The sequence below is a fragment of the Diceros bicornis genome, chromosome 22, assembly GCF_020826845.1.
Source record: "Diceros bicornis minor isolate mBicDic1 chromosome 22, mDicBic1.mat.cur, whole genome shotgun sequence".
Classification (NCBI taxonomy): domain Eukaryota; kingdom Metazoa; phylum Chordata; class Mammalia; order Perissodactyla; family Rhinocerotidae; genus Diceros; species Diceros bicornis.
Window position 1 is genome coordinate 37,969,206 of NC_080761.1, and position 241,439 is coordinate 38,210,644.

A 241,439-nucleotide genomic window follows, 5' to 3' on the forward strand; every position below is an offset into this window, starting at 1 on the left:
GTCTGGTCATTCATACTTAGCATTATTTGAAGGATTTGATACAACAAAACAAAACACATGCTAGAAAAGAAAAGTATACATTTGCTTAACAATAAAAGCAAAAACAGCAGCCACTGCAATCATCAGCCACCATCAGACATGAGTTGAAGTCTAAAGCCAGGGACTTGAGGATGGGATGAGAGGCCCTAGAAAATTCCCAGCTTTCCTTCTATTCATCATTCACAGCATGTAGAGACAGGAAACATGACTTACTTTTGTAAATGTGAGTGCCAGGGCAAGGTCTAACAGAATCTCCTTTAGTTTTGAGAAATCCTGTTTTCCCAGCTCTTATTAAATAAATGTCTGAACTACAACCCAGAACAAGGAAGCACCACCTCAATGACTGTTCCAGGAGACAGCTTGGAAGCCCAGTCTGAGTGCAATAGCCGGCTCTAACTGTGAACTATCCATGTCATTCTGTAGCTACATGTCCAACAAATTTAGGAAGGGAAGCAACCTTAGCTTCATCTCCATGTTCTCCCCAAGGAGGGGCTACTGCCAGAAGAGCTAAAAGTGGCTGAAGAGTCAGAGATTGCTCGCAATATTCAAGGGAGAGCCAACAAAAGGCAGTAATGAGAGGACAGTCGGTAGCTGGCTGGCTGATAGAGGCCATCTGGAGAAAGAAATTTGCTTGTCGTGAAACAGGAGAATTTTTCCTTTGGACTCAGCCTTATAGCCCCTTCCTTTGGAGGGCAGAAGATTGCTCAAATAAATCAAGAAACCAACTTTATGATCAAACAGGTGAGAAAAGAAAAGATGAAATCAATTCTATTGTGCTTCCTAAGATTTTGGAAGACTTCTAGGGATCACTTTTAGGGGAAATAAAAATTGAGCATCAAACGTTAATGGAAAAATCACTATGCGGGGCACGGAAATAGAGAGTTCATCTGGAAGGAAAGGTGAAACAGTTGTTGAGTTTGTGCTTCCCTGTGGCTTGGACATGTAATAAGTAAGAGCCACGAAAATGGATTCTAAGTCTAGGAGAGTACTGACCTGGCATTGACTCGTTGCATGATAACCAATGGCAGACACAGAGTTTTAACATCAATTATTGGGAATTTGTGCTTCCTTGGTCCCCACATTCTACACAATGATATCACCCAACGATGACTATCCAGCCATGGATTTTGTTAATCAAAATCTTGGACACTTACTGTTTTTTGATGTGTTTGAGTAAACTAAGTCTAGGGACACAGAACTCATCTAGAAAGATGAAGAGGGCATCTTGGAGGCACATTGAGGTACACCATCTGAGATATCGCCCTTCCTCATGGCCCTCACCATCTCACTTTCTGCTTAGACAGCAATAATATTTAAAGATACCCTTGGTGCCTCCTCCCCACTGCCTCTCCCCCCACCAAAAAAAGATTTGTAGAATTTAAGATGTAGAAAGCTGAGAACCACTACACTAAACCACACTGTGGCCAGTACTCCATACACAGATTGCTAAATGTCTGAGGGACAGCTTCTAGTCCTAAAAATGAATGAAACTGGATGGCTGAAAGAGCATCACACCAGGAACCATCTTTGTTCTACAGATGAGCCAGATCTTCCCAGAAGTTTCCAAACATAAGGCTCCTTTCCAAGAGCCACAGTTTCATTGACAGGGACTATCATGCAGCTATTTTTAAAAGAAGCATCTATCTTTCTGACAGCTAGTCAGCAAATCACCTTTTGGGGTCAAACTTTACCCGATTTGGCCTTAGGAAGATCACCTGGTTGAGAAAGGGTGGAGGAGGAATGTGTCCTGTTCTTACTGGATAAAATTTATGCAGAACTCTCTGACAACTAGAAAAAAAGAACCCCCTAAGGCACTGAAATGTCAGAATATACATATTTTCCACTAGATTAATGAGCACCACAAATATTTACATGGTCTGCTGATGGATCTAACTTGTAGGGGGAATACGGGAACAGTGGGAGACGAAGCTGGACAAATACTAAGTAAAGGGAGATTCCTAAATAATTATGCTGTCATCATTTAAAAAAAATCTACTCTCCTTGAATAAAGGATTCCACCTCTTTTGGAGAACCCATTTTACGGACAAAAGAAAGTGTGTTTAGCTCCGTCCCTACATTGGTTCCATTATCACTATTCTTATCTCCATGTTCACCCAGAGTTTGCCAAATAGATATTTTGCCAAATTAAGATTTATCTGATAATGGAGGGGAAATCAGGAAATAGTTGGTATCTCAGGACTTTAAAAGATCACATCCTTTTAATCTGAGTTTTAAGAAGCTATAGTAAAAAAATAAAACGTCTCCTCTTTAAATAAAGAAAATACAAAGTCTCCAAAATATTATTAAAATGACTTTGCCTTTAATCTCAACATAGAAGTGCTCTGTTTAAAACTATTACTAGTTTACTAACATAAACGGTTAAGTGAAGAAAAGGAGAAAAATAAAATGGAAACTTTCAGGGCTAGAATGAGCACTTCTTATTTTCCCTTTAATATTTGGGTAGGAACAATTCTTGGAAATGATCACAAACGCAATAATTACTGGCTTAATTCTAAATAGATTTGCAGTCATTTCTTTTCCTGTTATTTTTGGCACACTGGCTGTCGCGGTGGCACGCCGTAATGTTGATATAGCCAGTTTCTCAGAAAACAAGATTTGTGACAACTTGCTGCCTTCTGCTCCAGAGACAATCTGATGCTTTCAGAGTGGGGCTAAAAATGCACACAAATCTTCCCCCTCACAGCTGCTTCTTGTTCAACATTGTCAAATTTTCTTAATTAAAATTTCAGATTTTATGCTTGGCTTTTTTTCCCCCTTAAAGCTCAAACGACACTCTGCCTCTTTTAGATATACGGGAGTCTGCAAAAGCCAGATAAAGACCCTAATTGTTTTATCGGAAGAGTTCATTTTTAAGTTTGTGCTTAATATTCATCTATATTATATTTTATTCAATCTGGACTCCAACAGGCTTGATCCAGCTTTGGGGTGAACGGGGCGTATAATTTACCCCAAATCATAATTACTGATAAAATATCATGGGCTCTCCCTGAGCTCTCCTTATAAAAGTCTCAATCTCATGGCTTTCAATGCCATCTGTATGCCAAGGACTCCCAATTTTTTCTCAATCCAAACTTCTCTCCCAAATGCCAGTCATTTATCCACCTGCCCTCTTGGTATCAAGACATCTAATAGACCTCTCAAACTCATTATGTCCAAAACTGATTTCTGAGCATCCCCCCAAAACCCGCCCCATCTGTCGCTCTCCCCATCTCAGTTAATGGAACTCCATCCTTCCAGTTGTCAGGCCCAAATCCCAAACACCACACACTGGTCTGAGCCACCATTTGTCTGTGTTACTGCAACAGCCTCCTGTCTCTCTGCTTCTGCCCTTGTCCACCTGACTCTATCCTCAACATGGCAGCGAGGGTAATCTTTTCAAAACCTAAGTCAGCTCATGTCACTCCTTTGCTGAAAACTCTGCAATGGTTCCTCATTTCAGTCACGGTGAAAGTCAAAATTCTTAAAAGGGCCCCATTACCTAATGAAGGTACCTTATAAACCTATTATTAGGAGACAATTCTCCATGCATCTCTTGCTTTTCTGCACATCTTGCAAGAAGAGGCACTAACTTTGTTCCAGATAGTCTTTTCAAAAATGTTTGGATAGCAAGCAGCTTTGGAAAATACAGTGTCTCCTTCCAGAGCAGAGGACAGGTTTGTTTACTACCCAGTGTGACAAAGATGTCTCCCTCCAGAGGAAAGGGCAGGCAGGTTTGCTTGCAATCCATTATAAGAGATTCAGGTTCCCTGAGCTTGGGGTTCCTGAGCCGTGACACAAACCCACTGGGGGTGCAGCATCCACCTGGGCACCTCACATGGGACTTGGAGGACAGAGGGAACAGAAGCAGACACGTTGATGTTCATGCTGCTCGTTGTGCTATGAGTAATAAGGATTTTTTGTCTCTGACTCAGGAGTCTCATGTCTTCTGCCAGAATCCACAAAACTGTGCAGGCTAAACTTGTTAGCTTGCAAATAGAGTAAAATCTCAGACCCTACACAGTTCTTGACACCCATCTGACTCTCCCCTACTACAGTCCCCCTCGAGTGACTTCAGGTCAGCCACACGGTCTTCTCGCTGTTCTTTGAACTCATTTGGTACACTCTTTGCATAATGCCTTTGCACTGGCTTTTGTTTTCTGCCTGAGATATCTAGTAGCTCCTCTCTGTCAAGTCTTTGCTCTAATTTCACTGTCTCAATGAGGCAACTCTAACCATCTTTCTTAAAATGGCAACTGATGCTCTTCCCTACCTCAACATTCCCAGTTCCCTTCACCTAGCTCTATTTTTTCTCTTTTTCCATTGCACATATCACCTTCTACATATTATCTAGGGTATCAGCAAATGTTTTCTTAAAGGCCAGATAGTGAATATTTTAAGTCTGTGGGCCTTAAGGTCTCTGTTGCAACTTCTCAAATCTGCCACCATGGTGGGAAAGCAGCCATAGATAATATGTAAATGAACGGGCATGACTATGTTCTAGTAACACTTTATTTACAAAAATAGGCAGCTGGCCTGTAGGCCTTAAATTGCCAACCCCTGTATTATATAATTTACTTATCACATTTATTATTTGTTTATCTCATCTCACTATGATATAAGCTCCACGAAGGCAGAAATCTTTGTTTTATTCATTAATATTTCCCAAGTGCCTGGAACAGTGCCGGAAGGAAACAGTAGGAACTCAACAAATTATTTGCTAAACAAAAGTACAACTGGGGAACTTGTAGAACAATTTTCAAGTAACCTAAACCAGAATTAGATTCAAACTCATTGATGATATTTGAGTTAGATAAAATTAGATAAATCTAACTTTATAATGATCCTTTCCCCTTAACTGTCTCACTCACCAGTCAGTAGGGGTAAACTTCCAGCAGCCATGTTTGTTCCAAATGACCCTGTTCCCTTGGTCACAATTGTTTTAAGGGAGGGTCAGCACCTCTCCCAAGCTAGGCCAATAAAAACCCCCCCTGAAAGGACTTGGAACCTGGACTGAGAAAGCCAGTCATCTCTGTATGGCTGGAACCCTAACAAGGGACTATGGACAGACGTAGTAGAACTGTACTTACCCGTCCCCTTGAAGAGCAATGCATAACCACATGACTTGCTTAGACCAATGAAACATGAATGGAAATGATGCATATGAAAGTTCTGGGTGGAACCTTTAAAAGTCAGTGCCTTGGGCCGGCCCCGTGGCTTAGCGGTTAAGTGCACGCGCTCCGCTGCTGGAGGCCCGGGTTCGGATCCCGGGCGTGCACCGATGCACCGCTTCTCCGGCCATGCTGAGGCCGCGTCCCACATACAGCAACTAGAAGGATGTGCAGCTATGACATACAACTATCTACTGGAGCTTTGGGGGGAAAAAATAAATAAATAAAATTATTAAAAGTCAGTGCCTTTTTCAACAAATGGTGATGGGACAACTGGATACCCACAAGCAAAAGAATGAAGCTGGACCTCTACCTCATACAATATACAAAAATTAACTCAAAATGGATCAAAGATCTAAATAATAACTAAAACTATAAAACTCTTAGAAGAAAACATAGGAGGAAATCTGTGTGGCCTTGGATTAGTTAATGGTTTCTTAGATATGACATCAAAATCACAAGGAACCAAAAAAATAAAAGATAAATTGGACCTCAAAAAAAATTAAAAACTTTCATGTGTCTAAGGACACTATCAAGAAAATGAAGAGACAACTCACAGAATGTAAGAAAATATTTGCAAATCATATATCTGATAAAGGTTTAGTATCCAGAATATACACAGAACTCTTACAACTAAACAACAAAAAGAAATAACCAAATGCATAAAGAATTTGAATAGATGTTTCTTTTCAAAGATGATACATAAATAGCCAATGAGCATAAGAAAAGATGCCAACATCATTAGTCATTAGAGAAATGCAAATCAAAGAAGCCACAATGAGATACCACTTGATCCCCACCAGGATGGCTACAATCAAAAATTGGAAAGTAACAGGTGTTGGTGAAGATGTGGAGAAATTGGGACCCTCACACGTTGATGGTGGGAATGTAATGTGGTACAGCTACTTTGGAAAATAGTTTGGCAGTTCCCCAAAAAGTTAGATGTAGAATTACCATATGACCCAGCAATTCCACTTCTAGGTATATTCCTAAGAAAATTTAAACCATATGTTCACACAAAACTTGTATATGAATGTTCACAGCACCATTATTCATAACAGCCAAAAAGTGGAAACATCCCAAATGTCCCTCAACTAGCAAACAGAGAAAGAAACTGTGGTATATCCATATAATGGAATACTATTCAGCCACAAAAAAGAATGAAGTACTGTTACATGCCACAACATGGATGAACCTTGAAAACATTATGCTAAGTAAAAGAAGCCAGACACAGAAGGCCACATATTATATGATTCTACTTATACAAAATATCCAGAATTTGCAAATTCTTACATGAAATTAAGGTGATGAAAATATTCTGGAATTGATAATGGTGATGGTTGTATAACAGTGAATATACTAAAATATACATTGAACTGCATACACAGAATTGTGTGCTTTAAAATAATGAATTTTATATATGAATTATATCTCAATTAAAAAAATAATATGCATCAAACACCCAATGAGTTGTCATTTCACACATACCAGAAATAAAGACTAACAACATCAAGTATTGGTGAAGATGTAGAAAAATGGGAAGCCTCATACATTGCTGGTGGGAATGTAAAATGGTACAGGCTATTTTGAAGATAGTCAGTTTCCTAAAAAGTTAAACATACACTTACATATGACCCAGGAATTCTACTCCTGGGTACCTTCCCAAGAGAAATAAAAACTTATATCTACTCAAAGACTTGCATGTGAATTTTCATAGTGGTGTTATTCATGAAAGCCAAAACCTAGAAACAATCCAATGTCCATCAACTGGGGAATGCATAATTGACATGTGGTATATTAATACAATGGAATATAGTTCAACAATAAAAAGGAATGAACTACAAATATATCCAACATGGATGAATCTCATAAACATTATGCTAAGTGACAGAAGCCAGAAACAAAAGACTATATCTTGTCTGATTCCATTTATATAAATTTTGTATTAAATGCAAAATGATAAACACAAACAGGTCAGTGTTTTTTTCTGGGCCTGGAGGGTTAGGAGTGGTGATTGACAGCAAACAGGCAAGAGGGAAATTTTGAAGTGATGGAACTGTTCTAAAATTGGATTGTGGTGATGGTTGAACAAAAGTATACATTTACTAACTGTAGACTTGAATATTTCAAAGGAGTAGACTTTATGGTATTTAAATTATACCTCAATAAAAGAGTTTTAAAAAAAGCCAATGTGCAATTTGCCAAAATATCTTTCCTTTGCCATAGTAATGAATATCATTCCAGATGGTGGAGGTTCCAATGGCTTCCACAATGTGGAACAGGGTTCTCTATTGATCAATGCACATATAGCATGAACAAGAAATAAACTATTGTTATTTTAAGCCACTAAGACTTGGGGGTTGTTTGTTATAACAGCATATCCTAGCCCATTCTGATTAATACAGAAAATGATTCCAGAGATGGTACCGACTCAAGTGAATATTACGTTTAGTCAATTAGGTCAAGGGAGGTTGGACATGGGAAAAAGAGTAATGTCTCGGTGTGGTTATCTGGTACATGATGCTGTATCAAATAGACAAAAAGCAGACTAAATTTTTGAGAGAATTGTACTGCCAAGGAACCACCTGCATTGGAAGAGAGGTGACTTTTTGAGGCTTAAAATGATCCTTTTGCCCCAAATGAGGCAGAAAAGGGCCAAGAAAGTTGCTCAGTTCCAAAGGAGGGCAATTTCTTCGATAGCCACTTCAAATGTGGCCAAAGAAATTATGGAAAATAAAGAATCTGTCAGAAGGTGAAGCCAGATGCCACAGAGAAAAATGGACAAGGGCACTACTGCCAGGAAGTGGGATCAAGGCCTAATCAAGAAGCATTCTCCTTTCCCAAGGGAGGGAGGCTCAAAATACGGGATTTGAGAGTTGTAACAGACCGATGTTGGCTGTGTGCTTCCTGTGCTTCATTTGTCACTTTTAGAGTGGAAGTGTTTATTGTGGATATCCTGCCTCTGTTCAACTAGTATATAAATTGTGTGTAGAGGGCAAATAACTTTCTAGTTCCTGGTGTCCAGATCAATCAGAGTCACATTTGGATTTGAAACAGACTACAGGGCATGTCACGAAGATGCCACAACTGGATGGGATTTGGGGGTTATCTCCCTTGGGGCAGAAGTGAGTGTATTTTGTGTGCAGGAAGGGGAGTGAACCAAATATCCGGACTATGGTAGTCATTGGTGCTGTTCACCAACTATTTCTGGTACTTCTCCTTTCAGGCACATGATAGGGCTGCACTTTCTTGCCCAGTTGAAGTTAGGAAAAGCTCTGTGATTTACTTTGAACATGAAATATGTGCCACTTCCAGGTAGAAGCTTTGAGTCAATTCTTATATACCATGCTCCCTTCCTCTCTCATACCAGATGACGGAGACTCCAGAAGCCCAGGGCCCTGTATGAGGACAATATGGAGTGGATCCCTCACTGGCCTGAAATAGAGAAGGAGCATGAGAGAAATTATCCTTTGTTGTTGTGGACATCTTCCTCCCATCATGTAGCCTGTGAACCACTAGCAGAGGTTTATCTGCTGAGAAGGAAGTAGACATGCAGGAGAGAGAGAGAAAAAATGGTCTCTAAAGCCCTTCTATTCTGAATTCAAATATTTCCTGAGGATCTCCCACATTCCTGCTCCTGGGTTCCACAAGACAACTTTTATCTGTTTAATATATGCCTCCTAAAGTTTTTGTTTTTCCACTAGCTCAAGTTGATTTCTTCACTTTCAACCCAAAGAGTTGTAACTAATGTGTTCCCAAATCCATCAAGCTGCTCATGCCCCAAAACAAAAGACAACACGAAAGCATGGGACACACTGGGGGATCCAGCCCAAATCCAGCCCAAATGGGGATGGGCAGAGACAAGCTGTTGACCACACCCATGTCCTCTTCTCCCTGAGCCCACAGCTAGACTACATATCTTTGTCTCTTTTGTCATTAGGTGAAGCAAGGTGACTGACCCCTAGCCAATGAAATGTGAACAGAGGATATGCATCACCTCCCTCACACAACCCTCCATGCTTTTTCCTCTTTGGCAGCTTGAGGCAAAAGAGCAGAGTGACCTTAGCAGCCATGCATTGAAGACGGCAGAGCCACAAGACGGAAAGAACCTGGGTTACTGAATCACAACATGAAAAGCCACCCAGGGTCAGGAACACCCGGTTTGTGACAGATGTTAGTTTACCCTAACTCATACAACAGAGGTGTGGGAGAATGTATTTCACACTGGATTAGCCCTCCATGGTTCTTGCAGACCTCTTCCTTTGATCCTCCCTAGAGCTGAATGAGGTGGTGGAATTGGCCCCATTTTACAGAGGGGTCAATAAAGTTCAGAGACGTTAAGTTGCTGGGGAGGAGGATCACATGCCACTACCTATCCAAGTTCAGCCTCAATATAGACCTCCTGATTTCCAGAGACCATTTTTTTTCCCACTGTGTTACACTGAATGCTAAAGATTCCACCTTAAACTGAACATATTAGCAGCTAATCTAAATCTCTGAACTATTAAAAAGATTATAAAAAGATGAACAAGAAGGCAATCCTCCCTCAAGACAACCATACCATCTGATTTATCTCTTCATGCCCCAATGCTCAGCCTAGAACACAGCAAGGCCTTCACATGTGCCTGTAAAAGTTTTTAAAAAAAGTCTTACCAAGAGACAAAAATTTAAGTGTACGTCACATTACAATTAAAGACCAGCAAAATAGATGTTGTGTATAACTTCCACATGTAGACCAACCAGAATAAGACCGTAATTCCATCAAGTGTAATTTATTTAAATAACAATTGCACATTGTAGGTAAACCAGTTGTAGCAATATGAAAATATAGAATTCTGAAAACATCTGGCAACTTAAACATGCATCTAATAATGCAGAGTATTCCGTAATACTAAGGAACGGAAAATAAAACATTGACTTTCAAGTTGGGATGATTTATTTGCACTTAAAAATACAATTTCTAAGATGACATCTGTTTTCAAAAATGTCTTAACGTTAAAAATAGGTTACAGGAACTGTTGTCTTCATGTTGAAAATTTAGATCTCATATCAGCATTAGCTTACAAATCATAGATGATAACATTAACCCAAAATCAGCAAGCGAATACTCATTGGGAACACAGTTTTTATATTAAAAATATCAGAAGTTCACAGTTTTCTTCTTTCTTCTCGACTTATATTGATAAAACGCTTTTACAGCTACAATCTATTTCACTTTCGGGTAGCAGATCCAATGCTTACTTGATCAGCAGATGGATGCTACTAACACATTCATCTTACATAGAACTGACATATCTTCAATTTCTAAAAATGTTTTGCTCTGTAAAACTGTGACTGGGAAAGATAGGACACTGAGCTCGAATGTAATGAGAAGAGAAAGAGTGAGATAAAATGCTGACAATTTTTACTAATAAAACATTGAATTGGAAAGTACATACAGGTAACTTTGATGATTCAACAGGAAACCATACATTGATTTACAAAACACTATAGCCTCTAACCATTTTTGTTTAACCCAAATAAAAGTGAAAAATACACATTATCAAAGAATGTCAAAATCCCCCTACGTGTCAAGGTAACATTAAGGGCTTTTAGGTCACCAGATCACAAGACAGGTTTATTGTTTGTGCGTTTTAAGGCAAAGCAAAATTTCCCAAGTGAAGTATCTACAAAATAAATTTACTTTGGAAATAAATTTCAGTAATAAAATAATACTTCTCGCTTATTAAATATATATTTTGCCTTTACATATGATTTAGCAACTTGCATCAAAAAATTCAAGAGTTCTATGAACATTTGCAAATAAATATTTTAAAACACTAGTATATAAATGTCTGCTGGTATTCATTCAGGTGTTTGAATGTCAACAGTTAGCAAAGGGAAAATAATAGTAAATAAACTACTTACTTAAAAATTTTCCCCTACCACAACACAAGAATGCAACACACTGTTGAGAACTAAGTAATTTTTCTGGACAGCACATATCAGTTAAACATATATGTGCTCCTTCTGGAAATCTTAGTTAAACAGAACCCAATGGTACTCTTTTCTAGTAAATTGGTTTTAATAATCAATAAATCAATAGCCTAAGATTTATAATATTTACCATAACCTCTTCTTTTCACGTAAATTATTTCCTTAAAAAAACAAATCATTGTATAGAAAGCACTTGCCTACTATGAGGAATAAAATCACTTGAGAAAAAAAGTTAAGTAATTTAATGAAAATTGTTTAAACTCATTTACTCTACCCAAAATTGCCACCTGGACACTTGGCTCCAATAAAGGTAAGAATGAATTAAAATGTCTGCATGATTTCCAAAGCAGGGAGTGTCATCCTTGCAAACTGAGAAAGACCTTCCAGCATTTCAAAAATAATGTATTATTTAAGTAATTATTATTTAAAGTAATTCCTTTAAAACTGAAATGATAAGCAATATTCTTTAATGTGTTCATTTTATCCAATTTCTCTATCAGTTCTGTTATACTAAGACCAACCTTTTTTTCCCTAAATGGTGCCAAACAGACTACCAATTATTAAAACCAATTTACTAGAAGATATTAAGCAGCAATAAAACAAAAGCTCCCACTGGGATATGCCAGCATCCCTTATATTCATCATTTAAATTATGTGTTTCTAAGAACTACTGGATTAACATACAAGGAATATTGTTTATTAATATGCAACACGTTTTACCTAATGAAGCTTGGTATTAAAGTATCTTGAGCTTTCCTATTACATATCCAATCTACAGGCATCTGTATGAATTCTTTATTAATTAAATACAGCAAGGTGGCTGCTTTGACTTCTCCATGCAAAGTCGTGTTACAGTATTACTGTGCTGACTCATTTGTAAACTAGACAGAATGGGGAACGGACTTCCTCCAAGGCCACATCCACATATCCCTTTGGGATGGATCAGGCCAAGAACCTGCTCAGCCTTCTCAATCCTCTTAACAGTCCTTGCGTCATTTCCTTCTGTAGTTATGAAGTTAAAAACAGACTGGAATGGATTCAACAGAGTCAAGGTCAGATAGTGACTGCTCAACACAGAAGATCTTCTCCCTCATGATAAATTCTGATGTGCCCTTTTCATTACATTTCAAGTTCAACATTCTGAACTAAATCTAACAGCAGATGTACAAAAGACAAAACTACCAACAATGAGAGGCAGGAATAGGGTTTCAATCCAATCTAATCCAATCTAATACATAAAGAAAAAATATGTAAATAATTGGTCTGTGGGAGGGGAAACAATCTGGAGAAAATCCTGCACTCCTGAAAGAATAGTATAAAACATTGTCTATTTAATATTTGTAAGCTGTTTTCTATCTATCCATCTATCTAGCTAGCTAGCTGATCAAGAAATATCTAAAGAGATGAAAAATATGTCAGTTATACCTATGCATATCACTTAGGTATCGTACACATTAAAAATAATAATAGGCGGCAAAAGGCATAAAATACTTAACTTTAAATAAACTATCTGCCAGATTATTCTCTTAAGTGGGTAACTTGTGCCTAAAAATCTTTCAATAGTAACATTGGCCTTGCCGAGTTAATGCTGAAACACTGATAATATAAAGGGATGGAAAAGGTCATCAAATTTTTCAGAATAATGTTAATCTTAGAAAATATTTTAATCATAAAATGTAACATCTCAAAGGCAAGAGTCACTTCCTCTACAACTCCTAAGTTTGTGCTGTTGCATCTGAAAAAAACAAGGAATGTCTGTAAAGTCAGATGAAAATAGCTTAAAAGGTCTTAAAAGGTCTTTTATTTTAGCATATAAGGAGATCTGGGGGCTGGGGGAGGAATAATGTTCAAATGTACCAATGACCTTGATCATCTGCAGAATAAACATGAGGAATAAAAGTTTATGGTACTTAAACAAAAAAAGCAAACTTCACAGACACATATTTGAACCACAACTGACAATGCAACTATGGTGATTGGGTGATCATAGTCGACAGCAAGCAGAAGCCAGAGCTCCAGGAAGCATGACATCGGGAGGCCTTTACTTTAAACAGAACTGCAGCGTGTATAAACAAATGCTCCCTGACACTCAGCATCACGCCAGCACAGGCCACTGGCCATGTTCAAGTGCTCAACAGCCACATGTGGCCAGTGGCTACCATACTGGACAGAGCAGGACTGAAGGAGAAACAACACTGCTTAGAAGCTGGGGAGGATGAGATACCTTCCCAAGATCCACTACAGGCCCTAGGAACCACAGAATCTTATGGCATCAAAACCATCACTGGAGCCTTCTTTAACTCATTTTAACTACATCTATTTGAGTTTATGATTTACAAGTATGGGGAGAATAACTAGGAAAAAAACAGAAATATGAAAAAAAAAAATCAATGATTAATCAGAGTAATTCCAGAAATTTTTCCAGTTGGTCACAAAGATCTTTTTTAAATTATTACTTTTAATGTCCAAAGGAAGAAAAATCGGTATTCGAAAACATCAACAGACTCACTTTCAAGGAATGGATGAGAAGTGGAAATCACATGAGTATTAATAGCAGGAGCTATTAGCACCTATCACAGTGTAACTACTCTACTAGTAGCTTCAAAAGAGGAAACACCCACTTTTCTTCGAAAGGGGGAATCTTTCGTCTTTACACACATCCCACTGATTTGAAGCCGTGATCAAAGACTCATAGGGTGACCTCAAAGTTCAACTCTAAGCTCCCAGGCAGGTAGGAATGATGGTCACATGGCTCTGCTAAACTCACTCCTCCACAAAAGAGAGGGTTATACTGTTAGATTGTTTCAATGATTAAAAATCTTCTTTGATGCTGATTAATCTGGACTTCACCTCCCTATAGCTTCTACCCACTTGCAGAAAAAACAGAATCAACGAATCTCCTTTTCCTATGTAACTTGGGACCTTCTTGTATCCAGGAGAAGCAAAGAAACATTAAAATATGTTCCTGTAAGAGGTGATATAGTTAATCTTCCACTAATTGTCAAGTGGAATTCATGCCTTCCTTGTCACCAATCCTACAAAGCATAACCTCTACTTGAGTCTTAAATTTACACAGCACCAATCAGAACTCTGGCTCTCCATTAAAAAAAAAAAAAAAAAAAGCAATTATACCAAGAACTACACAAATTGCACAAACTGTCAGACACATTGGCAGCCCAATCCCATCACATATGTCCCTCAAAACATTAGATGAAACACCGTCATTTCAGTACTCATTCTTCACAAAACAAACTGAATCACAAAAAAACTCCAAAAACGCAATATTAGCTGATGTCACAAGAAACTGGTACCATCATGATATCTTGAACGTGGCAGGAAACAGATAAATATTTGTACCATTAATGATACTATAGCATTTAAAAATCCATTGGATAGATTATCCATATTACCACATAACTACAAAAAGAATACAAAGTAAAAACAAAATAAGAAAAAATAACAAAGAAAAAATTTAAATGGGAGATATGAATTTCTTTTATATTTGTTTTGGTAATAAAGAGTTAAAATAAAATAAAAATAACCACTATTAGCTTAAATCTTTTTCATGTTACCAGAAAGAGAATTTTTTAATGACTTTCACTTTGACTTGGAGCTTCTCAAAAAAATAATATGAATGTTTGTAATTTAAAAAGATAATGCTACCAAAGATTTTTTAAGAAATTTGGAAACTTTTTTTCCAAGTAATATACAAAGTAATTATTGAACATGGTTTCCACTACTAATTGTAAGGACAGTTCATTTTATTTCCTCTTTTGTCTGGACCTCAAGTAAAGTTATGTGTTCATATTAATAGTCCATATTGAGATCTACCACCACCATACTATCTCAAGGGGTGGTACTCTGACTTGAGCTGTATTAATCGTCTTCCATTGGAAATACATCCTCAGTATTGGTCAAGAATTAGTACCTTAAAGAAAACAAGACAAATACCAGCCGGATACAGGCTCATGTAGCAGGGGATAAACAGCAAGAAGCAAATTCATAAACTGGGCTATTGTCAGTGCCAAACACATGAATAAATTTAAAGGTGTTTGAATTTCCACGCTTCTTTCATTTTACATCAGAGACCACAGACTCAGCCAATACTTTTGTGTTGATACTGTAATCAGTACATAAAAACCACAGTTATTACAACAACTCATATTCATACAGCCTTTCACAGTTTACAAAAAGCTATCATATACATTATTTAATTTTATTTATTTAAACTATATTTAAATTTAAATTTAATTTAATTATTTAATTGAGCCCTCACAAGCACCAAGCACTACGCTGCTATCCCCATTGGGAAAACTGAGTCCCAGAAAGAGTGAGTGACTTGCTCCATGTCAAGAAACTATTAACTAACAGAGATGGGCTCCTGATTACCAATTTGGAGCTGTTTCTGTTAAACTGCAGAGGTTTCCATGACAAGTTATTCTTCAAAATAGAAACAGAAATAGGACAAAACCCTGATTCATCCATTCATGAATTGTTTTCCCTCGCCCTGGATGCAATCTCTCTTTAGCCACAACACATACATATTTGGAGGGTGGGGAGGAGACAGTGATGATTGCAGAATAAAACACACACTAAGTAGGAATGGTTTGGATTAAACATTTTTTAACATTGTTTCCTGAAAATAAATACCTAATACACAGACTCACAGCTATAAAACTGAAAAAGACCTTGAAGACATCTGCTCTTTTTCCATTTCACAGATGAGGAAAACGTGGTGACGCAGAGAGCAGGGACTCTCTAAAGGTCTCCCTGGTAACCGCTAACCAGTAGCAGAGTCAGGACCACACAGAGTCGGGCTGGTTCTCCTCTGCTCCATGCCCTGATTGTGTTTCCTGATTAAAGGACTAATCACAGTCCATGTATTTACAAGGAACCATCACAGTGCTACAGAGATTAGAAAATTGAATCTTACTCACCAACATCATGAGTGTAAAAGTTATCGATATTTTACATATCATTTAAAGCAGCAGGAACTTTGATTCCTATAAGAAAAATAATCAACGTATATATTTTAGACTCTCATTGCTAAGGTTGAGGATAATTTCTAAAATATGACTTTTTCTTCCCTTTAGATACACAGAGTTTTTTGAATTTTGTTATTCTAATAGATTTAAATACATTCAAAAACAGGAAAGTCTTTCAAAAATGTCACCACCTTTAACTTACATAAAGAATAAAAAAACAATAACAATGTTTCATCATCTTTTCTAGATACAGGTCTCCTCAACCTATTGAGTCCATTATCCCATCCACTGCCTCTCTTTTTCAGGAGTCTTCAGGTGATTGTTAGGCTATTTTGAATGTAGGTGATTTTCATTTCCCCTCTTGAATTTAAATACTAGGCAACAAAATATCTCTGAAGTTTAACTGATCAACAAATCTAAAAATGGCTCAACTTGTAAGCCACTTGCTACTTAAACAATATTGATTTCTACATTAAAAAAATAATCTCATTAGACTTTATTGTACCTGTGAGTCCTTTAAAAGACTTCACTCTCCAATTCAAATGCAATATGAAAATCTTTTTGGAGAGGCAAAATATAAGAATTTCTAGATAGTATCGAACATCATTCCATAAAAAAAAAAAACCCAAAACCATTTATGTAGACCAACAGTAAACCACACAGATGACAGAAAATATTGACAATAAAATTAGTTTTTTTGTCTCTCATTCAGAAGATCACTTTTCCACTTTAATACAAGGTCTAATCTTTAGCAGATGTGGTAATTGAGAGAAAATTCCACCCTTCTTGTTCTGATCAATCTGAGGAAGGTTTTTTCCAGAGGTGAAGAGCTGCTTGAATTCTGAAGTGTAGCCTGGACTCCATGGAGTAATCTTTGTAGTTGTTTCTAAAGACAATAACAATAAAATTGTAATGTTAAAATTCCTTTGTATACCAGGGCACCACCACCATTCTCCCCTTCCTCATTCCTTATTTGCTTTCAAACTTGAATATGTATAACAGCGCATCTTGTTAAAATGTAGATTCTGGTCCTGGGAGGGGAGGAGGATGGCAATATTCTATATTTCTAGAAGCTTCCCGGTGGTGATCTAAAAGTCACACTTCGAGTAGCAAGGTCTACTTAATTCCAAACCATTCACAAACACAGCAAGGTTACATGGAGGGCTTAACAGTTTAAGCCTAAATAGTTGTGAACTATTCCTAAATAGGTGATCTCCTTTTCTAACTGGAAATTTTAAGGCAGCCTCCTATAAACAAAGTGAACATGATCAATCACCTGCCAAAAAGATTATCTTGAAACTCTCATGAAACAACAACTGTGACAAAGACAGCAAGATTACTCGGTGACACCAAAATTACTTCCTCCAGTTCTTATAGGCAAACGTCAATGGTATGGCCAATAATTATTGTGTGACAATGTCAGAGGGGCCAAAGAAATCCACAGATTATTTAAAAACTTAGATCATTCATGTTGACTTCTCTTTGCTAGAATTGTTAAGAATCAGCAAAATGGAATGGCTTCAACTTTGGGCTCCTGCTTTCACACACTGCCTTGGCCCATGGGTGAGCTCTAACTTCTTTCTTTGCAGTGGCATTCACATCTTTCTATAGCAATTCATTTTATACAGGTCTAAGGGCTATTTATGGGTAAACTTGATAAGGGTTATTACCCAGAATAAGGGTTATTATTCATAAGTCAAATCAACATCTTACTAGAGCTTACCACAAGATATAATTGAGTATTTTTCTAAATGTCTGGCTACTAATTTTGGTAACTTCGCAAAGCTCCTATCGCATAAGGGAAACTGCAGACAATTGACAGTCTTGAAATTATTGGGAAGGCTGTTTACGTTGGCATCATCGGTACTGGCTTGAGTTAGTGCTGACTTTTGATCGCTGATGGTCCTGCTTTTTAGTAGTGAATGGCTAGTCTTTTATTTTCATCATTATAAATTTGCCTTATTGAGCATTATTTAGACAACACTAAATATGTCCAAACAACGAATACTTGGAACAACAGTATTTATAGTCCCTAATTTTCCAATAGCTAGATTTGAAGACATATACATGTCAGTTGACATATAAGTCATTCTCATTCTCAACAAATTAACTTTAAATTTTAAAAGTGACTTACTCTCATATCTCCCTTTAAAAAAAAAACAAAGAAGCCTCTCTTGGCTCCACCATGTCCCTGAAGCTTCTGCCTGATTACTATGCTTTATTCACAGCAAAACATCCTGAAAGAGTTGCCTGAAGCAGCTGACTCCACTTTCTCACCTCACTTGTCAAAGTCACCGATGATCTTCATGCTGCCAAATTCAGCAGCCACTTCTCTGCTCTCACCTTGCCTGACCTCTCAGCATCTTCACAACTGACCACACTCTTCTTTTTGGAACACTGTGCTCACCTGGCTTTCCTGGATGTCTTCCTCACTCACTGGCCACTTCTTAATCTTATTGTTTAATCTCTAAAATGATGGCATATCCCAAGGCTCTGTGATGGACTTCTTTCTCCAGCTATATAATTTTCCCAAAATTACCTCATCAAGTATCATGGCTTTAAATATCACTGTCTCTGTGCTGGTGACTTTGAAATCTCTACATTCAGCCTTGACCTTTCCACTGACATCCATGATTGTATATTTGACTGCCAACTCGCCATCTTCCACATGGATACCTAATAGTTAGCTCAAAATATCATGGTCCAAACAAACATACTTTTTTCTCTCCCCAAACCTGCTCCTCTAAGTATTCCTCATTTCAGCAAAAAGCATCATTATCGACCTAGTGGCTCAAATCCCTAGTCTAGAGGTTACCTTGCAGTGGCTTCAGCCAGGAATGCTTCTCAGCCTTCTGGTGACTGAGCTTCTCAGGATTGGCTTTAATTACACAAATCTCAACTACAACATCACCTCCTCAAGGAAGCCTTCCAGAATCAACCCAATCTAAAATAACACTGAGGTACTCTGTACCATATTGTAAATCTCAGCACAGCACATACCATTGCTATTTTTCTTTTTTAAATTAAAAAAAAATTTTTTTTTTGTTCCCCCAAAGCCCCAGTAGATAGTTGTGTGTCATAGCTGCACATCCTTCTAGTTGCTGTATGTGGGACGCGGCCTCAGCATGGCAAGAGAAGCAGTGCGTCGGTGCGCGCCCGGGATCCAAACCTGGGCCGCCAGCAGCGGAGCATGCGCACTCAACCACTAAGCCACGAGGCTGGCCCCATTGCTATTTTTCTTATTTGTTTGTTTATTTAACATCTCCCTCCAACTAAGAAAGCAGAAACACTGCCTGTTTATGTACAGTTGTCTGTCTAGAGCCTTTCCCAGGGTCTGGTACATAACAGGTGCTCAACGAATACTTGCTAAATTTGAGTAAATGAACAAACCAATGAATCACTAAGCTATGTGTGGCCTAGAGCTATTTGGCATTCTCTCTCCGCTGCAAAAAGTGTTCAAGGCACACAGACCAGAGGGGTTTTTTTGTCCCCACTAAGTGAGTCATGATCACAAGTCTGAGAGCCACTGTCTAGCAGAAATGATAAAACGCTTTGAAATTGCCACAGTAGACAGAAAGAAGAGCGAGTCAGGAGAAGATTCAAAGGGCTTCTTCAAATCAGTGGTTCTTTAAGAAAATGAGAGATACGGTTGAATACACCAAGGGTCAGCAAATTATGACCAAAATTATGGCCCAATCTGGACACATCCATTTATTTACATATTGTCTTCTGTAGCTGCTTTCGATACAACCGAGCAGTTGCAATGGAGATCTTATACTGTAAAACCAAAAATACTTATTATCTTGCCCTTTACAGAAAAAATTTGCCAACCCCTGATATAGAAGAGAATTGGTTAGAAATCTGTCATACAGATGCTCACAATTACAGCAGCTGTAAATAGTCACAGGCTCAGGCATTAAGAAGGTTGGAAACAGCACAATTACAGCAAAAGCCATGAGCATAAAATAAGCATAAGTTAGCAAAGGTAACATTATTACTAATTTTTCATTGCTGTATTAACTTTTTAGTGTATAACATTACTGCTGTTGTTATGATGGTGTTGACATTCCTGACTCCACAGCAATCAAGGAAAAGCTGTCATCATCACTTACCTTGCAGTTTCTAGGACCTTTATGGCCTTGTCAATTTCCCCTTGGCTTTTGTACAAAAATGCCAACTCAAACAGAGTAAATGGCACTAGGTAGTGGTCATACTTCAGTAGCTTTTCACTAAAAGAGTGAATGAAAAGCAATTAAGTCTTAACAGAACAAGAAACATATCATTCTTTTTCAACATACATATTTTCCCCATTTCTCAGAAAACAGGTGCAGCACTAAGCCTATTCTCAGAGAAAAGCTGTCGTTATACAGTCAAAGCCTCTTATAAACTATGGCAATAAATAGTACGCTTTTAATACATTAATCTTTTATTTTATTCCTTAGTCTAAATCCAGCACTGAGGATTGTTTACTGCCCCTTAGGTAGACAAATGCATGCAGATCTTCAAAGATTAACCAAAAGACAAGATCATCCTCCTGAACATGAATATGTTCAGGAAATGACTCCATTTAGAAATAAGAATGCTGTATTATTTTTCACTAAGGTTCAACTCCCTTTGTATTGTTAACTCTAATAATGTTAAAAACCATCAATGAAGAAGTGGTCAACACTTCTGGCTTCAATATTATTATGGAAACTCTCTGACTATGAAACATCTAGAAGCACTGAAAAAAACATGGATAACACCCTTTCAAATGCATAGTGTAGCTCACAAGAACATAAGAAAAACTCTCGAACTGAAAACAAAACAAAATCAGTCTCTAAGTGTGTGGATAATGCCACAACATCCTGGGGTCTGCTTCAGTCTGAATCAACCAGGGCTGTGTGTCTCACTGTCCACACAGGAGATGAGGCCCTGAGCCCACATCAAGCAGAGAGCCAGGAGTGAGACTCTAGATAAAGCTGGGGCCCTACCCCATCAGAGAAAGAGTGGATTAGAAAAAACCACTCACTGGCATAGGAGGAAGACAAGAGTAGTTGGCTCCTTGGCCTGTGCTCCAGGTGGGAAGAAAACACATTTCTTGGGAAATTAACAACCAACAGGCCTGTCTACACATGAATATGAAATTCAAATTTACATTGCCCAAATGATCCAAGAACCTGTAAGCAATTAAATTAACACGAAAGTGGGCCTGGGCTGGAAAAGCCTTTGGGGCACCTGGCAGAAATAAAAGCAAAATCACTTTTCCTCAATCCTAGCCTCATAGGAGTCTCAAGATAAAACCCCACTGAAAGTGAGCTCACAATCCAAAATTACAAAACACAAGAGCAAACAATTCACTACAGATTCAATAAACACAACAAACAGCACAAATGAATCATCCTTTTGATTCTTATAAAAACACCAATAAAATAGAACTCAATGGATATTTCTTTAACATGTTTACTAAAATCAGTACATTACCTATTTGGGAAATAGACATAGTCTGTTTCCTTGTATATAATTACACCAGTCCTCTTACATTCTCATAAAATATTGTCAGAAGGAAGAGGATCAGTGGCCATGAGTGGAAAGGCACGTGGTACGGAACAGAGGACGTCTGTGGCTGTGATCTATTCGGCTTACAGTGTTTTCGAAAACTTTGAGCCAATATTTAAAAATCAGGAGATTTTACATAAAATCCAGATTCCAGGCTTTTCTTGAAAAATTGTAGGGTTTATTGTTACATCATACAGAGCAATAATCAATTAGAGCTAAGGAGTGGCTGCACTCTTTAGAGAGAACATACGATCTCCTCAATCTACAGTGCCCACCAATCCCTATTCCTGCCGTCATTCAGCAAGGTTACTGGTCTGGCCCTTGTAGACATTTGCATTTATGACTCCAGACATAGAGGAGAGGGCCAGATATCAGAACCTTGACTCAACTCTCTGTTTAGTAAAGGAGCAGGATATCATCAATAATGCAATGAAAAAAAAAAACCTCTCATTTATATACAGAAGAAATGCCCTTTGCCAAAAGAGAAGCAGTCACAGTGTTCACGGCATGTCTTTCCTCCCTGCCAAATTATTATCACAATGATGGCAAGTCTATTGACCCAACTCTGAATCCTTAGGAACCAGCACAGTCTCTGGCACAGAGTGGGTGCTCAGATATCTGTGGAATAAATGAACAGAAAAACAAATGTATGAATCGAAAAAGTATCAGAGGTTCAGTACATCACGGCCAGAGTTTAGATAGACACCTGGTAGCCTGGCCATAAACTGAGTTTTCGTGTGCTACCTTTAAACACCCAGTGGAAATGCATAAAGCCCCGTCCCACTTAGATTATAAGAAAACACTACTGGATCCTCTCTCTAGTACACCAAGTGAAAGGTTAGCAGCAGGAGATAAAAGCATCACTTTCTCACAGTAATTCCCCAGAAGCCACAATTTGCACTCAGGTTGGTGTCCCTGTTTGCTTTTACCTTTGGACAACATGATTGAAACACAATTCCGCTTGCAAGGGCCGCTGTAAGTTCTTCAGACAGCATCCTTTCAGCAACTTCACCAAACACTCGTCGTCTACAGAGTAGTCGGTCAAGTCTTCAAGCAAAACAAACAAAAAACCACACACAGAAAGAAAACTACTTTTAAAAATTCTAATTAAGAGGACGAACTAATAGCTATTAGGTTTCAGAGGGATTATTTAAAAATAAGGAAAACATTTTTAGCATTTGTTATGCCTCGCTAAATAAAATACAATGAAAATATTTTAACTTAAAAGACTGAGTTTACCACATTAACACACCATTTTATTAAGGGGTTCACTCTAGCCACTTAAAAAAAATTTTTGGGTGCTCATATTCTGAGTTATGTGACCTTAGATATAACAATAGGAAATCTGAACTCTAAATAAAGTAAGAGCTTTATTAATTCTCTAAAAGGTAAAGCTACCAGGAGCACGAAGGCTGCCTCCTCCTGTGGTTCGGGCATCTGACTGTGTTGGCTCCGTGTGGGAGAGGATAACTCTCCCATATGGGGAGGCAGATGGCTTCCTATCCATTAAAAATTCAGGAAGTAGAATACCCTCTCCAGATCATTATGTTTACAACTTATCAATTCTCCCCAGTTATGTTCTTTTGGGGAGAAATTATGTCACAAAATTAGACAAAATGGTTCTGAAGTACAATGCAATGTACTTAAAATCCTTACAGACTTCTACCTGCTTGAGGCTAATGTGAAGGGTTTTCTTTCACCACTTTTACCCTTTCAATCCAAGGCTGTAGAGTATTAAACAGAAGGAACCATATGACGTGTGACATCCATCTGACACAGGTAGCCACCTCACACCTACCACTTTTGAATTTGAGGATTTTTGCAAGTTAACGTGCAACTAAGAAGGCATTGCAAGACAGACTGATAATTGACACATTTCAGGCTGTGACAAAGGAGGGGGGAATAAACCAAACTAATGAGGCCCTGGGAGTCCCACATATTGAAACCCTCCTGCTTTCAGTACAAACCTCAGAACTCACCATTAACACATGCTGGTATTTTAGTTGGTAAACTGCTTGTCTATGGGAGGTTAATGATGCTACTTAACCAACGAGAAAGGGATCACTTTACATCTGGGTGCTGAAAATAGTTGATATTCACATCTCATTTCCAAGCTCTGATAGGTCATTCATGAAGAAAATCACAGATAATACCACATTAACTTTCCTATGTATGGTCCTTAAGGACCATTTTTCTACCAAAAAAAAAATCTAATCATGCTCATTGAAATATACATTCAAGAACAATATCTTTCCAGGCCTAGAACCAAACCCTGAGGGTCCATACTGGATGCTAGTTTTCAGCATCATTTTTGTGCATTCTATTGAGTTCTGTGTAGCATTTTATGACAGTTTGTGTTATCACAACATTCCGGTATGCAGTGAATGATGATTTTGTTGAGGAACAGACAAAACACCATGGAAACTTAAAGTACCAGTAAAACCACACTTAACTTTTAGTTAGATCATGAGTTAGGGATATGGAACATGGGTTCAAAAACACCACACTCCTCCAAAAACCTGAAAAGCAAAATCCTCCTTTCCTCAGATCACAGAGCACTTTCTGTCAGATGATTATTTTCCCTTAAAAAAATGAATGCTTTATCATGATTCTTAACCTCATGAGTGAGTTCATGGGTGAACATGTCAACACAGAGTTTCCATTTTACATTCCAAGAAAATTACATGATAATGCTGCCAAAGCACATTTTCATCACAAAAGATCCACTGAACTTAATAAGTAGGCTGAAGAAAAAGGAAGTTTAAGGCCCCAACTATAAAAATATCTACATTGAACTTTTTAGAAGCTAGTTGAAACATATCAAAAGAAAAATTTGCAAATAGATCCAGAAAGTGAAAAGCCACAATGGAAGTAACATTTCCCATTTATGTAACTCTGATTATTTTGCTATATAATTTCATCAAGCAAATTAACTGCAACAAATATAGAAGAACTATGGTACCAACTTCTGGCTACGTGTTGAATTTAGTTAGATTTCAAACGAAATACTAATGGAACTAATAGCAAACACTGACTCCAGGCATATTACTAACTGCTTCTCTCTCTATAAGCAGTATTTTCCCTTTGTACCCATGACCAGCCTGTCATAACTATGGCATTGTCAGAGCAGAACAACTGTACCTACTACTATCTTCTACTTTAGAGACATTTGCCAAAAGCAGGAGAAACAAAAACACATTCAATTCCTCATAATGGGGGTTGGGGGAGGGGGAGGCTGAAAACATTTCAGGTCTACAACTTCACTCCATTTTCCAATTTTAGATTTTTTTTCCCCCTGACTCGGATGGATAGGAGCTTATTTACTAAAAAGCCATAAGGGAGTGGGCACGGAGTGGGGTGCAGGGAATCGGGTAATCTTTCTGCATAAAACGATGGACCTGGAAGAGATCATCATAAATTTCATGTACAACATCTGGCAAGGTGATCTTCAGAAAAGAAACCAATCTTTTCTTACCCAAGGGGAAGAAATACAAAGACAGAATTGTAAGAAGTACAGTGTGTCTGTCTGAGCTTCCCCCCAGCCCTGCTGAAATATCTCTAAAGCCTATCATCTCAATATGTCATTAAAAGAAGAAAGATGGATGGAGAGAGAGGCCTAGTTTTCTAAACCTCTATTGCATTTTACATGCATGTTCTATGCATGTAAAACATATTACTGCTTTAATTTTTTCCCCCAACCGATGGAGGGGCAAAATCAACTTAGGGGTAGGGAGTGAAGAGCCTGTGCAAACAGAAAAAAACCTGATGGTCCTTCAGGACTTCTTAATATACAAAAAATCCCACTCTCTGGTGGTACATAATAGTCTATACTACAAAGGATGGACATTCAAACATCAGACTTTATTCTACTGAACCAAAACCCTTATCTTTGTAGGAAAACAGAAGAAACAAGCTGGCCTACTTTTCTGGGGAAAAAATACCCTACAAATGTTTTCACTTAATAAAAAGAGGTTTTCCTTTACCTCTCAGTTTTCACATTCCACTTATTTTAAAACATTCATTTTTCCATTTAATTTGTGGATATGTGGGTTTTAATCATAGATAATTCCCTTAATGGCAAGAACAATGCTTTCGCTATCTATCATAATTCTATATCTAGTATGGAAAATCTAAGAGCATTCAAATAAGCAAATTAATGAAAAGTGGCCAAATTAGCTGAACAACAATGAATACTTATAAATTTGTTCAAAAGTCCAAATGGATTTACAGAAGTGCATTCTGTGAAATCTCATTTCTTAAGGTGAACTTCCTGGAGTTTCATTTCATTTAAATTTCAGAATGATGTGACTTTATGTTGACTTTCCACTCAAAATGAAATATTTTTCCTTTTTGAAATTATTTCACATTAAAAATAGTAAAGATAACCTCACACCCATTAGGATAACTATTATCGGAAAAAAAAAAACAGAAAATTACAAGTGTTGACAAGGATATGGAGAAATTGGAACCCTTGTGGGCTATTGGTGGTACTGTAAAATAGTGCCACCACTATGGAAAACAGTATGGCAGTTCCTCAAAAAATTAAAAATAGAAATGCCATATGATCCATTTCTGGGCATATATCTAAAAGAATTGAAAGCAGCGTCTCAAAAAAATATTTACATACCCATGTTCATAGAAGTATTATTCACAATAGCCAAAACATGGAAACAACCCAAATGTCCATGGGTGGATGAATAGATAAACAAGATGTGGTACTACATACATCCAAAGGAATATCAGAGAAGTTGTGGGAGGGGGAAATGGGAAATTATTTTTAATGGGTATGAAAAAGTTCTGGAGACTGGTTGCACAACCATGTGAATATACTTAACACTACTGAACTGTACAGTTAAAAATGGTTAATATGGTAAATTTTATAAGTGCACTTTACAATTAAAAATTAAAAAACAGGGGCCAGCCCAGTGCCGTAGCAGTTAAGTGTGCGCGCTCCGCTGCCGCGGCCCGGGGTTCGGATCCTGGGCGCGCACGGATGCACCACTTGTCAAGCCATGCTGGGGCGGCGTCCCATATAAAGTGGAGGAAGATGGATGGGCACAGATGTTAGCCCAGGGCCAGTCTTCCTCAGCAAAAAAAGAGGAGGATTAGCAGATGGTAGCTCAGGGCTGATCTTCTTCACAAAAAAAAATAATAAATAAATAAATACAAATAAATAAATAAAAAGATATAATTATTTTAAAAAACAGTAAGGAAGCTTATCAAAACTCTATACTAATAAAAACTATGTGGAAAATATGTTAGTGATGGAACATCTAGAATAACACACAAAGTCTAAAATGTCCACAGAGTCTGTAGTCTGTACCCATACATACGCTCCTCTGGTGCTTTGTTACATAGTACAAACATTAGATTCCTCTTTTTGATCCCAATTTCTTGAGCCTTCTCATCCGCTTGTTCCCCTGGTGCCCAGAAATCAAAGGGAATTATCAGTCTGTGAAGATGAATACCTCAATATTTTGGCTTCTATACCTAACCTCCAGCTCATAAGGCACTGAAGTGTTACAACTTTTCTGTAAAACGGGGAAGAAACAGAAGAGAAAGAGAAGCATGTTTTTTTTTCTATAAAAATGCTGCCTTATAAATGGGAAGGTGACGTTACTCACCCTCCATGAACAGATGAGCGTTGCGTGTGACTGTACATGCAGAGTACTTTGTATCTGCAAGATGGCTGATGGGAAGGCAGGGATCTCAAAACAGCACTGCTCTTTGTCTACTGGATTCTTTAGCTAGCCAGCCTGAAACCTTGATGTTGTTAGCAGAAAGCCCACTGATTCAGCTTTCGTTCTTTTATATTTCTTCTCCTTATTGATGGGAATTTAAAGCTAGAATTATTTTAAATATGGAAAGCAGCCTAAACGCCCAACAATACTGAAAGAGTTGATTAAATTATGTTCTATTAGCTCTGTGGTGTGCTATGAAGCTTTTGAAATTATTATAAGGACTATTTAGCAAAAATTTAAAAGTTTATGATAAAAATAAAACTACCCTATGATCCAGAAATTCCACTTTTGGGTATTTATGAGAAGAAAACAAAAACACTAACTCAAAAAGATATCTGTACTCCCACGTTCACTGCAGCATTATTTACAATAGCCAAGATACAGAAACAACCAAAGTGTCCATCGATGGATGAATGGATAAAAACAATGTGGTATATATATACAATGGAATATTATTCAGCCATAAAAAAGAATGAAATCTTGCCATTTGGAACAACATGGATGAACTTTGAGGGTATGATGCTAAGTGAAATAAGTCAGACAGAGAAAGACAAATACTGTATGATCTCACATACACGTGGAATCTAAAAAAAAAAAACCAAGCTCATAGACACAGAACAGATTGGTGGTTGCCAAGGGCATGGGGTTGGGGGATGGATGAAATGGGTGAAGGAGGTCAAAAGGTACAAACTTCTGGTTATAAAAGAAATAAGTCATGGGGATGTAATAACGTACAGCGTAGTGACTACAGTTAATAATACTATATTGCATATTTAAAAGTTGCTAAGAGAGTAGATCTTAAAAGTTCTCATCACAAGAAAACAATTTTTGCAACTATGTATAGTGACGGATATTAACTAGACTTACTGTGGTAATCATTTTGCAATGCATACAAATATTGAGTCATTATGTTATACACCTGAAACTAATATAATGTTATATGTCAATTACGTCGCAATAATAAGAAGTTTATGACATATTAAATGAAACAAACCAGGCTAGTGTATGTCCAGGTACACTATGATTGCAACTATAAAAATAAGGCTAGGATGGAATACACAGAAATTGTAAATTAATTGTGTTATTGAGCGGTAATGATAAAGATTTCCAGGCTTCTACTTTCCATACTTACTTTCATTTTGTAAAGCTGCCTCAGCCTTTTCGATAGTTATCAACAGATTTTCAGAAAGGTCTTTTCTTTTGCTCACTATTGGAAAACCATTCCAGACGTACATCATTTCCTAATGAGGAAGAATGAAAAAACATTTGCAATTATGTGAGGTTATTCAATGTCCTTCATGACAGTGAAACTATGTATGCATGTTTTGCCTTGGTCACTAGGAAACTCAAGAGAACATTTAGAGATCACTTTCCCTGGCTTTCCTCATTTGGCATTTAGTGATATAATTTCCCCTTTTCTCATTTTATTATATGCCCTTTGCCTTTTATACTGTGAAGTAATTCAATATATATAGTATGTTATGTTTTTACTGCAAAATTAATTTACTCATACATTTAACAAATATTTATTAAGCAACTACTGGTATTCAACCCTTTGGAGGTAACAGATTACAGATACAGAAATAAATATATTTTAAACTGATACTACGAACAGTTCTATTTAATATAGATTTTTGTTGTTATTTTTAAGTAAAGGAAAACCTTTAAAAATATCTGCCAATTGTTTACACAAAATGTTTCCAGGACATCACTGGAAATGAACATAGGAAATATTTTACTGGGCTCAGGTTCTTTTATACCATTAAAAACATGTGACAGTCCAGTAATGCAATCCAATATGCAGGAAATGCATTCATTTAAAGGCCATATGGCTGAATGACAATCCCTGAAAATGTAAACTAATGATTTCTCATTGCAAATTACATTTAATAGGCTAGCAGATGAGAATTTTTTTTGGACCAAAAGCAAATGTGCTTTTGCCTGAAACTATTTTTCTAACCTTCCTGGTAGTGCAGTTCATATTTTGAAAGGTATGAAATAAGCGAGGTAATTAGTATCTTCTTGGAAATAAATGAATTTTAAAATATGATAAAGGTATTGTTTGAACAGCCTCTGATAGGGAAGCAGTAGAAATGAGGAAAATACATTTGAGCAAAATGCCAGCAAAGTCATCTTTACTTTATGGCACTGAAAACTAAGATCACAACACTCTACCTTTTATTTTACATCTAACGGTTTCTTTTTTTTTTTTTTTTTTTTTGGTGAGGAAGATGAGCACTGAGCTAACATCTGTTGCCAATCCTCCTCTTTCTGCTGAGGAAGATTGGCCCTAGGCTAACATCTGAGCCCATCTTCCTCCACTTTATATGTGGGACGCCTGCCACAGCATGATAAGCAGTGCCCAGGATCAGAACCTGCAAAACCCGGGCCGCTTGGGCCGGCTCCGTGGCTTGGCGGTTAAGTGCGCGCGCTCTGATGCTGGCGGCCCGGGTTCGGATCCCGGGCGCGCCCCAGGGCACCGCTTCTCCGACCAACCCGAGGCCGAGTCCCACGTACAGCAACTGGAAGGATGTGAACCTATGACATACAACTATCTACTGGGGTAGCTTTGGGGGGAAAAAATGAATAAATAAAAAAAAAAAAAAAAAAAAAAAAACCCGGGCCGCTGAAGCAGAGCGCGAACTTAGCCATTATGCCACTGGGCCAGCCCCCATCTAACAGTTTCTTAATGCTAATAGTGTAAGAACTCAATTCAATAATTAATGGAATATTTATCTTAATTGATGATTTTTAAAATTTTATTTTTATTGACGGAATATTTTATCAGAAGATGGCAACCTCATATCTAAGATTTTATTAAAAACAGGATTTTGGGGAAATTTCTAGTTACCACAAATTCAAGCCAATTCTACACCCTTAGACGTGGAGAAAGAAGTGCAGTGAGTTAATCTTCCTTAAGACTCTTAATAATCAAAGCAAGACATAGTTATGTACACACGAGCACTAAGTTCTAGGGCAGAGAAAGGACTCCAGTGCTCTAGAAAATTTTCAGGGAAGTTCTGTGACACAGAAAGAGAAAATTTCCCAGCGCAAATCACTTGATGGAAATGAATCAGGAACGGAGCTAGAAGCTGTAATTGGTAAAAGAGCAGCCAGCTCCCACATTAGCTGGGAAAGGGGGATGTTTGGTCATTTTTGTGATTTGCATGGTGTTCTCATTTTATTTGTGCTCAGATATGATTATGGAGTGGTCATGTTTTTGTCTTGTTCATCACAGGCACAGAATAACCTGGTCTGATGGTGGTGTTCTCCAAGACTGTTTATCTTAAGTAGAGAACATCTGCACCTAGGTAGGTGCAGACACATGCTAGGGGCTGCAGTTTTCTTTCTCACGGAATATATAAAGAGCTCGTACAAGTCAATAATAAAACAATAAACAGGGCCGGCCCCGTGGCTTAGCGGTTAAGTGTGCGCGCTCCGCTACTGGCGGCCCGGGTTCAGATCCCGGGCGCGCGCCAATGCACCGCTTCTCTGGCCATGCTGAGGCCACGTCCCACATACAGCAACTAGAAGGATGTGCAACTATGACATGCAAGTATCTACTGGGGCTTTGGGCAAAAAAAGGAGGAGGATTGGCAATACATGTTAGCTCAGAGCCGGTCTTCCTCAGCAAAAAGAGGAGGATTGGCAATAGATGTTAGCTCAGAGCCGGTCTTCCTCAGCAAAAAGAGGAGGATTAGCATGGATGTTAGCTCAGGACGGATCTTCCTCACAAAAAAAATAAATAAATAAACAAACAACCCAATGAACAATTAGGGAGGTATATGAACAACAATTCACAAAGGAAGAAATAAAAATGAATAAGCACATGAAAAGATGTTCAACTGCATCAATAGGGAAATGTAAATTAAAACAGTAAAACACTGTTGGTAGAAATTTAAGTTAGAACAGGCTTTATGGAGGGCGATTTGGTACTGTCAAAGTATTAAATGCATATACCCTTCCTTTAACCAGGAATTCCATTTCTAGAAATCTTTCCCAGAGAATTATATGCCCATGTACAAAAAGAGGAATTTAAAAGAATACTCACTTTAGCATGTTTGTAAGAGTAAAAACTGGAAACAACTAAATAACTGTCAAAGAGGAATAACTGAATAACCTCTGGAATACAAAAAAAAAAAATCAGGAAACCCCAAAGGAGGAGTGCAGAGGTCAGCCTGCACTAAACAGCTCTCCTGTGCTATCCGACAATCTACACAAAACTAAATCTAGCCCCAAAGAGCCATAGTAATTTGATATATTCAGTACTTTTAAAGAAGACTTCATGAAGAAAATTTAAGTCGAAATTATGCTTTTCACGAAGTCTAGCCTAAATGGACTAAGAGAGTGAGCGCCAGCCCTGCACTGTCAAACACAGCAGCCACCAGCCACTTACGGCTCTTGAGCACCAGATACGGCCAGTCCAAACCAAGATGCGCTCCAGGAGTCAAGTACACAGCAGATTTCAAGGAATTAGTACAATAGAACCAAATGTGAAATATCTCATTTTTTATTGATTACATGTTCAAATGACAAATTCTGTATATACTGGGTTAAACAAAATATATTCTTAAAATGATTTTCATGTTTCCTTTTACTTTTTAAATTTTCTACTTTTTAGTTTTTAATGTGGCTACTAGAAAAGGTAAAATTACATATGTGGCTTATATTATAATTAATTCAACTTCACTTCAGTCAACTCATCTCTCTCTGCCTGAATGTCCTTATCTGTCAAATGGGACTACAAAAACAAACTACCCTCAGAGAGTTACTGTAAGAATTAAGTGATACTTTTTTTTTTTTTTTTTACAATTTCTATTTTCAATTTTAGTCCATATAACTTTTTTTTTTTTTGCAGGGGAAGATTCGCCCTAAGCTAACATCTGTTGCCAATCTTCCTCCTTTTTCCACCCCAAAGCCCCAGTACATAGTTGTGTATAGTTGTAAATTATTCTAGTTCTTCTACGTGATCTGCCACCACAGCATGACTACTGACAGACAAGTGGTGTGGTTCTGCACCTGGAAACCAAACCTGGGCCGCGGAAGCGGAACATGTCAAACTTTAACTGCTAGACCATCAGCGCTGGCTCTAAATTTTCTTTTTTTTTTGCTGAGGAAGACTCACTCTGAGCTAACATCTGTGCCAATCTTGCTCTTTTTTTTTTTTGCTTGAGGAAGATTAGCCCTGAGCTAACACCTGTGCCAATCTTCCTCTACTTCGTATGTGGGTTGCCGCCACAGCATGGCTGACGAGCGGTGTAGGTCCGCGCCTGGGATCTGAACCTGCAAACCCAGGCCGCTGAAGCAGAGTGTGCCAAACTTAACCACTATGCCACGAGGCTGCCCCCTAAATGATATATTTTTTTAAACAGCCTTTATCATCATGTTGAAACATACCAACTAGTCAAAAAACATGGACTATAATTTTATTATTCAATTATTTATTTATTTATTTTTTGTAAGGAAGATCAGCCCTGAGCCAACATCTGCCAGTCCTCCTCGTTTTTTGTTTTTTGCTGAGGAAGACTGGCCCTGGGCCAACATCCATGTCCATCTTCCTCCACTCCATATGGGATGCCGCCACAGCATGGCTTGACAAGTGGCGCATTGATGCACGCCCAGGATCCGAACTGGCGAACCCCGGGCCGCTGCAGCGAAGTGTGCACACTTAACCGCTTGCACCACAGGGCCAGCCCCATTAATAATTTATTTATAAATGTTCACCTAACAAAAGCATTTATAATGGTTGTTGATTGCGCTAAACTTCACAACAAAAGTTAGATATTTTCCCTGCTGCTGTGAATTTTTTTCTAGAACGCCAACAGTAAACAAAATAAAGGCAGATACCAGGGCAGGCAAGATGAGCTTCACGGGTGCAGGCAAGGAGGCGGAGTAACGGCGAGACTTCCTCACAGCAAACTTCTCAGTAGGGATCGACTTCCCCGCAATCCTCTGCTTCAGGCTCTCCACCTGTCTGTGAAGAGCCCAGCCCCAGTGAAAGCTCATTAGAACACAGATACTATTCACACCTGTGGTTTTCTCGCTGCACTCCCCAGACCAGGAGCAGTAGCAGCACCCAGAACCCTGTTCCAAACGCAGATATTCAGGCTCCACTCCAGACCCACTGAAGCAGCAACTCCAGGGCTGGGGCCAGCAATCTAGAGTTTAATGAGTCCTCCAGGTGATTCTGATGCATGTTCAAGTTTGAGAACCAATGACTGACACATATTTCTTTCCAGTCAAGTAGGCTAATGTCTTAATCTATACAGTCCAGGAAATCTAGATATAAAATTGGCAATTTTTTCCATAAGTAAGCAGGCAAGAGTCCAAAGTATTTACTTACATTGAGGATACTCAGAGAGGTGGAAGAGGGTATACTGGTACATTTCCTATTCCTAGCTCTAAGTAAGACACAGATCTATAAAATAATATGGCTTAAAAGACAGCCATCAATTAATGTATAATTTGAGAGGATGTTTCCCAAGCATAGGTGATTTTGAAAATAATCAGCTAAGGACATGCTGTGGCCTTATGTAAATGTGCATGTAAACATGCATGTTTGGAAACTTCCTCTCAAAATTCTAAGGAAGTCTATGGAATTATATATATATATATATGGAATTATTATAATTCTAAGGAAGTTATAAAATTCACAAGCACATAAAAATGAGACTAGGACAGGGAGACTACACGTTCCTGGAGCACTTTCTGATACATAATTTTAACATATATAAAATTTCTTATATCAACTTTGTAAATGCAAACAGGGTGCCAGAAAGAACTCATGGAAATATCCAATTACATCACTGAAACAGAGAATGAGAGGAAATAAGAGAAAAAGTAATCCAATATGAGGACAAATTTGTGTTAGGTTATTTCTGGGCACAATTTGGGGATATGGATTTTAAACCGGAACACTCATCATTTGGTGTTCATTAACATCAGTGGAAGACGCAGGGGGAATGTGAGGTTGGGAGAAGCAGTCAGAAGCATGCACTGGACCCGAAACCTCATGGTTTAAAGATCACAGAGTCTGTGTGAAGAAAACCTTCATTTTGGGGGCTCTCCTCTCATTATCCCAACAAATTAGATGCTACTATATAGCAGACCTCAAGCTTTCTCCTGAAAATAAGATTAGTTAGATGTTTCACAGAAATTCTTTTCATATCAGAAAATTTATTCTGAAGTGGAAGAAATACAAGGAGACTTAAAAGATTTTAGTGTATCTTAATATTCCATTCCATTCCATTCATTGTTTGTGTGAAATGGGAAATGCATTTTACCAGTAAGAGGTGGCAGTATCACACCATGGCTTCTACTGATGTTGATTCTACAGTTAGTGACATGGTCCAATTTTTAAAAAGAGCTTTTAAAAAGGAGATGAAAAAATGGTCCTGGTCATACCTTCAAATTTGTTCTGACAAGTCTGAGGGTTGAGCTATTAGTTCTCATAATGTAGTGACAGAATATAGTATTCCACGTAAAAGGTTTTGTCATCAATTGTGTTTGAAGAATGCAATGGGGCCTCTCTGTTCCTTAACTTTCTCATCTCCAGCGGTCGTCTCCTCCTTTCTCCCACAGCCACTGCCCCCACAGTCATAACTTAGCCCACTTCATCACTGTAACTTTTCCACCTCAAAGCACAAATTCAAGCACACCACCCTTTGACACCATTCTCCTCATTCTAACTTGGCTGTTCTAGTAAGACTTTCAGTCCACTTGTTCTTTAACTTTCTCCCAATCTAGCAGTCTCCTTTCTTTCTCCTCGTCCCTCCATATTCCTACTTATATTGCCCTGCCCTTTACTTCTGCACACTCTGGCCCACGTCCTAAACGTCCTCGTCCACCGCCTCGTCATGGTGCTCATCGGGATGAGGCTCAGTATCCATCTTCCCTGCACCTGCACTGAGAGCAGATTGATATCACTATAAATTCATTAGCACCAACCTCCAATGGGCCCTCACGCTGCCTGCCATTCCTCCGACTATGTTTCTCTCACCACCTCACTGTCCCACTCTGCAACAGTGAGTTCAAACATTCTGCATCCTCCTCAGACCTCCAGCCCACTCCCTTCTCTTTCACTCTCTACAGATGACCCTGCCTCCTACTTCATAAAGCAGAAGCTCTAAGGCAGGAAGTCCTTCATCTCATACTACCACACACAAGCTGCCTACCTCTGCACCTATTCTGTACATCTTCCCTTTCAATACCACAGAGGACCTGGTCTGCCTTCTAGATAAAGCCAATCCTGCCATCACTGCTTTGGATTCTATCTTCTCTTGCCTTCTCAGGAACCTTACAAATATCCATTATCCCATTTCTTGCTTGTATGTGCAACTTCTCTTCCTCAACTGGATCCTTCCCAGTGATTTCTGAGAATGCTCAGCTCTCTCTCATTAAAATATTCTTTGACAATATATCTCCCTCCAACTGTCTCTCTCTCTCTCCCTCTTTCCCTTTCCTTCCATAGTCAAAGTTCCAGGGAGGTATTTATGCTCAACTCTCTTCATTTCTTTGTATCTCATTCACCCTTCAGGTAACTCCAGTCTGGTTTCCACCTCCATTCTGTTACCTTATCAGCTCCTACTAGGGTGATCAATGATCTCTGTGGCACTAAATACACACTTTGTCTCATTTATAAATGGAATACTGTGTTCTGCGGGACACATTTTGAGTCATCCTTGACCTTTCTTTTCCTTTGACCTATACATAAAGTGTAGCATCACGTCCTGTCAAATACCGGCTTTCTCTTAGTTCTTTAAATGTACAGAGCTCCTTCGCACAACAGGGTCCTCTCATCACATGCTGTTCCCTTGGTCTGAGACTGCATCACCATGCTCTCCACGGCTTCAGCAGCTCCTACTCCACCTTCAGACCTCAGCTCATCTGTCATTCCCTCTATGCACTTATACACACCTCTCCTCCCACTGGGGAATGGGGGGGACATTGAGTAGTGTTGGTGATGCAAATATTATTGGTTTTTGGCTTGCTAACTGGTGGTCCCAATCACTGAGAAAAGGAAGAACACCAGGTTTGCTAGGGAAGACTGGACTTGGTGAGTTTTAAATGCTTTGACATATTCAAGTGAAAGTGGCAAGTGGGAGCTGGATTTATGGGTCTGGAGCTCAGTCATGAGGTCTGAACTAGGGATTAAAATTTAGCTTGGTTGAGATTTCCTAAGGCTGAGGCTCTAAGACTGACCTTTGAAATAAAAACCATCAACATTTAACACCTGGATAAACTACGATGAGCTTATAAAGATGCTAAGAAGGAATGGTGAGAGAAGTAGGAGGAGAAAAATCAGTCATGTATTGTAATTTTGCATTTATTTGTGTGATTACTTCATTGATGTCTGGTTCCACTACAAGATTATAAATTCCACAGGGACAGGAGCCACGTCTGTTTATTCAGCATCTAACACAGCACTCTTCATACATTAGATGCTCAACAAAAAGGTTACGGATGGATGGATGGACGGCTGGATACTGGTCTAAACAAAGTTAAACAGATTACTTCACAGCAGAGCTTCTCAGAATCTCTGACACACTAATGAAAACTAAGGGTATGTCATACAGTGTTTCTTAAATTTATCTGACCAGAGAATACCTTTGATTCACAACAATAGTTAATGTCTTTTGCTAACAACACCATTTTAGAAAACTGTGTCCAAAATGCAGTAGCAGAGCCCCAATAACAAAACAAAAAATAATGGGACTCAAGATTCCCAATTACACTGGCATATCTGCAAAATCCTGTTAAAAGGATGGTATTTTGACTCTTAGCAAAATATATTTTTTAAGGGCACCTGTATCAAATGAGTAGAAATTAAAGAAATATGAAGGTAAAGCATGGGAGAGCACTAAGGGAAAAAGAAAGAAGATGTATTTGTGTGCTCCTCTATACATTCAGGATCTCTGTTATAGAAATAGTGTCTTGCTCACCTGAATAAAGTGACTACATTCTCTTTAGTTGCTACCACATCCTCCTCCGGAAGCATACTCAAAATTGCAGCTTTCAAGAACACATAAGTTGCCTTGAGGAAAAGAAGAAAAGCAGCTGGTTATAGAACATCCCTAGGTACATGACATTTCTACCTTACAAATCAGGAATGACCTACAGATCTTCCAGATATAATACTTAAGAGGCATCAAAGAAATAAAAGGAAATAAAGTCTCATATTGCTTACTCCAAAGGAGAATAACACTTTTCATTTAATTTTGATAACTTTCCTATTATACAACTACAGCATTCATGGGTAAGAAAGTGGACAGAATGAATAAGAGATCATTATCTCATTTCTCCCAACTTCCCACAAATGGATCAGAATTAATTTTGATTATTGTGAAAAGCCTTGTCATCAGGGCACCAGAAAGCCTACAAAAAAATTATCAAGACTATTGATATTTAATAACTTTTAAATATAAACGCAGTTCATCCTCAGAGGCAAACCCTCTTTGTTGAAAAGGACTCTTTGGATGCCTCTTAAAGCATGTAGTGCTGAGGACAATGCTTATACACAGTAGGTACTTAGTGCACAGTTCCTCCTTTGACAGATCCCTAAGTTGAGAAAACAGTGTCAATGTGATACTACTGAACAAACAGTCCTAAATGAAAACCATCCTGGACACTTATTAGCAAACAGTTGACATCAATGAAAGCACTCCACTTTACCTTGGACCATTTACTCTCTTTGCAAAGCAGATCTGAATAGTAATATGCTTCCATCCAGTTTTGTTGGAATACATGAATCCACATCAGCTCCCAGTAACAGAGATGGTGAAACTGTTTCCATTCTTCTTGAACTGAAATGCATTTTCGAAATAGCTCTTGTGCCTATAAGTCAATTGCATAAAGCTGATCATCCAGATATTAGACAAGGAGATAATAACCTAATGGAAAAATACATAAAATACTTTGTACAAAAAGAATACAATCAGCACTCATTAAACCACTCAATGCAACAATATGTTCCTTTCCTTACATGCAATGATACAGTTAAGTTCTGTCTCTTTATTTAACTTTGTGACAGGGCTGCGGAACTTTATAATGTGAGAATAGGGAAGTTACTTCCCAATTAAGATAAAAAACACAGAAGTCCTTTAAGAAAAGACTGACAATAAAAGTGAGAACTTCCAGACGGTAAAATATACCTTAAACAAAGTTAAAGGCAATGGACAGACTGGGAGAAGATAACACTACATACACAACTGGCAAAGAATTAACACTTATCATACAACAATTCATAAAATCCTTAAGAAAAAGACAAACAACTCAGTGGGAAAACTGTCAAAGATATAAATAGGCAAATCAGAGAAAAAGATGTACAAGTGACAAATATACATATGAAGAAATTTGTAAACTAGATAATATAAATTTAAAAATTAGATTATCATTTTTTGGTCTTCACACTGGCAAAAACAAAACAGACAGATAATGTCCAGAGTTGACAAATAGCATTGGAAACAAGTATCTTCATATCTTTACAGGAGTTTAAAGGGAATAACCTTAAGTTAGGAGGACAATTTGGCTGAATTTATCAAAACGCAAACATCTTTGACCTAGAAATCCTAATTATCAGAATCTGTGATATAAATACACCTGTGCAAAGAAATATATACATGATGTTTACAACAGCATTGTTTATAGTAGCCAAATGTCCATCAACCATGGACCACTTTAATAAGTATAGTATAATCCATCCCATGGAATGAAACCCATCTATCAAAAAGAATGCGGGAGATTTAGATATACTGACCTGGAAAGAAATCCAAGATGTATTGTAAGTAGAAAAAAAAAACAAATCAAATAAAAATACACATGCTTGACCCCACTTGTGTAAAACAAAATTGTTTGTAAGTATATTTATATGAAAGGCTCTTCACTCTTCTTCAAGGAATTTAGTGAATAATTTCCTTTGATGAAGAGTGCACATGTAATACAGTGGAGTTGTATCTTATGCAGGGGCTAGATTATAAAGTCAATATGTAATACTGAAATTGATAACGGTCAAAGTTTTTTGAAAAATCTCTTAAATTGCCCACCTGCATTTTGTATATTCTACCCAAATGGCCTCATGCACATTATGTGTAAATAAATGTAGACTACATTCAGTTATCTACTACATATAATAGAACGCATACACAAAATTAAACTCTGGCTTTTTAGTTACATATTTTTTTCTTTATTTCTGTCTAGTGCATACAGCTGAATTTACTTATGTTGAATGAGTGTGTGATACAACTCCACCGTACGGACAACTCCCCAAATGACACCCCCCAAATGACACCCCCCAAACGAATTACCTCTTCCACATGCCCTTTCAGCAGCTCTATCCGGGCATGATAAAACAGCATGAGTGAGCCCTGTGGAGAAAGGAAGAAAGCAGGCTGTTCAATGGTCAACGCTGGTTGATCAGTTATGGTTGAAACAGACACGTGAAATTCTAAGCATACATTTGGAAACTGCTGGAGGAAGGGTGCAAGAAGACTCTCTGCTTCCACAATATTCACTTCTCCTGTACCTAGAAATTTAACGGGAAAAGCCTCAGTCTTCATGAAACATGGTAGATATCTATAACTAATTCTCCAAACTTCATTAAAATATAGCAAAGACCTATTCACAGAAAGATGAAAACTGTTCATTTGCCATTTTTAAATTTGAGAAATAAAATAAGACAAGACTCATCTATGACTTTAACTTAAGAAAGCTCTTGAAGAGACTAATTCTTATGAACAGAAGTGGTTGTCTTATTTCTGGTTTTCACAGCAATATTAATTTATCTTAACAAAAAATTTAATTTTCTACGAAAAAAGGAAATCTAATATGAATATGCTAAAAGAGATCACCTTAAAACAAGGTTTATAGAATTTTTTTTTTACCTGAGAACAGATAAAAAATATTCAACGAGGGGCCGGCCCAGTGGCACAAGCGGTTAAGTGCCTGCGCTCCGCTGAGGCAGTCCAGGGTTCGCCGGTTCAGATCCCGGGCGCGCACCAACGCACTGCTTGGCAAGCCATGCTGTGGCGGCGTCCCATATAAAGTGGAGGAAGATGGGCATGGATGTTAGCCCAGGGCCAGTCTTCCTCAGCAAAAAAAAGAGGAGGATTGGCAGATGTTAGCACAGGGCTGATCTTCCTCACAACAAAACAAAACAAAACAAAACGAAAAAATATTCAATGAAAGAAACTCTCCACCCCCCCGGCCAAATAATGCTCTGACAAATGTCACTATTTTCCATCTTTACTCAAAAAAAAAAAGTAAACAGATATAGACTACTAGGTCTTACTGATTTTTCTAGATTTTTACTTACTCAGATGAAAAGTAATCAACTTTCAATGATGTAAAATATAATCAGTCCTTACCAAGTATCAGGGAGATATAAGTATGAAAAGCTAGTATAGTTAAGCAGCATAGTGAAGACCTCATGCTTCTTCCGGATGCACCTTCGCGTAACTGCAGGAGGCCCAGTTCCTGTGGGGATTAAATGCATTTTAGAATGAGAAGGGCATGATTGAAATTCAGATACTTCAAAATGCTGGTTCATGTATCTGCACGCTCCATGACGGTGGGGTTTATTTGTCAAGAGCTTAGAATAGTGGTAATGCCTAACTAGAAACAAACTTTACATTTTAAACTGGCATAAGACAATCTCACAAATTCTTTTATATCATGTGATTCTAGGGAGAGAGAAAGGCAGTGCTCATTTCACTGAAACGCTGTATTTCTCTGAAAAAATACTAATTTATTAAAACATATTGAGGATCTAAGTGCAAGGCACTATGGTGGGTGTGACCAGATATGGTTCTATGTCTTCAAAGATCTTTCTATCAAACAGGGAAGACAGACACAGGATTTTATTAGAATATAGTGAGTGCTGCACAAAAGATAAATAAATGATTCTGAGAGTTAGGAATACTTGAGCCTCACTGGGAGAGGACAAGGGAAAGCTTTGTGGAATTGATGACATTTACCTCAAACCTAATGGATGGAGAGGTTGTCAAGAGAACACTATTTGCGAGGATGCTAGTTGAGGAGGCCATCCAAAGGAAAGATTAGCAGAAGCAGGGAAACAGAGAACAGAGCCTGTTTCGGGAACAACAAATTGCCCAGTTTAGCAGGAGTACTGGGGAAGCAAGGAGTAAGGCTGGAAACTGGCTAGAATAGGGTCAGGGGGCCCTTGAACCATGTTATGGTTTGGACTTTATTCGGGAGGCAATTTGGAGCCACTGAAGGAATAAGGTGGAAGATGAATGGTCAAGGGGAAGGGTAAGCAGGAAATACAGAGTCTGAATAGATATCATGAAGGGACCACTATAAATACACAAAAGCTTATGAAGAACTTGGATAGTGAAATAAATGGGAAGAAAATTACAGCTTCTTGTACGTGTTCTCATACATTTCCCAAAACCTGCTCTCTTGACTAACAGACATAACTTCTGCAATAAGGCAACCCTAGTAATAGCACATTGAGTGTTATGATTAACAAAAATTATACCCTACAAAAACAACCGCACGGAAATATAATGAATAAAACTTACAGAAAACAAATTTCCTCACTTAGTTTTACAATGAAACTTGTAAAAACACAAGGAAACCCAAATTACTGCAACTATGTTTGATGCATGTGAATCATAAAATGTAAGACATGGAAATTTGTTCTAATTTCCCAGTTTCACAGAAGACAACTCTGGGGTCACTAAAATGTTAAGGCAGCATATTTTTTTTTTTTTTTTTTTTGTGAGGAGATCAGCCCTGAGCTAACATCCGCCAATCCTCCTCTTTTTTTGCTGAGGAAGACGGCCCTGGGCTAACATCTGTGCCCATCTTCCTCCACTTTATATGGGACGCCGCCACAGCATGGCTTGCCAAGCAGTGCGTCGGTGCGCGCCCGGGATCCGAACCAGCGAAAGTGCGCGCACTTAACCGCTTGCGCCACCGGGCCGGCCCCTAAGGCAGCATATTTTAACCATGCAAGAGTACTAAAGTTCCAGCAAGCAGCAATATTAGTAAAACATAATTTTTAATTCCAGAACTTAGGTAACAAAGATGAAAAATTTTAACTTTCAATAGAAAAACCATCTCTAACTCCTAAAAAATATGACCAAGGACCAATGGCTCTGTATTGTCCTACAAATAAATTGCCAATAATTGTCATGCTGGTTATGAGGACATGTCGTACTGCCATCATATTCAACAAATAATGTTTTATCTTCCCTGCCAAAATTAAAATAAAATTAAATTTGTACCCTGTTTCCAGAAAATCCTATGAATTCTAATAATCTGATAATCCTTGCTGGTAAAAGGGACAGCATCTGTAAAAAAAAAAAAATGCAAGTATACTTATGTGTTACTATATCCAACTGTAGATAAATGTTAAACTCCAAACTACTTCAAGTTTCAATGATTCAGTAATATAAAAAATTAGAACCAAGTTTAAACCACTAGACATGTCTCAGCCATCACACACTTGCACATACTGTAATCATTACTTGTCAATTAACTTCATTTAGCTAAGACATTGAATCTAAAAAAAATTTTTTAAAAACCCAGCCTTTTCAGAATGCTCTAAAGAACACCTGCTCCTTTTATGTGGACTGATGAAGTGATAAGAAGCCAATCTCTCAGTGTTCACCCTCTTTTAGCATCCTCTTCTGCAATGCGCAAGTCTGCCGTGTTCTACATGATAGGCAGGCACCACGTAGAAGTGAACAGCTGCACTACAGCCCCTTTCTGGGACATCCCTGAAGAACAGTGGTGAAGGGAAATCCTCCCAGTGCAGAACTTCACGCAGCGCACCTGGTTGTTCACTTTGCTTGGAAGGAGAGATGGCCACGTGTGCGATTACATGCTCATTCATGGGCTGTAGGCAACGGTTTGGCTGCATGTTCAGGGATTTGGAAAGAACATGATTGGAAAATTCAGGACAAGTAGTTCTCGGGAAGAAGTATGTGAATAGACCTGTCTGAACGAGTGAAAAACGTGAAGATATTTGTGTCCCATGTGAATGTTCATTGCTGACCTCAGCACAGGAGGATTTTCATAATTAAATGGATAGGATGACCTGGTCTGCGGATACTGGTTAGCCCCTTTCCCCCGCCACCCCACCATCATGAACAAAGTGGCCATGGTGGTGTATACACTCGTGCGTAGGATTCCCTTTACTACTTTATTTTCTCACCGATTCCAGTCAAACTTTAATAAAATTTCAAAATCTCTAAATAACATATTGCAACTTGACAGGTATCTACTCAAACTCTTCATCTCCTCCAGAGCATCAAAATCATTCCTCAAGTTATATCTCCCCTCACCTATTTTCAATTCCGGAGCCACTATGCTATAGCAACAATATTTCTGGTGTGGAAATGGAACTGTATTCCAAGCTCTTTATTACCAAAAATGTTACTAGTCCATTCAGAGTGCTACATGATTCCCTTATTGTACGATCCAAAACCACTCTGAGCATGTGCAGAACTTTACAACACATCCTGCAAAGTCCCCATTGGGTCACAACACAGGAAAACTGATCCCACTCTCGCCACTTGTCAACCAAACCCAGGGAGAGGTTCAAATGCAGTAGAGAAGGCACTGAAAACCTTAGGTACTTTTATAAAAGGTTCTGGTTGCTTTATAATGATCTACGTACCAAATTAAAGGCCCCTATTCCAAGCTTGACACCTCCTTCAAACTCATAGAAGAACTGCTGTTCAACCTTGTTCTTCTGAATTACATGCAGGATAGAAAGACATTCTCTAGATCGAAGAAAACAGTTATAGCATAAGTTTACTGTGACTCTGGAAATTAATGTTAAATCAAGCTTCACACTTATACACTATAAAATAAATGTCATTAGCCAAAATACTAAAGAATTTTTGAAGGATGATGCTGTTCTGAGTTTACTTTTAAGGCTACTGGGTAATAATGATTAAAGAAAAATGACACCCATTTTGACACTGTTTATCAGGACCAATGCTGCTGGGCTTAAAGCAAGAGAGGGTTCAAACATCAGCAAGCATTACTTCTGGTAAAACAGTAGGTACAGTTGGCAAGCAGAGGTTGGCAAACTATTGAAACATAGTCACACCCATTCATTTCCTTATTGCCTATGGCTGCTTATGCACTACGTCAGAGTTGAGTAGTTCCAACAGAGATCTTATAGCCCACAACCCAAAAATACTTACTATCTAGCCCTTTAAGAAAAATTTGCCAACCCAATTATTCTTCAGAATAATTTTGCAATATATATCAAAAATCGTAAACACATGCATACCTTTAACCCAACAAACCCAATTTTATTGTAAGGAAATAGCATGGATACACACAAAACTTTACCTATAAGGAGAGATACTATAATACTATTTATAATGAAAATTTGTAAACAAACTAAACAGGCAACATCAGGAAATTAGTTAAGAAAATAGTCGCATGAGTACATACATTTATACATACACGTGTGGTACGTCCACATAATGGAATACCACGCAGCCATTAAAAGCCATAATGAATTAAAAATATTTAATGATCTAAAATTTCCTGACATTAGTGAAAAAGGAAATTTCAAAATGACATGAAGCATGCAATTCCACTGTATAAAAAGGTAATTATATATGCTTATACACACATACAAAAAAACTCAAATGTCAAAATATCAACAGGATGGCAGTAGGTGGATATGATGTTCAGAGTTCTTTTCTTTTTTAATTAAAATGTAAATGTTCTTTTCTCTGATAATAGATGATTGTTACAAAATTTTCAAATAATAGAGAGAAAGCGTAAGTACCCCTACACAAAACCACCCCACAAAGAGATGGTCATTGTTAACAGCCTGGTACATAATCTTCTAGGTGTTTTTATGTTTCACTAAGAGTGCAATCTTTAAAAAACCCAAATGGGCTCATATAGTATACTGTTCTGTAGGTTATATTGATGATTTTCAATGAAAATGCATGAAAGCTACCTTATTCTTTAACAAGTACGTATTATTCCATTCCATGGACTATTTTATTTAACCAAATTCCTATTGTTAAATATTTAAGTTGTTCCCAAATTTTCCATATTATAAACAATGCTGTTAAGAGTGTTCTTGTACATTTATTAAATACTTTTCCTACATTAAGTACTATAACTATTTTTAATCTATCCTAACTATCCTTAGGATAAATTCCTGGAAAAAAGACTTCCGAGATCAAAGGTGATGCACATTCTTAATTCTGAGCCAGACATCCTTCAGAAAAACTCTTATCAGTTTAGACTCCCATCAACCTATGAGCTTCCCATACTGTCCCTGAGTAATTTATATGACATTTACACTTGCATTTTTTATTATGGTGTATTTTGCCATGATGAAAATTTAAATCTTTATTTGGTCAAGTCAATCTTTTATGGTTCCTGATTTTATGTCACGCTTAAAAAGGCTTCTGAAACGGACATCATGTATCTACTGATATGATGCACTGAGAAAGACACAACATCACTTCTATGGTATTCTTGCCAAAGATGCAAAATCTGAATTTAATCATGAAGAAACATTACGTAAGTCCACACTGAAAGATGTTCTACAAAATAACTGGCCAGTATTCTTCAAAAATGTCAAGGTCATAAAAGACAAAGAAAGACTGAGGGATTCTTTCAGATTAAAAGAGACTAAGGAAGGACCAGCCCAGTGGCGTAGTGGTTGGGTTTGCGTGCTCCGCTTCAGTGGCCTGGGGTTCACGGGTTTGGATCCTGGGCACGGACCTACGCACCACTTATCAAGCCATGCTGTGGTGGCATCCCATATAAAGTAGAGGAAAATGGGCACGGATCTTAGCCCAGAGCCAGTCTTCCGCAGCAAAAAGAGGAGGATTGGCAACAGATGTTAGCTCAGGGCTAATCTTCCTCACCAACACACACAAAAAAGACTAAGGAGACATGGCAACTAAGCGCAACACCCAGGATCCTGGATTGGATCCTGGACCAGTAAAAGGACATCGGTGAGAAAATTGGAGAAATTTGAGTAAAATCAATAGAGTAGTTAATAATATTGGATGGATGTTGTTTCTTGATGTTAAAATTGTACTGTGATTCTATACGATGTTAACATTTGTGAATCTGAGTGGAGAATATATGAAAATTCTTTGTAAAAATTCTGAAATTATTTCAAAGTGAAAAATTTAAAAATAAAAGTTTAAAAGCCTTTGTACTTTAGGACTATAAAAGATACTTTCTTATGTTTTTGCTAGTACTCTTTTAAAAATATTTTATTAAATCTATATGGAATTTACTTGCCTATAGTCTTCTTCTCTGAAATGAAGAGCCAATTTTCCCAAAACTATTTATTGAAGTCTTCATCTTTCCTCACTATTTTGAAAGACACCTATGTATATATAGGAATTTAGTACATTTTGAATTCCCAGGTAAATGCCTGTGTGTGTATGTGTACACACAAGTGAGCACATGTATGCATATGCATACACGCACTCACACACACACAGTCCGTTTCAAAACCCTATGCTCCATTCCACTGATATATAAGTCTGTGCCATTATGAGACTATTTTAATTCCTTCAGTTTTTTAAGTTTTTATGACTGGAGAAGCAATTAACTCTTTAACATTCTTTTATATCTTATAAAAAATATTTCAAGAGGAAAACCAAAAACAATATGTCAGGTTCCTAAAATTCCCCACCCCCTCCAGGACTTTGAATGGAATATAATTTTATGAAATCATTTTGGGTAAAAGTATCTCTTAAAATACCAAATCTTGGTTCTGCTTCCACTAATGGGGATCTGCTTCTAGTAATGGCAGGGTAGCTTATATTATATTAACTCTCCCATAGACAACAAATATAAACTCTGGAAAAAACACAAAATATACATTTAAAATATATTTGCAGGCACTGGAAAGTGAAAAAAAACAAGTAGGCAGAAACTGGAGAAGAGGTGAACTTTGAAAGAAGGGAATAACTCTTGAAGGGACTTTATACTTATATTGCTAGTCACTTGAAATTACTCCCCAGTCCACTCAATGTGATATGCCTAGAACTTGACACAGAAAACCCATAGTCTTATCGGCTTGCAGAGTACAGAGTTCAAGACTGCCAGAGTGGCTGTAAGGTAATGGGGAAAATTTCAGATAGGGGAGAACCACATAGGAGGGAAACTGTGTTAAAATTCCACTCCAATTCTTGGCTGACCCATGAACCATGTGAACACTGGGAAGATTCCAAAGAAAAGCAGGAGTAAGACAGAAGAAATAATGGAGACAAGATTTCAGATGCTACCTATTACTAGAGAGTAAGAGTTTGAAGTCTAAGTCTAGTCAAGTTAAATGCTTCCTAGAACAAAAATCAGCACTCTTCTAAGAAAAATAACAGAATCCAGAGTCTCTACAATGAATCAATATCTAGTATACGATTAAAAAATTATTGACATCAAAAGAAACAGAAAAATATGATATACAGTCAAGAGAAAGAGCAGGTAATAAAAACCAACCCCAAGACAGCCCAGATGTTGAGATAATATCCAATCCAAAAAAAAAAAAATCTTTTTTTTTTAATGAACAGCACCTCAGTGACCTGCTGAACAAAATCAGGCTGATTAACATGTAATTTGAATCTCAGAAAGAGAGTAGTGAGAATGGAGCAGAAAATAATATTTCAAGAAGTAATGGACACAAATTTCTCAAAGCCACACTTAACCACATCATAGTCAAACAACTGCTAAGAACCAAAGATACAAAACAGTCTTCAAAACAGCCAGAAGAAATGACACAATACAGACAGAGGAACAATAAAACAAATAACAGCTGACTTCTGATCAGAAACAATGGAGGCCATAATACAATGGACTGATAGTTTTAAAAGGTTAAAAGTAGAAAAGAAAACAGAAAAAAGAAAACCTTGTAACTCAGAATACTATTCTGAGCAAAAATATCCTTCAAAAATGAAGGCAAAAATAAAGACATTTTCAGATAAATGATAAAAGAGAATTGTTGAAACAGTGCAGACACATACTATGAGAAATGCTAAAAGAAATTGTTCAGTCTGAAAGTATACACACAAGAATAAATGAAGAACACCAAAAACGGTAAATATATGGGTAAACAGAAAAGACTATAACATAAAACTGTTTAAAGCAAAAGTCTGATACTGTATTGTGGGGTTTATAATATGCATAAGTGTATTATCATAAGAATAGTATAAAAGACAACAGGTAGTAAATGAAACTGTACTTTTAAAAACCTCTTATATTTTATGTGCAATAGTACAATACTAACTCTAAGTTGACTGTGATAAGTTAATAAGGATATTGTAATCACTAGAGCAACTACTAAGGAAAATTAAAGAGGGTTATAGCTAAGAAAACAATAGAAGGATTACACTGGAATATATATCTTTTAAATTTCATTAAAGCAAAAGAGGGCAGAAAAAAAGAGTGGATAATAAATAAGGCAAAGAGAAAAAGCAAAATGGTAATCCCAAGTGCCAACATATCAACTGTCATACTGAATAAAAAGCAAGACTCAACTATGCGCATCTACAAGAAATGCAATTTAAACATAAAAACAAAGATAGCTTTAACGTAAAAGAATATATGCCATGCAAACACTAATTATAAAAAAGCATGAATAGTTATAGTAATACCAGGAAAAACAGATTTCAAGACAAGGAATATTATAAGGAGTTAAGTAGGGACATTTCATAACAATAAAATGGTTAATTCATTAGAAAGACAAAACAATTAAAACATATATGAGACTAATAACAGAAGTTCTAAATATACAAAGCAAGCACTGACAGAACTAAAGGGAGAAATGGATGACTCCAGAATCAAAGTTGGAGATTTTTAACATTATGAGTAAATGAGAGAACAACTAGATAAAAATCAGGAAGGATATAGAAGAAGATATGAACAGCAGCCTGGTCCACCTTAATTGAGCATTTAAATCACTGCAGAGAAGTCTATCAGGCAGTGCTGCTTTAGAGTCCGGATCAAAGACATAGTTGTCATTTTAAATTTATAAATTGTTTTTAGGAGAGAGAAACTAAGATTACCTAACCAGAAATTACATCAGTAGCTTTCTTTTCAGCTATTTTTCTCTTCAAATTGTATTTAAACTTAAATTCCGTTGTCCTATAGCATTGAACACATATTCAGTAAGCCAAACACCCAGTGTATTTTTACCAACACCAAATACAAAAAACCTAGTCATATGTAATGAGAATTGCGAAGTACAAAGTTGTAATAGTACAAGAATCATTTAAAAACCACAGGAAGGTGGTCAAAAAGGCACAAACTTCCAGTTATAAGATAAAAAAAAAAAAAAACATATCTTAGTTCTTAACTTACTTATATATTTGGTAACTTGTTCTAATTTTCAGTCCACCTTTGATGAAGTTGATCATATTTTCATCCTGAAAATAATTCAATTGAATAATTAGATCACTTAGCAAAAGATTCTTCAACTGTCCTCACAGTTGTGTATTTGTGTGATTAGAACAAAACAGTATCTTTTTGAGGACATAATTTTTAAATTAGAACATTCTTCTTGCTTTATGTTTGAAATGCTTTTTTGAAATTTTCATTCCAAGTTCGATGACAACAACAAAAAAAACATTTTTAAAAAATCCTTGCCTTACTTAGCGGCCATAGAGGTTAGTCCAAATCTACTTTAATAAACATCATCATCTACTGACAATTTTCTTCTGGGTTCAATGGAATTCAAAATGGCTGACTTTAAGGACACAGTCTAAGGCCAAACTTTCCCAACCATCATACTCCAGTAAACGGGATTACGGTTCTTCTTTGGCAGGGTACTTTAGCATGCAGAGTCTATTTAACATTGTGAATTTCATTCATAATTATTTCCAGACCAAAAGTAACTGATCAGGATTCTAAACTCATTGTCAGTAATATGAAATTTTGTTTTGGGGAAAAAAATCACTTTACTTCTCTTTGGCTGATGGTCATCAACCATAAAATTAAGGCATTTGGCCTAGATGAATGCCATTTTCAGGGTCAGCATTCTAGGATTCCAAGAGAATTTCTTAATAAATTATATCAAATAACTGCTCCAAAGAAGTTAATCTAACAGATGGTGCTAATGGAGATGGTCCCATGTTTCGCATTTCCAAGGAGAATGTTTTTCTAGTCTATTGATATCGGAAAGATGCTCTGGTATTTATTTCCTATGCACTCAAGCATCCTTCTGAAGCAAAAGTAAAACTGATTTTAGTTTGCTGATTTCATTAATTACTTAAATATTTAGCATTTAAATTATTATAAGAATCAACAGATACAAAATTCACCATACAACTTAAATGTTTATCTTCTTATTTTAAGGAATCTTATGATTACACAAGTTCCAATACTGGCCAGGAAAGAAGCGCTTAAATTAAATTAAAATCTGCCTCAAATAAGAATATTTCATTTCTTGATTGACCAGACATTTACTAAATGCCTATTTTACACCAGGCACCTGAATGCTAAATCAGACAAAAGCAATACAATGTGCTAAGGGACAGACGCATGCACACAAGCGGGGACATGCGCAGGATGTCACGACAGCACAAAGAGGGGTGGCATGGGGAGACCCACAAGAGCCTCCCACAAGCATCAGCGCTTAAAACACAAAAAATGATTAGGAAGTGGCCAGGTGAAGGAAGGCAAAGCAGATGTGAACTTTGCAAGCAAAGAAACACTCGGGGGGAAAGACAAGGAAGCATTAAAGATCACGGTATGCTTGGCCATCTGTGCGTAAGTAACTCAGCACTGCTGCAGAATCTACTGCAAAGAAGGAAATGACCAAGGAGTAAGAAAGTACCTCTACCCGTGCCACTCAAGGATGCAACATACCTGCTTCTGAGGACATCAGTAAGAGGTGAGTAGGGAATTTGGGGGGAGATAGCAGTTTAGTTTGAAAAAGTCTCCCCCATTTCTGATATTCTGATACAGCACCACTGCCATAGTCAATGAGAGCTACTAAATGCTGAAGCAGAGACATGGCAAGGTGAGATTCTCATCCTACAGACGGTGCTCAGTTGCACAGTGGGGAATGAGCTGGAGGTAAGAGAAATCAGAGACAGAGGGAGACTAGGTTGCTGTGCAGTCTAGGGAAGAGCTGATGAGCACCTGCACTAGAACAATCATAGTCAGAATAAAGAGGGAGCGATGGAGCTGCTAATCTCCAAAAGGTAAAAGAAGCATGACCACGAAAGTGATTGGATGTGGGGGCATGAGCAAGAGGGAAGAGGCACGGATATCTCCCAGAGGTTTAATCACAAGTCCCCAAACGTAAAATAAGTCTTCAAATCCCAGATTTAATAGTCAAATCCCCATTTGGAAAACGTGTCAGAAAAAACAGGGGGCCCCCGTGACTAGCATTATGTTTACGGAGGCAGCAAGACTGTTGTTTTCAACCAGCCTTCATAATATGTAGGGTTTTAGGAAACAGGGTTATAGACCAGATTGATTCCATTTTACTAAACCAGCATCCAACCTAAGAGGTCAACCTCCAGAAAAAGAGAAAAACAACTCTCAATACAATGTAAAACATTGAGGCTGAGGAAGATGTTCCATTTTACAGTTGTGTTTCTGTCCCCTTACAATCGCCACCCCAGCTCTCCCCCACTGTAACCATCACCGCCGCCCATGCGGCCATGATGTTTTTTAGAAGCATTGGAAGATACCATGATAGGCAAGGTACTGGTTGTAACAATTCCTGGAGGTGAAATTAAAATGCCCCATAAGAAAAGGATTCATTGTTTTGTTTAGTGACTTCTTAAAACTGCTCTTCCAAAGGAAGAAATAAAAAGAAGAAAGGAGGATGAGACTAAAAAAAGGGGAAAAATAAAATCTGAAGTATTTATGAAAAGTTTGGCTCTCTGTGCATGCATAACTGAGCTTTGCTGAAGCATCTGGTGCAAGAAGGGATGGCCAAGGGTTAAGGAAGCCTCTTCTGCCCGAGCCACTGCTGTGTGCAGCCCTCTACCATTAGCAAGCGCAAAGAGGGTTAATCTCACAGTTTTCATACAGAGAAGCCTCCTGAAATTAGGAGCCGCAGTTGTAAGACAGTTTCTTTCAAAGGCAGTGGTTCCCAGGGGACTCAACTTTGAAACAGACTCTTAAGTGCATTTGAGTAGGACTAAAGCTCCCTGGGGTCTTTTTTCAGCCAAAGTTTATCAGAATATCAACCATCTTTCATTACAACTCTAAGTCAAAAGAGCTGAAGCACTGACACAGAATGAGCTACATTTTTCTATATAGTTCTGGCAGGCTTCCCCGGCAATACCGACTCTAAGCCAAACTTTCATTACCTGCACAAACGTGAGTGCGGCTTTCTGTAGGAGACACTCGGCATAACAGATTTCAGCATGCATCTCCTCTATTAAAAACAAATAAAATTATATTAAGGAAAATCCCATATCCACAGTCATTGCTCTGAGGTGTTCAGAAAAGACTGATAGATAAATGAGCCTAAGAGAGACACAAAAACCTAGATTGCTTTGGTGCTTCCATAAAAGTGGAATGATGACCTCAGTTCTCAGGCCCACAGCAAGATTTTCCCAGAATGCACAAAATCATTCAGGGAAGTCATCTTTGGCCCCATTCAAATATAACTGCTTTAAAGAGTCAGGCACTTGGTGTCAGAGACCCAAACTCAGCTCACAAGAGAAATCAAACTTTAAAAGCAGTTTAGGGTCGGCCCCGTGGCTTAGCGGTTAAGTGCGCGTGCTCCGCTGCTGGCGGCCCTGGTTCGGATGCCGGGCGCGCATCAACGCACCGTTTCTCCGGCCATGCTGAGGCCACATCCCACATACAGCAACTAGCAGGATGTGCAACTGTGACATACAACTATCTACTGGGGCTTTGGGGGAAAATAAATAAACAAATAAAATTAAAAAAAGAAAATAATTGTTTAAAAAAAAATAAAAGCAGTTTAAAAAAAAAAGGAAACCACTTATCTTTTTTTTTTTTTGTGAGGAAGATCAGCCCTGAGCTAACATCCGTGCTAATCCTCCTCTTTTTGCTGAGGAAGACAGGCCCTGAGCTAACATCTATTGCCAATCCTCCTCCTTTTTTTTTCCCCAAAGCCCCAGTAGATAGTTGTATGTCATAGTTGCACATCCTTCTAGTTGCTGTATGTGGGACGCGGCCTCAGCATGGTCGGAGAAGCAGTGTGTCGGTGTACGCCCGGGATCCAAACCCGGGCCGCCAGTAGCGGGTCGTGCACACTTAACCGCTAAGCCACGGGGCGGGCCCAGGAAACCACTTATCTTTTAACTTAACAGTAACATGTAAGTTTAATACAGTTATAAAAGATTAAAAAAACTAATTTAAATTTATGAATTCTAGCTTCTCAAATATGAAGGTACGATCATCATGACAATGATTATTAATAATTACACAATCATTAATAATTACATTATTAACTTAAAAAAAAAGCGGCAATTCTCTAAAGTTCTATGAACAAGAACTGCTCTGCACGCCCAAGGCATGCAAAGAAGATGATGTCAAAAGAGTGGGCACCACCAGTTTTTGGCTATTTGGATCACTGAGATAGCTAGCACAGGAACAAGGCACTCACAAAGGGGCTACGTAAAGCTCTGTATATCCCAGGGACATGTGGCATGCCCCGAAACACATGGCCTGGCCTCCTAAACAATCGATTACACTTTTGCAGATTTAGGGGTAGGGAGATGGCTTTGCATCTTTGCATAAACAAAATCAGCAGCTTACTGTTTCATCCATGGGATGCAAATCGACATTTCATTTAAGTGAATGAGCTTGCGGTATTTAACAGCCTAGAGTGGAGGAAAGGCTCTGCCGTGTACTAGCTGTAGGACCTTGAGCAAGCTCTCTCTGCTGGTTTCCTCATTTATAAAGTCTGGTTAATGACATCTCTACTTCACAGCTGAAGGATCAGATGAGGTGCTCCATGCAGAGCTCACTATGCAGAGTAAGCACTCGATATATGTCAGCTACTTTAACACGTCCTTGGCCCATGTCACGCTTTTTGGTAAAAGCTCAGACAGCAGAACACTTTTATGTGAAATAAATAACTGAAAAATCGGGCATTTCTGGGAATGAAAAAGTAACTGAAAAATAGGATACTCTGGGAATGCTATTGAAACAAACTGGATAAGAACTAGTGCTTTCTATCTTTTACTTACACACACAGACCATCCCAGCCGACACACACACACACACACACACACACACACACACACACACACACACGCTACTGGTTCTCACAAATTGGTTCAACTTCCTGCCGTGCTTATATTCCAAAGGTTGAACTTAACAAAGAAGCAACTATGCAGCTACGATTTCCCAACAGCATCCATAAGATGGGGCCAAACCCACAAGAGGCCAAACTTGAGGAGTTACGGCCTATGCACATTCTGGCAGCCTCAACAGCCAGGGTCTCAGGCCTTCAAAACACCTCACCTCAAAGCGTGCCTCTGGATTTTCTCAGTGTGTGCAGTAGGACAAAAGGTAAGTAACTTGAAGGTAACTTATTTTTACAGAGTCACCTGAATATCCTCTTCCTAGGTAAATTTGAAACAAAGTGGGAACTGTTAGGAATTGTTCACTTTGAAAGCCTGCTCAGTAGTAACACAGATTGCTGGCTTGGGGCATTGCCGTGCTGCGGGGGTGAAGGGATGCTGGGAAAGGACCAGCCCGAGCAGAGGCACAGAGCAAGGGGAGTACAGAGTACCTGCGGGGCGAAGCCAGTGTGCGCCTTTGGCTGAAGCACAGAGTGTGTAAGGGAGGGGTGGGAGGAGTCTGGAAAGGTAAGCTGGGGCTAAATTGTGGACAGCCTTGAATGTCAGAGTCTGGGCTTGATTTGGTAGGGAACAGTGAGTCCTTGCTGAGATCTGAGCAGAAGGGTAGACAGATCAGGGTTAAGTTAAAGATGGGCAAATCTAAAAGGAGCTAAAGGACATAACAAGAAGGCAGAGACCAAAGGCAAGAAAATGTGAACTCTATATGCCTTATGCAAGTAGTCCTCTCGCATCTTAAGCACTGCATATAAATATCAGTTTTTAAAGGCAATCGGAAAGCCATTCAGGGCAATATGCCAGCCACAAGAGAAGACCGGGCGTGTTCCGTGTTAAACCCATGAAAAGTTTAATTAAATACACTCACTCCGGCAGACAACCAGCCACTCAAGGATGGAAACGAAAATTACAAAGAGGAAAACAAATCACATACTAAAGCTACAATGTTTTGACTGCTCCCTTGAACACAAAGTCTGTTTGGGTTGCAGTGACAGCCAAACTCATTAGGAATAAAACGCAACTTAATTTATAAAAGTCTTATTTCTTCCGTCTGGTTGATTTATACTGGGCAGTTCCTTAGTTCTCAAAATTAGTCATTTGGCATTTATGAGTAGGTACCTATCAGAACACCTCCTAATTGTAAATTCTTTAGTCTACTGAAGGAAATATCTTCATGATGCACTGAAATGTTAGCTAAGCATGCCTTTAAATATAAAAGTTTAAATAAACCTGTATTTCAGAACAGGCTATAGTCACAAGCAAATTTATTTTTATTATTTTTTAATTAAGACTTTATTTTTTTTAGAGCAGTTTTAGGTTCACAGCAAAATTGAGGGGAAGGTACAGAGATTTCCCATATATCCCCTGTCCCCACACATGCATAACCTCTCCCATTATCAACACCCTCCTCCAGAGTGGTACATTTGTTACAACTGATGAATCTCCATTGACACATCATAATCACCCAAAGTCCATAGTTTACATCAGGGTTCACTCTTGGTGTTGTACATTCTATGGGTTTGGACAAATGTATAATGACATGTATCCCTCATTATGATATCATACAGAGTATTTTCACTGCCCTAAAAATCCTCTGTGATCTGCCTATTCACTTTTCCACCCTATCCCCTGGCAACCACTGATCTTTTTACTGTCTCCATAGTTCTGCCTTTTCCACAATATCATATACTTGGAATCATACAGTAGGTGGCCTTTTCAGATTGGTATCTTTCACTTGGTAATACGCATTTAAGGTTCCTCCACGTCTTTTCATGGCTTGACAGCTCATTTCTTTTTAGTGCTGAATAACATTCCATTGTTTGGATGTACCACAGTTTATTTATCCATTCACCTATTGAAGGACATCTTGGTTGCTTACAAGTTTTGGCAATTATGAATAAAGCTGCTATAAACATTCATATGCAGGTTTTCATGTAAACATAAGTTTTTAGCTCCTTTGGGTAAATATTAAGGAGAGAGATTGCTGGATTCTATGGCAAGAGTATGTTTAGATTTGTAAGAAACTGCCAAACTATCTCCCAAAGTGGCTGTACCATTTTGTATCCCCACCAGCCATCAATGCGAGTTCCTGCTGCTCCAAATCCTCACCAGGATTTAGTGTTGTCAGTGTTCTGGATTTTGGACATTCTAATAGGTGTGTAGTGGTATCTCATTGTTGTTTACATTGTGAACAAACTTTTGGGACCTTTCTCCCTGGTCTAACAGGCGAATCTAGCGAGCGAGCTGCATGGGCTTAAAGTCAGTACAAAATGCCTGCTGTACTGTGAAGCAGCCATGCCAGCCTCAGAAGCCTGTGTTAGAATGACTTCACAACCCCACACCTCATGCCGAAGACACCAGCTGGACAGACCCACAACAGGAAAAGATAAAGGGTACCTCACTCTCACATTTCAAGATTGAGAGAAAAAGTAACCACACCGGTCCTTGTCTCCCTCCCACACATAAATAACACCAACATTCCAAGTCTTATTTGACGCAAAAACAAAAAGCCCTTGTTTATGTTATCTTTAAAGTATATGACTATTAAATGTGTAAGCCCTTTCCTGCATGTCCACTGCTTTGTTAAAAAAAAAGTATATAAGCTGCGCTCAGATCTGTAGACTTTGGAGCAGTGCCTCAGAATACTCTGTGGGACTGTTTCCCGGGACTCGAGTTCCTCACTTTGATTATTGAACAAACGCCTTCATTTAACCTTTACCTAGACTCTTTATTTCAGTCGACAAAATTATTGTTTAATACTTAGTCAAAAGTAATTTTCTACCTATTCCAGATTTCCTAAGTGCCATGTCCAAAGACATAATAAAAAGATAAGAACACAGTACCATCTGTCTTCGAGATGTCTAACATGTGAACAATTCAACATTTCCCTCATCCACAGATGACACATGTTGTGCCCTTTTCCACATGTCTACAGGAGAAAGTTTGGGGTACAGTGGAAAAAACTATGGCATAGGGAAAGGCAGATCAGGTGTGACTCCTGCTCTGCTAGGCAGGTAATCTTGGGCCATTTGTTTAATCTCTCTGAACATCAGTTCCTACTCTATAAAAAGGAAGTTGCACAAATTAGACTGGATAATGTTGAAGAAAGCACCAAGGACAGGGTCTGACACATAAGAGAGTGCTTTTTAAAAAATGGAGCATTATCATTATTATTTTTTTAATTATTATTATTATTCATACTTACACCAAAAATACCACGTAATTCCTCTTAAAACTAAGGTAAAAAAAATCTCAAATGTCAGTCTTCATATTGCAAAGAAAAAGGGAGGCAGGGGGCAATGGGCCACTGGAGAGAAGCCATATAGAGGAAACAGGAGAATAGAAGTGAAGGAGGCAAATTTCTTTGGGGCCCATTTTATTTCCCATTGACCTACTTTGGTGGACTTTAGTCCTACAGGGGCCAATTTACAAGATGGAAAATATGACAACATATTCTATCTAAAATCAAGGGGATAAATAAATTCTGAAGGGTTCTTGGAGGTCAGTTTCTGGAGAAAAAGTAATGGGCTTCAGCTGCCTGGAGAGACCAATGAAACACCATTCTGTTCTACAATGGTTGCAGGGCCAACATCATAACCTTTTGGAATAAGTCCCTTAATCCTCTCTTGTTATTAACACTCTAGTCTCACATCATGCAAATGTTCCCAAGTTCTCCAATGTCCATAACAATTAGTAATAATACTCTTCTAACAAAATAAATAAAACTTCATAATGAAACACTTTCAAAAACGTGTCTGACATACACTTGACCACTAGGAATGACCCTGACAGCAGTATCCAGAATTGCTCACGCCTTAATCAACCATAGCTACTTCTAGTATTTGGCTTTTCCTCTTCCAGAGAACAAGTCTGTCCATGACAGCACAGGCACAAATCCTCCTTGGATGGCAGAAGCTTTTTTCTACAAAGGCCACATTTGAAAACATTATTTTCTCTTCTGCGGAGTATCTGGATGTTCCTTTCTTATAAACCATTCTGACTAGAGTGTACTATTATAAAACAGAACCGATAATGGAACTTCTGCCCTAATTTCAGTGGGAACATCAAGCAATTGACAACAAAAGGAGGCATTTCCTCCCATGCATCTGATCAAGGTGCTGTAGCCATTCTCGGATTCTTGAATATTCTTAAATGTCCACAAACCAAAACATCTTCCATACTGTGAAACATTATCATTTTTGTAAGGTATCAAAATTACTTTTACCTTGGAAAGAAAGTCAAGCTTGTGGAAAAATCGAAACTCTCAAACATGGATGGTAAGAATATAAACTGACCCAACTCCTGGAGAAAAAACTGGCAGTACCTACAAATATTTTCAATTTTCAAACCCTCAGTCCCAGTAATTCCACCTTTAGGAATCTATCCTCTGAAATACTTGCAAAAATGCCTGAAGACAAATGTACAGGATTTTAGGATAGCATTATTTGCAATAGTGAAAAAAAAGACAATGTAATTGCCCTTCAATAAAGAAAAAGTAAGTAATTTATGGTACCCCATTCTATGGAATACTACACAGCAATTAAACAGAAAGAAGCACAATTTATAGGTATTGACATGGAAAAATGTCAGTGTCAAAAAATCAGAGTAGAACAATATATATCATGTAATTCTACGCTTGCAAAAAATGAACAGTACATGAAAAACTACAAAAACCTTATGTGTACCTCGTGTATATATTTGTATATGTGCACAGAAAAGTATGGAAGAACTTGAAACAAACTATTAACAGTGATTACTTCTGAATGGTGAATATGATGGGGAAGAAAACAAGACATTGATTTACTCTATATTAAATACACTTGAGTATTGAATTTTACGAGCATTATCACATTTTAATTTTTAAAAAAAAGGAAAAAATTAATCTTTTAAATGACTCTTACCTTCAGTCAGCTGTTCGAATGATCCTCTAGAAAGAAGACTTGAGAACGATTCTATAACCGTGCTTTTTTTCCTGTATCTACAGGAGTAAGAGAATAAGTAGCAGGGGAAATGGGAAATAGAAAGAAAAAAGTAACAATAAATCAGGCTGTGCTCATTTTCATTTGACATTCATTTCAGTCACAATCACACCAAAGAGTCACTGAAGAGGAACTCGAAACCCTAAAGTCTCTAGGGCAGAGACCACCCTTTTCAATACTGCACATCCAGCACTGGGCTGACATTCTGTGGGCACCATGCTTACTGAACACATGAGTGGACAACCCCACACAAAACAGTGATTACTAACCCTGCCGAGCACCTTCCCTGATCTCTGTGGCTAAAATCAATATTCTGTGGTAAGAGTCACCACAGGTTAAGAAAAGAGTTAGAGGGGCCAGCCCGGTGGCATAGCAGTTAAGTTCACACACTTCTCTACGGCAGCCCCGGGTTCGCAAGTTCAGATCCCAGGTGCAGACTGACGCACCGCTTTGTCAAGCCATGCTGTAGCAGCATCCCACATACAAAATAGAGGAAGATGGGCATGGATATTATCCTGGGGTTAATCTTCCTCAGCAAAAAGAGGAGGATTGGCAACGGATGTTAGCTCAGGGCTGATCTTCCTCACAACAAAAAAAAGAATACAATATTTGGAAATTCTCTTCATTTGCAGGGCTTGCGACAAAATCGCATGAGAATGTAATTTTATCAATGTTAAAATTCACCAATGCTAATTAATAGCTTTTGCTAGGGTCTTCCTATAGAGAGAGGAAAGATTAAAATAAAACTAAAAATCCATCTCATTTTCACCACCAAAAGTATTCAAATATGTCCCTTTTTAGACAAATAAAATATTCCCTTGTGTATTTGCAGTATCTCCCACATAAAAGAACGTGTCTTGCTTGGCCTGGACTGGCCTACAGTTCCTAAACTCATCCACCACAGGAAGACCCTTGAGAGGTGCTTGCTGCTAACCCCACTGAAATTGCCCTCAGCCCTTCTCTGTAGCTCAAGTTACCAAACAGAAGGAATCGATGCCAAGTGTTTGGTCAAACGAGAATCACACTATACGTCCTAAGAGGAATTTTTTTATCTCTATTACATAAAACTATATGAGGCCAGGAAGCTTTGACGCTCAAGTTAAAAGTTCTTTCTAGAGACAAAAGTCACAGTTCTTTCTAGAAGCGCTGCCAACTTCAAACACAGAGCTCTCAGGGAGGCGAACCACATTCATTCAGTCAAACAGACATAAAGGTTTGTAGTCCTATCTCCCATATTTAATTACTCAGTTCATACTTTTGGCAGGTTTGTAAGGCGTCCTTCATGGCAGAAATGCCATTTTGGATGTCCTGTTGCTCGAAGGTCATGACGGCCTGCAACACCACAATGGTACTGTAGCCCAAGGCATGGTACATACTCTCCTTAGCCCTGGGGACAACACAGGGAATTAGTACGTTTCAATTCAACTGAAAAGCATTCAGGTTTTGTAATCACAAGAAATCCCAGTAAATGCGTGTCATGACTTTCACAATAATAACCTTTACTCCTTCACCATAATCACTGAAATAATACAGACTGTGAAAGACATGACCTAAAAACCTCAGCATCAAGGACTTTCTAATTTAAGTTCACACGGGCAGCACAAATGTTTCGAGTTCAAGCATAAAGCAACACTATGCTTTTCCCTCTTTCAGCACAAGGGGGCAGCCTGCGGATTGATTTCCAAAAACCCATTTCAAAGCAAACCAATTTTTCCCATTTGAACAAGGGGCAGTGTACTGTCTTTAGCTCTGAAATAAGTGCTCAAATAAAGGCCATTGGAAATGCATTTTGTGATGGAGAGATTCTGATACGTTTTTTGGAACGATAAAGACTCACTTAAATCATCCCACTCCTCTCCCAGCCAGAGGCCAAGAGGAAGCAAGATTTTTGCAATAAGTTAAGTCGGTCCCAAAGGGCCCTGACAAAAGTACATTTTAGTATTTAATCCCATTATCTGAGATTCCTGATTAAAGTTCTTGATAACTCAAATTATCAAGTTATCAGTGAGAACGGCTTTGATTTTTAAGGACATTAATTAGTCCTAATGTATGGGACATCCCAGATTCTCAGGCTGTGAAAACCTCATCATTTCTTTTCTCAAAACTTCTCAAGCTATGTTAATCAGTTATTCATAAGATTTAAAATATTAACGCACGTTTTTGTTTTTAATTCAAATATAATGCACAATAGCCTCCTGCTATGCAAAACAAATGCAAGCTACATTATGCTTTTCCCCCATGGAACTAGCCTAAACCTCCTTTGGTAATTTGCAGTTTGTTCTGAACAGTGAGAGCACTGGCTGCTCAAAAAAACCACAAGGAGTAAGAGCAGCCCAAAGTTAATCATTAATTGTGGTTTTAAACCTCACATTTTTTCAAATGAAAGCTCCTTTAAGAGGGAAAAAAGTACTCAAGTGGGAAAAACCATGTTTAACAGTGAAACATGCATAAAGATCAGAGAATATAAAATGACTAAATACAATACTAAATTATTTATTTTCATTCCCTATTATGTCTAGCTGGGTGTCAGTGGCAAACAAGGAGATCTGTTTGAATAAAAAACCAAGAAACAGACAGGCAGGCTGAGAGAGGACAGACAAAGAAAGAAAGGCAGATAGAGAGGAAGACAGAGGGAGTAGTGACAGAAGATGGAGAGACAAGGAAGTAGATTGTGAAGGACAGAGGAAAAAAGGCAGGAGACAGGCAAGGTAGAGATTGTGAGAACTGCTGGAAACAACACTGGACAATTTCTTCCGCCTGTGGGCTTCACCATCTACTTTATTATCTGTTCTTAACTCTGAAATGCTAATTGATCACCACTCTTCAAAATCTTAACAGAATTACCACAGCAGCTCCTCAGTAATTTAATTTCTAAAATTCAAAGTCAATGACCTGAGTCATGTCATCCTACTGACCACTCAAAGGAATGAGATTCCCACTTTTGTGCCTAAGGAACCTTCTAGAAAATTATTATAAGAGGTCTAAGCTTCATCAAAATAAGTGACTATGTTTGAAGGCACAATGTAAGATTATCCTTGTCAAGCAACAGTCACACTGCAGAGTCGAGGACTGAGGTCAAAGTGAGGCCCAGGGAGAAGGCTGGGCACAGGTTTTTCTGCCACATTTTAAAATTTAACAGGTACTATTAATTGAAATTAAATTGCTTAACTTGTTTATCACATAAATAGGGAGTCCCAATAATATTTTTATTATCTTACATTTCTCTTTCACCCTCCAAGATTAGCATATTCTAGTTGTTCTCATCCCCATTTCAAAGGAAATTTTTCTCAATGATATTTAAGCTTTAAGAAGAATATCCGTAAATATATTTCACTGAAGAAAGCACACTGAAGCTCTACAAAACTACACAAGATGACACTATTTGAACAAGTATAGAAATTAAAATAGGAGAATCAGAAATTTTCTGATTAAAGTTGAAAAGATAGATTTCTTAACTGGATATTAAAACTAACCAACAGTAAGAGGTCTCAACCAAATTAGCTTATAAACATTCAGGTGGAAATGCAGCTAAATTAACCAACAAGCATGACATCAAAGACAGAATCATCAAAAACATCTGAAAAAAAGATACTTTAAAAGAAATAAAGTTAATTACCATGGTCGAAGCAATTCTAAGGCATCTGTAAATTTGTTATTTAGAAACAAGTCCAATGCCACTGCACATTCTTCTAGGCCACTCTTGAGATCCACCTTGGCTGATGGTGACCTGAAAGTCAAGAAAAAAATACATAGAATTTCTAAAGCTTTACCATTTAGCAAGTTGTCACAGGGAGAGCATGTGTGTATATGTGTGTGTGTGTTCGTACTTGGAGACAGAAAGATAGGCTGGAATTCTAACTCTGCCATTTACTACCTGTGTCTTGAAGCTCCAGGAGCCTGACTTACTTATCTGTAAAATGGGACCACCACCACCTACTTTATGGAGCTATTGTGACGATGGAATCAATTGACAAGTAATGCTCATAGTGTTACCGCCCAAAAAGGGGGTTCGTCTGTCGCCACAAGACATGCCAATAGCCAAGAGGCAAGGTGGTAGGAGAAAAAGGACTTGTTTATTACAGCTTGCTAGCAAGAGGGAAGATGGCCAACTAATGTCCGGAAAAAAAAAACATCTGAAGGAGCACAAAGCCTTACAGCAATTATATAGGCTGGTGGGTTATAGGGGAGGAGGTTAGGAATGTTGACCTTCTGGTGTTACAGACTGGGAGTGCCACACCAGATCTTTCAGTTTTCATTGATGATGGCTATCAGCATAGATTCTCTGTTCTGGGGTCATCACATTCCTAAGGAACTCAAAAGATCAACGTTATCATCTTATCACAGCTGGGAGGTCACGCACAAGCAGGGGTCTTAAAATCAACATAGCAGTTAGATCTCCTGGAGGGTGCATATCCAGCTGGGTTAGTTTGTCAGAGGTCATTCAAAGTTATGATATCGTTTCTTTTCTACAATGGCTTCCCTGGTGTCAACCTTGTCTTGAGCCAGTATCAATAGCACTAAATAAATGATAGTTCCCCCCACCTCACTCCAAAGACCATAGGTGTGGCAACTACCCATATTCATGGGGGAGGTGGAAGTTATTTTGTTTTAGTTTGATTATGTAGGGGAAAAAAATGTGCTTCAGTGGAAAATCGCATTGTCTGGAATCTAGAGGAGACTCCTTCAGGTTATTTGCTTTTGATTCTATGGGAACTGTCTTACAACCCTGTAAATTGTCAGTAACTGATAGCAATGCAAAGTAATTGTCATCTGTAGACATGTAAATTCTGTCCTGGCCAGTAGAGGTTCCCTCCACTGTGGAAGAAGCTAGTTTTGCCTGAATTTGCATATTCATTTAAACATTCCTTTACTCCACATAAATTTGTGCTGTTTTGATTTCTCCTTTGAATCTGTTATAACATCTGCCTAGTTCCCTCACTGATTAATGAGTTAAGTAAAATCTTTAACATGTGTTCATCTTTATGAGTCGTGATTTCACCCTTTTTTCGAAAATTATCTGTTAACTATTTATGATAGAAATTTTGCTCTTTAAACCTAGAGCCATCTCTAAAATGTTTTGTGTAACAACTTTTAACAGGAAAATATTTCACTAAGTAAATGAGCAGTACAATGATTTATTTAAAGTACTTCAAGTTGAATTTTCATGCCACCAACCTCTCCAAATTCATTCTTTCAAGCATGAAAACAAAACCCACTTCAGTTACTTGTCCACCAGAAATGGGTTCTGAAGGTACTGCAGGGAACCACTCTGCCCCAGGTCTCATCATGGCTGGTTTTTTCCTGTTCTTCAGATCTCAGTCCAAAAATCACCAACTCAGAGCTGCCTCACTGACCCCCCCTCTACTCTGTCTGAGTGTTTTGTCTGCTCTAATAACACTTATCACCATCCAAAGTATCTCATGCACATATTTGTGGTCATGCCTGTCTTTTCTTCCTTCTCTAGGATAGAAATGCAAGGAGGTTGTTTTTGTCACTATTGCGGCACCAGTATCTTTGGTCTAGAACAGAGTACATACTCAACAAGCATGTTGAGTGAGTGGATGGGTGGGGGGGTAGGTAGAGCTGCTCCAGGTAGAAACAGAGAATTCCTCATGCCTAGAGTTTGAAGGCATCTCTCCCCCAGGTTGGTGCAGAATTAAGACAAGCTCCTGGTGGAGGCGTAGCTGGAGAGCTAAGAATTTGTGATGGTTGATTTTAATTTCAACTTGACTGGTCTAAGGGATGTCCAGATAGCTGGTACAACATTATTTCTGGGTGTACCTACGAGGGTGTTTCTGGAAGAGATTAGCCTTTGAATTGGTGAACTGAGTAAAGCAGATGACCCTCCCCAATGTGAATGGGTACCATCCAATCCATTGTGGGCCATAACAGAACAAAAAGGTAGAGGAAGGGTGAATTTGCATGCTCTCTCTGTTTGAGCTGGGACATCTATATTCCGCTCTCTTGTGCTCCTGGTTCTTGGGCCTTCAGACGCAGACTGAATTGCACCACTGGCTTTCCTGGTTCTTCAGCTTGCAGACAGCAGACGGTGGGACTTCTCAGCCTCCATAATCCCATGAGCCAATTCCCATGATGAACCTCCTTACATATACACAAACATACATACATATATCCTATCGGTTCTATTTTTCTGGAGAACCCTGACTAATACACAATTGCTTTGCCCTTAAGTTTCCAGTGAATGAAGAGGTCAAATAAGAATGCAAGGGGCCGGCCCATGGCTTAGCGGTTAAGTGCACGCGCCCCGCTACTGGCGGCCAGGGTTCGGATCCCGGGCGCGCACCGACGCACCGCTTCTCCGGCCATGCTGAGGCCACGTCCCACATACAACAACTAGAAGGATGTGCAACTATGACATACAACTATCTACTGGGGCTTTGGGGACAAAAAAAAAAGGAGAAGGATTGGCAATAGATGTTAGCTCAGAGCCGGTCTTCCTCAGCAAAAAGAGGAGGATTAGCACGGATGTTGGCTCAGGGCTGATCTTCCTCACAAAGAAAAAGCAAAAAAAAAAAAAGAATGCAAGGAGTTCACAAACCTCTCACAGGAAGATTTTTCACAATAAAGTTCCTTGGTACCTCCCATATCAGTCCCTCACCAAATGTTGTCAGTGTTACTTCCTGAACATCTCTTGCATTTATCCTGTTTCATCTCCTCTACTCAGTCCAAGTGAGCCATCATTTGCTGCCTGTGTCTGCAGACTCATTTCTCCCTCTATTTCCTATCCCTCCCTCCCCCCAATCAAGTCTCTACGTAGAATTGATTCATGGGATGAATACTTATGGAGCTCTGAGTACGTGCCAGGCAGCCTCCTAGGTGCTGGGAATACAGCAATGAGCAAGACACACAGGATTCTGGGCTCTCAAAGAGCTTTCATTGTCCTCCGGGAGAGGAGCAGACTTACAGAAGGAGACCAATAGCTGACTAAGATCATCTCAGATGGGGATAAGTAATCTGGGAGAGAAGCTGGTTTGGAGGGATGGAGGTGAGGCCTGACATTAATGAGGATGGTCATGGAATGCTCTCCAAAAGGGTGACATCCAAGAGCTGCAAAATGGAGCCAGCCATGGGAATATCTAGGTTAGGAGGAGAGGGGGAGATTCTAAGCTGGGAATGTGGTGAGCAAGGCAGAGAGTGGGAGAAAATGAGGAGAGAAAGCAGGCAGAATAGTGGCAGAGAGGATGGATTTTTATTCTGAGAACAAAAGGAAATACTTTGGCTCAGAAATCCCCACTCTCTTGCTTTTTTTTCTTTTTTTTTTTTTTTATGAGGAAGATCAGCCCTGAGCTAAAACCCAAGCTAATCCTCCTCTTTTTGCTGAGGAAGACCTGCCCTGAGCTAACATCTATTGCCAATCCTCCTCCTTTTTTTCCCCAAAGCCCCAGTAAATAGTTGTATGTCATAGTTGCACATCCTTCTAGTTGCTGTATGTGGGATGCGACCTCAGCATGGCCAGACAAGCGGTGCGTGGGTGTGTGCCCGGATCCGAACCCGGGCCGCCAGTGGCGGGGCGCCCGCACTTAACCACTAAGCCACGGGGCAGCCTCCCCCCCCCCATTCTCTTTCTAATCACTCCTTCCTTCAACTATTAGGTTTTCCAGTTGTACCTCCCACCTGTTCTCTTAATCGTCACTCCCACCCATTCTCTCAGGTTACAGCTCATCCTTTATTAGCAGGAAACAGGCTGTGAACAGATACTGGTCCCCTTGCCAAACAACCACCCACCTCTGCATCTCAGCTGGCCACACTGTCACCTGGGAGGATGCACTTAAATGCCCCAGCTTACAGGGATAAACGAACTGGCAGCTCAGCACCTCCAAACACAGTAAACTCAACCCTTCTAAGTGGTTTACTAAGATGTTCACATGAAATTAAGACCCCCCTCCACAATACCGGTGCTACCATGTGTTCTGCAAGGAATGACCAAAAGAGAAAGTTTAATCTCAATCAGAACTTCTCAAACATCTCTTGGAGTCAGCTGTTCTCTCCATCTCCACTGCAATTACTTTTTGTTTGTTTGGTTTTGTTTTGTTTTGTGGGGAAGAGCAGCCCCGAGCTAACGTCTGTGCCTATCTTCCTCTATTTGGTATGTGGGATGCCTGCCACAGCATGGCTTGATGAGTGGTGCATAAGTCCGCCCCTGGGATCCGAACCAGCAAACCCCGGCCTGCGGAAGCAGAGTGCATGAACTTAAACCCCACGCCACCGGGCCGGCCCCACCCACTGCCATTACTTTAATTGAGACTCTTATCACCTGAAATCCAAATTCTGAAACAGTTTCCAAGAATGCCTTTCTACTACTGCTTTGATTCAGTGGTTCTTGAACTTCAACATCCATTACACTCACCTGGAGGGCTTGTTAAAACACGCTGCTGGGCCTCACCCCAAGTTTCTGACTCAGCAGGCCTGGGGTGGTCCCAACAAATTCCCAGATAATATTCATTCTCTTTAATTCATTCTGGATACCACTCTCAGAGCACTCTTCCTAAAACAGATGTTCATCATACTGCCTCCTCCGATTAAGAACCTAAAATGGCTGCCCACACCTACCACATGAAGTTCAAACTCCTCTGCCCAGCCCCACCATACTTGTCCAAGTAAACTGGAAGGATGAGCATGGCTATTTAATAACAGCCAAGTATCTGGCACCAGGATCATCAACATGTGTGCTGAGAAACAAAGGCAGTGGGTGCTACGAGCGCGGTTGTGAACTTCCAAGCCCCACGCAAATTACCAACCCTGTGTAATTCTCCAGGAGCTGTGGGTGCTCAGCCCATCCCAGAGGGACCGCACACTCATTCTTGATCTGTTGGAGCCCCGCCCAGGGGCCTTTCTTAATATACATCTTCAGTAAAGTGAAGACCCTTTCTTCTTGTTTCTAATTTAGAGGATATGTCCATTTAAAGGCAGAACAAAGTTTTTAGTCTTATATTTTAAAAAGTAAAAATATACAAAACCATAAAGAATTTGGGATTATACTGGTATTATCACTTATATTCCAATTCCATTTCTTCCTTTATTAACTACTTAATAAGCTTGGTTGCAAGCAAGCTACATTTAATGTAGTGCATGAGAATCTGGGCTCTGCCCACCAGGCTCCTTTTACTTATTTCCTGCCTCCACCTTTAGCTATCTATGACCATGGCAAGTCACTTTTCTTCCCTGGCACTTGGTTTCCTTATCTGTAAAAGAGACCTAGTAAAAGTACCCACGTCATAGGTTGTGCTGTTAATACACATAACGTACTTAATGTACTGCCACACAGAAGTCCTCAAGTAATGTCAGCTATTATTATCATTATTTTGTAAGTAACTGAATAGCCTTCAATAATTCAGAGCCATCAAGTACATAACTAAAGAGATTTATTTTAATAATAATCTGTTTATTTATCTAATCAATTATACAAGACAAGTTTTGCAATGATCATAGTGGGGAAAGAATAATATATCAATATGGAAGATAGAGGAGGAATAAAAATAAGTTCAGGGCCGGCCCCGTGGCTTAGCGGTTAAGTGCAAGCGCTCCGCTACTGGCGGCCTGGGTTCAGATCCTGGGTGCGCACCGATGCACCGCTTCTCCGGCCATGCTGAGGCCGCGTCCCACATACAGCAACTGGAAGGATGTGCAACTATGACATACAACTATCTACTGGGGCTTTGGGGGAAAAAGGGGGAGGAGGATTGGCAATAGATGTTAGCTCAGAGCCAGTCTTCCTCAGCAAAAAGAGGAAGATTAGCATGGATGTTAGCTCAGGGCTGATCTTCCTCACAAAAAATAAATAAATAAGTTCAGCACATTTGAAGCATTATTTTCTATAAGGAGTTTTTCTTTTTTAAAACCTTACTGACTATAAGAGCAAACAGAAGTGAAAACTTAGCCATTTGGAATACAAAGGTTATATTCTTTATAAGACAGTCAACATGTCATAATTTTATTATTTATGAAGATTTGAGCATGTGTGTGTGGTAAGGGGAGAGAAGGGCTATTATGGATCAACGGAGCAGAAGGCAGACAGAAATTCTGAATTCTTTGCTAAGTGCAACCAGAGGAAGTTTCTACTTTATTCCAGGGCCCAGGATCTTCTTTGACTCGAGCCACAACCAAAGATCTCCCATATGTACTGATTCCACTGAAACTGTGGTCCTAGATTAACCACATCTCAGACTCCTAACGCCATTTTCAATTATTTACCTGGAGATTTTGTTTCTACCCTCTGAGAACTCACAATTTATACTCACTTATGCTGGGTAGAGAGATAACTGGTGACTCTTTTCTCCTCTTTCCAAATTATCTGAACTCTGTTCTGTTTACTTTTATGATTAAAAACTGATTTATAAAAATCTTAAAACATAAAAAGTAATATTTTAAAGAAAAACAAAAAAGTCTTATCTCCACCACTTTCCAGCTCCGTAACCTTGAACGACACACTTAACTTCTTTAAGTTTGTTTCCTCATCTGTAAGATGGGGATAGTCAAGGCTGCTGGTACTATTTTACAAGGTAGTTATAAAAATCAGGTATACTCATGGAAATAAAAGTATAAGCATTTATATATCTTGAGGCATTAGTATAATTCTCCAGGGAGTATCAAACTGCCCAGCCTCATCTGATAAGAACCACATATACACTTATACTTTCTGATCTGGCAAAGTTTCTCTGCACTTTGCTCATAATCTGATGACCTACTATTACCATATCTGATTCATGAGACCTGTTGATTACAAGACACAGAGGGTATTTTTAGGACATGTTAAAATGAATAAAAGTCTACAAAACCAACATATGATAATGCTGTACTTCTGAATTCTTCTCAAGTTTTCTTTACATTTTCACTGGCTTCCTCTACTTAATAAAATCAATTATTTAAAATAATTATGCACCCAATTGAATAGTTATTAACATTTTAGAACTGTCCAAAAGCATCTCTAATACGAACTTATTTTAAATCCACCTTTATGTAATAAAGGCTCAATAGTAATCAGTTTTTCAACTAAGGATAATGGGCATTGTCAATGTCGATGTAAGTCGAAAATGTTACAGTAGCTACCTAGGAAACTAGTAGATGACTTAGAAGGTAGCAACGGTGAGGGAGGGACATTTCCTCCCACTCCTCAGACTTCCTTGAGGGCGACTCGTCTGAATTAACACTCCTGGACTCTCTCCTCTCTTTTCACTCCTCCTCTGGGAGAAGAGTTATCTGATTGACGAATTGGAAAAAAAAAAACTGGGCATGAGTGGCCCAGCCCTCTCTTGTAGCGAGAGGAGGTGCATAATTGTTCTCCGCAATGCAGTGAGCTCAGTAGGGCAGGCTCTACTCCACCACCAACACCATCCTCACAAGGGAAGCTTACAATTCAGGGCCTAAATTTCATTCAGGGTATGTCAAAATCCCATTTCTCCATGCATCTAAACTGCATCCTCTAATATAGTCTTGAAGAATAATAAAGCTGAGAGTTTGATCTGTATAGATCAAACCAATAACTCAACTGGCTCTAGATTTAGGCCACAAAGAGACAGTTCTTTCAAAGCAAGAACTAAACACTTAAGATTTGTAGGCACAGAATAGTAGAGGGACAAGACTTTACTCTTCAGAGACATTTACCTTTACTACTGTGTGTGGGAGTATCCAAGGTTCTTTTCCAAGCAAATCCAAGATCTATCTGTACTGAGAACTCCAGATCTCCCTGCCCTCAAGAGCTCAAGGCCAACGTGCCTCAGGTCTGTTCTGCGTGGAGTCCATGGGCTCAGAAGGACCTATGGCTGGTCAACCAGACTGCAGAGACTCCTGGTACAACTTCTCCTTAACTACCCAAGGGAGAGGAGACACCCAATAAGTTCACAATCTATGGTGGGCTGTGTTGGACAGTAAGATTTTTAGGCAAGTCACTTAACCTCTCCAAGTCTCTGTCCCTCATCTATAAAAAGTATATGAGGAGATGACAATACCTACTCAAGAGGTATTAACACTGCTGTTATCAGGAGCACAAAAGACAATACAAGGTAAAAATACTACTAAATAATGCACTAAAAGGAATGAGGTAAATACTATTATTTTTGAAAAGCATAAAAGTGGTTAGTCTCTCTTCACGTGAATTATGTGCTCATTCTTCAGACCCAAATAGGAAAGCAGAGTTCTGGACCAGAGCCACCTCTATGGTGCCACAATGCTTCACGTCATGTCTATTTTAGTAGATCTCTTAATTAACAGGAAGAGCGGGATCACTCTTAATCACTTAGTCTACAAAGCCAGAACATGATACATCAAATTCTTTTAAATTACTTGTGCTTTAATGCCTTTGCCTCCTATCCTGATTTGTTAATAAGTACAATTATAACAAGCTGCTGTTACTATCTCATTGGTATGGTAGTAATTTAGCATTGCCCAATAGTCTCTAATAAGGTTAAATTATTTTGAAATGGCTTCTGTTTGGTAAAGACTGGTAACTACCCCTAGTTTATCCTACTAGTGAAGATGCTGGACAACCATAAGCAACAAAACAGAAGTTCCTTGGGCTAATACCTAATGAGTTAAGAAGAAGCAAGAAGAAAGAATAAGATGTGACTACAGCGAGAAGGTGAGATGCAGACAGAAACCTTGCCTCAGCTTTCCTGAGCTCAGTCCAGAGTCTTCCTTCTTAAACTAGGAGGGATCTTCCCAAGAGGGGATGGTATAGATGTCTTAAACCACAGGAACAATGTACCTAGCACACTTCTAAGACAAAGAAGGAAGTCAAAGAAAGCTGGGTTGAAGTCTATATAATGATGTCTGGGCCTTCTTTTTTTCTATTTTTCTTTAATTGTAGGAGAATACACATAACATAAAAAATTACCTTCTAACCATTTTTAAGTGTACAGTTCAGTAAGTTAAGTAAATTTATATAGTTGTGCAACCAATCTCCAGGGCTTTTTCATCTTGCAAAACTGAAACCCTATACCCATTAAACAATAACTCCCTCTATCCTGCATTCTTTACTAACCAATCCAAGAGAGGGTCTCCTCTTCTCTCACAAGCCCCTAGTCAAAATCTGGCCATAAGCTTAATGATTTAGCCATTTGAAAACCTCATCCACTAAGCAGTCTCTGGAACTCAGCCTCTTAGGTGACCAGAACTCCCTGTGTAACTCTGGGATACTCCAATGCCAACTTTCATTAAATAAGTTACCAATGGTCTGTGCCCACACTGAGCTGACAATCTAGGCTTGGTAAGTGAAGTATAAAAAAGTCTATAAAAGGTTTGCTCTCCATTCCTTTAATCCTGAGACTCTAAACCCCTGTTCTGATTACTGCTTTTGACAAATTTCTCAAGTAGATCAAGATGACGAAATATACTTAGAGACTTTAAAGTGGGTAACCTTGTCATCATTCCATTTCCCATGGAAAAATACATGTCTGAAGACCAAATAGGTCTCTCAACTCTAATAAAGAGATATGGGAAGAGGAGGAAATGATGGGAAAGTTCTGGGCCAGAGTGGAAAGTCTTTCCTCATTTTTCCAAAAATGATCTTCACATAGCTTCTTCTACAACTGGTGTGTCAACAGATTCGAAGTGATGAACACGAAACTTACAAATGTCTGAAACTTTGTGACTAGTGACCGGTAAGGACACCAGGTATAAATTCAAACTCAGAATTTCAGATTTGCAAGGCATCTTAGCCATGTACTTCTCCAGACATCAGGATCCTTATATGGGAAGACTCTCTCCCGGCCCTTTCAAGTTGAAGTACAATCAAAAGAAATCATAAATTGTCAAAACATTTTCTAAGACTAAACAAATGAGAGAGATTATAACCAGGGAGGCAAACGGGTTTTAAATGTGCACCGGCCTGGAAATGAGACGATGGAGCATCAAGCTGCAATCTGACCACTGCCTGGCTGTGCACCTTAGGTATGTCACTTGACATCCAGGATCGCTCGTTTGTTAAATACCGGCCAGAACTCCCTCCTTGACTGCCTCACAACTTTGTGTTGAGGAGCAAATAAATTAGGTATCTGTGGAGGGAGGGGGAACACAAGGAGTAACACATTCTGTGCAATCTAACTACCTACATACTTGTTCAAGTCTGAAGCTTCGCTCCACTTTGCTGGTGTCCTTTGAGGCTGCTCCACAATACATTTATAAGTGCTTGTTTTTACAAATGCCTTAGAAGACCTGTTGATTAAAAGGCAGCGTAGGAATTTTTATTGTTTAAATTTTTAAAAGAAAACGACTATGAAACTTGCAAATCCTAATACTATACTTAAATATACCTCTAAATTTCTTACGTTCCCCCTCCATTTCTTTCTTTATATATCTTTAACGTCTCCCCTTCTGACCCTTTCCCAACTCAGAAACTCGCACAAATCTCACTCACTTCTATTTAAAGCAAAAACAACAAAAAAGATAACTTCCCCTCAATCTTGTTTTTCTCTCCTAACACAACTTCTCCCACTCACTCCTTCCCATCATAGGCAAGAGCTTCAAAAACGAGTTGACACCTTCCCTACATCCCCATCTCCCATTCATCTTCAGCCACCCCAGCCCGGCTCCTGCCCCAACTCCCTTGAAACCCTCTAAGCTAAAGGTCCCTGATGACCTAATGACAAAATGCAAAGGATACTTTTTAGCCTATATCCATGCAGACCTCTTTGCCAGACTCAGCTCTGTGGACCAGATTCCAGAACTTGCCCCCTCCCCTAAACCCCTTGCCATCTTGCAGGCACCATCTCATGGAGTCTTCCTCTCTCACACATCTCCACAGCTCTTGCTTGAACTCTCAATCCCTCAGCCGTCCCGTCAACATCTGTGTTCCAGAAGGTTTCTTCCTCCGTTCTCTTCTCATTTGTTGCACTCTCTCTTGGAAATAGCATTTTCGATTCACAACTTCAACAACTACATATATGCTGAAGAGTCCCAGTCTACAGATCCAGCCCAGAGCTCTCTAAAGATCACACTCTTTATTTATTGCTACTTTCAGTAGTATTTTTTTTTACTTATTTTATTACAGCTTTCAAACTGAGCATTATTAATGTGGATGCAGTAGTTACCTAGGAAACTATCAGATGAGTTAGAGAATAACTCTGAGGGGGGAACACATATTTCTGAAGAAAGCTCAGATTTCCATGAGCAGGGACATATGGAATAAAATAGTAATGTAGCAAATCAATGCCTTCAGATCCTTAAAGTTATTTGCAACGTGATCTCCATTCCTTAATCCTCATATTATTGCACCCCTTCCAAATATTGTGAGGATGAGCCCTAAGACAAACTGCCAAGTCCATGAGTGTTATGAACACACTCATAGATAGCTCAAATTTCAAATGCAAAATCCAAAATGTTAAAGATCTGCTGTATAATTTAAAGTTTAGGGGCCAGCCCCGTGGCGTAGCAGTTAAGAGCGCGCTCCGCGGCTGGCAGCCCAGGTTCGATCCCGGCGCGCACCAATGCACCGCTGGTCAGGCCATGCTGTAGCGGTGTCCCACATAAAGTGGAGGAAGATGGGCACGGATGTTAGCTCAGGTCCAGTCTTCCTCAGCAAAAAAAGAGGAGGATTGGCATGGATGTTAGCTCAGGGCTGATCTTCCTCCAAAAAAAAAAAGAAATATAAAGTTTAATAAACCTGTAAGGATAGATGGAAAGCACTTTCTCATAGTATTAAAAAATAGCTTTAACAGAATTACTTTAGTAACTGACAAAGGAACTACCTACATGTTCAAAAGAAACAACTGGTTAAATTAATTTTAGAAGCGGTGGGGAAGGAACAGTACTTACCAATTAAATGTGATATTATAAAAAGTATTTAACGGAAAGGAAAAATGTCACGATATATTAAGTTTTAGATAGGTTACTAAGGGGCCGGCCCCATGGCTTAGCAGTTAAGTGGGTGCGCTCCACTACTGGCAGCCTCGGTTCGGATCCTGGGCGTGCACCAATGCACTGCTTGTCCGGCCATGCTGAGGCCGCGTCCCACATACAGCAACTAGAAGGATGTGCAACTGTGACATACAACTATCTACTGGGGCTTTGGGGGGAAAAAAAAGGAGGAGGATTGGCAATAGATGTTAGCTCAGGGCCGGTCTTCCTCAGCAAAAAGAGGAGGATTGGCACGGATGTTAGCTCAGGGCTGATCTTCCTCACAAAAAAAATAAAATAAAAAATAAAATAAAAAATAAAAAAAAGTCACTAAGTAGTATATTTAATATGATCCCAATTAAGCAAAAAAAATTAACATCTCTATATATGAAGAGAAAAAGAAAGGATACACACCAAAAAAATAGTTATGGTGATGGTAATACATATTTTATTCTCTCTTTTGTGCTTTTCCATATTTCCTGAATTTTCTACAATGAATGTTTCTTAAAATGCACTTTCAAGCCAAGGTTATGAGAAGAATATAAGTAGAAAAATAATCATAATACAATATTCAATGAAAACTCTATGGTTACATCCTTTTCGAGAAGGAAGGCTGGGAAAAAGACCGGAATGAAAGACACCAAAATTCTAACAGTCTGGATTAAAGTGGTCATAATTAGGGTTGATGTTTCTCCTTTGCTCCATTTTCCCTGATGCTTGGCAATGTGGTTATATTATTTTATAATAAAATTAATAGTTAAAAAATTTTTTAATGAAAAAGACTCAAAAGGGAGCTGTGCCCCAAAAGTTGAATTAAGTTTTGTCTCTGCTTTTATGTAACAGTGCTACCTATTCACTGGTTGCCTTAGCAGCTCTCAGTCTCCTCCCTTAATCAGTAAATTGGGCACCACACCTACTCAGGCCTCTCCCCATTCGATTGGGTTAGTAAAACACAAAGCCCTGTCCTAACATTAACATTACAATTCACCGAAGTGTTGGACTGGTCCCCCAGAAGGCCCACACCCTCTTCCTGACCTGCTCACATTAGATGAACTGTGCTGTCCAGATGCCTGTTTTACATCAAATGATGAAAAGTAGTGGCTGCTTGTAGCCATATCTGCACGAGAAGACCTGTTAATAAAAAAGACAGAGTGAGGTTTCTATTTCTTTGTCTTACAGGAAAAGTCTACATAAATCCAAGTACATAACACAAGCCCTTCAATTATTTAGTATATCTCACCTCCATTTCTTAGCAATTTTAAAAATCAAGTAACAAAAATCTACTCAGTTACGTGGTGACCACTCCTAAAATACAGCCCCAATAAAAAACTTATTTTTCTTTTTATTGTAAGACACAAAAAAAATTAATTGAAATCACCTCCCAAGGCTCTCCACTCAAAGATTGCATTGTATCTTGCCTATATCCTTCCAGATCTTTTCCCAAGTAAATCTATACATCTATTTTTCTATTTTATTAAAGTGGAATATTATTGTAAGGGAGGAAAAAGTTTTCCTCAACCCTCTTTGGATCCCTGGCTGGGTCTGAAAATTAAACTGACACAGACAGATCAACAGGAGAGAAGCATATAAATTTTACGGAAGTTTTACACGAGCCTTCACACGCGAATGGAGGCTTGAAGAAGTGACCAGAGCAGGAAGCTTTTACACGTTTAGACACAGAAACAATAAATTAGTGAAGAACTGACAAGACAAAGGGGTTGGGCCATGGGTAGTAAATGGCGAAGTGGTAACTAGGAAGGTAAGAGTTAATTTAACAAGGTTTCTTTGCAGATTCTCTATGCTGATAAGAATCTGTCTCCAGTCAAAGGAGAATTTATTTTCTGCCTTTAGATAGCAAAGGGGGAATTTTTTTCAGCATTTACCGCGTTACTGGCTTCAGCTTGTTAAAAACAAAGAAATAGCAGGTCCAAAATGGAGTCACTTGCCTCAGGACAACAAAACAAGACCTAATAGCTAACCTAATTGCAGTTTCTGCCTCTCCCAGGAATGTGACCTTTAACCAGTCAATCTGGAATTATCTGATCAGCACCCGTGAGGTGGTAATCTGCACGATGGACCCCCGCCCTTCCCCCAAAGGAAGTGACTTTGCCTGAAAAGACCCACTTTGTTAGAAACTTTCTTTTTCTGCCCCCTCTGCCTACAAAAGCCTTCCATTTTGTACAGCGCCTTGGCGCTCCTTTCTTTCTTCTTGCTGGATGGGATGCTACGCAATTCATGAATAGTGGAATAAAGCCAATTAGATCTTCAAATTTACTCAGCTGAACTTTGTCTTTTAACACGCTCCAAATAATTTTTATGTCAGAGGCATATTTTGGGGTGATATAGCCTGGTTTCCTTCACTATACACTTAATTTACCCAGAATCTTCTCTTCTCAATAAATACAGAGTTGCTTTACCATAGTTACTGTCTGCACAGCATTCTGTTCAATGGAAGTGGCATAATTTGTTACCTGTCCCTCATTTTGGGCCATGTAGGTTGCTCCCAATATTTCACAATTAAAAACAATACTTAATAAGCCCCTTTACTCACCTGCCTGATTATTTCCTAAGGATAAATTCTTGAGTTAAAGGGCACATATTTTGTAAAGTACTTTATTTTTAACAAACCGCTGCTTCATTTCCCATTATATATACACCACAGAATGCTGAAGTAACGTAGAGGGGGTGGACACTGATTTGGTTTGCAGAATGTTAGGCCACTTTATTGACCCAAAGCTACCTCCACAAATACACATCGAGGCAGGTCCACTCAAGAGAAGGAAACTTCCAGAGAGTTTAAGTCCTGCCATGTATTGTACTAGAATCGCCAATCTCTTGCTTCCATTCACCTTAACTGTGCACAGGCCATAAAGAAGAGAGGAAAGGAGTATTGACTATCCCTTTAGGGAAGCTTTTTTTTTTTTTTAATTCTATGATGTACAATGTCCTCAATTAAGCAGAATTTGATTATATCCCAACTTTCAGATTTCCTAATACTCTGTACTATTTTATATTCAACATTCACCTTATCTTGAACATATCGAGTTTCCTAAATTATATACATCAGGTTAAGAGAAAATCAATGTTCTTCTTACGGGGTGGTTGGGTGTGGGGTGGTAGAAGGGAAGAAAACTCCACAAATAAAGGAAAATGTAGCTTGAAGGCAGGTTATTTCCCATCACAAGAACTTTTTACCAGAACAGAGGAAGCACTAAGCACTTATATAAACCAGACTCTAGAGCAGTGGCTGTCATCTCTGTTTACAAGTAAAGAAAGAGGAAAAGACAGATTCAAAAGGCTGTCTGCTGTTTTAGATCATTCTTGCCCATCTGTCCTCTTACAGATTCATTTATAAAGGCTAAAAAATCATGGTCTCTGAAATGTACTGTGAAAATGTCCCCCCATTTCTCATTTGCCTTTAGCTTTAATTATAAAATTCTCCCCAATACTGAAATCTCTATTTAATCAAAACTAATCACTTTCCTTTAACATTTCTGATTTTGAGGGCATACTTAGAAAAACCTTCCCTTCACAAAGATTATATAACATAATTTTACCAGTGCTGTTACATTTTAATCTTTAATTTCTTGATCCATTTATAATTTGCGTATATGGTATGAGATAGTGCTGTGCAGTTTTTTCTTAATCTTTTGCCATTTTTCCCAAGATAATTTTTAAAAGACCACATCTTTCCCCCAATGATTTGACATACTATATACATAAAACACTAAAATTTATTAAGTTCTGCTAAAATCAAGTATGTTGTACCAGATAAATGCCGCATGTTTCAAAGCTACAATTATAGTATCTTTACCAGGCACAATAGCCTTGGATTTAGCAGAACTTAATAAGTATTAATAAAATAATACTAGATTTTCTTCATTTTTTTCTGAACTATAAAAGCTTAGGTTAGATCCTTCTAGTCCTTTATACTTTTATACACATGTACATGAAGTCCCAGAAATTCTATAGTATTTTAAAATTTATATTAATATCACAATAAGTATATCATGCTGTGAACCCATTTTTTATTCAACCGTATTTTTTGATACACATCTAATTTACTCATTTAAACTACCTAGTATTTCATCAAGAACCTATTTTCTCATTTTTTTACGAGAAATGTTTCAAATACATAGAGAAAATAATATAAATAAATAAATAATATAAAATAATATAACACACAACTATATCTGGAATCCATTTTGTGTACAGCGTGAGCTAAATTTAATTGTTTCCCCTATGGATAGGCAATTATCCCAACACCAGTGAATAACTCATCCTTCAGCTACTCATTAGCTTGGAACTAAGACAAACGGAAGACTACATGACCTCTCAATGTCATCCTGGAGCACTGTAACAGGCCCACCCAAGGAATATTTCATTCTCTAGGGGATATCCCTTTGTTTGATTTGCTATTTACTACTGATTAAGGTCTATATTCTGTAAAATATTATGTTAACTTGTAGATTTTTTGTCTAGTAAATGTGCAAATAATTTGTCTGGTAAGGTTATAGTTTAATTGCCACGTAGGAGATAAACCAGTTTTGCATATAACAAATCTCATTCCAACATTCTTTCTTCAGTTCCCCAATTGCTCTTGGAACCAGCTGTACCATCTTGCTGATTTCGTCACTGATAAATAAATCTTTGACTTGTGTTCATTCTATAATTTTTATACTTTGACACACCGAATAACACTGCAATCTCTAACACAGGGCAAGTTTCCACATGTGCACAGGTCTGTTTCCAGGCACTCTTTTGTTCCATTCATATATTTGCCTCTCTCTGCACCAGTCACATAATTTTCATATCATGGCTTTCTTATACACTACATGCCAATGGGGTAAGTCCTCTATTAAATGCTCGTTTTTTTTGGTGGTGGTGGAGAATGCTATTATTACAACTTCATTCTTATTTATGAATTTTAGAATTAGTTATTGTAAAGTTACAAGAAAAGTCCTACCGTGGTTTTAACTGAGACTTCATTACATTTTTAGAGAATTTTGCAAAATGTCTTTACGATATTACATTTTCACATCCATACACATTTATTCAGGTCTTCTCTTATTTCCTTCAATAAAGTTTTTTAATATATGGAACACTGCACTGAGATACATGTAAGCTTGCAAAAAAGCCATGCTAAATATTCCTTATATTGCTTTGATTTTAGAATTTGTATCACCAAGCAAGCACAGTTACTAAAAATTTAACTGAATAGAATGACTTGCCTATTCCACTCCTGAGCATAACCTAGATGTTATAACCAGATGTTAGAAGAAATGTATTTTTAGCTAGTGAAACATATTGTTATTGGGTTGATAGAAGCTAAAAAAAGCAACACGTCATATTCCAATTACAGGTTTAGTATGTTGGAAAAATATGTCCTTACTTTGTTTTTACCACTCTAATTTTTTTTAAGTTTTTAAAAAGCCTTATTGAGATACAATTCACAGTCTATACAATTCACCCATTTAAAGTATATAATCAATGCTTTTTAGTATATTCATAGAGGTGTGCAACTGTCACCACAATCTGATATTGCAATATTTTGTCACCCACAAGAAACCCTGTATCCGTCCATTAGCAGTCACTCCCCATTTCCCCCTCCACCTCTAGTCCTAGGCAACCACTAATCTACTTTCTGTATGTACAGATTTGCCTATTCTGGACATTTCATATTAATGGAATTATATAATATGGGGTCTTTTATGTTTGGCTTTTTTCACTCAGCGTAATGTTTTCAAATTTCATTCGTGTTGTTGCATGTTTCAGTACTTTATTCCTTTTTATTGACAAATAATATTCCATTGTATGCATATAACACATTTTGTTTATCATTTCATTAGTTGATGGATATATGGGTTATTTCCACTTTGGGGCTATTACGAATAATGCTACCGTTAACATTCACGTACAAGTTCTTGTGTGGACATATATTTCATTTCTCTTGGGTATATACCTAGAAGTGGAATTGCTGAGTCATATGGCAACTCTATGTTTGACATTTTGAAGAACAGCCAGACCATTTTCCAAAATGGCTGATGATTTCACATTCTTACCAGCAATGTATGAGAGTTCCAATTTCTCCATATCTTGGCCAGCACTTGTTATTATCCATCTTAGTGGGTGTGATGGTATCTCACTGTGGTTTTGACTTGCATTTGCCTAATAACTAACGATGTGGAGGACCTGTTTAGGTACTTCTTGGTCATTCGTGTATCTTCTCTGGAGAAATGTCTATTCAAGTTGTTTGGCCATTTTTTTAATTGCGTTGTCTTTTCATTACTGAGTTTTATACTGCTCTAATTTTTAATCACTAGGTAGAACTATTTTCAGATGAAAAGCTTACAGCTGTCTTTGTTTATATTTTTTCTCTCATTGAAATCATAATTAGCAGAATCAATTCAAATTTCATTTCCCCAGTAAATGCAACACAATGTGCAATGCTCCTGCACAATGAAATAAAACCTAGCCCATTCAAAAAAGAAAAAAGAAAGAAAGAAAATGTCAAAAATTAATAAAAAGATACTTAATATCCTTCAAGCTTTTTCATCAAAGTTAAAATCTCTCTTTAGGGGAGAAAAGAAATGAAGGTAGACAGGCCAACTGTTATGCTCCAGGAGGCACCATTTCTATCATCTCCAGGTGTCCCCTGGAGTCCTACATTCATGATTCCAGTGGACGTACCACCAGATTTCCAGGAAATCTACCGCTTAATATTATTGACCATATGATCAGCTTGTTTTTCTTACTAAAGAAAACTGCTCACCAGGTCAAATTCTGCCCAATGGAAGATTCCTTCAAATAGCCATTCTCATGGCCAGTGATGAGAGGAAGAGGTTTTTCTTGGTTTTCTTGTTTCTGCTGCAGCTGGGAGGGCAGGAACAGCCTAGAAATGGTGAGCATTTCCTCACCACTCTGGTCCTGTTCCTTTAGAGGGAAGATCTAAAAAGCTGGAAAAAGGCAAAGGGCAAGCACTATAAAAGGATAAAATTATTCTATTAAATGATACCCTAGTGAATTTACAAACCAGATATCCTGCCCCTAAATAATCCATGCTTAGACTTATTACAAAGGCTTCCTCAATCAAAACTCTAAACCTTCCTGTTGTCTGTATGGCTTGAGTGATTTTTATATTCTTTCTGCTTTTCTATGTCTTTTTAAATTTTCAAAAATGATCATACACTATTTTTAATAATCAAGAAAAAAGTACATATTTTGAGCAATTTAAATGTAAATTTGTGAAGGAAATATTCAAATATTAATTTAAGGAAACACTTTCTGATCATACCTTTTATGTGGCACATAGCTTAAAATAGTTCTTCTGAAAAATATGCAAGAACAATATAGTATTATTTTTAGCCCTTTCCATGTGAAGAAGTTAGACTACATCACTACTCAATGTGTTTCCAATGTAATTTTAGACCTTTTAGATCTCTTCCAAATTTTCACTACTTTGAAAAAGTCAGTTTTTAAATGCTGTGGGTTTTCTAATTTTGTCTTTTCTATTTCCTACATTGATAACATGCTTCAATGCTATTTTAAGTTTTGAACCTAAAACAGCTCTAATTCTAAATTCCTGAATTGCTTTCAAATTTATTACTTTATATATACATTTATGATCTGAATCTGATTTTCAATGTTTCTACCTGTGCTGAAAATGAACTATGATTTATTTCTTTTTTTTTGTGAGGAAGATCAGCCCTGAGCTAACATCCATGCTAATCCTCCTCTTTTTGCTGAGGAATATCGGCTCTGAGCTAACATCTATTGCCAATCTTTCTCCTTTTTTTCCCCGAAAGCCCCAGTAGATAGCTGTATGTCGGAGTTGCACATCCTTCTAGTTGCTGTATGTGGGATGCGGCCTCAGCATGGCCGGAGAAGCAGTCCGTCGGTGTGTGCCCGGGATCCGAACCTGGGCCACCAGTAGCGGAGCGTGCGCACTTAACCGCTAAGCCATGGCAGCGGCCCTATGATTTATTTTTTATTGGAAGGAACTGGCCCTCACAGGAACCCTAGTGGTGGTAATCAGCAGGCATTAGCATGCGCTCTCTACACCTCCCCATTTCCATCTTTGGCAGATCAGAAAAATGCAGTGCACAGAGCCTGTGTGCATGTCAGCAAGCTATCTTCCAAGTGTCTCCCTAGCCCTGTATGAAGGATGGGGAGTGACAGGTCCAGGAAAATAGATGGATTCGTGACTGTTTGAACAGCTTCACTCGAAAGGTACTGCCCTTTACCCTGTCTGATTTTACATTTTTATCAGAAACTGGGATTAAGACAGAAAAAACAAGCTAACTAACTCAGCAGAAAAAATAAAGCTGGGAAAGATAGCAGGGAATGGACCATAATCTAAAAAAGATAATGCACTAAATGGATGGGTTAAATTTTGTAAGCTAAATTTAATTTCCACTCATAAAACATCTAGGAGCACCATATTGCAGGCACTGTTATCAGGTATTACATACATAAAATCATACAGCTCTCAAAGATGATATCTGAGAATAAATGATAAGTTCCTGAATTTGGATCAAAAATCCAACTGAATAAAAGGAGGATAAAAAAGATGTTACTTAACAACATGGTAGTAAAAGTTAAGAATTATTTAAAAGGGAACTTACAAACACAATAGGATGCTAACCCTGATCCAACTTAAGCTGTATTAATAAAAGCGATGTATCTAGAATGAGGAAAGTGATAGTCTGTCCTAAATTTCTTTTAATTAGCTCTTTTTTAAATATATATGTCTCTCCATCAGTGTGTAAACTCCTCGATTGTATCACAGGCTCCTAGCAGAGTGCCTTGCAAGTGGAAACTTTCAATAAGATGGTGCTGATAGACTGACCAGATAAAAGGACAAAGGAATGAATGGAGGATAGCACCACTCTCGCCTCATCAGACCAACAATACCTGGCCCGTCTGATGTTCTAGATGCACCCTTACAAGAAGGCCAACAATTGGGAATGCAACAAGAAGCCAACAGCCAGGGAGAGAAAGGACTCAAAGCTAGTTTAACAGAAGGAAGAGTTCAAGGAAGTGGAGAAGCTTCACATGGAAGGAAGAAGAGTTGGAGGAAAGCAGAGAAAAGGAAAGAACATGAAGGCCTTTTCCAGACATTCCCCTCCCCTGTTCACTTGGAAGCTTCCAATACACCCTTCCAGCCCACGTTCTCTGGAGCTACATCCTACTCCCAAATGACTCAGAAGAATACATAATAATGTGTATACAGAAAGAGAAGAATAAAACAAATGTGGCAAAATGTTAAAAATGGATTATGGGTACACAGAAGTTCTCTGTATTATTCTTTTATTTTTTTTCTCTAAATTTGGAATTATTGCAAAATGAGAAGTTTTATTTTTAAAGACAGCTTAGATGATCCTATAGTAAGGGGCAGAGACAGAGATCAAACGGGAGCAGCCAGTGGACCTTGGGCACCTGTGGACCAGCCAATGCCAGTGGAGAATGCCAAGCCCTCAGGATCATGAGCACACCAACAGGTCCAGCCATCACAGGTGCTTCAGTGGCAGAGGCAGTAAGGACAGAGGTCAATGCAAAAACAACTGGATGAGGCTGTCAACCAGAGAGCAACACCCACAGCAGGGCTCCATCCCTACAGCACTTCATCCTGCACCCAGATGCCATCTGGGAAGGAGGAGAGGGAGGGGGAACCTTCGAGAAGGGAGATGTAAGCCTGACGCCGAGTTTAAATTTTTATTTGACCAGGCATATCTCTCTTCCACTCTCCCAAGAAAACCTGAGTCACTCCAAGAGACTGTTTGAAATGTGAACAGATGATGTAATCTTTAATTGACAACTTAATGTTTTTTCCCATTCTCAATGGGGATGAGAGTTCTAGGGCAAAGTGAGAACAGTTGAAAAGAAGACAAGTTCATCTTCGTATAAAATATAAAGTGTGCTTCAGACCCTACTCACTAAGAAAACGGAGGGGCAGAAAAAAGAAACTACCCCAAGAGAAGCTGCTTTCCTTGCCCACAGTCACAGCAAATCAGACAGAGTGGGAACTAAAACCAGAGCCTGTATCTTTTCAAATTCTTTCCTTGGGCAAAGCAAATTGTACTCCTTCACATTATTTAAAACAAACAACAATGGAATGGTAGACCGGCAAGAGATACGTACAGCTCCTGTGTCATTTTGCTGGCTTTCTTTGCTGAATTTTTTTTAATTCAAAAAGAAATCCCTTTCCTATTAGAGGGTTCTCTTATTTCTAACAGAAAACTCCTACCTAATCTATTAATTATCCTTTCTTACCACCCTACCATAGTGTGATTTAGGAGAAAGCTGGGACACGAGGCAAAACGCTGGGTTTCTAGCCTAGGTGTGCTGGTCACTGGCAAGCAGTGTGACTATGGATCATTTGCTCCCTTCTATAGGCCTCAGAGTCCTCATCTGCAAAAACAGAGAAGGGATGCACATCATAGAAACAGAAAGTAGAATGGCGGCTACCAGGGGCTGGGGGGCGGGGGGAGTTATCATTTAACGGGTACAGAGTTTCAGTTTTACAAGATGAGTTCTGGAGACAGATGGTGGTGATGGTTGCACAACATTATGAATATATTTAATACCACCGAACTGTACACTTAAAAATGGTTAAGATGGTTAAGTTTATGTTACATGTATCTTACCACAATAAAAAAAATTGGGGGGGAAAAAAGCATATACACACAAAAAAAAAGCCAGAGAAGGGATAACAATAGCAGCCCTGTCTACCTCACAGGGATGTCATGAGAAGGAAATGCGTTCCCTTCTGTAAAACCACTTTTTCAGCTGAAACATCGCATAAATGTGGTACTGATGTTGTTAAAGGAGTTAAGCGACTGGGGCCAAGAACTTTCCATTAGACCAACCATTACATTCTCGCTACTCAGCAGTTCGGCATTTCCTCCATCACCAGGGAGAGGCCACTTAAGCAGCCCTTTGCCATTTTCATTCTGTAGGGATGCAGATATTTTCAGGATGCAGAGCAAATGCAGGTTTTCAGCGTGACACTGAAGCAGGGAGGGGGGTTGTCTGTCATTTCCTTTAAGGCATCACAACCATAAACAAAAAGGAAAACAAAGAAATTTTTAAAAAGCAATGCGGAAAATGTTTTCCTTTCATTTGGCTCAAGATCCATGAGGGAAAGAAAAAATAAAGGCTGCCCAAAAGTCATTTTTTCAGGCTAGATAATGTATCTCTCCTCTGGGTTCCTTGGTCAGAATTTAAAACTCATCATAGTGTGATTATTGGTTTACTTTTCAGTTGTGGTGAGTAGATTATGAGCTTTTTCAGGAAGCGAACTCTTTGTCTTAGCCCATAGATGTTCAACGAGTTTTTGATGAATGAACAACGTGCGTGCGTGTGTGTGTGTGTGTGTGTGTGTGTGTGTGTGTGTGAGGAAGACTAGCCCTGAGCTAACATCTGTTGCCAATCCTCCTCTTTTTGCTGAGGAAGATTGGCCCTGAGCTAACATCCATGCCCATCTTCCTCTACTTTACATGGGACGCCGCCACAGCATGGCTTGACAAGCAGTGCATCGGTGCGTGCCTGGGATCCGAACCTGCGAAGCCCGGGCCGCCGAAGCAGAGCGCGTGCACTTAACCACTACGCCATTGGGGCAGCCCCTGAATGACATTTTTATTGATTCTATATTGGCACCCTTGTGCCAATACAAGTCTCGCTATTTGGCATTTTATGTCACATATGTAGATCATGGAAAGTACCCAAGAATATATTTTCACAGAGACCTTCATTCAAAAACAAGCGGCTTTCAGTAAATAGGAGGGCTTTCCCCACAAACATCTATTAGGTAATACAAGCAAAACAGAAGGGGAAGCATATAAATACTCAAGGAATTAACCCTAAAGCTTCATTTTCCTTAGCTCTTCAACGTGTGGCTGTTTTCACAGTTTTTGTACTGCATTTATTCAGCCTGTGATATCAAGCAGGTACACAAAATGGTTTTGCAATACAGGGATTCTATTGCTTTAAAAAAAACAAAAACAAAAAAATCTAAACTAACATTAAGGAGGGGTGATGGCATATAAATGCCATATATTAAGGCCTGGTTTGCTAGATCAGGGAAAGGCTCAAATTCTGCCCCACCCACCAACCAAGAAGACAATGACTATAGCCCAAATCACAAGAGAAATTCAAGTCTTGGTCCCACACTTCCCTGCTTTCTAAAATGCAGTCACCTGCAATGACTTGAAATAAGATATCCCATAACCCTAAAATCCTAAAACAATCACCAAAGAAATCCACTCATACCACTTGAATGGTCACTAAAGACTTTCCACACCTGCGGACTGATGAGATATCAAAAGAAAAGCAAATCATGCGTGAAATTCATATCCAACTCATGTTCATGGACTCTGCCCATATATGCAGTCCTGCCCTTTCTGAAATGAGCCAAAGACACGAGAGTAAATGTGGTGTTAAAAAGTGGAAAGCAGGGGCCGGCACCGTGGCATAGCCATTAAGTGCATGCGCTCTGCTGCTGGCGGCCCAGGTTCGGATCCTGGGCGCACACCGATGCACTGCTTGTCAGGCCATGCCGTGGCGGCGTCCCACATAAAGTGGAGGAAGATGGGCACAGATGTTAGCTCAGTGCCAGTCTTCCTTAGCAAAAAAAAAAAAAGAGGAGGATTGGCATGGATGTTAGCTCAGGGCTGATCTTACTCACAAAAAAATTAAAAAATAAAAAAAGTGGAAAGTAAGTGCAAAATGCAAGGGAAATCTCTGAGCATGAGGCTTAAAAAAAACTAACCACTGGGGCCAGCCTGGTGGCAAAGTGGTTCAAGTTCGCGCACTCCACTTTGGCAGGCCGGGGTTCACAGGTTCAGATCTTGGGCACGGACCTGCACACTGCTTATCAAGCCATGCTGTGGCAGGTGTCCCACATATAAAAAAATAGAGGAAGATGGGCACAGATGTTAGCTCAGGGCCAATCTTCCTCAGCAAAAAGAGGAAGATAGGCAATGGATATTAGCTCAGGGCTAATCTTGCTCACACACACACACAAAAAAAAAACAAACAAGCATTTTTCATGGCACATGTATCCAGGAGTGCACTGTGGTTTAGCTTAAAAAAAAAAAAGGAGGGGGAGGGGGCTGCCTACATTCCCCCAGTCAACCTATGGCTAAGGGACACCACACAACAGCTTCAGGGAGCTCAGATCTGCCAACTTTCAGCACGATGGAATCACGGTCAGCACTCTGAATGACCTTGGGCAACTCATTTAACCTTTGTGCACCTTGTCTTCCTCATCAGTTAAATGGGAGTGACAAGACCAACTAATACGGCTGTCGTTGAAGATACGAAGACAGACTTACCATAGGTACTGGGCCTGGCAGAGAAGACTCTTAAAAAAGATCCTAGCTTATTTCTTCTCCACGAAGACATGAAAATGATGACACAGCAAACAGGTGCTAAACCTCCCTCATTGCTATGTTCAAGCAACCACACAGAGCCTCAAAATGCCCTATCTTGTGACAGTCCTCAGAGCCTTCTGCTAATCAAATGAGAGATCTGATGCAAAAAATGGGAGATTAAAAATTATACAAGTCGTAAGTGGGTTATTTCCTATAAGTTTGTTTATAAGTCACTGGGTTAGAAATCAAAATTTATTTTCTATAAAAACAATGATTGATATTTCTATCAATATATAGCTATACGCATAAGCGTTGTGTGTATATATATATACATGCATATATATACACACACACACACATACACATATACACACATATGAATATGCACACATATGTTAAATTCTCAACCTAAGCCATAAAAGCCTATTTAGGTCCTAAATTATTAATAACTCTGGCCAGAGCCTTAGAGCCAGGGGCAGCAAGGTGTCATATTATAGGACTAAGGAACACTTCCCCTCTCCCAACCCCCACACTGTGGCCAGGGAGTCCTGTCTAAATACAAATCCACATAATCCTCATGAGGAAAACACTTCAGTGGTTTGTCACTGCCCTTGCCACAGTCCCTTGGCAAGGCACCACTGGCATCTGTCTTCCTCTGACCAGCCTATCCTCACTAGAACTACAGGCCTCCCAAGCTTCTTGGCAAACCCTGAAGAGATCACGGTGAAGGGGATCAGAGTACGTCATCCCAAAATATGCCACTTTGGCATAAAGATTGTTTTGAGCTGAGGGTAATTAGCTCTCTGCCCTCCCCCTTTCTATCTAACAGCAGGGCATAAATTTCCCTTTGTAAAGGTGTCCCCCTCTCCCATATCAGGAAGAGAACTATCCCAGAGATAACTCTCATCACCTGAAAGGACTCTTATTTGCCTAACAAACATTACTAAACTATCCTTATTTACCACACATTTCCTAGTCATCTTCCCATAACTTACCCCCATCCAGAAGCCCAAAACCCCTTTCCTTTTGTCTAGCCTCTTCTCCACACTTTATCATCCTTTGTTAAGATGGTATATAAGCCCCAAATTCTAACCACCTCGAGGCACATTTGTGAACTCCCATGTGTATGTATGTAATTAAACTTGTTTTTCATTTCTCTCGCTAACTTGTCTTTTGTCCATTTAATTAGCAGGGCCCCAGGGAATGAACCTAAGAGGGTAGAGGAGAAAGTTGTTCCTCGCCTACAATGGTCTCTCATATCTCAGGGCCTTTGCACTTACTAATAAACCCTCCTGCTACACCCAATTGCCCCCAGTATCTAGCAATGTCTGTGTCAATTAAGACATCTCTTCCTCCATGAAGCCCTACCAGGTCAGCATCTCCCCAGACTCCTGTCCCTCACCCAAGGGTAGGTTTGTCACCCCTCATCTTTGCTCCCACAGAACCCTGCCTTCTCCATCCCACAGCATTTACCCCCCTACGCCCCAAAGACAGAGTTTCTTGTCTGTTTCCCCCAATAAACTTTAAGTGCCTGAATGAATATTAATAAGCCAAGATATATGCTTTGTTAAAAAAAAAAAAAAATCTGACCTAATTCACTCTCAAGTAATAACCATCAGGCAGCACAGGGAGACCTCCGACTCGGGGCTGTCAGGGCAGGCAGCTTAGGTCTGCCAGGGGTTCTTCTTCAGAACCAAGACCAGCCCAACACCTCTTCAGATCCAGGCTCCTGTTGCTAGTATTTTGGTTTTGTTTTGTTTTGTCTATTTGGTTGGTTGGTTTTGGTCTGTTGCTCACTTTCAATTCTGGTTTCGGTTTCTTAGTGTCTTCTAAGATGCTGTAATGGAATGAATGGTGACTAGGAAATCAGGAAACCTAGTTACTGGCCCCATTTTAACTATGTATGATCTCTATCCTCACTCTCTTCCCATCTGTAAATTGAGGGAAGAGTATAAGGATGGTTCCTAAATCCAGCTGCCCACTGTCACCAGGGAAGCCTGTGATAAACAATTCCCCCTCTGGAGCTCAGGCAACTCTCATGAGCAGCCTGGTTTGGGGACCCCCAGAAGGGACAGAGATTTGAAATCAAGTCACAACTGGGATTGAGTTCTAATTCCTTCCCTCACTTCCTGTGTGGCCTTAGGCAAATTACATAACCTCTCTGTACTTGGTTTACTCGCTCATTACAGCAGTAAAAGTAGCTAGTTTACAGGGTTGAAGGGAAGATTAATGTACACAGAATACCAACTATTGGCTGGCCCACGGCAGATGCTCAGGAAATGATAGTCAAGGCCCCTTCCCCTTTCTGTATTTTCACAGCACCCTGTCACATCTCTGCCACGGCCCTTAAAAGCTTCCAGAAGGTGGGGCATCTCTGCCTTATTCTCCACCCCAACCCTGGTACCCAGCAGAGTGCCCATGATAATACCCAGCATTACAGCAGATGCTCAATACATAATTATTGAATTAATGAATCAATAACTTACTAGAATAGACTAACATAACCAATTTCCCTTCCTCTCCCACTAGACTACAGTGTGAGCTCCTCCAAAGCAGAGACCATTTCTTATTTACTGATCTAAAACCAGCACTTAATACAGTGCCTATCACATGCTTGTTGAACTAATTAAATTATTTCCAAAATATCTTTCCAACTCAAGCATTCTAAGGATCTGTGGCTTCAGAAGATCTGGGGCAGAATTAGTTGCAACTATTTGTATGTCTTGTATATGTCTGGCCACAAAGTACCTATATTTCTACAGTCGAAAAACTACCACAATTGTAAGGAAATAATTAGGTAGTTTTTGAATGCCCACCTCAACTGCTAAAAATATCTGCCTCAGGAGGAAAGATATAACATCTTGTTCAGCAGCATATCCTAGAGCCTGGCAAATGCTTTGTAACAAATGTAAACATTTATTGAATGAATGATGAATGAATGAATGAATGGAATGAATGAACAAATATAATTTTTTTGCAAGTCTGGGGAAAGCAGAATTTCCTATTTTTAGGAATCCTTCCTAATTAAATTCAAAGTTGCTGCATTTAGGTATGACAAAATGTTTAAAAATAAAAACCACAGATGTTTCAGCTCTGGGAGGTGGGGTGTTCCTTTCTTAAAATCCTTGATTTATTTCACGCTACAGGAAATCAACCCAAGTCCTGGCAGCCACAAAGCTCATATAATAGGTCACCCTAAATCAACCATATTCTGCATCTACAAAGATGACTGTTACCAGTTGGTGTTTAAAAGTATTTTGCCTAGTGATCTCTGAACATATCAACTTTTAGAAACCACTTTAGCTAATGTGATTTTAAGATAAAGGAATGAGATCAGTAACCAAATAACAGGAATCAGTTCACTAAAATAATAAGACTTTTATTTAACAAAGACAAATCAAGAACATATAGGGGTTATGGTGGGAACCAACATTTAACCTCTATCTTTACAAAATGTTCAAAACTGATTCAATAATAATTCAGCAAGGACAGAGTTCTAGCCTCCAGTGAATTCCAAATGGGGAAACTGGGACACAATGACTAGGGGCAGATGTTTAGACTAAAGGGTCTGCGTCACCAGAAAAAAATGGCACCGATTCAAAGGTACAATTAGTAAAGCGTGGTCATGCAAAGGTCACTTTTTGGTAACTCCCATTTTCTGTAATCTGCTACAAAGAGACAGGCTGAAGCCGACAGGGCACAGCAAGAGGTGAAATCTATGACTATCAACCCAACCACGCGATTCTGAGCGCATGCCTCTGTACTTCATCTTTCTTTAAGGTTTTAATCACCCTATCAAAACAAAACCCTATAATGAAGCCAGCAAAGGACATAAAACAAACACAGTGAATACAAAGTGAGCTGTTCTCATCTTTCCATTGTTCTGCAGCCCCATGCACACCTTGCAGCACCAATAAACCAGCCACGGCATCCAGGGAAGAAGGCATCCTCTGCACAGCAAGATTTGCTGTTTTCTCCGATATCACCCCCTTAGGGAGCTAACCAAAGGGGGGTGGCGGAAGGAGGACAGCCCTGGCAAGCTTGACACGAAGGCTTTAATGAAGACAATGTCAACTAACAAAAACTGCAGGTCTCCAACGAAATTTAACTCCGATTTTTTTAATTGGCATAGCTTTCCTTAAATTAAATCCTCACAGATCTAAAGAGAACGTTGCAATCACACCCCCAGGAACAGCTAAATAAATGCAACATACTCACAGATTTAGAGCAGCTGTAACTTTGGAGGAATGAATCTAGCCCCACTGTGAAGATGCCTTTCCCCTCTCTTCTACCAGATTTTTTAAAAGCCAATGAAACGAAGAGACAATCCTCAATTTAAAAGCCAATAAAAATCCTCAATTTCTGTTTTATTTCTTGGTCTCCAGTGAGACTCTCAATTATCAGGCATGAGAAAAGTAGTTGCCGAGGCAGCTGACAGCATCCCAGAGCAGAATTTAAGACATGTCAGTTAAAGTGGCAGCTACACGCACTGCCGTAGCTGATGCTTCTGCAGGAAGGGATGCCGGGAGATTTTTTTTTTCCCCCAATCTCTGCTGCAGCCTAATTCTAATCCATCACTGTTTAATTATCCTAGGGAAACAGGCCAGAAAAATACAAATGGTCCGAATTTGTTAAATCTGCAGGGTCTTTTAATGATTTTTCACCTAATCCAGGGATTCACCTTCATCTCAAGAGGGCCAATTGAGAAATAAAATTAATTTCCTCTTTTGTTTTAAGGAAATTGTAAGAGCAGGTGGATATTCCTTGGTTAGAGTTGGATTTTATATCCCACAGACTTATTTAAAACACTAAATAAGGGAAAATCAAGTTCTCTAAAGTTTTTCAGCTAACAGGTTAAATGCAAAAAGTTAAATTAGTGAAGTGAATTAAATACACATATGACCTAACAGTCACACCATTGTAGCTGGAAACAGCACTTGAAAGCCTTAAGTGCTACGCCGCAGATGAGAACTGAACCACTGCTATGATGGAGCTCACCATTTTATCTGATTATAAAAGTATCAGGTACTGTATTCTGATATTTCCTGATTATAAAGTAATAAACTCATCGGAGAGAACTGGAAAACAAAGAATAGAATTCAAACCAGCCATAATCTCATAACCCAGAGATAACCACTGTTAATATTTTACAATATTTACTTCTAGTCTTCTTCCTCCATATATATACATATACATTTTTCTTTAACAGTATTGTTTAACATGTTGTAGATTACGTTTTTCACACAGCATTACGTTATGATTATTCACCCATAAATGTGACCCATTTCTAAAAGGGCTCCAAAGAGTCAGCATATGCAGTGAGAGTCAGTCAACACATTTTTGTGTGCCTACTACGTGCTGGGCATGGGGGATACAGAAGTGAGCAGAGCACATGTGGTCCCTGCTCCCTTGGAGCTCTCAGTCCAGCAGGGAAGCCAGATATTCACCAAATGATAGCAAATGTGACAGGTACTGTGCTCCAAAGGAGAACTATAGGACACTTTAGAAATACGTGCGAGAGCTGGTCTTGTGAAGGTCAGGGTTTCTCAAGGGAGGTCAAGCCCAAGTACAAAATTATTAGTACAGTGTATTTCACACCTCCATTTTCCCATCAACATAAATATCTTTTATCTAATATTCTTTTCTCCTATGTCAAAAGAAACTAAGTCCAGCTATATTTTTTGTAAATAATGTGTAATATGTAAGAAAATAACTGATCTAATTTGTATTTGAACATAACCTTTGACAAATTACGAAAGGTAGGCCACCCAGGTAATTTCAACATCCCTAAAACAGTGAGTTACCACATGTTTCTAAGAAATCTTCCACCTAAAATTAACTTAGCCATGCTCGGAATCTCATAAAGGGTAAAAGACTCTTTGAGCATGTTAGAAGAAATACGACAATTTGACACGGATCTGTCATAACCGTCTTGATGCAATCTAAGGAAAAAAAAACACCAAAGAGCAAAAGAAGTTATGTAGATTCTGGAGGTGACCAAGGTCAACATCAAGAGTGATAAATCATGCTGATAGCATGTACCCTTGATATGATATGATGAAAATGTCACTTTATCTCTGTGGTCTTTCTCCCAAAAACCCATAAGCCCAGTCTTACCATGAGAAAAACACCAGACAAATTCCAACAGAGGGGCATTCTACAAAATATCTGACTAGTACTCCTCAAAACTTTCAAGGTCATCAAAAAGAAGGAAAAGCCTGAGAAACTGTCACAGCTAATTAGGTAGAAACTAAGTGAATCTGAATAAAGTATAGACTTCAGTTGCTGATAATATATTGATATTGGTTCATTAATTGCAATAAACTATGTAACTAATATAAGATGTTAATACAGGGGACACTAGGTATAGGTAGGTATGGCTCTGTACTATCCTCTCAACTTTTCTGTAAATCTAAAACTGCTCTAAAAAATAAAGTCTATTTTTTAAAAAATTCTCTTTCTCAAATTGAAAGTAACTGATGTAGAGATTATGCTTGACAAACATTTCTTAAACCATGCAAAGCAAGATGTTCATCTTATCCCTAGTCTGATGAGGTGGGTCTCAGAAATGGAGGAATGGTCAAGGATAATGGTCAAGGTCATTTCTCAAATATTTGTTAAATTTTACAAAATGTTTTCTTTTCTTTTACGCTTTTACTTCTTTTTTTTTACTGGTTTGTATCCAGAGGTAGCCATTGTAAGACTGCATGGAAATAGCTATATCAAATTTTCTTGCACCTTGGGAGGAATAGCGGCTTTACAAAAATAGCAGTGCTCCCATTATGACATGACACATTAAGTAATTGGTATGTATATTGCACTACATCTGCTTTACACTGCAGTTTTACAAAATGCTTTCAAATAAATTCTTTCATAGGTTAAAGACACAAATTACAAAATACTTTTTTTACTTACACTGAATTGTCTGAAAAGACATCATTAGACTATTTTAGTGACTAAGTTCCATTGAAAATATAGGATCCATCTATGTATATAAACAATAAAGCTGTACTGAGACAATGAGAATGATCTTTCAAAATATATATGCTTTAAATTGTTGATCATGGAATTAATTTTCTTGTAGTAACTACACAGAATTATTTTAATCAAAGCAAACAATACATTGTTGGTATAATTTCTTTTAAATGTGGGCCAAATTTTTTTAACGGCAAAGAATCTTTTAAATCAATGGGGGATTTGACACAGATCTTTATATACATACACACTTTTTTTTTAAACTGCATAAAAGTCAAGTCAAGCTACCCTTGCAGAAAACTTTCTTAACTGCCAAAATAAATAGAAACCACAAGTTTATAACTGTTTTGCCCACAGGGGAGACCAAAACTATGCTTATACCTCTAAAAATGCTAATTCATCACAGCTACATGGAGCGTCAACATTTTTTCTAGTTATAACATTCTGCTTACAGGTAATAAAAAATTACTCCTTGCTGGCTTGAATACTTTCACTCTGGACAATAAAAATAAAATAAACGACACAAATTACTTTACACAATAATAAAAGTCATACATAAATCCCCAAATACCTCTTCAGTTTTAAGCAATTCCAGATTAGATTTATTAGTGGCTATTAAGTCTTCAGACTATTTATTAAATGTGTATGATACATGATATCGAACTACACATAATTCATAAATGTACCTAACTCAAATATCACTCCACCTTCAAGGAATCCTACTCATGATGCTCTACAAACATGATGACACAAAATGAGGAGAGTAGGAAGAAGGGGAGTGAGGGAGAACCACAGAGATTAATTCTTAAAACACAAGCAATGGAGAAGTTTGACACATTTCAAAAGGCAAAGCTCCCAAGTATCTGCTTTTGGAGAGTTTTATTAGTCATTTTAGGTTGCTATTTTAATCAACAGATGAATGAAGGTATCAAAAAACAAGGCAGATAAAAGACATAGAAAGTTAACAAAAGGCAGTGAAGTTCACTATATCCCTTAAGAATCTGACAGCTCATTCACATAAACGGAAGAAAAGTGAGTCAGCCCCATAGTTGAGAAATGGCAGAGGAGACACCAACAATCCTGGATAGTGTTTACTATGCCCAAACAAGGACATTACCTACTTATGTATGTATTTGGGTTGATTAACACAACCAGCTGTAATCGTCATTAAAAAAAATAATATGTATTACAAAAGATCCCTTAATTTACTCTCCCTTTGAACAATCACGGCAATTATCATTGCATCCTATACTCGGTAAGTTCTCAATAAACGATGGCTGGATTTTTTAACGCCCTGAAAATCCTTACAGTCTACTTTGAGTACCCATCTCTATTTTCTGATTAGCACATTAATTCAATAAATTCATTAATTCGACAAATATGTATTGACACCCACTATGTGCCAAGGATGGTGCTTGGGTGTAAGGTACACCCTGATGAGCAGAATAGACCAGTCCCATCCTCACGGAACTTAGAGCCCGAAGGAACAGATGGTCAAAAAACAAATTAACAATGAACTACAAAGTAAGAAATGGAATGAGACAAACAAACAGGATGCCAAGATAGAGAAATGGGGCAGAGCAACCTATGTAGGTGGAGTCATTAAGAAAGGTGGGAGGACATACCTGCTGAGAGCTGAGATGACCAGGAAGAAGCCCTGCGAGTGGAGAAGTCACTCTAGTCAGAGACACCAGCATGCTCAAAGATAGGACAGCAAAACGTTTGCTCCATCACAAAACTGAAAGAGGCTTGTGGCTAGAGGGCAGGGAATGAGGCTGAGAGCGGCCCTAACCAGGTGGAAGCAGTAAGTGGGGGCCTGACCACCTCAAGCCTTGTGGAGTGAGGTGCACTGGGGTCTTCATCCTCAGAGACATGCAAACTCATGGACAGATTTTAAGCAAGGGAGTGATGTCATCCAATTTAATTTCAAGAAGGATCACTGTGTTCTGATGCAACCAAACATGCTGTTAAAAAAATAAGTTATGAGACAACGGGGAAAATTTGAACACTGACAGGATATTTGATGAATATTGTTCATTTTTTTACGTGTGATAACAGTCTTGCGACGTTTCTAAAAAAAGAACTATCAGGCCGGCCCAGTGGCGCAAGTGGTTAAGTGCGCGCGCTCCACTCCGGTGGCCCGACGTCCACCGGTTCGGATCCCAGGCATTCATTGATGCACCCCTTGGCAAGTCATGCTGTGGCGGCATCCCATATAGAGTAGAGGAAGATGGGCATGGATGTTAGCCCAGGGCCAGTCTTCCTCAGCAAAAAAAAGAGGAAGATTGGCAGACGATAGCTCAGGGCCGATCTTCCTCACAAAAAAAAAAAAGAACTATCTTTTATCTTTGTGTACTAAAATACAGATAAAATGATGTCACATAAGGCATATAGGTTAGATAATAGTTTTCTATCATGTTAATTTCCTGACTTTGACATCTGAATGGCAATTAGGTAAGAGCATGTCTTTGATTTTAGGAAGCACGTACTGAAATATTCACAGATAGAAATAAATTATAATGTCTAGGATATGATTCCAAATACCCCAGGGGTGGATTATAGAATAAGATTCGCCTTGAGTTGACAACTGTTCAAGGTGGGTGATGAGTATATAAGAGTTTAGTTTACTATCTTCCCTACTTTTTGTATGTGTTTGAAATTTTTCATATTAAAATTTTAAGATATGATAATTTTGGCTGCTGTGTGGAGAATGAGTAGGGTGCCATTGAAAAGGTGGAAACAGACAGAATAAAGCAAGCAAGAAAACACATTAGGAGGCTCTTCAAGTAATCCAGGCAAAATCCGAGAGTAACCTGAGCTAATGTAATAGACAGAGAGAAAAGTGAAAAGAAGGGGAATAAATTTTGGAGGTAGAAATCATCAGACTTGGTAATATGGAAGTTAAAGGAAAGGGAAAAAATCAAAGATGTCTCCCAAGCAGGTCTTGAGCAAGTGGGTGGAGACACTTACAGAGACAGAGAAGACAGGGAGAGGAAAAGCTTTCAGATGGACAAGGGAGGTGGCTGTCAAGAGTTCAATTTGGGACATAAATGAAGGTGTTTGTGAAACATCCCAAGTGGGTTGTCAAACAAGCAATGATTGGACCTGTTTCATCACAACTATCGAAACAGTCCCAGACAGAGCAGCGCAGAGCAGCAGCCATGTCCAGAAGGTCACCAATGCAGGAGGTGAGGAAGGCAGTACTGGGAACAGGGTCCTACTGACTTTCAGACACAACCTGGGCGTTGCTACTGGAGTTGAGTAACAGTCAGAGAGGCTCCTGAGCCTGAAGAAAGGGCAACACAATGGCAAATGCTTAGCCCATCGAGGTTCACGGGTCATTCATTTTGCCACCAACACCACCAAGTCTTTCATCTCCGCTGGGCCTCCTTGGTAAGAGACCACTGGACCAAAGGATCACTAAGGGCCTTTCCTTTGAGTTAGGAAATCCTTGTGGTGAAAGGGAGCATTTATAGAACATATATACCTTAAGTTAAAATGTGCATACGTACTTCCTCCCCCAATAGCCTTATATAAAGAATTTCTTGTTTTGGAAGGTCCCAATACCATAGCAGACCATTAAAGGAGAACTAATAGTCAAAAAGAAAATACACAGAAAAGCAATTCCATACAGGGAAAACACACTTAGGGATGCTGCTCACTCTGGGCTTTTTAGAGAACATTTATTCCCATTGACTCTATTTCATTGACTCTATGACACATGATTTTTCATCACGTAATAACGCTGAAACCAGGATGTAACCTAAAATTGACAGCAACTTTGGCCTAGATCAAAGTTAAGCTCTTAGGGAGAGGATCTGCATTTGCTTCTTCCAATTATCTGAGGGCACCACCAACCTAATCCACTTACAATTAAATTACCTGCTTGCAGTTGTTTGGGCCACACTGGTAACTAATATTCAGACAACAAAAACTGTGAATCAAATTCTTAGAGTGTTGAAAAGTTAAAACACAAGGTTCCGGTAAGACCCATCAATTCCACTCCTAGGTATGTATGCCAGAGAACTGCCAACATACATCCACACACAGACTCGTACACAATAGTTCATAGCAGCATTATTCACAATAACCAAAGACTGGAAACAACGTGAACATCCATCAACTTATGAATGGATAAATAAAATGTGGTCTATTCATATACCTGAATATTACTCAGCCATAAAAAAGAATGAAGTGCTGATACATGCTACAACATGGATGAACTTCAAAAACCAGAGGCAAAAGAACACATATGGTATGATTCCATTTTTATGAAATGTCTATAGAGACAAATCTAGAGAAAGAAATTAGATTAGTCATTGCCTAGGGGTGGGGGTGGGAATGGGGAGTGACTATCAAGGGCACAAGCTGTCTATTTCAGGTGATAAAAATGTTTTAACATTAGATGGTAGTGATGGTCGTATAATTCTGTAAATATACTAAACTTCAAAAAATTGTAAACTTAAAACAGAGATTTTATGGGATACAAATTAGTAATGGAATAGAGCTATTCGAAAAATTCTCAGGGCAGAGAATCTCATGAGAGGTTTTTTTTTCCCCTCCCTACCTAGTACCAAGATTGAAATACACAGGTTTCTTTACTGTGTCTTCCGGCATGACAGTTTTATTTTTCCCTTCCCTTACGCAAGGTCTCATAAATTTTTCCATTGTGTTTTTTCTTTCCTGAGTGATATTTAAGATAATGATGTCAATGGCATTTTACAGCCAACAAAATAATTAAGCGCCAAGCTGGTTAAGAAAAAGGGGAAGGGGGTCGTCCCTCTCCAGACCTGGGCAACATTTGTATTACCTAGATAAGAAAGTTGGGCTAAAAAAAAGACCAGAGAAAAATGAAAATAAAACCAACTCTGCCTGTAGTCACTATTTATAATTTAACCACTATGAAGAAAAATATTAACTAGATGTTTTTCAACTATCATTCACCCTAAATAACCTTAAAACAGACCAAACTATTGCATCATAATTAATTGATCTAACCTGATGAGGGGGGAAAATGGCCTTAAAAGCTTTATCTCATCCTAATCTACAATTTATGGTTCAAAAGAGAAGGTGTGAAGAAGGAAAAAGCCCACGAGAAAGGCTGCGCTACAAAATATTTTTATTTCTATGATAAGCTTATCACCTGGCTAAAAATATCTGCCTCTTTCAACTTCTAGAGGTAAGGACAAATTGACCGCAGTTCTTGCACATAAACACATCCACCCCCACTGCGTTCACACTGCCTCAGGACTCAGTTAAACACAGATGAATTTCTATGTAAGGATAAATTCAAAATTTTAATAAGGGTATGGAGTATAAGAGATCACTAACGAGAACATATAAACCTGCATCTTTTCTAACAGTCTTTGAACATAAATTTGATCTGTCTCCTCTGATTTCTCTAAAGTGACCACCAGTAAAAGAAAATCTTGATTAACTGGTACCTGACCAGGCTCCCCAGTTAACCAGATTTTTGTCCCATTGCCCTCTGTGGTTTTTATGAGAAAGAGATTAATCAAAAACACTACCAAGTCACAATGATTCCAAGTGGTTAGCCCACTCTCTCCACTCAACAGAGGCCAGGAATCCTGGGTGACCCAACTTCACTTGTGTCCACAAGTGTCCCAGGTAACCCTGGTTTCCCTCAAAACGCAAAACCAATGGCAGCCACTCCCATCTTCCAACCAGAAGATAGCTCTCTTTGGAACCTTCGAAACATTGTGTTTATTCTTCACATGTCTTATCACAGTTCATTTATGAACAGACTTTATTTACACCCACCACTATATTGTCAGAGATGGTGGTTGTGTACAAACACTGGCAAAGAGGATACTCAGTCATCAGGGCACCAAGAAGCACATGCCAGCACGGAATCATTAAATCAGGAAGCAAGAGACTACGGCGGAGCTAATCTTCCAGCAAATTTCTATAGATCATAAGATGGGTCTAAGTTACAGTCCTTCCCTAAGAGGTTGCCTCCCATGCCAAGCAGGTCAGAATGATCATAAACAATTTTAATTTTTAAAAAGGACATGTTAAATGTGCCACTAACTGTTAAAAAAAAAATCTAGTTTTCCCTCCAGTTCTAAGTGTTGGAGATGTTTCATGATCTACCAGTTTGCAAACTTAGCAACTTCCCAAAATAGTTAAAATAATGCAGTTGTTACCACAAGAAGCAGGAAAACCTATCTGCAGTGGTAAATCCATTAAGCAGAAAAGGAGAGTAGGAAATAGTTTTCTTTTGTGGAAATAATTTAAGGAGAAAATATTCACAGGAAAAAATTAATCAGCAGGTTGGCAAGGGGACCATATCCTGCTACAGAGAGGTGGAAGCATTGCTATCTGCACTGGAACATGACACCAAAATATGTGGTTCAATCGGCCTAAGGAAAAAGAGCTCCCCTGAGTTTAGCAGCTAAGGGATCACAAAGGGAATGTTGTGGCATCACAGACTTAAGAGGAAACAAGAGAAAAACATTGACAAACCCCGAAATTAGGACAAACTAAAAGCTCACATAAAAAGCAACTGAAGAATTTTTCACAATTAACATGTATTTGTAATCAGAGGGAAAACGTATACAATTTTTTAAAAGAAAAATATTGAATAACAGATTACTTCTGCAATAGTTTTCATTTCAGAAAGGGTCAGTAACGCAGAAGACATAAGTACAGGAACATCACACTCTACGTTGAGTTGTGGGAAATAAAGGGAACCATCCAAGTGAGCTTCCCCTGTGATTGAAGGGCATCCTACTAACTGTCACAATGCTACTTTAAAATATTTTTAGTCATTTTGAAATTTTCTTAACATTTGTGACATAAGCCTCCACCTTCTTAAGTGGAATATACTAGATATAATGTAACCTTTTTCCAGTGTCTCAGAGCAGCATTATGAACATTTTCTCAGGGGAGACTGACAGCAGATGGGGGGAGCAGTATTGAGGACCTACTATGTGCTTTACTCCCATCAGCACATTTTTTTGTGTGTGAGGAAGATCAGCCCTGAACTAACATCCATGCCAATCCTCCTCTTTTTGCTGAGGAAGACCGGCCCTGAGCTAACATCTATTGCCAATCCTCCTCCTTTTTTTCCCTTTTTCTCCCCAAAGCCCCAGTAGATAGTTGTACGTCATAGTTGCACATCCTTCTAGTTGCTGTATGTGGGACGCCGCCCCAGCATGGCCGGACGAGCAGTGCATCAGTGCGTGCCCGGATCCGAACCTGGGCCACCAGCAGCGGAGCACGCACACTCAACCGCCAAGCCACGGGGCCGGCCCCAGCCATCATCACATTTAAATTAAATTTCATTTTATCTTCCCAATAAATCTGTGAGAGGATGAAGAAACAGACTCAGAGAAAGTGGTCCCAGCCGGTAAATGGCAGCTAGGACTGGAGCTCAAGTCCAGCTGTCAAGCCCAAGGGCTTGTCTCTCCAGGATGGTGCATCTCCTTGTGTGCACCTAAGCAGAGGAAAACCAGGCTGCGGTGCTTGGGGGTCCACGGCTGTAGCCATATTTCCTTTCCTCTTTCGCTGCCATCCTTTGCCGCTATCAACAAACTGGCTTCTAAAACCACCCCCTCACCACACCTCCCAGAACTCTGGCAAAATTATGCCAAAAAGCAAAGTTTACTAGAATCAGGTCAGAATTAATTGTAAACAGACTCCGTATGGAGGCCTCTACTGCAAGTAAAGGGCAAGACTTTTAGACTCTAATATCGACTTTGGCTACTTTTTCGGGCTTTGGGCTCTATTTCAAATAGGTGAGGTTTTCTATGAGGTGAAGTGTTATTATTTTGTGCTGCTACAACCAAGGTGAGGGGAGCGTGTACCAGGGACATTTTGGCAACATTAAAAAGGAGACGCGATGAGCCAGCCCCGTGGCCTAGCAGTTAAGTTCAGTGCACTCCGCGTCGGCGGCCCAGGTTCAGTTCCCGGCCATGGACCTACACCACTTGTCAGTGGCCATGCTGTGGTGGCAACCCACATACAAAATAGAGGAAGACTGGCACAGATGTTAGCTCGGGGCGAATCTTCCTCAGGAAAAAAAAAAAAAAGTTAACAGAAAATTGTGTATGAGGCAGTCTTAGGTGTCATAGGAAATAATGCACACCAGAAACCTAAAAGAGCAAGATAAAGTCTAGAATGGGTAAACCTTTGGATTTGCTAAACTGAGCAGGAAAGGAAGTTAAAATTAGAAGATGAAAGCAATGCTGGCAAGAGCAGATAAATACAGCTGAAGAGAGGCTGAAAGAGGCAATGAATGAAAAAGAAAATGCTAGGTAATTAGAAAGGGAGGTAGCACTAAAGAATGATTGTTTTCAGGATGAGAAAAACTGTAACACGGTTGACAGCAGAATAAAAGAAACCAAGACACAAAGGCCTGCAGAATTTCACATTTTAAAGGTTCACCAAGGGTTTCTGATAGTCACAAATCAAAACATCTCCATCACAGGGGTCATTTTTCAATACTGTTCTTTGCTGTTCTTCTGAGAACCAGTCATACTAATATGGAAACATCAACAGCAGTTGAGCAAAGAGTAGTTTTGTGCAAACACACACATACAGATCGAAGGAACAAAGTCCAGAAACAGAACTTTATTATTTTAATGAATTTATTATTTGATAAAGGAGGCATCATATATAAATTTTCTTTCCTTCACAGACTTAGCAAATGGTGTTGGAACAGTGGGCTAGCAAACTTAGGGTTGGCATGAGATAGGGATCTAAATTAACTTCAGTTGGGTTAAGTTTGGGGTTTTTTTGTTTCTTTGTTTGTTTTTTAGTTCAGCTGTGTCCTTACTGATTTTCTGCCTGCTGGATCTGTCCATTTCTGAGAGGTGTGTTGAAGTCACCAACCATGACAGTGGATTCATCTATTTCTCCTTGCAGTTCTATCACTTTTTGCCTCACATGGTTTGATGCTCCATTGTTAGACGCATACACATTAAGAATTGCTATGTCTTCTTGAGGAACTGATCCTTCCGTCCTTATGTAATGCCCTTCTTTATCCCTGATAACTTTCCTTATTTTGAAGTCTGCTCTGTCTGAAATTAATATAGCTACTCTTGCTTTCTTCTGATTCGTGTCAGCATGGTATATTTTTCTCCATCTCTTTACTTTCAATCTATAGGTGTCTTTATATTTTAAGTGGGTTCTTGTAGACAAATTATAGTTGGGTCATGTGTTTTGATCCATTCTGACAATCTCTGCCTTTTAATTGGTACATTTAGATCACTGACATTCAAAGTGATTACTGATATAGCTGGATTAATATCTACCATATCCATTACTGTTTCATTACTGTTTTCTATTTGTTGCCCTTGATTTTGTTCCAATTTTTGTCTTCCACTCTTTTTCTGCCTTTAGTGGTTTTAATGAGCATTTTACGATTCCATTTTCCATTCTTTCTTAGCATATCCGGTATATTTCTTTTTTTTATTTTTTTAGTGGTTGCCCTAGAGTTTGCAATATACATTCACAACTAATCCAAGTTCATTTTCAAGTATACTACACCATTTGACAGGTAGTGTGAGTACCTGATAATAACAAAATAATCCTAATTCCTCCCTCCCATACCTTGTACCATTGCTGTCACTCATTTCACTTATATATAAGCATGCGTAAGCATATATACACATAAAACGGGTAATTAAATACATTGTTGGTATTATTATTTTGAACATTATTTGTTAGATCAATTAAGAAAAATAAAGGTTTTTATTTTACTTTCACTTATTTCTTCTTTGATGCTCTTCCTTTCTTTAAGTGGATCTGAGTTTCTGACCTATATTATTTGCCTTCTCTAAAGAACTTTTTTTTTTTAATAAAACCGTTTTTTGATTTGTGATAAAGATTGGCCATGAGCTAACATCTGTTGCCAATCCTCCTCTATTTGCTGAGGAAGATTGGCCCTGAACTAACATCTGCGCCCATCTTCCTCTATTTTCTATGTGGGATGCCGCCAGAGCATGGCTTGTTGAGTGGTGTGTAGGTCCACGCCCAGGATCCAAACCTGCAAACCCCGGGCTGCCAAAGTACAGCACGCAAATTTAACCACTACACCACCAGGCCAGCCCTAAAGAACTTTTAATATTTCTCTCAAGGCAGGTCTACTGGCAACAAATTCCCTCAGTTTTTGTTTTCTGAGAAAATTTTTATTTCTCCTTCACTTTTGAAGGATAATTTCACAGATTACAGAATTCTAGGCTGGTGGGTTTTTTCCTCTCAACATTTAAATATTTCACTCTACTCTTTTGGTTGCATGGTTTCTGAAGAGAAGTTGATAGAATTCCTATCTTTGCTCCTCTATAGGTAAGGTATTTTTTTCCTCTGGATTCTTTTAGTACTTTATCTTTGATTTTCTATAGTCTGAAGATGACATGCCTAGGTGCCATTTTGGGGGGCATTTCCCCTGTGTGGTGTTCTCTGAGCTTCCTGAATCTGTGGTTTGGTGGCTGACATGAATTGGGGAAATTCTCAGTCATTACTGTTTCAAATATTTCTTCTGTTCCTTTCTCTCTTCTCCTTCTGGTGTTCCCCCTTACGGAGTTGTCCCACAGTCCTCGGATATTGTGTTCTGGTTTGTTTCAGTCTTTGTTCTCTTTGCTTTTCAGTTTTTCAGTATATCTATTGATATACCCTCTAGCTCAGAGATTCTTTCCTCAGCCGTGTTCAGTCTACTAATAAGCCCATCAAAGACAGTGTTTTTCATCTCTAGCATTTCTTTTTGGTTCTTTCTTATAATTTCCATCTTTCTGCTTACATTGCCCATCTGTTCTTGCATGCTGTCAATTTTATGCATTAGAGCCCTTGGCATATTAATCATAGTTATTTTAAATTCCCACTCTGATTATTCCAACATCCCTGCCATGTCTGGCTTTGATGCTTGCTCTGTCTCTCTAAATTGTGTTTTTTGCCTTTTGAGATGCTTTGTAACTTTTGTAGCCATACATGACATACAGGATAAAGGAACTGCTGTAAATAGGCCCTAAGTGATGTGGTGGTGAGGTGTGGGTGGTGAGATGGAAGTGTTCTATAGTCCTATGATTAGGTCTCAGTCTTTTAGAGAGCCTGTGCCTCTGGACTGAGAACTTCACAAATGCTTCTCAGTTGTTTTCTCCCCTCTCAGGTGGGACAGGGTGGCTAGAGTGGGCTGGAGTCGGGTATTTCCCTTCCCCAGGTCACTTAGGCTCTGATAATACCCCAGCAAGTTAGGCAGTGGTTAACTAGTTTCCCCTGAGGGCAGACCTGGTTAAGAAGAACAGAGTGCTCTGGTATATTTCAAAATGGTTCCTTTTCCAGAAGCTCAAGGGAATTTTTCTGATATTTACTGTGGGAATCTGGTAGAGGTCCTGGAGATAAATTTCACAATATTGGGGGAGAGGGCCCTCCCTATGACTGAGTTTTTAACTCTCAGAGTTGTTCACACTGAGCTGCCAGCAATTCATCACTTACAGTTAAGGTTTTCCAACCCTGGCACTGGTTCCCACGGTGGCTTCCACTGCTGAGTCTCTCTGCTCTGGTAAGCCATGACTCCCTGTATACGCCTGTCTGTCTCCAATATTGGGGGCAGCGGTTTGCCTTGTGTCCTCCCCTTTCTTATGGATCCAAAATGAGTTACGGATTTTTTTCAGTTTGTTCAGCTCTTGTTGTTAGGACAGAGTGGCGACTTCCAAGCTCCTTACATGAGAAACTGGAAACCAGAAGTCAAGTTCGGGGTTTGCTTGTTTGTTTACCTACGATTTGATTTTTAAAAACTAACAGACGTTAGAAATTGCTGATAGTGCCTTTCAGACCCAAAGGTGAAGCCACCGCCAGTCTAATGCAGCCAGTGAAATCTCAGAGAAACACCAGGGATAATGTGTGCCGCCCAGTGGTCGTGTCAATGACGTCAGTCTGACCTGTTTTCATCTGTGAGACCTGAACCCCTTTCTGGTGTGTCTGGCACTCTAGCTTCCCGCTGGGAACAGCAGTGCCTCCACTAGCAAACCCCCATTCCCAGCCCCCACAGCTTGATCCTCTTCCACCTCCGGGACTGCAGTCTCCCATTACAGCCCGAGCTCAGCTCCTACCACCAAGAGTGGAACAGCAGGAGAAGCGGAAAATCCTAAGATTTCTGGATAGTGGATAATATGTTCACCTTGAAAGTGATTTTTTTTTTTTTAATCACACAAACCAATTATCTTCCAAAGTGTACAGTATGAAAAGAGAACGGGAAAAAAGAGTAGCTTTACAGCAGAGAAACCTGACCTCAAGCCGGGCGGTCACGTTTAACATCGACAGTAGTAACCCACGCTGATAACATGTACCTTTGAGATAATGCGATGAGAACGATACTTTATATCTCTGGTCTTCCTCTCCAAAACACATGACCTCAGTCTAACCACGAGCAAAAAAAAAAAAAAAACAGACAAATCCCAATTGAGGAACATTCCACAAAATAACTGACCAGTACTGCTCAAAACTGTCAAAATCATAAAAAACAAGGCAAGTCTGAGCAACGGTCACAACCAAGAGGCGCCTTAGGAGACATGACAACTAAATGTAATGTGGTGTCCTGAATGAGATCCTGGGACAGAAAAAGGACATTAGGTAACAACCAAAGAAATCTGAATAAAAACTAAAGAAATGTGAATAAAATATGGACTTCAGCTAATAATCATGCTTCCATATTAGATTATTCATTATGACAAATGTACCGTGCGAATATGAGAAATTAATAATAGGGACAACTATTGTGGGGTATATAGGAAGTTTCTGTACTATCTTCACAATAATTCTGCAAAGCTGAAACTGTTCCAAAATAAACAGGTTATTTTTTAAAAATCCTAATCACAATTAAGTTTTTTTAAAAAAGATAACAAACATTTAACAACATAAATATTAAAACTTTTGGACAATACAAAATTTGTAACTCTAACATAAAGAAAAATAGCAATGGGGGGCAAATATCTATAGCAAATATGACAAAAGACTAAAGTGTATATATATTTTAATGTTCATAAGTATGTAAGAGAAACATTAAGAAAAAAGTTAAACAGGCAAAAGAAGACTAGAATTCATACAAAAGGAAATGCAATGTACTAAACAATAATAAAATTTTTAAAAACTAAAACAATTAGGTATTATTTAAGTACAAAACTGTTTCAAATATGGTGATGGTGCTGCTACATTTTAAATCACTTCACTTATACGGTATTGGATAACCGAGTAAAACTGATCAAACTCTTTTGAGTGCTACGGACTGAACTGCGTCCCCCCAAAATTCACACGTTGAAGCCGCAACCTCCAATTTGATGGTATCTGGAGGTTAGGCCTTTGGGAGAAGATTATTAGGTTTGGATGAAATCCTGAGAGTGGAACCCTCATGATGGGATCAGTGCCTTTACAAGAAGAGACACCAGAGAGCTTGCTCTCTCTCTCTGTCATGTGAAGACACAGGAGAAGGCAGCCAGCTGCAAGCCAGGAAGAGCGCTCTCACCAGAACCTGACCGCGCAGGCACCCTGATCTCAGACTTCCAGCCTCCAGATCTGTGAGAAAATAAATTTCTGTTGTTTAAGCCGTCCAGTGTGTGGTATTTTGTTATGGTAGCCAGAACTGACTAATACACAAAGGTGATTTGAGATGTATCATATAAGGAGCAATAAAAATATTGATCCCTCTTAATCGAGTAATTCTATATCTGTGAAGTTAACATTTGGAGATAATTCAAAAATATGACAAAGCTATATGCAAGAAAACATTCATTACTTAGTTTTAAGTTTTTAAATCGGTAACGACCTAAACATCTAACAATGGAGAAATGATAAATAAATTGTGGTGTTCCACTTGATCTAACACGATGTCACTTAAAATCATTACGAAAACTATGTAGGCTTACAAAAAATGCTTAAAACAATATGAGGCTACCTATGTAAATAAATATGGACAAGATGTAAAAGGGTTAGCAATGAACAAATAAAATTTAACTTGGAAAACATTTTTTCTTTTATTTTAGTTAAATGAATGTTATAAGAAATAATACTCAAAAATATATTTGATAGTAACGAGATACATCCTTTCTTAAGCATAATCACATCCTAATTCTTAAATTACAGAGAAGTGACTTTTTCTGACAGTAGTCACTACTCTCAAAAAAATGAAAATGAAATATTTACATTTTATATAAGAGAACCATCAATTTTTCTTTACTACATACTTTTTTTTTTATTATGTTACTACTTACACAGAGATGGTTTCCAAGGCATCTTCAAAGATGTCCTGGAGGGGAACAAAAAATACAATGAGTTTCTCAAGAATCAAGAACTCTAAAGGCAAAAAAGAAAGTGAGTCTGTCTGTGTGTGCAGGGCAGAGCAGGGAGAGTTCTGGTGGAATGCAGTAGAATCATTCCACTTAACTCTCACTAATGGAATACCTTTCAGAGAAACCAAGCATATGAATTTAAGTGAGGTTTCATTTATTTATTTATTTATTTTTATAATTTTATTTATTTATTTATTTTTTCCCCCAAAGCCCCAGTAGATAGTTGTATGTCATAGCTGCACATCCTTCTAGTTGCTGTATGTGGGACGCGGCCTCAGCATGGCCGGAGAAGCGGTGCATCGGTGTGCGCCGCGGATCCGAACCCGGGCCACCAGCAGCAGAGCGTGCGCACCTAACCGCTAAGCCACCGGGCCAGCCCTCATTTATTTTTTTTTATAATTAAGACTAGTAAAATATTCAGTTAGTAATCAAACTGGGCTAATTTGAAGAGAGTGTGACTTCTTTAATAGAGTTATCTTTCACTCTTCAGTCTCACTCATCCCAGATACAGGATAAAACAAACAACAGGACTTGCCCAATTTAGTCTTCTCTTTTCCCATGGCTAGCCAAGCTAGCAACCTCTGGGCCTTCGCTTCACATCTAACTTCACTACCCTCTTAGCTAGTCTTCCTGCCACCATCCTTTTAATCTGTACCACACAGATAGCCTTTTCTTTCACGCCACTGGTCTGTTCAAAAGCTACAACAGGAGAAAACGCCCCCTGCACACACACACTCTCACTCATATGCACTCACAAATCCACACATGCACCCCACACTCATACACACTGACTCACACACTCACAGTCTCACATATAAACTCCCAGTCATACACACACTCACAAACACACACTCACAAACTCACACATACATAAAGCTCCCTATGGCTATAAAAATCAAATATAAGCTCCTCATCCAGGTAGTTGGGACCCACCATAACCTAGCTGAACCTTCAAAGCATCTTCTCTACATCCCTACCACCATCACCGCAGCCCAAGCACAAGGACCTCACTGGTCACCCTTCTCCCAAGCCTAACACCCTCTATTCAATTTTTTCTACAACAGCTGTGGTTATTCTTTTCTTTTCTTTCTCTTCTTTTAATAAGCTCACACCATTCCACTGCTCTAGACTTCTTCAAGAGCTTTCCATTGCATTTAGAATAAACCCAAACTCCTTCCCATGATCTACAGAGCTCTAAATGGCCCTGCCGGCCTCTGATCACCTCTCTACCCACCGACCCCCTTGCTCACTCCACTTCAGCCCCAGATCTCTCTTTCTGTTCCCTGAACAAGCCAAACTCATCCCACACCTCTCTGCATTGTTGCCTCTTTCCTAGAATGATCTTTGCTCCACTCTTTCATGGCTGACTCATTCTCATCCTTCCATTTTCACATCAGAAAGCCACCTCCTCAGAGACTATGCTGATAACCCTAATTAAACTACTAGGAATAGCAGCTTACATATAGTTTCTCATCATCTGATTTATTTCATTCATAATATTTATCATAACCTCTAATCATCTTGTTTGTAAAGTTGGTTACAATCTGCCTCCATCAAGGCAGGTTCTTATTTACCATGTTTACAGAAAAATCACCAGGGCTAGGCACGGAGTTGTTGCTCAATAAATACACGTTGCCTAGTGAATGAATGAACTGAGCTTGGACTTCAAGGCTCTGATCACATCACCTCATTTAGAGCTATGATACAGAAATGAGGAAAGAGTAGGTTACAGAACTTTTCCCTTGCGTGACCATTAATATTGCACAATGTTTATACGGGACTCTGCATTTAGGAAAGAAAAGGAAAAAAACTGTGTAAATACTAGAAAGAAGAAACAAAGTTATAAGTAGTGGCAGAACGGAGTGTAGAATTTGGGGTCCCTGACGTATTGATCTACGTTACTTCCATACTCTGTAAGGGAGGTTGAGGCAAGGGCAATGCCCTCTTATCCTCACTCTCCAGAGATTAGTGACTGGAACAAAATCAGAAGCTCGTAAACCAGCCACTGGAAGAGAAATCAGCTAGTTCTGAAGCAAAAGAACCACAGCCAAAAGTAAAAAGATGCTTCTCTGGCCCTTGTGAAAATTCTTAACTAGAAAAAGACTCTTTTCTCTAAATCAAAAGTCTGAAGAGGCTCTTGGTATCACAGATTTTGTCATTTTGAATCATAGCTCAGTGTCCCACACGCCAGCACACAGGTTATCACGCGAGGGGCTGTGGAGAAGGGAAGAGACTCTCCTCTCCAGGAGCCCAAATCTGGCTGTGATGATCAGCTGCCTGTGCCAGACACCAGGTCTCAGTCCCTCTGGCATCACTGGTAACCCCACCTGGGCTGACCCTTCCCAAGAAAGGGGGAAGGTAGAGAGCAAGCACCTGGAAGGCTTCTGTGCACCCATCTGCCTCCTCACAAACCTCAACACAGAGCAGGGCACACAGCAGACAGTGAAGTACTGAGCGGGTTCTCCATTTAAAAGGAGACAAGGCTTTTACAAGCAAGAAACACTCCTATCCCCACCCTCAGAAAAAGAGAAACTAAAGAATACCAAGTTAGAAATCATCTTCACTTAAGTAACATCTCTCCATTTTGTCAAATGCAGAGGGTTCTCTAAAAAAAAAAAGCATACTGTACAACACTGTGACCATAGTTAACAAGACTGCGTTGTATATCTGAAAGTTGCTCAGAGTAGATCTTAAAAGTTCTCACCACACGCACACAACAAAACTGGAACTATGTGAGGTGATGGATGTGTTAACTGACCTTATTATGGTAATCATTTCACAATATATACATATATCAAATTGTATACCTTAAATTTACACAATGCTAAATGTTTGTTATATCTCAATAAATCAGGGCAAATTTTTTTTAATTAAAAACATGTTGAAATCTATTCTTTAAATTTAGCTAAATAATAAAAATTGAATAGAAATACCTCCATTAGTAATGGAGAAAATCCACCAGAATGCTAGGATATTATTCTAATAAACTAGAGATGAGAAAGAAAGAAAAAAAAGGAGAGAGAGAAAAAAGAAAGAAAACTTGTCAATGAAGCCCAGACAAAAGGTGAAAATTTTTTCATCTTAAAAAGAGGAAAGATAAAAAGAAGAGCTAAGATTTACTGCGTGCCTGTCATGTGCCAGGCACTTTACAAAAGCTGTCTCGTTTGCTCTTTCCGATCTGCAACAAGTGAATCCAGCGGCAGGTAAATTACCCGCCCAATATTACACAGCTGGTAAGTGAAGGAACTAGGATTTAATCTCAAATTTCTTTAACTCCAAAGTATTTTCTAATGTTAATAAAACTATCCCCCAAACTTGGAACTAAGGCAGTTGGGCAGGAGTGGGGGGGCGGGGGAGTTGGCATAAACTCTCAAGGTCATTCTGCAGCATCATTGAACAAGCCCTCCCAAGGATTCTTTAATTCTCTAAAATGTACTTATGTTTGACTTTGCTATTTATTATCTGATTAGAACCCAGACACTGTGAGGTTACATGTTAACTTTACATGTAGATTTCTAAATGGTAGAAAAACCTCAAAGATTATAGTTTTATTGCCGCATAGAACATTACCCAGTTTTACATATAGCCCAGCAATCTTAATCTAACATTGCCTTTTTTTTAGCCTATAAATACCTAGTTCCTCAAATGCCCTTTGAATCAGTTTATCATCTCACTAGTTTCCTCACTGATGGGTTAAATAAAATTTTGCTGTGTTCATTTTCTATCTTTTTTTGTGTGTGTGAGATCAGCCCTGTGCTAACATCCGTCCATCGTCCTCTTTTTTTTTTGCTGAAGAAGACTGGCCCTGGGCTAACATCCATGCCCATCTTCCTCTACTTTATATGGGACACCGCCCAGCATGGCTTGCCAAGCGGTGCGTCGGTGGCGCCCAGGATCCGAACCTGCCAACCCCGGGCCGCCGCAGCGGAGCACGCACACTTAACCACTTGTGCCACTGGGCCCGGCCCCTCATTTTCTCTCCTTATGAGAGTCACATTTCTAATTTTTAGAAATGATACTTTGACATTAATAGTGACAACACACTCTCTCCCTGGGTACCAGCTCCTTGGGAAAACTGCTATGGGTTCTGCCTGGCAGATGGAATGCCAGAAGTCAAAGAGATTGTCTGCTCATACCTCCCGTACCATATATCCAGGGACCAACGGCCTCCTTTCTTTCTGTCTCTCTAGGTCCCGACGCCCAGTCAATTTCTACCCCTTCCTGCTACTGCCTCAGGGAGCTCCTGTCCTGTGTGGGGTCTCATCAGGACCCCTAGGTTTGGCATTTGATCTGCAGCAGACTGCTAGTCAACAACCTCCCACCCAGCACTAAGTAGACCCACATATATTCTTTGTGTGGTATAACTAGATTTTTCTACCTATGGTCTCTGTGATTCTCCATATTCACCATCAACTTCCCAGCGTTTCTCCAGTATTGGTTGTCATTTCCCCAGGGATTATCATAAGCTGGTTTCCCTTAAACCTCCCAGTACTGGGTAGGCTCACCCTGTGGACTCCAGTTGAAACACATACAGTCAGAGAAGCATCCAGAGTCCTTCCAGTTTAAGGAAATTAAGACAGCTCACGCCGCTGACAAATACGACATACTCAGAGAAAAGCCTCAGTGTTTAGTTCCTTCTTGACGGCTGCTGGATTTGCCTCCCCCACTCCCATGCCGGGCCAGCCTCGAGGGGCTACTACCCTGGGGCCTAGTTAACAAATGTTTAACTGAGCCCCACCCGGCCCCTAATCATACGTTGCATCAAAATGGTACCTGACTTTTTCAAGAGCCTATCTTGACTCCCTGGCTGGAATCAAGGGCCATCATATTCCTTTTGAATCCACTTTATAACCCAGTACAGTGCTTCGCACTTCACAGACTCTTAGCAAATAAGTGTTGGCTGACTGAGTACTCCTATCTTGAGACGGAAGGTCCTTACCCAGAGCAGTTTCATTTTGCAATTTAGCAAATAGGCTAGCCCTGTTAGGTGAAAGATTCCCTGGAGGACCTTCCAGATGCAAGGCTAGCATCCAGGGCCTGCTCCCTGCTGGGGGCTGGGGGCCGGGGGCGGGGAGGCCTAAACCATCCCTGACCCCAGATGGATGGAGGACCCTGGTCACGGAAACGGACACAGAAGCAAGGAAAGGAGATGGGGGTGCTGCATCAACAACCAAGGCTTTTCTAAACAATTTTCCTCTTAATTTGTTAACTTGGTTGTCTTCTGAGTAGCAAAAATGCACGCAAGTGCATTTAAGTGACAGCAGGTTCTTAACAAATATTTATTTAAGAATCTTAAATAATGAGGATAATAATGAAGAAAATGTTTACATTCTTTTTATCCCTAATGGGGAGAGGCAAAGAATAAAGATAACAAATATGCTATTAACAGCAGTAATTTCAATACTTTGTATTAATTTCCAAAGAGACCAAATAAATTTACAAACTTTTCAGGCCTCCACATCTGAATTTTAATTTACTTTGAGGCATGAAAAGGAATATGTGGCAAATATTACTCCAAGAAGGAAGAGGAAGTAGGAAGGAACATGATAAAAATTAAAACTAGGTACCACAACCATTACTGGCTATTTATCCAAAGAACTTGAGATCAACAATCCAAAGAGGCTTATGCACCCCTATGTTCATTGCAGCATTATTCACTACAGCCAAGAAGAGGAGGCAACTCAAGTGTCCATCGACAGATGACTGGATAAAGAAGATGTGGTATATATATAATGGAATACTACTCAGCCATAAAAAAGACAAAATCGTCCTATTTGCAACAACATGGATGGACCTGGAGGGTATTATGTTAAGCGAAATAAGCCAGACAGAGAAAGACAAACACCATATGATTTCACTCATATGTGAAAGATTAACACATGGACAGAGAGAACAGTTTGGTGGTTACTAGGGGGAAGGAGGTTGGGGAGTGGGCACAAGCGGTGAAGGGGCACATTTATATGGTGACTGACAATGATGTACAACTGAAATCTCACAATGGTATAAACTATTATGACATCAATTAAAAAAAAAAAAAACTAGGTACCACAAATCCAAAAAGTTGAATCACTCCTCTAAGGGCCTCTTCCTCTCCTCTTACCTCCTCCTCCTCCTCCTCATCCTCCTCCTCTGCCTCTTCCTCCATTTTTCCCTCTCTCATATGGATGACTTCATGGGTCTGTGAGCTGATGCCACCATGTTCTCATTTAACTGTTGTTATTTAGGAAGGGATGACAAGGTTTGCTGGGGCTCTGTAGACACCTTCCTCCTCAGTGAGAACCAACTCCACCCCATAGCAGCAGACCCTCCTCCCCAGAGCTTTCGCCCAACATTCCATTCTACTGATCAAGGAAGCTGTGTGTTAGGTACCATGGACTCAAAGAACCCTAGAGCTGCTTAGAACTCTGACAAGCCGCAGATTCTATGCCTGGCTCTGGGGCACATCTGGACCATTCCCAGGGAGATAACACACGAAGAAGATGCCCCAACTCCCCTGGGACTAGGGCAGGGAGTAAGAGCCATGGGTATCGGGTCCTAAGGATTGCACACACCCCTCTGCATGACATTCACCCCTGGTGAATCCACATGATCAAAATGGGAAACCAGATTGACATCAGTTGTCACACTTTATCATTATCATAGAGACACACCACAATTCCTCAAATACTGGATGTAAATTTTTTCACATGTAAAAGGAGAAAGCACATTGCTAGTCAAAGGAATCATATTAGAAATATGTAAACTTAAGTAACATCGTTCCCCACTATAATTTCAATGAAGGGTTGATCTTTCTAAATGAGGATTAACTAATTTAAAATATGCCTTTATTACGTGTCTATTAAGTGACTTTTAGAAGAAAGTTTGGGCAAAGAACTTTTTTTTTAAATATATGTGCCCTAAGCTCATCTGTCAGGAATAATTTTCATTCTGCTCACATCTGCCCTCCATTTCTCTGGAATCTATTTGTCAAGCTCAAAACAGAAGGCCCATGGCCTTCTGGAGCATTTAAACTCCACAACTGGATCCCAAGGGCTACCGCCAATTGCTCTTAAATGAAATGCTACATTTTTTAAAATTTCATATAGTATGAGGGAGCATCAATGCCTTGAAAGCCTCTGAAGTCAAAAGCAAAACTCAGCTTCAGCAACCACATTACTGGGTCCGAAGGGGCCAAACATCACTCATACCTCCCCTTAAAGGATTAATATCAAAGCAAGTTCTCTGCGAAAACTTAAGTGACCCACAGAGCTCCTAATCAAAGGGAAGGAAAGCCATTGGGGCCCATCCACTAGAGACCAGTCAGGCTCCCTCCTGCACCTGGCTCTTGCAGTGAACAGACTGTGACCTTCCCAAGATTTAAAAAGATCAGACTATGAACATAATTCTCAAATATAGCAGACAGAAAAGAAAAAAAGAACATGACACAGAGTTCATCTTCCGAACCTGCCCAGGTTTGTAAAATCTGGGTTTTTTGGATACACTTACTAAAAAACCGGAGGTCTGCAAACTTTACTTAAAATAGAGTTTTTGGGGGCTGGCCTCGTGGCGTAGCGGTTAAGTGCACGCCGTAGCGGTTAAGTGCACACCCTCCGCTACTGGTGGCCCAGGTTCGGATCCCAGGCGCGCACCTACGCACCGCTTGTCAGGCCATGCTGAGGCCGTGTCCCATATAAAGTGGAGGAAGATGGGCACGGATGTTAGCTCAGGGCCAGTCTTCCTCAGCAAAAAGAGGAGGATTGGCGTGGATGTTAGCCCAGGGCTGATTTTCCTCACAAAAAATAAATAAAATAGAGTTTTTACATTTTTAATAAATACAAACAGTAAAAATCAACTGCCAGAAGAAATTTGCGCCTTAGAAATTTTTATTTTAGGGGCGTAAAGGTTAAACGTTCATCACTTGAGATTGAAAATAATTTCACACATTCTCCAAGCGTAGCAGGAAAATAGTTCTATAGCTGTTCTTGTGACAGAGAAATGCTCTAATATTACCCTGTATAAGTTGTCTTCTTTTTTTTTTGTGAGGAAGCCCAACTCTGAGCTAACATCTATTGCCAATCCTCCTCCTTCTTCCTCCCCAAAGCCCCAGTAGATAGTTGTGTGTCAGAGTTGCACATCCTTCTAGTAGCTGTACGTGGGACTCGGCCTCAGCATGGCCGGAGAAGCGGTGGGTCGATGCGCGCGTGGGGTTCCCGGCCGCCAGTAGCGGAGCGCGCACACCCAACTGCTAAGCCACGGGACCGGCCCTAAGTTGTCTTCTTTTTAAAGAAGACATATTTACCAAAAATCACAGATCTGATAGTGAAAATTGGAGATATAGAGTAACAGCCACTTCACTAGGAACAATTACTTTGAGCACATAAGTAAATTGAACACATTTTTATTAAGCAACTATTACATTTCAGTGAGTTAGATTTTATTGAAGGATTCACTCCAACCTGAGAGTGGTAAGGTAGTACATTTCCAATGTAGGACAGTGGGAAACATAAATTTAGGCCCGGAAGTTAGACCTGTCTGGGTCTCAATCTCGGCTCCACTCAGACGTTGTGGGGGTTCCAGCTCTCTGAATCCTCTCCTTCCTGATGTGTAGATGGGGATTCCAACCACCTCCCCGGATGGTTTTACGAATGCTAGTGAGATAAGGGATATCTGAGGTCTGACATGAAACAGGCTCAATAAATACAATTTGACAGGATACTAAATTCTCAGATAGGGGACGAATCAGTGGACTCATGGAGACAGAGCTGGGATCCTTCACTGTGTTTCCTCGACAGCTCTTTTTCACACCAAAGATTCTGCGCCCTCTTTTGGAAGAGAGAAAAGGAGATGAATGTGGGAATATTTACAGCAAATAGTGTACTCAAAAGTGTTAACTGCCTTTACTCCTCCCGCCTTAAAATGTCTTCACCTCCTATCCTCTAACGCCCAGACCTTTCTTACTCAGGAGGTTTCACCCAGCATGACAAACATAATTTACGGGCACAGAGCCCAGGACCTCAGCTCACTGGGAAGCAGAGTGACCTTGGCCAACACCGTGTGACCTCGGCCAATACATTCGACCTCCCAGGACTCCAGCCTCCTCATGAGGAAAGCAGAGAAGGCGGCAGAGATACCATCCCTTACTCAAACTCCTCAATTCTCCGAATTAAACAGAACTCCTCCCCAGTAAGCCAGCTGTTTGTCCACCACACATCCCGCAGGGAGCGCTGGTATTCAGAAGGACCGTATCCAAATGGAGTGCTGAGCTCTTCAAAGCCATACCAGAGGTCCTAACTTGATCCTGGATGGCGAGATGGTGTACGTACCAAGCAAAGCAGTTCACACAATGATTCCTCAGAATTTCTAACAACTTCTAGCCAAGCACAGAGAAACCATGAGAATTAAAAAGGAACCACCAGGGCCGCCCCCGTGGCTTAGCGGTTAAGTGCGTGCGCTCCGCTGCTGGCGGCCTGGGTTCAGATCCCGGGCGCGCACCAACGCACCGCTTCTCCGGCCATGCTGAGGCCGCGTCCCACATACAGCAACTAGAAGGATGTGCAACTATGACATACAACTATCTACTGGGGCTTTGGGGGGAAAAAAAAAGGAGGAGGATTGCCAATAGATGTTAGCTCAGGGCCGGTCTTCCTCAGCAAAAAGAGGAGGATTAGCACGGATGTTAGCTGATCTTCCTCAAAAAAAAAAAAAAACGGAACCACCAGATGTCACTCTCACAAAAAAAGAACTGAATTGAACAGCATTGCTTCAGTTTCTACTAACACATAGATGTGTGTGTGAAAAAGATGAAAGTTATGAAGGAAAAGAAAATATCCCTTTCTGCCTTTCATTATAAATACAGAGTTGAGTTGCAACTGACGTCAGGGGTTAAGTTCTAAGGTCAGTACTCAAAAGGAAAAGCATGAATAATAAAAATTACCATTGAACAAATACTTTAAATCGCCATCATAATAGAGTACACATGGTTTTGGATATAACCTCTTAGAGGAATGGGTATGTACAAACATAAAATGTGTACAGTGATGGATGGTGTGTAATAAAGAGGGGATGTGCAAAATATAAGTTTTTTACAATGGTGTATTATTGAATTTGTTTAACATAAAAGAGCAAACTATTTTATTCCCCTGTACCTATTCCTCAGCTACTATTTTTATGTTGTAATATGAACCTTGGCAATCACTTATATGTCAAGTACCTCTAGCGCTAACCCTACCTAATCTACAGTAAACAGGAATATCTAGGGCATTCCATTCTTGCAGGGGAATCATTTTACACAAAACAAACAAATAGAACCAAGAGACTGAGTTTTAACATTTTAAAATGTTTAATTTGGAAACCATCACTAGTGGAGGTATTTTAAAATTAAAATGAACAGAGTTTATAGCATCTTCCCATGAATAAATAATCATAAATTCCACTTATTAACACTATGCTGGACATTTAGATGCTTATTTCTAATTCATAAACAATCATAAAAAGCAAGCTTTTCTCCTCTACTATTACTACCACCACTATGTGCTGATGATAATAATAACAATAACACGTAACACCATTGAGTGCCAAGCACTGCTCTAAATCCTTACCACACATTAACTCATTTAATCTTCATAAAGACCCAATGAGACACGACTATTATTATGTCCAAATGAGAAAACTAAGACTCATAGAAATTTAATTAACTTATCCAACACGCCATAGCTGAGCCTCAGTTTCTCCATCTGTGCAGGAAGAATTGGCAGTAAGAATTATCGCAGTTAGACCTCACAACACTGCTGTAAATATATTTAACGCATCTAGCACAGTGCTGACACTAATAAATAATCTCTTGTTACCCGTAAAGTGCCTCTTGGCAGTAAGAATTCCGGTTCAGCCTCCTCCTTGGCTGACATGTTCTGGTGTCCCCAGATAGATCAGACCACTACCACAGAGGTCGGCAAACTACAACCAACGGGCCAAATCCAGCCTGCTGCCTGTTTTTGTAAATAAAGTTTGATTGGAACACTACCATGTTCAATTATTTACATATTGTCTACGGCCGTTTTCCTGTTACAACCACAGAGCTGAGGAGCTGCAAGTGAGATCATATGATCTACAAAGCTGAAAACATTTACTCTCTGTCCTTTTACAGAAAAGGTTTGCCTACCTTTGCCCAAATGGCTAAAACATCGAATCTCCTTCTCTAACCCCACTGGCTGTTTTGAGGATAGAACGAGAAAGAGATGTGAAAAATCTAAAAAATAGTAGGAATCATTTACCAAAAAAAAAAAAAAAAACCCACAGGCTTCAAGCCTTCAATTCCAGGGGGAAACAACGCTAAGAACATAGGCTGTAGAGTCCCACCAACAGCTCTATCATTCATTAACTATGTGTGGCCTTGGGCAAGTTACTTAGCTTCTCTAAGACTCATATTCATCATTGTAAAACGGGAATAACAATAATACCAAACTTACAGGTTGAAAGAATTAAATGAGATGTATGTAGGGTTTAGCGTGGTGTCTGGTCCATAGTAAGTACTGATAATGTCAGCTCCCATTAAATTATTGCTTTCATTATTATTACTGCAGGGAAAAGTTATAAGTCCAAATATTGGACCACTCAGACAGTACTTTCCCTTCCAGGGTACTTTCTCTAGCCTCATGAGAATAACAGGTGCTGGCAAAGCAGAGATGCTGCGAATTGTGATCTGTTCTTCTGTGGCAGTCTGAGAGAAAAGACTTGGATATATTCATTTCTGTTAAGATTAAATTCTCTTCCACTCCCACCAACATTCCCCTCTCAACAGCAAGAAATTTTCAGCAAGAAGCTAAATGCCTACCTACACATTGTAATAGGTAGACAAATAAACTTTACACTGTAAAACAAATTAACTGAATCAATTCCATCATAAGTGAAATGCTATTTTAGTTTCTAACAAGAATCATTAAATATGGAAACTTATTCAAAACCAGCAGAAAGGAGAAGCTTCCAGAAGGGATTAGTATAATAGATCATGTCATTAGTATCTTGAACTCAATATACATTATATGTGAAAAAAAAAATTTTTTAAGAATTTAAAATTCTAAACATGTAAAACACAAATACAAAAATTCTGGTAAAACTAATGCATTAAAAAGAATTTGAAATAACCGCAGAGGGGCACCAGGGAACTGATGTGTTTGGGGCTGATGCAAATGTTCAATATCTTGATTACAGCGGTGGTTAAATGGGTGGATACATTTTTGAAGCTTAATCTGTACAGTTAACATGGATACATTTTCTTCCATATAAATTATACCTTGATAAAGTTGCTTTTTAAAAGAATTTGGGAAAAAGTAAGTATAAAAAATTTCCATATCAAGTGTTAAAAATTTGGAAGCTGATGATATCATAATGGTAACACTCCTAAGACACTCTTTATGTGCCAGGCACTGTTCTATACACCTTTACACATATTAACTCATTTGCTCTTCATAACAACCCTCTGAAGTGGCTTACTATTATCCCCAGGTTACCAATGACAAAACTGGGACACAGAGAGATTAAGTAACTTGCCCAAGGTCACAAAGCATCTAAGTGACAGAACCTGGATTTGAACCCCAAAGTCTAACTTCAGAATCTGTGATCTATATTCATTCTCATTCAAACCCTTCAGACTGTTTTTTCAGAAACAGTTGAATTTTGTAAATTCAACCCTGATCTATTTCAAAAAAATAAACTTCATCAAACCAAACCAGAGGCACAGAGAGAATCTAACTTCTCTTCATGCCATATAGGTCGATTGCAAAACTAGGTGTGTGGTTATTTGTTTCAGGTCTGTCTTCCTCCAGGCAGCAGGTTCCATGAGGCATATCCATGGGAACCAAGCACAGTGCCTACACACAGCAGCTGCACCAGAAATCCTACTTGAAGCAATGAATAAAGAAACAAACGAGTGGACCCAGGAATGCACAAATGCATTTAGTCACACCTCAAGTGTCGCTGTAGATAGAAATTTTGTTCGTGTGTGTGTGTGTGTGCGCATGCGTGTACACACCAGTTTCTAAAGTCGATGTAAAGGTTATTCTGATTAACAAGCTATAAAACTGTTATTGAACACATCAGCTCTCTGTCACTATGTGGATATATAAAATATTTTTTAGCACATTTATGCACCAAGCATTACACTTTGCCTTTTAATGTATGGTCTCATATAAACCAGACAGCGTTTCTCTAAAATAAGTGGAATTATCATCCCAAAGCTAATAAATGGTTCACACACAGGCCTATCTGACTTTACAGCCTGAGCTTCTATCCACCATGCCATGAAACCTGACGAGGAGTTCCAAAGTTACCTGAAAGGAAAACATTTTATAGGATTTTCCTTGCCAAATTAAAACTGTGGAATTGACACAAGAACATATATATATATATATATTTATATATATATATTTATATATATAAATAGACCATAATAAAGAATACAAACACAGATTCTTGTACACATAGGAATTTATTTTATGATTCAGTTAAAATTTTCAATTGGAGAAAGAATAATGAATTATTTAATAAATGATGCTGAGGAAATTAGTTGTCTACTGGGACAACAATGAAATTAAACCCATAGACAAATTTCCAGATAGATTAAAGAGAGATATATAAAAACAAGAGATGAATGTATGGAGAATTTTTTTTATAACCTTGAAACAGGGACAATCTTTCTAAGTAAGACCCCAAACCCAGAAGCCATAAAGAAAGAGTAAAAGATTTGGCTACATAAAATTTTCACACTTCCAAAATAAGCAAATGGCTAGGAGAAAACATTTAAGCCACCTTTACCAGACAAAAAAAAAAAAGTCATCCATAATATATAAAGAACTGTTACAGGCCAATAAGAAAGAGACAGCCAAAAAGAACAACATAAAGAGTGTGAAGAGACAGTTCACTAAAGAAGAAATCCAATAGCCAATAAACTTGGAAATGTGCACTTAAAAAGTAGTATTATTTTGTCCATATAATTGGCAAAAATTTACAAGATTGATACTATTTACAGGTGACAATATTACAGCTGGAAAATGAACATATACTGTTGCTACAGTCTATTTAGAAGTCAGTCTTGCAGTATCTATAAAAAAATTTAAATGCATATACATTAACACAACAATACTACTTCTAGGATTCCATACTATTAAAATATTCATACACATGCACAAAGGTACACCTATTACGGTACACGTTGTATTGGAAAAAATTAGCAATTACCCAAATGATCTTCTATAGGGAAGTAGTTAAATAAATCATGGTACAATTATATTACCCAATTTTCTTCAGTCATTATATAAAGAACAAAGCAAATAGTGGAAATATCTCTAAGGTATATTAAATGAAAAGCCTCGTCCTGGGAAAGGTGTATGGTATAAGATCCCATCTATATTCATAAAAACTCTTAATGCTGATTTCTTCTGAGGAGGGGAAGGCAGGAAACAGTAAAGGAAAAGATCATACTTTGGCTTCCGAATGATTTAAATCTTTTACAAGAATGCTTTTATGTATTATTTATGCAATGTAAAAAAGAATGAACAACTTGAACAATATAAAAAAGGTTAAAATACTACTTGGAGATAAGTAGCTAGAGAAAAACTCCAGTACAGTAAGGTAACACATTTCAACTAAATTTGTTTTATAACCCTGATCCTTTCATGCCCAGTACTGTAAGTGAACAGCACTTTCAATCCCTAGGTAACTTTTTTTTTTAACTTTTAATTTAGAAATAATTTCAAACTTACAGAGAAGTTGCCAGAATAAGAATAGTAAAAAGAACACCTGGGGGCTGGCCCAACGGCATAGTGGTTAAGTTCCACGCACTCCGCTTCAGGGGCCCAGGTTCACGGGTTCGGATCCCAGGCACGGACCTACACCACTCATCAAGCCATGCTGTGGGGGTGACCCACATACAAAATAGAGGAAGACTGGCACAGATGTTAGCTCAGGGCCATTCTTCCTCAAGCAAAAAGAGAAAGATTGGCAACAGATGTTAGCTCAGGGCCAATCTTCCTCATCAAAAAAAAAAGAACACCTGTGTGCCATTTATCCAGATTCATCTATCGTTAATATTTTGCCCCATTTGCTTTATTTTTTTTTAACTTTATTTATTTATTTTTCCCCCCAAAGCCCCAGTATATAGTTGTATGTCATAGTTGCACATCCTTCTAGTTGCTGTATGTGGGACGCGGCCTCAGCATGGCCGGAGAAGCAGTGTATCGATGTAAGCCCGGATCCGAACCCGGGCCACCAGCAGGGGAGCGCACGCACTTAACCGCTAAGCCACGGTGGCAGCCCCCCATTTGCTTTATAATCCACTCCTTCCTCTCCCTCCCCACCTCTCATTCCCATCTTCTCTATCTAGCTACCTAGCTAATATTTTTTTCTGAACCATTTGAGAGTAACTTACATATATTGTGGCCCTTCACCTCTAAATACTTCAGTGTGTATTTCCTAAAAATAAGGATATTCTCTTACATATCCACTTCAGTAAATATAACTACTTTAAACCACTGTTCATATTCCGATTTTGTCAATTGACCCAACAATTTTCCTTTATAGCATTTCCCCTCTATAGTACAGGAGCTAGTCTCAGGTCCACTACAGCATATAGCGATCAGGTCTCCTTCATCTCCTTTAATCTGGAACATGTTCACAGCCTTTGTCTGGTATGACATTGACATTTTTGGAGAATACAGCTTTCCTCTCCTTTTAAATAAAATCTTCTTCATTTAAAGTTTCTCTGACATGTCCTCATGATTGATTCAGGTCAGACTACTACAGAAGGGACACGGTGTCCTTGTCAGGTCATTTATATCTGAAGACACAGATATGCATCTGCCCCCACTGGTGATATTAATTTTGATCACCTGGCCAAGGTGCTGTCTGATTTCTCCACTGCACAGTCTTGCAAGTAATAAGGAGTCTGCGGTGAAACGGTATAAGCCCAGGCAAACGTGCTCCTCGCCCAGATTTGCCCCTGGATTCAGCACTATGATGACAGCTGCCTAACTCGATCTTTACTGTGAGAGCTGAAAACTGATTTTCCAGCTCCAGCACGCCTCCACTTTTACCAGCCCACCTTCGGCATCCTACTGGAAGTGAAAGCCCTCCTCTCTGCCCCATTTATCTATCGAGTTAGTTATCATCCATGTGGACTCAAGGACTCCCATTATTCAAAATGGTCTAGAATACATTACTGTCCTTAATTATTTTCACTTTGTCAATTTGTCCCATATTTGGCCCAAATTTTCTCAAATTGTCCCATATTTGGCCAAGGTAACTTTTAAATTTCTCCTTATTTACCCCCTCTGAGCATATTCTAATACCTAGAACTTGCTTATTGTGAGAATTGTTTTGCCAAGGAATCTTACAAGGTTAAGGCATATTTAAACTTTTGCAATAAGACTCAATTCTTTTTCTGATTCCCTTAGTGAAAACTGACGTAGGTAGCTACTGACTTACATACTTAACACACCAATGTTTATTACAGAATGGACTTTATTAAAATGAGAATATTAAGGGTCTGCCAGATTGGTTGCCACCTGAGGCTAAGTTTCATAGTTAAAGTTTACTCATTGATCTAAATACTTGGAAGGGAACCTAAAGGACGGTCGGCATTTATATCAGAATAATGGACCTCTAAACTTCAAAACTCAGTGTCTTTAAACAGTTTCTTTTTAATTAAGAAAGAGCTATGTATAGTAAAAACTGGCAAAAATGTGCAGCCAATCTGAAAATAAAGCACTGCCAAAATTAAGAAGCTGAGAAACAGCTAGAGACAACAGAACAAATCAATTGTAATAGAGTTTTGGTCCATGGTAACAGAAACTTGGGGAACTTAGTACAATTCACAGAGACAGGAGCTCCTGAGAGCCTCACAGATTTGTGGCTGTAGAGGAAGTGAACTGACCATGGGTGAAAATTAGGTTACACCCGTTAAGCTATACCTATGCGAGATCCAGAAGGCAGAGGTCATTTTCCTGCCCCTTTCTGACCTTTTCTGCTGTCAAACAAGGGTGAGGAAGCTGTTTCAACAGTAGTGCTCCAGTGCGCATTTTCCAGCTGCCTGCGTATAACAAGCAGTAGCAGCAGGAGCTTCTTGATTCCGGCTTCCCGATCCCTGAATCACAGCTTCTGCAAAGTGCTGTGCACTCTTAGCTCTAGAATCATCAGCCACAGAATAGGAGCACCTCCCCTAGTAGGTCAGCTCTGGATGGGACTGAGGGTGCTTCCTAGAGGCCCCACCTGGAACCACTCCTTCAGCCCCTTGGTGCATTTTGTAAACACCTCATTCCCTTCTTCATCTCTTCTGACTTAAACCACCTACAGCAGTTTCAGCTTCCTGCACTGGAACCTGATGGAGTGAGACAGATGACAGAGAAGAAAATAAACCAACAGGATAATACAGATCGTGATCATATCTAAGAGGAAGTAAACAGGATGCGTAATAGAAAAAAGAGAAAGGCTGCTTTGAAGATGGAACCAGAGGGAAGCTCCACTTGGAAGCTGATCTTTAAAGTGAGCCCGGAAAGATGAGAAGGAGCTGGTCATGTGACGGCCTGGTGAAGTCGGCCAGGCTGGAGAAACACCCATGTATGAACACTCCAGTGGAAAAGAACTGGGCATGTTCAAGAAACCTAACAGAAGCCAGGGCGGCTACAGCAGAGGAGTGAAGACGAGAGGACAGGAGATGAGCTGGAGGAAGAAAGCAAAAGCCAGACTATGGAGACCACAGGAAGGAGTGTGGATTTTCTTCTAAATGTTATGGAAAGACACTAAAAAGGTATAAGCAGGGGAGTAACATGTCTTAATGTTTGTAAAGGAGCTCTTGGGCTGCAGAGTGGAGGGTGGATTGCTGAGGCAGAGGAAGCAGGGAGACTAGTTAGGATGCTCTCCCAGAGGTGCAGGCATGAGAAGACGGTGGAATGGACTAGGGAGACAGTGGAGATGGAGAGAAGGGGCGGTATGCAGTAAGAGCCATGTTTTGGAGATAGACTCGACAGGACTAGCTGATGACAGGGATGTGGGAGCCAAAGAAGGGCAAATTGAGGGGAACAGAAAGGGAAAATCAAGGGTAAGGCATGGTGGTTGAGCAATGTTGTTTTATTTTTTTTAATTATTTTATGAGGTCATATTGGTTTAAAATATTGTGTAATTTCAGGAGTACATCATTATATATCAGTTTCTGTATAGACTGCATCTTGCTCACCCCCAATAGTCTAGTTTTTATCCATCACCATACATATGTGCCCCTTTACCCCTTTCGCCCTCTCCCCACCCCCTGCCCCTCTGGTAACCACTAATCTGTTCTCCTTATTCATGTGTTTGTTTGTCTTCCACATATGACTGAAATCATATGGTGTCTGTCTTTCTTTGTCTGGCTTATTTCACTTAACATAATACCCTCAAGGTCCATCCATGTTGCAAATGGGACGATTTTGTCGTTTTTTACGGCTGAAATACATATATATATGTACTCCATTGTATATACATACACATTAGAATTTCATTATCCATTCATCAGTTGATGGGCACTTGGGTTTCTTCCACATCTTGGCTTTTGTGAATAACACTGCAATGAACATAGGGGTGTATAAATCTCTTTGGATCGTTAATTTCATGTTCTTTGGATAAATATCCAGGAGTAGGATAGCTGGATCCTATGATATTTCTTTTTTTTTTTTTTAATTTTTATTTATTTATTTTTTTTCCCCCCAAAGCCCCAGTAGATAGTTGTATGTCATAGTTGCACAGCCTTCTAGTTGCTGTATGTGTGACGCGGCCTCAGCATGGCCGGAGAAGCGGTGCGTCGGTGCACGCTTGGGATCCGAACCCGGGCGCCAGCAGCGGAGCGCGTGCACTTAACCGCTAAGCCACGGGGCGGCCCCTGATATTTCTATTTTTAATTTTTTGAGAAATCTCCATACTGTTTTCCACAGTGGCCACACCAGTTTGCATTCCCACCAGCAGTGCACAAGGGTTCCCTTTTCTCCACATCCTCTCCAACATTTGTTATTTTTTGTCTTGTTAATTATAGCCGTTCTGATGGGTGTAAGGTGATATCCCATTATAGTTTTGATTTGCATTTCCCTAATAATTAGTGATGTTGAACATCTTTTCATGTGCCTGTTGGTCACCTGTATATCTCCTTTGGAGAGACATCTGTTCATATCCTCTGCCCATTTTTTGATAGGGTTGTTTGTTTTTTTGTTGTTGAGTTTTATGAGTTCTTTATATATTTTGGAAATTAACCCTTTGTCGGATATATGATTTGCAAATATTTTCTCCCAGTTTGTGGGTTGTCTTTTCATTTTGTTCATGGTTTTCTTTGCCTGAGCAATGTTGTTTTAAATTGTTCCCCCAAAGCCTTGTGTTTGCTCCTGAAATAATTACAGAAAGGACGATTGTCTCCAAATTGCCATAATTGAAATGGAATGCTTTGCGATCTTTAACAAAGAGACAGGAGTTCATTTAAGCATGTCACATGTCCCTTGGTCTTAAAACGTCCTAGCCTAACCTACTGCCATGTGAAACCTGCTTCCCCAGGCATGCAGACCTACAGTCCTGACGTGGATGGGGCTTGTGTACATCAAACAGGGGGACTCTTATCTAAGTTGACATGTAAGCCCCTCCTCCATAAACTACAAACAGGTAAGTCTTTAGAGAAAAAAAAAAGATTCTTTCTAAGCTCGTAGTTTTACATTTCCAATACAATTAGAGATATGATTAGACTTGTGGAGCCTCACACTTTAGTAAAGTCATCTCCACTATTTACGAAATCAGACCAGGTTTGCTTTATGTCCATTGAAAAAGAATTTCAAGAATCTCAATGTTTTCTATTTTGAAAAGTTGTGAGAAATGCCACATATGCACATATTATTACTAAATAGGCAAATTGTAAGAAATGTGAACAGCTCAGGCTTCGGAAAGCATTAAGTGTATGAATAAATGGTAATCACCCTCATTTTGTGAATGCTCCCTATCTACCCCGCTACACTGCATACATTGTTTCATTTAGCCCCACTGTCAGGAGTGAGGAAATCAGGCTCCCAGGGCCTTCCCCTTTGACTTGAGCCAGTTCTCCAAAAGGACATTTACCACTGTTTGTATTTAAAAATAAAAACAAAAACAAAGCCTTCCCTCCCAAAACTGAATCTTAAAATTAATATCAGCAGGGGCCGGCCGGGTGGCGCAAGCGGTTGGGTGCGCGCGCTCCGCTGCGGCGGCCCGGGGTTCGCTGGTTCGGATCCCGGGCGCGCACCGACGCACTGCTTGGCAAGCCATGCTGTGGCGGCGTCCCATATAAAGCGGAGGAAGATGGGCACAGATGTTGGCCCAGGGCCGTCTTCCTCAGCAAAAAAAGAGGAGGATTGGCGGATGTTAGCACAGGGCTGATCTCCTCACAAAAAAAAAAAAAAAAAAAAAAATTAATATCAGCAAATGAATATTTAATATCAAGATGTTCGATATGGCTAGCTGCAGTATTTGATACAATCTTACTGTGATTTCCTTCTTGCTCTGTAAAACTCTACCCATCTGAATGTGTAATGATCAAAAGCAAAGTCTAGGGCCGGCCGTGGCTTAGCGGTTAAGTGCGCGCGCTCCGCTGCTGGCGGCTCGGGTTCGGATCCCAGGCGCGCACTGACACACCGCTTCTCCAGCCATGCTGAGGCCGCGTCCCAAATACAGCAACTAGAAGGATGTGCAACTATGACATACAACTATCTACTGGGGCTTTGGGGAAAAAAAATAAATAAATAAATAAAATTAAAAAAAAAAAAAGCAAAGTCTACAGAGAGTTGCTTTTCAAATCAATGGCTGCAACTGAACATTTACAGTATGGTAGGCACCGGTTAAGGCGTCAGGGCTGCACACAGTGACTCTGTGAGGTGGGCGTTAGAATCTCCATTTGATAAGGAAACTGACAGTCACAGACAGATTAAGTGACTTGCAAGAGGCAGAACCTAACCCATGTCTGCTAACCTGCAAGCTCATCCATGTTCTTTCCTCTCTCCCACGTGCCTTCCTAGGAACAGACACAACAAATCTGAAATTCAGGGGTGCCTGAAAACAGACTGATTTCATTTGACTCTGTGTCCTACTTGAGTCTGTAGCTATGGTGACAGTCCCTTTTATTCAACTGATAATGGCTCAGAAATGCAATTGCTTGCTCATCTTTTTATCAGGAAGCTAACTAAACATGTTAGATAAATAGCATCTGCCTTGGGGAAAAACTAGAATATCAAGAAAAACCATTATCTATATACACTATACATCTTCTGCTTTCTTGCAAATGGGACAAATTATTCATTTGGACAGGGGTTTGCACGCAGCTCTCGAGCCTCTCCTCTGATGACGTCGTGGTGTAGGAGCCCAGTCAACCACTGACCAGATGCACCCTGCTCTGCAATCTTGCTTTTTGATGCCTAACATTTTTGCTTTATCCTCATCATATATAACAGCTGCTCATTTTTATTTCTGCCTGGGAAATTTTAGTTTATCCTGGTGATTTTTAAGTTTTCAATTTTAAGTGTTAAAAATGTATTGAAGTGAGAGCAAATGAATACAAGGAATCTTTATAGGGTGACAGACGTTCTTAAATTGGATTGTGGTGGGGGATGAGGGTGGGCAAAATGGGGGTCAAAACATACAAGCTTCCAGTTAAAAAATAAGTCCTGGGGATGTAATGTACAGCATGGTGACTATAATTAACAATACTGTATTGCATATTTGAAAGTTGCTAAGAGAGTAGATCTTAAAAGTTCTCATCATAGGAAAAAAAATTTGTAACTATGTATGGTGACAGATGTTAACTAGACTTACTGTGGTGATCATTTTGCAATATATACAAATATCAAATCATTACATTGTACATCTAAAACTAATATAATGTTATGTCAATTATACCTCAATTTAAAAAATTAAATTGTGCGGGCCAGCCTGGTGGCAGAGTGGTTAAGTTCAGCGCCCTCCGCTTTGGTGGCCCAGGGTTTGCAGGTTGGGATTCTGGCAGTGGACCTACACCACTAATCAAGCCATGTGGTGGTGGTGACCCACATGCAAAATAGAGAAAGACTGGCACAGATGTTAGCTCACAGCCAATCTTCCTCACCAAAAAAAATATATATATATTAAATTGCGGTGATTGCTGCACAACTCTGTAAATTTACTAACAATCACTGAATTGTACACTTAAAAGGAGTGAATTTTATGGTATGTAAATTACACCTCAATAAAGCTGGGTTTTTTTCCACGTGTACTAAGGTAATGTTAATAGGTTATGGAGGTAAATTCTTCTTTCTGGGTGACAAGATAAAAATATCACATTGTTAGAAACCACTATGAGGAGTTCCTTTGCTGTTTTCTAAGGGGGAGAAGGATCACCTTTTCCTTCTGGAACAACAGGGTACCTACCTCCCATCCCTGCTGGGTGTCGTAGCATGTATGCCAAAAGAGGAATATTTCTCCTTTGAGATGAAGAATTGGTCAGGTGAGGGAACAGCATATAAAAAGCTGGGAAGTGAGAAAGGATTGACCTTTCAGGAGATGGGGCATGGAAGGGGAACTACAAGCACGTCAGCATGGCTGATGTTAAAGGTCATGTTAGATTCCAAACTTCTGGGAACCACCCCAGACCTACTAAGAATGCTTCGTGATGGGACCTACGAATGTGCATCTTAACCAGTCACCCACTATCTATGTACATTAAAGTGTGAGAACCACTGAGCTAAATCCTAAGTAAGGCCTTAAATGCCACGCTAAGGTGTCTACATAATATCTCAAAGGCAATGAGAAGCTGTGACAGATTTTAAGCAGCAAAGTGAGAGTGGACTTGAACTTTAGAAAGAGCGGTCTGGCGTGACACATTGCTTTGGGGGCAGAGCAAGAACCCTAGAGCCCCCTCCAGGGCCCAGGCGTGCACACACTCTGTCACCTCCTTTACCTTTTAACCTCTGATACTAGGGAACCAAACACAAATGTACCTTTTACAGGTCATAGTCTCCTATTAACATCTAGGTGCTACATGAAAACCCTGTAGCAACCTTATGACATTCACACCACTGTTAAAGAGGGGACCACTGCGCACAGCAAAACATCTGGAGAAACCAGAGGTGACCATACATACCATCTATGTGTTGGTAGGCAAAGGCCATTTTCAAAATATTATTGACATTGCCACTTCCCTTGCTGACCGATACTAACACCGCTCTGCTTAAACAGATGGCCCTTTGGACCCATGTTCCCCACTCCCTTCTGTGGTAAGTGGTTTTCCTTCTCCTTAGGGAGAGAAAGGTGTGAGGACTGTAAACTTGCAGAACTGACCCAGCTGGAGTCCTGGGAGTAGCCTGAGAGGTATCTGCATCTATCGTAAAGAAATCCAACGGTGGAAGAGAGCTGTGCAACACCCCGGCTGGGCCGACCTTCGTACAATGCCAGTTCCTTACAGGGTTGGGAAAACAATATCAAGCATCTATATGGTGCAGCCTTAATAAATGATAGGGCTAAGAGCTAATGTTTGTACCCCATATGCTAAGCACTTTATAGGGCTTTAATCCTCACAATAACCCTCTGAAGGAGGTTCTATTATCTCCATTTTACAGATGAAGAAACTGAAGCTTAGAGAGATTAACTTATCCAAGTTTGTACATCGAGAAGCAAGGATTCAAACTCATGTCCGTCTGACTCCAGAACTTATACCATACCACTTCATGGGATGTGCCACATAGATTTCTATTTTTTCCTAGTTTTTGACACCTATATGAGTATTAAGGAAATAAGCTAATTTAAGTCATAAGGCTTACAACACATTACAACCAAACTTACATATGGCCCTGAAGTCACCTAGTACAGGGGTCAGCAAATTTTTTCTCTAAAAGACCAATAAATATTTAGGCCATGTGGGCCATACAATCTGTGTCCCAACTACTCAACTCTGCCATTGTAGTGTGAGAGCAGCCATAGGCAACGCCTTAACAAATGGGCATGGGTGGGTTCCAACAAAACTTTATTTACAAAAACAGGTGGGAAGGAGGCAGGCTACGTGTGCAGGCAAGCCTGCCGCCCTCTGACCTAGTAGAAAGGACATTGAGTGTAGAGTTAGAACCCTTGGCTTCTAATCCTGATTCTGTGCCTAAACCAGCTGAGCCAGCGTGGGCTGGTCACTTCCTGTCTGTTTGTAGGATGTGTGCTTGTGCAGAATTTTCTTCTCCATTGACTGCAAAAATAAGCTAAAACTATACTTGAACACACTAAAACACTTGCTGCAGATTCTTCATCAAACCCATAAATAATGGACAGTGGCAGAAATATCTTATGGTAGAAACATAAGGGAAAAGAGAACTAGCATTTTCAGAGTATTTCCACATGCCAGGTGCTTCTAAAGTGGACTCTTATTCCATCCTCATCGCCAGCCTTATGGGATAGGTATCATTATCCCCATTTTATAAATGAAGAGCGTCAGATAAGGTAAATAACGTGCCCAAGGTCACTCAGCAAATGGGAAGCCAGGTCGCTCCTCAGAACTCGACACTGCTCTGCGCCAGGGGTAGCCGTGCTTGCCCAATGAACATTCGGTCAATGATTGTGCACAGATGATGACTTACGAGTATTTCTGGGAGAGGGTCCTGGAGTCAGGCCTCATCCCCTCTCTCCGCGACTCTCCCACCCTGTCATGTGTCTTGCTCACCTCCTCTCAAAAAGATCATACCCTGTTTGGCCAGAAAAATGATGTGAGAATCAGAGATCTGTTTCCTTTAGTTCTGAGTAGAATGACTGTGACTCATATGTTGAAAAAAGACCAACAACCCTAGAACTCTGGGAAAAAGTGGTCTAAGGAGGCAAAGAGGGAGAAAGGAGGACTGAGGAGACCCCCAGAGAAACCCTGACTGGTCCTGCCGACCACACTAGAGTGGAGGCTCAAGGTGGTTCTGTATCTGAGAACGTAGCTAAGGGTAGGAGTCTATGTGATGAAACGTAAGCCGAGGGAATTACTCAAATGCGTCTGACTTGTCTGTCTCCTCCACCACAGCATTGGAGTTCACAGTCATCTGCGTAAAACTGTACTTTGGAAATGGGGCTGGGAAACGAGAAAGCGAAACCAAGAAATGGGATCATCATTACTTCCTTTATCAAAAAAAAAAGAAAAACATTCCCCAGATAAGGGAGGATACATGGGTCTCCGCTACTGCCAAAAAAGAAAGAAAAAAAACACACCCCAACTCCTTAGTGTTTGAGTCCTATCAAAATCGGCTGGAACACACACAGTACTGCTGTCCTTCCCCAGCCACGTAACTCGCACACACTCTCTGCTCCAGCACAGCAGCCTCCATCGTGCTTCATCCACGCCTGAGATTGTCCCCTGTGCTGCTCTCTCTGCCTGCAAGTATGAAGCAGGGATCTGCTCCTTTGCTGCCCGCTGAAATTTCACCCCTCAATGTCCAGATCAAATGTCGCCATCTAGATCACAGACGTCAAAGCTGAGAAGAACTTCAGAAACAGATCACCAATGTCAATTCCTTCATGTTACCTATGAGGAAACCAAGGCCCAAAAGGGGTAAGGGACTTGCTCTAAGTCACACAGCTGGGAAGTCAAGACTTGGCCTGGAAACCAAGCCAGCTGACCTGGGGGCGGGAGCACGCCCTCACCGTGATGCCCGGGGTGACTGTCCTGTGAGAGCCCTCTCCTCCTACTAGGAGCTCCCGGCCTGCCTACACTCTCTGAACTGTCCCTTACACTCCAGGTCAGAGCTGTCTGTGTACCCACATGCCTGATCATCTGCTCCAGAGGGGTCAAAACCTACCTTACCCAGCTTGTTATCCCAGTACTTAGCAACCTCTGCATATAGGGGGCCTTCAGTGGGCTGTAACAGTCATTCAGTAAACAGAACAAAACAAAACACCAGAAAACCACCCACCTTGGCTTGTCGCCCTCCAATCAGACTCCACGGATTGCCAGAGAGCCACCTACAGTGCTGATCTCTGCACACCTCTCCTCAGCTTAGACCCTTAAACGCACACCATGATATCTACACTTTGGCAGAAAAGACTCAAAACAGCCTTTCCTACCCTTCCAGCCTCGTTTCCTGCCACCCAGAGTACCAGAAGCTCTCCCTCACCTCCGTATCTTATGCCTGCTATTCCTCTCCCTGGAACACACTTCAAGACTTCCCCTCATGCCCAACTCTCTTCTACGTGGCTAACCCTTACTCATCCTGCAAGATCCAGAATTTCTAAGATATGAACTCCTTCAGGAAGCCACCCCTGACTACCCATCCCCCCAGATGAGGTGACCTCCTCTATGCTCCCAAAGCACCCCGACATCCTCCTCTATGGTTCTCAGCACAGACACTGCACCTATTTGTCTACACACCTGCCCCCCTCCCCCACCAGCCCATACCTTAGGGCAAGAGCTGTGTTTGCCTCTCCAGCACCTGGCACAATACCCAGTGACATTAAATTAGACTGAATCATTCTTCTCACTTACTAGTTAAAATCAGACCCAACAACTATATATAATGCACTATTTCACTACAATATTGTAAACGACGTAGGCCCTATGTACACGTCAGCATAATATCAGCCATACCAAGGGGACATGTCCACAGATCTCAGCAAAAAAGCATTTACTACACACCCAGTCTTTAAATGAAAAGCATAGGATGCATCATGAACTTAGGAACCGCCAGGCATTCAACACTTGAGGAGTCCCTTTGGAGAGGTGTGGTGACCTAACCAACATGGCCAACTGGCCAGAGTGGCTCCGGGTGCACGACCGATTTCCATTAAGCACAGTAAGCACAGCGGCGGGAGAAGAGAGTTCCGACCCAGCCAGGAACCAAAGGGAGGCCTGACAAAGGGAAGCTCCCCAAGGAAGCTCACAAGCACCCAGTGAGTCCCCAGGTACTCATTTCCTGAGAAGTGAGCACACAGTGACTTCAGGAGACGCCCCTGACATGGCCACTGGGGCACCCGAGGCTGGAGGCAGCAGGCTGTCAGCACATGGCTGGATGGAAACCATGAGCCTCACAGAATTCACAGTGTCAGCTTCACCCTGTGGATAATTAGTCTAATCGACCCTGGGCAGGGAACGAAGATAAGAAGGCAAACAGCTAATACAAGGAAGAACTGATAGTCGCCTAGAGAAGCATACCTGCACTACTGGACGTGAAGGAAGGAAGGGGGTCTCCGAGTGCAGGGAGAGGAGAAAATGAGGGCACATTTCACTGAGAAAGCAGCATTCCCAGAATAGATGGGATTCAAGAGATTCAGGATTGAACATTTCAGGAAAAGTGCCTGTTTGTTAACCTGAGCAGGAGTCAGGCTGATGGTAAGCTGATGCTATTTCTTCCTCCCACTCACCTGCATAATCAATTTACACACACTGTCTTAACCCTGCCCAGATTCACCCACTCTTAAACAAATGGCCAAGCTCCCTCAGTAAGAAAAGTCACGGTGAGCCACAGGGGTACACGTCTTCTGCGTGAGTCCCTCCCCTCCTCTACACCCACATGAAGTGGCTGGGGTTGAACCCTACGGGAACTCAGAATCATCACTGAACAGCTCCTCCCTCCCTCCCCCCCATTCCCCTGACGCTCAAACTGGGGAACCGGCCACCAAGCCAATTCCTCCTCCACACCCTCACGGAGAAGTCCCTCAAATCTGGCCTCTTCTCTCCCAGCCCACGGCCTCTGCTCCACTTCAGTCCTCACCACCTCCCACAGTAACGGCTCCAACAGCCTCTTGCCCTTCCTGCTGCCACCTCCACAATCTGGCTGCATCAACTTCACCAGATTGATCTTTCCAAAATAAATAATCTTATCACACCTGCCTAGTTAAAAAAACCTTCCAGATCCCCATTCTCTAGGAGATATAACCCTAAGTGCTTAGTATGACATTCCAGACACTGCACCCAGTGATCCAAGCTGGCCTCTGCCGTCTCAGCCCTCACGCCTCTCCTTCCACGTGCTGGGTGCCCTGCTGAACCCAGGGTGTGCTCTCATTCCCAACCATCTCAGCGTCCACCCAGGCCTGCACCTTATTCCACTTGCCCCACCCAGTACAATCTTTCTCACCCAAGACCCAGTTCAAACGACCATTTCTTCTTCACCACTTTCACTTTGACTTGGACATCCCTTTCACTTCCCTAGAATATCAAATAGTGGCCACAAAGACCATCAAACTTATATTTAAGTGTTTGAAAAGCTTCCCAGCCAAAATAAACTATTTTAGTTTCACAAGCCCAGTGAAGATGAAAAGCAGGGTCTTGTTCACTTGTGGGTAGAGCGCTTCGGCCCTTTGAAAGTTAGGGACTTGCTACCAGTAAGTCAAGGGCACCCAGTCTACAATGCACTACTTCTAACTTGCTTACTCTGCCTTGAGCTCTTTTCTAGAGTTCTTGTCCACATGTCATATCTCCCTACCCAGACTGAGAGCCTAGAGAGCCAAAGTTGTGTCTTCTCTTTCTAAGGCACCTACCAAGTCTGAGCACAGTGCAAATGTGCAAAATCAATAAATGTCTGCGAAATCAATAAACGTTTGCGAAATGTTTGCAAAAGTTACACCAACGTAAATGGTGCACCATTTACGGGACAAAAGTGGATTTGGCGCGAACAAAAAATTGTTCGTACTTTGCTCATCTCCGAGGACCAGTATACTACTTAACATATAATAGGAGCCTAGTGGTCACTGAATTTAATAAATAAATGAATGATACGGCAAAAACTGAGAAATCATTAAGCAACATCGTTTCTGCAGTCATCCATTCATTCAACAAATATTTATTTACCAAGCACCCATGTGCCAGGATCTCTGTGGCTCTGAAACCTAACTTCCTCCCAGAGCCAGAGCCCTGCTCCCTAGCTAATGCATCTCAGTGCTTGGGGTCATCTTGTAGGCAGTGGGCATAGCCAAGGTGGCCATGTCTCAATAATGCCCAGGACAGTCCCAGTTTACGCCTACTCTCCAAGCATTAATTATTAACAGCATCCCCTTTCTCTCTCAACAATGCCCGGGTCTAGACAATTATATAACCCTGAGAGTAGTCAATCTTTCTCGACAAGCAGGCTAGGGATTCAAAACTTTCACTCCACATTTACTAGCTACTTCCACTCTTGTTTCCTCACTTATAATACCGGCAGGACACTGATTAAACTAAATGGTTATACACAGAAAAGCAGCTCGGGACAAGGCTGGGACATCAGATTGAGACCACACTGTAGAGAGCTTTGCATGCCAGGTACATGGATATTTAATTTAATCTACTACAAGGGGCCATAAAAACTTCTGAGGAAGGGCATGAATGTACCGTCAGAGCATCATGAAAGTGTTACGATCTCGATGACAGAAAAGAACTAAGACAGGAGGAATGAAAAAGAGCTGGCTCCAGGTCACACCAAAAAGACAGCCTAAAGCTATAAATAAAAGTTGTCACAGATGAAAATAGCAACAAATATGTTATTTCATCATTTGCCTTTACCTATAGCTTAAAAGTTTCAACAACGAACAGATGTAGCTGAGCAAGCTCTAGTCCATCGGCCTGTGTCCTTAGGGCCATTACTGCAAGGGACAGGCTGTAAGGAAGGTTTTGGACTGCCCGGCTTGCCCTCTTGTCTGCCAGTCGAGTAAAGGAGCCGGAGTTCGGTTGTGTTTGTTTTTATTTTAAGGGCTACACTTTAAACATAGTATTCGTTGTCAGGAGTTTCCGGACATCGAAGAGATGGGCAGGAATCTTCACCCGCCTCCTCCAGATCTTCCACTATTGCATCATTTGCAACTAAGCCTCCTCAGGCAGCGACTAGTCAAATTTAAGGCAGGTAAAATGGCAGCAGCAGCAGCTGTGTGTGGGAGCTGCCGCCGCCGGCCTCGACTTCAAGAGCAAGAGCGCGTCTCTCCGGCGCGGCCAAGCGCTGAAAGGAACAGTCAATAAATCAACAGGTCCGGCGCGCCCGCCCGAGGGTGCCCAGACCCCGGCGCGCGGCCGCAGGAGGAAGCGGCCAATTACCTAAAAACAGCCGAGGCGACGGGAGGCCGGAGTCGTTCTCAAAGCGCCTCCCCTCCGTCTACCGCCGACACTGGGGACCTGCCTGGGAAAAGCCCGGGCCCCGCGGACGGAGGGGAAAGCACCAGGTCCTGGGCTGCTGTTCCGCTCCCCTAGCCCTCCAGCCCCTCGGCAGCCCCTGCCCTGCCCGCTCGGTCAGACACCCCTGGGGCTCCTTCTTCCTCCGGCTGTGCCCGCTCCTCTCATATCATCGATTGTAAGCCTTTCGGTTCTGCCACCGGGAAACTTCCATAGAAGGTGAGATTCCCAGGTCAAGAGACGATTCCACAAACCCCAGAGGACCAGTGTCGGGACTTCAGGGTCAGACCTCATCAAGCCCAGGCGTCCCTGGCGAAGCTCAGAACAGCTCGGTGCTGCGGGTCCTGCGCTCCCGCGCGCTCGCACCCATCCACCCGCCGAGCGGACGTGGTGGCCTCCATCCCCACGACCCCACGGTGCCGGCGCCCCGAACCTCGGCAGCGGCCCCGCTCCGAACCCCGCAGAAGCCTCCTCGCTCCTGCGGGGACAGACGTCCCAAGGCTGGATGCCGCCCCCTCCCCCCGCAGCCCTTGCCCTTGCCTCTTCCTCCAGGCGGGAGGCTGCCTGTCCCAGACCCGGGACCAAGGGGGCGGGACCTTGCCGTCCCGGCCAGGCTCGCTCATCCCTCCCGTGCTCCAAGGGCAGTGCCCGCACTTCCCACCGGCCAGTACCTCGTCCGCTTCCAGCTCTTCTCCGTTGCCTACGAGCGCCATGTTCCACCTCCGGCTGCCGCCGCCCAAAAACCAAGCAGGGAGCTCAGAGCCGACTCGGTTTCTCGGCTCCGGGCTCAGCCCAGCGCCGGCGAGGGAGGAAGGGGGCGGCCCCGCGCTCCCGCCGGGTCCCGGGCGGGGCCCGCGCGCAGCTAGGCGAGGGCTTTCCCCGCCCCCGGCGCCCGCAGAGCCGCAGCGCACCCATTTCCCGAGCGGGGCCGGCGGCCCGCCCGCCACAAGCTCCGCCCCGCACAGGCCTCGCCCCGCCCCCCCACGGGGCTCAGACCCGAGCGGCCAACCAGGTTCCCGCAACGCGTCTCCGCTCCCAGCCGGGCGCGGCCTCGGACCGATGTGGGCGGGGTCATCCCGTGGGCGGAGTCACCCGGTGGGCGGAGTCACTTCGCGGACTGAGATTTCGCCGGGCCCGCCCACCCTCTGGGAAAGTACCCGGGAGTGTCCGCTTCCTGCGCTCTGCCGAGGACTAGCACTCGTCTGCAGCCAGGAGAGCGCCGGGTTGGCGAGGCCAAGGTTGAAGCCGCGCTACCTCTGAGGCCCGCGGAAGCGTCCACCTGGTCATTAGCCCAATGCCGGTCCGCTTCCCTCACCAAGTGACACTGCGTCTCGCAGATGGTGTGGCTAGAGGGCAGCTTTGGGTCACGGTCACTGGTCACCCGAAGGACCCTGTCACACCACCTGCCCGGACACTAGGTCAGGAGCATCGTCTTCAGATGCAGGGGCGCTATATTTGCTTCTGTATATGCTTGAAAAAGAAAAGAAAAACCACGGGACAGACATTTATGCAACTTAGAGCTTCTCTACCCCTCTTTCCACTTCCCTGTCACGTTTACATCCCCACAGCATCCGCACTGACCCGATCTGTAACCCAAAACACATGTGTATAATCCGTGCTTGAACTATAAGCTCCATGAGGGAGGCTGCCTGTCTTCTTCAAGGCTGTATCCTCAGCATCTAGAACAGTGCCTTGTGCATAGTAGATGCTCAACAAATATTTGTTGGCTAAGTTTAGAAATTGATTCTTGCTTCCAACATGTAAAATAATTGAACTATCCAACTGGAAAATTAAAAGCTATATTTTTTAGGGTTGTTTTTGTTATTGTTGTTTTGGTCAGCTTTATTTTACATACGATAAAATTCACCAAGTTTAAGTGTGTAATTCGATGACAAATGTTTACAAAACACCATTGTAGTCATAGCATAGAACAGCCCAAAAAGTTCCCTATGCCCCTTTGCTGTCAATTTCCTACCCCCACTCCCTGGCCTCTGGCAACCACTGATCTGCTTTCTATCACCATTGTTTTGCCTTTCTAGAATTTCATATAAATTGAATCATAGAGCATGTGGTCTTTTGTGTCTGGCTGGCGAAAGGCTATTTAATGGTCATCCAGTGATAATTATAAAAATAGTTAACATTTATTGAGCACTTACTATGTGCCAGGACCATGCTGAGCCCCTTGCATATATTATCTCATTTATCTTTCACAACCCCATGAAGTAGCTAGTTATCTTACAGATGAGTAAACTGAGGCTTAGACAGTTTAAGTAGCTTACTTGAGGTCAGATAGCTATTAAGCAAATAGGGATGTCAGAATCTGAACTTCAGCAGTCTGACTCTAGGGCGCGGCTGGTAACCATTGCTGTGCACTGCCCCCAGCTACCCACCCCGCTTTCTTTCTCCCTATTTGTTTCAGGAGAGCAGCTGCCTGCACATGTCTGTTACACACATTTTCAGTGAGTCATCTTTGCATCCTTGAAATTTGCTCTACGACTTTAATGAGTCACTATATACTCTTATACTAGAAAAATAAAATGGCTCTCCCTCATAAACAATGGGAAAAAATGGGTTAGATTGTGGTGATGGTTGCACAACTCCAAGAATTTACTACAAATCATTGAATTGTATGCTTATAATGGATGAATTTTATGGTTATGTACATTATATCTCAATGAAGCCAATTTTTAAAACTGGTTAACACATTCTTTGGGTGCTCTTAGAATCATATATGGTGCTAGAAGGGACCAAGAAGTCATTAATTCCAACACCCCTGAAAGTTTCCATTCCTCCCCCCACCTCCTTCTGTTTGTGCTTCACTTTCTTAGGCTAGATTCTACTCTGTATTACTCACGCGGGATTCCGTTTTTTAAAGTTCATTTGTTCCTAAATTAATATCACATCTTTTTGACATTGGTGGCTTATTCTCTCCCATATGCTTTGTTTTTGTCTTATGAATTTCAACTCCTCAGATTTTGAAGAGATACAGAACTTGGCTCTAATTTGTAGCATGATTATGTTATAATGAGAATCAAGTCTAGTTTTTCAGAAATCTATTCTTATAGATGAATTTTGGTGGGTTTTTTTTTTAATATCAAGGATCAAATCTGAAGCCCTGTATGTTTTGAATTCATGTCACTAGATAAACAACACTCACCTTTCTGAGAAAGCCGATTATAAACACTGAATGAATAAATGTGTTCTAGCCACTGCAACATCTAATCTAATTTGCTTTGCTCCTGGCAGATGCCAACTTCTTTTGCTGCACCTGTGTAATTTTACAAGATCATGAATCACAAATATAAAACAGCTTTTTTCAAAGAACAGTTAGAATAGATTCATTTTTGTAACAGAACTTTCCTTGCCAGTTTGCTAATAACACTGTACTCTAACAGTCAAGTGAGATTACTCAGATATTCCATTTCCCAAAAGTAACCAGCATAGGGATTAAGCAAGAGCAGTGTCTGATTTTTTTTTTGTTTGGAAGACACACCTATTGGGAGCTGTTTGGATTTCTGAATAAATCCAACATTGCAGACAATCTAACCTTTAGTATTCCTGAAACTGTTACCCTCGGCAGACATAAGATTTTTTTGTTGATACTTGATTTAGATTAAAATTGCATCTTTATCATTTGTGTAATAGGAGAGAGAATGGTTTTGCATTTAAAAATAAAAATTTTTAGGGCCAGCCCCAGTGGCCTAGTGGTTAAGTTCGGTATACTCCACTTTGGCAGCCCAAGGTCAGTTCCCAGGCACGGACCTACACCACTCATCTGTCAGCAGCCATGCTGTGGTGGCGACTCACATACAAAAAGAGGAAGATTGACAACAGATGTTAGCTCAGGGCAAATCTTCCTCAGCAAAAAAATAAAATAAAAATAATTTTTAGATGCACATATCTGTGAAATAAGTGTTCATTGTAAATCCTGCATTTATCAATGGCTCTGTCTCACATTCATGTTTTAGCTCCTCAAAGAGAACTTCCCCTTCTGAAGTAGCCACCCCTAATCACAGGCTACTTATCTTCCTGCTGCCTCCATACCACTTATCACTATCTGAAACAATCTTCTTCTTTTATTTGTTAACTTGTTTATGGTGTGTCTCCCTCAACAACAACACCCCTTCACACACTATAATATAAGCTCCCTGAGGAGCTTGTGTTTTGTGTCTACAACCAAAACCCCAGTGCCCAACACTTAATGGATATCATGGTTATTAAGCAAATGAGAGAAAATATAAAAAGTTCATAATACACAGAACATTATTGTCTAGACCTTGTAATGCCAATGCTTTAACATAATGATTTTTTAAAGATGGAGAAAAACAGTGATAATGAAGGAGATTAAAGAATGCAAATTATATGAAGTCTAAAAAGTAAATACTGTTGCTAGGGTAATGTGGCAGGCAAGATGACTATCTTTAATGCTTTCTCATTTTTTCAAAATTATGCAAAAGCTAAGCACTTAGCGTTTCCTCAGTGACCCAAAGGGGATCAACTCATATCCTTGGGAGAGGCTTAGACACTGGGGGGGGGGGGGGAACTCATCTGGACTCATCTAGTGGAGGCTGAAATCCTCCCTGAAGAATATCCCTGTTTTTTTTTTTTTTGTGTGTGTGTGTGTGTGAGGAAGATCAGCCCTGAGCTAACATCCACACTAATCCTCCTCTTTTTGCTGACGAAGACTGGCTCTGAGCTAACATCTATTGCCAATCCTCCTCCTTTTTTTTTCCCCAAAGCCCCAGTAGATAGTTGTATGTTATAGTTGCACATCCTTCTAGTCGCTGTATGTGGGACGCAGCCTCAGCATGGTCGGAGAAGCAGTGCATCAGTGCGCGCCCGGGATCCAAACCTGGGCCACCAGTAGCAGAGCACGTGCACTTAAACTCTAAGCCACGGGGCCAGCCCAGAATATCCCTGTTCTGTAGACATTTTTCCAAAGATATACAGATGGCCAAAAGGCATATGAAAAGATGTTCAACATCACTAATCATTAGGGAAATGCAAATCAAAACTACAATGAGATATCACCTCACATCTGTCAGAATGGCTATTATTAAAAAGACAAGAAATAACAAGTGTTGGAGAGGATCTGGAGAAAACAGAACCCTCGTACACTGCTGATGGGAATGTAAATTGATGCAGCCACTGTGGAAAGCAGTATGGCGAGTCCTCAAAAAATTAACAATAGGACTATCATTTGACCCACTTATTCCACTTCTGGGTATTTATCCAAAGAACATGAAAACACTGATTCGAAAAGATATGTGCACCCCTATGTTCATTGCAGCATTATTCACAATAGCCAAGACTTGGAAGCAACCTAAGTGTCCATCAATAGATGAGTAGATAAAGAAGATGTGGTATATATAAACAATGGAATACTACTCAGCCATTAAAAAGATGAAATCTTGCCATTTTTGACAACATGGATGAACCTTGAGAGTATTATGCTAAGTGAAGTAAGCCAGATGGAGAAAGACAATTACTGTATGATTTCACTCATATGTGGAAGATACACAAACAAACACATAGATACAGAGAATAGATTGGTGATTACCAGAGGGGAAGAGGGTCAGGGGTGGGAGAAAGGGTCAAAGGGGCACATATGTATGGTGACAGATGGGAACTAGACTCTTGGTAGTGAACACAATGCAGTCCATACAGAAGTAGAAATACAATGATGTACACCTGAAATTTATATAACGTTTGTTATAAACCAATGTGACCTCAATTTGAAAAAAAAAGCCTATCCCTGTTCTAGGCCTTTGGAGCTGGGTAAACATTTATTTTGCCCTGTTTATCAGTTGTTTGTTCACTTTTTTCTCAAACATATATAGGTATGAAATCTTTCCACTTGCCTTCCTATTTATTTGCACTATAACTCTTTAAATTAGATTAATCTCACTTTTTTCAGATGAGGAGTGAGACCCAGAGAAGAGAAAAGCAAAAGAAAGACTAACTTTGACAATATGAGACCTCAGGGTAGAGTGCTGAGGATTTAAAAACAAGAGAAATAAAACTAAATAAGGATTCTTTGGCAGATGTTGCTTGCTGCCATCTGCTATTCATTCTCCCTTTACTCCAGGAGTAAGAGATCCTGATTCTATACAGGGCAGCATGGTGCCCAGCTGAAAGACTACATTTTCAAGGACTCCTTTACTGCCAGGAATGGCCAATGTAAGCAAATTCTAGCCAATGAAGGCTAAGTGAAGGCTATTCCCAGGAAGGCTATACAAAGGGAAATGACTCAACAGAGACATGTGCCCTTTTGCCCTCTGCCTCTTTTCCTTCCCACAGCCTGGAACAGACGTGATGGTTGGAGCTCCTGCAGCCTTCTGGGCTATGAAGAAATATCTTGAGAATAGAAGCCGTAAACCAGAAAAGCGGAACAAAAAGAAGTCTGGATTGCTGATAACTGTGGAGCTGCCACACAAGTACTTGACTACCAACCTCCAGATTTCTACTACATGAACGACAAATCAATTACTATCTGGTTAAATGCAAACAATCCTAAATCTAAATGTATAAGTATCTAATTCAAAGCTTTATTAGATGTTCTGGGTTCCCATACACCTTCTCACCCACACCAGGTAAACCATTTAGAACTTCCAGTTAGTGGTGGATGGGAGTAGCTGACTCGGAGCAGTTTTGCAGCCCATGTACAACTTCTCTCCTGAAGACACCGCCCCCAAGTCCTCTTTCTGTGGTTTTGTTGTGCCTTCTTTTCTGGCATGTTTTCCCTCACATTGCTAGAGTCTTTTATTGTCCTAGAAGTCCAAATATTCACTGGATTCTGAAGGATACTAGCACCTTTTTTTGAATGATATTCTCATTGTATTTCATACATAGTTTTAGTAAACCGGTAATTATCTTTGGCTGTCTTCAGCAATTCTGTTCTCACAACTTCTTTTTTTAAGCCTAGTATTTACAACACTTCTGATTGGGCACTTTGGCTGTGTGTCACTCAATTCCTACGTTCACCTAGAGAAGGAGTCACAGATACAAGTCTTCTCTATAAGACTTACACATAAGTAACATTTATATTCGAACATGAGTTTTGACTCAGCACTACAATAATTAGCTCTAAGTGTTCCTAAAGCAACGGTTCTCAAACTTGATCATGCATCAGAATCAGCTAGAGGGCTTGTTAAAGCACAGATTGATGGTCTCAACCTCCAGGGTTTCTGATTAGGTAGGTCTGGGGTGGGGCGCACTTGCTGCTGCTGCTGTGGCTGCTAATTCAAGAACCACGCCTAAGAACCACTTCTCTAAAACCTCGCGAGCAGGAGCTTCAGAGAGCAAGGCTTCCTTTACTCGAAGTTGCTTCCCCTAACCAGCCTCCCTTTCTCCTCCCACTTTCTGCAGAAGCCAGAGCTATTTGTTCTCTTCTCTCCTGAGTCTCCTGCCATACCTGACCCAGACCTATTTCCTTGGGAAAACCAAGAATTTGGATGTCTGCCCCTCATATGGAGAAGGAAGGAGCAGCAGCCTTCACCCAGCATCTGCTTCTCCCCTGCTGAGTATGGCATTGGCCAGCAGGGTGGGGCTCACTGACCCACAGTCGTGACTGATTATCAAACAAGCAGGAAATGGTAAGATACAAGCTGGAAGCCATTTAATTCTGTTTCCCACTGCCCCTTCTGTTCCTGTTATTTTCTGCTCCCGGGTGGAATCTCGGGCAGCTGCCATAGCTTTTCATGTCACTCAGAGATATTCTAGTCTAGTCCAGACTAATAATCATAAAACTCCAACTGTCATTCAATTTAAAACTTCCTCCCACCCTGTTTCAAGCTTCTGCAGAGGAGAAAGAGAAGACAGCCTGTTTGATTCCTCTTTCTCCCTCTTCCTCCCTCTTCCTCCCCACCCGGGTCAATAGCTACAATTTTGGGACCCTCATAGGACAGATGTAGGTTAAGGGTACAAACTCGCAATAAGTAGTAAATAAGTCCTAGAGATCTAATGCACAACATAGTGAATATAGACAGTATTGTATAATAATCGTCTAACTTGCTAAGAGACTAGAACTAAATTATTCCAACCACTAAAGAGAAATAATTAGGGGCTGGCCCGGTGGCGCAGCAGTTAAGTGCACGCACTCTGCTTTGGCAGCCCAAGTGTTCACAGGTTCAGATCCCAGGCGCGCTCCGACGCACCGCTTGTCAAGGCATGTTGTGGCAGCGTCCCATATAAAGTAGAGGAAGATGGGCACGGATGTTAGCCCAGGGTCAATCTTCTTCAGCAAAAAAAGAGGAGGATTGACATCAGATGTTAGCTCAGGGCTGATCTTCCCCACAAAATAAAGAAGAAAAAAAAAAGAAATAATTATGTAACATGATAGAGGTGCTAATTATCAATTGCTACAATGGCAGTCATATTACAGTATATAAAGGTATCACATTAACATGTTGTACACCTTAAATTTACACAATGTTGAATGTCCAATACTATTTGATAAAAAATAAAAATAAATTTTAAAAATTGGGGGACCCTCCAGGGTTGGAATGACAGAGATAAAAGGGCACAAAAGCTCTTAGTGACTAGTACAAGTACCCTCTTTGTGTGGCAGATCACACATGTTGGTCCTTCCTCTCACACGGGCCTTTGCATTTCTTTGGAGACTTCTGCAGGTATGGGTTTTAACCTCTCTCATCTCCAGTGCGTCCCACAGAAGATGCTTCTTTTAGGGGGACCCTTCACATATTCAGATGTTTCTGAAGAATGTGGGAGGATCCTGTTAAAGAAAACCTACAGTCAGCTCTCTCTGTGAGGGCCTCATCTAATGGTGTCTGAGAAATACATACATCTCTGAGGTCAGAGGATGCACAGTTTGCCCCCAATGAATGGGCCTTGCTCCGTTCCTGCCAGGTCCCCAGCCAGCCTTCACCTAGACCTTTTCCAGCAGAGGCAGACCCCAATCCCTATGCCCTCCAGCTCCGGCAGACACGTATCAGCTTTCTGAGTGGTTTTACTGAAAACTCTTTGGCTTGAGAGGAAGAGGAGTAACAGCCCCCGTTTCCCTCTTCTCTTCCCCCAGAGTGGGGTAGAGGGAGAACTGCAGCAGACACAACTTTCTCTCCTTGAATCAGCTTTACTCTTATTATTCCAATGACCTCTAATGAATTCTTGCATCACCTTGAAGTGGATAATAATCCAAGGTCACAAAGCAGATTTGGGAACTCACTCCCTTTGGATGTGCTACAGAGATGGTCTAGTCCCTGTCTTGCCTGTAAGTGGGCAGGTGAGGGTCCTTGGCACACACTGTTTTATTTTTAGGCCTTTGGGGTTTCCAAAACCAAAAGGCAACAAAAAGTATCATATTCAGCATCCTTTAGATACATGCGACTTGTATGTGCAGAGAATAATATGGAAAAATACAGAAGAAACAGATAACGCTGTTTGCCTCTAGAGAGAGAAATTGTCTATGGGAAAACACAGGAGTGGACAGAAGAATTTTCAGAATACCCTACAGAGATCCCCTGCAAAAATGCCTCCACTGTGTTCCTGGTAGACTGCCTCTTAGTTTTAAATACTTAAAGATCTTAGAACACACATATTTCTCAATACATTTTCCAGCCAACATTTACATAGGAAAAAAATTATATTAACATTCCCCAAATACTTTTCAGGAAAAGTCATGAGTTATATTCCAAATACAATGGGTAGGATATCAGCATCTCACTTAGATGTTTTGAAAAATACAGTAAGTGTTAACAACAGGGTCCTACCTCAAAGATGTTGCTGATGCAGAGACATGATCTCCCGCACAACAACTATTGTTTACAACCATATCAATTGTTAGGTGACACAGAGCATTTTCCATCCTAACACAACGGTTTGTCTAATTGTGTTTTGATTATATTTTAGGAAATTTAGGTAGCTTAGGGTTGATATTTAATGCATTATAATTTTTCTTACTTTACTAGAGCATTGTTTCATAATCTTGCCTAAGGGGCATTAGGCTCTCTGTAGTTTTTATTTGACTTACAGTTTACTAATGATTTGTCCCCAGACTCTATAAAGTTAGATGTTAGCCAGTAAAAGATTGATAAATTGCAAACAATTTCTGTCCAATAGAAATGATTTCCCCAAAGGTTAAAATTTTATTGCCCTGCAGTACATTAACCAGTTTTGCATCCCTCTTATTAACCTCATTTTATATTCTCTCTTTCAACGGCTATAGACACATATGTTTCTCCTATGCTGCTTTGAACCAGTGTTACTATCCTACTGGTTCCCTTACTAATGAATTAAATACATTTTTAGCATGTGCCCATGGTATGTTTGTATTAGAGTCATGTTTTAACTTTCGGAAAATCCTGAAATTATAATTTACATGTTGAATGAAGGAATTATAGAATCACAATCATATCTTTCCATTGATATAAAATGATATGTGTATATGGATGTGTAAAAAAGAAATATTTAAAATAATTTTTACCAAAATAGTAACATTAGTGGTTTTCTCTGAGTGATGGGATTTAGAATGTTTTTTACCTTCTTCTTCATGCATTTCTCTACTGTTTACATTGTTTTGCAATGAACTTGATTCACTTTTAAAATTACAAAAAAATAACAATACAGTTCATTCTCATTATTCATGGTAGTTATGGTCTATAAAGTTGCCACAAACACTGAATTAGCAAATACTGAACCATTGCTCCGAGAAATATAGGATTATTTTCCTGCAGGCTTTTGATCACATTTTTGTCAACTGATCAGTACATAACCTTGTTTTATGTGTGTTTCTGTTTAAGATATGTATTTGTTTAATATATATTGTCGATTTGTGAACATTGACTTCACAACCAACAGCACTATAACTCACTCCTGAACAAAGCTTATCTACACGCATATTTTCTCTGTAGGGCACATCACAGCCTTCTTGCACTGAGGGAATAAACAGCACTTCAGCACTATGCTTGGGGGCCATTTTAAGCAATAAATTTGCCGACAAAAAGCACAAAAATGCAAAAAACATGCCACTAAATAGGCTACAAAAAGGAGACTGGTTTCCAGCACCAGCGTGTGACGAGAAGGCAGAGCATCGCCTTGTTCGACCTCAGCTGGCAACGTGGGCGTTGGACGACTGACATTTTCCACTGCTTTGCACATTATGATTTAGAACATATAACATTAAGATTCTAAAATTATAATTCTAAAATTATAATTTTAGAATGTCAGAACATTAAAAACATGACTCTAAGACAAACATATCGTGAGCACACGCTAAAAATCTGCTTAATTCATTAATAAGGGAACCAGAAGAATAGTAATGCTGGTTCAAAGGAGCATAGATGAGACCTCAAAAGCATCACAGGCATTGATTTGGGGGTTACAAATCAATTTTAGCAAGTAGGTGAATTCAAAATACCAAATCCACAAATAACGAGGATTGACTGTAGAGCTTTTTTCATCGTTTGAAACCATAATACAAAAAATTTTTTAAATCACCTACATAAGTTTGTCTCAGGTATTGGACTCTGAGCTTGAGAACACAAGGATGATTTCTCATTCACCACTAAAGACCCAACAGCTAGATAGTTGCTATAGCATGTGCTTTATAAACGTCCTTTTTCTCCCATCATCCACTTCTCTGAATGACAAACTCAAGGGGATACCAAGATTTATCCTCAATCCTGTAATGAAGTCCTGCTGTTTGGAGATCTTCGGGTGGAAGCATGAAGCACTAGAGGGAATATCTGTCATTGTTTTTAGCTCCCCAGCATCTAAAACTCTGACTGTGTTCAGAGGAAACCCACCCATAAGGCAAAGTTTACCTCCCACTTGAAAAGCTGAAAATGCCAGAGACTTGCTTCCCCAGCCTCCTTTCTAGCTACGATGCAAGCTATGACCTAGGTTCCACCAGTCACAAGTGCCCAAGCCATGTGTTGAATTTAAAGCTCGTACATGAACCAGCAGGCACCTGCAGGACATCCTAGAGATGGGCAGTGACAGTGGAAGCTGCTACAAGCAATTTCCAGCTGCAGCAACAGTCCTACTGAAGGTGGGCAGTGTCCATCCAGCATGACTAGCATTGGCAACACCAGCCACAGTGTCTGTATAGCGGGACCCACACTGTGGCATGATAATGGGCATTGTTTCTGGTTGTGAAGTCTCTGAGTTGGTTCTCCGAACCCTCTGGGAAACAAGCAAGATATGCTTTTAATGAATTCCTTTTCTGCCTCAGTTAGCGAGAAGCGGTTTCTGTTGCTTGCAGCTAAGAATCCTGAGTAATACATACATATATATAAGGAATTATCCTCCTAGGTAATGGTTTGGATTGCAGTTCAACGGCTTTAACAGAGAGCAAAATTACAGCAGATTAAATAATATAGAAGGCTTACTATTTTCTGAATAAAAGTCAAGGTTGAAAGGTGGTCCAGCAAGTTTGAGTGGCACAGATCCTCAAGGTCGCTTAGAGGCCCAGGTTCCTTCTATTTCGTTTCTTCCCCATCTCCAACGGGTTGCCCTAGTCCACATGGTCGAAGCTGTTTGTCATTATCCAATCCACATTTCAGCCTGCAGGATGGGAGCAGAGGAAGTAGAGAGCAAACAGGACCCTTCTACGTACCCGACCTAGAAGTTGTACACCTCCGGTCTCACATCTCATTAGCCATAATTTAATCACATACAAGGGAAAATGAGAAATGTGGTCTGTAGCTGGGCAGCTGTATACACAGCAAAACTCAGAGGGTTTTATAAATAAAAGGAGGAAGTTGGGAATGGATATTGGGGGGTAATTTGTAGTTTTGATGACATATTTATATTCCACAAATAATTGCTAATATTCATTGAGCATGGACAACGTGCCAGGTACATCATTTACATTATCTGACTTACTGTATGTGGTAGATACTGTTTTGATTCCCACTTTACAGATAAGGAAACTGAGGCTTGAAGACATGTGGCAGAAAATGCAGTTACCACCCCTATCACCATTCTCCTCTTCTTCCTTAGCAACAGAAAATCCAGTTTTTAGCTGGGCACAAGTACCCAAAGTAGAGACTAACATTTCTCAGACTCATTTTCTCCAACTGTGACAATCTTAAAAATAAGATATAGACAATACTATGTAAACATAAGCATTGTATGGCTACTTCTGGAAACTTCCTTAAAAGGCACTTGGCCTTTACCCTTTGCCCCATCTCTGTGCCCCTTTCTTCTTTCAATTTGCTGGAATGTAGGTGTAATAGCTGGAACTCAAGGAACTCTCTTTTACTGTGAGGTTATACACTAAGGATGTTGGACTAGCAAAATAGAACCTAGATCCCTGCCATATCAGCTCTCTACTGCCTGTGTCTGGATTTCCTTTACGTTAAAGAGAAATAAATCTCGTTATTTAGCCACCATATCAGCTCTCTACTGCTTGTGTCTGGATTTCCTCTATGTTAAAGAGAAATAAATCTCTATCTTGTTGAAACCACAGTTAGTCTGGTTTTTTTCTGTTCTTGGAGATGAATGCTAACAAATTTAAGAGGAAACTTGCCCCAAATCACTCAGCTAGTGATAAGACTGGAAATGAAACATAGTATCAGAGTCCTTGACCATTGCACTCTCTACTGGGCTATGCTGCATCAGTGCTGTCCTATATTAAATCCAGAAAGATCTGGGAGAAGACCACCCCCAACCCAGAACTTGGTAGGAGCAGTGTTTTCTCTATTTTAGGCTCTAGGGGTCTTCTTATTTTTCTCAGGGCAGAGAAGAGGAGAGGATTAATCTTTCCTCCTCTCCACTTTGCCAAACTTCCACTCTTTGTGACTTTTTGTTCACCTTAAATAAAATAAAGTAATATCTTTATACATTTTTTGAGTAACCAGACTCCAAATTAACAGGCTATGTTTCACTCCAAAGCCAATAAGGATTCACTTAGAGACATTTATTTATTAATTAATTGACTATGAACAGTGAAAAGTTGATGAAACAATGAATATAAATTTAGGTTAATTTTTTACTCTACTCTTATTTTTATTCTGTTTTCTTTGATAAGGTTTTGTCTCTACCCCAAGTATACCTAGACCTGAAATGGGTTTCATCTACAATCAACTCAAACTTATGTTTCTCAGTGGTTCTCACTTTATCTTCCTAGTCATTTCTAAAATCTACATAAAAACAAAGCTAAATTAGAAGACAAGAAATATGATGCCCAATTACAGAAACTAAAACTGGAGGATTTCTTTTAAAGCAGAAAACAGGTTTTAGTGAAATTTTATCTGTGCTTTGTGCCACATAAAATGGATACACATCATCTTTTAGATTCCTGTAGTATACAATAAAACTAGAAACACCTGATCTTTGTCCTGTTTCCTTAAATAGAAAATTTGAGCTAGGCTCTTATCACATCGGATTCTTAAAGTAAAGATCTCTGACCTGACCTTGAATGGAAGAGTGTAAAATTTTATACTGGAGAGCCTAGCTCTACTGCAATCTCCTTTCTATGAATTTTTAGTGCAGCATTTTGTAGCCAGCAGAGGGAAGGTACATATGAATTATTTTTGAGGCTTCTGCTGTATCAGACTATTGAAAATAAATGAAAACTGCCATATCTACTAGGCCTGACTTCCCCAGATGAAACTGAAAACTCTGGGAATTTTTCTTCTCCCCATGCAGAGCTGTCCACATGCTTCCACACATTGTCATGCTTCTTAGGATCCGCGATGACACTGCCTCTCCCAAACTCTGGATTTTTCTTAACTCATGATTTACTCCTCCACATTTATTCATTCAACAAACATCTATTATAGCCTACTATGAGTAAGGCGCCATGCTGGACCTGTAGGTGTAAAGATGACTAAGATAAGGGGCTCGGATTTGGACAATTTGCTCACTAGCGACCAGCAATAAAAAATGGTACATACAGGGCAGATCCATGTTTTGTCGGCCTGAAATTTTAAAGATTTGGGAGCTCTCTTTAAACAAAAGAGAAAGTGGGGGTACAAAATTAGGAATATAAAATTAGGTATGAAAATAAATATTTATTTAGAATGAGACAATAAGTCATGTTAAACACCGGAGGCTTGGAGATTCAGATCTCTTTCTTCTAACATCTCTTTAGGCAATTTATCAGAACTGCTTTCATAGAAAAGCTTCCTGGTTGCAACCTGGCTTCCCATGCCCACTTAGAAACACCCTACAACTCCCAGCACCACAGCAGCCTGAGCCGGTGAGGGACCCGGAAGTTCAAATCTCATTAGCTTGGTGGTATTAACGTTAATTTGCCTCTGGGCGCACACACTTTGTAAATTCTCTAGAAGTAGGTCCAAAGTACCACAGGAGCTTGAGGAGGACAAGGCTTTGCTCTGGTGGGGGAAGACTTCCCAGATCAGTTGATGCTTGAGAAAAGCCGACAAGGAGAAGGGCAAAAAGTGGAAGAGGAATTTCTGCTCAGTTGAGAATCTCAGAGTTTACAAAGTGCAACCCCATTCCCTTCTGAAACACTACATTAATTGCTGTCTTCCTCCCGGTTTTGTCTTCCCTATGATGTTAAAGATGGCACATTCTCTTTCTTTTATGTTTTAGAGTCACTGTTTCCAACTGGTTTTGAATCTTTTCAGTTGAATGCCTGTTCTTCAAGGCCAAGAGATTAAAACTGAATGCCAGAGCTCATTAATATCTAGGTTGAAAAAAAATGTATGTCTAATGGTAAAATTCTAGTTAGGACACGGTCTAACCTAGAGATGAACACTCTCCCATAAAAGGGAATTTGTTATTGGTGAAGTCCATGTTGTCATGAAGACAGAGGTCTGAGACCCTCTGATAGATGCACTCTGCTCCTTATGATTTCTTACTCACTCTTTATTCTCTTTCCTACCTGGGAACTATCGGATCTCATACCTCCCCCGACCCCACCCCAAAAGTTGTCTTGACCCGTTTCTCATTCTGTGCTGTTTTCTCCTTGGATGGTCTTATCCACTATCCATGAAAACTGTCATTTAAGTGTGGGATTCCCAAGTCAGCGTCTCCAGCTGGACCTCCACCCAGCTCCAAGTCCGTGTTTCCTCTGCCAGCCTGACATCTCCTCCCACATTTCTCATAGCATGTCAAACCCCTCCCAGTCCAACTGCCAGAAAATTCAGAGTCATTGTTGACTCATTGCTGCCCCACAATTCTGCATTTAATCAATCACCGAGTCCCATCATTTCACCTTTGTAATGCCTCTTCTCTCCATCCACCCAGGATCTCAGTAGTAGCAGCTTGTCATTTCTCACTTGAATTTTCAGCTGATCTCACTGAGTCCAGTTCCTTGGCTCATCAATGGATCCTTCACATCAGGGAGGTGCTATGGCCTGCTTCCAACGTGGATTTAAACAGAACCTCAGCTCCCTGCTTTGTGACTCCTAGCAAGTCACTTAATCCAACTAAACCTCAATTTCTTCATATAGAAAACAGAGGCTATTATAAGTCATAAAGATGTAAAGAATATATAAAATAATTTATATAAAATGTCTAGTACATAGAAATGCTAATATGGGGGATCAGAATTTGCCACCCTAAAATGTGTGTCTTTAGCTTGGTTACTTTTAAGGACAAAAGACTCAGAAAGAAACTTTGACCTTCCTGCCTAACTGCCTAAAGAATTAAGCTAGAAGGCCTGTCCCAGGAAGGAGCTATCACCATAGATAACTCTAGGTGTGGTAGATGGGAAGGCATAGCAAAGCCCATTTTTATCAAAGTTCTCTCAGGTCACATTGTCTATAGGAGGCCCAGCAAACATTTGTTTATCAAACATTTGCTTTGCCATCTGCATGTAAATTGCCTTCCTCCCCTTTGAGGTCCCAAACCATTACCCCCAACATCCTCCCTTATCTTTAGCTGAAGATGGTATTTAAGGTGGTGGCTTCAGTCATTTTGGCAAGTTACTCAGTTTTCCTAGGTTTCTCCCATGTATACATGTTATTAAATTTGTTTGATTTTCTCCTGTTATTCTGTCTCATGTCAATTTAATTCTTAGACTAGCCAGAAGAACCTAGAGGGTAGAGGAACATTCTTCCTCCCCTACACTTAATACATTTTACCTGTTATCATCATAATTCTTTTCAGAGTTATGACCTAAAAATACAAATTGGTCATGTGCTAAACATTACTAGTGTACACTATATACAGGTCTTTTCTTCTTTGGGGTACACAACAGATTGCTTCCTAGGCACCTTTCAGTTAATGGGGCCATGTAACTAGTTCTAGCAAATGGGCCAAAATATAGAAGATTAGGTATGAGAATTTGATGTGCTTTCTTCTCCCATTTGATGACCAAGGAAGCCGTATGTTCCAGATGGTGCTTCTACAAGATGGTGGAGGCTCCATCAGCCTGTGTCCATCTGAGTGACCACAAAGCAGAGCCCCACGCCACTTCCCAATGGACACGTAATGTGAGTAACTCAGATTTTGAGGATTTGGGGGTTGTTATTGTCACAGCAGAGCTTAGCCTGCTGTATCCTGACTAGTATAGGACACTTCATTTCCCACTGCTCAAACCTGGTGATTTGCCCTAACACATGTAAGATTTCCTAAAATAGATGGATCAGCAGACACCAAAATTCCTAATTATTTGGAGACAAAGGAATGTCTGTAGTTTTAATTTATTTTTCAAAGTTATTATCTCTGTATATATTTACCTGAAAATAATAAAAAACCCAAATGAGGCTGGCTTAAACAAAACAGGAAATATATTAACCTACATAAATTAAAAGTCCAAGAGTGGAACGAACGCTGGGCATGCTGGACACAAAGGCTCAAGCTAGGTATCAAGGATTCAGTCTTGCTCTTTCCATAGTTTAGTTCTGTTTTTTGTTTTCTTTGGGTTTTGTGTGTGTGATAACATTTTCCAGCAAAGTCTCCTCTTTTATTGGAAAAAAGGCTGCCAGCAGCTCCAGGGTTACATTGTTTTGTCTTAACAATTTCAGCATAAAGAGTAATTCTCTCTCCCAATGGTTCTGGTTCTAGCATAAGTCCTGGCATTCACTCTTGGACCATATTGTGTCACATACCCATCTCAGAACCAGTCCCGGTGACCAGAGGAATACAATGTTCTGATTGGCTGCCCTAAGGCATGTGCTGCTGGGCCCTGAGTCTGGGGGGCTCATGGACTAAGACAGGAGAGTGGAGGTTCCCTGGGAAAATCAAGGTCCTGCTACCAAAAGAAGGGTGAATGGACACAGGATAGGCAAAAATAACACATTCACTATAGACATTAATATAATCCATATGGCATTTTTGGTGAAATGTGTAACCAGTTAAAGAACTTTATGAAGAAGTCCCAATGATAAGATAAAACCTGCCATGCTTGCCTTACCATAAAAGGATTGTCTTCCTCCTGAGTGCATTGTAAGGTTCAAAATAGCAGGCTTTCAGCTATCTACCACTTCCATTACCCACCATGCCCATGTGGAGTAGGCTTCTAAAATTAGTCAAAGCTTTGTGACCGTAGATTACTTTTACATTTTTCATGTTATCAAATGTGAAATCTAAAAGGAAAAAAGTGCAACAATATATATGGTTTTCTTCTCTTTCCTGTCATTGGGGTGTGTGCGTCTGTGTGTGTGTAAACGCACATAAATGTGCATGTTTATAGTTTCTTTTGTTTTGTTTTTTGCCTCATGTATCAAAACCTTGGAGACCTGCTATCTTCCAAAATGGGGTGAAACTCCCACGTCAGCCACTTTACCCTCCACATCTCTTTCCAAGTGGTCCATTTCTCTGGACAGTTTCTGGCTTCAGCAACTTGGGAGAAGCAGTAACAGGCACAAAGTAATGTGTGGAGAGAATCAATCCTTGCAGATTTAATCTGCCTCTTACTGTGACTGAGGCCCCGGGACAAATTGAAATGAGACACTGGTCTTTGGCGCCTCCATAGCTTGTAAAAGGTACAGGGATTTATTGACAAAACCATCTCCCCCACCACGCTGTGAGCACTTCAAGGACTTAGAATGCATTGTATTGACCTCTGTCTCCATGTCGCCCAGTAGAGTGAGGGACTAAACGATGATGGACTCTGCCCCCATGTTCACTGGCTAGTGGAAACATAAAACTGGTATATGAATAACTGAAATACACCACAGAGAGGATAAACTACTGACAAAAGGGCTTTGGGATTTCAAAAAAGGGAGTAATTCTGTCCAGCTAATGGACAAGAAATCTTGACTAAGGAAGTAGCTTTAAGAGAGATGGAAGGGGCAGGGGGCAGAGCTGGGGGCAGGAAATGCCAGAGGAACCACTAGTGAAAAAAGACAAAAAGGTGATTTTTTTATCTGAATCGCTAGCACCAGAATAGGAGAGAACATTCTTTATTTGGAAAAATACTCTGGTAAGCTACTAGAACTAAGGGTGAGACTTTCAAGTTCATGGGTGACTGCATGGCCCAAGCAATTATCATGATCCCTACACTGTACTTGGGTGAGACAAGGGAGGGACTCTGACACAGAGCCATGTTGGGAGACCAACTCCCTGAGCCATAACTCTCCCATAATATGTTGGAAGGCACTAAGTATTTTGGGGGAATGGCAAGGGGTTCAGAGGGGTTGCAGTGCTGGGGTGTGTAAGTATGTCATGGAAGACAGCCTAAAAATATAAGTTTGGGCCCTACCATAAAGTGCAAAATGCTGTAATATGGAATTTGGAGTTTGTTCTGATACCAATAGCCTCAGATCATGGCTCTTTTCAATAATGTTCCTGCCATCTGCTCTTTTTCTTTTTTTTAAGAGAGATCCTATGTATACTTGCCCCAGCTTCCCTCAGTAATAACATTTCAAAGCTACAGTATAAAATCACATCCAGGATATTGGCATTGGTACAATTCACCAATCCTATTCAAATTTTCCTAGTTTTGTTTGTACTTGTGTGTATACGTGTATTTCATTCTATACAATGTTATCACACGTGTAGGCTTGTGGATCCATCACCACAGTCAAGATATTGAACAGTTCCAACACCACAAGGATGTCTCGTGTTGTCCCACCTCCCTGCCATGTCACATTGCCCCCAACTTTCATCCCTAATCCCTGACAACCAATAATTTGTCCTCCATTTCTAAAATTTTCTTATTTCAAAAATGTTATATAAGTGGGCTTATCCAGTATGTAATTTTGGAGGATTGACTTTTTTCACTTGGCATGATTCTCTCATGATTCATCCAAGTTCTTGCATGTATCAATCAATTATTCTTTTGTTGCTAGAATTCCAGGGAATACGTGCACCACAGTTTGTTTAACCATTTGCCTGTTGAAGGACATCTGGGCTGTTTCCAGTTTTGGCTATTACAAATAAAGCTGTCAAGACCATTTGTGTACAGGATTTTGGGTGAGTATAAATTATCATTTCTCTGGCTCAAATGCCCAAGAGTACAATTGCTGTGTCATATGGTAATTGGATGCTTAGTTTTATAAGAAACAGTAGCTGTGCCTTTTTACATTTCCACCAGCAATGTATGAGTGATCCAGTTTCTCCACACCGTCACCAGCAATTAAGTTGTCACCATTTTTTATTTTAGCCATTCTGACAGATACGGAGTCATAACTCATTGTGGTTTTTATTTGCATTCCCCTTATGGCTAATGATGTTGAGCATCTTTTCATGGGCCTATTTGCGCTCTGTAAATCCTGTTTGGTGAAATGTCTGTTCATGCCTTTGCCCCTTCTGTAATTGGGTTGTTTGTATCTTTACTCTAGGGTTCTAAGAATATTCCAGATACTTGTCTCTTGTTGGATACGTGGTTTGCAAAAATTTTTCCTGTTCTGTGGCTTATCTTTTCACTCTCTTCACATGGGCTTTCACAGAACAAAATTTTTAATTTTGATGAGTTCAAATTGATCACATTTTCCTTTTATGGATCATCTAAGAATACTTTGCCTAGCCCTTAGATCCTGAAGACTTTTTTCCCTACTTTTTTTCCAAAGCGTTTAATAAGTTTTACATTTTACATTTAAGTTCATGACCCATTTTGAGTTAATTTCTGTGATTCACCCTGAGCTAATGTCTGTGCCAATCTTCCTCTACTTTGTATGTGGGTCGCTGCCACAGCATAGCTGCTGATGAGTGGTGTAGGTCCACACCTGGGAACTGAACGGGGGCTGCCAAAGCGGAGCACGCTGAACTTAACCACTAGGCCATGGGGCCGGCCCCTCAAGTTTCATTTTTGACTATGGATGTCCCTGAGCTCCAGCCGCATTTGTTGAAAAGGCTGTCCTTCATCCATTAAATTGCTTTTGCACCCTTGTCAAAAATCAGTTGAACATATTTGTGTTGGTCTATTTCTGGGTTCTCTGTTTTGTTCCATTGATCTGTGTGTCTGTCCTTCCACCAATACCACATTGTCTTGAATACTGCAGCTACATAGTAAGCCTTAGTATCAGGTAGATGGGCCGGGCTGGTGGCGTAGCGGTTAAGTTCCCGCATTCCGCTTTGGTGGCCCAGCGTTTGCTGGTTCAGATCCTGGGCGCAGACCTACACACTGCTCACCAAAGCCATGCTGAGGTGGCATCCCACATAGAAGAACTAGAAGGACCTACAATCAGGATATACAACTATGTACAGGGGCTTTGGGGAGAGAAAAGAAAAAAGAAAAAGAGGAAGTTTGGCAACAGATGTTAGCTCAGGGCCAATCTTCCTCAATAAATAAATAAATAAATAAATAAATAAATAAAAATAAAACAAAACTCCAAAAAAAAAAAAAAATCAGGTAGAGTGATTCCTCCTACTTTATTCTTCTTAAGAATGTTTTAGCTATTTTGGGGCCTATGCCTTCGATATAAATTTTGGAATAGCCTCATTTCTATCTCCAAAAAATTCCTTTTGATAGGAATTGCACTAAACCTATAGATCCATTTGGGGAGAGTTGACATCTTTACTATGTTGGCTCTTCCAATTCATAACATGGTATCTCTTGTCATTTATTTAGGTCTTCTTTGATTTTTTTAATCAGTATTTTGTAGTTTTCAGCATACCAAACTTGTACATGTTTCGTTAAGTGTATACCTGAGTGTTTCATTTTCTTTAGAGAATTGTAAATAGTGTTGCATTTTTAATTTTGGTTTCTGCATGTTTATTGTTAGTATATAGATATGCTACTGATTTTTGTGTGTTGGTCTTGTATCCTGTGACTTTGCTGAACTCACTTACTAGTTCTAGGAGTTTTTTTGTAGAATCTTTGGAATTTTCTACATAGACAATCATGTCGTCCGCAGATAGAGACAGGTTTATTTCTTCTCTACTAATCTGTATGCCTTTTATTTATTTTTCTTGCTTATTGCAGTGGCTAGAACTTCCAGTACTATGTTGAATGAGAGTGATGAGAGCTGACATCTTGCCTTGTTGCCGATCTTAGAGGGAAGCATTCAGTCTTTCACCATGAAATGTGATCTTAGCTGTGGGCTTTTTATAGATGCTTTTTATCAAATTGAGGTAATTCCCCTTCATTCCTAACTGGCTAAGACTTTTCATCATGAATATATTTTCAATTTTATCAAATGATTTTCCTGTATCAATTGGTATGATCATATAATTTTTCCTCTGTAGCATGTTGATATGGTAGATTACACTGATTGATTTCAGATGTCGAACCAGCTTTGCATGCCTGAATAAATCCCACTTGCTCATGATGTATAATTCTTTTTATACATTGCTGGTCCACACACTTTTGAAATCTAGAAACCTAGTTGTCATCTTTAACTCTTCCCTCTCCCTCTCCCGCTCATTGTCCCATTACCATGATTTTTACTTCCATTTTGACCACTACCCTTCTAGTCAAAGTCCCTGTTCTCTACCTTTTCTATTTCAACAGCCTCCTAACTGGTCCCCCTGCATTAATTTTTGCTTCCTTCCAATCATTTTCTACACAGCAGTCAAGGATATTTTTACAATATAAATGATGCTTCTCTTCTTAAAATCCTTCAGTGGCTTCACACCATTCCTAGGTTAAAGCCCCACATCCTTTTGTTTTTTTTGCCCTGGGCTAACATCCATGCCCATCTTCCTCCATTTTATATGGGATGCCGCCACAGCATGGCTTGCCAAGCAGTGCGTCGGTGCACACCCGGGATCCAAACCGGCGAACCCCGGGCCACCACAGCAGAACACGCACACTTAACCGCTTGCACCACCCCGCCGGCCCCAGCCCCACACCTTTAATGTGGCCTATGAGGCCCGGTGTGATGTGGTCCCTCTCTAACTCTAAACCCACTGCAGCCCACTCTGTGCTTCAGCACATGAGCCTTCTCTACTCCCCCAGATTCATCTGCCACCACCTTGGAGCCTCGTCTTACGTTACCCCCACGCACTCCTTCCCCATCCTATGTCGGGATGATTCTTTCAACTGAGAAATCACTTTTCCAGAAAAACTTTCCCGGTCCCTGTTGTACTCTTTCACAGCCTCCTTTTCCTTCATAGCATTTACCAGTTTGTGGGTATATATTTATTTGTATAATTATTTGATTAATATTAGTCTCTCCAGAGACTGTAAGGGCTTCTCCAGGGCAGGGACTATAACTGTTTTGCTCAACAAATGTATTTTAAATTAATAGATGAAATCAACCAGTGGCCAGCCCACTGGCGTAGTGGTTAAGTTTACGCACTCTGCTTCGGTGGCCCAGGGTTCATGGTTTCGGATCCCGGGCACGGACCTACACACCACTCATCAAGCCATGCTGTGGCAGCCTCCCACATACAAAATAGAGGAAGATTGGCACAGATCTTCGCTCAAGGCCAATCTTCCTCACCAAAAAAAAAAAAAAATTAAAGTAAAAAAATAAATGAAAGCAGCTGTCCTACTTAACTAGTTTATCAACATGTTTATTAAACATCACATGTACCTTATCAAGAGAACAGTAACTAATTTAAGAGCATGAGGGGGAAAGAGAGAGAGAAGGAGAGAGAGGCAAGAGCAAAAGCTTATTAGGTACATATTACATACAACCAAAATAATCCTTATGTGCTGTGTCATGTAATTTCAACAGGGGTAAGGATGTCTTCTGCTACTTTAATTGATCAAAGATTTATTAAATAGCTATAGTGGTCAAGTCATCTCTGGGGTCTAGGATTCAAAATAATTTTTATTTTCTTCTTTATATTTCTCTGTTCCTTTTCAAAAATTTCTAAAATGAGCACATGCTACTATTTTAGTATATTAATGAAAAGACTTTAATTCAGTAATATATTAATGAATAGAGCACTCCTGGAAAATGCTCTAGCTTTATTCACCTTTCTTCAAAATATATAATCAAATTTTAAAAGACATAAGTAAAAATTATATTTTAAATATGTTAGTTCTTGAAGAAATGATAGAATATTGAGAGTTTAAATTATATCTCTAATGATCATTTGTGTCAAAAATACTATACTATGCTTGAATTATATTTCATGAAACATAACACCAACTTCCCATTCAGAAACACCTTTGTAAAAATACACCAAAAATCCTTCATTCTGAGGATTTTAAGATGGGATTGGATGATAGAGTTGTGAGTCAGTCGAGAGACTTAACTTTCACTTTATATTTTCTGTGCTATAAATTTCTATTATTTACTTAAGCGTGAATTATTTTCATATCTTTAAAAAAACAACTTTTCAAAAATGCGTTTGAGCGGCCAGCCCGGTGGCGCAAGCAGTTAAGTGCGCACACTCCGCTGCGGTGGCCTGGGGTTCGCCGGTTCGGATCCTGGACGCACACTGACGCACCACTTGTTAAGCCATTTCGGCGTCCCACATAAAGTAGAGGAAGATGAGCACGGATGTTAGCCCAGGGCCAGTCTTCCTCAGCAAAAAAGAGGAGGATTGGCATCGGATGTTAGCTCAGGGCTGGTCTTCCTCACCAAAAAAAAAAAAAAATGCGTTTGAAGATCAATTTTTAAAAGAAACAAATGACCTTAATTCCTTTGACCTTCCCTATCCTCCCCCCTTGTCACACATATTCATCAACGAACACAAACACACACACACATTGCAGCTCAAATGGGGCAGTTCCATTAATATGCCAACCTCAAAAATAAGAAGAAAGTGACTTCTATTTCTCAATAAGATAGAGTAACAAGGCTCAGATTTATCCAACTGCCTGAAATGACTAAAAAATAGTGTGTGTAACAATTGTGTGTGAAACAATTGTGTGTGAAGTACAATGTTTTCAGACATTGTACTTCAGGCAGTGAAAGATAGTGGCCCCTGAGAGATAGCAAATAAATCAAGTAAGCCCTTTAACTGCCCAATTAAACCCAATTAATTAAATTCTTACTACCTGGAAAGAGTATCCAGGCTTCAGCATGGGGTGAGGGAGACTAGATGACACCCAACAGTCTTCCTGAATTGAGGAGACAGGTGAAAGCACAGGGAGGCCAAGGTAGCTTGAGTTCACAGGGCAGAGTCCTGGAGAGGGGAGAGTTGCAGAAAGAAAGAGAAATCTGGAAATCTGCAGATCTCCTTTGAGTCTTCAGCTAATAAATCATCAGCACATTAATGATTAGAAGGAACAATCCTGGGAGATAACACAGTGCTAGTAATGGCTCATGTTCCACCAGACAGAGTAGAAAATCTCATAATTCTCAGGACATCAAGTAGAGTACTCAGCAGGGAATTGTCTCAGTAGTGGGGCAAAATTAGCCCTTGGCAGAATGCTGCTCTGCTCCTGCTTAACAATGCGTAAAAGCAAGATCCAAAGGTATATCAATGTTTCCAAGTAACTTAACTGTGTCCCAGAACAAAGTTCAACAATATTTATAGGAATACTAAGATATACAGCACTCAACAATATCTGGCATTCAATTGGAAATTACCAGGCATGCAAAGAAGTAGGAAAAAATGACTCATCAGAAAAAAAAACCAATCAATAGAAACAAATCCAGAAACAACATATATGATAGAATTAATAGACAAAGACATTAAAACCGTTGTTATGATAATCCATATATCCAAAAATGTAGAAGAAAGATCGAGTATTTAAATAGACTCATGGAAAATATAACAAAAGACCCAACTTGAATGTCCAAAGATGAAAAATGCAATGTTTGAGATGAAAACTACTCTAGATAGTAGTAACAGCAGATTAGATAATGCAGAAGAATATATTAGTGAACTTGAAGATACAGCAATAGAAATGGTCCAAAATAAACAAAAAAAGAAAAGGACAAAAAAATAATAATAAATAGAGCATCACTGAGCTGTGGGAGAACTTCACATACTCTAATACATGTATAATTCGAGTCACTGATGGAGAGAAAAGGGAAGAATACTTAAGAAAATACTTAAAGAAATGGCCAAAATGTTTCCAAATTTGGTGAAAACTATAAACCCACAGATCCAAGAAGTTTAACCAGCACCAATCACAAAAATAATAAGAAACTTCTCAGAGTTTGACTAAATAATACAGATATCCCCTACTTTCAGAAACTCAACGTATTAATTATGTATTGCTAGTTAATAAATCATCCCAAAACTTGGTGGATTAAAACAAAAGTAATTGGGGCTGGCCCGGTAGCATAGTGGTTGAGTTCATGTGCTCCACTTTGGTGGCCTGGGGTTCACAGGATCGGATCCCGGGCACAGACCTACGCATCACTTGTCAAGCCATGCTGTGGCAGGCATCCCACATATAAAGTAGAGGAAGATGGGCACAGATGTTAGCCCAGGGCCAATCTTCCTCAGCAAAAAGAGGGGGATTGGCAATAGACGTCAGCTCAGAGCTACTCTTCCTCACCAAAAAAAAAAAAAAGACCACCAAGAATAATTATTTATTTTCTCTCAGAGTTTCTGTAAGTCAGAAACTCAGAAGTAGCTCCCTAGGCAGTTCTGGTCCAGCCTCCCATGAGGTTATAGTCCAGTGAGAGATGGAGCAGAGTTATCTGAAGTCTTGAAGAGGACTCACTCACATGACTGGCAAGTTGGTGCTGACTAATTTTCAGGAGCCTCAGTTCCTCTCCACATTGCCCTCTCCCCAGTGTTGTCTGAGTGTCCTTGTCACATGGTGGCTGGCTTTCTGCTGAGCAAGTGGTCCAAGAGATTAAGGCAGAAGCTACAAGGCCTTTTATTACCCAGGCTCAGAAGCATATACCATCACTTCTGCCTTATTCTGTTAGTCACATAGGGTCAGCCCTGATTCAGTGTGAGAGGGGAAAGTATAAGATGTGAATACCAGAAGGCAAAGATCATTGGGAGCCATCTCAGTGTTGGTTACTGGACTAAACATTATCAAAAAATAAAAATTACCAGAAAGATAAATGAGGAATAAAGATTCATATAATGCAAGAATTTACTAAAAGTTTCCTTTAAAAGCAAACCTGCTTGATATTTTTAACATATGATTCAATTTGTAAAAATTCAATATATGAATAACTTGGAAAACATCCAATGTGTAAAGCAAAGCACACCTATGGTTACTGCCCAAGGGGCGGTCATCTGCCTGCGGCAAGACATGCCAACAGTCAAGGGGCAAGGTGGTAGAAGAGAAAGAGTTTTTTAATACAGCTTGCTGGCAAGGGGGAAGATGGTCGACTAATGTCTGAAAGAGCCGAGATGGTCGACTGTCTGAAAGAGCCGTCTTACAGAACAAAGACTACAGGCCAGTTATATAGGCGGCTGGTCTCCAGGTCGGGGAGGCATCTGGTCTCTCAGTGGGGGCATCCATCTGATCTCCAGGTGGGGGCAGACATCTGGTCTTAGTTCCTGAGTCTTTTGTTTTACTGGATATGCATCAGGGATCGGAGCAACACTCTATACGCTGATCTTTCAGTTGTCACTGATGATGGCTATCAACAGACTTTCTGCCCGGGGGTCATCACATTCACAAGGAACTCAAAAGAACAAAGTTATCAACTTATCACAGCTGGGAAAGGCCCTAAAATTTACAGAGCGTGTCTGGGTTAGTTAATCAGAGGTCATTCAAAGTTACAATATGGTTTCTTTTCTACAATATGGCTTCCCTCTGTCAACCTTGTGTTGAGCCGGTATCACTATGACTGACCATGAAGACAACATATACTCTCTCTGAATGACTTCAAGTTCTAGGATTTGTTTACCCTTGGGTTGCAATCTTCTGAAATAGTTTCCATGTGCAACCTCACCCAGGAATCTATAGAAACAAAATGTCACGGATCATGGATTATATTTCTGTTTATTTGTTTGTTTCTCTACCTGTAGTAAGACTGAGGTTCAGTTACGTGAAGGAACTCTACTATACACAGCTGCTGTGGTCTGAATGCTTACGTCTCCTCAAAATTCATATGATGAAATCCTAATGTCCAACATGCTAGAAAGTGGGGCCTTTAGGGGGTGATTAGGTCATGAGGTGGAATCCTCATGAATGAGATTTGCGTTTTTATAAAAGATACCCCACAGAGCTCTCTTGCCCCTTACGCCATGTGAGGACACAAGGAGAAGTCCATGACCCAGAAGACAGCCCTCACTTGACCATGCTGGCACCCTGATCTCAGACTTCCAGCCTCCAAAACTGTGAGAAATAAATTTCTGTTTAAGAGCCACCAGTCTGTGGTGTTTTGTTAAAGCAGCCCAAATGGACTAAGACGGCAGCCTTCAGCTGTCTTCAACTTGAATACACTCGTACTGCTAAAGCGTCTGCCTGGATATAGCCTTCCTACTTCAGCTGGCCACTGATGACTTCAAGCTATCACATGATGATATCACCTTAAGCTACTGTCACTATGGAGCGGCGGTCTTTGACAAGGTGTCAGGGAAAGTTGCTTGCCTTCACTTATGTTGTCACCATTCAGGTCAATATAGACACCTCTCCTCGAGGTCTTATCGTGATAACATTCCTGTCCCTTCCTTATCCAAAGGGACCCACAGACCCCCCAGTGCCTGACATCTGTCGCCCTGGAGCTTACTGCCCCCTTCCTCACCCTCCCCCCACCCCGCTGTGCTCTGGGGAGTCTATCTAGCATTACTTGGCTGAGTCCAACATCTCCCTTTCACCTTCCTGCCTTCCCTACCCTCACCCCAGCGCAAGGTGCCCCTGAAGCCTTTGACTGTCTCAAGCGTAGCTGCCTATTTCCGAGGACAGAAGCCCCTGCATTAATTGGATAAATTTTATGTTTCTGGGAATGGAATGTTCTTTATAACATATGAGTCTGTCACTCAACTTTCAGGTATTCAACTTGAAAACACATTTCCAAGAACATGTTATGTACGAAAGCAGAGACTGCCTGTGCTGGAAATGACAACAACTAGCCAAGGGTAACATAATAAGGGACATATTGTGTTTGTTCGTCAAGAGGAACCATCTCCGAAGATATTAGAAACAGGGCCGGCCCCACGGCCTAGTAGTTCAGTTCAGCGTGCTCTGCTTTGGCAACCCGCGTTGGGTTCCTGGGCATGGATCTACACCACTCATCCGCGGCCAGGGACCCACATATGAAATACAGGAAGATTGGCAACAGATGTCAGCTCAGGGCAAATCTTCTTCAGCAGGAAAAAAAAAGCAAGATATTAGAAACAAATCAACCTGGCTTTAGAAGGAAAAAAGTTCCCTAATATTATTTACAGCGTTTAGTGCCACTCCAATTTACATCTCTAAATCAGATTTGGAACGAACATGGTATGACTAGAAGAGTAGTTGCAACTAAGTGTTTTGATCATTGCTCTGACCAGCACACTCACAAAATACCAGCATATTCGCAAAATCTTAGCCAGGAAACAGAGAATGCCATACACGTGCATTTACGCACACACATTTACACACTCATTCATTTTGCTGTTCTAAGATTTCCAGGCAGCTTTGTGAGTGAAACCTGGAATGGTGGTGGAAAAAGCACTGCTCTTAGCAATCCCTTTAAAAAAAGAAAGAATGTAACCATCACTGTGCAGAAGTAGGAGTTTGGCTGCTGAACCAGATTCAGTCACCCTCCCTGAACAGAGAGATCGGTGCTCATTATAAACGGCAGGCAGTACGTCTTGTCTGCGCTGAGTCAGCTCAAGCCCCTGTTAGAATCCCAGTGGGAGCAGCTATCAGGCTTACACACAGGTCTGGGCCCGGTGTGGTGGCAGGTGTGGTGGCACGTGCGGTGGCAGGTGAGAGGAGAGTGAAGCTCAGTCTCTGACCTCAAGGTTCTTGAACACTAATAAAAATCTAAGAAGCTAAGGGGAAGGAGGAGAGCCCATTGCCCTTCCCCTAAATGTGAGCTGGGGGTGTGGATACAGATTCTAAATCATTTGAAAATAGCTGGAGTTGGAGTGGTACAAATGGTAACATAAAGGATTTCATTTTAATGATAAAGACAACCAGGCCGGTGTGGAAGTTTGTCACAAGTCGCAATGGGTTCCCAGGTGGAGCAGCGACATTCTTCCCAATAGCACCTTAAAATGAGCGACAATTGCTCAGGTGTTGTTTGCCTGATGGCAGCACCTGGATCAGGCATCCATTAGAGAGCCACGGGCTTGTAAACAACATGCATTCACAGGAGGACAGTATGACTGGCAATGTGTATCACATCCTTTAGAGGTACACGCTGAGTCAGAGGGGAACACTCTCCTGAACACTTTCTTCTTACTTCTTCCCCCCAGAAGAAAACAAAGGTGGGCTCACCTCATGTCTTCTCGTCTCTTTCCCAGCTCCTGCCCATAAGTCTTTAAAATTGCCTTGGAGGTACAAGATGTTCTCACAGGGAGCTCTATGAATACAGGAAAGAGGGCCATAGCCATACAATTAACAATTGAAGCTTCAACACTTCCCTTTTTTTTTCTTTCCAAAACCCCAACCATGGTTGTATATCCTAGTCATAAGTCCTTCTAGTTCTTCTATGTGAGCTGCCACCACAGCATGCCAACTGACAGACAGGTGGTGTGGTTCCATGACCGGGAACCAAACCCAAGCGGCCAAAGCGGAAAGCACAGAACGTTGACCATTAAGCCATCAAGGTTGGCTCAACGCTTCCCTTTCTAACACCAAATATACATTTCTCTACTAAGCCTCCAAGGGCCTCTGTAATCTGATCTTTCTTCCCAGCAGCCCCCACCACTCAGGTAAATCTCCTCAGTCACCTAGGTGCACCAAGTCGGTACTGGGAACTTCTGCCCAAATTGCCCCCTTCTGGAAAGTTCTTTCCCTCCAGTACTCTACACTTCCCTCAGCCACCCTTAATCAATACTACAGAATACCTGTATTCTAGAGAACACAACGTCAGCCGCCTAGTGTTTCTCTAAACCCACTTTAAAAAAGTAATGTATAGGGAGAGCTGTAGTTGATCCATTCATTCATTCAACAATCTAACAGCTGAGCCCCACCTTGACCAGACACTGTGCTAAGTGCCTACCTGCATTATCACATTTCACCCTCAGAATAACCCTTCAAGTTTCCCTCATCCTCATACGATTTCCCTTTCATTGTTACATAATGTGATGAATTGACTCAAATAATTTGTAGAAAAAGGAGAATGAAGAAATAATTTAAAATTGAACCTAAGTCATATTTTCTTCATGAGCTGAAAAATAACTGATGATTAGAACATGAGGGAATCTCACAGATCATCTCATCCATGGTTCTCAACCCACATGTTCTGATTTATCAGTTTCTTTCATCTTTTAAGCTCTGTGGATGATTCTGATACCCAGCCAAGGTTGTGAACCAGTAACCCATTCCAACTATCTCATTTTACAGGCGATTGGAAGGAGAAAGATGGTGCCAACATTTACTGAATTCCTGCTGCACTGCTTTCTGCTTGCCTGCTTGACTTAACAAGGGTGAACTGAAAGCAAGGATGTCAGGGGATTTGCCCAAGGTGACATAGCTAGGTAGTGGCAGACCCAACATTAGAACGTGTGTTTCTTAAGTCCTAGCCTCAAATTCTTTCCTCTGAGTAACTAAAACGAATTACTTAATTAGCATAAGTCTCTCACATAAATGATCACATTTAATTTTGCAAAAAAGGAAACCATGAAATAGGTACTATTATTATTACAATTTTATGTAAAATAAAGAAATTTAGACCACTACAGATGGAATTAGCCTAAAATCAGTTTGCTAGTACATGAGGGCAGGACTTGAATCTCGATTTTTTTTTTCATTTTAGGGCTAAATTTTAACAGAATGTGCAAGTTTGAACTCTTACACTTTAAACAAACAAAACCTTAAAATTACTGATTGGTCCAAAATGGTTCAATGGAAAAACTAACCTGTGACAAAATCTTGGCATTGAGTTCAAAGGCACCACTGTTTTTGAGCAAAGTGTGCAAAGGTTCCAGAGAGGTCAGGGCGAGGAATGAGGGGCTCGGACATTTACAGCAGCAGCAAGTATTTTCTGTTCCTTTTCTTTTTTGGGGGCTGGGGGGGGCGGGGAAGATTGGCCCTGCACTAGCATCTGTTGTCAGTCTTCCTCTTTTTCTTTTTTCTCCCCAAAGCCCCAGTACACAGTTGTGTATCATAGTTGTAGCGTTGTAGCTCTTCTATGTGGGACAGTGCCTCAGCTTGATGAGCAGTGAGCAGGTCTGCACCCAAGATCTGAACTGGCGAACTCCAGGCCACCGAAGTGGAACCCGCAAACTTAACCGCTATGCCACTGGGCCAGCCCCCTCTGCTCCTCTTCTTGACAGGAGGTGAGCAGAGATCCGCTGGAGTAATTTCATCAAACACCATCCAGAGGCCCCGCTGTGTGAGAGCCGAGCACTCCAGGCATTCTACAGCACAGACCTCCTTAGCCAGGGACAAACCCTGTGGATGGGCAATGGGAGTCAGCGTCTTCTTCAGTTTCTCAGTCGTGTCTTTATCATCCCTAAGATAAAGTTTAGGTCCCACTAGGACAGTGGGAGTGTTCGGACGACGGTGTCACACTTCTGGATACCATGTTTCATAGACATTTTCAAATGAGGCAGGACTCACAAGAAAAAAGCAAATTAAGAATATACCTGTTTACGGGGCTGGCCTGGTGGCGTAGTGGTTAAGTTCACACACTCTGCTTTGGCAGTATGGGGATCGCAGGTTTGGATCGTGGGCACAGACCTATACACCGCTTACAAAGCCATGCTGTGGCAGCATCCCACATATAAAGTAGAGGAAGATGGGCATAGAAGTTAGCCCAGGGCCAATCTTCCTCACCAAAAAGAGGAGGATTGGCAACAGATGTTAGCTCAGGATTAATCTTCCTCACCGAAAAAAAAAAAAATATATCTGTTTTTGGATAGGATAGAGGGTGTGATCTGTCATCATCTTCTTGTCCAGCTGTATCCATAAGCCCAGATTCCCCGGTTTTCCATCTACCATAATATTGGCAGAATAGCTATCAAAGACAGTGGGGATATAGTCTCCTGGAGATGCATTGGTTGTGTAACTGATCAGTACGCAAGTTTTACCAACTGCTCCGTCTCCCACCACCACACCCTTGATGGCCTGCATCTGGGCCATCACTCAGATTTTCCATTTCTACATCCTGTGCCCCACACTCGACATCTTCCGTCACTGAGTATGCGTGTGTGGTTCTTGCTCTTGTCTCTACCTTCCTTTGACACTTCTCTATGTGTTGCACCTATTGTAAGTTTATATTGCAGTTTCATGATGTTATTCTTAAATCCCGACCTGGGCTGCAAGGCAGAGAAAAAGCACATGGGTTCTGGAATCAGATGGCCTTGGGTTTTAATCCTCTCTCTCTTGCCATGTGCTAGTTTTGAGACCTCAGGCAGTAACAGTAGTTGCTAACATTTACTGAGTGCTTAGTATGTTCCAGTAATGCTAAGGGCTTAATATGTATTAACTTAATCTCCAAGAAGTAAAAATAATATTCCCATTTTGCAGAAGAGGGAATTAAGCGAACAGGTTTTCCTTTGTGTAAAGTGATGATAGTCACATCTAATTTGCCAGATTGTCATGAGGATTACATGACATGACATATAGAAAGCGCCTAGCATCGTGCCTAGAACATAGCAATAGTTTTGTAACTATTCATCTTCTCCCCTTCACTGTCCTCCCTTGAGCACAAGGACCATCTCCACTGCTTCTGTTATTTCTCAAAGTCGCAGGTAGGAGAGACACCTAAGTATTACCAACAGTCAATTTGATTGATCTCCTTGCATTTGACCTTAACTCCTCTTTCAGCAAAGACCCCAAACATACAGATGCCGACCTCTGTCGTTTCTCTGACGGCCACTAGCCGTGCAACAAACACAGCTGGGGAAGCAGCTGAACTTCGCTGGTAATAACAGCCACTTAATATGTTCCGCCATCATGTTCTGGATGCAGTTGACTAAGAAAAACTCACATCTGAGCTGCATAATGGCAAAATGCAGACAGGATATAACTCAGCACTTTGCCACCCTGAAAAGAATCACCTGGGAAGCTCTTTAAACTTATCGATGCCTGGTTCCACTCCAGAGATTCAGATTTATTTGGTATGAAGCGGGGCCCAGGCATTAAAAATGCTTCACTTCTACAGATGACGCTAATGTGTGTAGCCAGGGTTTCAAATAACTGATTTACCTATATACATGAATGGGAAATCCATTTCGGCCAGTCAAATTGTCATTTAGGGTGGGAAATGTGTCTCCCTGCATGTAAGATCATTCAGACTAGAGCCAAATGTTATAGCATTGTGCAGTAACCATAGAGGAAACTGAAAAAAACATGATATAGACTAGGATCAGCTGCCCCTGGCTGCCCAGCCCTGGGCCCACAATCACAGCTCTCCTGCCTACTCAGTCACGGACTTCCCAAGAGAGCATCTTGGTTGTCACAGTAGATGGGGCTCAGTTTTGCACAAGATATACAAACACTCAACAAGCTATTATAAGACACTCTTTAGTCAATGAACCTTGATCAAGAACTTACTATGTGCCAGGAGCTGGGTTCACTGCTAGCAATATGAGGGTGGTAATATGTGGTTCCTGCCCTCATGAGCTCAGTCCATAGAGAAGAATGTGGTACGAGCTTTTGTAGATTATGGACACTGTGCTACTGGAACAAAGAGAACAAAGCAACTCTCTATGCCTGAGAGAACCAGGGAAGACAGGAGAGTTGTCAACTGTGTGGGATCATAAAGGATCGAGAAGGAATTCACCAGGCCCCCTTCAACTGAAAGGGCATTCCACTGAGGGAATAGCATGTAGGAAGGCAGTGACATATGAAGCAGCTGTTGTGTTTCAATCTATAAGCGGTGCCATTAGTATGATGTCAGCCTAGAGTGAGCCTGAGGGACTGACAGAAGGTCAGGCTGGAAAGAGAAGCATTAGGGCCTTTGCATGGCGTTTTGGTGTTTGGATGAAAGGCAACACTTTCAGAACTTTCTGTGATGGTGGAAATTAAGGGTGTGGTTCAAGCAAGCAAGAAGATGGGAATTCCAAGAGCAGACCCAACTCAAAGGGAAGGTCTTGGATCTATATCCAAAGTTTGAGAAAACAATGTATGCTTATCTGTTTTAATCTAAATAAAATATTTAAATTCTGCTCATGGCTTTTTTTTTTTGTAGTGATTCTCAACTCGAACAAACTTTTTGTGTTCATAGACCAATCACCAACCCAGAGAACTTTTAAATGCCACAACCAAGGATGTGGAGATGCCATTTATGCCGCTGTACCTCCCAAGTCATACAGTCTACCACTACTACTTAAGAGGAAAGCCGAGATTCCCCACTCACCATTAATAATCTCACCTCGGATTCACTCTTCTTAACCTGGTGTTCACTCCTTAGACTGTGTTGGTTTCAAACCTCCCAGCTACCAACCTCGATCCTTGTTTCCAGTTTTTGTCATTGCCTAGGGCTTCAGCCTCAGTGCTCCATCCTGTTTTTCTAACTGCAAACTCGACTTCTCTCAGCAGAGCCTACTTCCCCACCTAGATATGTTGTCACAGGAAAACATCCCTCCTGCCTTGAATGGGCTCGAGACCCACCTATCCCAGGGCCACCCTCATGTGTGGTGATCCCAACAGGCTGGATCCAGCTTCTTAAGAAGGTCAGGGAGGGGCCGGCCCGGTGCCCTAGCGGTTAAATGCGAGCACTCCGCTGCAGCGGCCTGGGGTTCGCAGGTTTGGATCCCGGGTGCGCACTGATGCACAGCTTGTCAAGCCATGCTGTGGTAGCGTCCCATATAAAGTAGAGGAAGATGGGCGCAGATGTTAGCCCAGGGCCAGTCTTCCTCGGCAAAAAGAGGAGAATTGGCATCGGATGTTAGCTCAGGGCTGATCTTACCAAAAAAAAAAGAAGCAGCATCTCAGGGAGAAGAAAGGGAATCGAGGCTGGTGCCCAGGTTTCTGTCTCCGATGATTAGGTGGATGGAGGTGACAATAGATGAGGGCTCCCCAGAGAGGAAACAGGAGGTCAGATTTGGGGAGGGAGATATGAGTTCAGATTTAGGTGTGTTAGTTTTGAAGTGCTCTGTACCATTCAGGTACAAAACCTAACGTACAGCAGCCCATTTTTTCTCTAGGAAGCCTTCCCTGACATCTCTTCGTCCACAGCAAGTCTCCGGCCTGTTTACCTTTGTCATCACACTTATCAAACTATTTTGAGAGCCCCACTCAGGGGCTTCGTCTTTATCTTTGAACCCACTGCCAGCCACAGCATGTAACACATAACATGTAGTCAGTAAAGTGTGATGGATATAAACGAAAATTGATTGAACTGGTTACCATTGAGACCAGAAGCACAGGAATTATACTTGGATAGGGAAAAATAAGGACACTTTTTCCATAAAAGGAAGAGAGGAAAGGTAAATTATAGAGAAGTTGTCCCAAAAAAGTTGACATTTTTTCACACCCTTTACCAAATGAAGTTAAGTGTTCATAATTCACTTTTACTAGAAAAAGTCCTAAATTGGGTAAGCAAAAATTTAGGAAGCTTAGTCACAGTCAAATTCCCTCCGACTTGCTTTGAATTTATAAGCACATTGAGCACAATGCTTACTCCGTTATTAGCACTCAACAGTATTTAATCTTGTGTTTAGGAAGCTCCTAGTTAATAATTGTTGAATGAACGAAGGAAAAAACTGTTAGTTGCCCTGCGGATATGGCACTAACGGCAGGAAGTCAAAAGATAAACATTTTCAAGTTAAATAGATTTACTTTACCCAATTCCACATGTTTACTTCTCTCATTGTCGCTCGTAAAAGCTGAGTGTGAACCAGTGTTTTATTAACTGACTCAAAGCATTGAGGAGTCATTTAAATTTTAACAGGATAAGACTCATTAGATGTGAGTGGATCATTTCTTATTTACACAAATGAATAAAGAACAAGATGCTGTAGGATCATTTATTCCGGGAACTTCAGAAATATCCGTGATAACATTTTGTGACTCTTTTCACCTGGACAAATTCAAGCATATAATATAGAATTATTTGCAGAGGGATTTGTAAACAAAGTTTTTCGTATTTTTGCTTTGATTATGTTGTTCTTTATGTACTCTCTGGTTTGGTTCAAATTCTCCCTGTCATTGGTCCCATGCAGCCAAATAGGGCAACAACTTAATTACAAGATAATAAGAGCGCATATTCAACAGAAAAGTCAACCCACCTGTTCTCAGATGGCCTCTGTTGCTACTATGGAAACAAGTAAACCCACAGATACAAACAAACCAAGTGCTCTGCTCAGCAATCAGAACTCCCCTCAGACTCTTTTCACTTGGCACTTGGCTGGTTTAACGTCTTTAAATGTCACTGTCGAGTGGATTAAACATTGCCCTACTCTCATCAGCTTTTTAAAAATTTAAAATAACTTTTTTCTTATTACACAAACTATACATTATGGAAAAATATGAAAATGCAGATAAGTAAAAAGAAAAGAAAATTACCCCTGAGGTAACTGGACTTCCTGCTAATGGGTCAGTTGGGACTTGAGTGATTAAATAAAAAACAAAGAGAGAAAAGCATCTAGCAATGTTTTTTTTTTTGTGAGGAGATCAGCCCTGAGCTAACATCCGCCAATCCTCCTCTTTTTTTGCTGAGGAAGACGGCCCTGGGCTAACATCCGTGCCCATCTTCCTCCACTTTACATGGGACGCCGCCACAGCATGGCTTACCAAGCAGTGCGTCGGTGCGCGCCCGGGATCCGAACCAGCGAACCCTGGGCCGCCGCAGCGGAGCGCACGCACTTAACCGCTTGCACCACCAGGCCGGCCCCTCTAGCAATGTTTTATAACTGCTACTTAATCTCACAGTATGTATCAGTGATTAGCAAATTTTTCAAATGCACAAAACCTTTTCTTCAAATGAATCTTATGTAGGATATCAACATGTAAAACCGATAAAAAACAGGGGGTGGTGGCCTGAAAGCCCAAGGGTTTGACCCTCAAACAACCCCCAAGTTGAGTCCTGAAGCACCTCTTGACAGCTTAGAGTTCTTCAGAGCAAAGTTTAAAATTCATCATTCCAGACACTTTTCCTATGAATAATATTCATATGTGCCAGTTTTTAAAATGAGGAGCGTATAAAGTATACATTTTTATAATCTGTTTTCATTTCACAATATTATAGGTCATGAACAGCTTTCCTACATCAAGATATAACCCTTCTATAACATCATTTTAAACAGCTGCATGGTATTCCTTTGTTTTGATTTACTGCATTTATTTAACCATTCCCCAGATATTACACATGCCGTTTGTTCCCACTTTTTCCCTATTTTTAACAACACTGTGACTGTTGTCCTTGTACGTAGTTAAATATGTGTGTAGATTCTTAGTTATTTCCTAAAGATTCACATTTTAATGTGTTTTTTCAAGTACGTAAGCCTTTTAAAACACGCACATTGACAAACATTGCTCTGGAGAACCTGCCAATGTGATCTGAAAAAATGTTTCTGCCAATGGAGAGCACAAACTGAAGAGACAGAAATAGAGAATCGTTACTGACTGGCATAGACGAGAAATGCTGGGCAAGAAACACTGGGATAAATGTCCCGCAGTGAGTGTGTGCCTGAAACACATGCTAGGAATAGAGTCCTGGCTCACACGTCAGGGTGCCTATGAGTCCCACCACCAGTTTTGCCACACACTAGTGGTTAAGCGACATGCAAATGAATGTTCGTGTCTTCCAGATCTTTGCAATTTGTGCCATACAGTGGATATTCAATAAATGTTCAATGACTATTAGTCAAAGTGTTTGTTTTAGGAGGTAATACACAATTTCTCATAATATTATCACTGCCCCACATATACTTTTAATAATTTCTCTTCCAGATAACACCCTTCAGATTTTGTCTTTTATTTTATTTAATCGCCTTAAAGATTATTCATTCTGGAAAAAAGCCAAAAGTCATTCAGAGCTGATTTTAGAAAATCCCGGGAAACCCTAAAACAATTTCAAAGACACGCTGTGAGCCAGGATGTCTCTGTGTAATTTTTCTTTTTTGGGGGGGGCTGGTTACTGGCTTCTACTCACAAAACCATTGGTTTGATCAGTCAGGATAGCCTGATTGATTACTTATGCTTACTGGATGAATTCTTGATTGTCAAAGAAGCTCTTCAACATGGATTCTGCCTATGATTTTAACAACTTAGGGGTTTGGTGCAGTGTTCTGCCACAGACTACAATATATTTTTTCTAGGTCATGGCAGAAAACCAAGCCTACCGCCTACTCTTAAAAAAAATTATAAAAACAACTATTTTTTTTCCAGTTTCCTTTAAAAGAAGAGAAAGCTATTCTTGGCTGCTCCGTTCATCTCTCAGCTGAGTGGTCAAATCTTCATAAAAATATTTTCCCACTCAAGTTTTTCTTTTTCAGCCAAAAAGTTTCTTTAGCTAAATTTAGCTCTTATGGTTCATTTTAAAATATAATTCTTTAGTCTTTGCTCTTTTAGGGGAGGAAAAACTTTTTCCTCTACCCTTTTAGGTTGACTGAATGGGACTCTGCAAATTAGACTGACAAAAGATGGATTAACAGGAGAAAAGGAGTTATCATGTATGCATATGCGGGGCCTTACAGAAATGAAATGAAAGCCCCAAAGAGGGCTATTAGACCCAGAGGCTTATATACCATTTTAACAAAGGGCAATACATTTGTGGAGAAGTGAGAAGACAAAGGAACAGGGTTTTTAGCTTCTAGGAGTGGTAAATTGTGAGAAGGTAAATATATGGGGCAACTAATCGAAGATAAGGGTTATTTTAGTAATGTTTGCTTGTGAGGTCCATCTTGGCGCCCACTTCCATCTTCTTCACGGCCAGAAAACTCCCCTGGGAGAGGGGATTTATGGCAGTCCTTATTTCTCAGAAGTTTCTGCTTTTAGTCAGATAAGGGAAAATCCAACAAGGATTCTTTCTGCATCTGTTGATTCTCGACTGTCTTCAGCTCAAAATAAATAAGCCAAAGTGGAATATTTTGGGGTGTCATACTCTGATCCCCTTCACTCTCGTCATTAATCATCCATCTGAACACACTAAACAACTAGGGAAGAGCTTGCTACAATGTCATAGACATCTTTCCCATCATCCTTATAAAAAGAAGTTTCTTATTTTCTTTCAGTCATTTATGTTGGTTACAAACCTTTTCCTTTTTTTTCTTTTTTTTTTCCTGAGGAAGATCAGCCCTGAGCTAACATCTGTGCCAATCCTCCTCTTTTTGCTGAGGAAGACCGGCTCTGAGCTAACATCTATTGCCAATTCTCCTCCTTTTTTTCCCTTTTTCTCCCCAAAGCCCCAGTAGATAGTTCTACGGCGTAGTTGCACATCCTGCTAGTTGCTGTATGTGGGACACTGCCTCAGCATGGCCGGACAAGCGGTGTGTCAGTGGGTGCCCGGGGTCCGAACCGGGGCTGCCAGCAGTGGAGCGCTCGCACTTAACCGCTAAACCAGGGAGCCGGCCCCAAACTTTTGCTTTTCATCTTAATCATCTTCTTTTAAAGTGTCAAGTGTCTCACTTGCAGTTAATTTCACACAATTGTAGATTCCTTAATTCAAACATCAATTACTCATGGAACCCAATTACTCATATCAATTATGCACGTTCATTCACCAAAGGAGCTAGAACAACCCTAAGCAACCAGGACGTGTGACACTCCCACAGGGACCACACCTCCTTGGTTTCCATAAACCACAGAGGAAGCTTATTTCTTTAGAGATACACCTTGAGTTGAGTAACTCCAAACTATGTTTACAATTCTCAGTAGCCTTTATCTATATTTAGATATTTAGATATATTTAGATATATATTTAAAAATATATTCATTCAATTTCTTTCCTACTACGTAACATTATAGGACAAAAATAGCTATGAAGGATAAGATACTAAGTCTAGCCTGGGGTGAATTCGCATATAGCAAATCAGTTTGTAAGCCAATTTTGGTAGAAGCAATAGCTCCTGATTACAATTATCGTTTGTCCGTGGACATTGCTCAGAAGAGGAAGTTACCATGCAGCTGCTCTTCTGCTGGGAGCATTAATAGGTGTACTTGGGGGTGGCAAAGGGACAATAAGACTTGCAAGTCATACTTAAAGTAAAAACGCCTATAAACATCTCCTAAGGTAAAAAAGCAAATCAGGATAGTGATTACCTCTGAAGGGGTAGGAGAGCTACATGACGAGCTTCCAATGCACTATCAACTTTTATGTCTTAAGCTTGGAGAGGGGAAGGGGAGGAATATGAAGAGGGAGGAGTTGGTTATGGAGATTTAAAAAAAAAAAAGCCTAAATTGATTCCATCCCAGATATTCTGATTCAACTGGTCTGGGTTGCCGCTGGAGTTGGCTTTTTTTTTTTTTAAGGGTAGCCGGAGTTGAAACAGGTCACCTACAGAATCGATTAGCTGTTAACTTAGGAAGGAAAAAAATTGGTCAGTGGTGCCACCATTTAAAAGTCATTTTAGCCATCTGTTATTTTTGCAAAACCAAAGGCGATCAACGTAATGTTTGTTGTTCCCAGTGTTATTTTAAATAAAGTGGCCAGGGACCTGCATCAGGGAAAACTTTTGAAAAAGGTCTAAATTTGATGCTTGATAGATTCACTGATGTGGTTTAATACAACCAAAGCTAACAATATACGGAGTCCATTTCACAAAAAGACTTCAACTGATGGTCCAGTGGGAATAGCTGTTGTTCAAGCAGCATCGAATGCCTGAGAGTCTGCCGGACTGGGAAAGGAGGAGGAATGATCATTTCTGGGGACAGTGGATTAAACGGAAGACGTTTTACAAAGTTTTTTAAAAATGTACTTACCTATCATGAAATTTCCAAAAGTACAGAAAAAATATAGGGAATAACGTAACAGATATCTGCAGATCCGACTCCCAGATTTATCAGATCTTTACTTATGCCATATTTGCTTTATGTTAAGAAATGGAATATTACAGATACCATTAAGGCCCCTGTTTACTCCCACTAAAAATGTAACTGCTATCATGAATTTGATGTTTATACGTCTCAGGCAGGTTCTTATTCTTTTACTACATTTATGTATCCATGAACAATATTTAGCATTATTTTGTCAGTTTTAAACTTTATATGAATGGTATCATGTGCCACAAGTAGATGATTTTTCATAACATTGTTTTGAGATTTATCTACGTTGATACATGTAGCTATAGGGCCATTCATTTCACAGCTGTTCAGTATTCTTTTATATGAATGTGTTGTGATTCATCCATTCTTCTGTTGATGAGTATATACATTGTTTCCAGATTTTTGTTATTACAAGCACCACTTTAATGCACTTTGTTGCACATGTCTCCGTGAGCACAGAAAAGAGTTTTTCCGCAATACACACAGAGAAATGGAATTTTTTGTTTTGAAGGGTATGAACATCCTCAACTTTGCTAGACATTGCCAAATCACTCTCAAAAATGGCCAGACAACTTTACATTTGCACAAACACTATATGAGAGTACTTAGTGTTCCAACGCGTTACCATCCTTTTAAAATTTCATCTAATTTTGCCTTTTTAAAAATGTTGCCTATGAAATGGCATCACTTTATCTTTTTCACTAACACTTCCCCGTCTACAAGTGAGGCTGGTCCTCTTTTCACGTGTTTATTTACCTCTCTTGCTTCCTCTTTCGGGAATTGTCCTTCACATGCTTTGCCCATTTTTATATGGGGTTTCTTTTTTTTTTTTCTTTTGTGAGGAGGACTAGCCCTGAGCTAACATCCGAGCCCATCCTCCTCTACTTTATATGGGACGCCGCCACAGCATGGCTTAGCAAGTGGTGTGTCGGTGCGCGCCCGGGATCCGAACCTGCGAACCCAGGGCCACCACAGGGGAGCGTGAGAACTTAACCGCTGTGCCACCGGGCCGGCCCCTGGGGTTTCTTTTCCTTTTTGAATTGATTTGTAGAAGGCCAATATATATTCTGGCTACTCTCACTTTCTCAGTTGTGTGTGAATTGTAAATATCTTTGTCCTGTTTGTGACTTATCTTTTCATTTATATTTGAATCTTTTTTGTCCAAAGTTTTAATTTTAATATTCAAAATGTTCAGTCTTTTCCAATTTTTTATGCTTATTGTGTCTCATCTAAGAAATCCTTTCCTACCCTGAGGACATAAATATATTCTTCTATATTAACTTCTAAATTTTCTAAAGTTTTGCATTTAAAAATTGTCTTTAATCTTTCTATAATATATCTGCTTGTGGTGTGAAATGAAGATCTAATTTTTTCCCATATATGTAACAAATTGTTTCAACACCATTTATGGAACAGTTCAATGATCTATAACACTAACTCTGTCGCATGTCCAATTTTCACGCCAATGCATCTATGTCTAGACTCGCTTACCATTCTACTGGTCAAATTGTCTATCCTTGGGCCAATATCATACTTTCTTAATTTTATAGCTTCAAAATAAAACTTGATGCCTAGTAGGACAAGTTCTCCCATCTTCTTCACACAACATTTAAATTTTTTTTGATAAGGAAATCAATTGCTGTACTCAGATTACTGCCCGGAGTTTTATATCACATCAAGTGTTATAAATTGCTTCTCCAGAATGCCAAACGGTTGGATCATTATCATCACTGAATGTAATCTTTACAGATGGCCTGCCAATTTATCCTTTCATTCTTCAAAACCAGTAACAAGAGCTTTACTTGCTCTATTTCTCTGAACAAAAGACATTTCTAAATTTCTTTTTTTCTATGTAAGTGATACATTCACATGGTTCAAAAACCAGGAAGTAAAAGAAGACATACAGTCTCCCTTCTATATCCCCATCTGCCCAGCCTCCTCCCTTGCCTATGTCATCTCTTTTCTTCATTTCTTCTGTATCTTTCCAGAATTTCTTTATGCATATAACAAGCAAATATAAATATAGATTCTTATTTTTCGCTTTTTTTCCCAAAAAGCTTCCACCTTGCTTTTTTTCATGTACAATATATTTTAAGGATCTTTGCACATCAGTGCATAGACAACTTCCTAATTACTCTCCCACTTCATTTTATTTTATGTATGTATTTGTGTATGTATTTAGCCAATCTGCCAGTGATAGACCTTTGGTTGTTCACTACCCTTTATTTTTGCAAATAATGCTGCAATAATGAGCCTTGCCAGGCATCTTTTGTGTGTGTGTGTGTAAGAATATCTGTAGGATACATGTCTAGAAATAGAAATACTGGGTCAAAGGTTGTATGTGGCTATATGTGTTAGTCATTTTGGTAGATGTCACCAAACACCACCCACAGGCTTTGTACTAGTTTACATTCCTAACGGCAGTGTCTGAGAATGTCATTTCCACACAGCTGCACCGGCAGCACATTATCAAACATTGGGGGTTTTACCAATCTTGCAGGTGTTCACATTTTTTGTTTATTCTTCTGTTGGATGCTAGTCTTTGTCTTCTTGATTTCTAGAAACTCTTTATATATTAGGAAGGCTAGCCTATTGTCTAGAGTATGAAATGCAAATGTTATTCCCCAATTGGCTGTCTTTTTATGTACTTTATTTTTTGCTTTTGGGTTTATTTTCATGCAAACTTTGTTTTTATGTAATCAATTTATCAAATTTTTCTTGTATGGCTTCTGGATTTCAAATCATAGTTTGAAAGGCCTTTCTCACTCCAAGGTTTTAAAGAAATCTCTTCTGTTTCCTTTTAGATTTTTTTTTTTTGAGGAAGATTGACGCTGAACTAACATCTGTTGCCAATCTTCCTCTTTTTCTCTTTTCTCTGCAAAGCCCCAGTATATAGTAGTATATCATAGTTGTAGAGTTGTAGCTCTTCTACGTGGAATGCCACCTCAGCATGGCTTGATGAGAGTGAGTAGGTCCATGCCCAGGATCTGAACTGGTGAACTCCGGGCCGCTGAAGTGGAATGCATGAACTTAACTGCTATGCCACGGGACTGGCCTCCCTTTCAGAATTTTTATGGTTTTATTTTTCATGTTTAAATCTTTGATCCGTTTGGAATTTATCCTGGGATAAGATGTGGAGTATGGCGCTAACTTTATGATTTACGCATGCCGGTATCATGAGGCTTTAGGTCTAATATCCAATATCGCTATCCTCTATCATTGCTTTTATTTTCAGGTGTTCTTAGCTATTTTTACATACAATTTAGGATCAAGTTTTCAAAACTAAAACATTTTCAACAAAATCAACATCAAATTTTTTTGTTAGGACTGAATTAAATTTATAAACTACTTTAGGGAGAATTAGGATATTTATGATGCTGAGTCTTCCCATCCAAGAATATCATGTGTCCTGCTATTTGTTCAAGTCTTCTTTTATATCTTTAAGAATTTTTAAAAAGTTTCTTCATATGGGTCTTGCATGTTTTTTGTTTAGTTTATTCCTAGATATTTTAATTTTGTTGTTGTTGCTATTGTAAAGGGGGTTTTTCTTCCTTTTGTCTGATTGTGATTTGTATATATACTTAAAGCCATTAAGCTTATACCTAACAATTACTTTATTGGGAATTTTCGTCTTCAATTTTCTTGGATTTGGCAGTTTGCAATCATAACATCTGCAAGTAGTAATTGTTTTACTTTCTCCTTTCGGATTTTTACACCTCTAATTTCTTTCTCTTGTTTAATTGTATTAGCTAAAGTCTCCTGCACCCTGTTAAATAATAGTGACAATGGACATCTTTATCTTGCTCCTGACTTTATTGGAAATGTTTCTAAGTTCTGCCATTAAGCATGATGTTGGGTTTGGAGCTGAGATTTTACCATGTTACAGAAATAACTATCTATATCTATTTTCTTCAGTATTTTTATCAGGCATTGTTGTTGAATTTGGTCAAATGTATTTTCAGCATCTATGGAGATAATTATATGATTTTTCTCCTCAAATCTATTATTATGATGAAATATATTAATATATTTCCAACATTAAAATTTGAAGAATAAACCCTAGCCCGTATATCATTTTCTCCTGCTTTTTGGCCATGCCCTGCTTTTTCTCACTGTCTCCTCCGTGAGTTCTTATATTTCTACTTTTGGATCTTCCTTTAGAGAGGGCAATTTCGGGCCGACCCCGTGGCTTAGTGGTTAAGTGCGCATGCTCCGCTGCTGGTGGCCCGGGTTCGGATCCTGGGCGTGCACTGACGCACCGCTTCTCCGGCCCCAGGGCTGCGTCCCACGTACAGCAACTAGAAGGATGTGCAGCTATGACGTACAACTATCTACTGGAGCTTTGGGAAAAATAAATAAATAAATAAACAAAATTATAGAGAGGGCAATTTCTTACGATTTTTTAAAATCCGTAGCAAAATGTTTGGTGACTGCTTTCATCACTATTTTCTGTCTCATCTTCTCTGGTTAGTTTTTCTGCTCTTTCTCACCTTTAATATTTCAGTATCTTGGTACTGGTGTCATGCCAGCTCTCTTTTTGTTACTCGTTATGGAATGAGTTGAGTTTTCCTGGCCTGGCTATTTGCAATAGTTACTTTCAGAAAGTCTATTTTTGCTCGCATTTTCTGAGATCCCCTGTCACTGAGCTATTGTGCTATATTCCACATATCCTTGTTACCTGCCTTGAAAACTTGCACCGCTCTCCAATTTGTTCTTTTATTGTTATACATTTAATATTTATAAAGGCTAAACTTCCTGGATTAGCTATGTTTACATGAATGAAGCTATTTTTTTTCATTAGCTGAACACCCATATAATTATTTTCATGTTCTTAGTGATTTGATGATACGTGGGGGGATGGTAGACAAGTCTTGTTTTTTTTTTTACAAGATTTTATTTCTAATTATAAAGTAAAATATGTGAATTTTTAAAATGGAGATGATATGGAAAATGTTGCCTCTGTAATCCTACCATGAGTAGATAACTTATTACTGTTTACATTTTGTCTTTCTAGGCTTCCAAGCTTTTTTCTAAATATACTCACAAAATACACACATATTCACATGCATTTTTTTAAAAATGAAATCATAGCATATATTCTGTTTCGTAGTCTGTTTTTTTTGCATTTAACATATCATGTCTCTCTTTCTATGTTAGTAAATACAGATCTATAGCTTTTTAATGGATACAACATCACTTATATCACCAATCTTCGATTGATGGTCATTTAGGTTATTTCTCATCTTTTCCTGCTATAAACAATACTTCCATGAATGTCCTTTGCTTTTGTCTAGTGTTTTTCTTAGAATACACTACTAAGTAGAAAATCACTAGGTCAAAGGGTATAGCTATTTTAAAAGCAAATTGGTTTATAAAACATAACTACAATTAAGATTCAATATAACCCAGCATTCATACGTTAATTTTTTCCACTACATTAGTTACCAAATGTTCCTATTCTAAGATAATCTGTAAATAAATCTCAAATAAATGAGAGTTTCTAGTTCACAGAAAAATTTTTGTTTTATGTGATAGTCCATCAAGTACTTCCGTCTTCCTGGAAAAAGCGATGATTTATTAGAATTAATTTCCTTGGGCCGGCCCCGTGGCTTAGCGGTTAAGTGCACGTGCTCCGCTGCTGACAGCCCGGGTTCGGATCCCGGGCGCGCACCGACGCACCTCTTCTCCAGCCATGCTGACGCCGCATCCCACGTACAGCAACTAGAAGGATGTGAAACTATGATGTACAACTATCTACTGGGGCTTTGGGGGAAAATAAATAAATAAAATCATTGAAAAAATAAATAAAATAAAAAAAATAATAAAAAATAAAAAAATAAAAAAAATAAAAAGAATTAATTTCCTTACTGTGTCTTCCAACAGGAAAGAGATTACAAGAATGACCATAAAATGACTTGTTTTTCAAGTCAGGTTCGTTGAGGTATAATTTGTGTACAGTAAAATTACCGTATTTAGTGTACAGATTTATGAGTTTTGACAAATGCGTATAGTTACTTAACCATAATCAAGACAAGGAACAGTTTCTTTACTCCAACAAATTCCCTCATGCTTCTTTCTTGGCCATCCTACCCCAACGCCAGGCCCTGGTAACCACTGATCTGTTTTCTATCCACACAGTTTTGCCTTTTCTAGAATTTTATTTAAATAGACTAATACAGACTTTTGAAACCAGCTTCTTTCACTCAATGTGATGCCTTTGAGATTTATCCAGGTTGTTGTGCATACTGATTGTCCTTTTTTATTGCTGAGTAATATTCCATCATAAGGATAAACCAGTTTGTTTCTCCATTCGCCAAGTGAAGGATATTTGGGTTATGTTTCCATTCTTGTTAATTATGAATGAAGCTGATATAACCATTCACATACAGGTCTTTATGTGATCATAAATTTTCATTTCTCATAGGTAAATAGCTAAGACTAGGACTTATGAATTATGTAGTGTATTAGTCAGGGTTCTCCAGAGAAACAGAAACAACAGGAAATTATATCTATATCTACATATCCTTCTCTACCTATATAGCTATAGAGAAAAAATAAGAGTTGATGTTGCAGTCCAAAATCTGCAGGGCAGACTGGCAGGCAGGGAGGGTTTCTATGTTGCAGTCTTGAAGCAGAATTACTTCTTCGGGAAACCTTAGCCTTTGCTCTCAAGGCCTTCAACTGATCCGCTGAGGCCCACCACATCTGGAGGGTAATATGCTTTATTCAAAGTTTAATGAGTGTAAGTATTAATCACATCTAAAAAAATATATTCACAGCAATATCTAGACTGGTGTTTGATCAAACAACTGGGCATCACAACCCAGCCAAGTTGTCATAAAATTAACCATCACATATGGTAAGTGTATGTTTAACTGTCAGACTGTTTTCCAGAGCTTTTGTATTCCCACATTTTGTATGCCCACCAGCAGTGTATGAGTTTTCACGTGAGTGATTTTTTTAAAGCATTCATTTATTTAATACTTATTACATACATACTATTTGCCACAAGCACTGGAGATGTGAAGAAAATGTCAATTCCACCCTCAAGAATTTGTAAACAAATATCCAAAGGAGTGTTTTCTACTTCCAAGTATCAGCCTTAGGAGGAAGCACATGTATTCTAACACAAGTTTAAAAGGTTGAGTATGTTGTTCAATATTACATAGCTGAAAAACCTAGTTTACTAGCTAGTATATCATATCCTTCAAAATTTGGCTGGCATTTTAAAAGTTAGCCAGTTTATACATGCCCTCAGCACAGACAAACAGCTTAATTAGAAGCCTAAAACCAGGAAACCTAAATGGTGTTGGTGGAAGACTATCCTTTCCCGCCTTGACCATTGTCCTTACTTTCCTCCCCAGTAGGAGATGTCAGCTTTTAATGAAGAATGAGGGCGTTTTGTAAATCAGCTATGACTCATTAGGGACCAGAGTAAGGAACAACTTCTACTTGTCCTTCTACAGGAGGATGCTTAGCTCCGTGCTCAGCCAGTCATCTCATTACCATGGTAACACCACCCTTCCTTCCCAGTCTAGGGAGCTCTGCCTGCCTCAGCCGGTGGAAGCGCACTGTAGCATTTGCACCAGAAATCAAAGAATACCTTCCTATAAAAATCTCAGCGACTAACACATGCACGGGATGGGAGGCACAGGGATCACGGGCAGTGGCCTTGATGGAAAGAGCAGAATTAGCCCAATGTTTATAATATGCATTCTTAGCATCATTTCTCCCGTTAGTGGCATGGGGAATCCGTGACTCAGAGCTCAGGAAGCTTGCAGATGAGCAGAGGTCAGAACCAAGTGGAGAATTCCCTCCTCTCCACAGATGTCACTGATGGTGCTCAGGGCAAGCTACCCCAGGAGGCACCCCTCTGGTATGCGGATTATTTCGAGCTGAAGACAGTAAGGACTCAGAGAACTCAGGAAGAATATTTGAGTTTCCCCTCCCAAACTGCCTAAAGAATTTAAAACAAAAGATCTGTTTCAGGAAGGAGTTATTATCATGACGGCTATAAAGATAATGTAGGATAGAGGTTACAATAGAAAAGCCACCAACAAGCCCATCTTATTGGAAGTTCTGTCTTTCTGGCCACATTCTCTGGATGGCCCTGTGAGGAGTTGCCAGACAATCATTTACAAGGGAAGTCTCCATTTGTAAAGGTATCTCCCTCTCTGTATTGGGAAGAGGGGGGATGACCTCATTTCTAGAAACTTATCAATGTGAAAGGTGAGGCCTTAAAACTGCATAATAAACCTTACTCTTGTTTACAGTGCTTTAGTGATAATCTCCTGTAACTGACACCCCCACCCCCAACATCCTCCTTGTCTTTGGTTGAACATGGTATTCAAGACGAGAATTTCTGCTATTGTGTTGAGAAACGCAGTGTCCCTGCTTTCTCCCATGTATACATGTTATTAAACTTGGTATTATTTTCTCCTGTTAACCTGTCTTGTTAATTATTTGGCCAGCCATAAGAACTTTAAGGAAGAGGCCAGAGGGAGATTCCCCCTCTTCCCCCGACATCACCAAGAGCTGACCTTTCCGCAGCAAGCCCGCCAGGTTTTCAGGACTGCTCCCAGCTGGCGGCCTCGGGCCTGGCCCCAACTGCCTCAGTGCTTGTTCAGGAAATTTCCCCCCGCCACCCCCTCTGGATTCTACCTCTCTCTCTTCTCTCACCTTCACGCTCTTCTGTTTTCCTCAGTTTCCTTTCAGGCTTGATTTGGGATGACTGCTTGTGTGGATGATCCATCCATCCTGCTGGGGAACTTTATCCAGGACGTCCACCCTCACTGCCCTGCTCCCCCACCCTCTCACCGGAGGTGGGCGCTACAGCGTCTGGAACGTGGACCTGCTTACTTCTCATCCCAGCACTTGTTTTCACCATGGCTCTTTTCCTCTTGTCCTCATCCTATTCCCTCCTCCCACACTTCCTCTCTCTTTTCTCTCTCTTGCTTTTTCTTTGCTGCTCTTCTCTGCAGTCTAAGCCTAGAGCCCTCCCATAGGCAGCCACCATGTTTCATCCCAAGGGAGGTGCTCACTGCTGTGGTGGTTGGCTAGCCACCAAACTCCATGCCATACAACACAGGACCCAATATAAAATCCAGGTGAATAGATATCCATAGTCAAAGATGTACATTCTTTACAGACATAAGCCATATGTTAGAGAGCCATACCAGTCAAATTAACTTCAATACTCTCGTCAGGCTAGATCATTCACATGCCCGTTTCCCCCTTCTTCTTTACCAGCCAAAACCCAAGTTTAGTAAGTGCAGCAATGTGTCAAGCTATAAAAAAATACATTTCCCACCTCTTCTCAAAGGGCCACCAGTGAGATGTGAGTGGTTGTGGGTTGGGCTTCAGGGAAACCCATTACAGAGGGCTGATCTGCTGAGACATACCTTTTGTTTTTTCCCCTTTGCTATGGACTGAATTGTGTCCCCCTCCAAAATTCACATATTAAAGTCCTAATTTCTAGAATGTGACTATACTTGGACATAGGGCCAACATGTAATTAATTTAAACAGGTAATTAAGTTAAAATGAGTGTTATTAGGGCAGGTCCTAATCCAACAAGACTAATGTCTTTATAGGAAGAGGAGATTAGGACACAAACAAAGAGAGACAAAGAGGGATGACCATGTGAGGACACAGGGGGAAGGTGGCCATCTACAAGCCAAAGAGAGAGGCCTCAGAAGAAACTAACCCTGCCAACACCCTGATCTCCAACTTCCAGCCTCTAGAACTGTGATAAAATTAACTTCTGTTGTTTAAGCCACCCAGTCTATGGTACGCTGTTATGGCAGCCCAGCAAACTAATACATACGTCCTCCATCTTCCTGCCTCAAAATGGATATGACAGTAGGAGCTGCAATAGCCATCTTAAAACCGTGAAAAACCTGTGTGCCTTGTTAAGGATATGGAGCAGAACGTTAGAATAGACTCAGGACATGGATGATGCTATGAACCACTCCAGCCTACCTTGTTGGAGCCTCTGTTGTTTTAGGTCTCTGTATTAGCAACAAAATCCAATTCCTAAGGAGTAGAATAAACGTGGTTACTGATTTTGCACTTTGTACTCAGACAGGATCTCTGACCTTAATTGCAAAATCCTTCCTCCACCTCCTGTCTGATTTTCTGGGACTTCTCCAAGAAAGACTCATGTGCAGCAATCTGCTGGCTCCAGGTCCTTCCTCTCCCCTGTCTTTCACTTGTGGACAGCCCCTGCCTGTTATGTCACTGGGAGGATCTTCCCCATTGCCACTGCTATTGGCATTTTTGGGAGATCTCCAAAGTCAACCCTAATGTGCCGTCTCTCCAATCTAACCCCAGTGCCAGAGCAGGTTGACCTTAACCCCAACTCTGAGCCATCATCTGCCACCAGGGCCTCACGACCCTGAAGCCTCTCAACCAATCAGCTCCTTCAGCTTCTGGCTTAACCCACTGCAAAGAGCAGGACAGGGGCACATGACACACCATCCTCCTGTCTTACCTCCCTCTCTTCAATCACTTCAAAACTCTTCGACTACAAAGTAAAGTCATGTTTTGCCCACTTTTCCGTTTCCCAAAATGTTTGCACCAGTAGAAGCACTCACGAAAATCAGTTGCACTTAAATCAAAATTACCGGGGCCGGCCTGGTGGCACAGCGGTTAAGTGCGCACTCTCTGCTGCGGCGGCCTGGGGTTCGTAGGTTCAGATCTGGGGCACGCAGTGACGCACCACTTGTGAAGCCATGCTGTGGCAGCGTCCCATATAAAGTGGAGGAACGTGGGCACAGATGTTAGCCCAGGGCCAATCTTCCTCAGCAAAAAGAGGAGGATCAAAACTGAATGTTAGGGCCAGCCCCGTGGCTTAGCGGTTAAGCGCGCACGCTCTGCTACTGGAGGCCCGGCTCTATCCATGGCGCGCACTGACGCACCGCTTCTCCCGCCGTGCTGAGGCTGCATCCCACATACAGCAACTAGAAGGAGGTGCAACTATGACGTACAACTATCTACTGGGGCTTTGGGGAAAAAAAAGGAGGAGGATTGGCAATAGATGTTAGCTCAGAGCCAGTCTTCCTCAGCAAAAAGAGGAGGATTAGCACGGATGTTAGCTCATGGCTGATCTTCCTCACAAAAAGAAAAAGAAAACTGAATGTTAGCTCAGGGCTGATCTTCCTCACAAAAAAAAAGAAAAATCAAAATTACCCAATAAAACTCCTTAAATTCCAAATTCCAGGACCTTTACTGTAACATTCAGGAGAAGGCCTCATTTGTGAAAAGACCAGATGAATTTGACATTGGGCTGGTATTGCTAATTAACATCATAACTCTGGTGGAGAGGTTATGTCTATGAGAGCCTGAAAGTGTTTGGAGCCATCTCAAAGTTCACCCTGTCCTCTGTTACTAAGAAATGATTACATCAGAGCAAGGGTAGAGAGCACTAAAAGATTTCCAGCCAGTTCACCTTTCTCCCTTGAATTTTGGACAATCACCTCACTGATCTAATTATGTTGCAGCAGGATTCTTTTCATCTGAGAAAACCTTTTCCAGGCTAGAGGGAAACATATACTATAAGCTTCACGGTGGCTCTTTCATGGGGGAAGGATTTTGAACTGTTTTTTCCTCTTCATACCTTCCTATAATTTCCAAAGTCTTCATAATGAGATGGCATGGGCGCTATAAACAGAAATAGATGCTGTTTTTAACTAGAAGAGGAAAATCTGTTTTCCTTTAAAATTTATCTTTATAAAAACCCAATTCAAACTATTAGGCGTTTCTATTATTTCCTTCCTGGATGGAGAAATAGATGTGCCAACAGTTTGCATTTATTAACAATTCTAACATGATTATGAAATTCTAACTATATAGAAGAGTTTTTTCCCCCAATTTTGCTCCTTTATTAAATTGGATTTTTTAGAGAATGTGATCATAACCTAAATAATCTAAATCATACAACTGAAAATTAAAAATCTAAGACCAGAAGAAACAGTTGGAAACTACAGTAAGAAAGTCAATCAGAAAAGTAGCTCTTACACTATACCCTAGAGAAGCTGAGCATATGACAACATGAAATAGAATGTGCTTTTGTAAGATTGCCCAGGCAGTCACTTTTTTTTTGTTTGTTTGTTTATTGCAGTAACATTGGTTTATAACTGTATAAATTTCAGGTGAACATCATTATACTTCTGTTTCTGCATAGATTACATCATGTTCACCACCCAAATACTAATTACAACCCATCACCACACACATGTGCCGAATTATCCCTTTGGCCCTCCTCCCTCCCCCCTTCCGCTCTCGTAACCACCAATCCAATCTCTGTCTCTATGTTTGTTTATTGTTGTTGTTATCTACTACTTAATGAAGGAAATCATATGGTATTTGGCCTTCTCCCTCTGACTTATTTCACTTTGCATTATACCCTCAATGTCCATCCATATTGCCACAAATGGCTGGATTTCATCATTTCTTATGGCTGAGTAGTATTCCATTGTGTATATATACCACATCTTCTTTATCCATTTGTCCCTTGATGGGCACTTAGGTTGCTTCCAAGTCTTGGCTATTGTGAATAACGCTGCAATGAACACAGGGGTGCATGTATCTTTACGCATTGGTGTTTTCAAGTTCTTTGGATAAATACCCAGCAGTGGAATAGCTGGATCATATGGTAGTTCTATCCTTGATTTTTTGAGGAATCTCCATACTGTTTTCCATAGTGGCCGCACCAGTTTGCCCTCCTGCCAGCAGTGTATGAGAGTTCCCTTCTCTCCACTTCCTCTCCAACACAAGTTGTTTCCTGTCTTGTTAATTATAGCCTTTCTGACGGGCGTGAGGTGATATCTCATTGTAGTTTTGATTGGCATTTCCCTGATAGTTAATGATTTTGAACATCTTTTCATGTGCCTGTTGGCCATCTGTATATCTCCTTTGGAGAAATGTCTGTTCAGGTCTTTTGCCCATTTTTTAATTGGGTTGTTAGTTTTTTTGTTGTTGACATGCATAAGTTCTTTGTATATTTTGGAGATTAACCCCTTATCAGATGTATGGTTTGCAAATATCTTCTCCCAATTGTTAGGTTGTCTTTTCGTTTTGTTGATGGTTTCCTTTGCTGTGCAGAAGCTTTTTAGTTTGATGTAGTCCCATTTGTTTATTTTTTCTATTGTTTCTCTTGCCCGGTCAGACATGGTGCTTGAAAATATGTTGCTAAGACTGATGTCGAAGAGCGTAGGCAGTCACTTTTTTTATTACAAGAGAATTTTTGAAATCAAAGGAAGAAACGTGCTGATAGCCAGCTGTCTACACACTGCGCAGCATCCTTAACAACTGGTGGGAAATAGCGTTTGACTTTCTTTGAGATCATTTTAGAAAAATCACCTAATCTCTCCTCCTTTCAGTCTGTTCCTCTGTAAAGCAGGGATGGTAACACCAACAGAGATGTTATGAGAACTAAACGAGATGTGCATCCATTTATTCAATTAATGATATTTTAATTTCGATGTGACTAGTTGAGGAGCTGATTAAATAGTTCCAATATTTCCCCACCCTTTTGCTTCTCATTTATCCTTCTGCTGTCTGACTTTTGATGACTTCAATATCTTTAGTTCCTCCATCTATGTGTGCAGATAGGGGTATAAGAGCAGGAAAATCCATCAATTGTGCTTCTACTTCAGCATCTTCATATTAGGGAAGGCTACCCAACAAATGAGGGCTGTTATGGACCAGCTCCTGGTTTCATTCATCCGTGTTCTCCTAGGCTTTTCAGTCCTGGGATTCTTCTTACTCAGTGTCCTGAACCAGGATATTTGTCCGGGAAAAACCCTCAGGTCTTACTCAAGAGACAGCTCCACCAGCTGGCGCCCAGAGTGGAGCTGACCTCACTGTCACCTGCCGGCCCGGGCCTGAGCGCAAAGCCTCAGGGCTACCTTTGGCTCCTCTAGGCCAGGGTCCACTCTGCCTCCAGCCCAAGCGCCAGCCTAAGCCCGATGATAAAGATGACAGCCAGCAGTTGCTGATCACCTACCGTGTACCTCCCTCCCCTTTACTCGTCACTTAATATCTAACCTACTTGGCCGAGTCATATGACATTGCCATTTCGGTAAACCAAAAATGCTTGAATATTAGTAATTTCATTTGGCTCAACCTAATGTTTGTCATTATTACTATGCCCCTTTTATAGACAAGGAAACTTTTTTTCTGAAAAAGCCCAGAATCTTTCCACTCTTGCCTCCTGAGCCGCTTGAAGGAAAGAGTCCAGCCTGGGAAACACCATTTTATAAAGGGAGGCTCCATACAGACAACGCCTGTTCCCACCACTTGAACCCCTAACACTGGCCCTCAGTCTCCTGCCTTCCTGCATCCTGCTGGCTTCACAACTTACTCAAAACCTGGAGATGACACTCTTGAATTAATCATTTTCAGCCTGTACAAAGAACCACTTCAGAGCATTCTTGTTTGCCTCTTAAAGTGTTTTTGTTGGTGCCACAGCAACTAATGGTAAAACAAAGAAATTATTTTGATCAAAGTTTGCTAATGCCATATTGCCCCAACCTAGAATAAAAGTAATCGGATGGATATACTGCATGCATCCACATATTTAGGTTTGTCTGATTCACAAATGAGTGTATCCTCTCTCTCAATCTCTCTCTTTCTCTCTGTCTTTTTTGGGTCTGCTCAATGAACAAGAAATTATTATTCTACTACTTGTAAAGAACATTGTAAGATTGGAAATCTATGCCAAACCCCATTGCTCTCTTCTCTGAATTTCTGGAATACTTATTAGATATCGGTTCGTTTATTTATGTAACAAACATTTATTAAGCACTGTGATGGTTAACTTTATGTGTCAGCTTGGTGAGGTGATGGTGCCAAATTGTCTGGTCAAAGGCTAGTCTAGATGTTGCTGTGGAGGTATTTGTGGATGTGATTAACATTTATAATCAGTTGACTTTAAGTAAAGCAGATTGCCTTGATAAAGCTTCATCTAATCAGTTGATGAGTAGAAGCAATTCTGCCTCAAGATTGCAACAGAGAAACTCTACTTGAGTTTCCAGCCTGCTGGCCTGCCCTACAGATTTCAGACTGAAGACAGTCGCAATACCACTACCAACTGTTACCTGAATTTCTATCCTACACATTTCAGGTTTGCCAGCTCCCATAATCATGTGAGCCAATCCTTTAAAATAAATCGATCTATCTATCTATCTTGTTGGTTCTGTTTCTCTGGAAAACCTTGACTAATACAAGCACTTACTGTGTGCTAGGCACTGTGTTAATCACTGAGGACCCAGATAAACCCATTGATGAGATGGCCTGTCTTCAATGCAGAAGAAACATGTTAAGAGAGAAATTACAACATCTCAAGGTAAGGGCTGTTAGAGAGACAGTAAAGTGCTGTGTAAATCAAAAAGGAGGTGACTAGTTCTGTCTAGGGAGATTGAAGAAGTTGTCCTTGTAGAGGTGACATTTGATCTGGGTCTCAAAGGGTAAGTAGGCGTTCCCAGGGCTGACCAGGGGTAGAGGACATGTTATCCAGGGAAAGGCACTAAAAGAACCACTCACCAAGCCCAGGGGCCTTGTGACTCAAGGACGTGTCCTAAAGCCCAAATATTGCAGATGCGCATTACGAAGTGCTGTGAGACCAGGATGTAGAAGATCAAGACCAAGTTGTGGAGGTTGTTTTGAAACTGAGATGTTGAATGTGTCGCTTTTTGGCCAAGGTTGGTAGTAAAGTAAAGTTCAGAATTCAGTGCTAGCTGGGACTTTGAGGTAAAAGGAAAAATAAATGTCATTTCAATATAGGATAAAACTCTCCATTTTTGTAATTAGAAGAGAACAAGTCTAGAGAATGTAGCTCTTCATTTAACAAACTTAATGAGTACTTACCCTAGGCCAGGAAATGTTCTAGGAGCTAGAAATATAGCCATGCATAATTTTAGTCCTTAGGTTATATAGTCTAGGGAGGAGGTGGGAGCAGAAGGTAATTACATGTTCCCCAGCCCACCCAACCCAGCATTAAGTCAAATGGAGGTCACACTCACAACATCAACCATCTCCTCGCAAAGTCTCCTAGTTATTTTCAGGAACCCAGGTGTATCTGTCATCACCTTCGTGTTCTGCTCTGGCCGCCTTCAAAGACGTCTGCTGTTGGGGCCTCTGCTGTCAGGAAATCTGCCTCAGGCCACTTCCACTGCTCCCACTCCGCCTCTCAGAGGCACACACCTCCAACCTCTATATTCCAGAGGGTGGTTTCATAGATGTATATTTATGTGAAAAAAAAAAAAATCAAGCTGTTTGTATTAGTTTTCTATGGCAGTGGATAAAAAAGTTACCACATACAACAGGTCATTAAGAATTAGAATGATGGGTAATAAGTATTGGCAAGGACGTGGGGAATGAGACCACTGTTGGTGATGATGGGGTTCGGGACATGCTACGCCCAAATATGGCACCTTGGCATATTGAACACCTTAAGCTGAAGGAATTTGAGAAAACAGCCAAAGCAGAAAGGTCACTCTTATCACTGTCCCCCCCAGCTCTTTTTCCCTGAAACGGGTCATAAAACTCCCATGTGAAAGCTACCTTCACTGTACTGTTACCGCACCAGGTCCATTTTTGCCCGCTGCCCAGAAAGCCAATCACTGAGACGACGAGATTGCAGAGAGAGAGGGTTTAATCACAAGGCAGCCAAGTGAGGAAACGGGAGAACCAGTCTCAGATCTGCCTCCCCAAAAATAGGGACTCAGGTATTTATGGGGAAGGTGGCAAGGTGGTCTGAAATGATTGGAGGTGAGAGGAGATGAGGTAATTGATGATCTGCGCAAGCGTAGTCAGCCTTCATGCCTCTTCGTAGGACACATGTTCACAGAATGGCGGCATTAGCATGCCCTGAGGGTGGAGTTCCCACCTCTTGCCATCAAAAGGGCCCAGTTGACGGGTTGGTGGTCTCAATCCAGCCTGAAGTGGACAAGGAGTTCAGTTCCTGAAAAAACAGCTCAAACGTCCATTACCATGGTGACCCCGACTCCAGGGGGATGTTATCTATAGCAGCCTAGTGGGAGTCAGGTAGCATATTACCTAAACAGCACAGTTAACAATGGGTAAGCTTATCATGTAGATTTAAGTCCTCATCTTCTGTTCTGATAAGTTTCTAGGTAAGGCCATCCCCTCCTTCTTCCTGGTACAGGGAAGAAGATACCTTTACAGACGGAGATTTTCTTTTCGAATGTAAATATCTCTCATAAATGGTAACCAGAACTGCAAATGGGCTTAGCACACACCCACCCAGACACCGGAGATGTGTACAGTGATGGCCTATTCTGGGGGCAGGCCTCCCATCCCAAACTCCTTTGGTTAGTTAGTGGGGGTGGGGGCCAAAACGTCATTCAGGCAGAGACATATTTTGAGTTGGCAAATTCCAATCCCTCATAGTTACTAGCTGCCTAATCATCAATGGCTGTTTGCCGGTTTCAGTACCAGGAGGAAGGAAGACATTCTTTACTACTTACTACCCGTAGCCCAAACCCCTTTGTCTTGTCAGTTCTTCATAAATTTATTGTTTCTTTGTCTAAAAGATACAAAAGTTTACTGCTCTAGTCATCTCTTTGGGTTTTCATTCTCGTATGAAGGCTCCCATGTATAGGTAAAAATTCAATAAAGTGTGTATGCTTTTCTCCTGTTTATCTGACTTTGTCAGTTTACTTTTCAGACCCAACCAGGGAAACTTTTTCCTCCTCTACAGTAGATGACTCCAGTGACCATTGTGGGGCGCGTTATAGCAGTACTTAATCAAATTTAATAAATATCTTCCCTATGTCCCAGCCATCCCACTCCTAGTAAGTTATACCGGAGACATTCTCACACAGGCAAATATGAGGCCATGTATACAAAGGTGTTCATCGCAATTTTTCTGTGGTAGAGGGAAGTTTTAAAGCCTGGACCTGAGGTGGAAACACCTCTGTGTAGCGGTTAAATAAAACATCCTAGATATACAACGACACAGATTTTTAAAATTTAGTGCGGAGTTTTTTAAAAGTTAAAAAAGAAAAATATCCCTGGCAAAATACCATTTATGTGAATTAAAAAATATGCACACAAAAACACCACAGGTTATATGAGAACACATTCAAGTTCCGTGATACACGTTCATACACCCGAATGGTTGCCACTGGGAGGAAGAAGGACATGGGAGTGGAGAATTCATCAATCAAAGGTGCTATTTCAAAAATGAAGTTGTATCAGTCAGAGTTCTTAGTTGCAAACAGCAGAAACCAACTCTGGTTGATTTAAACATAAGAGGAAAACAATTAAGACTACTGGGTAGCTTGTTGAACCACCTGGAAGGCCCAAAGGTTGTGCAATCAGAATCACAACCGCAAAGCACATCACAGAATTGGTTGGGTGAGGCCACCACAGCTGCAGCCTCTGAAGACTAGACTACTTGCAACGGCAGAAGGAGAAGAAACTGAATGCTGCAGCCATGCTCACCACTATCAGAGAGAAGTCTGCTGTCCCTGATTCTTTGCATCACCAGCTATGGACTCTGTGTCTGGAGCAGATGCATCAGAATATTGAAGCCCAGGTCACAGGCAGCGCCCTATCTGCAAAGGAGGTCAGCAATAACGCTATTTTTAGCTTCCATTAGGAGATGTATTGTCTGCACCCCCAAGATTCATGGAGTGGAGAAATCATTCAGCAGAAGAGGGTTCTATATTGGGCAGCCAAAATGATGACAAAGCCCACTAATGAAAGTGTGGCAACCATGGTAACTTCTGTGTTGAGAGCAAATAAAAGTCCAGTGAATTGTCCAAGAAAGCCATTGATAACATTCTCCAAAATAGTTTCAATGGAACGCTAGGGACAGGCGGCAGATGGTAGTAAGTTGGAGAACGAATGAAGGATGAAGACATAGAGATAATGAATGTAGACTACCAAGGAGCTTAACCATGAAGGGAAGGATAGAGGGGTTCATATGTGGAGGAAAATGTAGAAGTAACGAAGGGCTTTGGTTTTATTTTTTTAAGAAAAAAGAGATTTGAGCATGTTTTTAGGCAGATAAGAAGAGCTATCGGAGAAAGGTTGCCCTAGTTAGAAAGAAAATGGATGATTTTAAAAAGCCACAACCTAATCAGAGCCCAGGTGGAAGAATCAGCCTTAAAATGCTGTAAGGAGAGACAGCTGCTCCTCTGAGGAGGCAAGAAGGAAGGATGTATGTGGCTGTGTATAGATGTTTACGTTGGGAAGTGTAGGTGGTAAGAAAGCGTCTATTGGACGGCTTCTATTTTATCTATGCCATAAATAAGTGAGAATAACTGAAGGAGGCAGAGTAGGGGGTGAGTGAGAGGCCTAGAGGAGAATGGTGAAATTTTCTAACTGCTAAAGGAAGGGAGCCGACCATCATCAAGTAAAGAAATTGTTGAAAGATGAGTACAGTTAAAATTGAAGATTATAAAATTGGAGTGGTTCCAAGCTGCTTAGTGATTCTTTTTTCTTCAGCAATACTCTGCTGCCTGTGTGTGGAAGCGAAGTAGGCCAACGCTGGTTTGGTTCTGTGGAAGTGCAGGGCAGGTACAGAAGAACGAAAGGATGAGCCATGAGCTGCCTAGTAAGAGAGTGGTTAAAGTGATAGTCCATCAGGCTGTGGATCAGATATGGAAGGAAATGTGGCCAGGAGCGGCAGACAGAGGGATCAAGGTATTTCAAACTTCCTCTGAGTTTGAGGATTAGGGTTTGTAGAAGGAATGGTGTGAGAGCTGGAAGGATGGGAGTTTGTGGTCAGTGTGTGGGCTTTTAGAGCTTTACATTTTAGAGGTGGATCTAGTTGGGTCCAAAATGTGACCATTAAAAAGCAATAACGTTTGATATGAGGTCCAGAGGACAGAAACAATTTAGAGAAACATCTCTGGAGAGATAACCATCTGTCCCTCTGCTTGGAAGCCTGAAATTAAGAGGAAGTATTGCACTCAGCAAGAACTAGTCCTAGAGATCATGCTTTCCCATCTGGTAGCTATGGATGATAGACATGGCCCAAAATGAGGATTCCCTAAGAAGTGGGAGATAAAGGAAAAAAACTTGCCTTCTGGGAGCTGGATTATAATATAAGCAAAGAAAGAATTATATGAGAGGTAGGTAGTTCTGGTAAAGAGACAGATGGCAGGATTCCCAGGCCAGTAAAAGGTAACTGTAACTTGAAGTGTCTTTGTTAACACACCTAAGAAAAGAGTGTGTCTATCAGGTTGTGACTGGGTTAGTAAATGAAGCATGGAGAGGAGTCAGAGACACAGACACTGACTTGGTGCCTCAAGCATGGACCAGGGCTGTGAGCACCCCAGTCCATGGACCAAGATAGCCTGACTCATCCAAATTTCTGCTATTCGTCCTACCTGGGTGACATTAGCCATCAAACTCATCCAACTGATTCCCCTGTGCTAACCCTGTGCTCACCAAATAATATTCTATTGGGTTCTGGCTTCCTACAAAGATTTTGCAAATAGGACAAGAATGTGTTGATCAGCAACACAACTATATGGTCATGATAATAATAGATCTACTGGTTAATTAAAAAATAGGTATGTTGGGTTTGTATACACGTGGATTTGGTCAAAGGGAGTCAGGACCCCAGAGCCCGAACACCTCTGAATGCCCTAACAATTGAATTTCAGAGCCTAAAAAGCTAAGTATTATCCGCTGGAAAGTGGCACAAAATACTGACACCATAGGAAGCTGGATTGGAGTGACAACAGTCCTTCCCCAGGCGGTGCCTCTCTAGCCCACTGCCCTCTTACAAATCCACCCTGATTTCTGTGTGCAATAGAAGCAGGAACAACACTCATCTTCTCTTTCTGTCTAACGAGAAAGTACAGACCAATAGTTAAACCAAAAAAGCTGTGGTGATTCCTTATCTGGGGCCGCATAAGAATATAAATATTATATACCTGCAAGGCAGTATGACATTTGTAAAAGATGATGATACTAGGGCAAAAAAATTGGAAAGAAACGTCGTCTGGTCGTAAAACAATAAGGAAATGAACAGGTTCGTTGTCATCCCAATATGACAAGGTTGATGATTTGGTAACAAGGTGAGAGTTAAGTAGGCAGCCGCAACTTCACTTGGGCCCCCACCTCCGTGACCCATGCTGTGCAAATACATTTTCCAGAGCTGTAACTATTACTCATACCACTGAAACTATGCAATCATTATATTGAATAGTAGGCCCCTGGTATATAATAATAAAGCAATTTTATCTCCCCCCTCTTCTTTTAAATATACTCGTTGGGGCTTGTTCTTCCTCTCCCCCTGGATAAAAAATGAAGCAGGGCCTATGGCTTTTCTCATTGTTCTCAGGTAATGCAAGGTCCTCTGGTTAATTTTTAATATATCAACCTCAAGTAATGGTTCAAACTTTGAACTTCGTATTGGGCTGGGCCTCTCCTCCTGTTGCCCCAGCTCTGGCTTATTGACAGATGTTATCAATTTCTCTCTTTCTCCCACTTCGGGCTTTTACTATTCCGCCTCTATCTTGCTACCTGTTTTTAATGTTTCCAGGAAAATTATTACTTGCACTCTTACAGTTAACTAGTTGACGCTCTTTGGAACTGCCAGGTAATTAAAGCATGATCTTTCTCTAGTGAATGTATTTGTGAGTTCTTTGGAGACACCCCCCCTCCCCCAATCAGTCAGGATCCTAGAAGAAAATGGCACTTGCCCCAGATGGTTCAAAGAGACTCTACGGAAGGGCGTGCTTATAGAAGCGTGCACAGAGTTAATGGAATACGGAAAGGATGAGGTCACATACAGATTTGTAACAGTGGAAAGCCATTACCCTCCATGCATGAGCAGGCAAGGGAAGGGAGCAGTAGCACCAGAGCCCAGTGAGAGCTGAGATTACGAAAGAAGAGCCACCTGGCCATTAGTGTGGTCCTGCAAAGATGCAAACACTGCCAAAGACACAACACCAGTGCAGGAAGGAGCCAGCAGGGAAGAAATACCTAGAACTCCCTCTTCTTGCTCAGTGATCTCCTGCCAGTGCCTCACATTGGCCAAACCCAACTGGTAGCTAGCCAGCAAGGGAGCTCAGGTAGTAGAGTTCTCGGGGGATACCCTCCTGGGGCGAATAATGGATCTAGAGCATCAGAGAGAATAACCAGTACACCCCAAACACTGGGGATCTCTCACCTCCACATCCCTTGATGAAGGCACCAGCATCTGTATTATGATAAGTTACTTACTCTTTCCTAACCCTGTGGGAATTAATCCTGCAATGTTATCACTTCCCTATGTAGAGGGCTACAGAAAACACTCACACATCCTTTACATAAAATATTTACTATTTACTATTCAACATATGATATTTAACATCCTGTCACATATGATATTTACTACTTACTATTCAACATATTATATGTAACATCCTGTTATACATAATATTTACTATTCACTGAGCTCAGTATTTACCGTTGACTGATTTCATTGGAGCCAGGCACTGTGCTAAGGTGCCCTGTATGCATTCTCTTTAAACCTCACAGTAGCTCATTGAGGCAGATATTATTATCTTTAACTAAAGAAGATAACGAGGGAGAGCAGAGGGGAAGAGAGAGGCCGACCCGGAGTGGTCAAGTGACTTACTGAAACCACAAAACTGTCTTCCTGTACCAAGTTGCCTCTAGAAACAGGAAAAACAACCTTTGTTGATTTACCATCATTTGTTTTGCTTTTTACCTCTTTGCCTCGTCCTTGAAGTTGGTGTTAGTATGTTTAGCTTGGACGTTGCAAACAACTGAGCTTGGCTCTGAGATCTGAGATTTCCATTGGGAATTGCTTTGAGTCAAGCTGGATAAAGAAACCAAATCCCATGTGTCCTCCTTAATTGCTGGCTCGGGCTTTTAGCTCACTGGGTGTTTTATTTGGAGTCCTTGAAGGAACAACTGCCCTTCTTGTTCTCCACTAAGTAAGAGTTCTTTCACACATTAAGACATAATTTAAGGGCGTCTCTCAAAGGGTGTGAACACCATATGGTATAGTTCTTTTGTTCTGGAAAATTCTGAAATGGTAATGTTCAGCTTTTGCCAAGAGCTTGGTTTTCATCACAAGCTGTCTTCTTTCCTGATCAGATCTTTAGAGAAGCTGAATCTGAGCCTATGTGTCCAGCCCAGGGGAACCCTCCAAGGCCAGGCCAGGAGTGAACACAGCCTGTGTTTCCACTTACAAACAAGCATGCTGTCTTAGGGCTATTCAAGTGTGGAGTGAAGACACCTAGCAACCCTCTTCTGTTATGTTAATTCAACCAAGCCGTGCTCTGCAGGAGCAAGGTCACCTTACCTTGACTGTCAGGTGTTAATAAGGAGCCCTCTATTGAAAATTCAGGGAGCACAGGCCAATTGTGACGTGTGGTTAAACCTAGTTGATCAATTCCTGGGTACCTATCTCTAAGCAACCTCTTTGTAAGTCTCTTTCTAGTAAGTCACTCTGAGTACCATTAAACACAAATTGAAGCTTTCTATTTTTTTTAAGAAAAGTTATAGGTGCTTTATTTGATTTGTGTGTGTGTGTGTGTAAGGAGATCAGCCCTGTGCTGACATCTGCCAATCCTCCTCTTTTATTTTTTTTTTTTTGCTGAGGAAGGCTGGCCCTGGGCTAACATCCGTGCCCATCTTCCTCCACTTTATATGGGACGCCGCCACAGCATGGCTCACCAAGCGGCGCGTGGGTGTGCGCCAGGGATCCGAACCTGTGTGCCCCAGGCCGCCGGAGCAGAGCACGCACACTTACCCACTTGCGCCACCAGGCTGGCCCCTATTTGATTGAATAAGTAAATAAAGTTACTCCTTTCTGTAAGGGCAATATCTTTTTCCTAAAAATTAGTTTTACTGAGATGTAATGTACATACAAAAAATTTCACCCATTTTGAGTGTATAGCTTGAGAAGTTTTGATAAATGTAGACAATCCTATAATCATGACCCTAGTCAAGATATAGAATATTCTATCACCCCAAAAATATCCCTTGTGCCAGTTTGCGGTCATTCCTCTCCCCTCACCCCCAGGCCCAGGCAACCACTGATCTGTTTTCTCTCCAGATGGTTCTAGAAATAGAAATTCTTCTTTCACAGGGCCGGCCTGGTGGCACAGCAGTTGGGTTCCTGCGTTCTGCTTCGGTGGCCCAGGGTTCGCCAGTTCGGATTCTGGGCGTGGACCTACCCACTGCTCATCAAGCCACGCTGAGGCGGTGTCTCATGTAGAAGAACTAGAACGACCTACAGCTAGGCTATACAACTATGTAGTGGGGGCTTTGGGGAGAAAAAAAAAAAAGAGGGAGATTGGCAACAGATGTTAGCTCAGGGCCAATCTTCCTCAAAAAAAAAGAAAAAGAAAAAGAAAAAGAAATTCTTCTTTCTCTAGCATAATGCTTTTGAGATTCGTCAATGCCTTGTGTGTGTCAACAGTCCATTCCATCTCATTAGTATTCCATGGTATGGCGTGGAATTGTTTTTCTTTTATTTTTTTTAATATCACAATTTGTTTATTCATCAGTTGCTGAACATTTGTATTATCTCTAGTTTTTGGCTATTGTGAACAAAGCTGCTATGGACATCTGAGTTTAAGTCTTCGAGTGGACAAATGTTTTCACATCTCTTGGGTAAATATCTAGCAGTGAGATTGCTGGGATGTACGGTGAGTGTATTCTAACTTTATTTTTAAAAAGTCCAGTTGTTTTTCAGAGTAGCAGTTGCTTCATATCTTTGCCAAAAATTAGTATTGTCACTGCTTGAATTTTATCATTCTAGTGGTTTGTAATGTTTTCTTATTGTGGTTTTAATTTGCATTTCCCTAGTGAATAATGATATTGAGCATCTTTTCATATGGTTATTTGCCAGTTTTTTAAGTGTTGGGTGAAATGTCTGTTCTAATCATTTGCCTATTTTTAATTGCATTGCTTGTCTTATTATGGAATTGTAAAATATATTTTTTCAACACAAGTTTTTTATAAGATGTGAATTTTGCAAATATTTTCCCTACGTGGCTTGCCATTAATTTTTTCTTAATAGTGTCTTTGGAAGAATAAAAGTTTTTCATTTTGATGAACTCTAGTTTATTAATTTTTCTTTCATGAGTCATACTTTTGTGTCCTACCTAAGAAAACATTGCCTAACCCAACATCACAAAGATTTTCTTCCCTGGTTTTTATCTAGAGGTTGTATGGTTTCAGCTCTTATGTTTATATCTTTGATGCATTTCAAGTTAATTTTTATAAATGGTATGAGGTGAAGGTCAGGTTCGTTTTTTATACGTATATATTTTCTTGTTGATCCAGCACACTTTAAGAGTATCCTTCCCTGCACTGAACCGTGGCGTCTTTGTTAAAAGCCAATGACCATGTATGTGTGGGTCTATTTCTGAACTTGATATTCTATTCAATTGCTATCACTATGCAAATATTACACTCTTGTCTTGATTATTGAAGGTGTATTGTACGCCTTAAAATCAGGAAATGCAAGTCCTCTGACTTTGTCCTTCTTTTTCAAGATTATCGCAGCTGTTCTAGGTCCTTTGCATTTCCATACAAATTTGAGAATCAGCTGATTACTATCCACAAAAAAGGCGCTGGGATTTTGATCAAAATTCCACTCAATCTACAGATAATTTGAGGGGGGTAGGATTAACATTTTAAGAATATTGAGTCTGCCAGTCCCTAAATAGGTATACATCTCTTAAACAGGTCTTTTTTAGTTTCTCTCAGCAATGTTTTATTGTTTTCAGTCTACAGGTCTTAAATTTATTTCATATTTTTGATGATTTCATAATGATATTTGATATTTTTGATTATGTCATATTGATTTTTAATTTTAATTTCCAATTGTTCTGTGCTATAATATAGAAATTGAGTTTATTTTTTATTAATCATCTTGTGTCCTACAATCTTGCTAACTCACTTTAGTTCTAGTAGCTTTTTTGTAGATTCCTTGGGAATTCCTATGTAGACAATCATGTTGTTTGTGACATTTTTACTTCTTCTGTTTCAATTTTTATATCTTTAATCCTTTTCCTTGCTTTATTAAACTAGCTGGGACCTCCAATACAATACTCAGTAAAAGTGGTAGGAGTGGATATCTGTCTTAGTCATTTTGGGCTAATATACCAAAATACCATAAACTGGATGGTTTATTGACAACAGTGATAAATAAATGGCAAGCAATAGGATATATTGGAGGATATGAGGAAGCCATTTGGTGTAAAACTAATTCAGCCTGAGCTTGTTTTTCCAAAAGGGCCTGTGGCCTTTGGACATGCATTATATGTCTGCTTTAAGCATTTACCATATCCCAAAGGCAAGAACAAATGTCCTTAAGATAAGGATGCAACTTCCCCCACACTGGCGTTTCCTTAAGGATAAGCACTTCTCCCTAGGCTAGGATTTGATTGCTGCACTCATCCTGTGACCACCCAACTCGTGACAACAGAGTTGCTACCTGCTGTGTCCATCAATTGCTGTGCCAGCAGGGCAATCTCATGACTATGGTAAAAGGGACATTGAAATCAAATGTAAGACATGCCCTTTGATGGTATATAACTGCTCTGTACACCCCACTTCTTTGGTGCCCTTCCTTCCTTGGGGAAGGAAGGCCCCAGGCTATATGGTCTTCAAATTTGGCTCATAATAAACTCACTCCAATTTTGGTTTATAGATTGATTATGGATTATTTGTGTCGGCAACAGAAATTTTATTTCTCACAGTTCTAGAGGCTGGAAGTTTGAGATCATGGTGCCAGCGTGGTTGGGATCTGGTGAGAGCTTGCTCATAGGTTGCAGATGGCTGACTTCTTGTATCCTGACATGGTGAAAAGAAAGAGGAAGCAAACTCTCTCCTGACTCTTATAAGGGCGATTAATCCCATTCATGTGCACTCCACCCTCATGACCTCATCTAATCCTAATTACCTCCCAAAGACCTCGCCTCCTAATACCATCACATTAGAGGGTAAGATATCAACATATGATTTTGGAGGAAACACAAACATTCAGTCCATAACAGCATCTTTGCTTTGTTCATAATCTTAGGGGGAAAGCATTCAGTCTTTCATCATTAAGTATAAAGTTAGCTTTAATTTTTTGTCGATGGTCTTTATCAGATTAAGAAAATTCCCTTCTTTTTATAGTTTGCTGAAATATTTTATAAGTTGGTGTTGAATTTTCTGAAATGCTTTCTCTGTATCTACTGAGATGCTGTAACTTTTTCCCCTTGATTCTGTTAATGCAATGAATTATATTGATTGATTTTTTTTTCTTTTTTGAGAAGAAGATCAGCCCTGAGCTAACATCTGATACCAACCCTCCTCTTTTTGCTGAGGAAGATTGGCCCCGGACTAACATCTGTGCCCATCTTCCTCTACTTTATATGGGACGCTGCCAGAGCATGGCTTGACATGTGATGCGTTGGTGTGCACCCAGGATCTGAACCTGCAAACCCCGGGCCACAGCAGCAGAGCAGGCACACTTAACCGCTACACCACCTGGCTGGCCCCTGATTGATTTTTGAATGTTCAATCAACCACCTTTCATTCCTAGATAAACTCCACATGGTCATGATATATTATCCTCATATACGTTTCCTGATTCAATTTCCTAATATTTAGTCAAGGTTTTTGTGTGTCTGTTCATGAGAGATATTGGCTGTAGTTTCTGTTTCTTGTAATAACCTTGTCAAGTTTTGTTATCAGGGTTTTGTTAGCCTCATAAAACAATCTGGAAGTGTCATTTCTTCCTTTTTTCAGAAAGAGTTTGTGTAATATCGATACTATTTCTTCTTCAAATTTTTGATAGAATTCACAATTGAAATCATCTGGGCCCAAGTTTTCTTCTTGAGAAGGTTATTTAAATTACAAATTTAATTTCTTTAGCAGTTATAGGGCTATACAGATTTTCTACTTCTTCCTGTATCAGTTTTGATAAATTAGGTTTTTCCAACATCCATCCAACATGTATGTTATACCTAAGTTGTCAAATTTATTGGCATAAAGGTCATCATAACATTTCTTTATTTTTCTTTTCTATAGGGTTTATAGTGATATCTCCCTTTTTTATTCTTGATACTCATAATTTACCTCTTTTCTGTTTTTTCCTTTATCAGTTCTTCTTAATTTTATTAATCTTTTCAAAAAACAATTTTTTGTTTTAATAATTTAATCTATTACTTCTGTGATTCATCTTTCTTATTTCTGTTTTATTAGTTCCTTCCTTCTATTCACTTTTTGTTTAATTTGCTTCTTTTTTTTCTAGCTTCTTAAGGTAGAAATTCATATCATTGACTGTATTTTTTTTTTAATTTTTATTTAATTTATTTAAACTAAAAAAAAAAAATGTTTACCTGTTTCTCTCACAACCCGACCCCCGCCTCTTGCAACCACCAATCTGTTCTGTGTATCCAGGAGCTTAATTTTTTGTTTCGTTTGTTAGTTTTTTAGATTCCACCTATAAGAGATCATACGATATTTGCCTTTCCCTGTCTGACTTTTTTCACTTAGCATAATGCCCTTGAGATCTGTCCACGTTGTCACAAATAGCAAGATTTCATTCTTTTCTATGGCTGAATACTGTTCCCATCCTTTATCCTTTCTTTATCCTTTCATCCATCGATGGACATTTAGATTGTTTCTATATCTTGACTCTTGTAAATAACGCCGCAATGAACATAAGGGTGCATATATCTTTTCAAATTAGTGTTTTCATTTTCTTCAGTTAAATACCCAGAAGTAGAATTGCTGGATCATATGTTAGTTCTATTTTCAGTTTTTTGAGGAACATCCATACTGTTTTCCACAGTGGTTGCACCAATTTACATTCCCACCAATAGTGCACAAGGATTCGCTTTTCTCAACATCCTCGCCAACACTTGTTATTTCTTGTCTTTTTGATAATAGCCATTCTAAACGCTATGAGGTGATATCTCATTGTGGTTTTGATTTGTATTTCCCTGATGACGATGTTGAGCATCTTTTCACGTACCTGCTGGCCAGCTGTATGTCTTCTTTAGAAAAATGCCTGTTCAGATCTTCTGCCCAGTTTTTAATTGTTTGGTTTTTTTGCTATTGAGTTGTATGAGTTCTTTATATATTTTAGATATTAGACCTTATCAGATATATGATTTACAATTATTTTTTTCTGATCAGTAGGTTGGCTTTCCATTTTGTTGGTGGTTTCCTTTGCTGTGCAGAAGCTTTTTAGCTTGATGTAGTCTTACTTGTTTATTTTTGTTGCTTCTGCTTTTGGTGTCAGATTCAAAAAATCATTGCCAAGACCTATGTCAAGGAGCTTACTCCTTATGTTTTCTTCTACAAGTTTTATGGTTTCAGGTCTTACATTCAAGTCTGTAATCCATTTTGAGTTAATTTTTGTGTATGGTGTAAGATAGTGGTCCAGTTTTATTCTTTCGCATGTGGCTGTCCAATTTTCCCAACACCATTTATTGAAGAGACTGTACTTTCCCTATTGTGTATTCTTGACTCTTTTGTCATAAATTAATTGACCATATATGTGTGGGTTTATTTCTGGGCTCCCTATTCTGTTCCATTGATCTATGTGTCTGTTTTTTGCCAGTACCATACTGTTTTAATTACTATAGTTTGAAATCAGGCAGCCTGATGCCTCCAGCCTTGTTCTTCCTTCTCAAGAATGCTTTGGCTATTTGGAGTTTCCTGTGGTTCCATACAAATTTTAGGATTGCTTGTTCTATTTCTGTGAAAAATACCATTGGAATTTTGGTAGGGATTGCATTGAATCTGTGGATCACTTTGGGTAGTGTGGACATTTTAAAAATATTAATTCTTCCAAGCCATGAGCATGGACTATCTTTCCATTTATTTGTGTTTTCTCCAATTTCTTTCCATAATGTCTTGTAGTTTTCAATATACAGATCTTTCACCTCCTTGATTAAATTTGTTCCTAGGTATTTCATTCTTTTTAATGCAATTGTAAATGGAATTATTTTCTTCATTTCTCTTTCTGATAGTTCGTTATTAGTGTAAATAAATGCAACAGATTTTTGTGTATTGATTTTGTATCCTGCAACTTTGCTGAATTTGTTTATTAGTTCTAACAGTTTTTTGATGGAGTCTTTAAGGTTTTCCATATGTAATATCATGTCATCTGCAAATAGTGACAGTTTTATTTCTTCCTTTCCAATTTTGATGCCTTTTATTTCTTTTTCTTGCCTAATTGCTCCTGCTAGGACATTCAATACCATGTTGAATAAAAGTGACAAGCATGGACATCCTTGTCTTGTTCCTGACCTTAGAGGAAAAGCTTTCAACTTTTCACCATAGAGTATGATGTTAGTTGTGGGCTTGTCATATATGGCCTTTATTATGTTGAGGTACCTTCCCTTTATACCTGCTTTGTTGAGAGTTTTTATCATAAATAGATGTTGAATTTTGTCAAATGCTTTTTCTGCATCTCATGATGCAGATGATCATACGATTTTTATCTTTCATTTTGTTAATGTAGTGTATGCCATTGACTGGTTTGTGGATGTTGAACCTCCTTGCATCCCTGGAATAAATCCCACTTGATCATGTTATATGACCCTTTTAATGTATTATTGAATTCAATTTGCTAACATTTTGTTGAGAATTTTTGCATCTATGTTCATCAGGGATATTGGCTAGTAATTTTCTTTTTTTGTGGCATCCTTGCCTGGTTTTGGTATCGAGATAGTGCCGGAATCATAAAATATGTTTGGAAGAGTTTCTCCCTCTTCTATTTTTTGGAGGAATTTAAGAAGGATTGGTATTAATTCTTCTTTGAATGTTTGGTAGAATTTGCCAATGAAGCCATCTTGTCCTGGAGTTTTATTTATTGGCAAGTTTTTGATTACTGATTTGATCTCCTTGCTGGTAATCAATCTGTTCATATTTTTCTATTTCATTATGATTCAGTCTTGTAGGTTGTATGTTTCTAAGAATTTATCTATTTTTTCTAGGTTGCCCAATTTGTTGGCGTATGATTTTTCATAGTAGTCTCTTATGATCCTTTGCATTTCTGTGATATCAGTTGTAACATCTCTTTCATTCCTGATTTTATTTATTTTAATTCTCTCTCTTTTTTTCTTGGTAAGTGTAGCTAAAGTTTTGTCAATTTTGTTTATCTTTTCAAAGAACCAGCTCTTAGTTTCATTGATCTTTTCATTGTCTTTTTAGTCTCTATTTCATTTATTTCTGCCCAATCTTTGTTATTTCCTTCCTTCTAGTAATTTTGGACTTCATTTGTTCTTCTTTTCCTAGTTCCTTAAGGTGTAAAGTTAGGTTGTTTATTTGAGACTTTTCTTGTTTCTTGAGGTAGGCATTTGTTGCTGTGAATTTCCCTCTTAGAACTGCTTTTGCTGCATTGCATAAATTTTGATATGTCACATTTCCATTTCTGTTTGCCTCAAGGTATTTTTTTATTTCTCTTTTGATTTCTTTTTTGGCCTGTGGCTGTACAGTAGCATGTTGTTTAATCTCCATATATTTGTGAATTTTCCAGTTTTCTTTTTTTTTTTTATAATTTTATTTATTTTTTTCCCCCAAAGCCTCAGTAGATAGTTGTATGTCATAGTTGCACATCCTTCTAGTTGCTGTATGTGGGACGCGGCCTCAGCATGGCTGGAGAAGCAGTGCATCGGCGCGCGCCCGGGATCCGAACCCAGGCCGCCAGCAGCAGAGCGCGCGCACTCAACCACTAAGCCACGGGGCCGGCCCTCCAGTTTTCTTCATGTAATTAATTTGTAGTTTCACACCATTGTGGTCAGAAAAGATGCTTGATATGATTTCGAGCCTCTTAAATTTATTTTTTATTTATTTATTTCTTTTTGGTTTTTTTTGTGTGTGTGTGTGTGTGTGTGGAAGATCAGCCCTGAGCTAACGTCCATGCTAATCCTCCTCTTTTTGCTGAGGAAGACTGGCTCTGAGCTAACATCTATTGCCAATCCTCCTCCTTTTTTCCCCCAAAGCCCCAGTAGATAGTTGCATGTCATAGCTGCACATCCTTCTAGTTGCTGTATGTGGGACGTGGCCTCAGCATGGCCGGAGAAGTGGTGCGTCCGTGCGCACCCGGGATCTGAACCCGGACCACCAGTAGCGGAGCGCACGCACTTAACCGCTAAGCCACAGGCCGGCCCTCTTAAATTTATTAAGACTTGTTTTGTGGCCTAACATGTGATCTATCCTGGAGAATGTTCCAGGTGCACTTGAGAAGAATGTGTACTCTGTTGCTTTCGGGTGGACCGTTCTGTAAATATCTGTTAAGTCCATCTGGTCTAACATGTCATTCAAAGCCAAAGTTTCCTTATTGATTTTCTGTCTGGATGATCTATCCATTGATGTAAGTGGGATATTAAAGTCCCCTGCTATTATTGTTTGCTGTCTATTTCTCCCTTTAGGTCTGTTAATATTTGCTTTATATATTTAGGTGCTCCTGTGTTGGGTTCATAAATATTTACAAATGTTATATCCTCTTGTTGGATTGACCCCTTATTATTATGTAATGCCCTTCTTCGTCCCTTATCACAGTCTTTGTTTTAAAGTCTATTTTGTCTGATATAAGTATAGCTACTCCAGCTTTCTTTTGGTTTCCATTAGCATGGAATATCTTTTTCCATCCCTTCACTTTCAGTCTGTATATGTCCTTACATCTAAAGTGTGTCTCTTGTAGGCAGCATATAGATGTTTTTTTTTTTTTTAATCCATTCAGCCACTCTATGTCTTTTGCTTGGAGAATTTAGTCCATTTACATTTAAAATCATTATTGTTAGATGTGTGCTTATTGCCACTTTGTTAATTGTTTTCTATCTGTTTTTGTATTTCCTCTCTGTTCCTTTCTTCTTCTCTTGCTCTCTTCCTTTGTGATTTGATGACTTTCTTTAGTGGTATGCTTATATTCTTTTCTCTTTATCTTTGTGTATTTACTACAGATTTTTGCTTTGTTGTTACCGTGAGGCTTTTATATAAAACTTATGTCTATAACAGTCTATTTTAAGTTGATAACAACTTCAGTTTGATCCCATTTTAAAGCTCAACATTTTCATCCCCCTACCCACCCCCCTCACCCCCAGGTTTTATGTTTTGATGTTTGAAATATTTCAACATTTGTCTTGGGATTTCTTCTTTAACTCTTCGGTAATTTAGAGATACATTACTTAATATCCAAAATATTTGGGTTTTTTTTCCTAAGATATCTTATTGTTATTCATTTCTAATTTGATTCTGCTGTGGCCAAAGAACATACTCCATATGATTTCAATCTTTTGAAACTTGAGACATTTTATGACTCAGCATATGGCTCAGTCTATCTTGGTGAACATTCCATGTGCACTTTAAAAGAATGTGTACTTTGCAGTTTTGGGTTACTGTTCTCTAAATGTTAATTAGGTTATTGACTAATTGGCTGATTGACTACTTGACAAGTTGGCTGATAGTATCGTTCAAATCTTCTATATCTATGATGCTTTTTTTGTTTTGTTCTATCAGTTAGTGAAAACAGTTTAAAATCTCCAATTATGATTGTGAACTTGTCTACTTCTCTTTTCAGTTCTTTCAGTTTTTGCCTTTGCTAGGTCTTGCAGAGCCTTGCCTGTGTACATACATGCCAGTCTCAGCCAAAGAACCAAGGGGAACTGCTACATGAATGTTTCTGGTTCCTCTTTCCACCCCTCTTCCGCCAGTGCAGTGCCTCTTCTCTGGTTCATTGTCCCACAAATTCCAACCTTCTTAGCTGGTTCAGAAGGCCTCAGCTCTCTACTGGGCTCTGTGCTCTGCAGTCCAGAGAATGCCCATAGGCAGAAATCAGAGGAAAACCTGCAGCTCACCTCATTTATTTCTCTTCTCTCAAGGATTATAGCCCATGCTATCTATTGTCCAATGCCTGAAAACAGTTGTTTCATATATTTTATTCAGCTTTAGAATTGTTTATAGTAGAAGGAAAAGTACAAAACCAGTTACTCCTTCATGGCCAAATGTGGATGTTCAAAACTCTCAGATTTTTTAAAGAAGCAGTTCTTTTACTGTTTCTTGCTTAATCCATAAGTGTTTAATGTAAATCCTATCGGATGAAAATATTAAAATGTCAGGCTTATGCTAAGTTCAGTAAGAAAGAATTCTCTGGATCATTCATTTTAAACAAGGAGAGATCTTCCTGTAGGAGAAATAACACTCATCATGATCCAGGAAATGGGTAAGATTTTGTATTAAGAGAATAATCTTCCTCCTCTACTTTCCACACTAACATATGGAGCATTGAGGAGAGAGCTAGTTCCAGGCACCATAGATGACTGAGACTAGAAACCCTCTCTGACACAACCTCACTGAGGGTGTCTTGTGCCTGGGGAAAAAATGGCTGTGTGTATGTGTGTGGGTATGTATAAGTTGTGTGTTTTGGGGAAGGGGCAAATTAAATAGCTGGATGAATAAAGAGCTCCAATATTAAGACCCATGTCTGCAGTGGCATGGAGCTATCATAATGAATGTAACACTGGCGAGAAAGATTTCCAAAACCTAAGTAACCACTGAGGGACAGTCCTTTGATGGGGGGCAACCATAAGGGTCAAAATTGCTTCTTTTTTGTAAACAACAATTACAAATTGCTGCTAGGGCCTCTCCTCTTGAAACAATATGAAGTGAAACTAAGCCCTTGGATGTATTTTTGGAGTTATCATGGGAGGGAGTAAGAAACCCAAAGAGAAGAGAAAGGCAAAGGACACCCAGCCTCTGGGAACATTGGATATCTGCGAGGATTCAGTTAATAGGGAAAACAAGAACCACATCCTCAAACTTACTCAACACTAATCTTTTGTGGCCTTATTCCCGGTGTGTCCATGCTAATTACTAGGGGATACTTCTCTGTCCATCTTACTGTGGGTATCACACTGGGCTCCCAGCTAGCTAGACGCCGACAAGAAGCCATTGTGTGTGACTTCTTCTGTTTTATACTGCTTGAGATAATAATAAAGTTATATTGTCCCTTTCAAAATTACCTTCATGGGAGACTATATGCTCAATTATGTAATAGTATTACTGGAAGCAATTTGAAATTTCTATAACAGAGTTGCCTTCAGAGATTTGTTTGTTTGTTGTTGTTTTATCTGTAATTATCCTTTTTATTTTACGAAGGTTTCTATGTTTTGGAATAAGCCAAAATCATTAAGATCGAAATCTGGAGGAAAAAAATCAGTGACCAAGCTGGGTGATTCAGTGTAGGTCAAAAATGGAAGTATGACTATCAAGTAATAACACTAGCCTATAAACTCCATTTTATAGGGGATACAGTGAAGGCACAGATAGGTTAAGTAATTAGCCAGGTTTCGTTTAGTCAGGAAGTGTGTGAGCTGAGGATTCAGACCTGCACCCTTAACCACTACATTATTCAGCCTTATGTGATGGGACTGTCTATCTACCTTACAAGCTTAATGCCGACCTGATTGTAAGTTATGTAATAACACATAAATGCTGTATGTTATTACTAACAGAAGTTGATGCTATGTTTATATTTAGTAAATTCCTTTTGCCGATGAAATACAAAATCTGGTAATAGCAAAACTAAAACAAACTCAGGAGGAAGAAGATGAAGCAGAGTAGAAAGCATAGCTTGCTACTAGTTCCAAGTTGTTGTGGTCCCAGTGATTAGACCCCTGTCCAACTTGAGCGGCCATTTAGGGGAGTAACTGGGTAAAGAATGGGTTGTGGAATCAGACAAATCTGAATTCAAATCCTACCCTCACCATTTACTTCCTGGGTAACTTTGTACAAGTTATGAAATTTCTCTAGGCTTTGATTTCATCATCTCTAAAACAGAGATTAATAATAGCACCTAATTCTTAGGGTGTTTAGAAGATTAAACATACCAAGTATATTGCCTGGGACCTAGAAGCACTTGATAAGTGATGGTTTCTTGTTTTCCATGAATTAATATAGTTTATGTGGAACTCAGTCCTTTTCCTTATTTTTTACCCCCACCCTCCTACCCTACATAAACAAACAAAAAGCTCCACTCACATAGGGTGATTGTGTGTGTTGCAAAGTTGTCAAAATGGATAGGATTTTGTTCTGTTGGCCTCAGCCTATTGACAGTGACACTGTTGCTAGGAATGCAGGAGGCACTCACCTGGGCCCATACTCCTTGTGGGGAGCCTCCACAGACATTTCGCCACTAGAGCCAATGTTGTGGCTGAATCCACCCCTGTGGCTCTTACTATGATTGCAAGATGCACCTAAGCAAAAAACCATCAGGGAACTCTGAGGAACAAGATTTATTACTCAAGTCCTGGAGGGTACACACACGCCTGAGGGCCACACAGGAGGTTGCAGGTAGAGAGGGAGGAAACGAGCAGGGACCTGGGGCTCTGCTCTTATTAGGGTCAAGGGTGAGGTGTCAAGGGTTTTGCATTGTGGGAGATCAAGATTTGGCCACCCTGAAATCTATCTCTTTACCTTGGTTGTTTTCTCTAGGGACATTTGACCTCCCCCACTAACTGCCTAAAGAATTTAACATAGTAACTCCTTCCTGGAACAGATCTATCATGATGGCTGTAAAGATAATGTAGGATAAATGTTACAATAGGAAAGGCACCAACAAGCCCATCTTATCGGAAGTTCTGTCTCTCTGGCCACATTCTCTGAATGGCCCTGCAAGGAGTTGCCAGACAAACATTTACATTTATAAGGGAAATCTCCATTCGTAAAGGTATCTCCCTCTCTGTTTTGGGAAGAGGGGGGGATGGCCTCATTTCTAGAGGCTTATCAATGTGGAAGGTGAGGCCTTAAATCTGCATAATAACCTTACTCTTGTTTACTGTGCTTTAGTGGTAATCTCCTGTAACTGACTCCCCCCACCCCCAACATCCTCCTTTGTCATTGGCTGAACATGGTATTTAAGACGAGAATTTCTGCTATTGTGTTGAGAAATACAGTGTCCCTGCTTTCTCCCATGTATACATGTTATTAAACTTGGTATTATTTTCTCCTGCTAACCTGTCTTGTTAATTATTTGGCCAGCCATAAGAACCTTAAGGAAAAGGGCAGAGGGAGATTCTCCCTCTTCCCCAACAGCATGTTCACACTTTATTGGAGAATTTAAAACATAAGAGCAAGAATTAGGCTGCAGGAAGGGAAAAGTGGGGTCACTCAAGTGGTCAGTTATTTAGGTTACCCAGCGCTATCTAGGGGAATTTCATGAGTGGGGGTGGCCTGGTTTCTTATCTAGTTGTTTTACTAGCAGCCGTGTGATACAGCTGGCGATATGTTTATTCAAGATGAATGTCTGTGAAACGGATGCCTCGGCAATCAAAAGCTTAATGTCAGGCACACAGACTGCAGATTGCATAACAGAAACCTAACACTGTAAAATTGAATATTACATACACTCCACTCTTAAAAAGATCTTTCCATCAATTTCAGGGACGTGCAGCTCCAGCCTACCACTATATTACTGAGCTCTTTCTCCGCTCTCTTTTATGCAATCCCTCCACCACCAAATTCCTCTTCCTTTCTAGTGCACAAAAGTATAAGCTCCATTTTCTATCCATAAAAGTCTTTTCCAATAGAAACACCACTTTTCTCCCAATAGGAATTTTTTCTCAACTCGTTATTTTTATTTTTTTATTTTATTTATTATTTTTATTTATTTATTTTTTGTGTGTGTGAGGAAGATCAGCCCTGATCTAACATCCACGCCAATCCTCCTCTTTTTGCTGAGGAAGATGGGCCCTGAGCTAACACCTATTGCCACTCCTCCTCCTTTTTTTCCCCTTTTTCTCCCCAAAGCCCCAGTAGATAATTGTATGTGGTAATTGCACATCCTTCTAGTTGCTGTATGTGGGATGCGGCCTCAGCATGGCCGGAGAAGCGGTGCGGCGGTGCACACCCGGGATCCGAGCCCGGGCTGCCAACAGCGGAGCGCACGCACTTAACCACTAAGCCACGGGGCCAGGGCCAGTCCATCTCAACACTTATATAATAACTTTTTTTCATACCCAGCTACATGTTGTTTACATTTTGGAGTTCTAAATAAGAATTTTATTTGAAAAACAATTTTCACTACTAAAAATGAAGGAGAAAGTTTTAAAATAACTTTTAAGGACCAATCCTAAAAGTAAAGAAGGCAACATACCCTGAACATATGGGTAAGTTCAAAGTTTCCTTGAGAATGCCAGACCACATTGACATCGTACTTAATTCTGCTTCAATGAATCGTATATTTTGCGAAAAAACTAGCAAAAGAGTAAAGAAGAATGTCAAGAATATGGCATATCTTTGCAGAAACTAACAAAACATGGCACCAGTATGGCACATATCTACAGAGCAAATTAAAGTTTTCTAAAGCAGATGTGATGGTTAATTGCCTCAAAGGCTGTGAAACCAGAAGCACAGCATTTTTTGAGCAATAAAAGAGCCCTGAGCTCTTTTCTAATTCAACTAATTCAAACCCCTTACTTCACAGATGAGGAAACTAAGACACTACCTAATTAATAACACTGGTGAGCCCAGAGTTGAGGTTGCTTGAGGCCAAGTACATTCCATTGCCCATGACATTTTATGGTCACTATCAAGTGACCACTGGGGCACACAGGCCCCAGTGTGCATGTGATGAGACCCAAGAGAATCTAGAGAGCACTGTCAAAGGGGAAATGTGAGCACTGGGGTCTGAGAGAACTTTGTTCAAGTTGCTACACCTTCTGCTATGGTCTGAATGTCTATGTCCCCAAAATTCACATGTTGGAACCTAACCCCCAAGCTGATGGTGTTAGGAGGTGGGGCCTTTGGGAGGCAATTAGGTCATGAAAGCAGAGCTCTTACGCATGGGATTAGTGTCCTTATAAAGGAGCCTCAGAGAGAAAGCTCCATTGCCCCTTCACTATAACGTGAAGTTATAGTGAAAATATGGCCATCTAGGAAGTGGGCGCATATCGGACACCAAATCTGCCAGCGCCATGATCTTGGACTTCCCAGCCTCTAGAAGTGTGGGAAATAAATGTTTGTGGTTTATAAGCCACTCAATCTGTGGTGTTTTGTTATAGCAGCCTGAACAGACTACTACAACTTCCTTGGCCTAAGTTAATTCCTCTATAAAAAGGGGCCTAATCCTTCCCTCAAAGGGCTATTTTGAGGCTATTTAAAAATGTAATAGGGATCGGCCCCGTGGCAGAGCGGTTAAGTGCACACGCTCCACTGCTGGCGGCCCGGGTTTGGATCCCGGTGGAGCACTGACGCACTGCTTGTCAGGCCATGCTGTGGCGGTATCCCATATAAAGTGGAGGGGGATGGGCACAGATGTTAGCCCAGGGCCAGTCTTCCTCAGCTAAAGGAGGAGGATTGGCATGGATGTTAGCTCAGGGCTGATCTTCCTCACAAAATAAATAAATAGATAAAAAATAAATTAAAATATAATAATGCATATGAGATCTCCAGCACTATATCTGGAATAGAGTAGGCACAAAATCAATGCTAGCATCCTCCTTTTTCTCAGTCACACTGACACACAAATTGGATTCAAGGCCAAATAATATCAACTAGAAAAAAGTAACAAGCACCAATAGTTGAGAAACAATGAAATATGTGGGCGTTTTGTTGGTGCACTTGGTTGGGATTAAGGCAAGCTGGGCCTGTCCTCCACAGCGTCAGCTGACCAATGAGTGAAGAGAAATGCATGGGTAGCTCTGCTCCTAGTTTTGCGTCCAGGAATGAATGGTACATGCCAGGCCCAGCCTGGTTTCCAGCCTGCACATCCTTCCTACTGGCTCCCCACTCATTTCCCAAGGGCAGGCTCAGTCCTCTTCTAGTTCCCAGAGCCAATCATGACCTGGGGCCAGATGTGCTAGATGACGCCACCTCCGCATTCGGCTGCCAGTCTAATCCTGACCTGTTGCCCAAACCTTGATGGCTGGGCTGCTGCTTACTCTACTATCTGATTCCCTGCCCCACTAACCTTTTTGCTACTTTTCCCTGGCTTCCTCGTCATTCTGCCGTACGCACCTGCTCGGAAACCCACTACCTTGTCACCTTGGCCCCTCTGTAGTCAAAAATTATAATGGCTGCCTGGCACACAATGGTTTCCCAAAAGGCCATGCCTATGTTGCCCATCCTGTCCTTTATCTATGCCTGAATGATCCGAGGGAAGAGACTGCTGACCCCCCAGCTTCTCTCCTGGAGATTTTGAGAACTTAAAAGGAGACAGAAAGTAAGAGAAGACCTGAGTCACCTCTGGCAATGTTCAGGAGACAAGCCCACGAACTATTCCTATTTCTAAAGGACGCCCCTGTTACTATCCTTCCTGAGACTTGGCTGTTCAGCTCTGCCTTCTATTGTAAGCTTCCACAATAAATCTGATTTTTTCCTAAGTGACAGAGATCTGTTTCTGGTGCTTGTATCCATACGAACTTTACCCAGTACAGATCTCAATTGTTGACTACTTACATGAACTCAATGTGTCCTGGTCCAGGAACTCTCTTTCAGTCAACTCACCCAGCCGGGCCAAATCTTAAAGCACAATAATACACGTCGATATTTAACATTGATATTTGTCCCAGGTTCTCTAAAGAATCATAATTTTTGGAACTTTTCCCAGTAATAGTGATTTCTTTGGTTATGTTCATTTATTCATCCATCCATCATCCATCTGTGGTGAGCATCTACTGCACACTAGGCACTGTCCATGGTCCTACGGTTACAAAAATATAGCAGACAGCATCCTTGCTTTTCAACATCAGAGATCAGTGAAAGTAACTGCCTTACCAATAAAAAATCTCAGTGCAAAAGGCTAAGCGCTATAACGAAGGTACAATTATGGGGCAGTGAGAACACTGAAGTGGGAGCAAATGACTATCTTCAGTAAGGAGATCAAGAAGTCTTCACAGAGTAGCTAATGCTTAAAATGACTATTGGAGAATGAAGATGAGCTCACCAAGAGAAGAAGGGTAAGTAGTATTGCTTTAAGAAAACACTGCAAGGGGCCGGCCTGGTGGTGCAAGCGGTTAAGTGCGTGTGCTCCAGTGCGGTGGCCCGGGGTTCGCCTGTTCAGATCCCGGGTGCACACCGACGCACTGCTTGGCGAGCCACGCTGTGGCAGTGTCCCATATAAAGTGGAGGAAGATGGGCACAGAAGTTAGCCCAGGGCCAGTCTTCCTCAGCAAAAAAAAGAGGAGGATTGGCGGATGTTAGCACAGGGCTGATCTCCTCACAAAAAAAAAAGGAAAAGAAAACACTGCAAGAGTGACAAACTTGTTAACTATTCAACCTTGCAATCCCATTTCTGGGATTTATCCTACAGATGTAGTTAAACATGTTACAGATGACTTACGTATAAGATTAACCATTGTAGCATTGTTTGTAAGAGACTGAAAAAAATCCACATGTAAATTAATGAGCACTAGGGCCGGCCCCGTGGCTTAGCGGTTAAGTGCACGCAATCCGCTACTGGCCGCCAGGGTTCGGATCCCGGGCGCGCACCAACGCACCGCTACTCCAGGCATGCTGAGGCCGTGTCCCACATACAGGAACTAGAAGGATGTGCATCTATGACATACAACTATCCACTGGGGCTTTGGGAGAAAAATAAATAAATAAATAAAATTATTTAATTAATTAATTAATTAATGAGCACTGGTTAAATAAATGTGGTGTATCCACTTGATGGAAGACTATGCAATCATGAAAAAGAATGAGGAAGCTCTCTGTTTACCAATAGGAAAGATCTTTAAGATACAATGCTAGGGGCCAGCCAGGTGGCGTAAGCAGTTAAGTGCGTGCACTCCACTGCAGCGGCCCGGGGTGCGCTGGTTCCAATCCCAGGCACACACCGACGCACCACTTGTCAGGCCATGCTGTGGCAGGCATCCCACATAAAGTGGAGGAAGATGGGCATGGATGTTAGCCCAGGGCCAGTCTTCCTCAGCAAAAAGAGGAGGATTAGCAGATGTTAGCTCAGGGCTGATCTTCCTCACAAAAAAAAAAAAAAGATACAATGCTAAATTTAGAAAAAGCAATGTTTAAAACAACACTGCCTTTTGTTTTAAATCGGGTCAAATGAGAATATATATTCATATTTGTTCACATTTATATTAGAAAGCTATATAAGTTACATAAACCTGATAAAAGTAGTCACTATTAGGTATGGGTTGGTGAGAACTGAAAAGACAGTGAAAGGGATGAGAGTGAGACTTTCCACTGAACACTTATATTTTATGTTTTTAACTAAAATATTATCTATTCAAAAATGTAAATAAGTTTTCAAAGAATACATTGCAAGGAAACAGCAAAGTTAGATACACGGCTCAGAGGACAATGCTTTTTTTTAACTGCTCTATGAGTCAGAATCTTGCTGGCAAAAGAAAATAAGTGGAGAATGTTTTGCTTCACCTCCCGTTATGTGGGCAGTAGTACTCTAATAGCTAACTATTCACGACAGTTACATAATATGAGAATAGGCACCTTTAAAAATACAGACATGAGTCTTTATTATAGCTGGTGTGAAAGCAAAATATTATTTGACAGGGAAATCTACCATACAGATTTGGAAGCAGAATTTTTATTTCTTCTTATGTGGGTGTATTCATTCAGTTTAAACAATAATGCTTGTGCCTTATTCCTGAAAGGATTTGAAGGCATTTCATTTAAAACACTGGGAAAAGAAAACAAATAAAACCACATACCCTGAAGTCATCTTCCAATAAAAGAATCCACTGAAATTTTAAAACTTAGAAGCCTCCCTTGTAGAGAGTATAAGATACAAGGCTGAAAAGCCTTGACTTTCCCCAAGCAATGGGCCAGTGAATGGTCATTAGAAAGGCTTTTTAGGGGCCGGCCCTGTGGCTTAGCGGTTAAGTGCACGCGCTCCGCTACTGGGAGCCCGGGTTCGGATCCCTGGCGTGCACCGCCGCACCACTTCTCCGGCCACGCTGAGGCCGCGTCCCACATACAGCAACTAGAAGGATGTGCAACTATGACATACAGCTATCTATTGGGACTTTGGGGGGAAAAAAAAAAAGGAGGAGGATTGGCAATAAATGTTAGCTCAGAGCTGGTCTTCCTCAGCAAAAAGAGGAGGATTAGCATGGATGTTAGCTCAGGGCTGATCTTCCTCACCAAAAAAATAAAAGAAAGGCTTTTTATATTTTTTTTCCATCCTTCCAAGCCTCAGTGTACTTCTCTTTGAAAGAAGAGGAACAATAATCCCCTCTGAGACGTTCCATGCCATCTGATTATTATAAAATTCATTCAGGCACTCAAATGAAAGATGATATAATTAAGTAAAATCAGTGTTATTCAAATTAGAGTGTCCTCTGGTAATTTACCATTACTTGAGAGCTCAGTCCTTGGCTTAATAATTTCAAAAACTTTTTGATTTCAATTCACCAAAGGATGACCAGATTTGGGAGGATTGGGTCATGCTACCAAAACTCAGATGAATCCTGGTTTCTGTAGACAGCTGTTGTTTCTGTCTGCCCACTACTACCTTCCTTCCTTTGGGAAATTGCTTTTCTCCTATCCACTTGCCAACCTTGACTTTGATTCTTATGGAGCTGTCAATCATAGTATCTAATCACGTGGCCACAGAATGATCTAGATGTGGCCAGGCACAGTAGCTCATTCCTCTAGCTTCGGTCATTGCCTCAAAGGAATGGGACACTATGAAGTGGGCATGTGTTCCAAGCTAGATCAATCATCCTCTTGGGTTGCTGCTATTTAGAGCTAGATGCCTCTCACAACACACAAGCTGGAAAGATATGAGTATGGGACAGCCAGCAGCCATATAAAATATAAGTGCATATTATGAAGTTTGGAAGGCTACTCAAAATTTTTAAAAAATCATTTTAGGTTGTTGGCGTTGTGAGTGATGTAAAAAATTTTAGTGCTGTGATTTTGATTTTCACCTTAAAAAAAAACATGGGCCGATTAAACTTTTGAGGTGGTGAAGTATACAGAACAAGTTATAAAGTTTGGACGAAACAGTACAGATTGGAGTCAGAAAGACTTCACAGAACTGAGGGACTTTAGTTGAACCTTAAATGATCTGGATGAACAGAGAAAAACAGTGACCACATTTTGTGCAGAAAAGAAAGCAGGCAAGGAGGTCAACCTGACAGGAGCAAGGGGTGAGTGTCAGCAGGCAGTTAAGTGGCCATAAAACGTAAGGGTCATATCTGAGAGTCTCCAGTCTAAGGGAGGAGAGGGACCAGCATTCACCTGAGGTAAGAGGAACCAAAGAAGGAGCCTCTTCTGGCCTGAGGCAGGGATGGGAGGGGGCGGAGGACTAGGGTGAGGGAGCCTACTGGCAGACATACGAGCGCTAGATAGATTTACATGCCTACGTGCCTTCTGTCTGTGTAACAAACTCTGTCTGTGACCCTACACCCTCCAACAGCTTGTCACCATGGCCACAACTGGTTAGACCAGAAACAGAGATAGGACAGGGCCATCTAATGGCCTGGCACAGCCTGGTACGTAGGGCTTTTCCCAAACAGAGAAAACTGGGCAAATCCTCTCCTGTCTCTTTCTGCCTCTGGCTTTTGCTCTCTCTCTCAGGAGATCCAGAAGGAAGTTTCTTGTAGCTCCATGAGCTGATCTGAAAGGTTATGAAGTAGGTCAGGCATAGAATTGCCAAATAAAATACAGGACACTCAAATTTGAATTTCAGATAAACAACAGCCACAACATTTTTTTAGTATAAGTATATCCTAGGTTGTGCATGGGACATACTTATACTAAAAAGTTATTTGTTCGTTATATGTATCTGAAATTCAAGTGTAACTGGATGTCCTGTATTTTTCATTTGCTGTATCTGGCATCCCCATCGGGTGCTCTTATGCAGTGTGTGAATATGAAATATGTGAGGCAAAGCAGTGCACATCTCTCACTTTTGGTCCTAAGGAAGAAGGCAGACCTACTGCCTATGGTGCTGGGAGACTCTGCCCTGATGCTACAGGTGTGTCTCCTGTTCTTTCTTTGCTGAACAGGAAAGAAAGTTCTGTCTTTGCTTTCTCCACTAAGCGATTGCAGAGCACTTACCGTTCCTTCCTGGGAATCTTTGCTGCTCAGTCTTCCCTGACCAGAAACACACTATACAATAAGTGAGGTAAGACATTCATTACCAAGAGATCAGGCTGTAGTTGGTTATTCTTTTCTTAATTATTTTACTGAGGTCACATTGGTTTATAACATTGTGTAAATTTCAGGTGTGCGTTATTATGTTTCAGCTTCTGTGTAGACTGCATCATGTTCACCACCAAGAGTCTGGTTTCCATCCGTCACCATACGTAGGTGCCCCTGTACCCCTTTCGCCCCCCTCCCACCCCTTTTGGACTTTATTCTACTACATACCAGGGAGAGCCTTCCAGACTAGGTCTTCACAAGCAGGGAGTCTAACATAAATGCTCCCTCTTTCCCTTCTTCTTCAACCCCTCTCTGGTTATCGTAGCATCTCTTTGAATCCCTCTGTCAGGTGCCCTCATGCCCACCTGCTTCCTCAGGAAACCCCTTCCTCCCTGTATGAAGAGGACAGTCTTCCTCTCTGTCTTTGGCAGGACTAGCACACAGGAGCCTGAGAGGCTTGCTTTGCTTAGTCACAGCTGACCCTGGGAGGGTGAGGATGAGCCCTAGTGTTAGATGCACTTAACATCCTCAGAAATGTACCTACAAAGCAAGCTGAGTAGTTTCTTCTCATCTACAATGTCTGATCACATACAAGGAAAGGATAGTCTTCCTAGAAACGGCATTAGTTTGACAAGCTGCAAAGAGTAATCGTGTCGAGGAGGAATTGCTTTTTTTTTCTGGGCCCAACTTACACGGCCAGATGTGTACAGTCATACACCACATAACAATGTTTCCATCAATAGCGGATCACATATACAACAGTGGCCCCATAAGATTATAAAGGAGCTGAAAAATTCCTATCACCTAGTGACATTATAGCCGTCCTAACGTCGTAGCACAAGGCATCACTTGTGTGTTTGTGGTGATGCTGTTGTAAACAAACCTACTGTGCTGCCAGTCATACAGAAGCATGTATTCCAGAAGAAGACCATTGTTATCATAGGAGATGACAGCTCTGTGTGTGTTATTGCCCCTGAAGACCTTCCACTGGGACCAGATGTGGAGGTGGGAGACGGTGATATTGATGATCCTGACCCTGTGTAGGCCTAGGCTGATGTGTGTGTTTGTGTCTTAGTTTTTAACAAAAAAGTTTAAGAAGTAAAAAAAAATTAAAAATTTTAAAAATGGAAAAAAGCTTATAGAATAAGGATATAAAGAAAGAAAATATTTTTGTGCAGCTGTACAATGTGTTTGTGTTTTAAGCTAAGTGTTATTACAAGAGTCAAAAAGTTAAAAAAAATTTAAAAGTTTATAAAGTAAAAGTTCCAGTAAGCTAAGGTTAATTTATTAATGAAGAAGGAAAAATATTTTTTATAAATTTAGTGTGGCCCAAGTGTACAATGTTTATAAAGTCCACAGTAGTGTCCAGTAATGTCCTAGGGCTTCACATTCACTCACCACTCACTCATTGACTCACCCAGAGCAACTTCCAGCCCTGCAAGCTCCATTCATGGTCAGCACCCTATACAGGTGTACCATTTTTTTATCTTTTATACCACATTTTTACTGTACCTTTTCTATGTTTAGATGTGTTTAGATACACAAATACTTACCATTGCGTTACAATTGCCTACAGTATTCAGTATAGTAACACGATGTACAGGATTGTAGCCTAGGAGCAATAGGGTCTACCATGTAGCCTAGGCGTGTAGTAGGCTGTTCCATCTGGGTTTGAGTAGGTAAACTCTATGATGTTTGCACAACGAAATCACCTGACGATGCATTTCTCAGAATGTATCCCTGTCGTTAAGTGACACATGACTCTACTTGGCTCTCTCTACCATCCTGGGGGTAGTGCCTGCTCTAATTAGATTCTTCTTTATTATAAATCCCCTCCCTTCTAACCTAGCTAAAAGGGGAGATCTCCCCCCACAGTTGAGCAGTCTACACAAGGAGGCAATGAGAACCACCTGACATAGAGGAAAGGAAAGGAGGAGAGGTACACAATAAAAGCCAAAAAGCCATGGAAGAAAATATAGTGTTGATTCCTAGTATCAGATTCTATGAACCCTTTGGTTCACATTTTGGACTTCCATAAGATCACTCCATATCCATACAGAAATGAGCACCACAACTAACTTCATCTAAAAAAGGGGTCAGCAAACTTTCTATGAAGGGCCAGATAGTGAATATTTCAGACTTTGCAGGCCATATGGTCTCTTGCAACTACTCAACTCTGCTGTTGTAATGCAAAAGCAGCCAAAGACAACATGAAAATGAATGAGCATGACTGTGTTCCAATAAAACTTTATTTACAAAAATCATTGGCAATACCATTCTCCAATAAAAGTAAGCAGGTCTCCTTGGAGAAATGACTGATTCTAGGCATTGGGCAGGGAATATATGAGTCAGGAGCATCTTGTAGTGCCAGCAAGTAAGGAAGTGCTCAAAAAACAAGAGCACAGGGAGCATGTGTGGGGAGATCAGAATTTGCCACCCCAAAATGTATCTCTTTGGCTTAATAATTTTTAAGAACAAAAGACTCAGAAAGAAACTTTGACCTTCCTGCCTAACTGCCTAAAAGAATTTAAGATAAAATACCTGTTTCGGGAAGGAACTAATACCTTAAGATAACTATAGTATAATATGAACTAGATGTGGTGGATAGGGAAGAACCTAGCAAGGCCAACTAATCAAAGTCCTCCCCATGTCCCACTGTTTTGCAGGGTATGGCAAACATTTGTTTACCAAATATTTGCTTTTCCATCTCTGTGTAAATTGCCTTTCTCCTCTTTGAAGTCCCAAACCATTACTCCCAACATCCTCCTTTGTCTTTAGCTGAAGATGGTATTGCCATTTTTGGCAAGTTACTCAGTTTTCCTGGGTTTCTCCCATGTATACATGTTATTAAACTTTGTTTGGTTTTCTCCTGTTACTCTGTCTCATGTCAATTTAATTCTTAGTCCAGTCAGAAGAACCTAGAAGGGTAGAGGAATATTATTCCTCCCCTACACATGTCAAAGGGATACAGGAGCCAACCTGAAAGAGCTCCCATTAGCCAAAGCTGGAACAGTCTGAGAAACCAAAGAAATAAGTAGTTGTTTCAAAATGTAGGTTTTATTATTATTCACGTATGGTGAAGGCTAACAGATCGGGAGAAGATCCGAGACAGACAACTGCCAGTAAAAAGATTGTCCCTCATAGTTCCTATGAGAAGAGGGCATGCCTCACTACAGGGGCCACACAAGGAAGCATCAGGGTTGATTAGGAGGCAGAGGGAGCAAGGAGGAGATGTGGGCAAGAGACTTTATTGTAGTTTCTGTGGGAAGAAACAGGTGAGGCAGGGTAAACAGGTTTAGGATTGACTAGTTTGAATAATTTCAGTGGCTCTGGGGCATAGGGGCTGTCCCTAGTTGTCTGGCACCTGGACCAGGCTAATTAGGGCAGAGGAATAGTAGCCCTAAGTGTGAGAACCTGATAGAGGAGGTGATGGGGATGTGGACTCTGGATTGGTTGGTTTCCATTTGAAAGGAGCACTCAAAGGAGAGTCTTTTACTATCTGTAGGAATTGGCTGTCCCTGGGAGGGGCAGTCTCTCCAGGGTCAGCAAGACTGCAGATGGCAGCGTATCTGAAACACATGGTGAATGCGGTACTATGAGACGATAACCCAAAGCATCAAATAAATATCTATGAGTCCACACTGATATAAAAAGATTGAATATTTTAAATAGATGGAGGAGAAAAGACAAATCTCTCTTATAGAATTCCAAATAATTTATGTAACCGCTCCCCACTCCAGGAGACGGAGTTTAATTCCCACCCTTCCCCCCTTGAGTATGAACTGTGCTTAGTGACTTGCTTCCAAAGAGTAGATTAGGGAAAGAGAAGGAAAAGTAACTTTACAATGGAAAGATGCTTTCCTTCTGAGTTGGGAAAGAATCTTATACCAGAGAGTACTTCATTATCTGATCCCACAGCTTCTAGCTTTCAACATTTTATATCATTTCCACCATCTATTCCTCTTACGTCAATGAATGTGTCACATAGAGGTAGTAGGGTAACTTAAGCAGATTAAAAGAATGTTTGGTTACAGAATCTTAGTGTTACTGCCCAAGGGGGGAGTCTTCTGCCAGCCACAAGACATGCCAATAGTCAAGATGCATCGTGGCAGGAAAGAAAGGATTTTTTATTTCTGCCTGCTAGTGAGCAGGCAGATAGCCGACTAATACCCCAAAAAACTCATCTTAAAGAACAAAGATTACAGGCCACTTATACAGGCGGCTGGTCTCCGGGTGGGGGAGGCATCTGGTCTCCAGGTGGGGGCAGACATCTGGTCTTAGTTCCTGAGTCTTCTGTTTTACTGGATATGCATCAGGATCGGAGCAACGCCCTACACCCTGATCTTTCAGTTGTCACTGATGATGGCTATCAGCAGATTCTCTGCCCGGGGGTCATCACATTCCTAAGGAACTCAAAAGAACAAAGTTATCAACTTATAGCAGCTGGGAAGGGCCATAAAACCCACAGAGCATGTTTTAGTTTGTTAATCAGAGGTCTTTCAAAATTACAATAGGCTTTTCTACAATATGGCTTCCCTCCTGTCAACCCTGTGTTGAGCCAGTACCATTAGGATGGATGCCAGCCTCATGTCATGAGAGTCAATATCCAGGTCCAAGTTCTATCCAAAAAATGACAGCTTCTCTTAAATCTCCTCTCCATGTCCGCCGTCGCTATAACCAAAAGGTGCCAGGATGTTTCCTGATATTTTTCTCTGATTCTTCTCACTCTGTTTGCTCATCCAAGATTTAAAACACCTGACAATAGATTTGACATTGTCCTTGGAAAAAGTTAATTACCTAATTTTTACATATCAGTAGAACTGAAATGGTGGTGGTGGGAGAACAAGAAACAGTAGAGGTATCCTAAAGCAATCAGCTGGGGCAATTTAGAGAATAAAAAGAAAGTCATTATGCAAATATATATCTATTAACAGTTATTCAGCCTTGAAAAGGATCACTGCTTAGAATGGAAGAGGACACTAGATTCAGGTTTTCCACCTCAGTTGTTAAAATTCCTTGTGATAAATGTCAGGCCCCAGAATGATTATAAATCTGACTCCTCACTAAATGGTTGTTATTATTATTCCACCAGCTGCATTAGGACTAAGAGCACTTCAGCTGTCTTTCCCGGTGACACCACTCCCCTTCTGTCCTACTCCTCCTCCTTTCTTTGGTGGAGAGAAATGCCCCTGTGGTTCCCTGGCTTCAGGAAAGCAATTCTCCACCTGAACACTCAAGCTATTGAAGAGAGAATCCAGGAATAGTACCAAGCAAAAGATTTTCTCCTTTTTGTATCTACAAAGAGGAATCCCCAACCCTTTTGCAGAGAAGAGCTGGCTAGTTCTTATTTTCCTAAAGCCTCACAATGTCTGAGAGGTGAGTGAGGATTAGCATTTGCCCCTACTCCCTTCTTACTAGAAAATGCCAGAGAGTTAGCGTAGCAGCAGCCGTCCCACAGCCGCTCTCGAAGGCCTTTCTTTGAACCTGGTGGGAATGCCTGCCCCTCGGAGCTGGAAGGAAAGAAAGATCAAGCACATTGTGATTGCCACTTACATTTAGAATTGAGGTATGCTCCCCTGCTAATTGTGGTCAAATGTAAACAATTGAAACATCAACTGGTTTAGAATATGGTCACAAGCAGTGTAACTTGGGTAATGCGTCAATAGAGATTTATGCTCAATTGAGGTGATGGTTGGGTTGCAAAAGAGTATTTTTTAATTTAGAGACATAGTTCCTATTTTTCAGATAAAACTCATCAGTGCTTTGAAACACATAAAGCTCTCAACGAAAAGAATCCTTTATATATTTGTGTGTGTGTGTGTGTGTTTCACAAAGGTGGAAGCAAAAAGCGGAGAAAAAAGGAGAGAAGTCTGTCTCCTCCCCCTTGTCTCTCTTTGATTATCCAGATTTTTCCCAATTAAGATGGCAACACCCCAAGGGAGGAATGTCCTCGAATGGTGTCCCACAATTGGAAATGTTATTCAACAAGATGGGACCAACAGAAAGTCAAAAGAAGACGATCAGAAGAATGAAGATGCCACTCAGTATGAAGAGTCCATTCTGACCAAGCTCATAGTTGAATGGTGATTTTAATGGTGCAATAGCGTTTAACACTCTGAATGTCATTTTTTGAAATATTGCTGTTAAGCATATGAATCTTCATGCATTTTTATTATCATCAAACCTAATTTTCACCCCTACCCCAGCAAACTCCTTTCTTTCTAAGATGTATCCTGTGTTGTGCTGGCATTAAGCCCCAGGGCTTTGCTCCACTGAGGGTCTGCCCTGAGTGTCTCCTCCGCAGCCTGAGGTCTCCTCCAAGCATCTTTCCTCCACTGAGGTCTGCTTCGACCATCTTCCATGCTGTCTTTTCTACTACTTTTGTGCTCTCTGTTCTCTCTCTCAACAACCTCATTATCATGGCTTTATCTACCATCTCCATAAATGACTCTACATATCTATGCCCTTAGCACTGTTCACTTCCATTTACGTTCAAATTTTTAGCTCCCTACTGGACATCTCCACTGGTCTCCAAATTTCCCGTGCCCAAGAGTAAAGATGTCTGGGGATAGGCCTGGATCTGAGTCGTAACTCTGTGACATCAAGGCCGTCACTGAAACTTTCTCAGCCTCAAATTCTCAAGTGGGGAAAATAAAAATATCTACGTTAGGCAGTCACTCTGATTGTTATTATTTCTCTCCCATACATTTGCTTCTCCCTCTATTGTTCCCTGTTTCTGTAATATTGTCACCATCTTCCAACCAGCTAGGCCTGAAATCTTAGAACCATCCTCCTCCTTCCTTGCATCTCTCCTCTTTCTTTTTCCTCTCTGTTACTCTATTGATCCTTTTCTCTATTCACAGACTCTCTGTTGCCTCTTGACTGGGCTATTGTACTTGTTTCCTAAATTACTTCCCTGCTTCTTGTCTCTCTGCCCAGGCCCCCTGTATAGCCTTACCCTCCTAAAGCATGGCTCTGTTCACATCACTCCCATTACGTATCTACTGCTGTGTAACAAAGGATCCCAAGATGTGGCAGCTGAAAACAATAAATATTTATTATCTCACAAGGTTTCTGTGGGTCAGGATGTGGGAGCAGATGAGCAAGATGGTTGCAGCTCAGTCTCCCCTGAGGCTGTAGTCCAGTGTTGGCAGAACTGCAGTCATCTGTAGGCTTCACTCGGGCCAGAGGGTCTGCTTCCAAGGTGGCTCCCTCACCTACCTGACGGGCTAGTGCTGGTGGTGGTAAGAGGCCTCTCCTCAATTCCTCCCCGCGTTGGCCTCTCCTTAGTGCTCTTCGAGTGTCCTCATGACCTACAGCTAGCTTCCCCCAGGGGGAGTGATCCAAGATCATACGAAAGAAAAAATTTTTAAATAAGATTTGTAATTGGGGCCAGAGGACAGATATCCATGAGCAAAATGACTTCCTATAAGATTATTCATTGCTGCGTTAATTGTAATAGCAAAAGACTACAGATGTCCTAAATGTACTTCAAAAGAGGACCAGTTAAAGAAATCTGACAGATCTATACAATGGAAGAATTAGGATGCTCTCTAGATATTAAGATAAAGGGATGTCCAAGATAGAACCTCACATGGAAAACATGAGGTCTAGAACACAGAGCAGCGCCATAGTATGCTACCACTAGTGCAAAAAATACATTTATATGATTTCTCTGGAAAGATACACAAGAAACTGTTAACTGAAGGTTATGGCTGGAAGAAAAGGGGAAAAGGAGACTTTCATTGTATGATATTTGTATCTTTTATTTATTTATTTTTTTTGAGGAAGGTCAGCCCTGAGCTAACATCCATGCTAATCCTCCTCTTTTTGCTGAGCAAGACTGGCTCTGAGCTAACATCTATTGCCAATCCTCCTCCTTTTTTTACCCCCAAAGCCCCAGTAGATAGTTGTATGTCATAGTTGCACATCCTTCTAGTTGCTGTATGTGGGACGCAGCCTCAGCATGGCCGGAGAAGCGGTGCGTCGGTGCTTGCCCGGGATCCGAACCCGGGCCGCCAGTAGCGGAGCGCGTACACTTAACCGCTAAGCCACGGGGCTGGCCCAATTTGTATCTTTTAAACTATGTGCCATGTGAGGCTATTGCCTATTCAAAAATTATTTTTAAAAATCTAGACCAGGGGCCGGCCCAGTGGCGCAAGCGGTTATGTACGGGTGCTCTGCTTCAGCAGCCCCTGGTTCACAGGTTCAGATCCTGGGCATGCACTGACACACCGCTTGTCAAGCTGTGCTGTGGTGGCGTCCCATATAAAGTAGAGGAAGATGGGCAGGGATGTTAGCTCAGGGCCAATCTTCTTCAGCAGGAAAAGGAAAGAGAGAAGGATTGGAATTGGATGTTAGCTCAGGGCTGATCTTCCTCACACACACACAGAAAAAAGAATGTCACTTGAAACGTCTAGACCAATTGTACACTCAGGGAAAAAAAGCTGAAGCCAGAGGAGAATAATGAAATACATGACTTATCTATGGGAAAGATTTAGACATCAGAGAGAACTGGACGGAAATGCAACTTGGACAGACAACACTGAAATCGTGGGAAACATGTGATTTCAATCCCAGGTGAGGCTTCCAGGTACCCATAGTCTAATTCTGAGAGAGGAGGCCTTGGGGCAGTGGTAGAATTACTCTGGAAAACAAGCTGAAAGAAGTTCACATGCAGAATTACATAAATTGGGAGTTGGATGGATTTTAGAAATACAATAGATCAGAGGTCACAAACTGATGGGCCACAGGCCAGAAGCTTATGTGTGGGTTTGGTCTGAATACTGTTTTTAAATTTTTTTTTTTTTGAGGAAGATCGGCCCTGAGCTAACATCTGCCAATCCTCCTCTTTTTGCTGAGGAAGACTGGCTCTGGGCTAACATCCATGCCCATCTTCCCCCACTTTATATGGGACGCCGCCACAGCATGGCCTGACAAGCGGTGCCTGGGTGCGCACCCGGGATCCAAACTGGCAAACCCCGTACCGCCGCAGCAGAGCGTGCGCACTTAACCACTTGCGCCACCGGGCTGGCCCCAAATTTTATATGAACTGTTAAAAGATAAACTGAGGCATATTATAAATTTTAAGAGTCTATTTGAGCAAAAATCGATTCAAATCAGGTAGCACCAAACCAGAAGTGGTTAGGAATGCTCCACCCACAGGAGCTCAGGGAGAAACTTTTATAGAGAAAAGGCTGAAGCAAAGCAAGGAAATTATTGATCAGCTATGGCTTATGATCAAATTATTGATCAGCTGTCCATGATTGGTTGTCCTTAGCATTTTTGAAGCTGGGCACCTGAGGGTTACTGTAAATATTCACTAAGATTACCTTTCCTCCTTGTTATGAAAAGAAGTTAATCTTGTCAATTTGCTATTTTCTTGTTTAACCTGAGGGGTGATCAAGGATCACAAGGATTTATGAGCAGTTTTACAGAAGAAAAAGAATGCCTTCAAGGAAGTTACGACCACTAGATAACCAGCCCCCAGCTGCCCTTGATGCCCAAAAGTCAGGTTGCCCAAGGGTTCATCTGGAGCAAGAGAAAGAAACACGGATTACCCCTTTGTTTCTCCAAAATTCCTCCTCCCAAGCCCCTTAGTTCTATAAAACCCCCTGCTTTCTTCTCTTGTTAAGGTGGATTTGAGAGAACCTATCCCCCATCTTCTCACTTTGGACAATTCGAATAAACCTTTCTCCATCTCCAAGCACCAGTGTCTCAGTGATTGGCTTACTGTGCATCAGGCACACAAATTTGAGATTAAGAGGTTCAGTGATATTTTGATTTCATAACCTTGATACATTTACAGGCTTAGCCTTTGGTTGCTTACATCGGCTGCCAGGGCATTAGAGACACTCAGTCTCATGGTCTCCTTGTTTAATGAACTTAACAAAATTAATTGCCCACATGTGAAGATCAGGAGATTTCACATTTTTTTAACAAAAACTAATTATCTTGCTTCTTTAGTAATTTAGGAAGCTCTAGTAGACAGGGCCCGCATTCCTGGATGGCAGCCATTGCAGCTTTGTGGTCAGAGGCTGGTACTCCCCAGTTTGTCACTGTTTACGCCAGCAAGCCAATTTTCATTGTCTGATGAGCCCACATAAGCATCTCAGGTGAGGAAACTAATGCTCTGTGGGGGCCTTTGAGAGCTCATGTCTTCCTGTTCCTATTCCCCAATTCGTAGTCTTTTCCTCGATAAGCAGAGTTGGGGAACCAAGAGCCAGATAATACTTCATAATCTTGGTTTGTGCCACTACTCAGAATCCTGACTCTAAACCACACCACCACCTCACTCCAGTGGTTGGTTCCTTAAGTTTGTTTCTCCCTCAGAAATCATACAAAGCTTACCCAGAATTATAGGGTAAGGGACGATATCTATCCAGGGACCTTGGAATCTTTCTACCTCCTTTCTGCTGTTGTCTGGTCCTAGTGCCAGGTCTAGCAATACCCCTGTCTTCTGCCAAATTTGCCACAGGGCCAGAGCTGCCTTTATCATGGCCTTGTTGGGGAGGAAAAATTTTTCCTCTACTCTCTTAGCTTCAGTAGTTGGGGTCCTGTGAATTAAACTGATAAAAGATAGAATAGCAAGAGAAAAAATAGATTTTTATTCATATATGTATGACATATGTGAGAGTTCGCAGAAAAATGTGACTCAATGAGGCAGCTAGAATTTGGGGCTTATATACCATCTTAATAGGAGAAGAGGAAAGGGAGAGGGGCACTTACAGGAAAATGAATGACTTTTTAATAGGGGATGGGGAGAAAAGAAACTTATGGAAAAAGGAATGACTTTTAGGAAAGATAAATAGGCCCTTAGGAGAATAGATGAGAGACATGATAGTTTTGTGACAGTCTTGGGTATGGTGCTGACGTCTGGTCTCTGGTGTTGAGTCAGTCTTCCCTGGTTGTGAGGAGGGGATTTATGGTAACTGAGTTCTTTTGGGAGGCTCTGCATTTAGGCAGATAAGGGAGTTAAAAAAAAAAAAAAAGCCTATTCTCAAATGGCTTCAGCTCAAAATAATCTTTATATCACAGTGGCATATTCTTGACACTTTCAGCCTTATCTTAAGGAGGGGCTGCTGATGATAAGACTCAACTGACTGCTGTGCTGTTGTAATTGCTGCTGGTGCTCACCACTAATCTTTCTTGCCCCCTGATCCCTGCAATCCATGCCTCTCAAGCTGCTGCTCCCCAATGCCACACCTCACAGCGACAATGAACCACCTTCCCCTGCCACGTTCATTCCAGTCCTGCCCCTAACCACTGCTGCTCAGGAACCACTATGGTCTCCACTCCTGAAGCCAATGTTATTAAATCTCCAAATATATGTCAGAGTTCCTCCACCTGAAGTGTGACCTCATTCTCTGGATTGAGAGCTCCCCCTGTTGAGGGATTTGGACCAAGTCTTATAGGCTGTGGGAAGATTATTAGTCTTCAGGTTTGAGACTCCAGCTCAAACCAGCTTAAGATAAAAAAAAATGACTGGAGGAAGATGGGCACCGATGTCAGCCTAGGGCCAATCTTCCTAAGCAAAAGGAGGAGAATTGGCATCAGATGTTAACTCAGGGCTGATCTTCTTCACAAAAAAAAAAAAAAAAAATTACTGGCTTACATGATGGCAAGTCTAGGGGAGAAGATGGTCTCAACCGCAATATTCCAAGTCACATTACTTTTCTCTTTGCCCATCTTCTGCCTTTGCTTATTTAAACTCTTGGCTTTCTTCCTCCTAACTCTTCTACTCGCTGACACAGGGCACATCCTTAGGTTCTCAGAATGGAGGGAGAATTTCTGAGCTTATAGACAAAATCTCAGAGGAGGATTCTGATTGGCTCTACTTGAGTCACTTGCTCATCCTTGAGCCAATCACTGTGGCCAGAGTGGGAAGAGTTCTTCTATGACTGGTAGCCCCAGGAAGAGCAAAAGGAGTAGGGAGGGTCAGTTCTAAGAAACAAAATGCTAGGCGGACAAAAACAACAAATGTCTCCTACTACAATGTACTGATAAATACCAGGGTGCCTATAAAAAGACACATAACCTAATTTAAAAATGGTCATAGGACCATGTAGGGGAGGAAGAACAATTCCTCTACCTTCTAGGTCCTTCTGGCTAGTCTAAGAATTAAATTGACATGAGACAGAATAACAGGAGAAAATCAAAGTTTAATAACATGTATACATGGGAGAAACCCAGGAAAACTGAGTAACTTGCCAAAATGGCAGAAGCTACTACCTTAAATACCATCTTCAGCTAAAGACAAAGGAGGATGTTGGGGGTAATGGTTTGGGACCTCAAAGGGGAGGAAGGCAATTTGCTCGGAAATGGAAAAGCAAATGTTTGATAAATAAATGTTGACCATGCTTTGCAAACACATTGAGAGATGGAGAGGATTTTGATTAAAAAGCCCTTGTTAGGTTCCTTCCTGTCTATCACACCTAGTTTATATTATACTACAGTTATCTATGGTATTAGCTCCTTCCTGGAACAGGCCTTCTATCTTAAATTCTTTTAGGCAGTTAGGGGGGAAGGTCAAAGTTTCTTTCAGAGTCTTTTATCCTTAAAAATAATCAAGCAAAAGAGACACATTTTGGGATGGCAAATTCTGATCCCCCACAACCTGTATAGACATTTCTCCAAAAATTTACAAATGGCCAATAAACACATGAAAAGATACTTAATATCATTAGTTATCAGGAAAACACAAATCAAAACCACAAGATACCACTTCACACCCACTAGGATGCCTATAATCAGAAGGTCAGATAATAACAAGTATTGACAAGGATGTGGAGAAGTCAGAATCCTCATACAATGCTGGTGGAAAACAGTCTGGCAGTTCTTCAAATGCTTTAACATAGAGTTACCATATGACCCAAGAATTTCACTCCTAGATAGACAGATCCATTTCCAAGAGAAATGAAAATACATGTCTGCACAAAACCCTGTACATGAATGTTCATAGCAGCATTATTCACAATTGCCAAAAGGTGGAAACAACTTTTTCATGAATGGATAAACAAAGTTTGGTATACACATACAATGCAATATTATTCAGCCACAGAAAGGAATGAGGTACTGATACACGCCACAAAATGGATAAACCCTGAAAATACAAGTGAAACAAGTCAGTCACAAAAAGACCACATATACTATTCCATTTACACTAAATGCCCAGAATACATAAATCTATAGAGACAGAAAGATTAGTGGTTGGCTAGAGCTGGAGGAGTTGGGAAGACTAGGGGGGGGTGATAGCTAAAAGGTACTTTTTGGAGTGGTGAAAATGTTCTCAAATTGATTGCGGTAATGGTTGCACAGCTATGTAAACATACTAAAAACCACTGAACACACACTTTAAATGGGTGAAGTATATGATATGTGAATTATATCCCAATAAATAACCAGGGCTCCTTCTGTGTGTCCTGCTACAGCCTCTGGAGCTTCTAAGAGAGGGAGGAAGCTCCCTCTGAAGCTAGAAAGTTTGAGTTCCAATCCTGCTGCTATTTCCTAGCAGTTAACTCCTTCTTCAACAGCAACATAGGGATGATAATCTCTGCCTGGGTAGGTGGTTACCATTTTTTAAAAGATTTTTAAAAATTGTTAGTGCCATGGAGTAGATTCCAACTCCCAGTGAGACTCAGTGTACAGTAGAACAGAACCCTGCCTGGTCTTTTTCCATCATCCTCTCATCTGGTGCTACATCAGACCAGCGCTGTATCAGCCAATGCTCTGCCGCTATTCACACGGTTTTCATAGCTGATTCTTTCTGAAAGTGGGTGGCCAGGTCCTTCTTCCTAGTCTGTCCTAGTCTGGAAGCTCTGCTGAAACCTGTCCACCATGGGTGACCCTGCTGGTATTTGAAATGCCAGTGGCTTAGCTTTCAGCATCACAGCAACATGCAGCCACTAAAGTATGACAATGTACAGATGGTGGTGTGGTTCCCTGACCGGGAAACAACCCAGTGAGAGCCCCGAATCTTAACCACTAGA

At 40.3% G+C, this 241,439-nt stretch overlaps 1 protein-coding gene and 1 pseudogene across 4 annotated transcripts; both read right to left on the reverse strand.

Annotated features, from left to right (window-relative positions):
* Positions 1-11,281: 11,281 nt before the first annotated feature.
* On the reverse strand, positions 11,282-141,088 carry TTC39B (tetratricopeptide repeat domain 39B). Of its 4 annotated transcripts, XM_058565823.1 has the most exons (21): positions 140,925-141,088; positions 110,109-110,143; positions 76,571-76,666; positions 73,757-73,855; positions 63,303-63,413; positions 60,942-61,073; positions 59,609-59,685; positions 52,740-52,807; positions 49,774-49,838; positions 44,090-44,195; positions 42,693-42,758; positions 40,809-40,917; positions 39,900-39,967; positions 39,750-39,809; positions 38,119-38,280; positions 37,389-37,480; positions 33,295-33,421; positions 28,580-28,688; positions 22,636-22,753; positions 20,281-20,397; positions 11,282-17,054 (listed from the first exon to the last, which is right to left on the reverse strand). In XM_058565823.1, the coding sequence occupies exons 1-21, from the start codon at positions 140,964-140,966 to the stop codon at positions 16,964-16,966; spliced, it is 1,950 nt and encodes a 649-aa protein (XP_058421806.1). In that variant the 5' UTR covers positions 140,967-141,088; the 3' UTR covers positions 11,282-16,963. The 4 variants fall into 4 exon arrangements, with proteins under 4 accessions (XP_058421806.1, XP_058421803.1, XP_058421804.1 ...); XM_058565820.1 differs by lacking the exon at positions 110,109-110,143 and having other exon boundaries at positions 140,925-140,980; XM_058565821.1 differs by lacking the exons at positions 110,109-110,143; positions 140,925-141,088 and adding an exon at positions 78,631-78,649.
* Positions 141,089-170,760: 29,672 nt separating this feature from the next.
* LOC131420241 (ras-related C3 botulinum toxin substrate 1-like) lies at positions 170,761-173,567 on the reverse strand (annotated as a pseudogene).
* Between the last annotated feature and the right edge of the window lie 67,872 nt (positions 173,568-241,439).

Excerpts from the sequence above, each read along its gene's own strand:
- TTC39B (XM_058565823.1), bottom strand. The coding sequence starts at position 140,966 with ATGGCGCTCGTAGGCAACGGAGAAGAGCTGGAAGCGGACGAG. Across the intron at positions 110,144-140,924 it reads AAGAGCTGGAAGCGGACGAG|GACATCTTTGAAGATGCCTT; the intron begins GTACTGGCCGGT and ends GTTCCCCTCCAG. Across the intron at positions 76,667-110,108 it reads GCCTTGGAAACCATCTCTGT|GTCTTCTCGTGCAGATATGG; the intron begins GTAAGTAGTAAC and ends TTTTATTAACAG.